Here is a 288,358-nt window from a genome sequence, read left to right as displayed (position 1 = left end):
TGTATATAGTATATATATATATATATATATATATATATATATGTGTAATGAGGTGGTGCGCTATATCTAGATAACTGTGCAAAAATTTGCAACCAATAAATATACACCTTCAAAAATCAAACAAAGAATATGGTGCAATGTGTACAATATACAATGTTGTATAAAGAAAAAAGTCCCAAGACACCAACGTGTCGATATTAGACAATCTTCAGTGATGTGATAAGTGACAGATGGTGTTGAAAACAAATGGTGACTTGAATTCCCTCCACCTGTTGGAATTCCTCCTTACCGGACGGAATAAAGTAAGTGCTCTCCTTAGCAAAATTAAACGATCCCAGTGCTCTATAAACAAACAATGGTGATCCCCACCGTGCGTTCACAATGGCCCGCTGGGCTTCTTACCAGATGGATAGAGATAACATGCGTTGTTATACTCCTCTCAAACGAGTGTGTCTCTATATCCAGTTGGTATTGACGGCCTCTGATGGATATGGATACCAGATACTACTACGCTGCTCTCAGGCGAATCAGACCTTGTATGCAGATGGCACTGACAGCCGCTTGTTCAAAGCGTTAGGAAAAATCGTTGCATTCCGGTATAACATGTAAAAAGAATACTGCTATAGTGCATTACCCTTATAGGTGTACTTTATTAAAATATATATTGCACTTACATGATATCAGAAAAAACTTCGCATTGGTATTGTGGAGCGATGAGGGATTCCTTTATAGCTTGGGTCCGGCTGCAGCCCAGGTCCCGAGCGACAGGAGGCGTGCCGTCACCACGTCGCTCGGGACCCGGGCTGCAGCCGGACCCAAGCTATAAAGGAATCCCTCATCGCTCCACAATACCAATGCGAAGTTTTTTCTGATATCATGTAAGTGCAATATATATTTTAATAAAGTACACCTATAAGGGTAATGCACTATAGCAGTATTCTTTTTACATGTTATACCGGAATGCAACGATTTTTCCTAACGCTTTGAACAAGCGGCTGTCAGTGCCATCTGCATACAAGGTCTGATTCGCCTGAGAGCAGCGTAGTAGTATCTGGTATCCATATCCATCAGAGGCCGTCAATACCAACTGGATATAGAGACACACTCGTTTGAGAGGAGTATAACAACGCATGTTATCTCTATCCATCTGGTAAGAAGCCCAGCGGGCCATTGTGAACGCACGGTGGGGATCACCATTGTTTGTTTATAGAGCACTGGGATCGTTTAATTTTGCTAAGGAGAGCACTTACTTTATTCCGTCCGGTAAGGAGGAATTCCAACAGGTGGAGGGAATTCAAGTCACCATTTGTTTTCAACACCATCTGTCACTTATCACATCACTGAAGATTGTCTAATATCGACACGTTGGTGTCTTGGGACTTTTTTCTTTATACAACATTGTATATTGTACACATTGCACCATATTCTTTGTTTGATTTTTGAAGGTGTATATTTATTGGTTGCAAATTTTTGCACAGTTATCTAGATATAGCGCACCACCTCATTACACATTTAATTACATTTTTTCTGGGAGCAGCATATCACTGATCAGCGCACTTTTCTTTCACACATATATATATATATATATACACACAGGATGTGGCCTCCTCTATAATGCACTATATATATATATATATATATATATATATACACATATGGCATCCTTTATACTGCACTAATATATCTATACACACACACAGGATATGCCATCCTCTCTCTCTCTATATATATATAGTGCAGCATAGAGGACGCCATATCATGTGTGTATATATTATATATATATATACACAGGATGTGGCCTCCTCTATAATGCACTATCCTGTGTGTATATATAAGCCATATCCTGTGTGTATATATTATATATATATATATATATATATATATATATATATATACAGGATGTGGCCTCCTCTATAATGCACTATATATATATATATATGTATATATATATATATATATATATATCTATAGTGCATTATAGAGGAGGCCACATCCTGTATATATATATAAAATATAATATATACACACACAGGATATGGCGTCCTCTATACTGCACTATATATATATATATATATATATATATATATATATATATATATATACACAACACAATGTGGCCTCCTCTACATATATATAGTGCAGTATAGAGACCACATCCTGTATATATGTTATATATATATATATATATATTTATATATATATATATATATATATATATATATATATATATATATATATATATATATATATATATAGTATGGTCTACTCTTTAAGTTCTAATGGTACCTGGGAGCCAGCCAGCTAATCTTCCGTCACTCACTGGAGAGAGTGCAGCATTCCCCATTCATCCTCCACCACAGGCAGCCTGCTGAGCCTGGAGCTAGGAGCCTGCTGATGACGAGGTTATGTGGGCGGAGCCCTGTGAGGAGGGGAGCCGCGGCCCGCCCATCGCACCTCCGATACACACAGTCACAGACAGTGACAGTCTGGACAGTGTGTAGCTCCGGGCGGGCGGCTTCCGGGATTAGAGCAGAGCAGAGCGGAGGGGGCGCCAGCCGCGGGGCCCGAGGGGCGCAGGCTGAACGGAGGACCGTGAGGAGCAGTAAGTCACTGCTTCTACACTACACTGCCAGTGTTTTTCCGCCCCCCACGGCCTGCGCCCCTGGCGGGCGCCGTTCTGGCCAGCCCCATGGTACGCCCCTGGGCCTGTGATAGACCTCACGTACCTCAACAGATCTGTCCGTCGAGAAAGATTCAAGATGGAGTCCCTGGTCACGATCCAGCATTCGGTTCTTCCAGGAGACTGGCTAGTATCGATAGACCTGAAGGATGCGTATTTTCATGTGCCTGTGGCAAGAGAATATCATCAGTTTTGTCCGATTCGCTATCGGTCATGCTCACATGCAGTTTACATGTCTCCCCTTCGGGCTTTCAACATCGCCTCGCACATTTTCCAAGACCTTATTGGCAGTTGTAGCTCTCATCAGGACCAGAGGTATCAGGTTGCACCATTATCTGGACCACCTCCTTCTTCTGTCCCAGGACAGGTCTCAGGTACTTGTACATCTGGAGCAGGTGATATCTACTCTCCGAGAGTTCGGGTGGATCTTGAATCTCGAGAAAAGCCATCTAGTGCCAACACAGTCGTTAGTGTTCCTAGGGGCATTGTTCAACACGGTGAAGTGCACCATCTCTCTGCCCGAAGAAAAAATCCCAGTGGTTCAACGCAGGGTGGCGTTCGCTCTAGCGGCCTCCCGTATCACTGCCCGCCAGTGTTTGAAGGTAGTGGGAACTCTTGTGGCTACATCGCCCATGGTGAAGTGGGCTCTGTGGAAGCTGAGACCCTTCCAGAGGGGTTTTCTCCAGCAATGGACTTCAGAGAACATGTCACAGGTTATTCACCTGACCCCATTCATGAAAGGGTGCCTTCCTTGGTGGTTACGCCGTGTAAATCTCACCAATTGCCACTCGTTTGCCCCAATCACTTGGATCACGATAACCTCCGATGCCAGCAGTACCGATTGGGGAGCCCACTGTCGCTCAGAAGGCAGGTGGAACTTTCCCGCTCAAGGAGTGGTGTCCAACATTCTAGAACTGCGAGCTGCCCTCAAAGCCCTTCAGGCTTTCCACCATCTGACTCGGGGAGATTCAGTGCTACTCAGGATGGACAACACCACAGCAGTGGCATACTTCAAGAGGCAGGGAGGAACTCGCAGCATGTCTCTCCTCCAGGAAACGGAACCGATCATGTCGTGGGCCCAGCAACATCTGGCCAATCTTTTGGCAGTCTTTGTTCCGGGAGTGTTGAATGTGGAAGCAGACTTTCTGTCCAGATACCAACTCGACAACAAGTGGTCCCTCCATAAGGAGGTGTTCGATTGGGTTCTGTCTCTGGGAATATCTCCAGAAGTGGATCTTTTTGCGAGTCCACGCAACAAGAATTTTCGGAAATACTATGCAAGGTTCAGGGGTCCTCGAACCTTCGGAGTGGATGCCCTCACGGACAGATGGAATTTCCAAACTGCTTATGCTTTTCCACCAGTGCCAATAGTTCTTCAGACTGAAGATGGAGAAGGTAGAAGTCATAGCAATAATTCCCTTCTGGCCCAACAGGCCCTGGTTTCCCCTGCTGTCCCTTCTCAGCTTCAGGGATCCAATCCCTCTACCTCTCAGACCGGACCTTCTGTCACAGGGTCCTACTATGCATCCATGCCCGGCACGTCTTCACCTCAAGGCTTGGTTCCTGAGAGGGGGAGGTTGGAAGCTCTCGGATGTCCAGAAGAGGTGATCCCTACTCTCATGAGTTCAAGAAGAGGGAGCACCAACAGGGTCTATGAGAGGATCTGGGCTAGGTTCATGAGTCATCAAGTCCAGGGATCTGGTCCAGTAGACACACCTACTATTCAGCAAGTCCTGAGTTTCTTGCAGTCTGGCCTGGATCTCTCCCTTTCGATCAGTTCTCTCCGGGTGCAGGTCTCTGCCATATCAGCCTTCACTGGAATTTCGTGGGCAAGACATCAACTGGTCCAACAGTTTTTCAAAGGCGCAGTCAGGCTCAGGCCTCAGAGAAAGCCGAGATTCCCAAAATGGGATCTCCCATTAGTCTTGGACTTTTTTTCTTCTGCGAATGTTGCTTCCATGTCAATTAAGGAGCTTACGCTGAAGACAGTATTTTTGGTAGCTATTACCTCTGCTAAAAGGGTCTCTGAAGTGCATAATCTAGGTTGCAAAGAGCCTTTTCTGACCATCTTTCAGGACAGAGTGGTCCTAATACCTATGCTAGGATCGAAACCTAAAGTGACCTCTGTTTTCCATGAAAATTCTGAGATAGTTCTTCCCACCTTCAGAACCGATGAGGGATCTCCAGTCCATCCACTAGATGTGGGCAACACTTTGAATCAATATTTGGAGTCTACATCCTCCTTCCGATAATCGGATTTTCTTTTTGTCCTCCTTCATGGGAAGAAAAGAGGAATGCGTGCCTCTTCTAGAGCAGTGGCTGTGTAGATTGTCCAGGCTATTCAGTGGGCGTATAGAGCAAAGGGCTTGGCTCCTCCGGAGACGGTTACGGCTCATTCTACCAGAAGCATTGCTACGTCTTGGGCAGTCTCTAAACACGTCGCTCCTGATGTGATCTGCAGGGCAGCCTCTTGGTCATCTATCAACACCTTTCTTTCCCATTATTGTGTTGAACCTGCCGCATTATCCTCTGTTAATTTTGGCATTCAAGTTCTGTCAGTTGACGGTGCTAATTAAAATTTTCTTTGTTCAGCATCTTAATTCCACCCGGGAGTGTATAGCGAGTTATTTCCCGAACGTATGCTGCCATGGAGTCTGTCAGGAAAACGGAAAATTGATATCAAATACTTACCGTAATTTTCCTTTCCTGATGGACTCCATGGCAGCAGGAGTCCCCTCCCAATTCCTGAGTAGGCTAGTTACAGAACACAGATGCTGAAAGGGAGCAAAGATTTATGGGAGTGGGGTCCTATGGGGTAGGAGAGGATGCGGGGCCTACCCGAACGTATGCTGCCATGGAGTCCATCAGGAAAGGAAAATTACGGTGAGTATTTGATATCAATTTTCCGTTTTCTGCTATATAACATTCCAAATACATTTTTTTTTTAATCTATTTTTTTCATCATTTTATGCCAATTTGTATTCTGCCACATATTTTTGGTAAACAAATTCCCAATAAGTGTATATTGATTGGTTTGCGCAAAAGTTATTGCGTCTACAAACTAGGGGAAAGATTTATGTCATTTTTATTTTTTATTTTTTTTACTAGTAATGGCAATCAGCAACTTTTAATGGGACTGCGACATTGCGGTGGACAGATCAGATACCTAACTGACATTTTTGACACTTTTGGGTGGACCAGTGACATTACTACAGTAATCAGTGCTAAAAATATGCAATGTTACTGTACTGACACTGGCAGGGAAGGGGCTAACACCATGGGGCAATCAAGGGGTAAATGTGTCCCTAGGGGGTGCTTTCTAACTGTGGGGGAAGGGCTTTCTGCATGAACACAAAGACCTGTGTTCTTAAATAAGAGGAACACAGGATCCCTGTGTTCATCACTGACAGAACAATGGCAGACAGCCTTTCTGTCTCCACGAGGAGGAATCGCGGTTGCCCAGCAGCAATCGCAGCTGCCGAACCCACTGATCGGCTTCCTCTGGGGCGAATGGGCGCGCGTGCACGCCCCTGCTGGCGGTCCCGCGAAGCAACATACAGTTACGTCTTTTCATGGGACAGAGCCGACTTGCCGCAGTAAAACTGCGGCGGGCAGTCTTTAAGTGGTTAAAGTGATATTAAAGGCAATTTGTTTTTTTGCTTTTAAATAGCAAACATGTTATACTTACCTGCTCTGTGCAATGGTTTTGCACAGAGCAGCACCAATCCTGCTCTCTTCCCAGGTCCCCCGTCGGCGATCCTGGTCCCTCCTCCCTGGCAAGTGCCCCCAATGCAAGCGGTTTGCTCTCGGGGCACTCGAGCAGCTACTCTGTGTGCCCATTCACACACAGAGCCGTGGCTTAGCACCTGCCCCTTCTCTGTCCTCATTGGTTCACTGGCTGTGATTGACAGCAGCAGGAGCCACAGCTAATGAGGAGGGAGAGTACCGGAGAGTCAAGGCTCTCTTGCACATCCCTGGATCTCGATGGGGCTCAGATAAGTATTTGGACGGCTGCTGCACATAGAATGCATGAAGGCAAAAAACCTTCTGGAGCCTTTAGAACCACTTTAAGTTCCCTAACAAAAATGCAAGACTACTAGAGGTTCCTCTGTTGTGCCAAAACAAAACAAATAAATAAAAAGGACCTAGTGGGGATGTAGGGGGATTCCTGTCATTTCTACCTGTCAATCCCATGCCTGCCTCTCTGTGTTGATCTTTCCACCCCATGACCCTCAGCTATGCCATTCCCTTCGATTCTCACTGGCTGCGGCACACCCTCTATCCCTAGTCCACTGCTCCTATGTCCTGCACATACTTACATGTACCTTTTCAGCTTTACATCACTAATGAATAGGCTTTGTTATTCCTGAAAGCCCTTGGAGCAAAGCAATTCTAAGATTTCTACATCAAATCAAAGGAACTGTCTTGGAACTGCACATACACCAGGCAAAGGGCAAAAGTATACTTTATGCCCCTGGAAATGTACATTTTGTCTGAACTATGCAAACACTGGGTGCAGGGCTAAAGTAGACTTTATGCAATTGTAAAGGGAACACAATAGTAGCATCTTAGTATGGCATCATAAGGTGTAATTTAGGTACTATTAAGCGTTACAAGACAAAATATCTGGTGCCAAAAGACTTAGATGTACAAGCCCCATTCCAAAAAAGTTGGGATACTGTACAAATTGTGAATAAAAACAGAATGAAATGATGTGGAAGTTTCAAATTTCAATATTTTATTCAGAATACAAAATAGATGACATATCAAATGTTTAAACTGAGAAAATGTATCATTTTAAGGGAAAAATAATGTGATTTTAAATTTCATAGCATTAACACATTTCAAAAAAGTTGGGACAAGGCCATGTTTACCACTGTGTGGCATCCCCTCTTCTTTTTATAACAGTCTGCAAACATCTGGGGACTGAGGAGACAAGTTGCTAAAGTTTAGGAATAGGAATGTTGTCCCATTCTTTCTAATACAGGCTTCTAGTTGCTTAACTGTCTTAGGTCTTCTTTGTCGCATCTTCCTCTTTATGATGCACCAAATGTTTTCTATGGGTGAAAGATCTGGACTGCAGACTGGCCATTTCAGTACCTGGATCCTTCTTCTACACAGCCATGATGTTGTAATTGATCCAGTATGTGGTCTGGCATTGTCATGTTGGAAAATGCAAGGTCTTCCCTGAAAGAGACAATGTCTGGATGGGAGCATATGTTGTTCTAGAACTTGGATATACCTTTCAGCATTGATGGTGCCTTTCCAGATGTGTAAGCTGCCCATGCCACACGCACTCATGCAACCCAATACCATCAGAAATGCAGGCTTCAGAACTGACCGTTGATAACAACTTGGGCTGTCCTTGTCCTCTTTAGTCCGGATGACATGGCGTCCCAGTTTTCCAAAAAGAACTTTAAATTTTGATTCGTCTGACCACAGAACAGTCTTCCACTTGGCCACAGACCATTTTAAATGAGCCTTCGCCCAGAGAAAATGCCTGCGCTACTGGATCATGTTTAGATATGGCTTATTTTTTGGCCTATAGAGTTTTAGCCAGCAACAGCGAATGGCAGGATGGATTGTGTTCACCGACAATGTTTTCTGGAAGTATTCCTGAGCCCATGTTGTGATTTCCATTACAGTAGCATTCCTGTATGTGATACAGTGCCGTCTAAGGGCCCGAAGATCACATGCATCCAGTATGGTTTTCCGGCCTTGACCCTTACGCACAGAGATTGTTCCAGATTCTCTGAATCTTTGGATGATATTATGCACTGTAGCTGATGGATAACTTCAAACTCTTTTCAGTTTTTCTCTGAGAAACTCCTTTCTGATATTGCTCCCCTATTTTTCGCCGCCGCATTGGGGGAATTGGTGATCCTCTGCCCATCTTGACTTCTGAGAGACACTGCCACTCTGAGAGGCTCTTTTTATACCCAATCATATTGCCAATTGACCTAATAAGTTGCAGATTGGTCCTCCGGCTGTTCCTTGTACATTTAACTTTTCCAGCATCTTATTGCTACCTGTCCCAACATTTTTGGAATGTGTAGCTCTCATGAAATCCAAAATGAGCCAATATTTGGCATTACATTTCAAAATGTCTCACTTTCCACGTTTGATAGGTTATCTATATTATATTGTGAATAAAATATAAGTTTATGAGATTTGTAAATTAGCCCATTCCTTTTTTACTCACAATTTGTACAGTGTCCCAACATTTTTAGAATTAGGTTGTAGAAGAAGCATGGAACATGTGGAAAATGATTCAGTAGATGTAGCATATCTGAAAGTGAAGCAACATTCTGTGCTTACATAAAGGCAATGGCATATCTGACCACAATATTAGAGATTCTACATGTGTTGATAACAGATCTTGGCGTGAAATTACCAACTCTGCAGGTGTGGAAGGGATAACAGAGCAGAACTTTGCATATATGGTAGATAACATGCTTGAACAAGGGGTTGCTACTTTTTCTACAGTTTTAGGTGTATATGAACATGTGATAGCCTAATTACATTGGCTACTTTCGGAATGTATCACCTTCTTATGTCTCCCTGTATCATTACCTATAGTTTCCTCTAAACCAGCCTTTCTCAACCAGGGTACCATCTCAGTTTGTCAGAGGTGCTACAGCAACCTAGTTAAGAAATTGCTCTGCACATTATTGTCGACTCACTCTGACAGTTCACAGCTCTGCAGGTTTAGTATACAGGGCTGAGTTCTAAACTGTCAGCAGAGTGAAAGTCGACAGGAATGTGCAGAGTCCTGAATGGTGGAGGCTTCTTCCTTGAATGCTGACTATATATAGAACTGTAGCAGTGGGACCCCGTGCTGCTGGGAAGATGAGTGGTTTACGCTTGATTCTTTGACAAACAGGCAGGCTAGTTATCCAGGCGTGGGCTGGCTTTATCATAGCCCAGAACTCAGAGCCACACCCAACAGGCAGGAGGTGTGTGCATGGGAGTCAGGAGAACTCCTATCCTCTCCAGGAGTAAGGGAGGCTGCATGCGGCAGCCAAAGCGTGCATGTCTGCAGGAGGCAGCAAGGAGCTGATCGTGAGTGAGCTATGAGAGAGCTTCACTCTAAGGAACTCTTTTAGGTCGGAGGAGCAGACCTAAGGCCTAGGCTTGAGTCCTGAAGCATTCGTGAAGCAAGAGAGTAAGCAAAACAAACCACCAAAGGAAAAAGACACCTACAAGGGCTACTGGTATCATAAATATATTTATTGGACATACAATTATAAAGAGCTGTAGGTAGAGATGGAAAATTCTACATGCATTTTTTCAAAAGACCCCCTGCCTACCTCTCCTTCCCCTACCTCCCCCATAGTGTCATTACCCCTGTGGATCAACCTCCCACCACCCCACTCTGATGTGTGCAGGTAGCTCCAACCCCCCCCCAAAAAAAAATCCCCAGCAACACCCCTAAAAACCACTGGGCGAACAACACACGTCCTCCCTACTGATGGTATAATGGTCTGAATTGTCTATATATTATGCAGCAATGTTAAGAAAGGTGTTGTAGAATATTAAACCAAGTGAAATAAAACCAAACACTAGCAGCGCTAAGGCAAACAGGGCCGTTGTATGAAACAATGTCCTAAAAGACTCATAGGATATATAGGTATGCAGTCCGTACAGTGATAAATCAGGCAAAATCCATCCACCACCCTGTTTGCCTTAGCGCTGCTAGTGTTTGGTTTTATTTCACTTGGTTTAATATTCTACAACACCTTTCTTAACATTTCTTTTTGTATAGCAGCTGCTTTGAGACTGTGCGTCTTCTTAATATATTTATCTTTGTTGCCATCTATTCATTATCAGATTACTGTGCGCGGGGTGAGTTATTTTATGAGAGTGGTTACTCTGGTCACACATATTTTGACTCTTTGGTTTGCATATCCTATCTTGTAACCCTGCTGCCATGGATGCAATATCCTTCCTGAAAGATAGGCAACTGGAAGTAGACTCTATTTTCTCGGAGGAATCTGATATTGATGTCTCGCACGATCTCACTTCAAATTTGAACATCTTGGGTTTCACCCTGGAGAAACAAGTGAGGACGTGGTGGGACATATGTACCTTCGAGAAATATATTAAAGAGAAAATTATCATGAGGAGCCTTAGGTGGGAAGTTACCCCCCAGGATGCTCTTGATGATGCTAGTTCCACCCAGGAGTGGTTGGATTTTTTAAATAATGCAGGCATCATGTTGCAGGAACTGATATTAAAGAGGAAAAAGTTGAAAATGAAAATTTTGGAAAAGAAAATAGCAGATTTAAAGAATATTTTAGATGAGGATAAGGACTCACCAATTGTTTTAAAATTCAATTCAGATATTAAGAAAAAATTACAAAAAATAGACAAAGATACCCATAAGAAAAAGGTTAAAAAATATTATAGAGATTTGGGAGATTTTAAAAGTAATTCAATTTATCTCTGGCAAAACCCAGGAGTTACCCCTAATCAGAGGGCACAGAATGAAACAATAGTAGCCGCCAATTATCCAAATAGTCAGTTGGCAACCCCTGGCCCTAGTACTCCTAGAGGCCAGTCCAGGCCGTTAGCTGGACAACTTGGGGCACGGGCTAAAACTGTGCAAAAGTCGGAGGTGGCTCCGCCTTATAGGGGTGACCAACAAAGTCAACATGCGGGGTATGGACATCAGTCTGTCCCCCGTTTTGACTCGCCATATAGGGTCCCGTTACATAACAGATATGAGGCTCTGAACCAATATGAGGACCCACAGCCCTCTATCCCGAATCCCGCTCGCCCTTTTCATTGGAGAGGAGGCAGAGGCAGGGGTGGGAGGAGGGGAGGCAGGCCATGGAGGGGGAGACCCCAGTGGTGGGGTCCACCTCAGCCGCAGGGGATGTACAGTCCCCAGTGGAGACAACAGCCAGGTCCCCAACAGGGCATGGGAGATCGAGCTTCAGGGGTTGCAGAGCCGGACGTAAAAAACAAAAAAAGAAGACGGGACGGAGATTAAATGGAATTTATAATCTTGCAGATGTATCCCTAACAGATAAAGAACTTAATATCCTGCATGCTGGTTTGAAATGCGCTAGACACCAACCTGTAAATAAATTTAACGTTTATATTGACCTTCACAAGTTTGTAAGGAAAATTAATTTGAAAAAATACTATTTGAACCCGGCTCGGACTTTGGGAGCTCCCAAAGCGGGTTTAACCAACTATACAGTGGGAGTAGATAGTGGGCTTAAGAATTGTTCACTTTTTAACCAACAACAATCGTCCAACCAGCTTATAGAAGTGTTTAAAAATCTTGTGATTAGGGATTTGAAGGAAATCCCAAATAAGAAATGTGTGAATCCAAGACATATCCAAGAAGGACTGGAAGCACTTAAAAAGAGAAAGGACGTAATTATAAGGCCCGCAGATAAGGGTGGAGGTGTGGTTCTTCTCAAAAAAGAGTATTACCACACCCAACTCTCTACTATGCTTGCGGACACTGAGACATATAAGATTTTAAGAACGGATCCCACTTTACAGTATAGACGGGAACTGGGTGCACTTGTGGAAAGGGGGTACGAAAATCGGATTCTATGTAAGAAGGAGAAACAATATCTGGTACCTAGTTATAGCAGAATTCCAATGATTTATACGTTACCTAAAGTCCATAAGGACATGGTCAACCCTCCGGCTAGACCAATAGTTAATGGTATTCAATCTGTAACGTCGAGGCTAGGAGAGTACCTAGACTTTTTCTTGCAAAAGAGTGTATTACAGCTGAGATCATATCTGAGGGACACTAAGGCCTTTTTGATCGCTTTAAGAGAGGTTGAGTTACCGAGCAATAGGGACATCTTTCTGGTTACAGCGGATGTCTCGTCTCTCTATACGATCATTCAACATGATAAAGCATTGCTCGCTTTCAATTAGGCCTTTAGTAAAAGGGACGATATCCCCGATATTCAAAAACGTTTTTTGAGAGATGCTCTTGATTTCTGTCTAGCGCATAATTATTTTTGGTTTGACAGCACGTTTTACCAGCAGCAGAGAGGTGTAGCTATGGGGGCGAAATTCGCTCCCAGCCTAGCTAACATATTTATGGGGGAATGGGAGGACCGGTCGATATTTGCAGCCCAACATGAAGAGTTGATTATGTATCGTCGATACATCGACGACCTATTCTTCGTTTGGGCAGGGACTGAGTCCTCTCTGGGGGAGTTCTGCGACAAACTGAATGTCAATACAAATAACATTAAGTTAGACTTCAGCTGGAGTCGCAAAAAGATTCATTACCTGGACGTGGAGATATCCCTTCTAGACGGTGGACTGAGGACTCAAGTGTACTTCAAGCCGACCGACCGGAACGGATATCTCCCCGTCCAGAGTGGACACCACCAACTATGGCTGTCTAATATCCCCAGGGGACAGTTTCTTCGTGTCAGAAGGAATTGCACCATGGAAGCGGATTTTTTCAAACAGTCCCAAATCCTAAAGGAGAGATTTATTGAAAAAGGGTATCAAGCTGCCAAATTGGATAAGACAATAACCGAAATAGGTTCCTTAACGCAGGAAGAGTGTCTGAGGGACTCGGTAAAAGAAAGGACACAGGAACATGAATGGAGCTTTATCACACAGTTCAGTGCACAGTATCGCGAAGTTGAACAGGTCTTTAAAAGACACTGGCCTGTACTGCACATGGACAAGCTCCTGTGTGGGGTGCTGCCAGATTCTCCAAACTTCATTTACAGAAGGGGACCAACATTTGGAGATCAGGTAATAAAAAAAGTATTAGACCCTCCAAAGAAACCAATTATGTTCTGGGACGAAAGAGTTGGTTTTTTCGCATGTAGGAGGTGTAAGACATGTAAACAGGTTAACACACACTTGAGGAACTTTGCCAGTTTTACATCTCCATCGAATGGCCAATCCTTCGAAATAAAAGACCTAATTACTTGCAACACCACTCATGTGGTGTATTGTTTGCAGTGTCCCTGTAATTTACTTTACATTGGGAGGACCAAACGGACAATAACCACGAGAGTGTCTGAACATATTACAAACATTCGCAATAGGTTTAAGGACCACAGTGTGTCACTCCATTTCCGAGATTTCCACAATAGGGATCCAACTCACCTCAAATTTTGGGGTATAGAGAAAGTGGAGCCGGTATGGAGGGGCTCGAATAGGGTTCGCGAGATATCGAAGTGTGAAACACACTGGATCTACTTGACGGATAGTTTGTACCCCAAAGGTCTAAACGTTGATCTGGATATTAACTGCTTTATTAGCAACTATTAATATTATGGATGAGGTTTTTATCCAGACTTCTTGGTGGCAGTATATTCACATATATGTAGAGTAACATTTATTTTGAGGTCATCCCTGTTCTCATATATATATTTGTAGAAAGATCAGGTGTTGGACCCTGCTATCTTCATCTCTCTCTTTCCTTTTTGTTCTTTTTTCTTGTATCTGATTTTAATATATTTTTAACATATTGGGTAATGTTTTATTTAATATTGATTTAAGATCGTTTTTACGGTTTCTCCAAGTTAGAGTATTTATATACATATATCCTTTCAGGATTTTAACATTTTTAGATATACATGTCTATGTATGTTTGCTGCTATTTATGTATCATTGGTGTAGATACACTATTAATGTACTTTATATATCAGACTGCATATGTGATGCTTGATGTTTTTTATTTTAGTTCAATCAGTGTTTTTTTATGAAATTGCAGATGTTAAGTGTAAGGCATTCAGTGAAAAATATGGATGCTTTGTATTATTAATACAGTTTCAAATTGCCCCATGTATATATGCTGGTCTATAGCGGTATAGGCTAGTGGGAGGGCTGATTGGGTTTGAGTAATACATCGGTCTACTAAGATCGTTTCCCCAGTCCGGAGCTTAGTGATAAGGGGTGTCTGCAGAGCCGGTGTTTACGGAGCCTGACGATGACGGACTTCCAGGGGTGTAACCGGATGTTGTCATCGGTCATCGGGTCTGAGGTTGACGGCGGATGTGCGTCATCATGTCCGGCCGGAAGTGCGCATCCGTGCATCGGAGCACTGATGCAAGATGTGCAGTAAAAGCTATGTACTTCCGGGTGACCCCTAAAACGGACGCTGCTGCGCATGCGCCGGCGTCATTAATAAAGGATTACGACCGCGCCGCGGTCGCTGAACATTTCACACAGGTCATCATCCGGGATTCCTATTGGGCTGCAGGAATTGTTTGGAATGGTTATCCAGTGTGCATATTTTGAGCTTTATGCCTTCACTCCATTGCCCTCTTGTAAGTAGCCATCTGGAGGGGAGAGGGGCTTGCATTGTGTGTGATTTTAAATAAAAGTTTTGCGGAATTACACTATTGTTGCCCCCACTTTGTTCAATTGCATGAATTTTGAACGGAGGAAAATTTGGAGGAAGGAGCAGCTAGGTACAGCCCAGCAGTGATCTATACACCCGTGGATTGGTGGATCTTATTGAAGGCTCTGTATTCACCGTTTTCTGGTGAGTGTTCCATTTAAGGGGGGGAGCACTGGAGTGTGGTTGAATCTTGGGAGAATAGACAAGACCCTTCACTCCCCTACCCTGGTGGATGGATTTTGCCTGATTTATCACTGTACGGACTGCATACCTATATATCCTATGAGTCTTTTAGGACATTGTTTCATACAACGGCCCTGTTTGCCTTAGCGCTGCTAGTGTTTGGTTTTATTTCACTTGGTTTAATATTCTACAACACCTTTCTTAACATTTCTTTTTGTATAGCAGCTGCTTTGAGACTGTGCGTCTTCTTAATATATTTATCTTTGTTGCCATCTATTCATTATCAGATTACTGTGCGCGGGGTGAGTTATTTTATGAGACTGGTTACTCTGGTCACATATATTTTGACTCTTTGGTTTGCATATTATGCAGCAATGGTTTAAATATTTGTATTTCTCTAGGGATGCTGGTCTATAAATGTCCTCCAATTTGATTTTTATAACACCTCCCTGGTGAATCTCTGTATCTATCTCAGAAAGTTGGTCTCCGAAAAGTGAAATCGACCTTGGTGTTAATAGTTGCAAATAATTATTGTTCAATGTGACGTGTATTCACACCGTGATCGTGATCTGTATGGTGAGCTAATGTGTGAGACTGGTGGGTGAACCCAGACTGATACACTCAGCTGTTTGAAATTCTATCAGTCATATGGAAGTCACACTAATTCTCCCAAATGGCTTTAGCACTGAGGATAACCACATCATTTGCACAAGATGTTTGGAGAATCTAAAAGAAAGGCCGATCTCTCAAAAGGCTCCTACTTCTGAGTCCAGGCTACCATGCAATTATGGCTCGATTTATGATATACATGGTAGCTAATTGACTTCTAATGGGAAGTGGTGCATGAAACATTTAAATTGGCCTTAGATCTTAACATGTATGTGTGCCTTTCAGATGGTCCCAGTGAAAGACCTATTGGGAGTCTGTGGGTGACTCTGGCGGTTCCCAAAATGTGTCCAGTAATGCAATTTTCAGGAGGGTATTTTCATTGCCATGGGTTGGCACATTGATTAAAACATGGTATTTTGGAGATACGGCTAGTCTTTCAAATACCTCCTACTCACACTCAATAGGTCCCGACTGCTATGCAATATAAGCTTGTGCCGAATTAGACACCTGGCAGCTGATTGACCTCTGATGGGGAGTGGTGCATGAGAGAGTTGAAGCGGCCATTTTAATCTCAACATGTATATGCCCTATGCTTCACGGTAAAGTGTGCAAAAACCTCAATTGGAAAACCCGTTAATGAAGTCCACAGGCAAAACAAGTTGGTAAGAAGAGCCCACTGTCTTTGAAATCTTCCAATCCTTGTTACAGTAAAAACAGTGCAATTCCCTTTGTTGAAAACTTCTATGTCCAGCCAACATTGGACAAAAACATGGGTAATCCCTGAATAATCCACCATGTATGTTAACTTTTGGCATAATTAAAGATACTGTTCATAAATCCACAGGTAAGAGTTATATTAACTGAATGAGATAATCTGAAAGTCTTAGTTCCGCTCACCAGTCCACACTGACCGCAGACGATCCTTGTTCTTTTTTGGATTTTGCTGGGACATTCCAATCTGGGGAATTTTCTTCTCAGCTGTGACCTGATTGTTAAACTGAAAATTGAGCTCTACAAGGATTCTCCGAGGCCAACTGCTTTCTTGTATTTGCATTACTTACCATTAATCCTTGATACTGAAGAGACCGCTGCATACATTAAATTACTGGCAATGCAGCCGACATAGCCGGTGTGGAGACAGATGGAAGACCATGAGGGAGGAGTGTGTGTACCACTCTTCCTATGCGTTTCATCCTCCCTGACAGTACTCACCGTCACTGGGAGTGAAAGACAGATACTTAATGGTTTGGATTGCTTCAAATGGGTTCTGTGTTTATAATTATGATGTGTATTGAACTTCAATGTCAGAGACATGCTCTCCCTATTGTTTGTGTATTGAGATGTGATGTGGATTGTGTTAAGCCTGTCTGTCCCATTGTTAAATGTTAATGAACTCACATATTGTTTCTGTCCAGATGGCTAGATAATTAGTTCAGGTTAATTATATTTCTGTATACAATTTCATCTGCATATGATAATGTAATCAGGCAACCCCTGACTTGTGTGTGGCAATCTGATCAGGAGAGGGAGGTCCATGCTGTAAATAAATTCTGTGTGACTGTTCAATAAAGAGAAGATTCCAGTACAAGCTAAGTTGTCGGCTAGCTTTGTATAGGGGCGGCCAAAAAATCTGATATCTATGTTCACGACTGGGAGAAGTATCTGGCGTAAGTCCACAAGTACAGTGTGGATTGCGGCTCCGGTACACCCCTTACTGGCTAGAGCTTCTCATGAGCATATGCGGAGAATGAGTATGGGGTTACTAATTTATACCAAATGTAGCCATTCAATGTCCCATCTCTTGGAATCCCAACTCTAAACGTTGACCTCTTTTATACAGTGCGGGCATTGTTCCAACCAATTGGCTATTTTATGTATTTATGGCATTTTACTGGAATGATTGTAAGGAAAGCTCATTGGTTAAGTCTAAGGTTACCATACTATTAAGATGAAAAATCCACCTGGATTCTTTTTAAAGTAATATTTTGTCCTTGTCCCCCCTCCTTTCAGATAATGTTAATTGGTAAATGGCTGCACATTTAATGCCCTGTCTTGAGGCATTATGATACTGCTAAAAATGCATAGCTAAGGGAGATTCCTCATCTTCCCCTGTAATGCTACTTAGATGCTCCCCTATTCTCCTCCTAAACTCTCTTTGAGTTTTCCTAATATATATCTTTTTGTATATTATCCAAGATGAGGAAGAACTCAAACGCTTTGATGATTACAACTTACAGCTAGTGAAACCCCAAAATTATGTATCTCAGAAAATTAGAATATTACATAAAAATATATATATATATATTTTTTAATTAGTCTTAATACAGAAATGTAAATACTGAAAAGTATGTCCATATACTGTATAGCAGTGTTTCTCAACTCCGGTCCTCAAGGCACACTAACAGGCCAGGTTTGCAAGAAAACTGAAATACATCACAGGTGATATAATTTGCTGTTCAATGATTGCAGTACTCTAGTCTGCATCTCCCCAAGGTAATACTTAAAATCTGGCCTGTTAGTGTGCCCTGAGGACCGGAGTTGAGAAACACTGCTGTATAGTATGCACTCAATACTTGGTTGGGGCTCCTTTTGCATGAATTACTGCATCAATGTGGCGTGGTATGGAGGTGATCAGGCTGTGGCACTGCTGAGGTGTTATGGTAACCCAGGATTCTCATCTGCAATGTTGGGTCTGGTGTGTCCATTCTTTCTCTTGACCATACCCCACAGATTCCCTATGGGGTTTAGGTCAAATGGCTCCCCAAATCATCACTGACTGTGGAAAATTTTGCATTTCATTTGGAAATCAAGGTCCCAGAGGCTGTAGGCAGAGTGGAAAGACACAGAATCCAAGTTGCATGAGATCCAGTGTGAAGTTTCCACAGTCAGTGATGATTTGGGGAGCCATGTCATCTGCTGGTGTCAGTCCACTGTGTTTTATCAAGTCCGAAGTCAGCGCAGCCCTCTACCCAGAAATTCTAGAGCACTTCATGCTGCTCTCTGCTGACCAGCTTTATGAAGATGCTGATTTCATATTCCAGAAGGACCTGGCACCTGTACACACTGCCAAAAGTGCCAATACCTGATTTAATGATCATGGTATCGCTGTGCTTGATTGGCCAGAAACTCCCCTGTCCTAAACCCCATAGAAAATACCTATTGTTTTGGAAAAATGTAAAAGATAGGGTTGCATAGAGTAAAAAGATACCAACCATGTTAGGTCTTAAAATTGCATGAGCCTGCGATATCATGGAAAAACTATGGTACCCAAAAATCTCTATAGTGAACACTTTAAAAGCCTTTACTGCCTGTCAATTTAGAGTTAACTGTGAGCTATGGTGCTATAATTGTTTCTCTCACTGCAAAGGTCGCTGCAGTGCCCCTTACCGTTGAATCAGCTAACCAAATAAAGATCATGCTCAGCTGCTGCTGTTACAGCTAGAGAATGACAGCTCTAAAACTAGAAGTGATTAAAGTGTTACTCTACCCAGGAGCCTGCATTCACTATATCTGGTCTCTCACAGTACACAGAACATGGAAATGCAATAATTTTAGTAAATATAAACTGCTACCGTAAATACCTTTTCTCATTAGCAGTCTTGTGACTTCTATCAGTGTCTGGTTAAAGCTTGTAGGAGTAGTCTTCATACTACAGTGGCTGTACTATTAGGATTCAGGACCCCTGGTCTTCTGTCTGGGCAGCGCTGATAGGCTCTGTGCTGATCACATGCACTCTCCCAGGAAAAATAAAAAACACTCTAGCAATACACACCAAACTGAGCATGTGCAGCCTGACTTCATTAACTCAGTCTTATCTGGACATGTTATGGGGACAATGCAAGAAGAGGCGGATCTGTGCATACAGGATCAAGCAGCCTTTTTACACCATACTGAGGATTAACCCCTTAGGTTCCACAGTGAGTATAACCAGCATGCTTTACTGCATATACAGACTGATTTTACTGTTGTGGGTTTAGGAACACTTTAAATCATTGTCGCTTCTGTCTGCATTCACTGTAGAGGAGATTGGGGAATGGATCCTGAAGTCCTCCGATGTGGTCCTGGACTCCCAGGAAGATTGGGAGAGCTCAGCAACCTTGGAAGGTGGGTGCTAGGGGGGCTACACTGTAAAAGTGGGCACACTTTTTCTTGCTTTTTTGGCACTGTTCCCCATTAAATTCTAGACCCAAAGGGATTTTTCACACTATCCCAGTCCCTTTGTTTACATTCACCACAAAGGGGACAGGCAGGGATGAGTCACTGTTTTTTTGGATGCAAGGATGCTCCCTAACAACCAGGAGCCCTTAGCTGGAAGTTGTCATATTAACCACTTTAGCCCCAGAGGATTTGGCTGCTCAATGACCTGGCCCTATTTTGCAAATCGGCACTGCGTGACTTTAATGGACAATTGCGATGCTGTACCCAAATGAAATTGACATCCTTTTTTCCCCACAAACAGAGCTTTCTTTTGGTTGTATTTGATCACCTGTGCGATTTTTATTTTTTGCGCTATAAACAAAAAAAGAGCGACAATTTTGAAAAAATTCACATTTTTTTATATGAACTTCTCAAAAAAATTAAAAAATCAAAATGTTTTAACATTTTAGGCCAATTTGTTTTCTGCTACATATTTTTGGTAAAAAAAAAATCGCAATAAGCGTATTTTGATTGGTTTGCGCAAAAGTTATTGCGTTTACTAACTATGGGAAAGATTTATGTCATTTTTATTGTTTTTTTTTTTTTTTAGTAATGGCGGTGATCTGCGTTATTTTTTTGCGGGACTCCGACATTGTGGCGGACATTTTGGACCCCTGACTGACATTTTTGGGGGTACCAGTAGAGTTGCCACCTCATCCCTTTAAAACAGAACACAAATTAATTACACAGGTTCTGAGGCTAATTTAATGCAGAGAAGGCTCCAAGTGAGTTTAATTAACACCTTAATCAGCCACAGAACCTGTGTAATTAATATGTGTTCTGTTTTAAAGGGATGAGGTGGCAACCCTAGGTACCAGTGACATTACTACAGTAATCAGTGCTATAAATATGCACTGTTACTGTAAAAATGACACTGGCAGGGAAGGGGCTAACTTTATTGGTGATCAAGGGGTTAAGTGTGTCCCTAGGGGTGTGATTCTTACTGTCAGGGGGCGTGGCTAGTGAAGTAACCACAGAGACATGCGATCCTATATAGCAGGATCGCATAGCTTCTGTGCTTACTTAAGGGAGAATGACAGATGGCTGTGTTTACATCAGCCGTCTGTCTTTCTCCCTCTCCTGCGGTAGATAGCGAGTGGCCAGTCACACGCGCTGGCTCCCCAGGGAACGAGTGGGGGTGGGAGCGCGCCACCGGTGGCGTGCGCTCGCCCCCTACAGTCTCGAGTGGGCGAGCGACGTAGGTCTATGTCGCTTTAGCTTTAAGCGGCAGAGTGCCGCAGTAAATCTACGTTAGGCAGGGCGGAAGTGGTTAAATAGCAGTACTAATACTGCCCCTAAATGTTTCAGTTCCCACTACAGCAGTATTTACCATTATGAGCAAATGTTCTTAGCCTATAATGTTAGGCTATTTTCTCTATTAGAAGAATGTACTTTAACTCTTATGGTTAAATGTTCTTAAAAAAAATATATTTACAAAAAAACAGGGAAGGGGAGAAAAAACTGAATCCTATGGGTGGAAATTTAGGCATTTTACTGAGAATTAGGTGTCTCCTAACATAAGAGCTTTACCTTCTAATGAAAACGTATAATCCATCCTAAAAAAAAAAAAGGCAGGTCTTCCTGTTGGCTTTTTGTTTGTTTTGAGAGGAGAGAATGGGGTCTTCCATTCTTTTGCTATCATCCACTCTGCGTAACCAAAGTGAGATCAATGGAGGTGTAGGGTCTTTCCATTACAAGAGTATGAAATGTTTAACTGCTTACAGAAGGTGGTGAAGACTAAATACAGTATCTTACATGGTTTGGTGGTGATAAAAGGGTGTTGCAGCCTGATCCCCCAATACGGTAAATTCAGTAAATTTCAGATATCTTTCTGACTTTCGTCCAGAAACTTTAGTTGTGAACAGGACCAATATATTTGTAGGATCTAACCTTTGTTTGTGTTACACCACCACACAGGGAATCTGGGTAGAATTTGCATAGGGCAGTTGGTATTCTGTACTATCTAGATCATGGGTGTCCAACCTTTTGGTTTCTCTGGGCCTCATTGAGTGTAGAGACATTTTCTCGGGCCACATATAAAATGTATACTAGTTAAGGTATATAAGTAATAAAATGCTGCCGCGCTCTTCCCGCGCCGCCTCGACTCCCCCCCCCCCCCTCCGCACTAATTTAACACAACTAGGAGATGATCAAATGAATTGGAATCAGTATACAGAGGTTTACTTCTTCTGAGAGATATTAAAGGAACAATCTAACCACTATGACCACTTCAGTGATTTGAAGTGGTAGTGGTGGTAGGAGTCAGAAACACTGCACATGCTGAGATATTTACAATTATGTGCAGGGGGCTAGTGGCACCCCTAGCACATGTGACTTAGGCAGCCAGAAAATGTCATGTCCTTATTCATACATGTATGAACAAGGACATGACATATTATGACAAAACACAACTACTTATTAAAAAACATATTGCAACAATTTACACACACTGATGTACATACCTTTTCTACTTATTTTGCAGACTGCTGGTAGGTACTGCTGGTGCGGGTACTGCTGGCGGGTAATGCTGGCGGTCAGTGGCGTAACGTGGGTTGTCAGCACCCGGGGAAAGGCAAGTAATTTGCGCCCCCTAACCCGTGGATTTTAGCACTCGAGTCTCTTCCACTAGATTAGTTAAAGAAACCCTTACCCCCTAAGCCCTATATGAATATATACACACACACTTTTATAAATAAATGTAAACAAACATTTAAGCGGTATTAAAACATTTTTAATTAAATAAACAATTATCAATGTATACCATAGATCCCATTTAGAGCAGGGTCCCCATAGATCCCCCTTTAGAGCAGGGTCCTCATAGATCCCCCTTTACAGCAGGGTCCCCAAAGATCCTACTTTAGAGCAGGGTCCCCTATAGATCCCCCTATAGAGCAGGCCAGGGTCCCCATAGATCCCCCTTTAGAGCAGGGTCCCCCATAGAACCTCCTTTAGAGAAGGGTCCCCATAGATCACCTTTTAGAGCAGGGTCCCCATATATCCCCCTTTAGAGAATGGTCTCCATATAATCTATGGGGACATTTCTCTAAAGTGGGGAATCTATGGGGACCCTGCTCTAAAGGGGGATCTATGGGGACCCTGGCCTGCTCTAAAGGGGATCTATGGGGACACTGGCCTCCTCTAAAGGGGATCTATGGGGATCCTGCTCTAAAGGGGGATCTATGGGGACCCTGGCCTGCTCTCTGGCCTCCTCTAAAGGAGATCTATGGGGATCCTGCTCTAAAGGGGGGATCTATGGCATAGATCCCCTTTAGAGCAGGGTCCCTATAGATCCCCCTTTAGAGCAGGCCAGGGCAGGTCCCCCATATAGATCCCCCCTTACAGCAGGCCAGGGTGAAGTTAGGTCACTCTGGGGTCCCCCATATAGATCTCCCCACTTACAGCAGGCCAGAGTGAGGTGAGGTCCGGACCCTGGCCTGCTGTAGGGGGGATCTATATGGGGGACCCCAGAGTGACCTAACTTCACCCTGGCCTGCTGTAAGGGGGGATCTATATGGGGGATCATGTCCCCCATATAGATCCCCCCTTACAGCAGGCCAGGGTGAGGTGAGGTCCCACCCCCCATTTAGATCTCCCCCCTTACAGCAGGCCAGGTTCCCCATAACATAGATCCCCTCTGAGGATCCTCTATGAGTTCCATCTAAATACACTCTTCTGTGCCTTTTATGTCCACCACATATAGTTGCATTACTATTCTTTTCAGTGTTCTTCTCACACTCAGTCAGTTTCAGTCAGTCACTACTACTAGCACAGGCACAGCCAGCCCAGTACTACTCCAGTCCAGTCCTGACAGTGACTCCTACCTTTTTTTTCACTTTCCCCGGACCCGATCACAGCAGGCTAGGTTTTCTCCTCCAGGTCCTCCTAGGTTTTCCTCCTGCAGCACCGTCTGACGTCGGCTCTCTCCTCTCACCTGCCGCCGCTGCCGGCTTCTTCTGCTGCTGCCTGGCCTGATGGTTCTCTCCTCTCCCGTCCCGCGCTCAGCACTGCGCTGGGCGGCCGCTGCACCTTAGTCCCTCCCCCCCCAGATAAGCCAGGCGTGCAGGGACTGTCTCTCCAAACCTCCCCCCTCCTCCTCCACAGTGGGTGACCCGGCGGCTCGGATTCGGGAGCCGAGCTGCGCACGACCAGTGAGAGTGAGTGAGCCAGCCTGGCCAGGGGCAGAGAGCTGCGAGTGCGAGCGGGCGGCGGCAGCCAGCCTAGGCTATGACAGAAAGAGTGTGAGTGACTGACAACTGAACTTCATGTGTGGAGCGGATGCGCCCCCCCCCAGATGTTGCGCCCAGTGCGGCCGCCCCCCCTGCACCCCCCACACTACGCCACTGCTGGCGGTTACTGCTGGTGGGTAATGCTGGTCATGTGGGTACTGCCGGAGGAAGCAGCGTCTGCAGTAGAGAGCAGAGCCGCTGCTTCCTGTATGGCTCCTGTCACAGGCAGAGTGCATTTCATATTACTCCGCCTGTGACAGAGCCGGAACTATACAGGAAGCAGCGGCTCTGTCATTGACTGCAGACATCCTAAGTCGCACGGCACTTACAGCCTAGTGCGTGCCCATCCAATGCAGCTTAAACAGTGCCCATCCAATGCAGCTTCACCAGTGCATGCCCATCCAATGCAACCTCACCAGCGCATGCCCATCCAATGCAGCTTGATCAGTGCCCATCCAATGCAGCCTCACCAGTGCATGCCAATCCAATGCAGCCTCACCAGTGCGTGCCCATCCAATGCGGTTGCAGCCTCTGCCTACAGTTGGTTGGAAGCCGCTGTGGCCTTGCCCCCGACTCGACTTCCTTCCTTCCCAGAAAAAAATAAAAATTGTCAAGGGGCAGTGGGTCGCATTGGCTACAGTTCCAGGCCGCAGGTTGGACATGCCTGATCTAAATAGTATCTTGAAACCTGCAGTCTGGTACATATGGAGAATTTCAGTGAGAAGTGGAAGATTATTTGGCTTTATTGTGGTGAGAATGTGGTTTATAACCCTTCCCATTGGGTGAATATTACAGTTTTGAATCACGTTGTGGGTGATAAATGAGAGAGCAGAGAAGCGCCAGAGGAAGTTAGAGAGGACCCTGTTTGCTGCATAGTATTATAAATTGGGTATAAATTTCAGGAAAGTCTTGGAGTTTGTAGGTAGAGGATATAGTGTCTCAATTGCATTGCTTTCCAGATGTCGAACTAGAAGGGGCCTGATGTAGCTGTTAGAGCGAAGAATAGGGATCATTATCTGACTATAATGAATTAAATAAATTTTGTTCTTCAGTAAGTGTCGGAAAAATTAATTTAAGCAGCCTATAGGGAACCCAGAGTTTCCAAGAATCAGGTAAAGTGGGAGTGGGCTGGGGGATTTTAGGAAGGCCTGAAAGCCATACCGGATGGAGGGGCTGATTTTTGGGTGCCTTTGCAAATGAGCTGGTATGTGGGGAGGGCACCAGGGAAGTTGATAAAAGGGGAAGTGCGAGAAGGCCTGTTCCAGCATGACCCCTTTTTTGTGTCTGTGTCAATCAATCAGTCTGACTAGGTGACTCGCAGTGTGGTATTTCAGAATGTCAGGCAGGGCCAGGCCCCCATAAGCTGTGGAAAGTGAGAGAAGGTGATTTTTATGAATAGGTTGTTTATGAGCTCATAAGAATTTAAAGAATGTAAATTTGACCGATTTGAAGTAAGAGGAGAGGATGTGAAAAGGTAGGGTTAAAAACAAGCACAGGAATTTCAGTAGTATGGTCATCTTGAGTATGTTACAGAGACTGAACTAGAATAACTAGTCTGGGTTTCATTTCTGAAGAAGGGATTGCATTTTTTTAAGGAGAGAAGGGAAATTTAGAGAAAAGGCATCATTCAGGTTGGCTAGAATCTGAGCCCTGAGATATCTGATTGCTGCGTTAAACCAGTGGAATTTAGAATTTGTTTAAGGTTGGTTATTTGTGATGGGAACGTTGTGACGCTCATTGCTTCTGACTTTTGGAAATTGTTTTTGAAGGATGTGAGTTCCCCATATGTTTCTCAATTCTTCTAAAAAATTAGGAAGAAGATGTTGTGGGTTTGTAATAAAAGATCATCCGTGTGCGCAGAAATCTTACATTGACTGTCGCCTACAGTACCTGTACATCTTTTTATGTTTGGTTATATCTCACCTTACCTAAGAAGGTTCTAGTGAGAGGATGAATAAAAGAGGAGAAAAAGAGCACCCTTGGCAGGTTTGATATGTAGTACAAAATGGGTTAGAGAAGATCCCATTCACTTTGACAGACGCAGCGGAAGAAGAATGGATGGCAAGGATACATTTTATTAAATTTATACCTAGGCCAATGTGTTTTAAAAATTTGGTCATGAATTGCTAGTTAACCCTACTGAATGCTTTCTTGACATCAGAGAATAAAAAGAGGAATGGGTTACAGTAATGAAAAGTATGTGAATAAAAATTTTCACCTTAATAACAGTGTTATTGGGCTTCTTGGGTTAGGAGAAATCCAACTTGGTCAAGGTCAGTTATGCCCACTACATGGGAATGAAATTAGTTGGCTAAGAAGGGAGATGGGCCAGTAACTGAGGAGTCTTTGTAATACTGTGATGTGGACTCTCAGAGAGCCCTAGGAGAATTGAGAGATATTGTTTATTGCAGGAGCAAACAGGGGAGAACAGCTTTATAACAGTGGGTGGTCAACCTTTCTGGGCTGAGGTATTTACCATATTTCATGAAGATCCTCTTCTGCAAGAGGAGTATCTAGGCTGGATTTTATAGTGTGGTCTTTTTTGGGTAGACTAGCTGAAGTAATATAGTCATCAATGTTGCCTATTTTAGGTGGAAAGGGGGGGGGGGTATTTTCAATGTCATTGCCCCATAGTGGTTAAGGAGTGATGGCTAATTAATTGCCAGTTGCCACAGTTGGTCAATCACCCTTCAAAATTAGCTTTTTAGATAATGCTGGACAATCATTTATCTACTTTGACAGTGGCTTTTACCAGTACCCCCAAAACGTATCGTTAGTTTATGGTGGGTAAAAAACACAAAAAGAAACTAACATTTTAAAGTGATATTAACCACCTCCTGCCCAGCCTATAACAGAATGAAAGAATTATCTTGACGGGTGTCATGTGATGTCCAGCAGGATAAGCCACTCGCACGTGTCCCCGAGGGCATGCAGCACGGCTATCGATAGTGCGATTTGTCACTTGTGTCACTCTGACACACCCCATCTCACATAGGCTCTTTACCATTTGATCAGCTGTGTCCAATCACAGCTGGTCACATAGTAAACCATAAAGTTCCGGTTATCAGGTCTTCCTCTATTCACGTTGACAAGGTGCAAGTTGAGGAGAGCCGATCAGCGGCTCCCCTGATGGGGGGGTGCAGACCCACAGGGATGCCTATCAGTGCCGCCTATCAGTGCTGCATATTAGTGCCTCATCATCAGTGCCCATCAGTGCTGCCTCATCAGTGCCCATCAAAGCCCGTCAGTGAAGGTGAAAACGTATTTATTTACAACATTTTCTAACAGAACGAAGAAAAACTTTTTTTTTTTTCTCAAAATGTTTAGCAAAAAATAAAAACCCCAGTGATGATCAAATACCCCTGAAAAAAAAGCTCTGTTGTTTGTGGGAAAAAAATTATAAAAGTTTAATTTGTGTACAGTGTTGCATGACTGTGCAATTGTCATTTAAAAATACAACAGCCTGAAAGCTCAAAATTGGCCTGGGCAGGAAGGGGGGTGAAAGTGCCCGATTTTTAAGTGATTAAAGGCTTATTTCTTTAAAAAAAAAAATTGTCATACCTGCTCCTATGTAGTTGCTTTTGCACAGAATAGCCTGGATCCTCATCTCCTTGGGTCCCCTGTCAGCGCTCCAGGTCCCTCCATCCTGCTGAGTGCCCCCAGCAAGCAGGGTGTTCATTCACACACATAGCCATGACTCAGCCTGCCCCCTCTCTTCACTGGCTCCCGCTGCTGCCTCAGCCAATGACGAGTGAGTGTCCCTGGAGAGCCAAGGCTGCTGTGCACATTGCTGGATCGCATAGGGGGTTAGGTGAGTATGGGGGGGGCTGCTCAAAAAAAACTGAAACCTTGCTTGGGCCTTTATTATCTACAAATATAAACTAAAGTAAAAATGTCTTATTTTATCATGTGATATCATGTGATTAAAAAAAAAACAAAAAAAACATCCATATGCAATCATGTGGAAGTCAGTATTTTATAAGGCGGGAACAAAAGTAGAATACTATTCCAAATAGAGAGGTTTATAAATGAGCAGACAGAGTACACTCACACTGTCTACCTTTTAATAAATCATGTACAACTCGTCCCTACCTAATTATAAAGGAAGTGTAATCAGCCGTGAATAGTCCCCTGGAAATAAACACCCAAAAGAGCACTTTAAGCAAAACTGCAGCCTAAAATAGATAACGTCTCAAATGGCTGAGCTCACAATATTCCCAATTAAACAGAAACACTGATAAAAAAAAAGAAGGGGCAAGCTCTTGGGTTGGGTTTGTGTTTGCAGTGGGAGGGATGGGGTAGGAAGCCTTTATGTGATGTATACAGCGATTGGTGGCTGACTTCACAAGCAGGCCCAAGTCGTGTGAGCAATGATACCACAGATGGACCACCTTGGAGCAACGCTGGTTGAGGTTGGAGAATCTTATACACCTAGCCCCCTTTGGTGCTATGAATACCATCAGAATGCCCTTCATCTTTATCTTGGGGAGTAGATGAGGAAGGAGTCTCAGAAGAGAAAAGGTATAGAACCAATTGTACTGTTCCCATGGAACAACTACTGCTTTCGCAAGTGGATCTTTGCTTTAAGAGCCAAACCTATGCACTTTGATGTTGAACCTGGTGGACCACATGTGGCATCCCTACCTGCAACAGAGTTCCTTCATGTGAAAAGATCATTCTTCTGAGTCTTGTTGGTGCCAGCTTAGGTAGTCTGCCCACTGATGGTTGATGTATGCCACTGCTGTGGCATCATCTGATCGAATCCAAATTGGATAGCGCTGCAGACGAGAGGGTCAGTATTGCAAGGACAATCAAACTGCTTGGAGCTCCAGTATAGTATATCAAGAGACAAGCTTTTCTTGGCGACTAGGTTACCTGCACTAATAGGGTGTCTAGAACTTCTCCCCAGCAATTCAGGCTGGCATGCATCATGGGTATTTTCCAAACAGAAGGATTTTCCTAACTCCAGGGTTGGATTCCTGAGCCACCAGCTCAAAGATAATCTGGTTTGAGGTTTTGGGCAGGTTGAGCTGTACATTAATTGTACTTTCTTGTCCCATACAGACAGAATGTTGACTTTTAGGGATCTAGAGTGGAGCTGAGCAAAAAAGACCCAAACAAGACTACCATTAGTCCCAGAACTCCCATACAATGTTCAAAAGCTGAACAGCTCCTGGACTGTAGAGTGAGAGTCTGGGAGTGGAGAGTTGGAGGCATTTCTGGTGGAAGAAAGACCCTGGTCTGAGCTGTGCCCAGAAGCAGACTCCAACTCCAACCAGTGAGCAAATTTATGTTCTGGATCCAAAGAAACCATTGTAATGTCTGAAAAGTCTGCAGCACATTGTCAGAATATTTGCCAACTATTACCTCAACTAGATATCATCTAGGTATCCCACAATGGGAATGTCCTAGGAGTGTAGTAAGGCTAGTTGGGGAGCTAATACTTTGAACCCTAAGGGTGCAGAAAACAGGTCAAGCAGAAAGGCTACAAACTGATAGTGGGTGTCCACAGTAAACTGAAGGTATCGTAGGTGCACCGGAACAATAGTGACATGCGAGTAACTTTAATGTTCACAAATGCTAGAAAGTCTCACTGAAAATCCATGCAAAATTTTCAGGATTGGAAAAAAACATTTAAGGCCCTTAGAGCCTGGCCAAATACTTTCTTTGGGTTTTGGAACAGTGAAAAAAGTGGCATAAAAACATTAAAACCTTTCTATGGCTAGAACAATGGCTCTTTCATCCTATTGATCTAAAAAAAAGTAGCATGACAGTCTTTTGACCTGTGAGGAGACAGATGCAGGTTGGCCAAGATGAAGAAGGACCTGAACACCACCTTTTTGTTACCCATGTATCCAAGGCTTGCTAACTAGGTACCTGAAGGGTAACAGATGTCCCATCACTTTGGAAAGTAAGAGGGGGGGGGGGTGCCCTTTCATGCTGAAGAGGACTTGTCTGCAGGATTGGAGGGTTTGGAAGCCCAAAGTTTTCATATGAATTGACCTAGGTCTACCTTTGGATTTGGAGGCCTGAGAAAAAAGAAAGGAAGTGGGAGGATTTCTCCCAATCTATGGACTAGGAGTTGTTTGCTTGGGTAAATGAGTACTCTTTCCCCATAAACATCACTAATAAAGTTATCTAAAGTAGACCCAAAGAGACTTTCTCTATTAAAGAGCATGCACAGCAAGAGTTTTGTATTGCTGTTCTCTAGACCAACATTTTGGCCAAAAAAAGTTATTTGCACATTGACAGACACAACCCACTAACTTGTCTGCAAAACAGTGCAATGCTACAGGCATCAACTGTAAACATTCTAAAACTAGATGGCCCATGATAGCAGCTGGCTCCTTAGACATATTTTTAGTCAAATCTGCTAATGTATCACAAATTAAAGGTTGCAAAGCAGGGCCTGCTAGGAAAAAAAGGTGAGGAAAAGGAAAAAAGAGGATTTGGAAAGGGCTTCCAAATGGAAACTTTAAGGGTTTTTCCACTTTTGCAATACATACCTTATATTTGTTACAGGTCTTAATTCACATAACAAAAAAATAAATAAAAAATAAAAAATGGCAGCTTACCAATCGAAGGGGCGTAGTTTGAGAGGGAGAGTTGTCCCCCCCCCCTCCATACCTCCTCCCTGACTCCACCTCATTACTCTCTACCCCATCTATACACCACCCTTCCTCTGATTTTATTTTCTTCCTCTCCTTACTCTTATCCCTCTCTAAGCTCCCCCTTATCCTTATCCTCAGATCACAAAAGGGCCTGGATACAGCTTAGGTGGAGAAATAACAAAATACAGGTTTTCAAATGCACTTTGTTAGAAGTCTACATATCATAAATCGATAGACGTATCCAACTGACCTTTGACTGTGACTTCTACATAGGTGTTCCTACAGAACTCGTCTTTGGGTGCTGTATTATGTACCCTGTACTTTGGTCAATTTACCCACTTGACTTTCGGAAGGTTTTTTTACCCTCATGACCAGGGCATTTTTTGTTATTCAGCACTGTGCTACTTTAACTGGCAATTGCTCAGTCTTGCAACACTTTTTAAATTTTTGGCCAATTTGTTTTCTGCTACCTATGTTTGGTAAAATAAAATCACAATAAGCATATTTTGATTGGTTTGCGCAAAAGTTATTGCGTTTACTAACTAAGGGAAAGATTGCCGTCATTTTTGGTGATTTTTTTTTTAACGAGTAATGGCGGCGATCTGCGTTTTTTTTTTTTGTGGGACTGCGACATTGCGGCGGACAGATCGGACCCTTGACTGACATTTTTGACACTTTTGGGGGTACCAGTGACATTTCTACAGTAATCAGTACTATAAATATGCACTGTTACTGTAAAAATGACACTGGCAGGGAAGGGGTTAATTTTATTGGAGAGGGAGGGGTTAATGTATGCCTGGTGCTTACTAACGTGAGTGGGGGGAGGTGACTGAGTGACACAGGGACAGATCGCATGTTCAGCTATGCTGAACCCTGCAATCTGTCACTGTTTGTCACTTAGGAGATCCGCCCGCTATGTTTACACAAGCGGGCGGATCTCCAAACTCGATTCCCCGACGATCGGGGAAGAGCGGCGGCGATCGCCGCCGCTCCTCCCCCGGCCCGACTCCCACTGTGACTGAAAACAGCGGGAGCGCCGCCTACAGGGGGAGGAGTCCAGCGACGTAGGTCTACGTCGCTGGACGGAATCGAGCCACTTTGCCGCAGTACAGTCCCAGTGACTGGTCGGCAAGTGGTTACATTTAGGGCAAAATGTAGTCTGCTACATTTATTTGGTAATACAATCTGTGAATTGAAGCACATACCATAGTGTGGGGTTTTCTCAAATTTGACCGCAAAAGTGGAAATATACTTTAACCACTTGCCGACCCCTCAATACAAAATGATGGTTATAGCATGGTCAGCCAGTTCTGGGAGGGCGTCATAGGATGTCTTCCCGTGATCGTGCCCACTGCTGCAGCTCAAGGGCAGTGCATTCTGTCCTTCAGACACAGCTGATCACAGATCAGGGTAAAGAGCCAATCACAGCGGCCCTTTGCCACGTGATCAGCTGAGTCCAATCACGATGTAAACACACTTGCCGGTTATCGGCATTCCTTTCCTCATGCTGTCAGAGTGAGGAGAGGAGAGAGCTGGTAACCAACTAGAGCGAAAGGCAACATCTGCACTGATAATCAAGGCACTGATCATCAGTAGTGCCTATTGGTGCCCATCAGTGCAGCCTCATCAGCGCACATCAGGAAAGGAGAAAAATTTCCTGTTTGCAAAATTTCTTAACAGAAATGAGGAAAAAAATTTTTTTTTTTTTTTTAATTCTTGGTCATTTTTTGTTTGTTAAGCAAAAAATAAAAACCCAGTGGTGATTAAATACCACCAAAAGAAAGCTATATCTATTTGTGTGAAAAAATTATAAAGGTTTCATATGGGTACAGCACTGAAAGCTGGCTTGGTCAGGAAGGGGGTAAAAGTGCCCAGTAGGCAAGTGGTTAAAGTCTAAGCCTTTAAAAGCTCAAGTTGTTTTCCTTTTTCCACAATTTTATATTGAAATTTTGAAGATAATGTCACACAAGTGAAAGAAGACCATATGAGTATTTCCATTAGGTTCAAAGTGCAATTAATACAAGCCATTGTTAACAACTTTTCCTTGCGTATATATGGTACCGGACTATGATCATCAGCCTTTCTCTAACATAAAGCAATTACATAATCTCTATAGTCAGGGAATACGTGTCCAAGTTATTTTTCCTAATAATTTCACTAAAATGGATGGTACTCTCATTCAATGAGAAGTGTTCCTTGGGCTGGCGGCTGCTGTCTTAGTCAAAATCTTCAGTCCTCTGCCCCTGGGGCTTCCCCTCAAGGGTAAATGTGCTTATAACCTCTAAGCCAGTAATTATAGCTGTAATGTTGTCTATAAAATCTAGCAAGGCTGAGAACTTATTCATGAATAAGGCTGGGAACGGGGTCACACATGATGCTCACAGGGGGGGCTCCAAAGGGTGTGTCTGATCTCAAATAGGGGACAATGGTCCAGGCATATGGTGATAGGTTCCCAAGGAAAGACACTTCAGGCCACCCCAGAACTGATAGTGGACCATGAACTGGAGAGGGCTGACATGGCATGACTACTCCTTTTGCACTAGGATCCAGCATTAGTAGAGCAGCTTGATTTAAAACCAGAGGAAAAGTTGGGTACTCACACACCAACTGCTGACAGCAAAAGAGGTTAAAGCATTTGTTACCCCAACACTTCAAATTCCTGATATGTGCCATCTGTACCATGTACTTGTAGGAGAAAGTGTCTGGTTCTTTTTTGTATTGCTCCCTTTGTGTAAAATCCCTGGTGTTCCTGCTAGTCCCCTTGCTTTTCTATTGAAAAATGACCACACGAAGCAGGAGAGCACAGCGTGGTCAGTTCTCTAGCTGTGCTGGGAACTCCGTGTACTCTCCTCCAATGATCAGACTTGTCCTGACACTGCATTGGCAAACTCAGTGTACTGCTGATTCTCCTCCCCCAGCTCTTATGCAGCTGAGAACAGAGGGAATGTAATCACTTATAAAAAAAGAGAAAAATAGCTATTCATAATAGCTTTTTTTTTTTTTTTTAATCTATACAAAAAATGTTGCCTTTCATTTCTTTTTTAACCTCTTGCCGACCGCCCACCGTAGTATTACTGTGGCAGGGTGGCTAGGCTGCACAAAATCACGTAGTACTACATGAGTTTGTGCACGAGGTGTCGGCGGCGTGCGCACGCTCCCGGTGTGATTAGACACAGTGGGAGGAGCAGCGGCGATTGCCCCTGCCCTCCCGCGATTGTTGGAGAAACCGAGAGAAGGCCCAACCGCTTATGTAAACAGCTAAGCTGAAACTGCAATCTCTCTGTGCCTGTCACAGAACCTCCCCCCCCCCCACCCACACAGTCAGTAATCACAGTTAGGCATACATTAACCCCTTTGATCACCACCAGTGTTAACCCCTTCCCTGCCAGTGTCATTTATACAGTAACAGTGCATATTATTTTGCACTGATTACTGTATTAATGTCACTGGTCTCCAAAAAGTGTCAAAAATGTTAGTTAGCGGCCCGATCTGTCCATCGCAATGTCGCAGTCCCACTAAAAATCACTGATCGCCGCCATTACTAATAAATACAAAAAAAACAAAAATTACAAAAATCAATACCGTAGTTTGTAAACGCTATAACATTTGCGCAAACCAATTAAAATATGTTTTTTGGGATTTTTCTTACCAAAAATATGTAGCAGAATACAAATTGGCCTAAACTGCTAAAAAAAATGAGATTTTTTACATTTTTTTAATTGGTAATATTTTATAGCAGAAAGTAAACAATATGGTGTTTTTTTTCAAAACTGTTGGTCTTTTTTTGTTTATACCGCAAAATCTAAAAACTGCACAGGTGATCAAATACCACCAAAAGAAAGCTCTATTTGTGGGAAAAAAAGGACATCAATTGTATGAGTACAGCATCGCACGACTGCAAAATTTGTCGTTAAAGTAATGCAGTGCCGAATTGCAAAAAAATGGCCTGGTCATTAAGGGGGTAAAACCTTCCAGAGCTGAAGTGGTTAAACTGAATGGGTTGTTTTACAAGGTGATCGTTTACAATCACTTTAAGGGATTTTGGAATAAATTAAGCACAAAACCTTTATTTTTGCAGGTTGCCCAAATGCAAGGACGCAATATTTAAGTATTATTTTTTTTATTATTATTATTTGTTTTTTATTATTATTTTTTTGTATTATTATTATTATTTAAAGGCTAGTCTAAATTTCAACAAACGTGGCTTATACAATCTCTCTGATTTGTTTCTGCTTTGCAAAGTAAACCATTTAGGAAGTAATTTCTTAATATGGTTGTCTCTTGTACATAAAATACAAGAGATCTGCATGTCTCTTTGGAAAATAAAGCCCCACATGACCCCCTTACTATCCTCATTAAACATGAGATGAAAGTTGCAGACTCTCCGGTTTGACTTACGACTCCTGAATGCTGTGGGGAAGAGAAAAATTACTGCGCTAACTAAATAAGTGGAAAAGCAGCTAGCACCAATCACTAGACAATAACAGTGACCAATGGTAAAACAAATAAACAGAAATGTGCAGCGCTGATGATGGTGAGTATGTATAAACAAATATTACAAAAGAGTCCAAACATAAAAAGTCCATCAAAAAATTCCAAGTGAATGGTTAATGATGAAATAAATCCAAAAAGAATAACATGATCTTAATGTGCAGCAAATCCCAACACCAGTGAAGATAAAGTGAATTGCGCTCACCAGATGGATGGGACCCAGATACCATATAGCATAAGGGTCAAACAGGCTAATGGAGATGTTTGAAGAATGTCCCAACTGGATTCACAGAAATCACTGGGTTCCATATAGATCAGCAACGGACATGGATACTCCAGAGCTCAACTCCAACACGGTTGTAGATAAAACCAAAAAAAAGGGGGGGGGGGGAAACATAGTGTTACATAGCAAAAAAGTTTTCATAAAATACTAGATAAAAAAAGTTAAAAAAGTTAAAAAAACATATAAAAACCACATGGAGTTAAAATATATCTAAAAACAAGGAGGAGGAAAGGTATTGTGTAAAACTAGGAAATAAATATATGAGTGTGCAAATCAAGCTGTGTTGATAAAAGCATTTATGTCCCACTCAATATTTATATGGAAAATAAGATTTTAAGGTATAGATCCAGTAAGTTTCTCTCCGGGAGACACCTCGAATTTTAGAACCACCCCTCCACGGAGATACATACTGGTCAATAACCTGAAAAAGGGTACCTGTGGGGTCTTTTTGGTGAAACAATAAATAATGTTTAGAAACATTATGTTTGTACTTGCCTGTAATGATATTTATAATATGCTCATTGACTCGTACATTAAAAAATCTAATGGTCCACCCCACATATTGTTTTTTACATGGGCAAGTCATTAGATAAACCACGTGTGTGGTAACGCATGTAGCAAAGAATTTTATTTGGTATAAGCTGTTAGTAACTGTGGATTGGAAAGATAAAAACTTCCTCCTTTTATCACAGTTATATTCACAAACCCTACATCTCCGACAAGGATAAAAACCAATAAGGTCTGCAAAGAATTTTTTTGGCTTAGTCGGTTCATCTGGTATATTAGGGGCCAGCTGCCCTCTCAATGCAGGGGCTCCCCTAAAAGTAACAGATGGCCGAACAGGCAGGACTGTATTCACAACAGGATCATTTTTGAGTATGTCCCAATGTTTTGAAAAGATCTTTTTGATCGATCCATGCTGTGTGGAGAATTCAGTAAAAAAAGACCATTTTACAAAATTGGACTGATCTTTTTTGTTTTTGGACCCAGATAATAATTGCATCCTATCAATCTGTGAAACCTCCATAACAGTAGATTCAAGAACATCCGGGTTGTAACCCTTAGTCAAGAATCTACCCTTCAATATTTGCGCTTGTTGGAGGAAATCCTGATCTTGGGTGCAATTCCTCCTAAGCCTAATAAATTGGCACTTAGGTATTCCACTCAGCCAAGACTTGTGGTGACAGCTGTCGGTTGGTAGATAAGAATTGCGGTCCGTGTCTTTAACCACCTCCCACCCGGGCCATTGTATATATACGGCCGGGTGGGAGTCTCATCCTTCTGATCGGACGTTCCGGAACGTCCTTCAGAAGGAGAGAGATCGCGCCACCACAGGCATGAGCAGCGGCGCGATCTCGATGTGCCTGTGTCCCTAGGACACAGAGCAACAAGACTCGGCAGGAGGGCCCTGTGATTGGCCCTCCTGATCACATGACAGCTGTGTCCAATCACGTAATGTCAATACAGCCATTGTAACGGCTTCGATCTCTTCTCCTCCTGACAGATCCTGTCAGTGAGGAGAAGAGGAGAGGATCGATTCTGCAGCCGGGGTGATCAGTGAGTATTTCTTATTACTCACTGATCACAGGGGGGGTCTGTGCTGGTAATCAGATGATTGATTACCAGTGCAGCCCTGGGGGGAGGGGGTGCCACTAGAGCCACCAGGGATGCCCACCCATGGCCACCAGGGATGGCAAACAGGGCTCAGAGAGCCTGCCAGTGGTGCCCCCCTATCAGTGCTGCCCACCAATGCCATCTATCAGTGCTGCCCACCAGTGCCCGTTATTGCCATCTATCAGTGCCGCCCACCAGTGCCCGTTATTGCCCACCAGTGCTGCCTATCAGTGCCCATCAGTGCCGCCTATCAATGCCCATCAGTGCCGCCGATCAGTGCTATCTATCAGTGCCACATATCAGTGCCCATCAGTGCTGCATATCAGTGCCACCCCATCAGTGCCACCCCATCAGTGTCTCCTCATTAGTGCCTGTCAGTGCGGCGTCATCAGTGCTCATCAGTGCAGGAAAAAACGTATCTATTTACAATATTTTATAACCTAAACAAAAAAACTTTTTTTTTTTTCAAACTTTTCGGTCTTTTTTTATTTGTGCACCAAAAAAGAAAAAACCTGGCGGTGATCAAATACCACCAAAAGAAAGCTCTATTTGTGGGGAAAAAATGACATAAATTTGGTTTAGGTACAGTGTTGCATGACCGTGCAATTGTCATTCAAAATGCAACAGCGCTAAAAGCTGAAAATTAATCTGGGAAGGAAGGGGGTTTAAGTGCCCAGTATTGAGGTGGTTAAAGAATGTACTGGTGACAAATTGATTGTCAACCAATGAAATATTTAAATCAAGAAAATGAATACTATTTGAGCTATACTCATATGATAACTGGATACCCCTCACATTACTATTTAGGAAGGCCATGAAGACCTCCAGAGATGGTAGGTCACCCTTCCATAGGAAGAGGATGTCGTCTATATAACGCATCCATAGCACTAGCTCGGGTGCGTTATAGGGATAGACGACATCCTCTTCCCATTTGGCCATAAAGAGGTTGGCCAAACTGGGGGCGAATTTTGCCCCCATGGCCACCCCTTTTTGTTGCAAATAAAACTGGTGGTTAAACCAGAAATAATTGCGTCCTGTACCGCCACTGATGGAGCAACCGGGCCAGGGGGGTTAAACAGAGATGGATTTGATAATCCTGAATGCTTAATAGACGAGATATATTCTCTAGAAGTGTCAGTTCTGGGATTCGAAAGAATATATCTTTGTACATTTATTTTTCGCACAAATTTGTGAATATCAATAAATGTATTAAATTTATTGATAGGTTTGGGTGGAGCTTATTTCAATCCTCTATCCAAGGTGAATAACTCATCAGAAGTAAGTTCCACCTTGCTGAGATTAAAAATGCCGAAACCAATTAAGTTTTTATTCTTTTTCCTTTGGATCCGCCACCCCCCTCTGGTGCCTCGCTTGACTCTGGACCCCTTTTGCCCTTGTTGTACTGCCAAGGAAAATCCCAATTTTGACTGGGTCCTGGGCGTGATTGATTATAATTAAAGGGTGAACTATTTTGGTGATCATATTCACCCTCATGGGGTCGGGGGTGGTCATCTCTCCGTGGTGGTTGTCTCAAAGGGGAAAACCTATTATGTGTGTTCACACTGTATTGATTAGAATGATGTGGAGGGGTATAAGTTTGGTGGTGGTAAGATCTATATGGAGGGGGAGAGAAATTTCTCTGGTGGTTATCACCATTATGCCAATATCCTCTGGGTGAACCCATTGGATGAGGGGGATACCAATTTCTCCTCCCAGAACCCCCCATATGAGGTGTATGTGGTTGGTTGTTGCCTCTTCCATTTTGAGGTTTACCCTTTTTATGGGGAGGACCTTTATTTTTTGGTTTCCCTTGTGTATTTGGTGGAAGAGAAACCTGAATAGAGGTAGCAGCAATGGTATTACCTCCATTTTCATTATTCTGGTCCATTTGGTTTTCACCATTGGTACCATTATTTAATAGGTTTTTTTGCCATTGAAAGACAGTCCGATTGCTATAATCAGACATGTCCCTGGCGTACTTTTTTTGTTCCCTTTCCTCCTTTTCTAAATACTTTTGTAGATTATCAGACAAGGTTTTATACTCAGCTGACGTATTAAAAGGGGATACCTTTTCTTTTAACTCTTTGATCTCTTTATCTAAAGAGATCAATTTAGTGCGTTTAATATCAACTAGATGTTGTATTGTGGGGAAACCTCCCATCTGAGACTCCTTGGAACCATTGATTTTGAAATGCAATGTTCCAAGAACGCAATGTCCCATTCAGAATGTAATTCTGAAACCATCAAGTTTTTTAGCCGTAAAAATATACCTCCAACTTCAGTGTCGGATTTGGTAGAAATAAATACCCCATCCGAAGATAGAGTTCTATTTGTTTTATATTCAAAAACATCCATTGCTGGTTGTTTCCGGGTAGAGAGCGATATAAAACAAGTGAATAACAGGTGAAATAACACCTAATGTATAGAAGCAGCGGTAAAATGAAGTCAAAAACTTAAAACAATAAATGTGGAAATTTTAGAAAAATTACTGAGCTAACTAAATAAGTGGAAAAGCAGCTAGCACCAATCACTAGACAATAACAGTGACCAATGGTAAAACAAATAAACAGAAATGTGCAGCGCTGATGATGGTGAGTATGTATAAAGAAATATTACATAAGAGTCCAAACATAAACGTGATCTTAATGTGCAGCAAATCCCAACACCAGTGAAGATAAAGTGAATTGCGCTCACCAGATGGATGGGACCCAGATGCCATATAGCATAAGGGTCAAACAGGCTAATGGAGATGTTTGAAGAATGTCCCAACTGGATTCACCGAAATCAATGGGTTCCATATAGGTCAGCAACGGACATGGATACTCCAGAGCTCAACTCCAACACGGTTGTAGATAAAACCAAAACTTTTACTTTTAACTTTTTTTATCTAGTATTTTATGAAAACTTTTTTGCTATGTAACATTGTATATTAATTTACATGTTGCATGGTTTTAATTGGTTATTTATTATACAAATGGTTTAATATATTTTTTAACTTATCATTATTAAATATTGAATCTATTTGATTTATTTTGTTCCCCTGAATTGAAAGTCACCTTATATTCTATTAGCGGTGTATTTTCCTGGTTTTTAATGTGACAGCATAACACTATGCGATCACCCGGTCTTAGATCGTTATTTCCTGTTTATCCCGGAAATCATTATAGAAATGCACCACGAAATAGAGTCCTGAACCGCAAGTTTGCCTCTGGGTACGTTCCAACAATCGTCACTCCCGCTGAGTCCCGGAAGTGACGTCACGCTATTGGCGGGCCATCACAGCGAGGCTTGGAATGCACGCCGGCGCCATTACACGCTTCCATGCGGTCCGGAAGGTTGATTTTCCCCAGGTGGAGCAAACTATCCAATATTCTATATATAGTAGGTATGTAAAGGCTGGCATTATCTTTTGAGAAAGGCATTTATGCTGAAACGCGTTAAGAGGACTACAGTCAGCCCTGCTATGTATACCTGACATGCATATCATTCATGGATGTTTGTAAGTGTATCGGCTTTATTTTAATAAAATTGAACCCGGCAGTATTACACTATGTTTGTCCCCCCTTTTTTTGGTTTTATCTACAACCGTGTTGGAGTTGAGCTCTGGAGTATCTATGTCCGTTGCTGACCTATGTGGAACCCATTGATTTTGGTGAATCCAGTTGGGACATTCTTCAAACATCTCCATTAGCCTGTTTGACCCTTATGCTATATGGTATCTGGGTCCCATCCATCTGGTGAGCGCAATTCACTTTATCTTCACTGGTGTTGGGATTTGCTGCACATTAAGATCACATTATTCTTTTTGGATTTATTTCATCATTAACCATTCACTTGGAATTTTTTGATGGACTTTTTATGTTTGGACTCTTATGTAATATTTCTTTATACATACTCACCATCATCAGCGCTGCACATTTCTGTTTATTTGTTTTACCATTGGTCACTGTTATTGTCTAGTGATTGGTGCTAGCTGCTTTTCCACTTATTTAGTTAGCTCAGTAATTTTTCAAAAATTTCCACATTTATTGTTTTAAGCTTTTGACTTCATTTTACTGCTGCTTCTATACATTAGGTGTTATTTCACCTGTTATTCACTTGTTTTATATCGCTCTCTACCCGGAAACAACCAGCAATGGATGTTTTTGAATATAGAGCAAATAGAACTCTATCTTCGGATGGGGTATTTATTTCTACCAAATCCGACACTGAAGTTGGAGGTATATTTTTATGGCTAAAAAACTTGATGGTTTCAGAATTACATTTTGAATGGGACATTGCGTTCTTGGAACATTGCATTTCAAAATCAATGGTTCCAAGGAGTCTCAGATAGGAGGTTTCCCCACAATCAGGTGATACTGCTATAGAAACCTGCTTTGATTATTTTAATGATGCAGGTTTAAAACTAATACAACATCTAGCCGATATTAAACGCACTAAATTGATCTCTTTAGATAAAGAGATCAAAGAGTTAAAAGATAAGGTATCCCCTTTTAATACGTCAGCTGAGTATAAAACCTTGTCTGATAATCTACAAAAGTATTTAGAAAAGGAGGAAAGGGAACAAAAAATCAAAAAAGTATGCCAGGGACATGTCTGATTATAGCAATCGGACTGTCTTTCAATGGCAAAAAAACCTATTAAATAATGGTACCAATGGTGAAAACCAAATGGACCAGAATAATGAAAATGGAGGTAATACCATTGCTGCTACCTCTATTCAGGTTTCTCTTCCACCAAATACACAAGGGAAACCAAAAAATAAAGGTCCTCCCCATAAAAAGGGTAAACTTCAAAATGGAAGAGGCAACAACCAACCACATACACCTCATATAGGGGGTTCTGGCAGGGGAAATTGGTATCCCCCTCATCCAATGGGTTCACCCAGAGGATATTGGCATAATGGTGATAACCACCAGAGAAATTTCTCTCCCCCTCCATATAGATCTTACCACCACCAAACTTATACCCCTCCACATCATTCTAATCAATACAGTGTGAACACACATAATAGGTTTTCCCCTTTGAGACAACCACCACGGAGAGATGACCACCCCCGACCCCATGAGGGCGAATATGATCACCAAAATAGTTCACCCTTTAATTATAATCAATCACACCCAGGACCCAGTCAAAATTGGGATTTTCCTCGGCAGTACAACAAGGGCAAAAGGGGTCAAGAGTCAAGCGAGGCACCAGAGGGGGGTGGCGGATCCAAAGGAAAAATAATAAAAACTTAATTGGTTTCGGCATTTTTAATCTCAGCAAGGTGGAACTTACTTCTGATGAGTTATTCACCTTGGATAGAGGATTGAAATAAGCTCCACCCAAACCTATCAATAAATTTAATACATTTATTGATATTCACAAATTTGTGCGAAAAATAAATGTACAAAGATATATTCTTTCGAATCCCAGAACTGACACTTCTCGAGAATATATCTCGTCTATTAAGCATTCAGGATTATCAAATCCATCTCTGTTTAACCCCCCTGGCCCGGTTGCTCCATCAGTGGCGGTATTTCGAGATTTGGTTTTCAAGGATTTGGCAAATCTACCTGTAAAAAAACCTTATACACAACCTCAGTTGAGAAAAGGTTTAAAATCTCTGTGTGAACAGAAAGAACTCATAATACGTTCTGCTGACAAGGGCGGCAGAATCGTTGTCCTTGATAAACAGGACTATTATGAAGAAATGAATAGGATCCTAAGTGATCAGGATACTTACATTAAAATACAAAACAATCCTACCTCTTCTTTTAAAGGTGAACTGGTAAAGTTGGTAGAAAAGGGTTACGTGAGGAATATTCTTAATAAAAAAGAAAAGTTATTTTTGGTTCCTACCGCCCCCCTTATCCCTATAATGTACTATTTGCCTAAAGTACACAAGAACCCAGTTCACCCACCTGGCCGTCCTATTTTTAGCGGCATCAACTCCATCACATCTAGGATTGGCAAATATATAGATTTTTATTTGCAGCCCTTAGTAAATCAAACTCCCTCTTACATTAAGGATACAGGGGACGTTATCAACATCCTTAGGAATACTAAGTTAGAGGGAGAGCATCTCCTGGTGACGGCAGATGTTGCCTCCCTCTATACCTGTATCTCACATGAATTGGGTTTTGAGGCGGTCGAGTATTATTTAAAAACAGATAATTCTATTTCCTCTCTTCATAGAGACTTCATCCTAGACCTGTTGATGTTCGCTACAGGACGCAATTATTTCTGGTTTAACCACCAGTTTTATTTGCAACAAAGAGGGGTGGCCATGGGGGCGAAATTCGCCCCCAGTTTGGCCAACCTCTTTATGGCCAAATGGGAAGAGGATGTCGTCTATCCCTATAATGCAGCCGAGCTAGTGCTATGGATGCGTTATATAGACGACATCCTCTTCCTATGGAAGGGTGACCTACCATCTCTGGAGGTCTTCATGGCCTTCCTAAATAGTAATGTGAGGGGTATCCAGTTATCATATGAGTATAGCTCAAATATTATTCATTTTCTTGATTTAAATATTTCATTGGTTGACAATCAATTTGTCACCAGTACATTCTTTAAAGACACGGACCGCAATTCTTATTTACCAACCGACGGCTGTCACCACAAGTCTTGGAATACCTAAGAGCCAATTTATTAGGCTTAGGAGGAATTGCACCCAAGATCAGGATTTCCTCCAACAAGCGCAAATATTGAAGGGTAGATTCTTGACTAAAGGTTACAACCCAGATGTTCTTGAATCTACTATTATGGAGGTTTCACAGATTGGTAGGATGCAATTATTATCTGGGTCCAAAAACGAAAAAAATTACAAAATTTTGTAAAATGGTCTTTTTTTACTGAATTCTCCACACAGCATGGATCGATCAAAAAGATCTTTTCAAAACATTGGGACATACTCAAAAATGATCCTGTTGTGAATACAGTCCTGCCTGTTCGGCCATCTGTTACTTTTAGGGGAGCCCCTGCATTGAGAGGGCAGCTGGCCCCTAATATACCAGATGAACCGACTAAGCCAAACAAAATTCTTTGCAGACCTTATTGGTTTTTATCTTTGTCGGAGATGTAGGGTTTGTGAATATAACTGTGATAAAAGGAGGAAGTTTTTATCTTTCCAATCCACAGTTACTAACAGCTTATACCAAATAAAATTCTTTGCTACATGCGTTACCACACACGTGGTTTATCTAATGACTTGCCCATGTAAAAAAAAATATGTGGGACGGACCATTAGATCTTTTAATGTACGAGTCAATGAGCATATTACAAATATCATTACAGGCAAGGACAAACATAATGTTTCTAAACATTATTTATTGTTTCACCAAAAAGACCCCACAGGTACCCTTTTTCAGGTTATTGACCAGTATGTATCTCCGTGGAGGGGTGGTTCTAAAATTCGAGGTGTCTCCCGGAGAGAAACTTAATGGATCTATACCTTAAAATCTTATTTTCCATATGGTTTAAATATTGAGTGGGACATAAATGCTTTTATCAACACAGCTTGATTTGCACACTCATATATTTATTTCCTAGTTTTACACAATACCTTTCCTCCTCCTTGTTTTTAGATATATTTTAACTCCATGTGGTTTTTATATGTTTTTTTTAACTTTTTTTATCTAGTATTTTATGAAAACTTTTTTGCTATGTAACATTGTATATGAATTTACATGTTGCATGGTTTTAATTGGTTATTTATTATACAAATGGTTTAATATATTTTTTAACTTATCATTATTAAATATTGAATCTATTTGATTTACTTTGTCCCCCTGAATTGAAAGTCACCTTATATTCTATTAGCGGTGTATTTTCCTGGTTTTTAATGTGACAGCATAACACTATGCGATCACTCGGTCTTAGATCGTTATTTCCTGTTTATCCCGGAAATCATTATAGAAATGCACCACGAAATAGAGTCCTGAACCGCAGGTTTGCCTCTGGGTGCGTTCCAACAATCGTCACTTCCGCTGAGTCCCGGAAGTGACGTCACGCTATTGACGGGCCATCACAGCGAGGCTTGGAACGCACGCCGGCGCCATTACACGCTTCCATGCGGTCCGGAAGGTTGATTTTCCCCAGGTGGAGAAAACTATCCAATATTCTATATATAGTAGGTATGTAAAGGCTGGCATTATCTTTTGAGAAAGGCATTTATGCTGAAACGCGTTAAGAGGACTACAGTCAGCCCTGCTATGTATACCTGACATGCATATCATTCATGGATGTTTGTAAGTGTATCGGCTTTATTTTAATAAAATTGAACCCGGCAGTATTACACTATGTTTGTCCCCCGCTTTTTTTGGTTTTATCTACAACCGTGTTGGAGTTAAGCTCTGGAGTATCCGTTGCTGACCTATATGGAACCCATTGATTTCGGTGAATCCAGTTGGGACATTCTTCAAACATCTCCATTAGCCTGTTTGACCCTTATGCTATATGGTATCTGGGTCCCATCAATCTGGTGAGCGCAATTCACTTTATCTTCACTGGTGTTGGGATTTGCTGCACATTAAGATCACGTTATTCTTTTTGGATTTATTTCATCATTAACCATTCACTTGGAATTTTTTGATGGACTTTTTATGTTTGGACTCTTATGTAATATTTGTTTATACATGCTCACCATCATCAGCGCTGCACATTTCTGTTTATATGTTTTTCCTGAATGCTGTGGCCTGCCCACTTCTAGGTGAGACTTCTTCAGATAAACATTTGATCAAAGGATTTATCCAATTCTTGTTGCAGATCAAGAAAAAGCTATGGGGGGGGGGGGGGGTCTAAGGATTAATGCTTTTAGTTGAAGTTGATGGACATGTTTTTTTTGTAACAACAGGTGCTTTAAGTTGCCAGGTTCTATCCTGATTGTTGCATTTGCATTTCTCAGTGCACCGTCGCAAGCCCTAGGTTAGAGGGGGTGCAACTCCGAACCCTATTCTCCCCATAACAGTAGGGTTTTTGGGGTGGCTGTAGTGGTGATCTCTGACCTGTAAGAGGAACGGTTTCTCAGCAGTAAATTTGATAAGATTTAAGGCCTGGTTCAACAGGCTTCTGAACTGCTTTTCTGCATCTAATGCAGGTCACCTGTACGTTCAATAAATTCTAAATGATCTCAGAAGCATTTCAAACAGATAAGGCACACTGTATTTGGCTCTTCAAGCCAGTCAACACATTCCCTTAATCTGGATACAAGTTTGTCATTAGAAAAGTCTATTGACTGGCAACGCTGACCTTCTGAAAATGCTGGTGGACTGGTTCCTGAGTCTCAGACACAGAGCATCAAATAGGCACAACTAGCATTTCATTAGCAGGCAAGCAATGATAGACCCCTGCTGAGGAAGTCGTGGTTTTGACGTAACGCGTACGGGGGAGGATTCTGCACAGGCTGAAGCACCCATATCGCTGTCCATGCCCGCACTGGCTGAGTGCCAGTTCATGTGAGTGTTTTGTTGTTTTATTTTACCCCAATAAACGAGTCATTTCAGAGAGCACTAGATCGCTGTTTTTATTTTATACATGTATCGTATCATGATGGTGGAGAGAGGAGTGTGAGGAGGTGACCACCCTATCCCCTTCACTGGCAACACTTTGGATCTAGCCATTTTTATCTTACCTGAAGCACCTTTATCCAGAGGGAGGACAGGAGGAAGCTACCTATCCATACCTATTGGCACCTGTGTGTGCAATAAGCGGGTTTGGCTCATTATAACTTGTGAGCCAAACCAGGAGGTGAGCGGCCAGCTTTACTATTTATGCACCAAGGTACTTTTAAGTTATTCAAGCACCAGCACTTGGTCTCTTGATACCAACACAGCATAGAAGATGTTATTCACTTTTATGGACTTTTGCACCTATTTCTATTTACACTAGTGTATGCATATGTGTGATCTATATTTATTTGCACGAGCATTAATTGTGCAATAGTCATTTATTACATAAATTGTTTTATGCACTGAAATAGTTCTTATCACCTGGATTATTGGATTATCACAATATTTAAGAGCACTTGCACCTTTATTGTTATAAATTTCTATATGTATTTATTTATTCACATATATATATGTTTTGTCATTTGACACATTTTGCGTTTATTTATTGTATTTATCCTTTGGCGCTACATTTTTTATATATTTTTGAAGCAATGGTAACCTCCATTTATCTCTCATGACTGGTTGTCTTTAAATTTTTACAAAACCCACAACAGTAAAAATCAGTCTGTATATGCAGTAAAGCATGCTTGTTATACTCCCTATGGAACCTAAGGGGTTAATCCTTAACATTGTGTAAAAAGGGAACTCGATCCTGTCTTCTCTCATCCTTCCCTTCTTCCACAGTCCCCAATCTATTTCCCAATAGTACCAAGCCTTAGGGGCACTCTGCACATGCTCAGTTTGGTGTGTATTTCTAGAGAGAGTTTTTTTTTTTTTTTCTTGGGAGGGTGCATGTGATCGGCACAGGGCCAATCAGCATTGTCCAGGGGGTCATGCAGCCTCACAGGACAGTCAAGAGAATGAAAATTCCTACAAGCTTTAACCAGACACTGATAGAAGCCACAAGACTGCTATATTCTGGTTAGCAGTGTATATTTACTAAAATTATTGCATTTCCATGTTCTGTGTACTGTGGGAGACCAGATATAATGAATGCAGGGTCCTGGGTATAGTAACACTTTAAGCACAGGGGCCCCCTTGAATGTACTGCGGCTTTAACGGAAGCACTAACAGCTAAGCTACAAACCAATGACAAAGATAACACACAAAAACATTTTCTCATTTATTTATTGAAAAACATTTTTTTTTCCAAATTCGAGCTTCACAAAAATCATTGCAAAAGGAAAACAAAAATTGGAACAAAGATTTTAGCACACAAGCAGTGTGTGAGAATTGTGATGCATTTTGAAAATAAAGTATAACGCAAAACAACGAAAAAAAAAAAACCTGTACAAACCAATCAATGAACAATCTCATTTTGCATTTTCCATTGGAGTTGATAAACAAATGCGTGACGTATGGCAAGTTGCTTTTAGTCTGTGCAAAAATGGCTCATTTAGTGCCGACACAAAACCTCCCATAGGTAAACAGATATATGTGGCATCCAGACAATAAATGGGCCAAGTTTAGCATTTGATAACCTGACATTTAGTTTGCTATGCACAGCTTTGAGGCTTTTTGACATGTCAGGTCCAAGGCACCTAACCCCTTTTTCAGCACAATAAATGGCCCTTTTATATCCTAGCTTCAGGCCAGTGCTCTACAGTTCCCTCTAGAGGCAGAAGATTGTGTACTACAAGCATTGCTGCTTATCTGTAAAGTATACAATGCACCTTACCTCTTGAGTTTAAAGTAAATGTATACTAACTAGTGGAAGACTTTATCACAGCAGTAAAGATTTTGTTTCATTTTGTCCCTGGAACAGATGAAAACCATTGAAATTACTAGTTTTCATTTTTGTCCCAGACACCATTGGTGTTCTTCATGACGTTTTAACTGCAATCCCTGTCAATTTATCTATAATTATGCTATCCACAGAGACCATTGAACAGTCTTCTAAAGTCTTCTCTTACTAATGGTGGTTTATTGTATAATTATTTGCTGGGAAAGTCACTTAACATCCAGCAAACCGTGTTTATAAAAAAAACAACTTAATTTATTAACTTATAATACAAAACAACTAATTAGAAGTGTTCTTATTTACCGGGAAACCGCTGCCTAGTTCTTCTATCTAATTAGATTTAGTGTTAACAAATCACCTCACTTATATCAAAGTCCCCCCTGTTTAGGGGTTTCTATATCATACACACTATACAACCTGCATTTCCTGTTTGTCCATAAGATGCCTTTTAAAAACAAAGGTTTGCCCTCAAACCTATGCTTATCCTCATGTTACATTTTGTCAGGAACATTTAGCAGCAAAAACGTTTGGAAGCTACCATTAAAAGAAAAATAATAAAGCTTTAAAATCCTTGGCTGCTTGGCCTTGAAGCAAACGCCTTTCATGGCAATGGACAACCCTGGAGAGTAGAGCAGAAGAGTATTGCTTGTAAAGGGTAAAAGATTTGGCAGTTACAATTAAAACCCATAAAAGCACCTGTTCAAACTGCACACAACATAAAAAGGATACGATTAAAAATGAAGCATCTCAACCCATGTAAGTAACCCTAGCAGTTTTTATAATCTGTGCTAGATGCATCCTATGAATAAAAAAAAAAAACAAGGGACTCTGGTTGCAAGCTCACTAGGCAAGGGTGACAATTTAAGAATGTATTAAATAACACAGGGCAATGATGAGATGCACAGTGCGCCTTTCGAATCGGATATTGGAGTCAGATCACTGGTAGGTAAACTCTTTTTGATGCCTTGTGCTACTCATTTTTTACACATTGCTCTATGCCTTAATAAATATTAAATGGTCAAAAAAAATGGGCCATAGTCTAAAATGCTTTAAAAAGAAAATGCTTCAGCCTGGCCAGCAGGAGAGAAAATCAGCTGATGTAAGAATGGAGAAAAGAGAAAAGACGGCCTCCTTACAAAAACCTAAAAATAACTATGTCGCAATAAAAATGACACGGTGCAAACAACACTATGGTCTTCCGCAAGAAAGAAGTAAACTAAATCCGTAGAAGAATGTCAGCAATGTGAATGCTCTTTTGTACTAGAAAGAACATTCATCAACAAGGTACAATGAATAATAATGAGGTGCATGGTACAGTAACTAAAATCAACCAAACAGACTGCAGCTTATTGGAATCAAATTAGTAAATGGTACACTTGCCTGTCAGAATAGCAAAGATGGAACCATTGCCGGCAAACTCCAGGCCTGTTATCTTTATCCATGCTTCACTACTGAACAAGTATGGAGGGGTAGGAGCTCTGACTTCATTGGCTGCATACTTGTTTCAATTGAACAAGGATAAAAAGCTGGGAGCTTGCAGCTTTAAAAATAAGTCCCATGCTCCTATTTATATAGACTGCCAAATTATTTATAGATACAGTTTACTGCATCATAGGTGGTCAAATGGGCAAGTCAGTGGGGACCTAAATTGCATTCAACTTTCAAGAAGTGTTTGTGCTGAAGATTGCTAAAATTACAGATTTAATAACAATGGTGTTACTTCAGTATAACTAAAGGTCCAGAAAATTGCAAGTCATACTGCAAATCTTTCCAAAAAGGACCCTAGGCCAGGAGTAATACCTTAAGCTGTCTATAAACTAATATTTCTCTTGTATAGCCAACAGGCTGAACAAGTAAAATCCATCAGCTCCTCTTATCCACCCTAAATGGATATAAAAATCTCCACTGCTGGCTATTTGTTTTCTGACAGCCGGCAGTTTTCCACCCAGCTCCTTCGATTTTCATATTGAAGGATGTCAAGTGGGAGGTGCCGACAAGATCACCCATGGTTTGAAGTTTGGATGGTTAAATTGGAAATCGTCTGAAATTCACTCAGTGTAAGGCCATCTTTAACGTGCACTTGTAACATGGTGCTACGGGCAAAGTAACACTGCAGCTGTAGGAAAATGACCCTCTAGTACCACATCAGACCTTTATTAGTGCTTTGCTAATCTACCACTACAGCTCCAGGCAGCTCTAATAACATTTTTAACTTTAGTATTTGTGAGCGGCTGAACACCCTCATGTGACAGTTGGGTCAGGCAACAAGCACTTTGTTGTGCAATGGAACTTCTAGATTTCTATAGCTGGGCTCTAGTGGAAAGCCCATTGCACTGGTAAGATACATCACTGTAGGGTACACTTGCAGCATAGCTTTGTGGCATCATGTTACAATTTGCAGCATTTATTTCCACATATTTAAAATCAGACCACATTAAATATTTTGAAAATTGGAATGCCTTTTCATTTTTGACAGAAAAATAGTAAAATAATCCTAGCCATGGAAGAATTTCTGGCAACCTCTGATTTATTCAATGAAACGGGGAAAAGAGCAGTAACTATGTGCAAGGTACATCTTCTAGACAGACCAGCTAAAGCAGGATTACCCAATGTATCATGACATTTTATAGTACAGCTACAAGGCTACTAAAACCTACAATCTGAAGAATAAAACAACTTTTTATACATACAAATGTGAAAATGTAGCCGTGTACCCTAGAATTTTCCAATCACATTGGCGTTACGCTAAGCTGAAGAAAGGTAACCAATTACCTCCTCTGAATGCTTTACACAGAATGGCTACAGGTGCCTGAGAAGGGACTCTAACAAGACCTGACTAACCCTTGTAATCTGGCATGCAGTGGGCCAAACAGAAGGCAGCTAGGATTTAGGGGTTACCAGTTAACAATCATAAACAAGCAAAAAAAATGCTATTGCAAAGAATACATTTAAAACTTGCACTCACTTGTGTAATTAAAAAAAAAAAAAAAAAAACTAAAAGGTGAAAGATCTTACATAGTTACATGGTTGGTAAGGTTGAAAAAAGTCCATCCATTTCAACCTATAGTGTCTGTGTCAACCTATCTGGTTGACTGACTTCTGGTTAGTTGCCATGGAATAATGTACAAAGAATATAATCGTTGATATTTGCACTGCCTTAGTGAATAAGGTGCTTTACATCCTCCAACCTATAACAAGAATTTGCCTTTTGGTTGGGTTTAGGTCAGGTTTGTCACTCATGTCTGGTTAATTATTTAGTAGGATGGTGCCTCAACACACTTACAGCGGACGGCAAACTGAGCGGACAATGTCCTTAGCCCTATAGGAAAATCTGGTTTTGGGCTTTACGAGAAGCCAGATCAAGCAACCAGCGATGACATTGCCTATATATCTCTTATCTAATGTAAGCTGAAAGAAAAGGTTTCTATAGAAAGTAGCCTCTCCATCAGTTCCTTCTAGAGGTAAATTGGTACTACTGTAAACCTTCATACATGTCATTCTTGCAAAGTGGGTAAATCTCACACATCTCAAAATCTTTTAAACCCAAACCAATAGGAGCTCAATTTAAACTTATTTAAATAAACAATACAAGCTGAAGGCTTAGCTACACTGGCAGTTATTTATTGCAAGAATATTGTCTCCGGAACCTGGTAAATTTTTTTTTTCTATGTGACCTTAAACGCTTGCAATGCAGAAACAACTATTGTGTTTATGGCCCCTGGGGGACCCATCTCTGACCTTGATTGAATAATCTTTGCCTAATCCTCTCATTTATGGAATCATCATTATTTATAATCTGCAAGACTTTCCTGCTCATAGGTATGCTGTGAGAGGCATTTCAAATATGGGAGAAGTTAAAGGCTATCTAAACCGAAGAACAAAAATGTAATATATTGCAGCTAACCAGTCTAGATGTGGAGGCTGCATTCATTTTCTATTTTTCAGTCTGAGAACATTTTTAGCAAGTACAGAAATATACCGGTTTACCTTGCCAGAAATGCTATTTCCTTGTCCTTCCTGTAGGCTAAACTGAAAGCACAATGGTATCTTCCTTCTGTACACTACTGTTCTCCCAACCGTCAATCTAAGGTGGAGGAAGAGGAAAGGACCTGTTTCACGACAACTGTGGCTAACTCCATAGATACTGTAGGGACATGAGTGTAGCCATCCAGGAACAGGAAGGATTTAAAATATTTAATACAGTTGTATAATTTTTTTAGCCCTACCAGTGTTTTTAAGCTCACAACCTTACAATGAGACAGAATCAGCAGCACACAATTGCTTGCACCATTAACAGACAACTCTTTCTTATACACTACTGTTCTAATGAGGATCACTACACCACTGTAAAAAGAACAAATAAACCAATCTCTCTTCATTCAGCTAAAATACAGCTGTGCTGTACAGTAAAGTAATAAGGCACTCTGGAAGGAAGGTTACTCATATGACTGATGTACCCTTGTAACTTATAAACTATTTAGCTTATATGAAGATGTTCAGAAACAAGTAGCTAAGCACTACTGATCTCCAACATCAAAACCTGGATATCCACAAAAAGCAACACTCTGACATGTATTACACATGCAACTGACACAAAAGCATTCCTGATTATTGATATTATAACAGTCTAGTCATACTTCATCATCATTTACAGCCAATCCACTAAGCACTCCCCCTCTCACCACAAATGACAGTCCTAAAACATATGATAGGCACAGAATTGTTCGATTTTACACGGACATTAGGCAACTGGATCAGGTTATTTGCCCACTTTGAAAGACCTGTGAAATACTGTGCTGTTTCTGGACAAAGAACAAAGTAAATTTCACATATTTTTCCATCTGGAAGGTATGTGTAGCTGTTCACTTCATTGTACCCAACTATACAGGCACTAAAAGAGATGATTAGGCCGGACACAAACAAACTGTTAACCATTCTTAGGACCATACCTATCCAACACAAAAGTTGGCCATAGATGGGTAAAACATCTAGCCATTAACCACAGCTGGTGAGATATGGGAATGGCCTTGAATGAGATCCATGACAATGTTCTCTTTAGATGATTTAAAGCACCTATTATTCTTTTTCAGCAAAGGCTTAGATACCCCAATTTGCACAAGAAATATGTAAACCAGTACAGTTCTGAGTTCTGGCTATCTCACCCGTCTGTGTGATACAGCTTGAACCTGACGATAGTTCCCTCAAACATTGTACTGTGGAAGGTGGGGTGAGGAGAGGGGTAGCAGGCTTATGTGGCACATACCCTAAATCTGGGTTTTTCATGAGGCTTGTATTGGATGTTAGGGGAGATGGGCAGTACTGTTGATGTATATATATAGGTACTTGGCTGCATATAGGGATTATTCATTTTATTTTTATTTTTTTTACTTGGGTACATCAGGCCATGAGCAGCTAACCCAAGTATTTCACCATAATCTGGGAGAGATCACAATAATAGTGTTTAGCAGACAAAGCCAAGTGCAATTCAATAACCATGTGTATGTCTACTATAACCGAAATGTATCCTCGGTATGTAATTTAAAAGAGTTAAACACCACCTTCATCCCTATGTGCATATGCCATTAGTTATATCCCCACTTCCTTGCAGATAAGACTGCAGGATCTTGAAAATTGACTAGGCAAAAACGATTGCCCCCTCCACTGTGTCTATATTAAACTTCAAGATGGAAGCTCTTCAAATGTACAATAAAAATGGCAAACTGCTTCTATTTTTAGTAGAAGTCTCCATTCCTAGACTGGGTGGGTGAATTAGGGAGGGGCTATGCTTAGTAAATATTGGAAATGTTTGGATGTTACCCATTAAATGTATAGTACTAGCTTTACATAATATAGTCAAAGATCAGCACCAGAAAAACTATCAACCATGTAAATTTAAACCTTCCAAATGACTTCATATGCATAGTTAAAAATTAGGATGGAGTGAACAGACACCTCAGCACAAGAACACTACCAGAAATGAAACACAAAAATGAGCACAGAGCCATTTGCTTGTAACATATAACCATTTGTATATACATACATTAAAATATAAAAAAGGTCGGTTTCCTACCTCATTAGTCTATTTATAATTGCACCTTCACACACCAGCAAGAAAGGAAGAAAACAATGTATTGCACTGTTAAGATGTACGGAGGGACAAAAAAAGTAATTTTCCCTTTTTATGGCTTTTCAAACTCTTTGGTAACATATTGCTATATACAGACACCAACAACAAAACCTATATAAGAAAAAACAAAAACACCTGATCCTATATCAACAACACCAACTTTACAGAGATTCTCCAGCTCTACCTTGGAGCAGCACAATTAACATCTAGTTATACACTGGTCACTTTTTACACACTCATTGTCTGGTTATTATGCACATATATACATCATAGACTAGTGTTCATCCTCTCCGGTCCTCAGACACCACTGACAGTGTATTATTTCCATATTTTCAGGTAGTAAAACTTTAAAAACGCAGACTAATTATTTTTTTCCTGTGATTAAGCAATGAAAATTGGAAAACATGCACTGAAAAGCTGTCCATAAATGGGCCATTTAGAGAACCTGGATTTCTCCATGAAGCCTGCAGCACAATCTAAAACAGACTTAGCCATTCACGAAAACAGCCAGATCTATCAGATTTGGGCTGTCTAAGTGGAAGCTAAACATAATATTAGGACCGAGCCATATACTTGTGCTGATATGGACATTGGAGCAATCACTTCTATCATCCCAGGGGGACCATATCTATCTAGAGTAAGTGGGAATCCATTTCCACTATGTTTATTGTTAGAGATAATGAAATATCATAATTTCTGTATGTTATGGGTTGGTGGTCCAGGGGGACCAGTTTGAACACATTGGACTACCATCACAAGCACTGTTCTACCACTAGAGCCATTAAATTACATTGTAAAATAACCAGGCTAGAATACAGTTTAAAGATGGTCATCCATGTGACAGTAGGGTCATTTGTTGAATAAAAGGTTATCCTTCTGACAGACCCTTCGTACAGTCAACATAAATACCCTCTATAGAGCATATTGTGCGAACAGGACATTAGTTTCAAGTGCTGAACTGATTTTTCCCATCACAAGACTGCACACACAGCTGGGAAGTGGCCAATAACTTTAGTCTCCAATACTGTCTATCTTTCCATCTCTAGTTTACTTGCACCACGATGCCTGGCACACATTCTTTACAACTGGTATATCGTATTTTATAGCTCTCCGATACTGAACGAAAATATCTCTGTTATTCTAACAACTACCGAGGCATAAAAATTTTACAAAACAAAAAAGGCTGCATAAAATCAACTGATCACTTGTAATACATAAAACGACAATAAACAAAGTATATTAAATGCCATTAAATGACAAACAAAGTTATTGGTAATGAATACTGTAGGGCTATGTTAGAGCCAACACTGCATTGCTTGTTTAGAAAAAGTGTCCACTTCCAACAGAAAGCCGTGTACGCTCTGCCATTTCTAACAAAGAAACTTTACAATCTATTATAAATTAGAGCGGCAACATTACAAAAAAAATTACAAAAAAACAAAATAATAAGAAATGCAAGCTCACAAAGAGTTCTGAATTCAGTGTTTGTTGCACTGAATATTGTAAGCATATTTAAATAGAGGAGATTGGAACAACCAGAGACTATTGGAAATCATTTAAAGCTGAACTCAATCAGCTAAATGAATTGCTGAAGTACATGTGAACTGTTTAGCCTTCAAATAATATGGTATTCTGTATAATGATCCAATATCCCGGCTAGACCACAGAGCAAGAACCTTGCTCTCCACTGCAGCAGAAGTGTGATCAACAACTTCAAAAGAGCCTTCAGGTTGCTTATTGGGCATCGAAGGAGAAGCAGCACACTAATCAGTTATCACTCTGCTCTATTCCTCCTATTGGTAAGTTCCCTGCCAGTACATGTGCACTACAGCAGAGACTTACTGGCTTCTAGTACAGACCCATCCCTCCCCCACTCTGAGATTTGCTGTACAGGGGATTACAGAAGGCTGATACCAAGATAATTCATATATTACATTAGTTGTATTTCAAAATAAATGTAACTTTTTTTTTTATTAGCACATTACTGCATTTGGTTGGTGTTTTATATCTGCCTTACATTTTGCTCAACAGCATCCACAAAAAGCATTGAGGTGATAATACAACACTATAATATAGTGTGCAGAAAAAGGAAGACTGTTGTAGCACTTGGGCTCTATAGTCACTAGGATATTTTATGAAATAAATCTGCATATGGTGTGCCTCTAAAAAATAAAAAAACATTAGTACTCAGTGGCGGAGATTTACTAAATCCGGTGCACATAGAATCTGGTACAGCTGTGCATAGAAGCTGATTGGTTACTATGCACAGCTGCACCAGATTCTGTGTGCACCTGTTTTAGTAAATCTCCTTTAATATGTACTTACAACAGGCCCAATCCTTACAATGGTTCCTCGCAGTACCCATTCTGTCTAAACATTTTTCTGTGGCGCATTCTGTACAATGTTCTCTGACATGGTTATACAAATTAATAATTGGTTGTTTAAAAAGGGTTGTACATAATGTCTCTGTTAATAAAGACAGCTTAATGCCCAGAGCCCTTTTTATGTATACACCACCTCTGTTTATAAGTACTAATGATAGCCAAATAAAATTGGGCAAATGCTTTAAGAATTTACACTCTGTATATTTGTACTTGGCAGGGTTCCACCCACCTAGCCACATTATTTACAAAGCTTTATGAGTGAATAAACTCCAAGTCCTGTCTGCCACTGTGGCAGATGGATTCGCAGTTCTTAATGGAACACAAGTGCAATTACCACCACACTTCAAGTCCACGGACACTTTCTCCAGCTCTTTTGAAAGTCCATACCTCAGTATAGATATAGAGTCTGCATGAGCCAGGCATTGCACCCGTGATCCATTGATCGTGGCTGCAATGTTTTGCAAAAAAATTTATAAATTCAATTTTTATTGCTGTAAATATACAGTATGTGCACTTAATATTTTTTTTAAAGGTAAACCTTGCCTTTAAGGGATGGATCTGGATACCAGCCACAGCACAACAACAATTACAGGCCTCTACTCATAAAAGAGGAGCATTATTGTATTTTGAGATCTATCGTGAACTAAACTTTAAGGGTACAAGTAGAGTCATGAACATAACTAATGCCATGTATTGCACAATACTAAATACAGGGAAACCATAACCCACAAATCCCATCCTCTTGTAAGATTAATACAAGTTACCATTCAGAGGCAAAACATTCATACAACTTGGGGAAAATTTGTAACATCTCCAAATATTCTACCTAGAGCATGCTACTAAAACAATGGAGCTGTTGCCCATTGTAACTGGTCAGGATTCTGACGTTTCTAGAAAAAGGATGAAGAGGCCGAGTAAAATCTGTCTGGTTGTCCTATTTTATTTCAATAAAAATAGGAAGAGGAAGACCTCATCTGCAATGCCCTTAATATTTATTTACACTACATTAGAAGTAAATAAATGCAGAAATAATGGAAGCCCTCTTAGTGACAAAGTATACAAAAAACTAATATAAAACCCAATAAAAATTCCAGGTCAGGAAGGAAGAAGCTAACAATTTAACTCATCTATAAATAAAATGTAAAGTTCTAAAATCAGAAGTTTTTTTTTTTTACCTTAATGCATTCTCTGCATTAAGGTAAAAAGCCTTCTGCATGTAGCTCCTCTCCCAGCCTTACCTGAGCCCCGATCTTGATTCAGAGGTCAGGCTCTCGCTTTCCTCATTGGCTCAGTCACAGCAGCAGAAGCCATTGGCTCATGCTAATGTCAATCACAGCCAGTAAGGAGGGAGTTAGGGTGGGGCCGAGCCACACTCTGTGTATCTTTTGGGGGGAAGGGGGGGGGGGAGCCAGAAGCGGCGGCGGCCGCGTTGTTTTTCAAAAAGTGGCAACTAGTATGGGGAACTTCTCCCCGTACTGCTGAAACAGAAGGAGGGAGGGGGGTCAGCAGGTGGCTGCAGCACTAGAAACACGTGGAATATGTTCCCAAAGGTGAACTTATCCTTTAAAAAAATACAAATTGAACCTTTAGAATCACTTTAAACATGTCGCTAAAATAGCTACCTGACTGCCAGTCCAATTACAAATCAGAACATTGTAACAAAGAATGTTTAAATCAGAACTGTAGCATATCTGTCAAATTAATTTTAGGTGAAGGAGGACTATGATATGTGTTGTGTACAGTCATGTCTATGGAAAGACCTCACTACTGCATCCAGCACCAAGATGTTACCAAGGTGGCCTCCTGCTCTTACTTGTTCACAGTGATATATCTGTGTTGGAGCATTAACTGCTGAAGTTACTGGAGTTTGGAGATTGCAGGCAAGGTAAGCAGTGAGGTTATGAGATTGACGGAGTAAAAATTCAATGGATGGTCCTCGTTGAGGCCAACGGATAACTAGAACCTAAAACAGCAGATACCCTAGTCATCTTCCAGTGAAAACTAAAGTAACGTATTTTGATGTACCCTTCACCCCCCACCTGGCTTCTGCTTAGTAAAATGAATTTGAAGATTAATCTAATCCATGATTTTACCCTACTTTTGTTATTTATTCGACCTTCTCCTGTATATAATTCTGCTCTCGTTACAAAGAAAAATCTTTACGAAGCCTGTAAAAGGTCCAGACTATACTTACAAAAAAAGTAAGTTGAAAGGAGCACCGCACAATAAAATCAGCAAGTAGTACTAAAGTCAGAAAACTCTACCAGAATCATCACCTACCTGCAGTACTCCAAAACCAATATACAGCCTTACATCTACACTGAGCTTGCCTAAAGCCATGTATGAAGCAGTTTGCATTAGGAAATTGTCCAAAACGGCTAATAAGCTCGACCAATGGTACTTTTTTTCACAACCAAGGGTCCAAGCACACCAGGCTTAATAGAAAACGCCAGTTCTTTTGGCAGGAAAAAAAAAATGCTAATATGCTAATATTTGAGAATTTTTGTACAAGCGTACAGCGTTTTTTTTTTTCGTCCAGAGAACTCCTATCAAAAACCCAATCCAGAAGGGTTTTTACTTTCTACCTCTAAACTCTAAGCTCAAAATATGCCTTTAATCGTCCTAATGTGCATGGACACATAGGATTAAATTGAGCTGCTTCTACAGACAAAAACGCAAGCAGCAATTTTTCAGCCAGTGTGCATGGACCCTAAAGATTCAAACTAGTCCTGTCAGCCTAAATATAAGAGGCGCCCATTGCGTCTGCCTATCTAATATTGAAGGGCCACTAAGCATAACAGGTTTCTTTACAAACCGGTTTAAATAGACTTCAATAACATTCACAGGGGAGTCTGGAGATAATTTAGCATAGGAGATATTGAACATCAAAGTTGCATTGTAGCCATCTTAGTGCCTCATTTTGTTCTTGTAACTAAGTAAGCACATGGGCAGTATTTCAAAGTTATATAAACCTTAAAGCCAAACTATACTCACCCCCCCCCCCCCCCCAGTGATGTGTCATCTGCATGCTCCTTTGCTGCTGCCGCCAACATCTTCACCCAGTCTTCTTCTGGGTTCGGGATATTTGGCAATCTTGATTGGTTTTGCTAGAAGGGACGCCATTTACCAAAATCAGACACTGAGCTGTGCACGCATAGTTCAGTGTGCCTTGTCAGGAAGATTATGAGCAGGCAGGTAAAAATCCTATATTGAAGAAGAGATATAGTATGTCTCTTCTGCAATAAAAAGCCTGCCTGCTTGTAACTTTTGGGTGGGGAGATAAGAGTACTACTTCTAATATTTCTGTCTTTCTCCATTGAGATACACAGGAGACCATTTATAAACAACAAGGTGACTTGGATTCAAAACTTCCCCGGATTTCAGTTTTGACTCTGCCTGCTGTTTTCCCTGGTTCTTACAAGTAAAAATGTATTCTAAGTTGTCAAAGTTTTAAAAACAGTAAAGTGCAAAAAAAAAACAAAAAAAAAGAGAAGAGAAAAAGGAGGTCGGATAATACCACCTCTATAAATAGTCGTAAAAATTGTAAAAGTCTGTTTCCCCAAAGTATAATGGTCTTTTGGTAAGTTTGGGGGTCCTTTAATAACAATGATTGTGTTGTCTCTACTGTGTGCAGGTAAAAAAAAAAAATGGAGGGCATTTAACTGATAGCCAAATCTAATGCTGGTCATATATGAACAGATCTTTCATCACGTACAACTAAATACCAGATACCACTAACACAATTAAAAACATAAAATAAATATTCCCCAATTTACCTACAATTACTATGCTTAGCTTTGTCAAACCATTCCAAGATGGATAATTTGTATTTGTCAATTTCCCGTATATTCCACAAAGCTAAGGAAATATAGGCCTACAGGATACACAACTGTAGTATACAAGCATGCATGTTCATGTGCCAATTGAAAACTTGGGACGTCAAAATACTGTTAGTCAGATCTGAGCACCACCTGATTCGTATGGTGACTCCAAATAATCTCTCCACTTGAAAAAAATATATATTATTTTCATATTAATTGTGCCCAGTTTTCAAAGTAATGCTATAATTTGTTGCATGACGTGTGAAAAATCTCTAATATGGCCAGCATTGATATTTAAGGTATTAATAGAAAATGCAAGTGTGACTTACAAGTAGCTAAAAAAGGTAAATGTTTCTTACATGGGTTTTTTTTTTTTTTAATTACCATGTGCCAAATGATCTAATGAACCCAGAGGTTGTTTTTAAGGCCGTCTGCTACGAACTATATAAAATAATATAATTAGTGAATTGTCCCACTGTGCCAAGATTTCTCCAAATGCAATTACTTCAGAGGCCAATTCTGAAATATTCAGATGCAGACATAAAACAAAGTACATTCTCATACTTTAAGAAGCCTGAATGCTCTAATATGTAACAAACCACTTTACAAAGCTTTCAGTTTCATTCTTCCTATGACCCCACAAGTATTAATCTCAGCATCTATTTCAATTCATCTGGATCTTTTTTGCCAAGGTCTCCATTTGGGGGAAAAACATATAAAATCGTATTGGTGACAAACATTAAGCACAAACATAAATTCAAAACAAAATATTAAATTTGCCTTTCAAAACGAAAAAAAAACAAAAAGAAAACCATTTTTGCATATCATTTTTTTTTAACGCCCTGTTCCCCAAACCTCCCCCAATCCATGCCCCCCCCCCCTCCCAAGAAAAAGACAAAAGAAAATCCAGCCCCACAGTCTTTAAAAAAATGTGAAAAATAAAATGGCGTCAGGCAGCAAAATTGCAACTTCCCCTTTACAGTCTCTCTTTCGCATACGTTCCGCCGGCTTATGTCCTGGTACTGCGATTTCCTTATACGGCACGCATTTAAATAAAAATAAAAAAAAATATTCTACGGTAAAAAAAATGACAAAAAAATCTTCTTATTAAAATAGAATTTGTTTTTTTACGTTTTCTTGGATTTTTTTCTCCTTTTTTAATCTTTTTTCATTTTTTTTTTTTCTGTTTTTCTTCCTTTAAGTCTCAGTTGAGATTTGAACGTCTGTTCTGGTTTCACGACATTTCTTGAGTTTTCTTTTTTCTAGCTGCTTTGGTTCCTTGGAAGTTTAAAGTTTATTGCAGTAAAAATGCTTCTTTGCAAAAGAAAGAAAGAAAAATATTTTTTTCTTCATTCATCCCCACCCCCAATGTGTGTGTGTTTTTTTTTTTTTTGTTTTTTTTATTTCTCTTCAGTTTTTCCCCATTTTTCAGTAAAGCCTCATGTTCAGCCCTGCAGCTCTCCATCTGGTCACTTCCTGTGCGGACTCATTCCCACATGTGAACCTGTCAAAGAAATTATACCTTTTCAGTATAAATTCAAGCATATAAGGTGCATGTGACTTTCAAAACCATAGCATGTGTGCAAATCAGAGAAAATAAGAAAGCTCCGGAGGTAACAATGTTACACTTCTTGTTCACATATGGACATAATTTTCCATGTCGAACACAAAAATACCTGCAGATTTAAATATCAGACCAAGCATGCACTATAGTGTTAACTGCCTGAAAGATACTTGTAGACGCGAGGCAAAAGCCTCCTGATCCAGCCAAAGGTGACCATCTCAAATCTGCAAAACTGGAATTCTTGACATTCAACAGTTCACAGAACGCTGCTTTTAAAACTTTTATTCAACTGCACATTGAGAGTTGGGGACACTGCTGTTCACCTGGTTTTATAGGCTCCAAAGTGATAAGAATACTACAAGGGGCAGATTAAAAAAAGAAAAAAGAAAAAGACAGTTGCTGCCCCAGAAACCCCTTACAACCATCTTCTAAGACGGGAGCTGCACCACCTTTCTTCGCAGCATACAGGGCCCCACAGCAGATTGCATGCAGCTGATCAGTGGAGGCCCAAGAGAGGGGGACCTACATGCTAAAGGCACTTTCTACCTTAAACTTTATGCAAAGAATTCTACTTCTATCTAAACAGCCTTGCTGCCCAGCCTGTAAAGCTATTTAACCACTTCAGCTCCCGAAGATTTACCCCTCCTTCATGACCAGGCCATTTTTATGTGATACAGCACTTCGTTACTTTAACTGCAATTGCGCAGTCATGCGACACTGTACACAAATACAATTTAGGTTCTTTTTCCCCCACACATAGAGCTTTCTTTTGGTGGTATTTGATGACCTCTGCGGTTTGTTCTATATGTATTCTGCTACACATTTTTGGTTAGAAAAAAAATCCCAATAAGTGTATATTGATTGGTTTACGCAATTTGATCACGTTTGCGTTTTTTTTTTTTGCACTATAGACAAGAAAAAAGAGAGACAGGCAATTTTGAAAAAAAAATAAAAAAAAACAATAATTTTTACTTTCTGCTATAAAACATCCAATAAAATAGGAAAATCAAAACTATGGAGGGGATTTTGAGGGCACCAATGAAAACTACTGATGTAAAAAGTTTATTATATAATAAGTTAAAAGTCAATGTATAGGTAAAAATGTATACAAAATACACGTACAGTGCCTTGAAAGAGTATTCTTACCCCTTGAAATTTCCCACATTTTGTCATGTTACAACCAAAAACGTAAATGTACACTACCGTTCAAAAGTGTGGGGTCACTTAGAAATGTTCTTATTTTTATTTAAAGAAAAGCACGTTTTTTTTTCTGTTTCAAGTATTTTATTAAATAATGCAAGTGAGTAACAGCGTTTGACATACAGAATAATGCAAGGGAATGTAAACAAAGCTCGGTAACAGAGCATGACCAATAACTGTAACTACAGCAAATCGTGAGGGTTAGTAGACAAGGGGTGGTAAATGGGTTGTCACGAGAGAGTAGTGATTGGCATTACCAACCCACCGGCACCCCATATAGGGATCACACTGTGCCTAGGTGGGGAGGCAAAACCAACCAATTGTTAAACTAAAAGGGAACAGTACCCAAGTCTACCGTATCGTGTGGGAAGAGGCAGGGGGATGAGAGGAACCTCACGGGTATCTACCAAACAGGGAAAACATAGGCTACAGTAAACCAGAATGAGGGAACAAGTCGAACGGGTAACCTGAAAACTGTAGTTAAAATGACAAGGTAGAACAAACTCAGACTTTGTAGGAGCTACAACATATGTATGCAGAAGGAAGGAAGCAGGGCGTGGGGGGGGGGGGGGGGGGACAGGGAGAAGGGGGTAACAAGAGGGGACAAGGATAAAAGGGGAAGGGGAAGAAAAAAGGATCGCCGGGGGGGGGGGCCAGTACATAAGGAGTGGGGGTTTTGGGTCCCCAGGTTTGGTTCAGGGCAGCAGTAGGGAGCTATCAAAATTGGGGGGAAGAAAATTGTCAACCCAAGGTTGGCAGATTCTATCATATTTCTCGACTGTATCCTCACGTTTTTTTTTCAATGAAGATAACGGTAAATAATCAGAAATACAGTCTAGACATTGTTAATGTGGTAAATGACTATTCTAGCTGGAAAAAGCTGATTTTTTATGGAATTTCTACATAGGTGTACAGAGGCCCATTTCCAGCAACCATCACTCCTGTGTTCTAATGGTACATTGTAACTTGTGGGAAGTGCTTCAGGAAGCGTGGGGTGAAATTTCTTCAGACTACTTTAACAAATTGACAGCTAGAATGCCAAAGGGCTGCAATTGCTGCAAATGGAGAATTCTTTGATGAAAGTAAAGTTTGAAGGACAAAATTATTATTTCAAATAAAAATAATTATTTCTAACCTCATTAATGTCTTGACTATATTTTCTATTCATTTTGCAACTCATTTGATGAATTAAAGTGTGAGTTTTCATGGAAAACATGAAACTGTCTGGGTGACCCCAAACTTTTGAACGGTAGTGTATTTTGTTGGAATTTTTGTAATAGACCAACACAAAGTATCAGATAATTGTGAAGTGGAAGAAAAACGATAAATCTCTTCAATATCTTTTGTGATAGATAAAGATTTTTGTCTGTGTTCTCTATATGGATCATGTACATGTATTTTGTTTTTTGCGTTTTTACCCATACATTGGCTTTCAACTTATATTATAATCGTTTGTATTTTATTACATCAGTAGCTTTCATTGGTGCTCGCCATAGTTTATTTTATTTTTATTAATTTCAGGTTCTTATATAGCGCTGTCAATTTACGCAGCACTTTACATATACATTGCACATTCACATCAGTCCATGCCCTCAAGGAGCTTACAATCTAAGGTCCTTTTGCGCAAACCAATCAATATACGCTTATTGGGAATTTTTTTTACCAAAAATATGTAGCAGAATAAATAAAGGCCTAAATTGATGAAGAACAAACCACAGAGGTGATCAAATACCACCAAAAGAAAACTATTTATGGGAAAAAAGGACATTTTTATGTTAAGGTAAACATTTTGTTTAGGTACAGCAATGCACGACTGCACAGTTGTCAGTTAAAGTAACGCAGTGCCGTATTGCAAACAATGGCCTGGTCATGAAGGGGGGTACACTTTTTGGAGCTGAAGTGGTTAAAAATTAGCAACCTTGTTCACTTACCAACACTTTCTTTCACTGGTACGAATAACCGGCGTGGTCTGTGGTGGGTTCCACGGCAACTTGTTGAGGCTGCCCGCTGCTCTCCTGAGCAAAACAAATAATTAGCAGGAATCTGTCAAATGTTACAACTTTTGTCATTGCTCAATACCCTGAGAGAAAACCACTTACATCCAAAAATTATAATGAAATCATCAAAAATGCATTTTACACTCACCAGACACTTTATTTGGTACACTTGCTCATGTGCTTTGTAACACAAATTGCTAATCAACCAATCACATGGGAGCAACTCAATGAATTTAGGCATCTAGAAGTTGTGAAGACGACGAGTATCAGAATGGGGTTGAAAGGGCATTTAAGTGACTTTGAACGTGGCATGGGTATTGGTGCCAGACGGGCTGGTCTGAGTACTTCAAAAACTGCTGATCTACTGGGATTTTCATGCACAACCATCTCTAGGGTTTACAGAGAATGGTCTGAAAAAGAGAAAATATCTAGTTGGTGGCAGTTAGGTGGATGAAAAAGCTTTGTTGATGTCTGAGGAGAATGGGCAGACTGGTTTGAGATGATAGAAAGCCAACAGTAACTCAAATTCCCACTTGTTACAACCAAGGTATGCAGTATTCTTTCTCTAAACGCACAACACATTAACCCTTGAAGTAGATGGGCTACAGCAGCAGAAGACCACACCGGGTGCCACACCTGTCAGCTCAGAACAGGAATTTGAGGCTACAACTCACACAGGCAAACCAAAATTGGACAATAGAAGATTGGAAAAACGTTGCCTGGTCTGATGAGTCTTGATTTCAGCTGCTCAGATGGTACGGTCAGAATTTGGCAATAGCATAAAAGCATGGATCCATTCTGCCTTGCATCAATGGTTCAGGCTGGTGGTGGTGGTGGTGTAATGGTGTGGGAGATATTTTCTTTATCGCACTTTGGGCCCCTTAGTACCAATTAAGTATTGTTTAAATGCCATGGCCTACCGGAGTATTGTTGCTGACCATGTCCATCCCTTTATGATTGCAGTGTACCCATCTTCTGATGGCTCCTTCCAGCAGGATAATGCACCATGTCACAAAGCTCAAATCCTCTCACCACTGGTTTCTTGAACATGACAATGAGGTCACTGTACTCCAATGGCCTCCACAGTCACCAGATCTCAATCCAAAAGAGCACCTTTGAGATGTGGTGGAATGAGAGATTCGCATCATGGATATGCAGCTGACAAATCTGCAGCAACTGCGTGATGCCATCATGTCACTATGGACCAAAATCTCTGAGGAACCTTTGCAACACCTTGTTGAATCTATGCCAGGAAGAATTGAGGCAGTTCTGAAGGCAAAATAAAGTCCAATCCGGTACTAGCAAGGTGTACCTAATAAAGTGGCTGGTGAGTGTATTTCTATGAATAATGGATATAATTAAAAATCTAGATCTTTTGAGCACTTTGAGCAGATCTGACCTGGGCTGGGGCCACAGGTAGGTTGATGTGCTAGCTAATTATAGTAGCAAATGAGAGAACAAGGCACGTATCAGGAGTGACATTCCGATATCCATGGAGAACATTTCACCAAATATGGGAATCCATCCTGCCAACTCTAAACAGCTCTTTACATGGCTAAACATAGAAATATATTTCATAACATGAAAATATGAACTGAAAACAAGTGCACAAATGAGCTGTAGAAACCAGGATAACAAAGGCCAACTGCACACTATTCTGTCTCAATTTTTGATGCCTCCCCCCTCTCCTCATTCCTTTACATTCATCCAGAAGAGTTTCTTACCTCTAGGGAGACAGTAGAAGGCACGGACGGGTACTGGGGGATGTAGGCCCCCTGCATAGCGGCTGCAGCTGGCATATACTAATGGAAAATAATACAAAAAAAAGCACAGGTTAAAGTCATTACAGTGCAGCTTAAGCTATTTAACCACTTCCTGCAAACCAACATAGCTGTACGCCAGCTTGAAGAAGTGGTTGTACCGGGATGATGCCTGCAGCTTCAGGCATCAACCCGGTACCATCTTTTAGAGCCGGCGGTTAGCTTTCTGATGATAACAACTGATGCAGCTCAGCAGCCGCTCGGCCGTGATCCCAAAGAGTGGGAGGGCACGTCCCCCTCCTCCCCCTGCCTTCCGCCACTCTGCCCGGGTCTCCCGTCCCACCGAGATCCACTGGCTGGAAAGAGTCCCGAACAAAATCGGATTCAGCTTCGAACGAGTCTCCGATCAAGTAACCTGGAAGCTTCCGGTTTACTTGGCTGCCAACGGCGCAGATTTAAAAAAAAAACTGACAGTATTCAAAAATGCAAATTTTGGCATTTTGAATACTTTGAAGTGCAGTGGAGGGGTTTGGGGTCTTTTAGATCCCCGATCCCTCCATAAAGAGTGCCTGTCACTGCCTATTACTTTTACAAGTAATAAAAGTGATCAGATTTATTATTATTTTTTTTTTTAAGGAACAGTGTTAAAAGAAAAATCAAATAAATAGGGAAAAAATAATAATATTTTAAAAGCGCCCCCGTCCCCGTGAACTTGTGCACCAAAGAAAACACATATGTAAATCATGCCTGCAAATGTAAACGGTGTTCAAATCACACATGTGAGGTATGGCCGCGATTGACAGAGCGAGAGCAATAATTCTAGCAAAATACCTCCTCTGTAACTCCGACCTGGTAACCGTTAAAAATCTCCATAGGCGACTCTTTAAAACATTTTTAAGTACCATAATATGTCGCCATTCCACGATTATGCGCAATTTTAAATTGTAACATGTTAGGTATCTATTTACTTGGCGTGACATCATCTTTCACAATATACGAAAAAAAAATTGGGATAAATTTACTGTTTAGTTTTTTTTTTTTTTATTTAGTGAAGTGCATTTTTTCCCCCAAAAATATTGCGCTTGAAAGACCGCTGCGCAAATACCGCATGACAAAAAATGTTAGTCTTTGCTAAAAAATATATATATAATGTTTGGTTTCTAAGTAATTTTCTAGCAAAAAATACAGATTTTAACTTGTAAACAACATGTGTCAGAAACAGGCTTGGTCCTTACATTTCTTCTCTTTTTTAAAAAAAAAAACCTAGCTAAAAGTAATCCTGTTGCCACTTGGTCACCTGTAAAATAAGCATTTACTGTATAGACTTCTAGTGGCTCGTGTATTTTCAAAAGCTGCTCCCCAGTATAAATATATAAAGGGGTCCATATAGTGAACTTATGCCTCGTTTCCACTGAGTGGTACGGTATGGTACGGTTCGGTAGGGTACACATTGCGTTTCCACTGCCAATAGTACCCTTTCATGATAGGCGTGGTGTAGCTGGTCACAGCAGGAAAGCTGTGATAGACGATTCTCTGTCAACCAATCAAAGTTCTGCAGAGTGGAGCTCCACCCAGTTGGTACGGGTCTAATGTGCTTGGTACCCCAACAAAAGGGTACCAAAAAGTGGTACGGTACGGTTCAGAATTAGGGTACCATTCAAAATGGAAACGGCATAAATAGCGTACCGTACCGAACCGAACCGTACCAGAAAGCGCCATTAGTGTAGTTATTCACTTTAAGGTCATTGCAGAGGACAAGGGGCACTGTTTATGTCTGGAGGAAAAGGGATTTAACCTCCACCTAAGGAAAGGCCTCTTCACAGTAAATGTAGAATAGACTCCCTCCAGAAAAAGGTCTGGCCAGCTCAGTAGATTTAAAAAAAAAAAGAGCTAATTGCATTCCTAAATGCACAAAATATAACTGGATATTTATAGGTATTACCACTAGAGATGGTTGATCAGGGAAAATCTGATTGCTTCCTGGAGGATCAGGAAGGGATTTATTTTTTTCCTGCTGAAGCAAATTTTTTCCTTCCTCTGGATCAACTGTATTCTATATTTTAGGGGATTCTATTTATTCTTTCTATTGGTTTCACTAAATGGATGTATCTTTTTCCACCTATGTAACACTTTGGGGTGCATAGAATACTTGCTCTGACCCCTGTGTTTCCTACCTCTGGCTCATATGCAGGGCCAAGGCCAAGGACAAGGAGTAGACGGGGGGATTTCTGCTAGTATGGATGATTGGGATGCAATTGTGGTAGGGGGGAAGTATTTGTGCTTCGAGGGGGGATTTTGTAGTGGGGGATTTTGTAGTGGGGGCAGAAGCTGTGTACTCGGAAGGATTTGTGCTAGGAAGGGTGGTTTTTTTTAAGGGGGGGGGGGTGGGGAGCAAAGGAGGGGGGATTTATCCTTAGGGGGTAAGCATGCAGATTAGTGATCAATTTTTTTTGGGGAGGGGGGATTTGTGAACACATAATGCGCTAACATCTTGGGAAGGCGCAGTTTACAGGTTCAGGTTCGTCCTGGGCTCTAGATGACCTTGTCCTGGTACTGCCAATAGGTAAGTGGTGTCATTAGGGTTGGTGTCACCTGGTGGGGGAAAATAAAAAAAAACAGGAGACAACCTATCCCTCATTCCCCCCACCCCCAATTGGGCGCTCTACAGTCTAGCCTGCCACAATGCCCTGCTACTTTCGGCCTCTGTAATTGATGTGGTCGGTGCCAGTGCGACGATCAGGGTGCTGTAACAGATGGGGGGTGACACCATCACACTTCCTACTTAATAGTGTCACCCCTCTAGCAGGTGTCACCTGCATGCGGTCCCCCCTGCCCCCGCACCCCCATAGCGACACAATGGTCATATGTCACTACAGGACACTAAAGCCAGAAGGAGAAAGTGCTATGGCTGGTGGGGGACGAGAGCAAGTATTCAAACCATCTGATGTTTGTATGCTTGCAGGGTTGCAGGGGCTGGAGTATATAGATGCCTCAATTTGGCCAAATAATTCAATTTTAGACTCATCTGACCATAAAACCTTTCCATGTGCCTCAGAATCTTCAAGGTGTGTTTAAGGTGGTCAGATGAGACAAAAATTGAAATATTTGGCCTCAACACCAAACGATATGTCTGGCGGAAATCCAATACAGCCTACCATCCAAATAACACCATTCCTACAGTAAAGCATGGAGGTATTAATATTCTGTTATGATGGTGGGGACTGGAGCACTTGTCAGGATAGAAGAAAAATACCATCAAATTCTTGTCTAGTCTTTTCTATACCCACTGTAAATGCTTCTTTTACAGATGACCTCCTGGCTAAAAGTTTATCAAAAAGTCTGAGTATGGCTGAAGACAACAGCACCACTTCCCTTAGTGAATTGAAAACAACATGCCATATGGGATGGGACTTTAGAGGTGCTGAAAACCCCCTTTTCAGAATGAAAGTGAATACATAATTAGAGGTCAAAAATATTTATTATAAAAATGGTAAAAAAAAGACATAAAGGACATACTAGGGATCTGGCCCCCTAAAAGCATAAGTAATTGTTCCTACAAATATTGATGAAACCATAATCAACACCCCTGAAAGTAGAGTTTCCTTCCCGCATGTAATATATATATCAAATAGTGATGAAGGACTAGATCCAAACTCAAAATAGGTTACAGCAGGGAATGACAACTGGAGGAGTTATCATTCCCTGTTGTAACCTATTTTAAATTTGGATTAAGTCCATCATCATATATGATATTACATGCGGGAAGGAAACTCTACTTTCAAGGGTGTTGGTTGTGTTTTCATCAAAATTTGTAGGGACAATTACTTATGCTTTTAGGGGCCAGACTCCTAGCGTGTCCTTTATGACTTTTTTACCATTTCTGTAATAAATATTTTTTTACCTTTAATTATGTATTAACTATCATTCTGAGAAGGGGGTTTTCAGCACCTCTAAAGTCTCATCTTGGCTAAAAGTTACGGAGGCTTCCACTAGCAGTAGATAACGGAATTTTTGTAAAATCTTACCTGTAAAATTCCTTTCTCTGAGTCCTCCGACAGTCGCCGCCCACTTCATATTCATCACCAATGGGGTTATGTCCTTTATTCCGTAGGAGTAGCTAGGCAATAGAATATGTTAGTACAAAGACTTTTAACATATCCCACCCCCAGGGGGTGGTCCCCTCAGTACATAACCCTCCACTTCCTGTATCCAACTCAGTTTCAGTGGAATAGCAGTAGAGAGTACATCAAAACCCCAAAAGAGGGGCGGGGGCGGCGACTGTCGGAGGACTCAGAGAAAGGAATTTTACAGGTAAGATTTTACAAAAATTCCGTTTTCTCTTACGTCCTCCGACAGTCGCCGCCCACTTCATATTCATCACCAATGGGGATGTCCCAAAGCAGTGTAAATATGAGGGGTGGGAAGAACTCAGCCGCGCCCAAGGCAACGCCGTCTCCCCATCAGAGAAAGGAACCTTACCAAAGGAAGGAAACCAGTTGGGCATAAGAACAAAACACTCGCTCAACAGGAGCAAGAAAACCCAGGGAAAAAAACAAAAATCCCAAAAAGCCAAAGAACCCGTAACAAGGGCTCTAGGAAACTGCCGCACTAAGAACCTTGCGGCCAAAGGAAGCATCAGCCGATGCCTGAACATCTACTCTGTAGAATATCGTGAAAGTGTGTACAGTCGACAAGTCGCCGCCTCACACACCTGGGCCACAGAGGCCCCATGACGACAGGCCCAAGACGTACTCAGAGATCTGGTAGAGCGCGCCTTCACAGGTACAGGGGGAACTTTCCCCCTCAAAGCATAGGCCTGATCAATGGTCCGTCAGAGCCATTTGGCGATTGTAGAATCCGACGCCGCCATGCCCTTCCGAGGACCTCCCGGAAGGACAAACAAGGCATCCGACTTGCGAGAAGACTCAGTCGATTTGAGATAGACTCTAATCGCCCGGACAACATCCAAGGAGTGAAGCAACACCTCCGTCGGAAGCTTCGGCTTCGCGCAAAGCGAAGGTTTGACAATGTCCACATTGAGATGAAAGTCCGAAACCCTTTTTGGAAGAAAAGAAGGGTTAGGTCGCAAGACCACCTTGTCCAAATGCACAACCAGACACGGAGACTTGCAGGACAAGGCTGCCAGCCCCGACACTCGACGAGTCGAGGTGATAGCCACCAAAAAGGCGACCTTCTTGGATAACAAAGACAGCGAGATCTCCCTGAACCTTTCAAAAGGAGCACGCTGCAATACTGATAGAACTAGATTCAAGTCCCAAGGGGGAAGAGGGTCCCTCCTAGGAGGGATCAGATGACGTACCCCCCGCACAAAAGTGCCAACCAAAGAATCAGATGCCACAGGCCGTTGAAAAAGAACGGCCAAAGCAGACACCTGACCCTTGATCGTGTCCAGCGCCAGACGCTGGTCAACCCCCGTCTGAAGGAAGGGCAACACCCTAGACACCGAATAAGTGTCAGGAGAGAAACCCCTGGATTCGCACCAGGCAAAATACGCCTTCCAAGTACGGTAATAAACCTTCCCCGAGGAAGACTTCCTCGCATTTATTAAGGTGTGAATGAACTCAGGGGAAAGACCCCTGTTCTTCAGGACCTCGGATTTAACAGCCAGGCCGTCAAGACCAGCGACTGTAAAGCAGGATGGAAGATCGGTCCTTGCGACAGAAGATCTTCTCGAAGAGGCAGACGCCACGGGGCGTCGATTGCCAGATATACGAGGTCTGCGTACCAGGACCGGCGAGGCCAGTCCGGTGCCACAAGAATCACCGTGGTCGGTTCCGCGAAGGAACCTGGACAGCAATAGAATCGGTGGAAACGCATACATCAGTTGGTGCTGATGCCACGGGGCAACCAACGCGTCCGACGCGTCTGCCCGAGGATCGCGCGTCCTTGCCATGAACCGTGGTACTTTGTTGTTCAGACGAGACGCGAACAGGTCTACCTCCGGAAGACCCCACCTCGCGCACAACACCTGGAAGACAGCCGGGTGAAGGGACCATTCCCCCTGGTCCAGGGTCTGGCGGCTCAGATAATCCGCCTGCCAAATTTTCTCCCCCGGAATGTGAACTGCCGATATTGCCGGGACATGCGTCTCGGCCCAAGACAGAATCGCGGCCACTTCTCGAGCCGCCCGGGCACTCCTGGTGCCCCCTTGGTGATTGATGTAAGCCACCGCCGTGGCATTGTCCGTCTGCACCCGAACCGGGTTCCAACGACGAAGACAGAGGAGTATCGCTCGCAGTTCCAGAACGTTGATCGGAAGGGAGGATTCCTCCGTCGACCAAACACCCTGGGCGGACAGAACGCCCAGAACACCACCCCAGCCCGACAGGCTGGCGTCCGTGGTGATCCCCGTCCACGAAAGGGGACGAAAAGACTTGCCCCCCGATACTGAGGGGGAATGAAGCCACCACAGAAGAGCCCTTCTGGTCTGAGAACTCAATGACATCTGGAGATCCAGAGACTGCGGACGCCCGTCCCACTTGGACAATATCTCCGCTTGGAGATCCCGTGTGTGAAACTGGGCGAAGGGAATCGCCTCGAAAGTCGAGACCATCAATCCCAGACACCGCATGCACGTCCGAACGGACGAAGATGGAACGTCCCTGAGGGACCTGACTGCCACCTGAAGAGCTGCGAGTTTTTCTTCCGGCAGGAAGACCTTCGCCTGGACAGAGTCCAGAACCATACCCGGGTAAGAAAACCGAACCGATGGGCACAATGTCGACTTTGGAAAATTGATCGTCCAACCAAACTCCTGCAGAGTCTGCAACGTGACGGACAGATCCTTCTCCAGACTCTGGCTGGTCGCAGACCGAACCAGAATATCGTCCAGATACCCCAGAACCGAAATGCCCTGGGCCCTCAACAAAGCCAGAACCGGTGCCAGCACTTTGGTGAACACCCTCGGAGCCGAGGCGAGACCAAAAGGCAACGCCACAAATTGGTAATGATCTTCCGCTATGGCGAATCGAAGGTACCTCTGGTGACCCTCGAAAATCGGGATGTGAAGATACGCATCCTTCAAGTCGATGGAAGCCATGAACTCCCCCGGAACCAGGGCAGCCACCACCGACCGCAGGGACTCCATGCGGAACTTGCGCACCCGCACAAAGCGGTTCAGCGCCTTCAAGTCCAGAATCGGACGCACCTAGCCCTCCTTCCTGGGCACGGTGAGCAGATTGGAATAGAACCCTCGAAATCTGTCCCGATGAGGCACCGGGACCACCACTCCCTGAGCCCTCAGGTCCTGCACCGCTAGATGCAGGTCCCGCAAACGCTCCGGGGATAAGAGAAGACTGGAGGGAAAAAATCTGCTCTCCGGCCGAGAGAGAAACTCGATCTAGTAGCCAGATCGAACGATTTCCTGTGAATTGGGTGAGGGCGCCCCTTCAGGCCGCACTGTTGTGGGCCGCAGAACCGGATTGGCCGGACTTTTGCTTACCTGCCCACGGCTTCTTGCGGGAGCCTTGACCCTTGGACGGCTTGCCCCAAAGTGTGACCGAAAGGCACGAAAGGACCCCTGAGGGGGCCGAAATAAGGCATTCTTTTTTCCCAGGAGCCGTCTCAGTCTTGTGGGATTGAGGTAAGAGCGTGCTCTTACCCCCCGTGACCCCTTTAATTAGGGCATCCAGGGATTCGCCAAAAAGGCGAGAACCATCAAAAGGCAGATTGGCCAAGGTCTTACGTGAAGATTGATCCACAGACCAACACTTCAACCAAACCAGGCGGCGAGATAACACCGCCACACTGTGTACACGTGCAGCCAACGGAACCATATCCAGGTCCGCATCACACCAATACATGACACCCTGGTGGATTTGATCCACCATATCCAAAGTCGCCTGGGGGGCAGAATCAGCCACCAGGACACGCCTAAGCACCTGCGTCCAGCTCGCGACCGCCTGGGCCGCCATAAGTGAAGCAAATAAAGCTTTCAACATAGAACCCATAATAGAATAGGTACGACGGGCAAGGGACTCCATCCTCTTGTCCGTGGCATCCCGGAACACCGGGGTGTCTTCAGCAGGAATCGCAGTGGACTTGTTCAAAACTGCTAACGCATGGTCCACCGGAGGTGGGACACACCAACGCCCAGCAGTAGCGGGCGTAAAAGGATAGTGCAGCTTAAACCTACTTGGTACAGCAAATGGTTTGCGTATATTACGCCATCGTTCTTTCACAGCGCGCTGAAAATCATCAGTGCATGGAAACATCTGCGATGATTTGCGCCTTTTCTGCGTCCCATAAGCCGCCAAGGCAGCTGGAGGACATGTTTTCTCCTCCAAACGCAGAGTTTGCTTGATAGAAGCAACCAATTCATTCATGAGTGCAAGCTCTTCAGACGAGCCAGGGGGAGAATTATCAACCCCCTCTACCTCAGCCTCCATTTCTGACCTTATAAGGTCCAGGGAGGAACGAGACCCCGATAAGGAGATCTCTGCCACAGCAGCCCCAGTACCATCACCCTCTGAAACAGAGGAAATTGAAAACTCTGGGCCTTTTAGAGGATTGAGCAACCACCAGCATTTGCACCTGAGTCGCAAGGCTAGCCACAATCGCAGCCAAATCCCCCCCCCCCGGGGGGGGGGGGGAAACCGCAGTCCCCTGGCTTCCCACTAAATTGGCAGGAAACTAGTATTCCTGAGAATCCATGCCCTTGTAGCAGCAAAAATAAAAGGGTGACTGCCCCTTTAAGAGAGCGCTGCGATCGTAGCCCACTCACACTAGGCATCCCACACAAGGGACCCCCACAGGGACAAGTATACCAAGGCAGGATACAGGGAATAAAAAGAAATGAACCTGGAGAGATCGGTGCTGCTGATGCTGCCTGCGGTGCTCCTGAAGGAAAGGAAATGCTGGCATACAGGGCGCTCTATGAAAGCCTATGGAGGCTACAAGAAAATGGCCGCCATGCATGTAAAACATGCGGCCGGAGCGATCGCAGCCAAAATGGCGCCGTTTGGCGCCGAAACCGCCGCTCCCACACCCCATGAGGGAGAAGTAAAACACACCATCTGCCCAAAAAAGGAACATGGTAAACCGCCGCAGCGGCGCTGTAATGTGCCCCAAGCATGAGAACTCAAGCCCCACAGCACACAGCCGTTCACACAGACAGAAAACTGACACAGAGTGCAGCCAGCCCCCCCTCCTGCAGCCCACAGCATGCAATGTGAGAGATAGGGAAAACGTAATAGTGTGAACACAGGGCAAGGTACACAGTCCCAGACTGACACCCCCCAGACAGACAGGTCCCCACATAAATGCACTTACCTCTTAAATGGCGTGGGGGACCCGCACAGGCGAACAAACCGCTGCACATGAGGCAGGGAGAGTCGCATCCAGGACGCATCAGAAGGTGGGTTGAGAAACCGCACAGCGTCCAGTGAGGTAGCCACCTCACCTAGCATCCCTGCACGGAACAGGGATGGGTCGTTCAGATAACTCAGGAGCGATACCTGACTGAACGCTCGATGGCGGGCTGAGAAGCCACTGACCCACAGCCTGCTACCAGGGGGGTCAGCCCGAGACGCAGCCCGCATGATCCTCTTCTTCCGAAGAACTAACTAACGCTGGTAAAATAACAGCTAACAAGAAAGAGAGAAAAAACTGAAATAAAATCCAAAGAAAGGAAAGAGAGCTGAGACAAGGTGCCCCAGCACAGAAACTTCCAGCTACTCCTGACAGCTAGACAAATGAAACTGAGTTGGATACAGGAAGTGGAGGGTTATGTACTGAGGGGACCACCCCCTGGGGGTGGGATATGTTAAAAGTCTTTGTACTAACATATTCTATTGCCTAGCTACTCCTACGGAATAAAGGACATAACCCCATTGGTGATGAATATGAAGTGGGCGGCGACTGTCGGAGGACGTAAGAGAAAACATGGTTTTTGAGCAGAGAGAAATGTACACACCTTAGTTTTGTTACATAGGCTATATAATTGGAGTACAAGTCTCAGTATCCTAAATCAAGTAAACCTTATTTATAACATCAAGAATAATTGACATACTTATTTAAATATATATATAAAAAAATCTTACCGCTCCCGTGCTCCCCAGTGACAGGTGTCCCAGCTGTTGAGTCAGAGGTCCCATCATGGAAGCAGGCTGAATGGAAATAGCATGGTCCATAGTGGGAGTGAGGACAGTTCCCTAACAAAGAGTGAATGTTCAAGAGGCCACAGTGCACACAACCACAATGTCACCTTCCAGCTATGCCACATGACAGTAAAGGGTCTAGATGAGTAAGTGTGTCTCAGTTGTGGTCCTCAATTAGGGCACATTTTACACAACAACAAAGATATGAGTAGTAACCCACAAGAATACCTGTGCATTGTCAAGCAACACTAAAGAATAAAACATATTATTCTAGGTATCCTTGACAAACACAATTGAGAGACCTTCATTTGAGAGACCTTCATTAATTTACTACTTTAGAGCACATATTTATGTTTTTTTTTACAGTTTTATATTAGGCTATAAATCTATATATATATATTTATTTTTTGCTCTGCTTTATTGCTGATGTTTCATTGGAATATCCATATATCTATGGAAAGGTAGGCATGCATCAGCATCCGTTATAAATTTGGTATCCTTGCTTATGGGAGATATCATCTACAACGGTTTTTCCACTTGTAAGTTAAACGAATTTCATTTTAACAATGTTCTCTGCCCCCACCTTGCCGGGTTTTGTTTTCCCGGACCAAAACCTTCAATGCAATGGCCACCATTTAAACAAAAGCAGAAGGGTGGTCTTGCTCTTTCAGACAAAGAAAGACCAGGTCACGGTAGAGATACAACGGTATTGTTAACAGGTAACTTTAGTTCCAGTTTAAATTGGAAAAACCTGTTAAAGTATCTGACCTAGCAAGCCTATAAAGATTTTTAGGGGCATAAAAGGAAGCTGGCACCAGTGGCAGAGCAGTGGGTGCAAAAGAAAGATCAGAACAGAAAAAATTGGACAGTCAAGAGGGAGTGTTAAATTTCTAAATGTGCAAATAACAAATACTCACTGCAGGCTGCATGAGGTAAGACTGATGATGCATCCAGGAGGGATTGTGAACCTACAAATGACCAAAGCATACAGATATATAACAAACATCACTTACAATGGAACAGAAACACATACAGCAATACATTAAAGCAACAAGCACAATAAATGAGCATATCGTGGGAACAAGTGGTAAGAGATCTGTCAATCCCTGTTCGTAACATATTCCCCTTCCAGATAGAAAAGAGAATGATTGAAGCCAGAAAATCTTTTCCAACACCACAAAGTGCTCATTACTACCTCAAAACTACATATATGGCAATGCTTAAACCAGTTATATCCCTTTTGTATGGACAGCATATAGACCTACAGTGCCTTGAAAAAGTATTCATACCCCTGGAAACTTCCCACGCTTTGTTATGTTACAACCAAGAAAGTAAATGTATTTTATCGGGATTTATTGTGATAGACCAACACAAAGTGGCACATAATTCTGAAGTGGAAAGAAAAAGATAAATGGTTTTTAAAATTTTTACAAATAAATATCTGAAAAGTGTGGCGTGCATTTGTATTCAGTCCCCCTTTACTCTGATACCCCTAACTGAAATCTAGTAGAACCAATTACCTTTAAAAGTCACCTAATTAGTAAATAGAGTCCACCTTTGTGTAGTTTAATCTCAGTATAAATACAGCTGCTGTGAAGCCCTTAGGTTTGTTAGAAAACCTTAGTGAACAAACAGCATCATGAAGGCCAAGGAACACACCAGACAGGTCAGGGATAAAGTTGTGGAGGAGTTTAAAGCAGGGTTAGGTTACAAAAAAAATATTCCAAGCTTTGAATATCTGACGGAGCACTGTTCAATCCATCATCCGACAATGGAAAGAGTATGGCACAACTGCAAACCTACCAAGACATGGCAATCCGCCTAAACTGACAGTCTGCGCAAGGAGAGCTTTAATCAGAGAAGCAGCCAAGAGGCCCATGGTAACTCTGGAGGAGCTGCAGAGATCTACAGCTCAGGTGGGAGAATCTGAAAACTATTAGTCGTGCACTCCACAAATCTGGCCTTTATGGAAGAGTGACCAGAAGAAAGTAATTGTTGAAAGAAAGCCATAAGAAGTCCTGTTTGTAGTTTGTGAGGAGCCATGTGTGGGACACAGCAAACATGTGGAAGAAGGTGCTCTGGTCAAATGAGACCAAAATTTAACTTTTTGGCCTAAAAGCAAAATGCATTGAGTGGCAGAAAATGAACACTGCACATGACCCTGAACACACCATCCCCACCGTGAAACATGGTGGTGGTGGCATCATGTTGTTTTCTTCAGCAAGGACAAGGAAGCTGGTCAGAGTTGATGGGAAGATGGATGGAGCCAAATACAGGGAAATCTTAAAAGAAAACCTGTTAAGAGTCTGCAAAAGACTTGAGACTGGGGCGGAGGTTCACCTTCCAGCAGGACAATGACCCTAAACATATAGCCAGAGTTACAATGGAATGGTTTAGATCAAAGCATATTCAGGTGTTAGAAAGGCCCAGTCAAAGTCCAGACCTAAATCCATTTGAGAATCTGTGGCAAGACTTGAAATTGCTATTCACAGGCGCTCTCCATCCACTCTGACAGAGCTTGAGCTATTTTGCAAAGAAGAATGGGCAAAAATGTAACTCCCTAGATGTGTAAAGTTGGTAGAGACATACCTAAAATGATTTGCAGCTTTAATTACAGCGAAAGGTGTTCTAAAAAGTGTTTTTGGCTATAACATGACAAAATGTGGAAAGTTTCAAAGGGTATGAATACTTTTTCAAGGCACTTTACCTCACTAGGCTATAAGGTGCTAAGCTCTCACTACTAAAAATAATGGTCATCATGGTAAATAGCAATGTTAAGCTGGGGGCTATTGGCATACATGGCTTAGTTTTTTTATGTTCAGCCACTGGGTGGATGTAGGAATCTTGCTGTGTTATTGTATTCTGACAGTGGGACTCCCCAAAATACACGGATCTTTATATCGACTTCTTATGAACAGGAACGGCCAAAGATAGGTCAAAATTTGGATGATCCCTGCTGAACCGGCCAAATATTGATCCATCTATGGCCAGCTTTACAGCTAAACAAATCGAGCTAAAAGTATGTCATGAAATTAAACATTCTGTCTCAACTGAAACTTCATTAAAAGTTCTAACAAAAGTAAGATTAGGATTAGTCTTACCTGATAAGAAGATACAGGTGATGGCAGGTATGGGGAGAGGGCTGCCTGAGCGATCACCCGGTTTGGGGCAATACTGTATGGGGTGGTATAAAACCTGAAAAATATCAAGTAGTTAAAACGTATGTTACACACAATACTTCTTGTCAATGGAAATTCTAAAATTCACACTTCAAACAAATCAAAATGCAGGGAATAAAATGGAAGTGCACACCGAAAGCCGCATCATTTCAAATGTGACAGGAAGGCTTCAGCAGGTGGAGCAGCACTTCATTGTTTGTTGGATCCCAAATGCAGGTTTAAACCCTTACATATACCCACTGAAGTGACTGGCCACAGGTGACAACAGGGATGAAGAAAATCTCTTACATAAGTTGTACCTGTTTATCTGCAGTCAACTCTCCTCTACAGCCCTTGAAAGTCCAGAAATGATACAGATTGTGTGAGCTTTCAGAGGCAGTGGAAGGGGAGCTGAAGTCACACTCTGCAGAGCTCATTGTGAGCTGATTGAGGGGGAAGGGACACACCACAGAGCTGCAGCTGTCAATTTACAGGCTGTGTGCTGGAGCTCCATCCCTCATCATCTTTTTAGCTCTTGGTGTTAGAAAAACTTGTCAGAAGTGACTCATGCAGACAGAAGAGGAACAAAGCAGCAGACACAGATGACACTAAAGCCCCGTACACACAGGCCAAATGCTGGCCAACATCGGGCATTAAAAAAAAAAAAAAAGCGGCCAACATTTGGCCTGTGTGTAAGGCACTCGTTCCGACAGAAGCCAGCCGATTGCCTGGCTTCTGTCGGACGAGCATGCTGGAAAACTAGCAGCCGACCAGCTTATGATCAGGGCTCTCAGCCAATGGCTAAGCGCGGATCGAAGTGTTCTCGCGCGGGGGGGGGGGGGGGGGGGCACAACATCTCAGTGGGGGAGGTCGCTGTACTTTGTATAATACAGTTAGTACAGTGGTTCCAACCAGAGCTGACATTTATTTTTCTTTCAACCTGGGTTAAACGTAAAAAAAAAAGGAATAGAGTATATCAGGCTTTAGTGCTCTAGATTGACACAAGTACACATTATAGAAGAAAATACTTTCACGTCTGAGGTTTACAACCACTTTAAACTGAAACAATGTCACAAACTGTGTACTGGATTTCATAATGTTGTAGGATTTACCTCTCTATTAACACGGAGTGAGGAGTATCATCTTACTGTTCTCTTTTGGGTTGTGTACTATTGTTCAGTTGGCTTCTCATTATTGATGTTTGTGAAGAAAAATCCCTATGGTTAACGTCATTGTATCTTTTTATTTTTTGTTCTCTCATATATGGAACTTCTCGGATACCTATTTAGTGTATATTACCCTTGGATCCTGCAGCTCGTTCTATATGGTACATATGACTTTACTCTGACCTTTGTAATGTTAATATGGATGTAATGTTGTGGATTCTTTTTTTTTCTCTGATGTACCATTACAAACTTTAATAAAGCACGATAAAACGTAAACTGAAACTGTGTGAAGATGGCTTTTATTACAATTTGCCCATTTCTAAACCACTCAATAAAACAAGACTAGAACTATAAGCTTATTCTCAAGAATCCTTCATACATTTTATTGTAGCAAGAATCCTTCATACACTTTATTGTAGTTTAATAATCAGTAATGTTTTGTTCTATACCCATCAAATGTCAGTATTTTGTGTCTCAGTGGTAGTAAAGGATAATAGCACTCGTAACTGTAATTTCAGTGTTGACTGGATTCAGTGTTGTAGCAAAGGGTAACAGAATGCAGTACCTGTACCCATAATCCATAACTCGTACTGACAGAAACATGTTGGCTTTCATTGTTGACCTCCTTTAAGTGAAGTCAAAATCTGTGAATTGCATACTTGTTCCAGGTCATTCATTCAGAAACTAAGGACGGCATTGGATCAGCATAACAGTCAACCAACTCGTTTTTTCAGAAGTAGAGCTAGGTCACCTATTGTATCCAATTCCTTTCAGCATAGGTTTCCTTTAAAGTAAATCTTTACTTTTACAGGGCCGACTAAAAGATTTATCTCCTCTTCCCCAGCAGCACATACACCCCCCCCCCTTTCCTTTTCTCCCTCGCTGCTTCGTTAAGGCGCCTGGAAGAACAAATTCCCAGCACTTCCAGGTATGGGTTAGAATAGAACTTGTTCCTTTTCTCCGATCTGCTAGCATGCATCGCCTTCTAATTGGCCATGTGAAGCCAAGGAAGGAGATCATAGCCCTGAAGGAGCTCCTAAAATCATTTTAGAGGTTACACAGGGCTAAGTGTACCTTTGCCCTCTATTAGAAAATAAACAGTTCACTTTAAATAAGACTCTATTAGGTTTATTGCTTTGGGGAACTTCATCTCTGCTAAGATGCTTGCATGGGAGCTGGAGGTTCAGTGTTTTGGATCACAACAATTGATTATGGAAGCTTTTCTGAAGATGTACTGGCATGGCATATTCTATGATCTAAGGATTTGAAATAGGGCGATTTAAAATCCACATATTGGTTCAACTAGATGAACTTGTTTCTTTTTTTAGCCAGACTAACTATGTAACTATGTTTTGTCATCTGGAGAGGAAACGCCTACATCCACAAAAAACAAAACTTCCCTTTAAGCGCCCATTCAGACTGGCGCGACACGACTTGCTGGGGCGACCTGTGAAGGGCGCGACTTGCAGGGACTTCATATAATTGAAGTCAATGCATGTCGCCCCAAAGTAGTACAGGACCATTTTTCTAAGTCGGAGCGACTTGTGTCGCTCCTATTAGAACGGGTCCTGTACTACTCAATGGCGAGCGACCGACCGCGACTTGTCAGGCGACCAAGTTGCCTGACAAGTCGCGCTAGTGTGAATGGACCCTAAGGGGTTCAGCTATCACAACAGAGAAAAAGCCCTAAGTGAATAAAAGGTCCATCTGACAACCACCTAGCTCAACATTCACCCCATATGCTTATCTGGTCATTTGGACACCTTAGGCCTTTGCCTTCAAATCAGAGGCCATCTAGCACCCTGTACTGGGCATGACTACAAGGAAATTACACAGAGCAAAAATAAACCAAAGGTTTGGATAGCTAAGTGCATCTAAGGGTAGGGAAGAAGGGTGATGGGTAAGGTTATGGTTTGGTACTGTGAATAATATCAGTGTGTTCCAATAGCTTAAATACTGATATTTAAGCTACTATGTGTACATGTAACATTTGATTGCAGGTCTCCTCAATGGAAGAGACCAGTGTGAATATAAATATTTTTAACAAAATGCTGTTTGAAAGCATCAATGCTATAATTAGGTATATGCAAAAGGCGGCAGCCATATTGCTCATTACATATGTATACCATGTTCCATGGTTGCGTGTCATGATTTCCTTCTTGGTTTCATCAAAAATAACTTTCAAGTACATTTGGGAAAAACAAGCACACATATATCATAACTTTCCTTAAAAGTAAAAAAAATATAAGACCTAGGGGACTATTTATACGACTTTTAAAACTTTTGCTTGTGTCCAGTTTCCTCAACCAGTTCTCACTCTATTTGTGCCATGGGTAAAACATGATGAATTCTTTTTGTAGTAGACATTGCCAGTTGACCTTCTGCCTATTTTTCACCAAAAAATAACTTCTAATATATCCCACCCTAAACAGGGCAACAGCTATTAGTTTCAGTAGCAGAAACATGGAAAAAAGATATTTTAATTTTAGCCCGTTTGTACATTTCTTCCCCAAATCTGCATTTTTATCACAAGATCCATTATCACCATTTTCTAGAAATTGTAGAAACTGAGGAAAATTGAGGCTATTATTGTGCCGATATCTGCATAAACTGCTCAACTTAAATATACTACATGTATATTTGTCATTACAAATAGCTGTTATAAGCAACACGACTAATATTTTCAGCTCTTTTACTATAATTAGGGCAAATAACAATGGCTGTAGCTTAGTGAATTAAGCCTATAGACTTTCTCATATAGAGCCGCCCAGTGCTTTCTGCAAAGGACTCCTTTTTCTTATTACGTAAGTAAACTACAAATCGGCAGATTGTTCATAGCAAGACATTTCCATAATACTCAACATGTACTAAAATATGAGGCTGAGGAAGAAGAGTGAAAACGCATCCCTGTAATCTTCCTGCCCATGTGAACATTGGTTATGTTGGGTGGCCTCCACCTCCGGGGTTATCAAGCGACGGTGTTCATCTAGTGACAGTGGCTTAATTCCAACACAAGCGTGCTATCATCCCCTTGCTGGTGGCCAAGGCAGAGATCCGAGTTTATACTCCATCACGCCCAACTTCCAGGCAACCCAGACTGCTATGCCTGGCACGTGTTATCTTAGCGAGTGTAATTTATTCATCTATTAAATACTATGGGGTTCTGGCTCTTGTCTTTCCTTTTGTTTTTCATGTACTGAAAAGAAGCAGCTCCTTTTATGAAAAAACTGGCAGACATAGCACACAAATTATTGGCAATACCAAAAAATCCAAGTCTTACCCATTCTGCAAAGCAGTTGTGGGATCATATGTCAGCGTCATTCCACCCTAAGAAACAAAGAACAACTGATATAATAGGAATACAAATAGAACATGTACAGTAAAACTGCAGAAAAAATAAATGTTAAAAGATGAAGAAAACGGAATGAGAGAATTTTGTATTGTATTACCGTCTCTCCCTCTCGTGGCCAGCCACGTCCATTTTGAATGTATTTCCCCTGGGTTTGTCTTTTTTTTTGTCCTCCATCCGCAAACTTACAAAGGAGGGGTTCTTGTGGTGCTGAAGAAAAAGGATTATGGTAAGATATTTATTTACCTACCCACAGCATTAGGATGCAGCTAATATAGATTATGCTTTCATATAGGACTGCTAATCTTGACACAAGTTATACAGCTCACCACTAAATAGAATAATATCCCTTAAACTCAGCACACACCTTATAATCGGATTGTACATTCTTCGCTGATTTACAATGATTGTACTGTCAGATTGTAATGTGTGTGATGAGCCTTAAGATTAGTAATAGTAAGTTCCTATGAGACAGTCAAGTGTGAAGTCTTTGTAAATATATAATAATCAGATAATAATCTTTTATTTTTTTTAATACTTTTACTTTTTTAAAAATGCATTTGAGTTTCCCGCATTTGGGGAAACTTAAGGGGTCAGCACAGCTAGAGTGCAATGGCTGAGCCTCGCCCTGGGAGAACCACCTTCGTGATCATGGTATCTCCCCTGCCAGGTAAGATAATAATCTTTTAACAGCAACTTGGTATATGCCAAAACTATGTTCATCTGCAATTATGCAAACTATTCCAAAGACGCCGATTTTGTAAATCTGCATTACGGACTACTATGCGGGTGCATTATCTGGTTACCATACCCTTATATCTGACAGGGGAAGATGGGCATTCTTACAAAACGAAAACAAATCTCTTCAACATTTCTGCCTTTCAAGGACAGGGTACAATTTTGCCGATTTAAAATGCAACTCCAGGCAAAACTTTTGTTTTTAGTGTTGGTTACATTAGAAAAGGGGTTAGACCTTCTACCGAGTTTCCACTGCTCTACACTCACTTGCCACTTCATTAAGTACGCCTTGCTAGTACTGGGTTGGACCCCCTTTTGCCTTCAGAACTGCCCTATTTCTTTGTGGCATAGATTCAACAAGGTGTTGGAAACATTCCTCTGAGATTTTGATCCATAATGACATAATAGCATCACGCAGTTGATGCAGATTTGTCGGCTGCACATCCATGATGCAAATCTCTCGTTCCACCACATTCCAAAGGTGCTCTATTGGATTGAGATCTGGTGACTGTGGAGGCCATTGGAGTACAGTGAACTCATTGTCATGTTCAAGAAACCAGTGATGAGATGATTTGAGCTTTGTGACATGGTGCATTATCCTGCTGGAAGGAGCCATCAGAAGATGGGTACACTGTAGTCATAAAGGGATGGACATGGTCAGCAACAATACTCAGGTAGGCCGTGGTATTTAAACAATGCTCAGTTGGTACCAAGTAGCTCAAAGTGTGCTCAAAGAAAATATCCCCCACACCACCACCAGCCTGAATCGTTGATACAAGGCAGAATGGATCCATGCTTTCATGTTTACGCCAAATTCTGACCCTATCATCTGAATGTCGCAGCTTAACTCAAGACTCATCAGGCAACGTTTTTCCAATCTTCTATTGTCCAATTTTGGTGAGCCTGTGCAAAATGTAGCCTTAGTTTCCTGTTCTTAGCTGACAGGCGTGGCACCAGGTGTGGTCTTCTGCTGCTGTAGCCCATTTTCTTCTAGGTTTTATGCGTTGGGCATTCAGAGATGGTATTCTGCATACCTGGTTTGTAACAAGTGGTTATCTGAGTTACTGTTGCCCTTCTATCATCTTGAACCAGACTGCCCATTCTCCTCTGACCTCAACAATACATTTTCGTCCACACAACTGCCACTCACTGGATATCTTCTCTTTTTATGACCATTCTCAGTAAACCCGAGAGTTGGTTATTATTATTATTATTATGTGTGCACATCCCAGTAGAACAGCAGTTTTGACATAGTCAGACCAGCCCATCTGGCACCAACAACCATGCCATGTTCAAAGTCACTTAAATCCCCTTTCTTCCCCATTCTGATGCTTGGTTTAAGCTTCAGTGGGTTGTCTTCACCACATCTAGATGCCTAAATGCATTACGTTGCTGCCATGTGATTGGCTGATTATCATTTTGTGTTACCAAGCAATTGAACAGGTGTACCTAATAAAGTGGCCGGTGAGTGTATGAGCCCATTGGGAAGATTCACCCCTCAATTTGCACTGGTGACCATTATCACCAGCTCAAATAGAGAGGAATGTAGGGGGAAAGTTTCCGCGCTTTTGGAGAAAATTAAATAAATAACTGACTGCAGCCTACCTCAAAAATATAGATAACTATATTTGGTAAATGTGAGGAAAGGGGAGGTAATATGGCGCTGTCAGGCTAATAAATAGGAAAAAATAAATAAATATGTCTTAAAGTGCACTGGTGATAGGTGAATAAGAACCAGAATATATAAAGCTTCATAAAGTGAATCCTTAAAGAGTGTAAATAAGTTTGAATAAATTGGTTATAAAATGTGTATCTATATAATGATAAATAAATAAAAAAAGTTTAAGATATAGGTGATACAAAATCAATGTGTAATCTTAAAAATATATATATAACTATATAAAAAATTTTTTAAAGTGATGTTGTAAAAATCTTCCACATATACTTAAAGTGCTAATTAATCAATCAGATATATATTGTGCTAATGGGCCAAACGGTAAATAACTTTGTATAAATCTGTGCACATAAAAAATCATAAATAGTGTCCAACAAATAAGATAGCATAAATAAATAAATAAATATAAAACGAATATATAGGAAAATTGTCCATATAAATAGCCAAATATAGCAAATATAATCGAGTCCCAAAAAAAGGGGTGATGAAGTAGGGATTTGACAGGATAAATGGATTACAGGACTTCCAGAATGATGGGGGTGCTCAATACAGGAATCAGTGCTCCCCTCCTATTATTCCCGCACTCACCAGATGGTGGTACCCCCACAGGGGTAATAAGCGTTTGGGGTGACTCTTGGAGGTCCCTCCGAAGGTTGGCTAGCAATCCACTCAAACCCGACTTCGTATCCTATTCCAGGGAAATTTGATGGAAAATCCCTCCTCTTAGAGTACTCCAAAAAGGTTTGAGAGATCCGGATGAGGAAAGAAAGAAGGGCTTGGTTGCAAAAACTTTATGGGTTGCTGGTTCAAACGAGCACCGCCTCTTCGGTTGAGAACCACCTTCACTCAGTTCACCAATCAGGGAATGCAGAGAATCTCTGTCCCTCCTTATCCTTCCTCATTCCTCATGTCTGCATCATGTCTAATGCAGACATGAGGAATGAGGAAGGATAAGGAGGGACAGAGATTCTCTGCATTCCCTGATTGGTGAACTGAGTGAAGGTGGTTCTCAACCGAAGAGGCGGTGCTCGTTTGAACCAGCAACCCATAAAGTTTTTGCAACCAAGCCCTTCTTTCTTTCCTCATCCGGATCTCTCAAACCTTTTTGGAGTACTCTAAGAGGAGGGATTTTCCATCAAATTTCCCTGGAATAGGATACGAAGTCGGGTTTGAGTGGATTGCTAGCCAACCTTCGGAGGGACCTCCAAGAGTCACCCCAAACGCTTATTACCCCTGTGGGGGTACCACCATCTGGTGAGTGCGGGAATAATAGGAGGGGAGCACTGATTCCTGTATTGAGCACCCCCATCATTCTGGAAGTCCTGTAATCCATTTATCCTGTCAAATCCCTACTTCATCACCCCTTTTTTTGGGACTCGATTATATTTGCTATATTTGGCTATTTATATGGACAATTTTCCTATATATTCGTTTTATATTTATTTATTTATTTATGCTATCTTATTTGTTGGACACTATTTATGATTTTTTATGTGCACAGATTTATACAAAGTTATTTACCGTTTGGCCCATTAGCACAATATATATCTGATTGATTAATTAGCACTTTAAGTATATGTGGAAGATTTTTACAACATCACTTTAAAAAATTTTTTATATAGTTATATATATATTTTTAAGATTACACATTGATTTTGTATCACCTATATCTTAAACTTTTTTTATTTATTTATCATTATATAGATACACATTTTATAACCAATTTATTCAAACTTATTTACACTCTTTAAGGATTCACTTTATGAAGCTTTATATATTCTGGTTCTTATTCACCTATCACCAGTGCACTTTAAGACATATTTATTTATTTTTTCCTATTTATTAGCCTGACAGCGCCATATTACCTCCCCTTTCCTCTCAAATAGAGAGGAAATACAACATTTTCCCAGAAGTAAGGGGAAATCTTCCAATGGGAACACAGGTTCAAGGGACAACTGCCAAATGTCACTCTGGAGACATTTTCCCAATGGCATACAGACAAAAAAAAAAGGTTTTTTTTTGACCCTTACCTACTCTATCCCCAAAAAAATAGAAAAAAAAAAAAAAAAAAGTTTAGGTTACACATAGATGTTAAAGCTGAACTCCAGGTATGACTCTTATTGCAAACCTATATTGGTCCAGCTTTGACCAAAGTAAGTATGCATATTACATATTATACAGAACATACCTGGAGTTCAGCTTTGAGTACCGCTAGCATATATTGTAACAACTATTGTGCAAACTATCATTCCTGCTCAAATTCTTCTGCTTTTTGGTTATACAGTAAACCCCCCGCTCCATCGCGGTTCAGTTTTTGCAGTCCCGGTATATTGCGTTTTTTTTTTGTAATGTTATTTTACTATATAAATCATTAAAAATGAAATATTTTTGTGTTTTCCATAGCTCTTGCTATGTCTCTCAGTATCTTTTATGTGTTTAAATGAGTTTCTAGTTTCTATTGTTTTAAAAGTGTGTTTAAAGACCTTAAAGTGCTTTTACACGTACAGTGACAGTAAAATAAACATGCCTACAATGCATTTTAATAGGGTTTTTCTATTTCGCGGATTTTCACTTTTCGCGGCTGGGTCCGGAACGTAACCCCCGCAATGGAGGGGGGTTTACTGTATACCAAAGTGTTGACTATGTTTTAGCTGTGAGTATAAATAGAATCTATAAATTAGAGCTGCTGAAATTGAACAGATGTTCTGCTTACCTGGGACACCAGGGGGCGTTTTCATGTATTTTCCATTGAAATGAGAAATCACAGCTTCACATTTCTCTGTAGATTCCATTCTGTTAAATAAGAAAGTATATTTTAATCCGCTTTTGTCCCTTTCACAGCTGAAAACTGCTTAGAATAATTCAGTGACAACATGGGTCACAACTCAAATATGACTATTTGTCTTGCTGTGTTTCCTTATGATTTTATTACAAGTACAGTTTACATATTTTCATCTAGTTACTTTCTGCAATGTCCTTCTCTCTCAACTGTTTTATCAAGGTGCTTTACATTTAATTGTACAATACATAGTGGATTGGCGCAAATAAAATAAAAAAAACACCATTTCTAGAATCTCTGATCTACTGTCTACTATAAGCCTTATGTTGGCCGTATTTTACCATTTTTTCGGGAGAGAAAAAAAAAAAAAAAAAAACATATGCGTATGTCAGGGCAAAAAGAAAAAAAGAAAAACATCCAGTATATCTCTGGAATACATGTAAATATCCCCTCCCAGTGCTTTATCGCTTTAAGAACTGAAAATATAACTGCTGATCTGCCAGAAATCCAGAATCCTCTTTACTTTCTGACCTAAAATCCCAACCAACTGCTTGCCAGGACTACAGAACTCCATCTACCCACCACCCCTCTTTCTCTTTATGTGCATACAATGATTTCCTTCCCAGCAAAACAATGCCTCTGCCTTGACACCTAGGAGACTGCCCCCAATCTCTTTGGAGATGTACTTCTGGGATGGGGGGTATGGGGGGTACTGTCCAGTGGAGCACCCTGAGAATAGGTAAGTATATGGATCTTCCTTCTACAGGGTAGTTTGAAGAGGTGTTAGAAGGAGGTTGGAAGCAGTTTTATGCTTCGTTCTTGCTTTGTATCCTACTTTAAACCCCCCCAAACACTATATACTGTTAGACCCTGTCGAATAAAATAGCGGCTGTTGGCTTTCATTTCTTTTGTCACACAATAATTGCACTACTGGTTATTAAATCTTTATATTCAGTATAAAAAGCTCAAATGAATTTTAGTGCACACAAACACAATATAATATCCCACTTTTTTTGTAAAATACAAACGATGAGCTTGCATTAAGTAAACAGATACCAAAAATGTCACGCCTCAAAATGTTGTCACATATTCAATTTCTGACCATGGAAGGGGAGTAGGGATGCACCGATCCAACTTTTTTGGATCCAATACCGATATCTGGCATTGTGAAATCGCCGATACCGATACCAGAACCGATCCGGAGCTACACACAAAGCAAGCCGCTGCAGTACAGAGCAAAGCCGCTGCTTCATGTGTAAGGCTCCTCCATTCACAGGCGGAGTGCATCTGATATCACTCCGCCTGTGAGCCGGACCTATACAGGAAGTAGCGGCTCCCATCCCATACTACTACTGCACCAAGTAAGGGATGGCTGAGCCGTTACTAAGCAAAAACCGGATCGGCCAGTGGATCGGTCAATGTTGCCGATCCCCCGATCCATCTAAAATGGCCATATCGGCGCCGATATCCGATCCGAATATCGGATCGGTGCATCCCTAAAGGGGAGTACGTGGCTTTGGTTTGTTCACATGTCGGCACTGCTGCTAACATAGGGTTATGTCAACAGCAGCACAGATATGAACCAGAAGTAAATTGTGTGCTGGCGGGTGCACCCTTACCATAATGTGCATGAATTATGGCACACACCTTCCCCAGCGCTGTCTGATGCAGGCTTTGTCCCCCACCATTTCTTCTGCTGCTAATTCGGGATTCCCAGGTATCCCCTTTGGCCATTAAGTAGCATCTGATGATGTAATTTCTATACATGCATCATAGAGTGTATACAGAGCATTAAAAAACTGTGAGAAGAAGCAGCTTTTGGCAGATGAGATTTTGCCAAAAATCCAATTTAGCAAGTTTAGCTCTGATTTCAGTGTCAGTAGAAACAGATTTCCAAGGCAATGACAATTAAATTCTGGAGCAATAACCAGTGCTAGACATAATAACAGTGAAGGTAAGGTAGGCTAAAAGAAGGCTAAAAACAATATATGCATGAAGAACAACTATTCATCTAAAAAGGAATCACATAAATTGAATGACAATGTCATGTACTCTAAAGAGGTGGAATGAAAAATGGAGGTAAAGATTCCTTATGCCATTACTGGAAGCCAAGGCTATCATCTCACAGTAATACATAAAGCTATGTGAAGGGCAGCATACAATTCCAAAGGTTGGAGTTAAGAACTATCTTAAACCCATAGGGCATTATTTAAGGACACGCAAAAATTGTGACATACAACAACCTATCATAGGAGCCAATAAAAACATGCCTAATTAATTACATAGTGCCAACATATTACGCAGCTTTTTTCCCAATGTCTCTAAAAAGGGTACCTACCACAATCCCACATACACTAGATCCAAATTGGGAGAAAGTCTAACTAATCTAAATCCAAAACAAATATATGAATATTTTGAAGCTTATAAGTTCTTAGATATAGTGCGGCTGTATTAGTTTTCCTTTTTCTGACTTTTTTCCTGTATTTTCACCTGGTAATAATGCAAAGAACATTTCTTGCTCCAGGGTGGCTCCCCTCAATCCTCCACTGTATCTATGGATGCATCCACCCAGGCTGGACTTCAAACATTTCTGCATTTGTTAACCTTCTTAACATGACAGACTAATGGAATTGGTAGTTTACAAAAGCAAAATGAATCTAAAGCAGTTACCGCATGTAAATGGTAAATGGTAAGGCGTGATATAGATTGATTTTTTTGTTCTTGGGTTTGGTTTAACCTATCAGTATGTTTTGGTTGATTGAAAGAAACCAGAGGTCCTGGAGAAACATATGTAAATGTGGGTTTCATGTTCTTTCTAAAGAACCGTGTTCTCTGAATTTACATGGGTTTCTCCAGGACCTCGGTTCTCTGAATTTACATGGGTTTCTCCAGGACCTCGGTTCTCTGAATTTACATGGCTTTCTCCAGGACCTCGGTTCTCTGAATTTACATGGCTTTCTCCAGGACCTCTGTTCTCTGAATTTACACGGGTTTCTCCAGGACCTCTGTTCTCTGAATTTACATGGGTTCAGAGAACAGAGGTCCTGGAGAAACCCGTGTAATATCAGAGAACAGAGGTCCTGGAGAAAGCCATGTAAATTCAGAGAACAGAGGTCCTGGAGAAACCCGTGTAATATCAGAGAACAGAGGTCCTGGAGAAAGCCATGTAAATTCAGAGAACAGAGGTCCTGGAGAAACCCGTGTAAATTCAGAGAACAGAGGTCCTGGAGAAAGCCATGTAAATTCAGAGAACAGAGGTCCTGGAGAAAGCCATGTAAATTCAGAGAACAGAGGTCCTGGAGAAAGCCATGTAAATTCAGAGAACAGAGGTCCTGGAGAAAGCCATGTAAATTCAGAGAACAGAGGTCCTGGAGAAAGCCATGTAAATTCAGAGAACAGAGGTCCTGGAGAAACCCATGTAAATTCAGAGAACAGAGGTCCTGGAGAAAGCCATGTAAATTCAGAGAACAGAGGTCCTGGAGAAAGCCATGTAAATTCAGAAAACAGAGGTCCTGGAGAAACCCATGTAAATGTGGGTTTCATGTTCTTTCTAAAGAACCATGTTCTCTGAATTTACATGGGTTTCTTCAGGACTTCTGTTCTCTGAATTTACATGGCTTTCCCCAGGACCTCGGTTCTCTGAATTTACATGGCTTTCTCCAGGACCTCGGTTCTCTGAATTTACATGGGTTTCTCCAGGACCTCGGTTCTCTGAATTTACATGGGTTTCTCCAGGACCTCTGTTCTCCGAATTTACATGCCTCTGAATGAAAGAAACCAGAGGTCCTGGAGAAACCCATGTAAATTCAGAGAACAGAGGTCCTGGAGAAAGCCATGTAAATTCAGAGAACATGGTTCTTTAGAAAGAACATGAACTTTATACTCCATGCAGACAGCACTTGTGGGTTTTAATCACACAATCCAGAGCCGCAAGCCAAACCTGCTGCTGGTGACTGGTTGCCCTGCCAAGTTTTTTCTCAAATCTTTGCCCTCTGTAAAGAGCTGATGAATAAGCCCCCCCAAAAAATTGGGTTTAGGGGGACACATCTGCACTACGTATTATTAGCATCACAGAAACAGTTTTACAATGTGAAAAACCTCAGAGGTTTCTAAGTTCATTAGTTATTCAATAACAACTTGCAATCTATTACTGATTAGCTGTTCTATTTCACTGTTGTGACATGCCATGGTCTCCTCTACTGCATACTCCTGTTTTTAACAAGATTGAAAGTTTCAATTCTAGATTTGCTCACAAATTCTGGCATTGTGGGTTTTGGATTCCACACAAATATGCTATCAATTTCTTTGCAACTGGAGGAAAGGGAATGACGTGATTTTAAGGCTTCTTCACTTAACTATACAGAACAGTTGAGAATTGGAAGATTTTTCTAAATCAAAAGTATTTGCCAACTCTTTAATTAGGTTATCTCAAGGCATGAAGAAAATCCATTGTCATAGTAGGCCTGATACTTTTAAAGTGTTAGTAAAGGCCTTTTACCTTAATGCATTAAAAAACTTCTGTGTGCAGCAGCCTCCCCCCCCCCTTAAAACTTAACTGAGCCCCCTCTTGATCCAGTGATGTCTACGAGAGCCTTGCCTTTCCGGGACTCTCACTTCTGATTGGCTTTTGACAGCAGCGGAAGACATTGGCTCCCGCTGCTGTCAATCACAGCCAGTGAGCAAATAAGGAGATGGGGGGGCGGGGTCAAGTGATGGCTCCATGCGTGAATGGGAACTGCAAGCTGCTTGCTGTGTGGGCACCCGGCAGCAGGGAGGAGCCAGGAGTTCCGGCGTAGGACCAGAGAAGAGGAAGATGCAGGCTGCTCTGTGTAAAACCATTGCACAGAGCAGGTAAATAGAACATGTTTGTTTGTTTTTAAAAAAAAAAAAAACAAAAAAAAAAAAACAATGCTTTAATATCACTTTAAGGCTATAAAATTACTCTCACCTTGCAAAACCAACACCTCGACTGGTCCCGCTAGCATCACGCAGGATACGAGTGGATATGACCTGTCCAAAAGGTTTCAGCAGTGACTCCAGCTCCTGCTCATCCATGCTGACCGGCAAGTTGGAGATGTACAGGTTGGTGGGGTCTTGTTCCTGTTGCTGTATATTCAACACAAGGCAGATCATGACAAAACACACATTTTAATATGTGACATTTGTAAGCAGTATGCCATAAAAATAAAAATAAATAAATAAAAGTGGCTGCTTTAGACAAGAAGTTGGACCCCAGCAGGGACTCAGGTCCAGCACTATATGAAAAACGATATGCTTACAGTATTACTCCTAATTTTATTTATTTATATATATATATATATATATATAGATATATATATAAATATATATACACACACACACAAGTCCTTCTCAAAAAATTAGCATATTGTGATAAAGTTCATTATTTTCTGTAATGTACTGATAAACATTAGACTTTCATATATTTTAGATTCATTACACACAACTGAAGTAGTGCAAGCCTTTTATTGTTTTAATATTGATGATTTTGGCATACAGCTCATGAAAACCCAAAATTCCTATCTCAAAAAATTAGCATATCATGAAAAGGTTCTCTAAACGAGCTATTAACCTAATCATCTGAATCAACTAATTAACTCTAAACACCTGCAAAAGATTCCTGAGGCTTTTAAAAAAACTCCCAGCCTGGTTCATTACTCAAAACCGCAATCATGGGTAAGACTGCCGACCTGACTGCTGTCCAGAAGGCCATCATTGACACCCTCAAGCAAGAGGGTAAAACACAGAAAGAAATTTCTGAAAGAATAGGCTGTTCGCAGAGTGCTGTATCAAGGCACCTCAGTGGGAAGTCTGTGGGAAGGAAAAAGTGTGGCAGAAAACGCTGCACAATGAGAAGAGGTGACCGGACCCTGAGGAAGATTGTGGAGAAGGACCGATTCCAGACCTTGGGGGACCTGCGGAAGCAGTGGACTGAGTCTGGAGTAGAAACATCTAGAGCCACCGTGTACAGGCGTGTGCAGGAAATTGGCTACAGGTGCTGCATTCCCCAGGTCAAGCCACTTTTGAACCAGAAACAGCGGCAGAAGCGCCTGAACTGGGCTACGGAGAAGCAGCACTGGACTGTTGCTCAGTGGTCCAAAGTACTTTTTTCGGATGAAAGCAAATTTTGCATGTCATTCGGAAATCAAGGTGCCAGAGTCTGGAGGAAGACTGGGGAGAGGGAAATGCCAAAATGCCTGAAGTCCAGTGTCAAGTACCCACGGTCTGGGGTGCCATGTCAGCTGCTGGTGTTGGTCCACTGTGTTTTATCAAGGGCAGGGTCAATGCAGCTAGCTATCAGGAGATTTTGGAGCACTTCATGCTTCCATCTGCTGAAAAGCTTTATGGAGATGAAGATTTCATTTTTCCGCACGACCTGGCACCTGCTCACAGTGCCAAAACCACTGGTAAATGGTTTACTGACCATGGTATTACTGTGCTCAATTGGCCTGCCAACTCTCCTGACCTGAACCCCATAGAGAATCTGTGGGATGTTGTGAAGAGAAAGTTGAGAGACGCAAGACCCAACACTCTGGATGAGCTCAAGGCCGCTATCGAAGCATCCTGGGCCTCCATAACACCTCAGCAGTGCCACAGGCTGATTGCCTCCATGCCACGCCGCATTGAAGCAGTCATTTCTGCAAAAGGATTCCCGACCAAGTATTGAGTGCATAACTGAACATAATTATTTGAAGGTTTACTTTTTTTTCATTAAAAACACTTTTCTTTTATTGGTCGGATGAAATATGCTAATTTTTTGAGATAGGAATTTTGGGTTTTCATGAGATGTATGCCAAAATCATCAATATTAAAACAATAAAAGGCTTGCACTACTTCAGTTGTGTGTAATGAATCTAAAATATATGAACGTCTAATGTTTATCAGTACATTACAGAAAATAATGAACTTTATCACAATATGCTAATTTTTTGAGAAGGACCTGTATATATATATATATATATATATATATATACACACTCATACACACACACTATATATATATATATATATATATATATATATACACACACATATACACATATACACACATATATATATATATATATATATATATATATATATATATATATATATATATATATACACATATACATACACACACATAAAATCTATAGATACATATTTTTTGCAATAAATGAAAAAACTCTTCATGAAACTCCGGTTATTAAATTAGGGGAAGCACTTGATTGCACTGCCAGTCTCCTTGGGAACAGTGCCCTCGAAAAGACTGTACATACTCGAGGTTATAAAAATACAGTGAAAACAATGCTGCTCTTTAATCATTAAATGCTGGCTTCCAGTTTTCACTGCACAAGACCTTATCTGTTTTACCATGTGTAGTTTGAATGGGTTTTTATATTCTGAATCTCAATTTTCAGAATAGAATGTAATGCAGAAAGTGGTATAAGTAGAGCTAGGCAGTTGGGAATTTTGTAAAAAACAAAAACATACTCACAAATAACATTTTAGCTTGTATATCATTTCCTATCCAAATCTGACAGCAGGGTATGTAATCCAGCTAGCAGTATAATATAATATTACTATTTAATTTTGCTTTATATATATATATATATATATATATATATATATATATATATATATATAGGCAAAGGGTTAAGAGGAAAGATGGTGGATACGGGAGGTACGAGGGTGGCTTGGGGGTTCGGGGTGGTAGGGTATGGACGACGGGACCTGTGGTGCAATATTTTTACTTGTATGTTCTTTATACAAATACATTTTCTGAAGAGGTAGCCATGTTGGTGTAGGTTGTGGGACCTTCTGGTGCTGAAACCAAAAATGCAGAATGCATTTGCCTCAAAACTGAAACTGAAAAAGTCAGTTTTATATATATATATATATATATATATATATATATATATATATCTATATATACAATTATATATTTGACTTTAATTAATATCATGAATTTAAATGAATATGAATTTATTGTTTAGTGCAAGAAACCCTAAAAAAAAAAACACTCGTCCGTTGTGGTGATAAAAATCCTGCTTGCTGCATTTTTGGTCAGTATAAAAACGCATCAAAAGCCTAACACAGGTGTGTTATTGATGTGTTTTTCTAAGTCACGTGACTTATGAAAAATAAACCATAAGCACAGTAAAATCATGGCAAAATTGCGGCAAAATTGTTTTCGGCACCTTTTTTGCTTATCGGGAAAATGCAGATAACACCATTTTCGACAGATATGTTTCGGACACTGACATTTCGATGCATCTCTATTTATTTAGCTTTTTTTTTTTTTAATAGACCAAGGGTAAGGAGGAAAGAAGACTAAATTATAACCTCTAGGATCAGTAAATGTCTTCTTCTTTTTTTTCAAAGTTATACGTATATTTCATTTTGATAACTGTTTTTTTTTCTGTGAAATAATGAAAAAAAGTTTGTCTTACATGATGGAGTTATTCCATTATTAGAGCCCTCAGTGGTAGTAGTGAAATGGTATGGCAGTGACCGTTATGACTGTTGGTACAATGTTCAGGTCTCAATGCCCTTAAGATACAGCACCATTATTTAACACTGATAAAAGCTAAAAAACGCGGTGTATGAAAATATTCGGCGTTTATCAACGTTTTTGAGCCATAAGCTTTTGTGGGAGTATAGTTTTACTTAAAAAAAAAAAAAAGCTAAAAAATGCTTCAGCTGAAAAAAATCTAAAAAACACTACTGCAAAAAAGCTGAAAAACACCTTCTACAGCTACAGCTTTCTACTGACGTTTTGATAACGTCCAATGTGCATGAGGCCTTAAAGAACACATTGTAAAAAGTTTAGAAATGTCATGCATAATGAGCCGGTGCTACAGGAATTAAAAAGTTTGAATAAATATAAATGTATTAGTCAATAGTCCATAAAGACCATTAGATCCATTTGTTCTTATATAATCATCACACTAGAGCACAGGTGTCAAACACAAGGCCCGCGGGCCGAATCCGGCCCACCAGGCCATTTCATGTGGCCCTCGCACCCAGGGTTTTTTTCAGCTGGAATGTGGTGGAGCTCCATTCCGCCATATCCGGCTCTTGCAGATCCCTGCCTACCCTGCATGCACTCACAGCAGGGCACAGCAGTGCAGAACAATGATCTCCCTTCAAGTGAGAGCCACCTACACTGCCAGGAGGTACTAGAGCCAGGCAGATGAGATGTAAGGAAGCTTTTTTGGGGGGGGGATGGGGGGCACTCTGTATTCTGTCCACCGCATACCTTTTAATCTCTGCACTCTGTACATAGCGCACCCATAAACCCTGTACTCTGTATGTCATACACTGCTCAACCCTGCAGTCTGTACATAGCGCACCCCTGAACTCTACAATCTGTATGTAGTGCACTCCTGAACTCTACACTCTACACTGCATACTTCTATGTAAGTAGATGCATAGTCTTACAGATACAACCGGCCCTTTGAGGACAACACTAATGCTGATGCAGCCCACAATGAAATAGATTTTGACACCCCTGCACTAGAGGAAGGTTATCCTGTATTTCCATTGCTGTCCTCCCAGGCTATGAACCCAAGTTGTGATCTGGGTTTTTCTTTGTATATAGACCTCTGATAAATACTTAGCAACATACCTTTGCCATTTGGGCTTGCACCCCACTGGCTTTCAGAGCAGATACTGCTTTTTGAGCAGCTCCAGGGCTATCAAAATCCACAAATCCATATCCTGCAGAGAAATTAAGAAAGTCAAATCATTAAAGCATACATTAACATATAAAAGTTTTTATATTTGAACTGTGAAAGATACATCCGATCTTGCAAAACAGATTTTCCTTTGTTATAAAGGGACAGACACAGAGGTCACATCAGTCACAGTAATAACTAGGCCTCTGCTCCGTAAGGGTGTGGTCACCTCTAATGGCCCTAACTATCTATGTGTAGCACCCTCCTAGGTAGGTGCTAGGAAAAGTATATATTGGCCCTGTCTGCTTATCAGGGGGGCTTGATCATTAAGTTAGCCTGTCATATGTTTCCAGGTGTGGTCTGTTGAGTCTGGGGAGTCTACCCACTGTATCCAATGAGGGTTCTTATTGGACAGTGGAGGAAACCTGGCCAATAGCGCACCAGGGCTTATAGCTGTCTCAGTGGGCGGAGCTTGCTGCAATGCACCCTGGGACTGAGTAAAAGCCTAAGGGGAGCATGTGACAGAGTGTCTTTGGTGGGAAGCAGAGTCCCAGGAGGAGGCTGACGGCTGTCTCTCCTCCTGTCAGAGCAAGCGAGGGTGACCTGGGCAGTCGGCCTAGAGGACCGGAGGCTGAGCTGGGCTACAGGAAGGATCCAGAGTGTTGCTGACCGAGTGGAGCTGCTGGGCAGAAGTTTCCTGGAAAAACAGTGTTGTGAGTACTCAAAACTGCCCAGGGGTCTGCCTGAGAGAGGGGGCAACTCCAGAAGGTCAAAGAGATCCGGGAGCCAGCTAGCCAGTAGTGATGGCTTAGAAAGTGGGTGCCAGTATCTAAGCCCTGAAGATTAGAGAGAGAAAGGGGGTGCCGGTGTGGGCCCTAAAGTGTACAGCAGTGCAGCAGTGTATTCAAGTGGCTACCTCAGCAGGAGTGCTTAGGGGAGCTAGAAGAGGACTCTTTTAGTCAGAAAGCAGTCCTCAGTTAATTCAGCGTTAACAGGCATCCGGCCAGCGTTAACCAGCATCAAGTCAGCGTTGATAGGCATTCAGCCAGCGTCAAGTCAGTGCCAAACAGCGATATTCAAGTGTCTCTGCCAAATGTGCCTAGTTTAGTTGCAGGAGTATCCCCACTCATCCCTTCTCCCATCCAAGTTACCAAATAAATACAAAAAACCCAAAGATACTGGACTGGTCATTATCTCAGTGCTCACACTTGGAGAACATGCTTAAATGTACTGTTGTTGCTAGCGGTAACCCAGGGGGACCCATATCTAGCAAAACGGCTGGAAATTGTGCTACATATGTTTAAAGTGTATGTAAACCCCAACAATAATCTTTCATTTTTTGCTCCTGTTTAGTCTGCTAAATATTCCATTGAAAGTTTTTTTTTTGCTGTGTAGCCAGGTGCTTGGCTAAAGCCGGCTATAGACGGTTTGAATCTCGGCCAGTTCAGCAGAGACCGCCCGAGATTCAAACCATGTATTAGCAGGCTGAATGTACCCAACTTGATTGATCACCTGGATTTTACACATGTGATTATTGCTAGCGGATGGTATAGCTGCTAGCAATAACCACTGTCTTCTCCCATATGGGAGAATACAATGGCTCAGCAGGAGGGATTCCCTTGTCAGCATTGTCTGTGTTGATGGGGGAAGCGAGTAAGTTTCTTTCTTGCAACCCGAAGAATGGAGAGTGAGAGAAGAGGGGAGGCATGTAGACAGAACTGACAATGTGCATTGAAATTCGGAACAAAAATAAACTGTGTAGTCATGTCAAGGAGGAAAGTAGGAGTGCACTATATTTCTGGTCATCTATATGTATTTTTTCTGCATTATGTTTAGGCCCCATTCACACCCGAGCGTTTATCAGCTTGTAAAATGCTCATCTCTGAAGACTCAAAACGCCCAACAAGCAAAATCCCATTCATTTCAATGACCCCCTTCACGCGTTTTGTCGCGAGCTTCTTTTTTGGCAGATTACAAGAGTTTTTTGTAAGATGTCAATGCTTTCCTCCAAACACCTGCAAAAAAACACCTGAAAAACGATACGCTCCGGTGTAAATGGAGCCTAAAAATTGACGTGCACCGAATAGAAATTTTGGTGCCAAAACCGAAAATGCAGGATGCACTTGGCCGAAAACCCAAACCGAAAATGACAGTTTTAAAAAAATGTATGCTTTTATATAGAATTGTGTTATGTTCAACTTTTGAATTAATATCATGAGTTTAAATTAATATGAATTTATTGTTGCCCATTATTGGCACCTTTAACTCAAGAAAAATGTATGTCTTTAAATTCTACGTATGTCTTCACTGGTCCATTGCGCATCCGTTGTGGTGTTAAAAATCCTGCTTGCTGCATTTTTGGTCAGTTATAAAAAAAAAAAAAAAAAAAAATATGCACCTCCCTGTTGAAATGCATTGAAAACGCAGCAAGAATGCATCAATAACGCATCGGTGTTACATTTTTGAGTCACATGACCTATGAAAAAAACACTATAAACATAGTAAAATTGCAATAAAGTCACTGCATTTTTGGTGCCATTATCGGCACCTTTAACTCTTATCGCCAAAATGCAATACACCGATATGTTTCGACCGCCGAAATTTAGGTGCATCTCTAGTTTAAAGGCATAAAATATTGAGAAAAATGCATGTGCAGCACAGTAGTTTAGTGCTTAGCACTTCTGCCTCACAACACTAGGGTCCTTGGTTTGAATACCATCCAGGACACTACGTGCAAGGAGTTTTCATGTTCTCCTTATGTTTGTGTGGGTTTCCTTTGGGCACTCTGAATTCTTTGTGAACGCCAAAGACATGCTGGTAGGTTAATTAGCACCTGTCTTAACTGACCCTAGTGTGCGCATGCATGTCAGATAGGGGCCTTAGACTGTAAGCTCCTTGGGGGCAGAAACGATTATGAATGTACTATATGCAAAGCATTGTCAGTGCCATATAAAAACTGTAGTAATAATAATGTATTGTAGAGAAGTATGAAATATGTATTTCATACTTTGCCTTGACATATGCCTTAATGCATGGTTCCGCATGAGTGGACAGGACCTAATCTCATCTCCCACTGCAGAGGCAAACAACAAATCTGCTGGTGTAGGGTGCAGTGAAGCTCATACATGTATCCTCTGGGCTTGGTCATTTAATCTGTTATGTCACATGATCAAGCATAGAGAAGAAAGAGAAGCATCAAAATGCGCTGCTGTGGAAGACGCACCTGCCACCCCTCTCCAATCAGCATGCTCTGCATTAAAAGGAGAATTATGGGCAAAGCTATTTTGGCTATATTCCTCCTGTAAGTCACAGGAGCACAATTTGTTCTACACTCCTGTTACATGTTTTCAGCTGACAGCAGGCTAAAGTCCGCTGTTGGCTGACGTCACACAGCCGTTCCAGGCTCTGAAAAGATCCCAAACATATGTTAGGGATCAACCCAGAAGCCTGGACCATCACCTGGCTCAGCCTCTCATCGATCTACTCAGAGCCTGAGCTGGCCCTTCCTGTCCCCTCCACAGAGCAGCGCTACAGTGAGCACTGGAGGGCCAGAACAGAGAGTCGATGACTGATAGTCCCCACTCTCTGCTCAGAACAGAGGGGGAGAACTGAACGATCAGTGGCATTTGATCGTTCAGTTTGCACAGATGCAGCATTGGATCGATTCTGCATCCATTTAGGCAAGTATAAATGTTATTTTTTTATTTTTTCCCTAAATGTCCATACCTCTCTTTGAAAAGTTTTTTTTATGTAGTGGGCAGCAAGGGGAAAGAACCAGCCGAAAAGCCAGCATCCCATAGTTTACACTCAGGCGCATATGTCTCTAGCTACATCGTTGTTTGTACAAGCTTATGATATATTCAGTGTCCAATGCAACATGCTGAAATTCAGCTCATTGCTATGGGGCTCTGTCTAACTGTCTGCAGTTGTTTAGATGTACAAGAACGTTTGCAATCCGTACGCCAGTGCCAAGAGCATGGATGTGCAAAGTGAAGCAATCTACAACCACATTCCACTTAACACAGTACATTGCCCTTCATGCTAGCTCTTTCCTCTTCGGTTAACAGAATTTTTGAGCCTATACCTGCTGTTTCTATATAGCAAAGCTTCATGTACATGGATGTAAAGCTCAAATAGAATGATGTTTAATCCATCCATCCATCCATCCATCCATCCACTTTGGGCAGTGCAGGAGAACCTCCTCTATGGGAAATGAAGATTGCCATGTACGCACAAAGTCCGCTCTAGGGAATCATTTTGTGAGCACTAACTGCACACAGCTGCTTTTCTGTTCCTGGCAAAAGGTAGTTCCAGTGCAGAAATAGGCTGTGTGTACTCTTATGTTTATTAGGGAGGTTAACCAGGCTCCACCATTGACAGACGAGAAAACCAAAAGAAAAAACTGAATGTCTATCCTGCATACCGGTTCCTGGTCAGTGACTCATCAAGTAGTGAAGCCAAGCTCATGCTAGTCCTGCACCTTTAAAATCAAGTCAGCAGCCTTATTTCTATTCTCACAGGTTCATTTGAACCCTTTTGTTTTTTTGCTTTCGAAGCGATCATACGATAATCTGATCGTTAGTACACAGTTTGAGAGCCGATCACGACAGTTCATGCATAATTTTCCGAAGAGACAAACTTTAACATTTTTCTCATATGATACCAGAAAGTACGATATTCATTTATACGGGACAGCATTCGCCAGGAAAAAATCGTAAAACCAAGACCACGCATGCTCCGAAACTACACAATACATTACAACACATTGCATCACTTCTGAAGTTGTATTCTGTTGTATGGGAACTTTCATAACTTAAATAACCTCATTTTCGTTACGAGACTAGCATCCAAAAAAAAAAAAAAACGGACAATCATTCGCCCAATATTCTCATTGTGTGTACAAGGCTTTATTACAGTAGAGCTACCAGAAAAGCAGAAATCTTGTATAGAATAAAAAATGTTTGTAAGAAACGAGTTTCCGGGACCATCCTCCCTTAAAATGGCATTCACATCCACTATTCTATTTAAGATAAATAGTTTTGACACTTATATTTCATAACTTATCCACATATTGATTGTCAAAAATTACATAGCCAAAGACATGGGCTTTTAATTAAAACTGAACTCTGGGCAAAACAAAGGATTGTATAGCACATGCTTAATCCTATCTAAAGGTATCCAGGAATTTAATGAAAGTGGAGCTCCATTCTGCCTCCGGGCAGGAATTTCCTGTTATTCCAGATACTCAAACTTTCTCTCCATGTCTAGAATGACTGGTCACCCAACTACCCCTGGTAGTCCTTTAATTGCAGTGATCAGGTAAGCACGTCAGTGCTGCCTGGACTGGGTGACGCTAGCATATGGATCTCCCAGTCTTCCCAAGCAGGCATGTATTCTTAATTCAACTTACCTTACAATTGTGACACCTGATACAACACCCACATCTACACTAAGCCACATCCAAAATCTGCCAACCTAATGCATGCAGAGGAGGGGATCAAAAGATTTATACACTTTTTTCTTAGCATTTTTAAGTTGTCAAAAAGATCCCACCAACAACTTAGTGTTTGCGGTTCCATTCGCTAGCCCCTGGTCACTACAAGACACAGTAGTGCAGCAGATGCTGGTGGACATAACCACAGTGTATACAGTGGCAGGGAACCAAGAATCTCACACTCCCAGAAGTGTGTCAGATGCAAAAGATATTTCAGCCACTGTAGTCTAAAACAAAGCAAAGATCAGCGGTAGGAGAGATACGTATAAAGGCCCTCGCTCAGCAGGGATCTGTCCACTATTCCACACTGAGCAGGCAGATGGCTGGTCTGTGTCTGCTCTGCTTATGCAGAGCAGACACAGACACAGTCCCCACTCTCCTCTATTGGCAGTTGGATGGAAAATGGATCATCTGTCCGTTTACACCCAACTGTTATCCAATCCACTAGATAGAAGTGGAGTGGATCTCCATCCATTTGTTTCAGCGGATCGGATTGGATATAGGTGGGTGTAAACTGACACAATTTTTTTTCTTAATTCTTTATTTAAACCAAACTTAAAGCAAAACTCCACCCAAAAGGGGAGTTCCGCTTTAATGACTTGTTCCCCTCACTTTTGAGGAGCGGGAGAAAATGGGTACCCAATTTTGACAGGTACACTGCGGTTCTCCCCCCTGAAGTCTTCTGGAACACTGACAGGACCCAGAAGACTGCATCCACCACTCACAATGCGCAGCAAGACTCGCACATGCGCAGTGGGCAACCGGCTGTGAAGCCCATAGTGAAGATGCCGGCACCGGGACCAAAAACAGTGGGTGACACTGACTAGGGTGAGGTCACTGCTAGATCCTGGGACAGGTGAGTGCCTTTTTTTGTTAAAGTCAGACTTTTATTTTTGCCACAGGTGACGGGAACTCCTCTTTAATGTGGTTAAGCAACCTACCCAACACAAATTTTCAGCTCATGTTATCTCATGTGTTTTCAGAAGTGACTCTGATAACAGATAAACGAAGCACCAGAGAGAAACAACATTTAGAGCTTTGGAGAGAGATAAGTAAACAGTACAGATGTGCTTAGCTCAAATTCCACAAATGGGGTTTACAACAACACGATGAGAATATCGAACAAATGATCGTCTTTTTTTTTTTTTTTTTTTTTTTTTTATTTGCATGCTAGTCTCATATCAAAAATGAAGAGGGTGCTAAAGTTACCAAAATTCTCGCACGACAGAATACAACTTTGGAAGTGATGCAATTATATTGTAATGTATTCTTTCATTTCCAAGCATGCGTGGTCTTGGTCTTCCGATTTTTTATGGGATGAAAACTGTACTGATTAAAACAAAAAACGTACGATTTGGTATCAAACGAGACAAATTTGCGTGTTTATGCCTTCAGATAATTCTGGATGAACGGTTATGATCAGCTTATCATACGATCGATTCGAAAGCTGTATTTTTCGTACAATTTTCTGATCATTCTTTACAGACAAGGAAGCTGCCATCTTAGCCTCTGTTTCATCTGCAGTTGCCATGGTACTGCACATGTGATCAGTTAGGACACCAGCAATTTGATGGCTTGACGGTTTGGTTCAGAGACAATTAAATCGGTGGGCTTAGTTCTGCTTTAAGGATTAATAACCATATACATACAGTTTACACCTGAAAATTTAACAGGTCTACAATCTGGGCATAAAGTATCCATAGTTGTTGAGCAATCCAACAGATCACTCCTATCAGATAAACATGTACACATAGTACTATAATCCCTAAGTGGGTTAGTAATACAAAAGGATGACCATTGACCTACATCCTAATTGTTCTTTTTTTTTTTCCTTAAGTAAGGGAGTAGTTTTGTGATGATAGGGGTAAATTGTCTTTTTAGTCCCCAAAACCATAAAGAAAATATGTAAAAAACCACCACAACCACTACCGATGTACAGTATATGCTTATTCTGGCTTTGTTGTAGCGTATTCATTGAATGCATTCTTAAACCAATCCTTCAAATGTCTGACCTGTTCACTAGAGTATCACATCTATTGCACTCGGCTCCTTACTACTCCTCTCACACTAGAAATTCTTGGAATGTGAGGAATCCTGCTGTTACATGTGCCTGCCCCATGACCTGATAACAACAGCCTTTCTTGGAATTACTGAGGCAAATCTCCAGATAACCTAACCTTTGCAGTGTGAATCCTCACATTGGCCATTCTGGACGTTAATTAACTCCTACGATCAGCCATTCCGTACCCAAGATCTAAAGTCTTTGAACAGCTTGAAGCTATATAGTTAAAGATGACATTTAATATAAATTTATAGACATGACACTAGAAAGTATCTAGGACACCCTTATGCTAGCCACCCGCAATGCATTTTTTTTTCCGTTTCTAATTTCAAGAAGTGTTCGTCAACTCTCAATCAAAAATAGTTTGCTAGTAATTTGAACAAATCACACACCACTCACTAACTTAAAAAGAAAAAAAAAAAAGAAAAGAAAGCAAAGCAAGGGAATGCCATCAATCAAGGCATCAATCGATCAATCAATCTATCCTATCTTATCCATGCATCCATCCATGTATCTCTATCTATATCTCTCTCTATCTATTTCGCTATCTCTCTCTATCATGAAAGCAGCCTTTCCTACTCAACTAATAAATGAAAAAGAAATGCTAATTGAACAATGAAATTGCTGCATGTATGCCAGCATTACTTACAGATTATCATGTACTGCAAAAAATTCAACTGGAGAAGACAACGGTAGAAGACCCATCTATCATGCTAAAACTGGCCATACATGACCCAAATTTAAGCTGATTATTGTTGATTTGGCCAAAATTCAAACAGTGGGTGGCCATGTCGGTACTACCTAATTAGTAAAAAAGGATTCAAAAATTGACTTAAGCCGGCCATAGGCAGTGCAAATCTCTGACCGAGAATCAAACCATGTATGGGCAGGCTGAATGTGCCCAAGTTGATCAACCGATCAACTTGGGTACAACCAGCCTGCCAGATTTTACATGTGATTATTGCTAGAGGCTGGTATAGCCGCTAGCAATAATCACTGTGTTCTCTGATCTGGGCCAGCTTCCCCCACTGAGAGAACACAATGGCTCCGGGGGAGGGATCAAGCTAATTTATTTCCTGCAACTCGTGATTGCAGGAATGAAATTTGTTCCGTCTATGGCCAGCCTTAGCTGGCTGGAAAATGATCAGGTGCTGCAGCTGCCTGAATACATCAGCGGGAGTGGACATTCCTCTATTCACGCTATTTAACATGGATATGGAAATTGACTGATTTTTGATACCTGCACATTTGTAGGTTACCAGCCATCAACCACAAATTCCCCAAGGTCAGGCCATTAACTGAAAAACTAGTGAGCCATAATCAAGGTGGTTTGATTATTGTACAGTTACTGACGAGCCACAAGTACCAAGACATAATATCCTGTAAGCAACTGACCGGTAAAACCCTAAGGCCCCTTTCACACAGGCGGACCGTTCACCTGTCAGTTTTTTTGGCGGATCTGAATGATCACCCCATGCATCTCTATGGGGCATCGGATGTCAGTCAACGGAGACATGTCCCCTGACATCCGATCCGTCAAATCTGGACGGATGGAAACCCTATTTTCCATCCGTCCAGTGGATCGAATGAGAACGGTCAAACGGTCCGTTCCCATCCGATTCCCCCATAGAGATGCATGGGGACCCCACAGCTGTGTCTTCGCACACAGCACAGAGACACAGATGTCATCCTCCTGCTCAGCGGGGGATCGGCGGATCGATCCCCCGCTAAGAAAAACGGAGTCCGTCTGATGGACTCCATGTGTGAAAGGGCCCTAAGGCCTCATAAACACTGCAGCTGTTAAACTCACGTTTTTGTGAGTTTAGCATTTCTTTTTAAACAGCCCTTAAACTCCCCTCTATGTTATCCTGTGTCCATGCACACATGGACGTTTTTAGAAGTTTATCAGCAGGGGAGTTTATGGGCGGTTGTCTGAACGCTCTAAAATCGAGTTCAAGAACAGTTCTTCCGACCACAAAAAATGCTGAACGCTAAAAATCTCTCAAACTTGCATAAACTCTAAGCAAGTTTAGCACTTCAGCATTTAACTATTTCACTGACCAGAAAAAAACCAAAGTTCTGGCCAATGAAATAAATAAACTTCCAAACCCTGATAAACTCTTTTGGAAAAAAATGCAGCTTAGGTGAGTTTATAACGCTGATTTTCTCCTGTCTGGGTAAACAACGTTTACAAGAAACCATTGTGAGGAAGAAGAAGGGGAGATTTGAAAAGAAGAAATGCATATAAATGTTATAATGAGGTGTAGATAAATGGTGAACAGTGGCAACCAGTTTTTAAGATTACTAGGGTTGTATGATTAGTTATTAGTTGTTTTGGGAGTTTTGAATAAGAGGTTCTCCTTGGGGGACTAATGGCACTTTTCTACTGCAAGTACCGGCTCGGCTCTACTCAGCCCTGCTTGGGCCGGTTTGCTTTTCCACTGCTGGTACCGCATGGTACGGTGTTGGAACGGTTCGGTACGGTACAGTTTGCTTTTCCACTAAAGTAGTACTAAAGTTAAGTGGGTGGGATTCTCTGACCAATCAGTGGCTAGTAGTGACTGCATGCAAAGGATTGTGGGATATGGTACCTCTTGGAACCACAATCGAGGTGGTACTGTTTTTGAGAGCTGTACCGTTTGGTTCCACGCAGTGGAAAAGCGGCGCCGTACCGTACTGAACCGTTACTACACCATACAATGCGGTACCAGCAGTGGAAAAGCGCCATAAGATGTATCCATGAAAATGTTAAGGATATACATACTGTGTATAAATGTTGTTAAATTTTGAAATCAAGAGCATTAAAAAAAAAAAAAAAAAGGAAAAGAAACCAGTGTGTATGAGGCCTTAACCATTGCTGTAAGTAATGTAAAAGTAACAGTAAAACTAGAAAAAAAAACAAGAAAAGATGAGGCCAAGGCACATACCTTTACACTTATTAGTTGTTTTATCCAATATGGCCTTTGTAGATACAATTTTTCCATATCTAGAAGAAAAAAAAATGAGCTGGGGTTAAAAACAATGAAACTGTGATAATCGACAATAAAAAAAACATAGCCTTTACAATCTTGTACACACAATGAGAATATCGCATGCATGTTCGTCCGTTTTTTTTTTTTGCATGCTAGTCTCATATCAAAAATGAAGAGGTTACTAATTTTACGAAAATTCTTGTATGACAGAATACAACTTCGGAAGTGGCGTAATGCATTGTAATGTAATCTTTTGTTCCTGAGCATGTGTGGTCTTGCTCTTCCGATTTGTTTCAGACGAATACTGTGCTGATGAAGCGAAAAATTGTATGATCTGGTATTGTACGAGAAAAATTTTCGGTAAATTTTGGATGATCTGTCGTGATCGGTTACTTTTTTCCAGAAACATATTTACCTAGCTGGATGCAGCATTGGTCCCCTGGCACCTCTAACATTGTCAGTGGCTCTCTGCTCTGCCCCCCCCCCCCCCCTGCGCTCACTGGAGTGCTAGGTTATGGAGAAGGGAAGGAGGGAAGGGGAGAGGGCATTGACAGGAACTCACCAGCGTCATTATGCTTATTACTAGTCCAATGAGCAGCCTAACACTCGGTTCACATTTATGCGATGCGGGAAGGCTGCGAATTCGCAGCCTGTTCCCGCATCGCACACGCACCCCCGGCAGTTCACACTGCCATATGCGATACGCTGGGGGTGTCAATGTAATCTTAACGACACCCCCAGTTTGATCGCATATCGCAGTGCGATCGTGCAGTTCGCACAGGAGCGGATCGCACAAGTGTGAACCGCTGTGCGATCCGATCCTGATGCGGCTGCAAAGCTGCAAAAATGCCTCCTGTGCGTGTTTGCTCCGGGTGCGATGCGAATTTAGCCATACAAACTGTATGGCTAAACTCGCACCGCACAGCTGATCGCATGTAATGTCGGAGCAGTGCGCTTCGACATTACATGCGAACCCGGCACTCGCACAAATGTGAACCGGGGCTGAAGGAATGGGGTTCACCCAAGAAGCTGCAGAACTTTCTGTATAGAGATGCACCCTCTGCTATATATGGTGGTGTAATTTACAAAAACTGATGAACAGACTTACAAACCTATTGGAAGATAAAACTGTTTACTTCCACATATAATTTTCTGGGATGGCTGCAAACTCTTTGGGAAGAAGATTGAAAATTTAGGGAGTTTCCCATACCACACAATCCAGCCTTTTTCCTTCTTCATCACAATGCCATTATACGGAAAACATAGAAGCACTCCCTTTTAATACATCTTGTGAATGCTGCAAGAATGTGCATTCCAGCCAATGCCATAGCTCAATGGTTTGTGAGAAAAAGGGCACAAAAGGGGCTTTCTGGCAGAAGTGGGTCTACTGGATGGTATTTACATTTACTACTGGATATATTGATGCACTGGCATCAACCTCTACCTGAACCTTATTTTTCAACCTCCAGAAACAATGCATCAGCCACTAAGGACTAGGCTTTAATCACACCTACCCATGTACCCCATCTCCCCCCCCCCCCTCATATGCTATCCCTCCCTTCCATGAAACTCTCCCCCAACTGTCCCCCTCCCTTCTTTTTATTTTCTTCCTATGCTTTCAACCTTGGTTTTAATCTTTACTGTATCCTGAATTTGGGATTATCCCTGTTGTCCTTAAAGAGGTAGTACAGGTTTTTATTCATAATTTCCTAGTATGCACTGCATACTAGTACATTATGACAGACTTGCCTACAGACAGAGCCCTCCAGTGATTGTTGTGCTGTCACGGCTCTGCCTGATTCCCAGCAGCTTCCATCTTCACCCGGTCTTCCTTCCTTCCGTGTTTCATATCTTCAGCTGCTTGACTGGCCAGGCAAAGGCGACATCACTCCCAGGCATCCGCACGGTCACACCACCACAGCACGCAGAGAGGGATGTAAATGTGGTCTGAGCTGTGCATGTGCAGCTCAGATCACAATATCCGCTGACAGGCAGGGGGGAAATTTATGATAGAAGAGACTTCTAGGGTCTCTTCTGTTATATATATATATATATATATATATATATATATATATATATATATATATATATATATATATAAAAAAAAACTCTGCCTGTCAGTGTTTTGTCCATTTACTGACCTTACTACCACTTTAAAGTGATTGTAGACCCTTCATTTTTTTTTTCAATAACAAACTTGTTATATTTACCTGCTCTGAGCAATGATTTTGCAGTGATCCTCCTGGCACCTGACCCCACCCCCCCCCCCCCCGCCAAGTGCTTACCAAAGCAAGGTGCTTGTTATAATGGGGGCACCTGTGCAGGCTCTCTCCTGAGCTGGCTGTGTGTGTGTCCACAGACACATAGTGCAGTTTGGCCCTGACCCCTCATTGGCTGTGAATAAAAAAAGTGGGAGCCAAAGGCACATCACTGGATTGAGCTCAGTCTCAGAAAGTATAATGGAGGGGGCAGGGGGAGCTGCATTTAGAAATACACACATATACACATACATATACAGTGGCAAGGTGGCTCTCCTGTGCTGCAACAACAAACAAACACAAGGGCGCACCGGCCTAGTGCATTATCATTTAGATGGTTTATTTAAAAAATAGGATTAAAAATACTCACAAACGAGTTCTTGTTAAAAGCATGTCACAAAAGGAACACAGTCCTCAGTAAAGGTATCCGAGGATGAGTAGTCCCTTAGATTCTTGAAGGCTAACGCGTTTCGAGGCCTAGCCTCTTCCTCAGAGCCTAAAATCGCATGTCCAGGCCCTTGCTTAAATACTAGACAATGATAGTTGTAACGAGACACAGATTGGGGCAAGGCCCTCCTCCTGGGGGTGTATACATGGGGTGCCCTCCCACAGCATCAGTGGGCAGTAGTAAAATCAAATACATTGTGGAGGGTGCCTCCCCCTAGGAATATTCAGGTCAGAGGGTACAACACAGTACAATGGAACCGTGTACTGATGTTTAGAGTGTTGGTACAACAACGTGTACCAACACTCTAAACATCATTAATTAAATAATTTAATTAAATCAACATAAGCAGCGGGGACCTGCTCACCCCCCAGGCCCTGGCGCAAAAGCTTAGCCCATTCAGTTATTGTCTGACACACCTTTGGAGTGTGAGGTCACTTATGCATAACAAAGGACATCAGCCACATCCTCCATTTTTAAAGTCTCACGCACTGCAGTGATAAGTGCGTCTACCAGATTTCCCGAGAGAAAAAAACAAAAAAGATGTAAGGAAGGAGAAAAAAAACGAATTGCTAGGACCAGAGATCCCAGCCAGGAGCCTAGGTCCTTACTCCTGATTAGACAGATTAAAACTGATTACCTAGAGCAGAGAGGGGGGGTTATATACCAAGTTGGGGACGACCCATGGGCGTAGCCAGGTGTTTTTTGTTCTGCCTAGTCCTACCCCTTGAGGAGGCAATATAACCCAGTAGTTATGATTTATGGAGCACTGTGTCAGTCGATGAACGAAACAGAAAATAAAAACTGCAGAGGTGATCAAATCCCACCAAAAGAAAGCTCTATTTGTGGGGAAAAAAAAGGACATTTCTTTGAGTACCTCATTGCACGACAGCACAATTGATAGTTAAAGTAACTCCGTGCAGTATCGCAAAAAATAACCTGGTCATGAAGGGGGGTAAATATTCCGGAGCTGAAGTGGTTAAACTAAATCTTTCCAGATATTTCTGAAACTGGCCCTATGCCTTCCTTAATTATATTAAGTCATAAATGTGGAGCAGGTATGTAGCCAGTGATGACAGAACTCCTGGTTTTTATTACTTGATCCAGGTAAGCGTCTCAGAAAGTAATGAAGATATCGGATTAGCATTACTATCAGGCAACTAGCATTTTCAGATACGGAGGTCATCATCAGCATCCTATACATGACTCCCATGCACAGTATAATATGGATTATCAGTGATATAATGTAAAACCATTTCTGTAGTGCACCATGTCAAGCATTTACTTCAAATCGTAGGTTCAGCATAAACGTTACCTTGGAAATTATTTCAAAATGTCGTTAGCTATGATATCACCCCACCAAATTTCGGCAGCAAACTCGCAGGGCCTTTCACTAAAATATTCATATTCAATGTACATGTTCCAAAAAATTATAAAATGTATGACTTCAGGGACTGAATGACAGTGCGTTAGCTTCGCAAGCTTCAACAACAAGTTTAGGCAGCAGACGACCCACTCATCGGCACACGCAGGGATACATCATGCTGCTAATTATTACTCAGTCTCCAAATGTACAGTATATGACATTAAGACAAATATATCCAAATGCTGGGGTTTGTATTTTCCTCTTTAAAGAAATGCAATGCACTAAGAGTGGGAGCTGCTTGGGAGGACATTTGGGATTACCCAATGCAACAATTGGTCTCTACCAGGGATTGAGTAATCCAATTTAAAATTCTCCATAGGATATATTTTACACCCAAAAACTGCACAGGATTTTCCCCTCGCACCCATTAAAATGTTGGCGTTGTCCAGTGCAGTGGTCCTCAACCCTGGCCTACAGGGCCCACTAACAGGCCAGATTTTAAGTATTACCTTGGGGAGATGCAGACTAGAGTACTGCAATCACTTAGCAGCAAATGATATCACCTGGGATGTATTTCAGTTATCTTGCAAATCTGGCCTGTTAGTGGGCCATGTAGGCCAGGGTTGAGGACCACTGGTCCAGTGGATCCAGCCACATTTATATATATTTTTTGAGAATGTCCAGTCATTAGGCCCTTTTGGGGAGATGTATTTGTTCCATCACAACTGTTTCGGTGCCCTTATCAATTGATACCTGTATACTAGGTCTTGTTAATTTGTTGCCCATGTCCAGAGCAATGAAAACTTTGTTGGGTCTGTTACTGTTCTACGCTTGTAAGGCTATTCTTCTTAAATTAAAATCCCCTCAGGCTCCTACATCTAATTTCTGAAAGTCCATAGCTAAAAGTGATTGTAAAGTCCCAGTTTTCTTTTTTATTAACCAGTTGCCGACCAGTCACGTTGACCGTACTGCGGCAAAGTGGTTCGTTATCGTCCAGTGACGTAGTACTACGTCGCTGGACTCCTCCCCCTGTAGGCGGCGCTCGCGCACCGCCGGAGGCGCGCTCCCGCTGTTTTCATTCACAGCGGGAGTCGGGCCAGTGGAGGAGGGGCGGCGATCGCCGCTGCTCTTCCCCGATCGTCGGGGAATCTAGTTTGGAGATCTGCCCGCTTGTGTAAACAGAGCGGGCGGATCTCCTAAGTGACAGGGAGTGACAGATTGCAGTGTTCAGCATAGCTGAACATGCGATCTGTCCCTGGCTCACACAGTCACCTCCCCCCACACACGTCAGTAAGCACCAGGCATACATTAACCCCTCCCTCTCCAATAAAATTAACCCCTTCCCTGCCAGTGTCATTTTTACAGTAACACAGTGCATATATATAGCACTGATTACTGCAGTAATGTCACTGGTAACCCCAAAAGTGTCAAAAACGTCAGTCAAGGGTCCGATCTGTCCGCCGCAATGTCGCAGAACCGCAAAAAAAAAAAAAACGCAGATCGCCGCCATTACTCGTTAAAAAAAAAAACACCAAAAATGACAGAAATCTTTCCCTTAGTTAGTAAACGCAATAACTTTTGCGCAAACCAATCAAAATACGCTTATTGTGATTTTTTTTTACCAAACATAGGTAGCAGAAAACAAATTGGCCAAAAATTTAAAAAAATTTTGATTTTTACATTTTTTGGGGGGGGGGGGGGGGGAATTTCATATAAAAAATTTTTTAAAAATATTGTTATCTTTTCAAAATAAACGCTCTTTTTTTTATAGCGCAAAAAGTAAAAATCGCACAGGTGATCAAATACCCCCAAAAGAAAGCTCTGTTTGTGGGAAAAAAAAGGACGTAAATTTCGTTTTGGTACGGTGTCGCACGACCGCGCAATTGTCAGTTAAATTCGCACAGCGCCGAATCGCAAAAAGTGGCCTGTACGTAAGACAGCAAAATCCTCCGGTGGTAAAGTGGTTAAATAGCAAACAGGTTATATTTACCTCCTCTTCTTAGATTCCTGGCTTGAGCTCCTGGCCACTCCCTCCTGTAGAGTGCTCCCACAGCAAGCAGCTTGCTATGGGTGCACCGGAGCCGAGCTGCAGCTCTGTGTATCCATTAAGACACGGAGCTGCCATTCGGCCCCACCCCCTCTCTGTCCTGATTGGCGTTTCACTGACAGCAGCGAGAGCAAATGGCACCGCTGCTGTGTCTCAACCAATCAAGAGAGAGAGCCCTGGACAGGTGAGGCAATCGTGGACATCGCTGGATAGAAAGGGGGCTCAGGTAAGTATTAGGGGGGCTGAGGGGGCTGCTGCACACAGAAGGTATTTATCCTAATGCATAGAATGCAAGAAAATAAAAAAATCTTCTGACTTTACAATGGTACCACTGAATAAATATACATAGGAGTCAAGAGGATGCCCTAATACATTTTCCAAGGTCTGGGAGGTTTGGGCTGAATCCAAGGAGACGATAGCTTCCGTCCCCATGTCCCCCTAGCACTTCTGGTAGCAATTTCCCTGGGAGTGGCTCATTTCAGAGCGCTGTAGGATCAATCCTCTTCATATGTTATTTATGGTGCCTTCAGTGGAGCAAATTTATTTGCCCTAGGGCATTGGTTGCCATACCAAGTCTGTTTTGTGAGAAGTTCTTTTGTTAGGTCATATTGTGTTTGTTTAAGCCTGGGTATGCCCAATAGGCTTTGTTTTGTATGAATATGCCTTTTGAAATCAAATAAAGAATTTACAAAAAAAAAAAAATGACTGGGAGCTGCCAACATTGCCCTCTTTCTGAAAACACTAGACTCCGGTCTATCTCTGCCTTTAGTCTTTCTCAGTCACTGACCTGGTATAAGCAGCCAGATCAAAAAAAGTCAGGACTAGTTGTTTAGGCTGGGTACACATTGTCTGGACAGTGTGTAAGGCAGTCCGTGCGACAGAAACCAATCTAACCGTCTTTTGTTGAAGGGACATGCTGGAAAACCAGCATCCAATCAGTCCCTCCTGAGACTACAATAGCACAGTGGGGGAGATCACCGCACCAACATTGCTTGTGTCGGTATGGATATTGGTCAGTTTTTTTTTAATTCACCCTGCTGGGCTTCAATTTGTATTCTTTATAAAGTGAAGCTTTACCGCAGTCACTAAGCTCTGGAGGAAAATGAGTGCAACTGCACTTGCAAAGTGCACAGTCTGTTTGCCTTCAGTAAAGCCGGCCATAGACTGTTCAAACCTCACCTGGTTTAGAAAGATCTAGCCAAGATTTGAACCATGTATGGGCTAGGGATGCACCGATCCGATATTCGATCGGATAGCGGCGCCGATATGGCCATTCTAGCTGGATCGGGGGATCGGTAACATTGACCGATCCACTGGCTGATCCGGTTTTTGCTTAGTAACGGCTCAGCCATCCCTTACTTGGTGTAGTAGTAGTATGGGATGGGAGCCGCTACTTCCTGTATAGTCCTGGCTCACAGGCGGAGTGATATCAGATGCACTCCGCCTGAGAATGGAGGAGCCGTACACATGAAGCAGCGGCTTTGCTCTGTACTGCAGCCGCTTGCTTTACGTGTAGCTCCGGATCGGTTCCGGTATCGGCGATTTCACAACACCAGATATCGGTATCGGGTCCAAAAAAGTCGGATCGGTGCATACCTACTATGGGCAGGCTGATTGTACCCAAGTTGATAAATTGGTCAACTTGGGTACAACCAGCCTGTCGGAATTTCATGTAATTGTTGCCAGTGGCTATAGCCGCTAGCAATACTCACTGTGTGTTCTCCAGGGGTGGCTACTTTGCCGGGAGAACAGAACAGCTCAACGGGAGGGATTCCTTCATTAACCCTGGCTGTGTTGATTGGAAATCGAGCAATTTGAAAATCGAATAATCTATAACCGGCTTTAATCTACACCACTATACAGAAAAACAGAAAATCATCAGTTTTTGCAAATCAAAAACTTTCACTTGGATATATTGCTGATTTTGCCTTCAGTGACGTATTAGGAGGCAACCCATGACAAATTTCAATTTTAGCAAGCTGTAATATTCAAGTTGCAGCAGATGATGGACTTGGATGAGTTAATTTGTTCAAAGATCAGGGATGGTGGTGAAGTGTGACTGCCAAGCCATCATTTAGGAGAAGGATCAGTGCCAAAATAAGAATGTTTTCTATCAGCCAACCATGACTTCTTATGTACCAAACAAACATCTCTGGTGTATACCCAATTTTGGTCAAGAAAAAGCTGGGGAAAAAAAACATCCTGTCCATCTTTACTAATGTCAGGTACTTTAGCGGTGATCGACTTCTACGGAATAAAAGCTGTAAATAAATCACAGTCATATCCATGCTCACATAATGGCGCTCTAGTGTGCACATCCTCTGGCTTTCAAAGCCTATGATTAACCTAATGTGAAGTCAGGAAGTGTTGGCTTGTATTTGCCTTTTCCTTCCTCTAGTAAGATAGTTACCCATACATCTAAGAATAACCCTCGCTGACAGTCCTGCTTCCCAGCCATCTCCCTCTTCCTATTCCTGCCTTCCCCACTCCCAACTGTCACTGATAACTTTTTTCTGTTCTCTCCAAGATTATTAACCCTTTCGGAATTACAAGATTCATGCCTGAGTGTAACTAAACTGCTTACATGGCTAGTCAACTTAACCAGTCCAGTTACGACAAGGGACAAAAGGAACCACATTACTAACAGTAAGCATTCACATACCATTGCTTCCCCATCACAAATTCCAGCTTGCTTCCCAAGGCCGTACTACACAGAAGCCATAAATTGAATATATTGCTCTGATGAAGGCAACAAACCTAAGCAGCTGTATGCAATCTGGTATATATGGCTTTACAGTATTAGACTGTATCTGGGCTATAATAAGGAGATCAAAGGACTGAGTTGGCAAGGCGGTATGTGTGTTCATGGATATGCCCACTATCCTGAATCGAGAAGCAAAATCTTGTTTTTTTGTCTTGTTTGGAAACCGATGGCCTACAAAAACCTTTATTTTTTGCAATTTAGGCAATGCTGCCCTACACAGCTTGAAAAGCTTACACTTTTACTCTCCCCCTTCTTACAACTCCCATCCCCCTGCCTCCTCCCTTCGATTTACTGACAGCAGACAGGAAATAACTGAGCTGAGTAGATTCGGTTACAAATGGAACGGGACAAGACATTATGCACCACTGGGTTCACTAACCTTCAATCCCACTCAACCAATTTTTTTGTCACATGCCTGTCTTTTAAAAGTTACAGAATTTAAATGATACAAGTTACATTTAAAGATAGTTTACACATAGGTTGCACAAAACAATAGCCGTACAACCCCTCCCCATTGCCAAGCTCTCTGGCAACAGCAATCCACTGCTGAAAAATCAATTCAAATAATGACTTTCTCATAGTTGCTAATTGCGTAGGGCTAAGAATGCCCCTTCCCATGTGACATTGCCAGACATGGCAATAGACAACTCAGACACTGGCACTGCATTATGGGCAGTGAGGGCAAGTGTCCAAGGGTGATCCATACTTCAGATGTTGTTCCTGTAGCTCCAGCATTGTATTGGGGTAACAGAAGAAAGCAGATACGGGCACCACATGATGTATGCTGTACAGCCATGGGTTAATTTGCCATCTGTGGGCAGAGTATAGGGTTAATCTAGCACAATAGCAAAATTAGCAGGGCCTAATTTGCTATTTGCCACCGCCGGGACAGTTTTGTGCTGCCTTCTAGAATTATTCATCTTTGGGGACACACAACTCAGGTGCATTCAAATGGATCTTTCAGTAAATGTTCAGGTCTGCATGAATCACTGTTGCATTTTGGCAATGTAATACACAACAGGAAACAGTAATGAATTTCCTCGGCGCAACGATGTTAAGGCTGGCCATACATGGGTCCAATTTTGAAAACATTTTCTTTAGAAAATCTTATCTAAGAATGTTCGTTTAAATTTCGCACCATTAGTGGGCCGCAGCCACGGCCGATTTTCGTGCGGTCATCGAATTTGAATGATCGGACATGTTGGATATTTTTTTGAAAAATGAACGATTTTCTAATCCATGATGGGAGAATCCTGCGAGAAATATAATCAAAAAAGGAACGCGCATAAGTGCAAAAAAAGAAATTTCCCGGAAAGTTAGATTCCCAGCCACTAAAATTCTTTTCTGTAGCAATATGAGGTGAAATTGATGGCTTGGTTGGTCGAATTTAGAAATCAATGGTGACACCATCGAATCACAAAAATGCACAAAATGTCACATTTTCTAAATAAAATTGTTTTTTGAAATTCGATCCATGTATGACCAGTCTAAATGAACCCTGAAAAATAATCCTCCCCACAAGTGGCTTTGCATCAGCAGAGATGTCATTTATTGTTGCCAGCCTAAGGCACACCTGTGCAATAATCATGCTGTCTAATCAGCGTCTTGATGTGACGCTGTGGATGTGAGGTGGATGGATTATCTCGGCAAAGGAGAAGTGCTCACTAACACAGATTTACACAGATTTGTGAACAATATTTGAGAGAAATAGGCCTTTTGTGTATATAGAAAAAGTCTTAGATCTGCGAGTTCAGCTCATGAAAAATGGGGGCAAAAACAAAAGTGTTGCGTTTATAATTTTGTTCAGTGTAGTTCATTGTAGTATCTAATACAAGAAATCAAAAAGTGCAATTTCTACTGATCAAAGACTCCTGTGGTGTACGTCCAAAATTGATGTGAAAAATGAATCGATCAATAAATCACCCAAGCACACCTCCACCAAAAGTAAAAATTGCCTCCTTACTAGAAACAGTGGATTCTAAGTTATAGGAGTCAAAAGCGCTGTGTGTAAATCCAAAATGGAAATCCAGTATTTATTTCCTCTCAAAGTGGTTGTGGTTGTAAAGGCAGAAGGTTTATTTTTTTTATCTTAATGCATTCTATGCATTAACCACTTTACCACCGGAGGATTTTGCTGTCTTACGTCTGGGCCACTTTTTGTGATTCGGCACTGTGCGACTTTAACTGACCAATGCGTGGTCATGCGACGCCGTACCCAAACGAAATTTACGTCCTTTTTTTTCCCACAAACAGAGCTTTCTTTTGGTGGTATTTGATCACCTGTGCAATTTTAACTTTTTGCACTATAAACAAAAAAAAGCGACAATTTTGAAAAAATATTTTTCACATTTTTTTATATGAAATTCCCCCCCAAAAAATGTAAAAATCAAAATTTTTTATCATTTTAGGCCAATTTGTTTTCTGCTACATATTTTTGGTAAAAAAAAAAATCACAATAAGCGTATTTTGATTGGTTTGCGCAAAAGTTATTGCGTTTACTAACTAAGGGAAAGATTTCTGTCGTTTTTGGTGGGTTTTTTTTAACGAGTAATGGCGGCGATCTGCGTTTTTTTTTTGCGGGACTGCGACATTGCGGCGGACAGATCGGACCCTTGACTGACATTTTTGACACTTTTGGGGTTACCAGTGACATTACTACAGTAATCAGTGCTATAAATATGCACTGTTACTGTAAAAATGACACTGGCAGGGAAGGGGTTAATTTTATTGGAGAGAGAGGGGTTAATGTATGCCTGGTGCTTACTGACGTGTGGGGGGAGGTGACTGAGTGACACAGGGACAGATCTCAGGTTCAGCTATGCTGAACCCTGCAATCTGACCCTGCCTGTGACTTTGGAGATCCGCCCGCTCTGTTTACACAAGCGGGAGGATCTCCAGACTCGATTCCCCGAGGATCGGGGAAGAGCAGCGGCGATCGCCGCTGCTCCTTCCCTGGCCCGACTCCCGCTGTGACTGAAAACCGTGGGAGCGAGCCTCCGGCGGCGCGCGCGCGCCACCGAGTAGGGGGAGTGTCTGCCGACGTAGGTCTACGTCGTCAGACCTACAAGAGCCACTTTGCCGCAGTAGAGCTCTAGTGAGCAGCGGCAAAGTGGTTAAGGTTTAAAAAAAAACTTCTGTGTGCAGCAGCCCCCCTAATACTTACCCAAGCCTGATCTTCCTCCAGCAATGTGCACGAGTGCCTCGGCTCTCCCTCCTGATTGGCTGAGACACAGCAGTGGAGCCATTGGCTTTCGCTGCTGACAATCAAAATCAGTTAACCAATTAGGAGAGAGAAGGGCAGGGCTGAATTAGGGCTCAGTGTCTGAATGGACACGCAGAGCTTGCAGCACAGCTCAGGTGCCCCTAAGATTTTGGTAGAGTCCTCGTCAAAACAGAAAAGTGGTGGATCTATAAATTAGGGGTACTATCACCTATGTGTTTAAATACAGAATTGAGCTGTCAGATATTCCTGCATGACGGATAATCCTAATCTCTTGACAACTATGAGTACAAATGATGAATCCATATATATATATATATATATATATATATATATATATATATATATATATATATATATATATAGTGACCTAATTGGAGGAACTTTCTGATTTTTTGAACGGATGATATTAAAGTGTCACGTGAGGTTAATTTGGTATCTTTAATCTGTCTCGTCCCCAGTTTGTGTTTATTAGCTATCCCGCTCCCCAATTCAGGTGGATCACTTAATGACTATTTGATACTCACTAGACTCCATCAATCACTTTTATTAGTGTATAAGTAATTGCTACTGTGAAACTGTGAATCATTTTTGAGGAAAGAGTTATGTCATTGGGGCTTCACCAATGGGAAACTGGTATTGTAATTCGCCAGATTTCAATTTATTTTGTGGACCTATATACAGAGGTTAAATAGTGGGATACACTGTCACCTTAAGGATCCAGACACATTATTGGTGGCATGTGTTTTATAGGTGGGAAGGGGTTACTTGCTTCACTGCATGTAGCACATAATCTTTTTTGATAATTTCATCATTTTTGATCACCCAATATGTATGATCAATTACCAGCAAGTCTGTGTTGCTGCTTATTAACTGCTTGGTTACCAGGGTATGTATCTTCATTCCTTGGTTTACGGATTTTCTGGACAACAGGTGCCCCCATAGCAAGCTGCTTGCTGTGGAGGCACTCAACAGGAGGGAGGAGCCAAGAGAGTCGGCGAGGGACCGGAGAAAAGGAGGATCTGGGCTGCTCTGTGCAAAACCACTGCACAGAGCAGGTAAGTATAACAAACTTGTTATATTTAAAGAAAAAAATGAGACCTTACAATCACTTTAAGTTGATAAAAGTGGTATCATAGCTTATATTAGCCACTTTAGCCCCAGCCGCCGCAGATGTACTGCGGCAGGCTGGCGCTCCCTAGGAGGAGCTAGAGAGAAATTGCGCGCCGCCGGAGGCGCGTTCCCGCCCCCGCTCGTCAGCGGGGAAGCTAGTGTGTGTGGCAGACGGTTCCGATGGCCGCCGGCCACTCGCAATCTCCCGCCATTGACAGAGAAGGATGGACGGCTGATGTAAACACAGCCGTCCGTACTTCTGCCTGAAGTTATCACAGCTGTTATGTGATCCTGCTATATAGGATTGCATGTCTCTGATGACTTCACAAGCCACGCCCCCCCACAGTTAGAATCACGCCCCTAGGGTCACATTTAACCCCTTGATCACCAGTACTGTTAACCCCTTCCCTGCCAGTGTCATTTTTACAGTAACAGTGCATATTTTTAGCACTGATTATTGTAGTAATGTCACTGGTCCCCCCAAAAGTGTCAAAAATGTCAGTTAGGGGGTCCGATCTGTCCGCCGCAATGTCGCAGTCCCGCATAAATTCGCAGACCGCCACCATTACTAGTAGTAAAAAAACACAACAATAAAAAATGACATAAATCTTTCCCGTAATTAGTAAACGCAATAACTTTTGCGCAAACCAATCAAAATACGCTTAATGCGATTTTTTCTACCAAAAATATGTAGCAGAAAACAAATTGGCGTAAAATGTTAAAAAATTTAGATTTTTACATTTTTTTGAGAATTTCATATAAAAGAAAGTGAAAAATATTGTGGTTTTTTTTTCAAAATTTTTGCTTTTTTTTGTTTTTTTTTGTTTATAGCGCAAAAAATAAAAAAATCGCACAGGTGATCAAATACCACCAAAAGAAAGCTCTATTTGTGGGGAAAAGAATAAGTAAATTTTGTTTGGGTACAGCGTCGCATGACCGCATTTGTCCGTTAAAGTCACGCAGTACCGAATCGCGAAATAGGGCCTGGTCATTGAGCAGCCAAATCCTCCGGTCTGAAAGTGGTTAAGGATAACTCCATCATAGCGTACATAGAAGATACATGTAAAATATCCATAGTGTAAAACTGTAGGACTTTAATAAAATAAAGCAATGCTAATAACTCACAATAGAGAATATAAAATCCAGAATACTAAATGTTACAGAATTTGCCTAGCCCTGAAACCAAAACGATGGATCTCTCACACACTGTGTTAATGCATTCCTGTATACAAGGCTGTATCCAGTATAAGGACACAACCAGAAAATAATTACATGTTGGGCATTATGGGATCTTTCTTTGTGATTGCAGAGTGAGAAGAAGGATTGCTGTCTGAGAGATGTGAGGATTGTTTGAACCTTGTGAGTTGTATAGTTTCCTGCATCAGCACACTTCTAGCTGAGAGCTGGCATCAAACACTTTCCCATCTGGCCTGTTTTCCCCCTACAAACAGCTTGCTTCATCCAAACAACATTCCCTCAGTCTGTGGGCGACATGTGCAGATCTCCTTGGGGCTCCGGGGATGTGCACTGCATTCCTTAGCTGGGGTGAAATGAGGTTACAAGGCAGAAGTCGACTCCCCCTCTGTCTCCTTCCCTCGGCTCCTCCCCTTCTTAATGCTCGGATTGTATCATTTTATATGTATAGCATACGTACACATGTGTATATACACACACTGACACTTTGTTTACTGCACTAACTCTACACCTCATTTTAAAAAATGCTTTCTAGAACATAGTCTGCGCTACTGCAAAATATCTTATATTCCATGTTGTATTTTATTATAGTGAGATCTATTCTCTGCGTGAAAGTATATGTATTGTTTCTGTTGTAAAGCACACCAGGGTGCTTTTTTATCATATTTTCTAGAAATAAGGGTTAATAATATTAAAAATTAGCACAATTGTGACAATTCCTCCCTTCTAGATTGTAAGCTCTAATGAGCAGGGCCCTCTGAATCCTCCTGTATTGAATTGTATTGTAAAACTGTATTGTCTTCCCCCACATTGTAAAGCGTTGCGCAAACTGTTGGCGCCATATAAATCCTGTATAATAATAATAATCTCCACGCTGTCAGAATACAATGACACATTGAAAGTGTGGATGGGGAAATTTGGTCAGTTTTTTTGTTCAACCTACAGGTTAAAAAAAAATAAAAAAAAAATGGACTTATATATATATATATCCAGCCTTGGTTTACATGTTTGCTAGCAAATTCTCAATTATTAAATTATTATTATTGGTAATAAAAAAAAGTGATGTTACACATCTAAAAAGGAAAAAAAAAAAAATCAAAAACCAGAATGCCATTTTAGGTTTACTCATATTATCACTTAAAGCACTAGTAAACACTGCTTGTACCTACAGGTAAGCTTATAATTAGGTATAGCTGTAGGTAAAAAATTTTTTTCTTTATTACAGGTTCTTATATATTCTCAATTTACACACACACATATATATATATATATATATATATATATATATATATATATATATATATATATATATATATATATATATATATATATATATATATATATTGTACAGTAACATCAGTCCCTGCCCTCAGGAGCTTACAATCTATGGTCCTTAACTCCTATTCATACATACACATACTAGGCCCAAATTAGGCAGGAGCCAATCAACCTATCAGCACGTCTTTGGAGTGTGGAAGGAAACCCACCCAGGCACATGGAGAACATGCAAACTCCAGTACACCGAATATCTCCTAAAATTTAAACATTTAGGAGATATTCACAATTTCTGCAGCCGGTAACGTCACAGGCAAATGCGCACTGAATGTGCCCTCAATCCGGAGCGCTGTGAGGCGGCCGTGGCTCCCGTGTGCATGCGCAGGAGTGATATAATCACAGCTTGGCCAATTTTAATGCCCGGGACCCACGAACCCAGAGGGAATACCAAGTGAGGAAGGCTTGCCAGTGGTGACAGGCAAGGCAGATAAGTCTGTCATAATGTGCTAGTATGCGACACATAAGGTGCTTTTCCACTGCATGGTACGGCTCGGTTTGGCTCTTTTCCACTGCATGGTACGGCTCGGTTTGGCTCTTTTCCACTGCATGGTACGGCTCGGTTTGGCTCTTTTCCACTGCATGGTACGGCTCGGTTTGGCTCTTTTCCACTACATGGTACGGCTCGGTTTGGCTCTTTTCCACTGCATGGTACGGCTCGGTTTGGCTCTTTTCCACTGCATGGTACGGCTCGGTTTGGCTCTTTTCCACTACATGGTACGGCTCGGTTTGGCTCTTTTCCACTGCATGGTACGGCTCGGTTTGGCTCTTTTCCACTCCATGGTACGGCTCGGTTTGGCTCTTTTCCACTGCATGGTACGGCTCGGTTTGGCTCTTTTCCACTGCATGGTACGGCTCGGTTTGGCTCTTTTCCACTCCATGGTACGGCTCGGTTTGGCTCTTTTCCACTGCATGGTACGGCTCGGTTTGGCTCTTTTCCACTGCATGGTACGGCTCGGTTTGGCTCTTTTCCACTACATGGTACGGCTCGGTTTGGCTCTTTTCCACTGCATGGTACGGCTCGGTTTGGCTCTTTTCCACTGCATGGTACGGCTCGGTTTGGCTCTTTTCCACTACATGGTACGGCTCGGTTTGGCTCTTTTCCACTGCATGGTACGGCTCGGTTTGGCTCTTTTCCACTCCATGGTACGGCTCGGTTTGGCTCTTTTCCACTGCATGGTACGGCTCGGTTTGGCTCTTTTCCACTGCATGGTACGGCTCGGTTTGGCTCTTTTCCACTCCATGGTACGGCTCGGTTTGGCTCTTTTCCACTGCATGGTAGCGCATGGTACGTGTGAGAACGGTTCGGTACGGTTTGGTACAGCGGCGCTTTTCCACTACATGGTATGGCACGGTACGGCTCGTTTAAACAGTATCACCTCGGTTGGGGTTCCAAGCGAGCCGTACCTATACCACATCCCACAATCCTTTGCATGCAGCCTTGATTGTTTGTCACTACTAGCCACTGATTGGTCAGAGAATCGTTGTAATCCCACCCACTTACTACTTTAGTGAAAAAGCAAACCGGGCCAAGTAGAGCCTATACAGTGCTGAAACGTGCTGACTGGTAGCACACAGTGGAAAAGCAAACTGAGCCTAGCTGGGCCAAGCAGTGCCAAGTGGAGCCGAGCCGGTACTTGCAGTGGAAAAGTGCCAATACTAGCACATTATGCCATTAACTTGCAGGAGAAACAGGTTTTTTTTTTTTTTTAAAGACTTTACAGCCGCTTTAACTTAAAATTCTCCTATAATGCTATCAAACTTGTTTCGTTTTGTTTTTTTGGCCAACAGACAATGTAGACATATTACATAATCCATAATCTTTTATATTACTGAAAAGGAAAATCATAATTTTCTTTTACAACCATAAGAAAAAAAAAATCATTGCTGACAGCAACAATAAAAAGGTTTTTTTCTTTTAAGTAAAGCAGACATCTCCGTTCAGTTTTTCTTCCTTTATTCTTTTTGGTTTAAACCTTTGCATACCTAATTTACCTGAATTCTGTCTTGCAATAGTCAATATTCAACAATTCATTTTCACCTTGCAAATCTGAAGGAAGGGCCTATTACAACTGTGTTCTCGAAGGCATGCATTTTATTTATTTATTTTTACTTCTATTTTTTACAATAGGTAAGCGCAAAGATAAAATGAGTTTGCTTTTTCTCCTCCCCCTCATATTTTCAGCTCATTATTATCCCAAGAATATTACATTCTTATTGTTGACTGACTCCCTACTGTTGCCCTAAACATCCACTGCTTTTTGGTCAAATAATACTTTGTAACATTACTCTTGAACTTTCCTCCTGCTAGTTTAATATCATGTCCAGTGGTTCTAAAGGTTCAAGTTTTTTTTTTTCTTTTTACATTTTTTTTTACCTTAATAAATTAAATGCTATGTGCCCCCCCCTTTATACTTACCCAAGCCCCAACTCGATCCAGTGATGTGCATGAGAGGAGAGGCTCTCCAGGGTCTCCCTGTCCCCAATGACTCACACAGCAGTGGGAACAGTGGCTCCTGCTACTGTCAATCACAGCCATTGAGTCAATGAGGAGAGAGATGGGGTGTGGCCAAGCCACACACTGTGTGTGAATGGACACACAGAGCGCAGCTTGGGAGCAAGCCTGCTCGATTGTCCCTATAGAAAGAGGTTTGCTATGGGGGCACTCGGCAGCGGGGAAGAGTCAGGACTGCCAGCGGGGACCAAAAATAAACAGGATCAGGGCTGCTCTGTGCAAAACCATTGCACAGAACAGGTAAGTGTAAAAGGTTTGTTATGTTTTAAGGCTTTCTTTTGGAGTCACTTTAAGCCTAATTAAGCATTACAGTATAATAAAGCTCACCTGTAAGGAACCCCCACTCACTAACGGTTCCATTCCCCGCTATCCTCTGCCACCCCCATTCCTCCATCAGAGCTAGGAGTCCTAATTCCATGTCAGATGGTGTCATACCTTCCTCCTTGCTGGGTGGCAGTGTTTGGGTCTAGTGACTGGCTTCTCCGGTCACATGCTCTCTCCATACCAAGAAGCACCAGGTACTTACAGAGGGCTTTGAAGGAGAATCACAGGGGTAGGAAAGCACAACAAAGATGAGTTTAAGCAGGTTGTTTTTCTAAAGGTGCTAAAGGCTGTTTATTAACTATAATAAGACTTGCCTGTTGATTACTCTACGTATCTCCTAAATGTGCACCGTTTAGGAAATATTTACTTGTGTAGCCGCCGGTGACATCACTGGCACATGCACTCTGAAGGAACGGCATGGGTATGAGTCCTGTGCCGTAAACAGTGACTCCCGCATGCATGCGTGAGAGTGACGTCATCGTGTCTCGGCCATTCAAAGAACCCGAGCCCCCGAACCCTGAAGGAAGACCGGTGAAGGTGGAAGCCCTGTCAGCGGTGACAGTGCGCCACTGGAGGGCTTCGTTTTTAGGTAAGTATCACATAATGTGTCAGTATGCGATGCATACTAGCACATTATGACATTGCTTTGCAGGAGAAAAGTTTTTTTTTCCCAAGTTTACTACCGTTTTAAAGGAAACCTCCCACTTTGTCCTACATGTGCACAGATGTTTAGAGGCCGCAACTGTTATTGAAATGGGGACCTTCCTGGCTGTCATGTTCATCTAATGGCTTCATCACTTTCTAATGCAGACATTCTAACCTCACAAGATTCTCTGTCAAGCCTTTATTGCCGCCTACATCCTTTCTGAAAGGATTCACTCCTCTATTTGCCCTGGCGACTATTGTCAAAAAAAAAAAAAAAAAGAGTGGGACATCCCAAATTTGTGACTTGTCACCAGAGCAGGAGGTAAAGGTAATTACCCAAAAAAGACAAATAAATATTCTGGTGTCAACTGTCTAAGGCTGGCCATACATGTTCAATTTTCCTTTAGATTTACCTTAAACTACAGTGTTTAGGGCAAGGGCCTGTATGAAGTTTGGGAAGGGAAAGCCGCTCAGGTGAGACTGAGTGAACCGGTGCTGATCAGATCCGTCATCCAGAAACAGTGCATGCAAAGAAGTTGGACCGCACTCGGATACATGAAATCAAAATTGGTTCTTTATTCCTCATCAAATCCATACAGACGGTGCCTTGAGAGACATGTCAGGTTGACGCGTTTCACGATATAGCTAATCGCTTACTCATAACCATACTGTTTAGTGCAAGGGCCAGCCTAATTGGATACAATTGAAAGTTGTTTAGGTTTGACCTCATATATGGTTTTTGGTAAATCTAAAGGAAAATTTTAAAACAGGGTTGAACATGTATGGCCAGCCTAAGATGGGAATTCCCCTAAGTTGGTGAGATTTCCTTTTATTTGCTGTTGGGTCTCTTAGGCTCCATTCACACTTGTACGACTCCAAAGTTGACCAGACTTTGGAGAGCAACATTGATGCAACTTTGGATAGGTGCAACTTGAATACGACTTTGGCTTTGACCAGTGATAACGGACAACTGTTGCACACAAGCTGCCTTGTATAACATTCAGGTACGACTTTCATGCAGCTTCTGAGGGTTAACATTGAAGTCTATGGCCCTCAAGTTGCATGAAAGTCAGACCAAAGTAGTGCATGAACTACCTTGAAGTTGCACATATATGAATGGCTATCATTGGAAAACATGGGGAACAACTTGTCATATACTTTTGATGTCCAAAGTTGCATGACAAGTTGGACAAGTGTGAATGGAGCCTAAAACAGGAAAAGAAGGAAAATCTCAGGACACAGTGAGGAATAATCTGATAGCAGTTTTAACCTTATCATGCTCTATCCAACACACACACACACACACAAAAAAACAAAACAAAAAAAACCTTAGGCTATGCATACGGTATATTTTAACCTTCTAGAACACATAGAATGTACACTGAGATGTACACATTAAAAGCTTGATAAAGTGTGTTATGAATGTAAAAACGTATGTTGTAAATGTGTATTACTGAATATAAATGTACAGTTATAGATAATTCCTTTATGCTCCACATGTATCTAGGTCTGCGAGTAATTAGAAGAGACAGCCAAAACCTAGGGCCATTCAGCCAACTTCCATACAGCGGATTTGTGTTCTTCAGCAAAGCAATCCAATCTAGAAGTCATATCTTACTCAACGATGGTAACCGCTGTAAGACTACTTTTGCCTAAAACAGAATACATCGGCCATCAATGCAGGTCAGATTTTTATTTATTTTTTTAGAGCTGCAATCTGGGATAAGCAAATATTGTGTCCTATGTAATCTTATTTGAATCTTGGTATTTCATCTAGATCTGTTCAGTAATCCAGTGTGAAACTTTGCCTCTGCGCAGGAGTTTCCTGTAATAAAGACTGGTTAATGCTGCTCTCCCTCCTTGTGCAGGGTGACGGGTCTTGTCTCCGCCCCTCCTATAGTTTTCTACAGTGGGCGGAGCCTCCCCTTCCACATCTCTGCACAGAGATCCTCTGTGGCCACTGAGCAATATATGCGAATGAAAGTTTTTGTGCCTGCCATAGATGGTTTTAAACTTGGCCAGTTCAGCAGGGACCGGCCGAGACTCGAACCGTGTATGGGCAGGCTGATTGTACCAAGCTGATCGATCAATCAAATTGGGTGCAACCAGCCTGGCGGATTTTAGGTGCTATTATCGCTAGCGGCTGCTTTAACCAATAGCAAGAATTGTGGTTTCTCCCTGAGGGGACAGCTTCCCCCGCCAGGAGGATACAAAGTTTCAGCAGAAGGGATTCCCCTGTCAGCACTGTCTATGTTGATGGGGGAATCATATGAATTACTTTCCTGCAACCCATGATTGCAGGAAAGAAATTTGCAATGTCTGTAGCCTACCTTAAGCTACATCAACGTCTATCCATTTCGCCAAGCAATTTTTCGAACACGAGAAAAGCTTTACTTCCTTTTGTGTATCATAGAACACTATTGAAACATTTAAGTAGACCCTGAAAAAGGATAAAATAGAAGGCGATAAGTTCTTGGAGCACAGAGGCTTCTACTTGATCTCCTGAGATAATAACAAAGCAGACTTTTCCCCCTGATGGACTAAAGAAAACGGACACTAGACAAAACAACTGACATCAGCAGATACTTGGATTACAATCAGGATTTCATTGTTTTCTTCCAGGGTATTGTATGTTTTGTTACAAGAGGGACTGTGCTCTGATCCTGGAAAGAGTAGCAAAGTGGATAAATATTCTACACTTCCACATTATCTCTGGAAAGTAAATGTAACCCTAATAAGTCCCATAAGTAGTTTATTTGTATTCTTGCTTGATCAAAGAAAAAAAAAAAATGACAAAAACATTAAAATACAATGAAAACAGACTCGGGAGTCAACAGGAGTCAGCAATGTTAACAGTCTTCCTGAAATAGATGGAGATTTATGGCCACAATTAGAGTGTAGGTCCACTTTAGAGAGTCTTGCCTAAACGTTAGTGATCGACCGATATTGTTGTTGATACCAATGCATATCGGTATCGGCCAATATGGTCCGATATTTTCGTATATATATAAAAAAACATTTTTCTTTGACAGGTACTCTTGTGGAGGGACCTGTCAAGACCCAACCCCCCCCCCCCCCTGCACTTAAGAGCATTCAAAACGCCAAGTTTGGCTGTTTTGAATGCTGTTTTTTTTAATCTGGCGCCAGTACCCAGAAGGGATGTCATGACATCCCTTCCGGGTTTTTACATGGAGACCTGATCAGAGCCTAATGCGGCTTTGATTGGGTCTTCAGCTGCCGTGCAGGCTGGTTGCCCGGGTCTCCCGGTGAGATGGGAGACCCGGGCAAGCCGCGGAAGGCGGCAGGGGGGGGGGGGGGTGACGTCCTGTACCGGAGTGATGCCTCTAGTTGCAGGCATCACTCCGGTACAGCACTTTCCCAAAATATCAGCAATATCGGTCACCTTGGTGGCCGATTCCGGTATATCTGGGAAAGTGCAGATCAGCCCTTGATATATCGGCTTTGCCTATAATCGGTCGATCCCTATTAAGCATAGCCATAAATATTAAGTTATAGTTGAATAGGTGAACCCAAGCCATTCGTCACACATTTTGGTAAGGGTTCCACAAAAATACGCATTTGTATCACCCGGATGTGCATGTTTATGCACCGATGTAGACTAGAAGATCAATGACTTACCAGAGTGCTTATCAGTGCCCTTGCAGTTCATTGAGAGCTACAAGCTGTCTGCCACAATGGAAAAGAGTACTTGTAGTTCATTCATTCACAGAAATCTGTGAATAAATGGTGCTGCCATGCGGGGCCTGCCCATTGTCGGGGGGATAAAATTGGCAGTATGGGGGGGGAGGTTGCCTAACATGTTGCATGTTACATCTTAAATAAAGGTTTAACATGTTCAGAAAGATGAAGTTAGCCTTTAAAGTTAAAGTTAATGTAACGCCAAAAATGTTTTAGGTTTGGATAGGGCACAGAATAAATCAAAACTCCTGTCAAGTTTTTAAGGTTGACAGGGTCCCTGCTGGGAAGATTCACTGTCTCTATTTGTCCTGCTGATCATTGTCACCTAGACAGAAAGTAATGGGAAATGACAATTTTTTTTTCAGAACAAGGAGGCAAGGAAAATCTTCCAATGGGAACAGTAGTTTTAGTGCCAAATTTCTAAGATGGGAAAACCTCTTGCTTTGAAGAGCTTTCCTCTTACTTCCTGCTAACATCCCTGGTACAGGAAGTGAAAAAAATCCTTCCCAACACAGAACACAAAAAATAAACAGGCATAGCTTTTATTCCTCCCTTACTCTATCCAAAACTGGGGGGGGAAACTGCTATACATAAAGTACTAAAAAGTAATAATTTCAGGTTTATGAGTACCTTAAAAGAGTTGTAAAGGCAGAAGATTTTTTTTTATCTTAATCCATTTTATGCTTTAAGATTAAAAGCCTTCTGTGTGTAGCAGCCTCCCTAGCATCCCTTAATACTTCTCCAAAATAAATTTGCGATGTATAGCACCTTGCTCTTGCGCTCAGAACCAGAGCCCCCTGACCACTCCTTCCACAGAACTTGCACTTGGCACCCCAAATGGGTAAGGCCTGGCTGCCCTACAAGTCCTGGATAGTCTGAAGGTACTGCAAACAAAAAGACAAAAAGAGGGTGCACCAGCCTAGCGCATTATCCTCAATAAAGGCTTTATTAGTAGAAAGTAAAAAGTGACTACTCACAAACAATGGTAAAAACCAGCATATCAAATCCAAACATCAGGAGCAGTCTATGTCAATGTCCACTGTCCTTGACGAATGACGGCTGACGCGTTTCGGGGTTTCGCTTCTTCCTCAGAGCCCTCTTCCTCTGAGGAAGAGGCGAAGCCTCGAAACGTGTCAGCCGTCATTTGTCAAGGACAATTGACATTGACATAGACTGCTCTTGAGGTTTGGATTTGATATGCTGGTTTTTACCATTGTGAGTCGTCACTTTTTACTTTCTACTAATAAAGCCTCTATTGAGGATAATGCACTAGGCCGGTGCACCCTCTTTTAGTCTTTTTGTTTGCAGTACCCTCTAAAACTTACCTGAGCCCCCTCTCTATCCAGTGATGTCCATGAGTCCCTCGGCTGTCCAGGACTCTCCCTCCTGATTGGCGGAGACACAGCAGTGGCGCCATTGGTTCCCACTGCTGTCAATCAAAGTCAGTTAGCCAACAAGGAGAGAGAAGGGTCAGGCCAAATGACAGCTCAGTGTCTGAATGGATACACGGATCTACAGCTCGGGTCGGGTGCCCCATAACAAGCTGCTTGCTGTGGGGGCACTCAACAGGAGGCAGTGACCAGGAGCACCGAAGAGGGACCCGAGTAGAGGAAGGTTTGGGCTGCTCTGTGCAAAACCAACTGCACAGAGGAGGTAAGTATAACATGTTTGGGATTTAACAAACAAAAAACATGAGACTTTACAATAACATTTAACCCTTCCCGTCGGCTCCCACCACCTTCTAGGAGAATCTTTGCACATGGATGCTGTCTAGCCAATCTTATGGCTCCCTAATCATTGCTATTTGACCAGAACTGGTCATTGACAACAATTGACAATGGTTGTGCTGCCACATATATGCACACAGCCGGCAGAAAGGAGTTATTATTGATAATGGCCAAAATAATTTTCTACATTATCTGATGTTTTCAGAATACTACATTTCCTTTAAAAAAGGTTATCTTTAAAATCCTCAATTTCTATTAATGCAGCATAGCTGCCTTCCACTAATATATTACAACATATTCTCTAAAAAAAAACATATAAAAGTTTTTTTTATCACCATATTTTTGAAAAACGAGCATACTTGCTAATTTGTTGCAAACAAAACCTGCAAAAAAAAATCTGTCCAGCCAGTAGCCAAATAACTAACCAAACCCACCACTAACTGCTTGTTGCTCAGTGCAATCAGACCATATACAAAGGCAGTCAGGGCTAGACCCGAAGGAAGAGGCAGTTCTGCCAACTGAAGCCACAATGTGTATGCATACCCATTCTTTGCCAAGCTTTGAGGGGCAAGAATATTATACACAACTACCACTAGCAATTGCTCTACCATTCTGTAGCCCTTGTTTTGGGTACTGTTTTATAGTAACAGGGCTGAGGATAGCTACATTGCCTTAGGAGCTTACAGCAGCCCAAACAATAGGTCAGGTTGGGTCTATACACAAGACCTTGATGTGTCTGTGTGTATTTAAAGTCCTACTGAATTTTCACTTTTCAATCCCTTTTTAGCCATGTATTTTTTTAAGAGGTTTTTTTAAGGTCACAAGATTGCGCTTATTTTTATGACTATGACCCAGAGTCAGCTGAAAGTGGGCCATTGCCTGCTATGAGCCACCGTCACAGAGCCACTCCAAGCTCTGGAAGGATCCTGACCATGTTGTCACGACCCACCCAGGTGCCTGATTGACAGCTGGCTTTGGCTCTCAGCGTATGACTGAAAGCTGAAGCCAGCTGCACAACTCACCCCAGCCCGGTGCTCCAGTAAGAAGGCAGAGAGGAGAACAGTGCCTCTCTGCTCTGAGCAGAATAAGAGATCAGCGGTCGTGCAAGTGCTCAGCTCTCTGACTTAGAGCCAACGTGGGACAACTGCAGCATTGAGGGGAGTATAAATGTTTACTTCTATATCTCAACCTTCTTCTATAATAAATCACACTTGTTGCAGGGCAAACCCATTTAAAGGGTTACTAAACCTGGGAGCCTGCATTCACTATATCTGGTCTTCCACAGTACACAGAACATGGAAATGCAAGTATTTTAGTAAATATAAACTGCTAAATACCTTTTCTCATCAGCAGTATATAGCAGTCTTATGGCTTCTATCAGTGGCTAGTTAAAGCTTGTAGAAGGCGTTTTCATTCTCTTTCTTATGAGGCTGAATGATCCCTGACCCCCTGTCAGGACAGTGCTGATTGGCCCTGTGCTGATCACATGCAACGCCCCCCCCCCAAGAAAAAAAAAAACTGTAAAGTTAGCCCAATTTTTTTGTATAATGTAAAAGATGATGTTACGCCGAAAATCGTGATCTTTATTCTAAGAAAAAAAAATTCTGATTCTCATTTTATCCAGAATCGTTCAGCTCTAAAACAATGTCTGATTATAGATCTACCTCTAACTTCAATTGGGCTTTAGGCTTCTCATTTTTAAGCACAATAGCCATCAAAGGATTACCTGTATGTATTAAATAGCCCTGGAGCAGTACTGAAGCTGACAATGGTGTACTTAGAAAGTCACTAGTGTTCACAGGAGCGTAATATAGAGAAAAAAGGTCTTTTTAACCTACTAGAACAGGGATCCTCAAACTACGGCCCTCCAGCTGTTGCGGAACTACACATCCCATGAGGCATTGTAAAACTTTTACATTCATAGACATGACTAGGCATGATGGGAATTGTAGTTCTTGAACAACTGGAGAGCCATAGTTTGAAGACCCCTGTACCAGAATTTCATCTAAGAATGACCATTCAAGGGCTATAACTAAAAATACTTCAACAGCATCCCATTTTGAATACATTTCAACAAAATACTGAGTTTTTTTTCTATAGTCAAGTCTACAAGCAGTATAGAAGCATTGTACTGAAACCGTGCATTACTAGCAGCCTAAAAACCGAAAATACGGACAAGGTTTGTAAAAAGTTGGTTTCTGATAAGCAGCGTGACAAAAAAATAAACAATGACCAAGTACCAGGGATTTTTTTTGGTTAAATATTTTATCTGTCTAGCAAAAAAAATAAGAATGCTTCTTACGGCTGACAGAGTTTCACCAGGTCTTGGTCCGTAGTGCTGGGAGGAAGACCTCTGATGTACAGATTGGTTTTGCTGAGCTGTTCTCCACCTCCGCCACCTCCTCCTTCTCCACCACCACTGCTGTTACTGGGGCTGGGAGGAGCCATGTGCTGTGCTGAGGAAACATAGGTCTGCTGGAAGACAAGCAAACGGTAAGAAATTAGTTTATTAATACCCAAACATCATTAAAATTTGCATATGTTAAATAATGCAGAATGCTCTGCATTTTTCATGAAAACTATAGTAAACCTACTCCAATGGGGTCCATGACACAAAAATAACAAAAAAAATAAATAAATAAATAAAATTGTCCAAAATGTCTTGGTATGCAGATGTTTTAAGGGTTACCTTCACTGGAACTAAGGGGCCAAGCCCAACCCCTGAAAATCAACCCCACACCATAATCCCCCCTCCACCAAATGATTTGGAGCAGCGCACAAAGGAGGGTCCATAAAGACACGGATGAGCGAGTTAGGGATGGAGGAACTTGACTGTCCTCCACAGAGTCCTGATCTCAACCAGATGGAATACCTTTGGGATGAATTAGAGTGCAGACTGCAAGCCAGGCCTTCTTGTCCAATATCAGTGCTTGACCTCACAAATGTGCTTCTGGAAGAATGGTCAAACATTCCCATAGACACACTCCTAAACCTTGTGGACAGCCTTCCCAGAAGAGTTGAAGCTTTTATAGCTGCAAAGGGTGGGCCAACTCAATATTGAACCCTACAGACTAAGTTCACATGCATGCAGAGTTGTATAAAGTACTCGAAACCCATACTTGAGTAAAAGTACAAGTGCTCGATCAAAAAGTGACTTGAGTAGAAGTACTAAAGTATTCAACATTTTTTGTACTTAAGTATTGCAAGTAGTTTTTTTAAAAATTTTGCTACTCAAGTACTGAAAGTAAAAGTACCAGTAGTTTTGAAAAAAAAATTGCTACTCAAGTACTGAAAGTAAAAGTACAAGTACTGTGTTATGTAGTTATTAAAGAAAGAAGTCAAAAAAGTTTGAACATCATATTGTTTTTTATTATTTCAAATGCAGCTTTTATTTATACATACAGTAGCATTTATTTTCATATACGCTGATTTACACATGACATTATACACATTTTTTTGAACTTCATGAAACCTGCCATCTACTGTTCTGGCAGTGGTAATTTTTATAATAGTAACGAGTAACTATGCAGCACAAAAAAATAATATCAGAGTAGAAGTATTGAAATCATCGAAAAAATGTAGTGAAGTAAAAGTAGAAGTAGGAGAAAAAAATTCTACTCCAGGAAAGTACAGATACCGCCTTTCGGTACTTAAGTACAGTAGTGAAGTAGTTCTACTTAGTTACTATACATCTCTGTGTGCATGTAATGGCAGGCGTCCCAATACTTTTGTTAATATAGTAAGAGTGTGTGTGTGTGTGTGTGTGTGTGTGTGTGTGTGTGTGTGTGTGTGTGTGTGTGTGTGTGTGTGTGTGTGTGTGTGTGTGTGTGTGTGTGTACACACACGCTAAATATAACTTTTTTTATTGTTATTCATTTTTCCCCACCCCATTCAACATCCGGTTTCTTAAACTATGTATCCAGTCTTTTATACTATCTCCTCTTTGGTGCATGCCATTTTCAAAGCACAATGAATTTTGGAATGTGGATGAGGCACTGAAATGGCTTTTGAGGAATCCGAACACTACTTGTCTGTTCTTGGGGTCCTCTGCTGCATGCTTTCAAATAATAAATGCGGCTTCCTGTTCCACCCCCCCATTTTAAATTATTTAAAAGTGCAAATAAATAGAGGACAGCTGGAAGTGACTTTTTGAGTCGCATAAATAGTAAATACCTATTGGAAAACTACATACATATAGGACTTTGTCTCCGTACTGTACACTGCCATAAATAAAATAATAAAGAATAATAAAATAAAATAATAAAAGATATTGTTCCACTGGGTTGTCGGAAAGTCTGATGAGAGGATTTTGGTCGGTACTCACAGCAAGGCTGGCCCCGATTCCCAGACCAGCCCTGCTCTATAATGTGCTTTAATCAGCGTCACATTGATCATTTGCTGTCAATCACATTTAGGGGTTCCCAGCACAGTTTAAAATGTATACTATTCTGTACAAAAAGCCATATCTAAAGTGGATTTGTTTTTTCACAGGTATGTACAGAATATAGCTCTGTCAATATACGCAGCGCTTTACATATGTTGGACATTACATGACGGTCGTGTGCTGGTGCATTTGTGTATGCTATCAGACGTCAGAGTAGTTTTATCTTGGGGTCCTCAGTAACTTTGGGCATTCTTATAGATATATTGTCTAGTGGATGGTGGCAATTGCAAACCTTCCTTTCCGTTAGTTTTGTCTAGGTTCCCTTCTGGTACGCTTCTGATAGTGATCCTCACTTTATGATCTTAGCCTTTGCTGATTTCTGCACAAAATACAAAAATCAGAAGGTCTACCTCAAAATACTTGTATGCCCTAAGCACCTTTTCAGGAGGACGCCAGCAATGGCAAACTACAACTCCCATGCAAGTTCTGATTTTGTTTTTTAATGCTTACACCAATAAGATTTGAATTATATCCATCTTTTGCACTTTACACTATCACATTAAAAATAAAACTTAAAACAGGGTGGATAACAAATCAATGATTTGCACACAAAAAAAATAATAATCAGATTTTTTTTTTTTATTTAATTTAAATCAGATTTTTTTGATTTGTATCAAATTTATTTTAATAAAATGCTTTTGGAGTAAAAATCTATCTAAAGATAGTTTTCTATTTAAAATTCATTAATATTTTAGTTTATTCAGCATGAAATGGAGCTTAGTTATGTAGCATGAGGCTGTATATTCTGCAATATTTACATTTTTTGGTAAACTCATTCAATGAATCCAAGCTCTGCAAGCTAAGATAACATGCACTGCATTGATGCATTCACACAATTTCACAGTAACCATGAGATGAAACAAAGTTCAGGAATATTCCTTTATCCCATTGTTTTGCAAATCTATGTACACTACAAATTGTATGATTGAATCAGTTCTGATATCACTGATTCTCAGATATTCTGATTTTACTAACCTGACAGCTTATTATTCTAAATATGAAACCTTCATTTTGTTTGTAAATATTAAAGATTCTAACTAACAGTTGCTCTTTAAATGTAGGATTTCAATCGAGTTGATTTAAATCAAGCCTTTTCACTAGTGATTTAAATCAAACTTGAATGAAATCAAATCCACCCTGACTTAACCGGTTGCCGACCGCCGCACGACTATATACTGCGGCGGTCAGCCCCGGCCAGGCAGAGTGACGTATGGATACATCACTCGCCTGTCACTGACTTGGGAGCCAACTGCGGGCACGCGCGCGCCCGCCGCGGCTCGTTCACTGACAAGTCAGTGCGTGTGACCGGCGCACCCGATGTCCGCCGGTCACACTACGTTCGCTCCGGTGAAGGGAGAAAGGCGGAGCAGCTTATGTAAACAAGCCGCCTGTCATTCTCCCTGGTGTAAAAATGGAGATCAGACGGTTCTACTATGTAGGACCGTTGATCTTTGTTTTTACAATAGCAATGTCCCTATACAGTTAGAATCACGCCCCTAGGACACACTTAACCCCTCCCTGTCCAATACAGTTAACCCCTTCCCTGCCAGTGTCATTTTTGCAGTAACAGTGCATATGTATAGCACTGATTACTGCAGTAATGTCACTGGTAACCCCAAAAGTGTCAAAAATGTCAGTCAAGGGTCCGATCTGTCCGCCGCAATGTCGCAGTACCGAAAAAAAAATCGCAGATCGCCGCCATTACGCGTTAAAAAAAAAACACCAAAAATGACAAAAATCTTTCCCTTTGTTAGTAAACGCGATAACTTTTGCGCAAACCAATCAAAATACGCTTTTTGCGATTTTTTTTACCAAACATATGTAGCATAAAACAAATTGGCTGAAAATGTTAAAAAATTTTGATTTTTACATTTTTTTTGGGGGGAATTTCATATAAAAAAATGTGAAAAATATTGTTATTTTTGCAAAATTGACGCTCTTTTTTTGTTTATAGCGCATGATCAAAAAATCGCACAGGTGATCAAATACCACCAAAAGAAAGCTCTGTTTGTGGGGAAAAAAAGGACGTCAAATTCGTTTAGGTACAGCGTCGCATGACCGCGCAATTGTCCGTTAAAATCACGCAGTAAAAAATTAACAAAAAACCCCCTGGTCTTTTAGCAGCCAAATCCTCCGGGGCTTAAGTGGTTAAAAGGCTTTGAACCTGTGAGTTAGACCACTGATTGTGAACCACTGTGTTAGCCTGGGTTCACACTGGGGCAACTTGTCAGGCGACTTAGCCGTCTGACAAGTCCCGCTCCATTCAGTGCAATGGAACCGTTCTAATAGGAGCAACTCAAGTTGTTCCAACTTAGAAAAAAAGGTTCCTGCACTACTTTGGGGGCGACTTGCATTGACTTCTATTAGAGAAGTCGTTTGAAAGCCCTGCTGAAGTCGTGCTGCACGGGCAGCTTCAGAATCAGGAGACTTTGAAGTCGCCCCCAGTGTGAACGCAGACTTACTGTACATTCCGTATGTGCACATTACAGATACTAAGCAAATGCTTTTGCAACTAGAGTATAGGCTACTTTTACAGAAAATTAGGGAACATCAACAGTGATGTCATGTCCTCATAAAATGTGATAACCCCCGGCTTGTAAAAATGGTGCAATAAGGTCATATAAGGACTACCCTGTGGGAAGGAAGAAACTAAGGGTGAGCAAATGCTAAACGTGGCATGAACCATAAGATATCTACTTACTTCGCCTCTTCAACATTAAATGAAAGGTGTCGCTTATTCTCATTGTGCACACATTTAGAGTTTTAGCGTTTACCTTACAGATGAACTATATTTAGTGCAAATAATGATCTCAATCCTTCCACAGTTACCACACCCTACTAAAGCAGCAAATATACATTTATACTCACCTTGCATCATCCTATTTAAATCTTACAAAGAGTATCTTACAAAAGTGATTACACCCCTCAAATTTTTGTAAATATTTTATTATATCTTTTCATGTGACAACACTGAGGAAATGACACTTTGCTACAATGTAAAGTAGTGAGTGTACAACTTGTATAAGTGTCCATTCCCATTGATCCGACTTGTCAGGCGACTTGTCAGCCTGACAAGTCGCGGTCCTCATGCTCCCACTGTGTAGTACAGGAGCCGTTCTAATAGGAGTGACACAAGTCGCTCCAACTTAGAAAAAGGGTCCTGTAATACTTCGCAGCCATTAATGTCTAAACCGCTGGCAACAAAAGTGAGTACACCCCTAAGTGAAAATGTCCAAATTGGACCCAATTAGCCATTTTCCCTCCCAGTTAGTGTTACAAGGTCTCAGGTGTGAATGGGGAGCAGGTGTGTTACATTTGGTGTTATCGCTCTCACTCTCTCATACTGCTCACTGGAAGTTCAACATGGCACCTCATGGCAAAGATCTGAGGATCTGAAAAAAAGAAACGTTGCTCTACATAAAGATGGCCTAGGCTATAAGAAGATTGCCAAGACCCTGAAACTGAGCTGCAGCACGGTGGCCAAGACCATACAGCAGTTTAACAGTAAAAAGTTGTAAAAATTTGTTTGAAATTTTTTAATTTCAAAGCCTTTATTTGATTTTCTAATCATTAGTCGGGTCAAATCGACATTCATTTTCCAATGCAGCAACAAGAAAATTGGATGGAGCAAGATTAAAAACTTTTCTCTAATTAACAAATTTCTAACAGTGGATGTGATTTTTGTTTTGGTACTTTCGGACGACATTCGTCAAGCTGTTGGATTACTGAGAATTTCCATACAAAATGTTCTTTAGACAATAAATTAATGTAGTCAGCTTTAGGCCATTGCTAAAAGCAACCAGTTGTTTGAAGGATTACACTGACTAACATGCAGTGAAGAAATGGCAGTTAAAATCTCAGTTTTGTTATTATAGGCACAAAATAAGCTTTTAAAATGGAGGTCAACTTAAAAAAAAAAAAAAAAAAAGTAAAAACTGTTGAGTAGTAGGGTATTTATGACAGAAGAGACCCATCGGTCATCTATTATAAAACTCTTCTTCCTACAACTCTTCTCCCTCCCTGTCAGCGGTAACATACAGTGAGATGCGCATGCGTAGCTCAGCGTACATTTATGGCACCGCCCTGCCATGATGATATGACTCCCGTGTGTGAACAGAGAGCCCAGAAAGGAGACAGAGACAAGATGGAAGTGCTCCTGACCAGCAGGAACACTGATGGCACGTCACTGGAGAGCATCGTTTGACATGTAAGTCTGCCATAATGTCGGCGGTGCATACAGGCATTAATATAGAATAAACCTCCTGTATTTAAAAAAAAAAAAAAATAGGAAGAGTTTACTTTAAATATAGGCATGTCTTAAAAATGCCAAAGACATATTTTTGAAATCTGTGTAGCAAGGTAAAAAAAAAAAAAAAAAAAAAAAAATCATAGAAGAAAAAAAATAAGGAACATATACAAAAGGAAGTATTCATTTAATTTGGATGACATTGTTGGGCAACTTTTCCAAATCATTCATTTCTCCTTTTTACATGCTCCGGAACTTGCAAGACCACTAATCCCAAACCACCTAGGCTTTTTGTGCCTCTACCGCAAAAGAATTTAAAATATAGACCATATTTAAAAAAGGATCATAATGTTTGATGAGAAGTTTTTTAACGTTAACCACCAAAATAAAATGTAGCCTCGATCGTTTAAAAATGATTACCTGCTGCTAGGTTCATTGCCAAATTTCGGAATGGAGAAGATAAGCTCCACTTAGTTACACGGGACTGGTTTTTTTTCTACAGCAGAATCAAGGGATTGTTAGATGATGGAGCTATGTCCGTAAATTGTATGCCCAAAGGGGCTGGAGAAAAGAAAACTGCTCACAGTAGCCAGATTCCTTGTTTACAGATAAACCCCAGGCAGATATAAAGAGACACCATTTAATTCAGTTACAGATTCTTAAAAAGTGAAAGAGATCTTTAAATGTTTTTATATACAGCTAGCACAGTCACTTAAAGTGGAGTTCCACCCTAAAATTATACTTACCTCCATCTTCTTGCTCCGGGTCACCTGAAAACAAATGGATAATCACATTTTTTTTTTTTTTTTTACTTACCTTGTTTAGAAGAAAATATACTAACCTTACTTCCTCTTCCTCCCCTCGGTGGCCACGGCGTTTCGTCCCTTCCTGGCTTGCAATGATTCCTGGGAGCTGAACGTCATCGCTCCCAGGAATTAATGCGCCTGCACCGGCCCCGGCGTCAGTTCCGGTGCAGGCGCCGTCATACCTTGCTAAACAGCTTCTGGGCATGCCCAGATTCTGTGCAGGGATGACACTGCGGCACCGGAAGTGACGGCGGGGCCGGTGCAGTGCATCGTGGGACCGAAGAAGACAGAAGAGGACACAGAAGAGGATCGCGCTGGCTTCAAGCTGCCCACACCTGAGATGGCAGCGCTGGACAATACATTTTCAAGGTAAGTATTTCTTCTAAAAGGTAAGTGCAACTCAGGACAGATCAGAGGCTAGCCATTGTGGAATGTACTAGCCCTGACTGTCCCAGGGGTATTTTTATTAAAAATGTATTCCCAGGGTGGAACTCCGCTTTAAATGCCTCTTGTACCCTCTGTAATTCTGCACAGCGGCACCCAGACTGGGACAGGGAGGCAGCCTCTACTGCAGGGGTCTCAAACTCAAATTACCCGAGGGCCACTGGACAAGATTTCATATCCATCCCATGGGGGTCGCATGCAAACTTTCAAACTTCAAAAACAACATTAAACTACACTGAGCAAAATTATAAACCCAACACTTGTTTTTGTCCCCATTTTCATGAGCTGAACTCAAAGATCTATGACTTTTTCTATGTACACAAAAGGCCTATTTCTCTCAAATATTGTTCACAAATCTGTCTAAATCTGTGTTATGGCTGGAATACACGATAAGAAATTCGGCCGAAAATTTTCGTTCAGCGAACGATATTCTACTCGTTAATGCCCAGCCAGCAATGACCAATATTGATATTGTGAACGAAAAATACAGTTGTCTCGTTTGTGAATCAACGATTCTATATATTTGTGTTAAGGTCGTTCATTTGAAATCTGTAGAATATCATCACGCATGACCAGAAATAGTTTTGATTGGTCTGTAACGGGTTTTTTTTTTATCGTTAATGTTGGCAACGTTTTCGACCGACGAACACTGTTTCGATGGTCGGCGGACAACGGTGGGGCGATATTCGGCCCGTGTATGTTGGCAACGTTTTCGACCAACGAACACTTTTTCATAAGTCGGTGGTCGAATGATCGGGTGATATTCTAATCGTGTATTCCGGCCATTAGTGATCACTTTTCCTTTACCGAGATAATTCATCCACCTCAGGTGTGGCATATCAAGATGCTGATTAGACAGCATGATTATTCCACAGGTGTGCCTTAGGCTGGCCACAATAAAAGGTCACTCCAAAATGTGCAATTTTACTGTAATGGGGAGGGGGGGTTAGGGCGAAAACCAGTCAGTATCTGGTGTGAACACCATTTGCCTCATGCAGAGCAACAAATCCCCTTCGAGAGTTGATCAGGCTGTTGATTGTGGCCTATGGAATGTTGATCCACTCCTCTTCAATGGCCATGCGAAGTTGCTGGATATTGGCAGGATCTGGAGCACGCTGTCATATACACCGATACAGAGCATCCCAAACATGCTCAATGGGTGACATGTCCCGTGACTATGCTGGCCACGCAAGAACTGGGAAGTTTGCAACAAGGGCCGTGCATTATCATGCTGCAACATGAGCTGATAGTCGTGGATGAATGGCACAACGATGGGCCTCAGGATCTCAAAATTCAAAATGACATCAATAAAATGCACCTGTGTTCGTTGTCTATAACATATGTCTGCCCTTACCATAAACCGACAGCCACTATGGGCCACTCTGACCACAATGTTGACATCAGCAAACCGCTCACCCACACGATGCCATACAAACTGTCTGCCACCTGCCCTGTACAGTGAAAACCGGGATATAGCCATGAAGAGAATGTGAGCATTTGCCCAATCAAGTCGGTTACGACGACGAACTGCAGTCAGGTCGAGAACGCGATGAGGACGACGACCATGTAGGTGAGCTTCCCTGAGACGGTTTCTGACAGTTTGTGCAGAAATTCTTTGTTTATGCAAACCGATTGTTGCAGCAGCTGTCCGGGTGGCTGGTCTCAAACGATCTTGGAGGTGAAGATGCTGGATGTAGAGGTCCTGGGCTGGTGTGGTTACATGTGGTCTGCGGTTGTGAGGCCGGTTGGATGTACTGCCAAATTCTCTGAAACACCTTTGGAGACGACTTATGGTAGAGAAATTAACATTCAATTCACGGGCAACAGCTCTGGTGGACATTCCTGCAGTCAGCATGCCAATTGCACACTCCCTCAAAACTTGAGACATCTGTGGCATTAAGCTGTGTAATAAAACTGCACATTTTATGTGCCTTTTATTGTGGCCATCCTAAGGCCCACCTGTGCAATAATCATGCTGTCTAATCAGCATCTTGATATGCCACACCTGTGAGGTGGATGGATTATCTCAGCAAAGTAGAAGTGCTCACTAACACAGATTTAGCCAGATTTGGGAACAATATTTGAGAGAAATAGGCCTTTTGTGTACATAGAAAAAGTCTTCGATCTTTGAGATCTGAGTGGGTAAGGCCTAAAACCTCTGTCATGTTTTCCCTGTGGTCTGTGTCACCATAGGGGAGAATACTCTTACTTCCTGCTTTGTCAGGGGGGACTTCCATCCTACATTCCATATCGGACAGCTGTGACTGGGACAGGTAATTACGCTCACCTCCATTTCTAATGACACTTAGACTACTGGAAATTCCTTTTCAGGTCTTTTCTGATAACAAATGTAGTTGGAGCCAGAAGTGGAGGGAAATGTTCCTAACAGGGACAAAGGTAGCTAACACCTGACAGAGTTTCTTTCGCTTCCTTACTCACAAAATACGGCCGGAGTTTTAAACTAGGACTTTTTCAAGCAATTATTATTCTCCCTCTCCCACATAAACAAGCTGACCAGAAAGTGCCCACCACCCTCCTGCTCAATAGGCATAACATTTTGCACTCCCCAAGTGTAAGTGCTTTTTAGTGCCACAATTTTTTTAGAAATATCCAGATTTTGCATACACAGGTGGCAATCATGGAATGTCTGTAGGTAGCTTAAGAACCGGTTCACACTGAGGCGATCCGACTTCGGGGGGCGAGCTGTGAAGTCGCATGCACCGCGACATCGGCGCGACTTGCAGGGACTTCACATAATGGAAGTCTATGCAAGTCGCTCCCAGGTCGCCCCAAAGTAGTACAGGACCCTTTTTCTAAGCCGGAGCGACTTGTGTCGCTCCTATTAGAACGGGTCCTGTACTACTCAATGGACCACGACCTACCGCGACTTGTCAGGCTGACAAGTCGCCAGACAAGTCGCGCTAGTCTGAATGGGCTCTAAAGTGTTAGTAAACCCAGGACCCTGCATTCACTATATCTGGTCTTCCACAATACACCGAACATAGAAATGCAATTTTTTTTTGGAGTAAATATATAAACTGCTAAATACCTTTTCTCATCAGCAGTTAAGGCAGTCTTGGGACTTCTATCCGTGTCTGGTTAATTATAAGCCTATAAGAGGAATTTTCATTCTACTCCAACTCATATCAGGATGCAGGACCCCTCACCATCTGTCTGGACAGTGCTGATTGGCCCTGTGCTAATCACATGCACCCTCCCAAGAAGAAAATAAAATGGTCTAGCAATACACACCAAACTGAGCATGTGCAGAGTGATTCCAAAAACTGTGTCTTATCAGGAGATGGTTTTGGGACAGTGGAAGAAGGGAAGGATCAGAGAAGATAGGATCAAACAGCCTTTTTACACAATGTACAGGATTAACTCCTTAGGTTCCACTGTGAGTATAACAAGCATGCTTTACTGCACATACAGACTTACTTTAGTGTTGTGGGTTTAGGAACACTTTAATTCAATAAAACATTGCATGAAGCAAAGAACGGTAACCACAAAGAACCGTATTCACAACCACCAATATGCTCCTATAAGGCTACATTTGCATGGGCGGCCAGCGCCAGCACAGATGACAGCAGTAGGAGTCTGATGATTTCTGCAGCGGTTGCCACCACCCTGCTTAAAGTGCATCCAGCAATGATCACCGCAGGTAATTGCTGGTTGGGTGGACAACCACAGATAGGTTCAGCCGCTAGCCTGTCATTGAAGTGTACAGAGCTCAGCAGCCGCAGCTAGCTGCTCACATTTGCACCGGCGCTAGTCACCCGTATGAATGTAGCCTTAGTCTGGCTTCAGTAGTGCTTGTCATGGGTTACTGCACTTTGCTTCTTGCATGGTTTATTGAATAATCTGATTTAAAATATTATATTCCTCAATTTAGGGCTCATTCACACCAAATGGGTTGGGCTGTGCTGGGCAGTTCGCCCAACGTAGTTCCAATGCATAAATAAGGCAATTTGACTTGAGTCCCACAACTTCAGTTTACACCACTTTGCCAAATATCTAACGTATCACAATGAGCTGCAGTGCATAGCAATCAATTAAATTTAACTTGGGGGGTAAAGAGCTCAATGGGATGGATTTACTTAAGGCGTAACTCCTTTTGTTGAGAAAAAAACACCCCCCCAGGTAATTTATGTACATTGCAGGGATTTTAACAAACTTTGTTGCAGGTTCCTACCTTTGTTATTCTGAAGAAATCATTGTTTGTTCCTCTGTGCTGAGTGGGTCAAATGGGAGTGATTTTATAAATATCTGTCAGCTGTGGCAGCTGCAGGGCTCTAATGAGGAAAGCTGCTGGGCCTGCATCCCTTTAGTCCTGGTTCATACTGGGGCAACTTAGCCGACTGACAAGTCCCGCTCCAGTCAGTGCAATGAAACTGTTCAAAATTGGAGCAACTCAAGTCGCTCCGACTTAGAAAAAGGTTCCTGCACTACTTTGGGGGCGACTTGCATTGACTTCTATAAAAGAAGTCGTTTGCAAGCCACGCTGAGGTCGCGCTGCACGGGGCAGCTTCAGAGTCGGGCAATTTTGAAGCCGCCCCAGTGTGAACCGAGCCGTAGACGTGTTCCTATTGGGAGTATCTCACCAAAAATGACATTTTCATTGCAGGGGATGCCAGAAATCTAAATTGTATCTTAGGCAGACTTCTGGGAAAATTGATGAGCCAATCACACACGCAGGAAATGATGTTTCTGGGGTGTGGTCAGTATACATTCTGTGTACAGAACAGCTTCAGGCGGCCATATTGCATTGCAATTTCATAAAATTACAACAGCTGCAGATTGAAAAGGAAAGGTCATTTTTAATAATATTCAATCACAATATGATTTGTGTCGCAATTGTATTCGCTATATTGTTCTTTCTTTATTTGCTATTTTTTTCCCCCATTAGTGGGGTTATCCTTCAAGTGAAAAATCTGGTGCAGCTCTGCATAGAAACCAATCAGCTTCCAGGTTTTTCTTTGTCAAAGCTTAATTGAACAAGCTGAAGTTAGAAGCTGATTGGCTACCATGTACAGCTGCACCAGATTTTTGCACTCATCAGTTTTAGTAAATCAACCCCAATGTGTCCTTACAACATAGGACTGCTCCCTTCATAGTGCACAGAAGACGCTGCTGGTGTGAACAAGTTCTTATTTATTTCCACTTCTGATTCAAACAAAAGGACAGAAATTGAATAGTCTGTGCGCCATTTCTCATCTACGCACCTAGAGAAGAGCATTCAGTTCCTAACAGGGTACTAAACGAGTGAAATGTACTCTCCACATTTTGTATGGCTAAAGATGTTCACGTTTCCTCCCACTATCCAAAAATACCCTAACCCAAGACTGTTTATGTTTGTGTGCCAGTAGTAAGCTCCACTTACAGAGAAACAAGGATGTGTATATAAAATGCTCTGTGCCATCAGACATAATGTCCTGGAGCGTCACAAACAAAAATGACAAAAAACAGGGGCATCCAGAAATTTACTAAAGTGCAAGAAGGCACGATAAGCACTTTAATGGAAGCTGCATTTTCCGCAAAGGCAGAAAAATAAGAAATAGGATTATTTTCAATTTAAAAGCACTATTAATGCCATTTAAATGAAAATACCATCAGTTGCTACTTAAAAAAAAAAAAAAAAAAAAAAACCTTCAATTGCAATCTGCAGCTGCTATGTATCGTTTTCTAAAAATGTCCCAAATTACAAATATCCCTTACTTGAAATATGGCAAACGGGGGGTGTCCTGTACTCTGTAGGATGAAATCCTCAAAGTAATCTTTTGTCCGATTTCTGTGATTGGCTCACTGCTTTTCCCGTGAAATGGAAGTCAGATTAGAGACATCCCCTGCAGCAATGACTACAGGGATACAAATAAAGCTTCCCATCTTTATAACAACACTTGTCAAATAGTAAGAGGGGGGTATTTGGTAAAAACTCTATACTAGAAAGTATGGGGGTACCATTGTCCTGACAATAGCAAATTACAGGGAGGCTGGAGACAATGCCCCCATAAAAATGATCCAATGGACTATCTCGGTAAACTAGGATTACACATTGCAGTTAAAACATAAATTTTTTATATAATACAGAGTATATATATATATATATATATATATATATATATATATATATATATATATATATATATATATATATATATATAAAAAAAGTATCCAAATGCAATGTTTAAAAAGACAGTGGTCTCATACTGGGACCAAGTATTGTATAACAAATGTGAACATGTTACACTGGTGCTTGGTACCCTTGATGATTGAGAATAGAGGGTGAAGGTAATCCACAGTGTGCAGTAAATTCTCTACATGTTTCGTGGATACCTCCACTTCATCAGGAGGAATACTATTAAATAATAACTGTAATAGAAACAAACATACTACTACTACTACTTTTTTGTGCAACAACAAGCCTGAGATAAGTGGATCCTGTCCTGTTAAACCGCTGTATGGTCTTGGCCACCATGCTGCAGCTCAGTTTCAGGGTCCTCGCTATCTTCTTATAACCTAGGCCCATCTTTATGTAGAGCAACAATTCTTTTTTTTTTTTTTAGATCTTCAGACAGTTCTTTGCCATGAGGTGCCATGTTGAACTTCCAGTGACCAGTATGAGAGAAGTGAGAGCGATAACACCAAATTTAACACACCTTCTCCCCATTCACACCTGAGACCTTGTAACACTAACGAGTCACATGAAATCGGGGAGGGAAAATGGCTAATTGGGCCCAATTTGGGAATTGTCACTTAGGGGTGTACTCTCTTTTGCTGCCAGCGGTTTAAACATTAATGGCTGTGTGTTGAGTTATTTTGAGGGGGCAGCAAATTTACACTGTTATACAAGCTGTACACTCACTACTTTACATTGTAGCAAAGTGTCATTTCTTCAATGTTGTCACATGAAAAAATTTAATAAAATAGTTACAAAAATGTGAGGCGTGTACGCGTATATATATATATATACACATACACACACACACACACCTTTATAATGTTATAGCATATTATATTCCTTAAAAATTCCATATAGATTTGTGTACCATATACTCCCTTTAAAGAAAGCACTCCTGGGTATGTGTACATTTACTATCCCATGTTCTAGACTTCTAAAATATACACATAGCTTCTGGCACTTCCAATTTGTAGCTTACCAATTGGTTATATATTAATGGAGTGCTTATGGGTTAAGCTTTAGCTTCCCCTGTACTGTAGAGTAGGGATCATTATCAAGAAAAGTGAATGAGCACTGATATTAGATAGACAGGCATATTGTAATATGGTTTACTGACCCATAGCGTTTTGTCGATGCGGTGAAAGGTTTTTTTTCCAAGGTGTTCCTAATTGAATGGGGAATGAACTGGACGTGCACGGAAAAATACAATAGTGTGAACAGGGAGTAGAGCTCAGCAGTATGAGCACTGCAAATTTCAATAGCAAGAAAATAGACTCCCTTATGTGCTATGTATAGTTGCTAACCGACATCAACAGCTACATTATTACTTGGAAATAAGACGACAAAACCAGGTATTTACTAAATGACCTGTGAAAACAGTATGTTGTTATTTGACTTCTAAATCCAAACTTGAAGTCAGATTTCATTGTCGAGAACTGCAAAGATCAGCTGTTTTTTTAACTGCAGTAGAAATGTCCCTTTTGTACACCAAGGGCAAAGCTAAAGCAACAGATATACTAGAGCACAGACAAAATACATGATCACATGGAAACAGGGATAGGAATATATACACAATATAGAAAATGCCCCCAAACCAAAGTGCTTGACAACAACTGAATTTACTAACCATTCTGTGTTTAAAGCGGTAGTATACTCCGCTATATGACTTTTACCTACAGGTAAGCCTATAATAAGGCTTACCTGTAGGTGCAATAATATCTCCTAAACCGGCATGCAACCGCTGACGTTTGCGGCGCATGCGCTCTGAAGGTCCAGCGCACCTTCAGAGCTCCTTGCCGGATCTTGCCGGAAAGTGAAACTCCCGCGCGCAAATTTTTCCTACTTAAGTAACCTTTTCATTTTCAATATGTAGACAAGCTGCATGAAAAAAAAAAAGACGAATATCCGTCCAATAATCTCATTGTGTGCACTAGACCTATAGGCACATTTAGATACTTGTCTGAACCCACCTAAATTAGCCTGGGTTAAGGAGGAATGCCTCGGCCACAGATGATTGGCCCAGTACAGGTTACACACTCAGGTTGGTTTGAAATTGGATCCAAGCATTCCTGAGCTCCTCCTTACTGATAATCCTTTAAGTCAGCTTAGCAAGGGCTCTTTCACACGGTGCTGCTCAGCGAGGATCGATCCGCCGATCCCCGCTGAGCCGGCGGATGACAGCTCCGTCTCCGCTTGCAGTGCGGAGAGGGGGGTGTCACAGCTCCCAATGCTCTCTATGGGGGTTCGGATGAGAGCGGACCGCCTGTCCGCTCTCATCTGATGCGATCCGATTCCCTGGACGGATGAAAAAATAGGGTTTCCATCCGTCCGGATTTCACGGACAGGATCGGATACGGATGGCAGCGGGTGTCAGCGGAGGTGTCTCCGCTGACATCCGCTGCCCCATAGAGCTGCATGGAGGATCCGATCAGATCCACCTAAAAAAACTGACAGGCGGATCTGATCGGATCGCCCATGTGAAAGAGCCCTAAGGGGTCAGTGAGGTAAGGCAAGTCAGTTACTGGCACGGCAATTTTGTAAACAAGGAATACATAAAAACATCTAAAACACCCTTAACTGTCCCTAAGTTATTACTTAGGGTCCTTTCACACGGGCGGTCCGTATGTCCAATTTTCATCCCATTTTATTGCGGATGAAAAACAGACATAATGCATGTCAATAGGATTGCGGATGTCAGCGGATGACCATCCGCTGACATCCGATTTGCGTCCTTTCTGATCAGTTCAGTTTTTTTAGTTTTAGGAAGACAACCCTATTTTTCTTCCGTTTAAAAAAAACAGAACGGACGCAAAAACGGATGTCAGCGGTGTCATCTGCAATCCCATTGACATGCATTATCTCAGTTTATCATCCGCAAACGGACCCTTACACTAAAACAATCCTCAGTGTTTAACAAGTCCTTAACTCTTCACCTCTTCTCCCAACACGTCACCTTTAGCCTATCCCTTTACACTGAAAACTACATACACACTGGCTAAAATAGGTTGGTTCACCAGGAACTGGCGACTTTTGGTCCGCGGGCTCAGCTATCTGTCTGGCAGAAGCCAACCAGCTTCTGTCAAACGGTTCATGCTGGAAAACAAGCATCAGACCATTGGCTCCTAGCATGTTCTGCAGGTGGGGCATTATCCCTGTCTGAGCACAATTGCCCAGCAAGGGAGATCGCTGCACTGACATCCATTGTATTAGTACAGCGATCTGCCAGTTTTTTTTCTTTCAGCCCACTGAGTTGAACAAAAAAAACTTCTTGTAGGAGTCCCACATAACCCGCAAACATTATCTCCAGGCCTTAGGTCCACCTTTGATTCAAACCCACCACCACTAATTAATCAGGATATTTAGAAAAAAAATCGTAATCTGAATTCTCCTTTTAGCCTCCAATCACACTTGTGCAATTTGTCATGCAACATTGGACAGCAAAGTCGCATGACAAGTTGTTTCACATGGTTTCCAATAATACCCATTGATATATATGCAACCTAAAGCTGCAGCAACTTCAAATGTAGTTCATGCACTACTTTGGTCCAACTTTCATGCAACTTGAGGGCAATAGACTTCAATTTACATGAAAGTCATACCTGAATGCTATACATTGCAGCAGTTGTGCAACATTTATTATTATTATTATTATTATTATTATTATTATTATACAGGATTTATATAGCACCAACAGTTTGTGCAGCGCTTTACAATGTGAGGGAAGGCAATACAGTTACAATACAATTCAAAACAGGAGGAACTAGATCCATTATCATTGGTCAAAGTCAAAGTTGTATCCAAGTTGCAACCATCCAAAGTTGCATCAAAATTGCTTTAAAGTTGATTTCAAAGTTGGCGCAATTTTAGAGTCGTAAAAGTGTAAATAGAGCCCTACTTAAAGTGACTGGAACATCTTTTTTTTTTAAAATAACAAACATGTTATACTCACCTTTGCACAGAGTGGCCCGGATCCTCCTCTTCTCGGGTTCCTCTTCAGTGCTCCTGGCTCCTCCCTCCTGTTCAGTTCCCCCACAGTAAGCAGCTTGCTATGGGGGCACCCGAGCTGAGTCGCAGCTCCCTGTGTCCATTCAGAAATGGAGCCACGACGCAGCCCCTCCCCCTCTCTCCTGATTGGCTGACTGACTTTGATTAACAACAATTGGAGCCAATCGTGCCAAGCTGTTGTCTCAGCCAATGAAGAGTGGAGTTTCGGGCAGCTGAGAATCTCCTGAAACATCGCTGGATAAAGATGGGCTCAGGTAAGAATTAGGAGGGCTTCTGCACACAGAAGGTTTTTTTTTTAATCTTAATGCGTAGAATGCAATAAGATAAATAAAATAAAAAACTCCTGCCTCTACAATCCCTTTAACTAAACCAGTAAGTACACGACACAGCCGGAAGAAGTGATCAGCAGGGTTCCCTACATTGGTCAGTGGTAGGCACTTCCCCAGGACTACATATCCCAAGAGCCCTTTCCCTACACACAGTGTGTGAATAAGCTCTTGGGGAGTCAAGGTGGCAGCATTGCTTTGCAGGCAAAGAAAGCATTTCATGCCTTCGCTGTGACAGCACCAGTGGATGCAAAAGGGTTAACATTTAGAAAAGAAAGAGCAGGAACTATGCAGGGAAATTAGGCAGTGCTGAGAATGTAAACAAGGAGGGGTTGGAGGATGATGAGGGGGAAAGGTGGTTTCTACATTCCAGCAGAGAAGAACTCAGGCAGTGCTGACAACGCTGTTTGTGGTTTCAGCGCATCAGAACCAGAGTTGTCAGCCTACAACAGGAAGTTACAAACCCATTGGATTTCTTTAGAAGAATCATCATCATCATCATCATCATCATCATCATCATCATCATCATCAGGTATTGTTCTGTACTTACAGAACAAAATTGAAATGGATAATTCATGATGAAATGCATATATTAGAGACCTATACTGATTTTTTTATTTTATTTTGTCCAGACACTTTAACTTAGTTTAATAGTCAGAAAGCCAGTAATAAAAATGGTAACTTCAGCATAGAAATTCCATAACAATTCCCATTTTCTGTGCAATTATAAGCCCAATTGTTTCTCGCTCTCTAACACTCTGGCAGTAAGTCATCAACTCTCTAAATTAAATAGATAAGGTGAGCTATGCAGCCAAGTTTGACTCCAAGAATCTGGATCTCCTGCCAAATCCTAATCCGTCATAAATTACCCGCCATCTTCACGTTTCTCAATGACACAATACTTATGGCGGGAAGATTATACCAACGTGAAGTGCGGTTATTAACCCTGTAGCTGGGGAGTACACTGCAACTGGAACTGTAGGAGAATTCTTCATGGATCCCTCCCTTATATAGAGGTGCTCTCATGTATACAGTATACTTAAATATGGAACTTCAAACTAAATTGTTTTTTAATCACTTCTTTTTCACCACAAGACATAAAAAAAAAAAAAAAAAAGAATTAGCACACCCTCACAGTGATATTTGTGCAGAATGCTATGGTTCCTTTCACACGGCTTTCCGCCAGGCAGACTCCATTTTGCTCAGCGGGGGATCGATCCGCCGATCCCCTCTGAGCAGGCGGATGACAAATCCGTCTCTACTTACATTGTAGAGACAGACCTGTCAGATCCCCGCTCTCCTCTATGGGATATCGAATGAAAACGGACCGCCTGTCCGTTTTCATCCGATCCGATCCTTCAGGTAGATGGAAAATAGGGTTTCCATCTGTCTGGATTTCATGGACCAGATCGGATAGCAGCGGGTGTCAGTGGAGATGTCACCGCCGACATCCGCCGCTCCATAGGGGTGCATGGAGCATCCGATCCCGTCCGCCTGAAAAACTGACAGACAGACCGTATCGGAAAGCCCGTATGAATGGGGCCTAACATATTTCTGTTACAACATGGTGAGAAGTGCTCATCTTTGCCCAGATCCTAGCCCAATTACTGCAAGAGATGACTGGGCTGATCACACAACTTTAATGGTTGGCGTCTGTATGGCCATCCCCCAATTAAAGCGGTAGTATCCCACTTTTTTACACTTTTACCTACAGGTAAGCCTATAATAAGGCTTACCTGCAGGTACAATTAATATCTCCTAAACCGTGCCGTACCTATTTCCAGTGCATGCAGCCGCTCACGCGAGCGGCGCATGTGCTCTGAAGGTCCGGGGGGGCCTTCAGTTTTGCTTGCCGGAAAATCACTCCCGTGCGCATGCGCGGGAGTGACGTCATCGCGGCTCCGGCCAATCACCGGAGCCGCCGAACCCGGAAGAGACGGCGAGGGATCATGGCAGCGCCCGCAGCAATGTCCGGGGGTCCATGTAGGGGCTTCGTTCTAAGGTAAGTAATACATAATGAGCTAGTATGCGATGCATACTAGCTCATTATGCCTTTGTCTTGCAGGTTTTTTTTTTTGTGTTCGCGATTTTGGGTTTACAACCGCTTTAAAAAAAAAAAAGATTTGACAACTGTACACAACAATTCATTTTTTTCATGTGCAATTTGCAACAAATTGGCAAATATAGAGCAAACTAATTTCCCAAAAGGATAGAAAGTCATTCTCAGCAGGGGACTGGTAATGAAAGAGGTTATCAATGGGAATGATCCCGAATAATAGAGGTGTTGTATGGAAAAAAATTTACATCACGTGTGTATGGGGTAGTTGAGATTTTTGCAATCATGTTTATATCATTACATTTTCATTGTATTTGATGAAGCTTCCTAATCTGCGACCTGCGTTTTTTTTTTTTTTTTTAATCAGCCCTTGAACTCCCCTCTATGTTATTCTATGTGTCCATACACACGTTTTTAGCAGTTTATCAGCAGGGGAGTTTATGGGCTGTTTTCCGAACGCCCTAAAATCGCATTCAAGAGCAGTTCTTCTGATCACAAAAAATGCTGAAAAACGCGCATAAACTCTAGGCACGTTTAGCAGTTTTTATTTATTTCAAAGGCCAGAATAAATTAAAATTCTCCAAGCTCTGTTAAATTCTTTTGAAAAAACATAGCTTAGGTGAGTTTCTAACGCTGATTTTCTCCTGCCAGGATAAACAGCGTATACCAGAAACCAGTGTGCATGACGCCACACTGTTAAATTTGTGCATATGGAAGAGATTTTTAAGCGTTAAGCTGGCCATAGACTGTTGGAATATCGGCCAGTTCAGCAGGGACCAGCCGAGATTCGAATCATGTATGAGTGCTGATTGTACCGAAATTGATCAATCCATCAACTTGGAAACAACCAGCCTGTCGGATTTTTCACGCGATTATTTCGAGTGGCTATAGCCTCTAGCAATAATCACTGTGGGGTTGATTTACTAAAGGCAAATCCACTGTGCACCACAACTGCACTTGAAAGTGTAGTCCCTGTAGATCTGAGGGGAAGAGCTGAAATGAGGGAAGCTCTGTTGATTTCTATCATCCAATCATGTGCAAGCAAAAATGCTTTTTTATTTTCCTTGTATGTCCCCCTCAGATCTACAGCGACTACACTTCCAAGCACACTTGCAGTGCACAGTGGACTTTCCTTTAGTAAGTAAACCCCTGTGTGTTCTCCTGACTTAGAGGAGTTGTGTTCTCCACCGGGAGAACACAATGGCTCCACAGAGGAATTCCTTCATGTTAATGGGAAAATAAAGTGATTTTCTTTCCTGCAACCCGAAAATTGCACCACCTATGGCTGGCTTTACACTATCTAACATGAAGGCTATGATAAGAGAATATAGGCCTAAAACCAGGATTTTTCTGTGTATTGTATATTTCTTCATTAAGAGATTCTGTTACATTATTATTATTATTATACCGGATTTATATAGCGCTGACAGTTTGCGCAGTGCTTTACAATATGAGGGAAGACAATACAGTTTGAATACAATTCAATACAGGAGGATTTAGTTTACCCAATCATTTTAGGCCCCGTTCACACTGGGGCGATCCGACTTCCCCAGGCGACCTCCGAGGTCGCGGTGCGAGCAGCGCGCCACGACCTCGGAGCGGCCGGCACGGACTTCATAACATTGAAGTCTATGACGGTCGCTCCGGGTCGCCCCAAAGAAGCTCTGGACCCTTTTTCTAAGTCGGAGCGACTTGTGTCGCTCCTATAAGAACGGGTCCGCAGCTTCCCTATGGAAGCCTCACAGGTCGCCCCAGTGTGAACGGGGACTAAAGGTGACATCCTCAATAAGCCTCACTTTCTTTCTCAAATATTTTTAAAGTGATAGCAATCGATCACCTTGTAAAAAAGCCCATTCAGTTTAAAACTGAAACAAAAGGCAAAACATGTGTACAGAGATATATTATATATATATATATATATATATATATATATAAAAACACACAACATTATAAATACCTTTTTGTTCCCTTTTGAAAAGTGATCACATTCCCTCTGTTCCCAGCTGCATAGGAGCTGGAGGAGGAGAAGCAACAAAATACTGAGCTTCCCAATGAATGGCTGTACAGGAGGGGGCATGTCAGGACAAGTCTGATCGTTGGAGGAAAACAGACCAAGTTCCCAGAACAGCAAGAGAACTGACCACAGTGTGTTCTCCTGCTTAGTGTGGTCAGTTAATAGGAAAGCAGAGGGACTAGCAGGAACGCCAGGGATTTCACATAAAGGAAGCAATACAAAGAGAACAGGAGACTTTCTCATACAAGTACATGGTACAGCAGCCACAGATCAGGAATATGAGATGCTGGGGTAACAAACACTTTACCTTCTCTGAGCTCCCCTGCCAACTAAGGCTGTGTCAGCACTACCACAATATATCTAGGGCTTCCAGGTGGAGGGAAGGCTGAAACCTCATTCCACAATCCTTTGCTTGGAATTAAGAGTCATTCACCAGGCCAAAGCCTTGAGAACTTGACATGAACCTTGTGTAAGCTCTGACACAGCTCTGACTCAGAACTCAGAGCTCCCACCTCTACAATAATTTTTTTTTTTTTTTTTTTTTTTTAGGGGGGTCCATTTTTTGTGTTCACACAGCTCTATTGTGTAATTGACATTGGGTCCCAGTTTCTGGACCGAAATGTACATGGACTAAGGAATATATTTCCTCTTCCCTACACAATGCCCGCCTGCATGTTTACCCATCACACCCCCTGCCCATCCCTCCAGTAATTGGAAGTGGCACCCATCTTCTGTAACACAGAGTACACAGATGAGAAACCTTCTTTGCCCACTGAGGAATGTGAAGGGAGGCTGTGTGATCTCCCAACCGCCAATTTAAAAAAAAAGGGGAGGTACACAGCTATTTTCTTTTTTTTTTTAAAAAGTCAATCCGATGGAAGTGAAATAAATACTATCTGCCATGTAGAGCTGCAGGATTAATCATTTTAAAAACATTGCGATCTTGAGTCAACCCCCCTCACGATCTTAATCCAGCATTTCCACAATTCATACAGTGCAGAGCTTTTCTCTGCTCACTCACAGCTGTCAAAATAAAAAAAAAGCCTCCAGCAAATGTTTATCAACATTGCTCGGTGCTGACAGATAACTATAAACAATGTATCATTTGACAAACAATGTATCATTTGGTTCTTTTAGATCAAAGTGATGAACTTTGGTCTGTAAATGGAGGTCAGTTGAACCACTAAAATTAAAGAGGAAGTAAAGCTTCCTCTGTAACTTGTACCTATAGGTAAGCCTATGATAAGTCTTACCTATAGGTACTGTAAATATCTCCTAAACATGCACCGTTTAGGAGATATTTACTTTGCATGCAGCCAGTGACATCACTAGCGCATGCGCTCTGAAGGAACCGCCGCCCGTGCCGTTCCTTCAGAGCCCTGTGCTATGAATGGTGGCTCCCACACGCATGCGCAGGAGAGACCTAATTGCGGCTCCGGCCAATCAGATAGCCAGAGGATTGCGAACTCGGAAGGAAGACCAGGTATAGATGGACGCCATGTGAGAGGACGGCGCTGTGGGGGGCTTCGTTTTAGGGTAAGGATTTCATAATGAGCTACTATGCGATGCATAGTAGCTCATTATGTCTTTGTCTTTCAGGATTTTATTTTTTTTTCCATTTTTTTTTTTTTTTGGGGAGGGGGGGGGGGGGTTTAGACTAAGCCTTTTTCTGATGCTTGCAGCGAAGTTAAAATCAGTATTTTTTGCTAGAAAATTACTTAGAACCCCCAAACCTATATATATAAAAATGTATTATTATTTTTTTTAGAGGCCACAGAGAATAAAATGGCGGACGTTGCAATATTTTCTGTCACACTGTATTTGCACAGCGTTCTTTCAAATGCAATTTTTTGGGAAAAAATACTTTAATGAATTAAAAAAAAATAAATAAACAGTGAAATCAGCCCAATTTTTTTGTATAATGTGAAAGATGAGGTTACGGCGGGAATCGTGAGAGGATTATAATCTTCATTCTAAGCAAAAAAATTGTGATTCTTATTTTATCCAGAATCGTGCAGCTCTACTGCCATGTTACTATTGGCTTTAAAAGTACAAATACTTTAAGCTCCAAACCTTCCTGTCTCCAAATATGAAACCAAGACAAAGCCAATGTTAATCTTGCCATTCTATGTAGCAAATTGTGCAATAGCTTTGTCAAGGGCTGACATTTAACATGCTGACTAATACAGGGAAGTGGCAGGTATGTGTTCAGGTGTGTTCAAGATTTGCCATTCAAGATTAGGACTAAAAATCTTCTTGTTCATTGTTCTACAACTAAATGTCATGCTTATTTATTACGGCAGCACAAACAGCAACGATGGCGTGAAATGTGCAACCAATCAGATTTGCTTTCTATAGTGCAATCAAAGCAATAACGTATCTCCCTAGTGATGCGATTTGGCAGTTTAAAATTGCATGATAAGTCACACCCTATTTGTGCAGATGGAACCGTTCTATATAGTGGGACTCTTGTCACTGTCTCTCTGCAGGCCTGAAAACCGAAAGCTGAGCCATCAGCAGTGTTTGATTTCTCAGTTCTCGGTCATAAGAGGCCAGGGGACAGATGCAGCTGGGATGAGTGCTGCAACCATCTAGGTAAGTATGATGGTTTGTTTTTTTTATAATCCCATACTTTTTAAACACCATACCTAAACTGAATGGAAGACTTTATTTATTGGCATTTTTTGCTTATACCGCTTGTGAAAGATATATGGCAATCTTAAGGGTTTCTTAAATTAGACTGTTTTTATTTTTATTATCATCCTATTCCTCTGCTCACTGAAGACCAAGAACTAAGCGATCAGCAGTCTTCGGTAATTCAGTTCTCGGTGCGGGACAGATGCAGCATCGAAATGATGCTGCAGCCATCTAGGTGAATATGTATTTTTTTTTTTTGTAAACTCGCACCTCTGTTTTAGCAAATCAGGCTATTATTTGAGCAAAAAAGTGGTTATTTCTAAGCAGAATAAACTGCCGTCCTCTAGCCATCCTGGCAACCCATGTTAAATGTTGTCCAAGTTCATTCAGAAGTATATAAAAAAATTATTTAAAAGAACGTAGAACCACTTTGGAAAGATCAACACCAATAGAAGACACCGCTGCAACCCTAAAAACCCAATCCAGCGAGGTAGATCTTCACATCAGTGTCCCGCTCATAGCCTCTGCATGCCTCACCAATACCATGTGCAAAAGAGCCGACAACTCGGTGTAGTGCAATAAAACAAGCTTTATTGTACATCAAGCAGTACGAGGGGGATAAAAATCCAGCACAGAAATGTTAACGTGTTTCAGCCCCTACAGGCCTTACTCACAACATTATGAGTAAGGCCAATAGGGGCAGAGACTCGTCGGCTTTTCTGTACTGGATTTTTATTCCCCCTGTACCGCTTGATCTATAATAAAGCTTGTTTTATTACACCACATCAATGTAATGGCTCTTTTGATCATAGATCCACTTTGACTTTGCTTTTGTTGTAATTTCCCTTCTCCACATTTTTCTAAAACCGTTTACAAGTTATAGCTGAATTGTGCTGTCGAAATCGTTTTTTTCCAGTATAGACATTAATTATTTTAACCAATTGCAACACTTTTATATTACAATATTACAACTGGGCAAAAGTTTGCCAAAAATGCCAGCACTTCAAAATTGGGAAAAAAGGCCGTTGGCTACCTTGAAAATTTTTAGTTACAATTCTACTTGATGACCCCAATTTAATGACCATAGAGAACTCAGTCAGTGCCAAATATCCAATGAGGAGATGGTATCTGAAGGTCATTTAAGGGAAAAACTCCAGTGTTTGGTATAATGTAAATAATATAATGGCTACAGTATATAAGCCATTGCATAATCTCGTGTTGTAAAATTTGCCACTCCATTCAATCCACAGCTAGCTGGGATTATCAAAAATGGGCAAATAACTCAAATGTTGCTTGCTTGCAGTCCTGTGGTTCTCTGATAACTTGCGTTCAAAATGTAGTTTCCTGCTCATATGATTGGCTAACAGCTTTCTCCAACTGGGATGGGACTGATCAGGTTTTAACAGCAGTACGACCCGCTCACTTCCTTCCATTTAAGAAATTTTTTTGGAGGATGCGTCTGTTTCTACAGAGCAGAACTGGGTAAGAATCTGCAATGAAATCCTTCAAAATGTATAGTCCCATGAAGATCACTTTCTTTCCCAGAGATGTGGAACATCCCTTTAATTTACAGAGACAAAATACTGCATATACAGCCTCCTTATCTGCACGAGTAGCCTACAAAAATATAGAACATATTTTCTGTAAAAAAGAAAAAAAAGAAGAAGAAGGTTATTGGTCACAAAGATGGAGATTCCACTGCCTGAAGAGTCGCATACTATTTCCAGGACAGGAAATACTCTGAGTAAACCGACAGTCTCGGAACTTGCATGCAGCTTGCTTCCAGCAGACTAATATTCACATTAAAGTGGTTGAAAATCCTCACTTATACCCAGTGAAGTGACTGGTCTCATATGATCTATAGTGAGGAAAATAATTATTTGATCCTCTGAAGATTTTGTAAGTTTGCCCACTTACAAAGAAATGACAGGTCTATAATTGTTTTCATAGATGTATTTTAAATGATAGAGACAGAATATCAACCAAAAATCCAGAAAAAAATACGATACAAATATTATAAATGCAGTTGCAGTTTAGTGAGTAAAATAAGTATTTGATCCCCATGCAAAACATGGCTTAGTACTTGGTGGAAAAACCCTTGTTGGCAAGTACAGAGGTAAGACGTTTCTTGTAGTTTGGTACCAGGTTTGCACACATCTCAGGGGGGATTTTGGTCCTCTCTTCTGTACAGATCTTCTCTAAATCCTTACATTTTGTTGGCTGTCGCTTGGTAACTCAAATTTTATCTCCCTCCATAAATTTTCTATAGCATTAAAGGTTTGGAGACTGGATAGGCCACTACATGATCATAATGTGCTTCTTCTTAAAATACTCCTTTTAGGGATGCACCGACCCGACTTTTTTGGTCCCGATCCAGATCTTTTGCTTTGTGAAATCGCCGATCCCAATCCGGAAGTACTGTTTTGTGAGCTTATAAAAAAATAATACTTCCGGATCGGTATCGGGATCGGCAGATACCTAGGAAATGTCCACATCACACAGCCAGTGATGTGGATGCCGAAAGAAAGACAACTCCCCCTATAAACAGAAGAAGAATGCCTGCAACTGTAGAATTAGATGAGTAAAAGCTTTTTTTTCTCCTATTGAAGTGATTGAGGGAGGGTCAGAAGCCTGGAGAGTAGCGACGCCCCGGATCGGCCCGTGGGTCTGCTAAATTTTACCGATCCCCGATCCAGCTATTCTGCCAGTATCAGGGCCGATATCCGATCCGAATATCGGATCGGTGCATCCCTAACTCCTTTGTTGCCTTGGCAGTAGGTTTTGGGTCTTTGTCATGCTGAAGGACCCATCCATGACCCATGTTCAGTGTTCTGTCTGAGGGAAGAAGGTTAAGACAATGAAGCCGGGGGAAGCCGCTAAGGTGTGTGTTCCAAAACCCGGTGCAGGTCAGATCCGTCATCCGAGAGTAGAAGAAATCCAAGTTCGAGACCGGGTATTATGATGGAATCAAAAGTATCTTTATTCCTCATAAATAAAGAAGACAGACAGTGTACAAACAGACGTGTCGGGTTGACGCGTTTCACGACGCTGTAGGTCGCTTACTCATAACCACATGAGGGAAGAAGGTTCTCATCTAAGATTCTACAATACATGGCCAGTATGTTGGCCCCTCAATGCAGCAAAGTCAGCCCATACCTTTAGCAGAGAAACAGCTCCAAAGCATAATGTTTCCACCTCCGTGCTCGACTGTCGGGATGGTGTTCTTAGGGCATTTTTCTTCCTCCAAACATGGCCAGTCGAGTTAATACCAAAGAGCTCAATTTTGATCTCATCTGACCGCAGCACTTTCTCCCAAACCTTCTCTTTATCATTTAGATGTTCATTGGCAAACTCCAGACGGGCCTGTACATGTGCCTTCTTGAAGAGGGGGACCTTGCGGGCGCTGCAGGATTTAAATCCATAGCAGCGTATTGTGTTACCAATGGTTTATTAGTGACTGTGGTCCCAACTGCCTTGAGATCATTCACAAGTTCCTCTTGTGTACTTCTGGGCTGATCCCTCACTTTTCTCATCATCATCCTTACTCCATAAGGTGAATTTTTGCCTGGAGCTCCAGACCGAGGACGATTGATGGTTATTTTTGGATTTCTTCCATTTGGAATACTCATTCCAATAGTTGTCTCCTTCTCACCAAGCTTCTTGCTGATGGTCTTTTATACACATAAGGAGTGGTCTTTAGGAGTTGTCTTTTAGGAGGACTAATCTGTGTAGCACATGAGCACATACTGTAGCCAGTCTGTGGGAGCTGGAATTATTGTTGGCTGGTAGGGGATCAAATACTTATTTTACTCACTACACTGCAACTCCATTTTATACCATTTGCATCATGTGTTTTTTCTGGATTTTTGGTTGATATTCTGTCTCTATCATTTAAAATACACCAATGATAAAAAACATATAGACCCTTTATTTTCTTAAGTGGTCAAACTTACAAAATATACAGGGAATCCAAAAAAAATGTTTCCACTGTACGGAAATTAAACAAATCCTCCTACATAAGTTGTACCTGCTTATTGGCAGTCTTCAAAAACATTTTGGTGCTTTTCCACTGCATGGAACCGAACGGTTCGGCTCGCTTTTGTGCTTTTCCACTGCATGGTACCGCATGGTACGGTGTAGGAACGGTTCGGTACGCTACGGCGGCGCTTTTCCACTACATGGAACCGAACGTTACGTTCCAAGAGGGCCGTACCGGTACCATATCCCACAATCCTTTGCATGCAGCCTTGACTGTTTGTCACTACTTGCCACTGATTGGTCAGAGAATCGTTGTTATACCACCCACTTACTTTAGTACTACTTTAGTGGAAAAGCAAACCGTACCAAACCGTACCGAACTGTTCCAACACCGTACCATGCAGTGGAAAACCAAGCAGGGCCAAGTGGAGCCGAGCCGGTACTTGCAGTGGAAAAGTGCCAAAATATTACACAATCTCTCAGCAGCAGAAAAATGGTTAGAGGGGAGGGAGCTCTACCACACAGCTTTTGATTGACAGCTTCACCTCGTTCCTGTGAGCTGTGTGTGGGAGGGGTGTCCCTTCCCGCCAATCAGTTCTCCTCATTGATCTCTGCAGAGAGTAACTTCAGCTTTCCTCCCCCTTTTTGTTTCTAACAGCCCAGACAAGCTTTGTAAATCCTTGACACTGAATGGATGCAAAGAGAAGACTGCAGATAAACAGGTACAAACTTATGTATGTAGATGATTTGCTACATTTCTGTGTATCACCTAAGGCCAGTCACTTCCCTGGATAGGAGTAAGGCCCCTTTCACACAATTGGACTGATCAGGTCCGCCTGTGTCTTTTTTTATTTAGGCGGACCTGATCGGGCCACCTATTCTACTCTATGGGGAGGCAGATGTCAAGGGACATGTGTCCGCTGACATCCGCCTGCCATCCGATCCGACAAGATCAGCTGAAAACAGACGTTTGCCATCCGCCCGGCGCATCGGATTAAAACGGACAGCCTGTCCGTTTTAATCCGATCTCCCCATAAAGGAGAGCGGGACTCCGAGATCCATCTCTGCACAGTGAGTAGAGACAGACCTGCCATCCCCCTGCTCAGCGGGGATCAATGGAGCGATCCCTCCTTAGCAAACTGAGTCAGTGAAAACAGATCGGCCTGTGTAAAAGGGTTTACAACCACTTTATGTTTTATCTCTTATTTCCTCTGAATCAGAGACTCAGGATCTGCAATAATTTTTTTTTTTTTTAGATTTATTACAGGTAATTATATAGCACTCTGCATGTGCAAATCTAAGGGGGTGTGTAATGGTTGAGGAACACTATAGCACATAAGAATAATAGGGAACTGCTATAGTGATTTGTTTTGTACACAGCGCAACTGTGTTGCAATGCAATATCCTCTTGGAATTAATTTGTGCTGGCATTCTCAGAACTCACATGATTTCCTGCACACAGCCTCTATAAAGGCCTGCACAAGAAGTTCAGCGTGACAACACTCCCAGTAAGCCAATATGAACATGTCATATCACTGGTAGCTGGAGAAACAAATCCAAGCCCCGCTTACGTATCATGTAAGTAATGCCTGGGGAGAAGATATTTGGGGTTCAGTTTGGTATCGTAAGGTGGCTTTGGCAATTTCTCTTACATTCACCAGTGTGTGCCATCAACAGCCATTCCCCAAACCAGGACAGCTCAATTCCTAACCAATAAAAAAGGAGATAATCCTGGGGTCATCCACCCGCAGAAGAGGGGGTCCCTCTAATCTACATGCAGTAGGGAGAGTCTATTTCTTTCCGTTGGCCATACGCTAGTAGATTTTGGAATGAATGTTTGTACAAAAGTTCTCAGTACATGCAATAATTTGACGAATGTCATTTGAAAGTGCCCTAAAAATTTTGTTTGCTTTCAACCCCTTGCGGACTGCCCCACATATATTTACTGCGGGGCAGGGGCTCCTGTGTGCAGAATCACATACAGGTACGTCATTCTGCTCGTCTAGGGCGCGCATGCGCACGGACGGCGACCCGCTACCGCTGTGATTGAACACAACAGAAACCAATCAGTGGGTCCGGTGGACCCACCAATCGTTTCAGAGAGAGGCAGAACGGCAGTTTGCCTAGGTCAACAAGGCAGATCTCTGTCCTGTCAGTAGGGAAGATAGAGATGCTGTGGTTCTGTTACGCAGGAACATGGATCTCTGTCTTCCCACAGTTCAAGCACCCCCAGACAGTTAGCAAGCACTCCCTAGGAACACATTTAACCCTTTGATCTCCCCTGATGTTAACTCCTTACCTGCCAGTGTCATTAGTACAGTGACAGTGCATATTTTTTAGCACTGATCACTGTATTGGTGTCATTGGTCCCCATTGGTGCCATTTGTCCCCTGCAATGTCGCAGTCCCGCTATAAGTCACTGATTGCCGTTATTACTAGTAAAAAATAAATATGAATTCCATACAAATATCCCATAGTAAAAGTACGTAGACGTTATAACTTTTGCGCAAACCAATATATGCTTATTGGGATCTTTTTTACCAAAAACATGTAGAAGAATACATATTGGCCTAAATTGATGAAGAAATTAGATTTTTATTCCTTTTTTTTTTTTAATGGATGTGTTTTATAGCAGAAAGTAAAATTTATTGTTTTTTTTTTTTTTTTCAAAATTGTTGGTCTTTTTTTTTTTTCACCAAAAGAAAGCGCTATTTGTGGTAAAAAATGGACATCCATTTTATTTGGGAAGTGTCGCACGACCGCACAATTGTCAGTTAAATTAACGCAGTGCCATCTTGCAAAAAATTGCCTAGTCATTAAGGGGAATAAACCTTCCTAGAGCTGAAGTGGTTAAAGTGGAAGTAAACCCTCCTATAGTTTTCAGCCAAGGAAGCGGCCATCTTGGCCTCTGTTTCTACATCCGCCATGGTGCTGCACACGTGATCAGTTATGACACCAGCTATTGGATGATTTAACAGTTTGGTTGAGAGCACAGCCAATGTGACTTCCTGGCACGCCCCAGAAAGGTAACTGTTTTGTGAAACTGTTAAATCTATGGGTTTATTTCCGCTTTAACAACCAATTTTGAAACAAATGGAAATGAAAACCACATTCACTGTTAAATAGTTTGAATAAAATTTTCCATCCTGCTGCTTCAAGCTTTCTTGCAGTTGAAAACAAGTTCCGATTTTACCCCAAAAACCATTGGAAAAATCGAACAAACAAAAATTCTGAAGGCCTATGGCCTGCTTTAAAGCCAGCCATGGATGGTTTGAATCTGCCGAACCAGCCGAGATTCGATCCGGAAGAACACAATGACTCCGGTGGGAGGGATTACCCCATCAACATTGACTGTGCTAATGGGGGAATCAAGCAGTTGCAGGAGAGAAAAATCGCATCACGGCCAGCCTTAGACTACGTTAGAATGGATACAGAAGATGGACAGAAAAAGGAGACCCCCAAGATGTGTAAAGCCAGCATCATCTAACAAGTGAAGTGTACTGGGCTTACCACTTCAGGCTCATGTTGACGGGCGTGCTATTCAAATGCAAATGCCCGTGTTTGAATGGCAAATGCAGCGTTTGACAAGAAAAGCCTGTGTTTGACCTGCTTTGCCTGCAGTTCAAACGCACCTCAATAGGACATGCTGCGTCCAAAAGGACTGCCAAATGTACTGCTAGAATAAAGTCAATGGGGTTTTTGCCGACGTGTGTTCCAAAGGCATTTCAAAAGCAGGAATACAACTGTTGCCATGGCCCCTTAAAGTGTATGCCAGGGCAGAAAAAAATAAAAATAAAATTATATATAATATATATATATATATACACATACACACACGCACACACACACACACACTGTATATACACACAGCTTTTACCCATCATGAGATGTTTCTTGTGTGACACCTTGATAATGAGACACCTTTTTATAGGCCATCAGCTGAGACTGAACCAGCTGATATTAATTTGCACTGACAAGGGGCAGGATTGCTTTCTAATTACTGATAAGATTTCAGCTGATGTCTTGGCTTTCCATGCCTTTTTGCACCTCCCGTTTTTCATGTGTTCAATACTTTTTCCCTGTGTCATTCCATTTTACTACACATAACTTAATTTCTGAACCTATTTGTTTTGGTTTCTTTGTAAGTATGGATTGCAAGGAATGTTGCCGACATGTGGTGAACATTTCATGTCAATAGCATCTTTAGAAATCTATTTACCTAGAACAATACTGATATGTTCAATACTTTTTTTAGCCACTGTACACACACACCGTACACACAGTATATTCAGAATCTCCAAGACATGCACATTTCACCATATCCATCCCTTTAAAGAGCGTTCAAATTTAAAACGGAAACAAACCATCTAGTCTTAGCTAGCGCTGTTGTGGGCTGGCAACATACAGCTTATTTCTGACATTGTGGTGTCAGCCCTGCCTAGTTGTCTTTTATTAAACTACTCAAACCCTCCCACTAAATTTACATGTAATATAAAATGGTATAGGAGCTGGATACAGTAAAAAAAAAAAAAACAATAATTTGTGAGTAGTTTTGTTCAGCCAACCAGACCCACCCTATAAAAGAAAAAAAAAAAAAAAGGATTACATACCTGCCCAATAGGTGGCCAACTCCAATCATTGCTCTGTAGAACAACTGCCAGCACTGCTGCGATCCTACACTTCCAGATGTATTGCATAGCATGTCCCCCAGCTGTGTGCACTGATTGCACACACTGACCCTAGGTAATACTAGAACATGTGAGGAACTAAAGCACATGACGGGGGCACACTATCCAATACACTCTGAAAGTGTTCTATAAGAGCAGTGCCAGTAGCTGTGCTGTAAAGTGAACACTGGAGTTGTAACCTACTGGAAAGGTAAGTATTCCTCTTCTCTAAGGGGGAGGCTCTGACGTAACTTTAACATTGTTAACGAAAGGGTCACTTTTTTATTTCACCATCATATTTTCATTTTATGCTTAGAGAAACAAAAGCCAAATACAATCAGTTCAGCTTACAAGCGTAAGGCGTAAGCAATGACAAAACTCTATTCTAAGTATCCTACGGGCTAACTTAAAAAAAAAAAAAAAAATCTATCCGAGTGTGGTCAGGTTAAAGTGAAACTAAACCACAAAACAAGAAAACAAAAAAATCTTCTCCCTACAAGTGAAGAGCATAATGTTCTAGTATGCCTCACCTACTAGCACATTATGAAAGACTTACCTGAAAATGAAGCCCTCCGGCAGCACACTGTGACCACTGACAAGGCTTCCATCCTCACCAAGTCTTCCTTCTGGGTTTGCGGACTTGGTTAAGCCATTATGACGTCACTCCGCACATTCGCACGGGGTAAACAGCCGCGGCACAGCTCTCTCAATGGATGGCATGCTGTCCATTGGGAGCACAGTGCGCATGCGTCAGTGACCTAAACGGCGCTGCTAAAGTAAATATCTCCTAAATTGTGCACATTTAGGAGAGATGTACTGTAACCTACAGGTAAGCCTTATGTAAAGGGCCGTACACACTTGACGAAAATCGGACGAAATATCCTCCGATTTTTCTCTGTCTTCTCAGCGTTCATTACCGTTTTTAGTCGACAGTGCATAAAATGTTCACGAAATTTCTCGTCAGATTTTTCTTTTTTTGGCACATTTGTTCCTAGACTTCAGGGTTGTCAGCAACTTCAGATCAGGCGTGGTCTTCCGTATCAGATTTTTCACGGATGTACTGCATACACATTAAACGAAAATCGGTCGCCTGGGGCACACGAAAAAAATTTTGGTGTTTGTCCCTGGTTTTTTTCATTGAAAATGTCGGCATCAGCTGCTGAAAGTTGTGTACACACTAGGCAAAAATCGGACGATTTCACATCGGGCGGGAATTTTCGGCAGATTTTCTACTAGTGTGTACCCCACTTAAGGCTTGCCTGTAGGTATAAATCAACAAAGGGCCTTTACTACTTTAATCTATATGTCATAAGTCTGGGAAACGATTTTGGCATTACCCCTGTGCCGTTATGTGTATTCCCTATTGTTGTGTGTGGTAGGGCCCTTTCACATTGATGTGTTTTTGCTGTGCTTTTACCCTGATAAAATCACAAGAAAAAGGCAAAAACATTTTTTAGAAGTCCCGCATGCCGTATCTTAGGTGCCATGTTTAAAAAGCACACCTGAAATAATAGAAAACGCATCAAAAATGCGCCACATTTGAATTTTTTGTGCTCTTTTTGGAGTCACATGTCCTTGTTCGGCAGGTGCATGCTGGGAGTCAGGCAACCAGAAAACCAAAAACAAGTAAAAAAAAGATTTTGCGTTTTTACTGCATTTTTTTTGAAGCAGCGTGAGAGGGCACGTAAAGTTGTAAAATCTTTAATAAACCCAACAATGAAAATAAAGTATGTAAGATTTTTTCTAATCCTGGTTTTACATGTACACGCTCTGTTTTGGAATGTTGGTTCGATTTTGGAATTAATACATTCATTTATGAATACTCACAACATTTTTTAGCAGTAAACACCGATTATACAACCGTACCACAGCGCAAAAGGGATCTGCTCATACATAACATATCACTAGCAAAACAAATTTATTTTTTTGAATATTTATAAAGGACCAAAAACTCGCACTGTACTAAAATTTAAATTGTAGATCTATTTTCCCTACAAAATGCTAAATTTGTGTATTATAAAAAAAACATACATTTGAGGAACATACACAAACAATTTGAAAAAAGACAACGCTGCTGTTTACGTTTCAGAAAGGTCTCCTAACACCTTAAAAACAGCGAAATGCAATAACTTTTTTTTTTTTTACAAATTCTAGGAAGACCGCAGCGTGCGCCATCGTCTTTGACAAGCCATTCAGGGAAAACTGAACTAGAATAAATAAATGGTGCTTCCCTTTAGTACAATCAGTGTCTGGAATAGCAGAGCCCAGGCTGCTCCATTTACAAAGTGAAAAAATTCGACTTCACCTTTGGAAGGTTCAGTGACGCTGGATATTGAAGGTATTGAGAGAAGGCGTGCAAGGGAAAGCAACACCTGATTGGCTAGTTTTGGAACCATTCTATTCCAGGACTACTACATTGTTGTCTGTAGAGGTTTCAATCCCAAAGTCTCGCTCGCCTTTCCGGATTTCTCCTTTCTCCATAGAAGCGTGCGCATACCAATCACCCCCGGTCTCTAAAAGACGACATTAACCACTTGCTGCCTGGAGCAATTTTTTAATTTTTCACACACGTTACAATCAGCATTTTTTTGCTATGAAAATTTCCTAGAAACTGCAAACATTATATATTTTCTGAAAGCAGAGACCCTGGATAATAAAATTATGGCTGTTGGAATTTTTGATCAGACAATATTTGTGCAGCTGTTTGTATTAAATGCAAATTTTCAGGGGAAAATACACTAAAAGGAATTTTTGTACACACAAAACACAATATAAGGCTTCATGTACACTAGCAGCTCCCAAACTTGAGTTTAAAAGCTTTTGGGTCCTTTCACACGAATGATCCGATCAGATACGCCTGTCAGTTTTTTAGGCAGATCTGATCGGATCCTCCATGCATCCCTATGGGGCAGCGGATGTCAGCAGTGACAAGTCCGCTGACACCCGCTGCTATCCGCATCTGATCCTGTCCGTGAAATCCGGACGGATAGAAACCCTATTTTCCATCCATCCAGGGGATCGGATGAGAGCGGACAGGCGGTCCGCTCTCATCCGATTCCCCATAGAGAGCAGCGGAGCTCTGACACCTCCCTCTCCGCACACAGAGCGGAGACGGAGCTGTCACCTGCCTGGAGTCTGCCGATGGAGCGGACCGTGTGAAAGAAGCCTTTGGCGTTTTTTTTTTGCCAAAGCTCCTAAACGCAACTCCATAAAAGCCTATGGGGTTGATTTACTAAAACTGGAGAGTGCAAAATCTGGTGCAGCTGTGTATGGTAGCCAATCAGCTTCTAACTTCAGATTGTTCAATTACGCTTTGGCAATAAAACCTGGAAGCTGATTGGTTTCTATCCACAGCTGCACCAGATTTTGCACTCTACAGTTTTAGTAAATCAATCTCAATGTGTCAATTTACATAAGCTTTTAGCAGAGATTAAGAGCTTCTGCGGTTAGGGGAGCTTCAACCTCCCTCAATCTCCCTCTCTTGAACGTGGAAGAATGGCGTTTAGGATAGTAACGTTTGGACCGTCGGCCACAGAAAAATGCAAACTGCGGCAATTGCGCTTTCCCGCAGCAAATTCAGGCAGTTTGTACATTAGGTACACATACTTCCCCTTTAAGACAAGGGTGGGAGGAGCTGAACATATATTCGTGAATAAGAGATATTTATGAATAAAAAAAAAAAAAAAGAAGCTTAGACGCATTTAATTGATGAGATTCATTATGATTTATATTGGAGATATATTTAGATGTAGTTTGGAGTAACTCTTTAAAGCGGAGTTCTAGGCACGAAAACGTTTTTTCACTAAACATACCCCCGGGACAGTCAGGGCTAGTACATTCCACAATGGCTAGCCTCTGATCTGTCCCGGTTCGCACTTACCTGCAAGAAGAAATACTTACTTATAAAATTTCTTCTCCAGCGTTGCCATCTCTGTTGTGGGCAGCTGAAGCCGGCGCGATCCTCTTCTGCGTACTCTTCCGCGTCTTCTTCTCCCAGAATGCGCCTGCACCGGCCCTTCTCGTCACTTCCGGTGCGGCGCCGCATTCCTCCACAACTTCTGGGCATGCCCAGAAGCTGTTTAGCAGGGAATGCGGCGTCACCCCGGAAGTGACGAGCGGGGCCGGTGCCGTCGCATTGATTCCTGGGATCGATGACGTTCAGCTCCCAGGAATCATCGCAAGACAGGAAGTGACGGCGGAGCCGCGGCACAGAGGGAGGAAGTGCAGAATAGGTGAGTATTTTCTATCTACAATTAAAGGTGAGTAAAAAAAAAAAAAAAAAATATATACCTAACTATCCAATTCCTTTTCAGGTGAAGAAGATCCAGCGGATGGGCACAAAATCGATTAGGTCGATTTTGTGCCCGGAACTCCGCTTTAATAAGCGCAAACATTTCCCCTTTATATGATAACAGGATGTGGGGGATCTATATTGGTGCAATAAGAAATATATGGTTCATGTTGCAAGACATTTATAGGACAGACCATTCTTATGTGATTAGCACGCTTGAATTAGTATCTTTTTACAGTTTTATTTTAACTGTATTACGTGTGATGTTGGTTGCCGGGTGGATTCCAACTATAAAGATGGGGAGATGGCATCACACGTCCTTCTGCTTCAGGAGGACGTTAAAAATGACGAAATGTGTAAGGCGGGGCTAGGACGCTAACGTCAGCGCACAGGGGCTTGAGCATACTCGTGGCTTGTAACTGACAGTCGGAGACGATCGCAATACAAACAAACGTATATACCGTATTGTCGGGACAGACATTTGAAATGTGAGCAGATTATATGTTTTTTAAATAAAGCCTGTTTTAAACATTAACATACTATGGAAGCCTTCCTACCTCTGTTTCAATTTCATGTATGGCCGTGACCTGTATGAGAGTTTTTTTGAAAGGGAAGTTATTGGAAGCCAGAATATTGAAGACTTAACCCCTAGTAAACTACTTTAAAAGTGCAGCAGCTGGTTTATAATCTGACCAGCCAATGATTTTGGTGAGTCATTTTAGTGTGGATAGTGGAGGATCACATCGGGTATCACTATTTAGTGATTCAAATACACTTTCAGAAGATTACTTTTACACTGGATTTGCTGGGAGACTTTTCTTTAGCACACCATGGACCTTTTTGTATGGACTAATATATTGCACTTTGCACTTTTTTTTCAGCAATAGCACTGGGCTTTACGTTTTTTTTTTTTTTGCACATTGACATAATTATTGCACTAGATGTGTTTATAGCATTTGCGCTTTATGTTTTTTGCACTTAAGAGTTGTGACAATTATTGTCTTGCGATGTTTGAATTTGTTTACAGAAGTGTCACTTTGGATTGCTATATGTACATCCTGAAAGTATTCACAACGCTTCACTTTTCCCACTGTTAGATTACAGCCTTATTCCAAAATGGATTAAATTCATTATTTTCCTCAAAATTCTACAAACAATATCCCATAATGACAACATGAAAGAAGTTTGTTTGAAATCTTTGCAAATTTATTAAAAATAAAAAAGGAAACAAACCACATGTACATAAGTATTCACAGCCTTTGTTCAATACTTTGTTGAAGCCCCTTTTGCACCAATTACAGCCTCAAGTCTTGTATGATTCTACAAGCTTGGCACACCTATTTTAAGAAGTTTCTCCCAGTCTTCTTTGCAGGACCTCTCAATCTTCATCAGGTTGGATGGGGAGCATTGGTGCACAGCCATTTGCAGATATCTCCAGAGATGTTCAATCGGGGTCAAGTCTGGGCCACTCAAGGAAAGTCACAGAGTTGTCCTGTAGCCCCTCCTTTGTTATCTTGGCTGTGTACTTAGGGTCATTGTTCTGTTTGAAGATGAGCCTTCTCCCCAGTCTGAGGTCCAGAGCGCTCTGGAGCAGGTTTTCATTGAGGATGTCTGTACATTGCTGCAATCACATTTCCCTTGATCCTGACTAGTCTCCCAGTTCGTACCACTGAAAAACATCCCCACAGCATGATACTGCCATCACCATGCTTCACTGTAGGGATGGCATTGGCCAGGTGATGAGCGGTGCCTGGTTTCCTCCAGACATGTCGCTTGCCATTCAGGTAAAATAGTTCACTCTTGTTCCTTCAGACCAGAGAATTTGTTTCTCATGGTCGGAGAGTCCTTCAGGTTTCTTTTGGCAAACTCCACGCGGGCTGTCATGTGCCTTTCTACTGAGAAGTGGCTTCTGTCTGGCCACTCTACCATACAGGTTTGATGGTGGAGTGCTGCAGAGATGGTTGTTCTTCTGGAAGCCTCTCCACTCTCCACAGAGAAGTGCTGGAGCTCTGTCAGAATGACCACCAGGTTCTGGTCATCTTCCTGACTAAGGCCCTTCTCCCCCGATCGCTCGGTTTTGCCGGGCGGCCCACTCTAGGAACAGTCCCACTGGTTCCAAATGTCTTCCATTTATGGATGATGGAGGTCACTGTCCTCGTTGAGACCTTCAATACTGCAATACATTTTCTGTACCCTTCCCCAGATCTGTGCCTTGCAAAAATTCTGTCTCAGAGGTGTACACAGACAATTCCTTGGACTTCATGGCTTGGTTTGTGCTCTGACATGCACAGTTAACTGTGGGACCTTAGATAAACAGGTGTGTGCCTTTACAAATCATGTCCAATCATTTGAATTTACCACAGGTTGACTCCAATCAAGTTGTAGAAACATCTCAAGGATGATCAGTGGAAACACGATGCATTTGAGCTCAATGTTGAGTGTCATGGCAAAGGCTGTGAATACTTATTATGTACATGGGATTTTTTTATTTTTAGTAAATTTACAAAGATTTTAAACAAACTTCTTTCTCATTCTCATTATGGGGTATTGTTTTTAGAATTTTGAGGAAAATAATGAATTGAATCCATTTTGCAATAAGGCTGTAACATAACAAAATGTGGAAAAAGTAAAGAGCTGAGAATACTTTCCGGATGTACTGTAGGTTATGCACTTTATAAGATAAAGAAAAAGATAAAGAAAATGCTGCTAATCAAGCACAGATTGGGCCAGGAAACTATGACCCTTTACACTACAGTAAAAGTGACTGGGTGGCTGTAGAGTCGCCCACATCACTTGGTTATGAGAAAAAAAAAAATGGTATTAAAGAGGAAGTAAACCCTCCTCTGCAAGTTGTACCTATAGGTAAGCCTATGATAAGGCTTACCTATAGGTACTGTAAATATCTCCTAAACATGTACCGTTTAGGAGATATTTACCTTACATGCAGCCAGTGACATCACTGGCGCATGCGCTCTGAAGGAACGGCCGCTGGTGCCGTTCCTTTAGAGCCCCGTGCCGAGACCGTCGGCTCCCGCGTGCGTGCGCGGGAGTGACGTCACTGCGGCTCCGGCCAATCAGACGGCCGGATGCCGCGATCCTGGAAGACGGGCGACTGAACATGTCGCCCGTAATAGAGGTAAGCCGACAGCACAGCGGGGGCTCGTTCTAAGGTAAGTATATAGGTTTCTCTTTCAGGCTGAAAAAAATAAAATAAAAAATTTGGGTTTACAACCTCTTTAAGTTAATGGCTGCAGCTTTGAGCTTGTCATAACCACTTGCTGATAGAGTGTTGTTGTACGCTCCGTAGGTAGCAAGCTTTTAATGAACAAAACTAAGGTTGCAATATACTGATTCCACTGGGGCAGTGGCTAACAACTGGTAAATCCCTTGCTGGTAAATAATTGTATCCACATCTGACAACTTAGCTTTGTTTCTATATTCTGAAAATATCTATCTATCTTTCTCAACAGCAAAAGGTCCTTGCACATAGTACTGATGTATTAAGGCCGAATCTTCCTGGTTGAAGGTTACTGCGTAAAAAGCATGAGTATGGCCTGTATAGTGCGCACAATACACCCATATAGACATGTAAATGTCTGACGTTAACTGTGGGCAGATGATGCTAACTGGAACAGGAGACAGGGGGATTCTCAAAGATGGAGCTGACTTCAGAAACCAGGGACCTTTAGTGCAAAATCTACTTTAGTCTCGGTTCACACATATGCGATGCGGAAACCAGCGTGATTCCTGTGCGGCTTCCCGCATCGCATCCAACTCGCAGGCAGTTCACACTGCTCTCTGTGAAGCGCTGCAGTGTCAATAGAAAGTTAATGACACCCTTAAATTGGTTCGCAGAATGCAGTGCCACCTGTGGAATTGGATTGCATGGGTGTTCCAGTGTAGACCAAAAAAAAAAAAAAGAGCCCTGGGCCTGCACCATTTTGGTGCAAATGCGATTTAAGCCATACAAACTGTATGGCTGAATTTGCATCACACAGACATTGCATGTGATCTGCACAGCAATGCAGTGCGAATCACATGCGATCTCTGGCATCACATGTGTGACCCCCCCCCCCCGCACACCAAACATTGAAAGGCTACATTCACAATCGAGATTTGGGCTGGTGCAAATTGTAGTGGCAGTTCCTCCTGTGGCTCTTAGTGGGTAGGTTCACTATAACAAGATATATATAATATAAACATAAACATTTTAAACATTGTCACTATAACAAGAGTTCACCAGCAGCTGCAGCTCTCTACATAGCCAGCGATTACCTGTGGTGATCACCACTGGGCGCACTTTGTCTGCATCCAGCAGTAATCACAGCAGGTAATCATTGGCTGTGTAGAGAGCCACGAATAGGTGCAGATGCTGGTGACCTGTCTTTATGGTGAATGGGTCCGGTGGTCGCACCTACCCGCTGAAAGCTGCAGGAGGAACTGCTCATCCGCCATCTTTAGTGTATTTTATGTGCGACCCAAAACCATTCCTCTTTTTCCAATGTGGCCGAGGAAGGTCAAAAGCTTGGACACCCCTAGTCTAGGACATGTATAATTTGGTTGGTCTAGAACATTTATTTAAAACAAAATGGTAAAAAACATTTCTTCTGAATGTCCAATTGTCTAGTCAGAGCAGCAGTTTGATATCAGACAAATCCTAAAACCACTATATCTTGAATGTAGAAAAAATGGCTGGACAAAGGAAGAAGGTGCTTGGCCTTGAGTCCACCAGGAATATCTAGGGTCATTTATCATTCATCAGTTAAATTGCCTTTAAATAGCCTAGAAATAATACATGAAGCAAGAACTGCTAATTGTCACCAACTGCTTACTAGGCCGCGCTTGGTTGTAGGTAAAAGGCCAACAATTTGTAACAAAGCAATTCATGTAGCTCAGCACAAGTATATAGGACTTGATTCAATAAGGCATTTAGGACACATTTCTGGAGATATGGATGAATTCAGAATCCTGGCGCTAAATTCATGTAAAGCCTGCAACATTTTCACAGTTAGTACAGATCCATGCGACAAATTCCAATACTTATTCATGACCCGTTTACTGTATGGCACTATTTCCGGGCCGGATTTACAAAGAAACACCACCACATTGGTGGAAAGGAAACTGGAGGTAGAGAAGTCCTCTTATTTTGTAGTAAATTGTTGTTAATTGTTTTGAAAGTGTAATTAGACTCGATTCACACTAGCGCGACTTGTCAGGCGACTTGTCAGCCTGACAAGTCGCGCTCCCTCGCGGTCCATTGACCGCTACAGAACCCGTTCTAATAGGAGCGACACAAGTCGCTCCGACTTAGAAAAAGGGTCCTGTACTACTTCGGGGCGACCTGGAGGCGACTTGCATAGACTTCCATTATGTGAAGTCCCTGCAAGTCGCTCCGAAGTCGTCGTGCACGGGACTTACAAGTCGCCTCCCGAAGTTGTGCAGAGTCGTGTCGCCCCAGTGTGAACCGACTCTTATTGTGTCGCATGTTTGAGACATTTCTGCAACAAAATTTGTCTTTGCCTGCTCCCACTGGTGCAGTGCACATATGCGTCCACATGGCAGATGGGCCTTACATTTCCCATATACCTATACACTATATTTTCAAAAGTTTATGAGTCGTCTGCCTTTACAGGCACATGGACTTTAATGGCATCCCAGTCTTAGTCTGTAGGGTTCAATATTGAGTTGGCCCACCTTTTGCCAGCTTCAACTCTTCTGGGAAGGCTGTCCACAAGTTTTAGGAGTGTGTCTATGGGAATGTTCGACCATTCTTCCATGAGCACATTTGTGAGGTCAGGCACAGATGTAGATGAGAAGGCCTGGCAGTCTCTGCTCTAATTCATCCCAAAGGTGTTCTATTGGGTTGAGGTCAGGACTCTGGGCAGGCCAGTCAGGTTCTTCCACCCCAAACTCGCTCATCCGTGTCTTTATGGACCTTGCTGTGTGCACTGGTGCACAGTCATGTTGGAACGGGAAGGGGCCATCCCCAAACTGTTCCCACAAAGTTGGGAGCATGGAATTGTCCAAAATGTCTTGGTATGCTGAGGCTTTAAGAGTCCCCTTCACTGAAATGAAGGCTGGGTTCACAGTATTTGCAGAGCGGCTCGCAGCAGGGGTCCGGTGCATCCCTGTACACTGTTTCAGAGGCGCATCAGGTCTGAATTTTTGCCTAAATTCGGGCCTTAAATTGAGCCAAATACGTACAGGATCCTTCTGCAGTGCGCTCGGCGGCCGCCATGGAGATCAGCTCCATTGAGAGCCGGTCACACTCTCCTGTCATACAAACTGGATGCTGGGAAACCCACATCCAACTTGCACCCAGCCTAAGGGGCCAAGCCCAATCCCTGAAAAAACAGTCCCACACCATGATCCACCAAACTATTTGGACCAGTGCACAAAGTACGTAATTTTCTTTCAATCAACCCCTTGGTTAAATTAAAGAAAACTGATAAACATCAGTCTGCTGTAAATTCCGCCATTTGTCCCCACAGCGCTGCAGCTATGCAAAGAATCAAGCAAATGTCAGGTTTAGATCGTCAGGGGGGGTGAATCGAGATCGCGATTTTCATACGATTAATCGTGCAGCTCTATGAGGCAGACTTTTAAAGAGTATCCTAGAGGAGCCCAGAAACATGTATAGTACCCCTATGATCCAGCCTGCAGTGATCAGAGCCCAGAAACATGTATAGTACCCCCATGATCCAGCCAGCAGTGATCAGAGCCCAGAAACATGTATAGTACCCCATGATCCAGCCAGCAGTGATCAGAGCCCAGAAACATGTATAGTACCCCATGATCCAGCCAGCAGTGATCAGAGCCCAGAAACATGTATAGTACCCCATGATCCAGCCAGCAGTGATCAGAGCCCAGAAACATGTATAGTACCCCATGATCCAGCCAGCAGTGATCAGAGCCCAGAAACATGTATAGTACCCCATGATCCAGCCTGCAGTGATCAGAGCCCAGAAACATGTATAGTACCCCATGATCCAGCCAGCAGTGATCAGAGCCCAGAAACATGTATAGTATCCCCATGATCCAGCCTGCAGTGATCAGAGCCCAGAAACATGTATAGTACCCCCATGATCCAGCCAGCAGTGATCAGAGCCCAGAAACATGTATAGTACCCCATGATCCAGCCAGCAGTGATCAGAGCCCAGAAACATGTATAGTACCCCATGATCCAGCCAGCAGTGATCAGAGCCCAGAAACATGTATAGTACCCCCATGATCCAGCCAGCAGTGATCAGAGCCCAGAAACATGTATAGTACCCCCATGATCCAGCCAGCAGTGATCAGAGCCCAGAAACATGTATAGTACCCCCATGATCCATCCAGCAGTGATCAGAGCCCAGAAACATGTATAGTACTCCCATGATCCATCCAGCAGTGATCAGAGCCCAGAAACATGTATAGTACCCCCATGATCCAGCCAGCAGTGATCAGAGCCCAGAAACAATTCTACTTGCTCCTGAGGTTAAAAGTGTTACTAAACCCAGGAGACTGCACTCACTATATCTGCTCTCCCACAGTACACAGAACATGGAAATGCAATTTTTTTTAGTAAATATAAAACTGCTAAATACATTTTCTCATCAGCATTATATAGCAGTCTTGTGATTTCCATCAGTGTCTGCCTAAAGCTTGTAGGAAGGTTTTCCATTCTACTCTGACTGTCCAATGAGGTTGCAGGACCCCTGATTCATTGTCTGGACAGTGCTGATTGGCCCTGTGTTGATCCCATGTACCCTCCCAAGAAATAAAAAAACTTGTTAGCAATACATACCAAACTGAGCATATGCAGCTTGTCCCCAAGGCTACCAGTAGACGGATTGGGGACTATGGAAGAAGGGGAGGATCAGAGAAGACAGGATCAAACAGCCTTTTTACACAATGCAGAGGATTAACCCCTTAGGTTTCACAGTGAGTATAACAAGCATGCTTTACTGCATATACAGACTGATTTTACTGTTGTGGGTTTAGTAACACTTTAATTCATTGCATTCTAGAATTGCTATAAATAAGATAATAAATATATCAAATATTGCACAGCTTGTTCAAATGTACAGCTATTACCTGCAGTTGATCGTTGAAAGCATTTTGTTGGCAGTGAGAAGGCCTTTCTTTACTCTCAAAATGCTAACCAACTCTGCAGCATGTACGGGCATTGCACACAGTAGCAGTGTGGTTGTGGCATGGCCCCATTCACTTGAATAGGTCGCGTTTTGAGGTAGCACTGCCCACTGAATGCGACATGCAGTTTCATTTTTGCTATGGCCCTACCATGTGTTCAGCTCTAAATAGATTTATTTCTGTGTTTAGATGGGCAATCAGGGGCGGTAAAACTGCAGCTCAACCGCCTGCTTTTACCGCCACCCTGGGCACCCAGGTGAATGAGCCCTTATGAGGATAACACCTGTCTGTGCGTATCTATGTCTTGTATACAGCAGGTATATGGGGTTACTATTAATCTAAAACATACTCAATACAGTACTGCCTCATAATATGAAATAGCTGTCTGAGTGTTACTAAACCCACAACAGTAAAATCAGTCTGTATATGCAGTAAAGCATGCTTGTTATACTCACTGTGGAGTGTAAGGGGTTAAATCATTGTATAAAAAGGCTGTTTGATCCTGTCTTCTATGATTCTTCCCTTCTTTCACTGTCCTTAATCCATCTCCTGATAAGACAGAGCCTTTGGAGCCACTCTGCACGTGCTCAACTTGGTGTGTATTATTTTTTGGGAGGGTGAATGTGATCTGCACAGGGCCAATCAGCACTGTCCAGACAGAGGGTCGGGAGTCCTGCCTCATAGAACAGTCAGAGTAGAATGAAAACTCCTCCTCAAACAACTTTAACAAGACACTGATAGAAGTCACAAGACTGCTATATACTGCTGATAAGAAAAGGTATTTATCAGTTTATATTTACTAAAATAATTGCATTTCCATGTTCTGTGTACTGTGAGAGACCAGATATAGTGAATGCAGATTCCGGGGTTTGGTAACACTGTAATCCCAACAATGAGGTGATAAGAAAAAGAAGAAGGTTACCCTTCCTGAACCCTGTAACACTCAGCACAAAAAGCTGACCTTGTTCTAGTCAATTACTCATCAGATACAAGATGACATAGATAGATAAAGCCGTGCTCCCAGGACTACCCAGCAAAGGCAGCCATCACCTTGGCATAGGACTGCCCCACTTCTGCTTTGATCATCTCCTAAATTCTCAACACATTGCAGTCACAATGGCAGACTGGAGAGCTGGCACACACCCAGCATAAATACACGATGCTAAAACAGCAAATATTTACTAAGGCAATGGAATCGCATCACACAAGGAAAACTTATAAAACATTACAGGAAGTTCCACTAACGCTGGATTAGAAAAGGGCCAAGTGCCTCCCCCCCTCCCCCTTCCCATGCAAAAATCATTAAAAAGGGTTTTTTTTTTTTTTTTTGTTTAAAGTATATCTTGGGAAGCAATACTTCCAATCATCTGTAATGGTTCTTACTCTGGTATATTGGATTAATTGTACAGAAAATTGGCTCAAGCAAAGCATGCATAGGACTCTTATGCCCTTAGTGCTCGCTCGCATGTGCGGCTGAATGGGGGGGGGGCAGTAAAACTAATCGTACATGGCTGTACACATGCCGGGGTCACAACACTGTGCTTTGTGGCCTTGGTAAAACAAACACTTTGGGGGGGCGATGCGACTAATGCAGTTCTATGGGGCTGCCCATGCATATATGTGAACATGATTCATAGGAAAATCATGTTAAATGGACTGTAGTGCATTTCTGAAAAATGCATAGGTGTGAACCTAGCCTTAGAGGGTGGCTATGTTCATTATACGGGGTCCCACTGTATGTAGGACTTGCTCGTTCCCGAGTTGGACTATGGGATTTGTAATGTGCGGAGCCTAGCCTTAGAGGGTGGCTACGTTCATTCTACGGCAGGCATGTATTACTTATATACCTTAACTATAGTATATATTTTATATGCGGCACGAGAACATTTCTCTACACTCAATGTGGCCCAGAGAAGCCAAAAGGTTGGACACCCATGTTCTACGGGGTCCAACTGTATGTAGGAATTGGTCATTCCTGAGTTGGACTGTGGGATTTGTAATGTGCGGAGCCTAGCCTTAGAGGGTGGCTACGTTCATTCTCCGAGGTCCCACTGTATGTAGGAATTGCTCGTTCCCGAGTTGGACTATGGGATTTGTAATGTGTGGAGCCTAGCCTTAGAGGGTGGCTACGTTCATTCTCCGAGGTCCCACTGTATGTAGGAATTGGTCATTCCCGAGTCGGACTATGGGATTTGTAATGTGCGGAGCCTAGCCTTAGAGGGTGGCTACGTTCATTCTACGGGGTCCCATTGTATGTAGGACTTGCTTGTTCCCGAGTTGGACTATGGGATTTGTAATGTGCGGAGCCTAGCCTTAGAGGGTGGCTACGTTCATTCTACGGGGTCCCACTGTATGTAGGACTTGCCTGTTCCAGAGCTGGACTATGGGATTTGTAATGTGCGGAGCCTAGCCTTAGAGGGTGGCTACGTTCATTCTACGGGGTCCCACTATATGTAGGACTTGCCTGTTCCAGAGCTGGACTACGGGATTTGTAATGTGCGGAGCCTAGCCTTAGAGGGTGGCTACGTTCATTCTACGGGGTCCCACTGTATGTAGGACTTGCCTGTTCCAGATGGGGACTATGGGATTTGTAATGTGCGGAGCCTAGCCTTAGAGGGTGGCTACGTTCATTCTACGGGGTCCCACTGTATGTAGGACTTGCCTGTTCCAGAGCTGGACTATGGGATTTGTAATGTGCGGAGCCTAGCCTTAGAGGGTGGCTACGTTCATTCTACGGGGTCCCACTGTATGTAGGACTTGCCTGTTCCAGAGTTGGACTATGGGATTTGTAATGTGCGGAGCCTAGCCTTAGAGGGTGGCTACGTTCATTCTACGGGGTCCCACTGTATGTAGGACTTGCCTGTTCCAGAGCTGGACTACGGGATTTGTAATGTGCGGAGCCTAGCCTTAGAGGGTGGCTACGTTCATTCTACGGGGTCCCACTGTATGTAGGAATTGGTCATTCCTGAATTGGACTATGGGATTTGTAATGTGCGGAGCTTAGCCTTAGAGGGTGGCTACGTTCATTCTCCGGGGTCCCACTGTATGTAGGACTTGCTCGTTCCCGAGTTGGACTATGGGATTTGTAATTTGCGGAGCCTAGCCTTAGAGGGTGGCTACGTTCATTCTCCGAGGTCCCACTGTATGTAGGAATTGCTCGTTCTCGAGTTGGACTATGGGATTTGTAATGTGCGGAGCCTTGTCTTAGAAGGTGGCTACGTTCATTCTCCGAGGTCCCACTGTATGTAGGAATTGGTCATTCCCGAGTCGGACTATGGGATTTGTAATGTGCGGAGCCTAGTCTTAGAAGGTGGCTACGTTCATTCTCCGAGGTCCCACTGTATGTAGGAATTGGTCATTCCCGAGTTGGACTATGGGATTTGTAACGTGCGGAGCTTAGCCTTAGAGGGTGGCTACGTTCATTCTACAGGGTCCCATTGTACGTAGGACTTGCTCGTTCCCGAGTTGGACTATGGGATTTGTAATGTGCGGAACCTAGCCTTAGAGGGTGGCTACGTTCATTCTCTGAGGTCCCACTGTATGTAGGAATTGGTCGTTCCCGAGTCGGACTATGGGATTCGTAATGTGCGGAGAGCAGTGCACATGGCTGTAACTATCATTCCAAAATAACTAAAGTATGGGGAAAAAGGAGACATTCGGGAACTAATAGAGGACGTTAAAAGAAGGAAGAAAAACACATTTCAATAAAAATAGAATACAGGGTCATTAAGCAATGGATGCACATGGAATATTTAAAAAAAAAAAAAATAAGGATATTGTTTAGGGTCCATTTAAGGAAGGTAGACTACAATTATGTGTGTGCTGTGATCTCGTAACTGTAATGATGGTAAAATACATGCCGGTCATTGAGAAGGTAAACCAACTTCCTAGGTATTGATTAGTGAGAAATCTTAATGACTGAGGACATTTGGTGTAGCGGTAGGTGAGCCAGCACGGTCAGGCCAGAGCAAGCTCTAGATTGTGTTTGGAGATCTATGTGAATGGTGGATGGAGATCTACCTGGAGATCTGCTGGCACATATATACATGTATGGACTTAACATCTATAACGGTTCTATGCAGAACTTGTCACTTCCAACAGGCTCTGGTGGCTACGTTTGGTGATCAGTTGTGTATTTTCATTCCTGTGTATGAGGGGCCCACCAAAACTGAAGCACCCCTCGAAGTCTAAACCTAGCCAGACACTAGTAGATTTTTTTTCAAACGTTTTTATTTTAAAGAACATTTGTTGGATATTGTAATCATTAGTGGTATCAAATGAATAATAGTTTTCGACTGCAGTGACAAGAAAATTTGTAGGAGGATGGAAATTTTTTTACTCAAGCGAATTTCGAAGAGTGTTTGTGGCTTTCATTTAGGAAAAGAAAGAAGTTTTGGTAAACTTTGAATGACGTTCACCTAGTCATTGATTGTAAAGGTTTATTCAAAAATCTACTAGTGTATGGCCAGCCTAAATGGGTCCTTCCAATCATACTAGACCGATGTCCATTCACTCTTGAGTAGGGATGGGCTCAGGAAATTTCGGATTGTACTCCCAACCCACCTGAGCAATCCCGCCAGCAGGCCATCACTGTACACCACCAATCATAGGCAGTGAGGCATTTCCCGACCCGCAGCTGTACATACACACGCTGCCTATGATTGGTGGTGTGCAGTTACGGCTTCCTGGTGGGATTGCTCAGGTGGGTTGGGACTAGGATCCGAACATGCCTGAGCCCATCCCTACTCCTGAGTGTTTTGTAATGAATTTCTGGACGCGTGACACCCCACAACATGAAGGATCCTATTCTAATAAACAGTGTCGGGTCACATGTCAGCGTTGTGCCACTTGTCACATTAAGGGTTACAGGAGATTTTTGGTTTTGGGCCAGTTTAGGCTTTAATGTGAGCACATAAAAGCAGGCATTGTATCACGTTTTTCACGTTTTTGTGCCTAACAACTGGTCTGGCAGGTACAAGGATGCTGATGAAATATGATGTCACGGATGATACAGCTTTCCATTGGCCAAAACAAAAACACATGCAATACACTTCAAAAGGTGTGAATGGGGTCCAAGCAATATGGGACGATCAGAGGAGCTCAGAAACATGTATAGTACCCCCATGATATATCACCGAACAATGATCAGAGATACCCAGAACATGTACAGTACCCCCATGATCCATTCAGCAGCGAGTAATCAGAGGAGCCCCGGAACATGCATGGCACCCCTATGACCCCTTAGCAATTAAAGGATCCCGGAAACATGTATAGTACCGCCATGGCTCATCAGCAATAAGAGGAGCCTGGGAACATGTACTGTACCGCCATGACCGAACAGCGATCAGAGGAGCCTGGGAATATGTACAGTATCCCCATCAGTGATCAGAGGAGCCCAGAAAGATGTATAGTACCAACATGACTTTTAGCGATCAGAGGAGCCCAGAAACATATCAAACCTCCATGACTCATCAGCGATCAGAGGAGCCCAGAAAAATATATAGTACCCCCGTGACTCATCAGCGATCAGAGGACCCCAGGAACATGTATACCATGACCCATCAGCGATCAGAGAAACCTGGTAAGATGTACAGTACCTCCATGATACATCATCCAGCAGTGATCAGAGGTACCCAGAACATGTACTGTACCCCATGATCCATCAGCAATCAGAGGAGCCCGGGAACATGTACAGTACCCCCATGATCCGGCATTGAGCAGAGGAGCTTGAGAAGATGTATAGTACCCCCATGACCCATCAGCTATTAGAGGAGCCCGGGAACATGTATAGTACCCAAATTATACATCATCCAGCAGTGATCAGAGGTACCCAGAACATGTACTGTACCCCATGATCCATCAGCAATCAGAGGAGCCCGGGAACATGTACAGTACCCCCATGATCCAGCATTGAGCAGAGGAGCTTGAGAAGATGTATAGTACCCCTATGTCATAGTGTTATGATGAGCCCAGGAACATGCATGGCATCCCCCATGATCCATCATCCATTAGTGATCAGAGTGGCCCAGGAACATATAGATCACCGCCATTATTCATCCATCAGTGAGTGATCAGAGGAGCTCAGGAACATGCATGGAATCCCCCATGATCCATTAGAGGAGCCCAAGAACATATACAGTACCCCTATGATCCATCCATCCATCAGGGAGTGATCTGAGGAGCCCAGAAACATATACAGAACCCCAATGACTCATCAGCGATCAGAGAAACCTAGGAAGATGTACAGTACCCCTGTGATACATCATCCAGCAGTGTTTAGAGGTACCCAGAACATGCACAGTACCCCCATTACCCATTAGCGATCAGAGGAGCCCAGGAACATGCATGAATCACCCATGATCCATTAGAGGAGCCCAAGAACATATACAGTACCCCATGATCGATCCATCCATCCATCAGTGAGTGATCAGATGAGCCCAGGAACATGCATGTCATCCCCCATGATCCATTATTGATCAGAGGAGCCCAGGAACAATTAGATCACCCCCATGATCCATCATCTATTAGTGATCAGATGATCCCAGGAACATATAGATCACCCCCATGATCCATCATCTATTAGTGATCAGATGATCCCAGGAACATATAGATCACCCCCATGATCCCTCATCTATTAGTGATCAGAGGAGCCAGGAACATATAGATCACTCCCTTATCCATCATCTATTAGTGATCAGATGATCCCAGGAACATATAGATCACCCCCATGATCGATCATCTATTAGTGATCAGAGGAGCCCAGGAACATATAGATCACCCCCATGATCGATCATCTATTAGTGATCAGAGGAGCCCAGGAACATATAGATCACCCCCATGATCCATCATCTATTAGTGATCAGATGATCCCAGGAACATGCATGGCACCCCCTATGATCCAGCAGGGCTCAGGCCATGAAGAGGCCACCCCCCTGGCAGTGTCCGGCAGTGCCCGGGTCCCCTCTCCCAGTACACACCGCGTGTTATCATGACAAAGGAGGCCAGCACCTACCAGCTTCCCGGTGGGTATCCTGAGGGGCACACTGGAGAAGATCATGGTGTCTCGTAGTACAGGGTCAGCCCGGGGCTGTCGCCTCTATTGGCTCCACTGGAAAGGCAGGAATACAATGTTCCTGGAACTTTCATTAACAAAAAAGACAAGGGCGGGTCTCTCGGCGCCGAGCCCCGCCCACCCCTGGCGGGCTGTCCCACAAGCGGGTGATGGCTGAGGACGGGGGCCTGGCCACGCCTGTTGCAGCGATGCCGCGGTGTGCTCGGGGTCAGGGCGCCGGGGAGATCCCCGATGGGGCAGTGTATGGTGTGGTAGGGCAGGGGGAGGGGATGAGCAGTGGAGGTGATTAGTCTCCCCTGTCTCGTCTTCTTCTCCCCCCTTTGTCGCTCCCTCCACATGGGTTTGTCCTGTGCTGGGGGGAGGCGCATTGTTCAGTGCGGGGATTCCTGGCATACTTGAGGATTTAATCAGCAGATGAAGAGCTGAGCCAGAGACACTGAGTTCCCTGTCCTCCCTCCTCCTCCCCTCAGTACATTCCCATCTCCCTCACATCACTGGGAAGGGAAGGTAGTACACACAGCACAACAAAGGCAGGCAGGAGATATAAACACACATCCCTGCAATACTACATTGTAGGGGCCCACACTGCTCTCACTCCTTTGTTGGGCCCACCAGCAGCTCCCATACCATGTGCTTCTAATAGGAAACATATGGGGTGACGGAATGTGGCCTCTACTAAAAAAAATGAGCTTTGTTTTCTTTTCTACCTCCTTAAAGAGGAACCTCAGTCACCTTTGGCCCCACCCACGCTCTGGCGTCACCATCTTTGTTAGTCCCTGCAGCACATCTGTTCCTGTACAGACATGCCAACATGTGGGACTCCCGCTCTGCCTGTGAAGATGGGACCCAAAACCCCGCAGAACAATTGCGCATGGGGGGGCATTATTAACTACTTAAGGCCTGGAAGGTTTACTCCCTTCATGACCAGGCCCTTTTTTGCGATACGGCACTTCGTTACTTTAACTGACAATTGCGCAGTCGTGCAACGCTGTACCCAAATAAAACTCATAATTTTTCCCCCACAAATAGAGCTTTCTTTAGGTGGTATTTGGTCACCTTTGCGTTTTTTTCTTTTTTGCGCTATAAACAAAAAAAGCGACAATTTTGAAAAAAAATATATTTTTTTCTTTCTGCGTTTTTTTATTTCAGCAATCAGAGGAGCCCGGGAACATTTACAGTAGCCCCATGAATCATCAGCGATCCGAGGAGTCCGGGAACATGTACAGAACCACCATGATCCATCATCGAGCAGAGGAGCTCAGGAAGATGTATAGTACCCCCATGACCCATCATTGAGCAGAGGAGCTCAGGAAGATGTTTAGTACCCCCATGACCCATCAGCAATCAGAGGAGTCCAAGAACATGTACAGTACCCCCATAAATCATCAGCAATCAGAGGAGCCCGGGAACCTGTACAGAACCCCCATAAATCATCAGCGATCAGAGGAGCCCGGGAACCTGTACAGAACCCCCATAAATCATCAGCGATCAGAGGAGCCCGGGAACCTGAACAGAATCCCCATAAATCATCAGCGATCAGAGGAGCCCGGGAACCTGTACAGAACCCCCATAAATCATCAGCGATCAGAGGAGCCCGGGAACCTGTACAGAACCCCCATAAATCATCAGCGATCAGAGGAGCCCGGGAACCTCTACAGAACCCCCATGACTCATCATTGAGCAGAGGAGCTCTGGAAGATGTATAGTACCCCCATGACCCATCAGCAATCAGAGGAGTCCAAGAACATGTACAGTACCTCCATAAATCATCAGCGATCAGAGGAGTCCGGGGACATGTACAGAACCCCCATGACCCATCATCGAGCAGAGGAGCTCGGGAAGATGTATAGTACCCCCATGACCCATCAGCAATCAGAGGAGTCCAAGAACATGTACAGTACCCCCATAAATCATCAGCGATCAGAGGAGCCCGGGAACATGTACAGAACCCCCATGATCCATCATCGAGCAGAGGAGCTCGGGAAGATGTATAGTACACCCATGACCCATCAGCAATCAGAGGAGCCTGGGAACATGTACAGTACCCCCATGATACATCATCCAGCAGTGATCAGAGGTACCCAGAACATGTACTGTACCCCATGACCCATCAGTGATCAGATGAGCCCAGGAACATATACAGTACCCCCATGATTGATCCATCATCGAACTGAGGAGCTCAGGAAGATGTACAGTACCCCCATGACCCATCAGCAATCAGAGGAGCCCGGGAACATGTACAGTATCCCCATGATACATCATCAAACAGAGGAGCTTGGGAACATGTACAGTACCCCCATGAACTGTCAGCGATCAGAGGAGCTTGGGAACATGTACAGTACCCCTATGATCCATCAGCAGTGATCAGAGGTACCCAGAACATATACTGTACCTCCATGACCCATCAGTGATCAGAGGAGCCCAGGAACATGTACAGTACCCCCATGATCCATCATCCAGCAGTGATCAGAGGTACCTAGAACATGTACTGTATCTCCATGACTCATCAGGAATCAGAGAAGCCCAGGAACATGTACAGTACCCCGATTATCCATCATCGAGCAGAGGAGCTCGGGAAGATGTATAGTACCTCCATGACCCATCAGTGATCAGATGAGCCCTGGAACATGTACAGTACCCCCATGATCCATCATCGAGCAGAGGAGCTCGGGAAGATGTACAGTACCCCCATGATCCATCATCGAGCAGAGGAGCTCGGGAAGATGTACAGTACCCCCATGAGGTCATGACCCATCATCGAGCAGAGGAGCTCGGGAAGATGTATAGTACCCCCATGACCCATCATTGAGCAGAGGAGCTCGGGAAGATGTATAGTACCCCCATGATCCATCATCAAGCAGAGGAGCTCTGGAAGATGTATAGTACCCCCATGACCCATCTTTGATCAGATGAGCCCTGGAACATGTACAGTACCCCCATTATCCATCATCAAACACTCCTGCCGAGTGCCACCATAGCTTGCTATAAGGGCTCCCGAGTCACTGCTCTGTGTGTCCATTCAGAGCGTGGTTCGGCCCCGCCCCCACTCTCTCCTCATTGGCTCACTAGCTGTGATTGACAGTAGCAGGAGCCAGTGGCTCCCACTGTTGTCTCAGCCAATGAGGAGGAAGAGACCTTAGAGAGCGGTTGCTCTTGTGCAGATCGCTGGATCGAGATGGGGCTCAGGTATTAGAGGGGCTACTGCACACAGAATGCTTTTTCAACCACTGAAGAAAAAAAAAGAAAAAAAAAATATATATATAGAGAGAGAGAGATGTACTATATAAGAGGGAGGGGGATAAGACAGGGGAAAATACATTTAATTCAACACCCCAGCCACACCGTTCATGACCTTGGAATCATGCACCTTCACTTGAAGTAGCGCTATTTCAAAGTAGCATTTCAGTGCACCTTCAGGGACGACTTGGAAGACATCTGTGAGACTTCATGTACAGATGTCTATGCAAGTTGCATCTGAACTTGCTAAAAGCAGTGCAGGAACTACTTTCAAAATTGGTGCGACTCCAACGGAATCGGATTTGCATTGATTTGACTGCTTCCAATATAGTTTGACTTGTCATGCAATTTGAAACAGTCAAATCGCATGACAAGTCACACCAGAAAAATACCTTTACTCCAGCACTGTGCTGTCACAGAGCTCCCTACCAGCTGATGACATTTTTTGCCAGGCGGCTTCCGGGTACCGATCTACAGCCATTTTAATTGGCTTGGAAGAGGTGACATCACTCCTGCACATACACAGGTGCTCAGTCATCTCAGCATTGCCGAAAATGTGCACTGAGCATGTGCAGCTCAGTGTACAGGGATTAGAAACTTTAATATAGAATTGACAGTGGGGTTGATTTACTAAAACTGGAGAGTGAAAAATCTGATGCAGCTTTGCAAGGCAACCAATCAGCTTCTAACTTCAGCTTGTTAAATTAAGCTTTCACAAAAAAAGCCTGGAAGCGGATTGGTTTCTATGCAGAGCAGCACCAGATTTTGCACTCTCCAGTTTTAGTAAATCAACCCCATTCTGTCTCTTCTGCATTAAAAATCCTGTTTGTTCCCCATTTTTATTTTTTGTTTACTGAAAGTTCCACTTTTGGGTGAAGGTCCGTTTTAATGCCCCCTCCAGTGGGCTTTAGCCCCTTTCTGCCCAGCCCCAGTGTCCCTTTAAATGGGACTTTCCACCAAGGGGTCGGAACAGACTTCCCGATCACGAGATTATCACATGATTGAGAAGTCATACAAATGGTCACTGTGCCGGGAGTGGGTCACATCACAGAGCCGTGCACGGACGAATACGTGTAGAGCTTGGATGTTAAAATGCCAAGGAGGCCACACAGCTTCTCAAACATGGCCACTGTCATTGGCTGTTACAGATGTCACGTGATCAGCAGCCTGTCCTGTTGGCTCACCATCAGAAGCCTTGACCAAAAGTTATGTTCTATGGCTGGCTTTAGGGTGACACCATTCTGGATGGAGGAGACACACTGGGACAGCAGCATTGTCAGTCTAAGGGGAGGGTAGTGTAATGGCACTTTTCCACTGCAAGTACCGGCTCGGCTCTACTCGGCCCTGCTTGGCCCGGTTTGCTTTTCCACTGCTGGTACCACATGGTACGGTGTTGGAACGGTTCGGTATAGTACGGTATGGTTTGCTTTTCCACTAAAGTAGTACTAAAGTTAAGTGGGTGGGATAAAAATGGGGTGGGTGGTATTCTCTGACCAATCAGTGGCTAGTAGTGACTGCATGCAAAGGATTGTGGGATATTGTACCGGGTATGGTACCTCTTGGAACCACAATCGAGGTGGTACTGTTTTTGAGAGCCGTACCGTTCGGTTCCTTGCAGTGGAAAAGCGCCGCCGTACCGAACCGTTCCTACACCATACCATGCGGTACCAGCAGTGGAAAAGCACAAAAGCGAGCCGAACCGTTCGGTTCCATGCAGTGGAAAAGCGCCATTAGATGCACTAGCAGATTTAGATGAATAACTTAGTTCTTAACTCCAGCTACCACTTTTTAAACAGTTAAAGATTTTTGATTTTCCTTTTGGGACAAAGGATTTATCTGACTGAATAAAAGCCGACCATTGTAAGCACTCCTGTCAGTGTTAAATAGTTTATCACAACACTATTGCAGCCACTACACCTAATAAATGGTAAGTTGCAATACAATACATTTTTGCTTTTGAGTTCCATACCACTTGAAGTTTGTAAACTTACTTTAAGATCCCCACATATATACTCAGGGCTGGCCCAAGACATTGTGCTGCCTGGGTCCAAGAATGAAATGCTGCCTCCCCCCACCCCCAAAAAAAATCCCACCCACCAAAAGGCCCCCACATCCATTATTTTATATAAATATACAATTTTGAAATAATTATATATATACTGTTATCTTCTTCCATAAGTCAGCACCAAACTGGTCCACCCAACACCCACTGTCTCTCCTCAGTCCTCCTGTCACTCCCGTGCCTGTCTAAACCACCATCCCCTAGAGGATCCAGTCTGCCCTGTGTGAGATGGAGTGCGCTGATGTCTGACGTCATTGCGCACACCACAATCACGTGAGGGATGTTCCCCAGAGAAGACGCCCCACCCCCTCATAATTATCAGTTTGCACTACGGGCGGCAATATGAGATAGGGAAATGCCACCCATAACCTGCCGCAAACTGATGACACACAAAACTGCTGGAAAGAAAATCTTGGGAGTCAGTTTGCTGCCCCTCTCCAAGTGCTGCCTGGGTCCAGTGTACCCAGTGGGACCCATGGTAGGGCTGGCCCTGTATATACTTTACTGAGTTCTGTGACATGTATTTACCATAGCCTGCGAGTAGGCACTGCTGTGTCACACATTTCACAGAGCCTGCCTTCTGAAATAGAGGTGATGAGAGGAGGAGTATCAGGAGGCGCAGTCAGTACAGGAATCAATACTTGCAGGCAGCAAGGAACCATGGCATAAGAAGTTCTTAGAAATTGTAAAAAGGGAAGATACAAATCATACAGCTGCAAATCATTCCTCTTTCCAGGACATTGTGGGAAGAGATGGCAAACAGACAGCTCTTCTGTTTTTTTACATGCATAGCGCTCATTTACATTGGAGCAATTTGTCATGTGATTTGACAGGTCGAATCGCATGACAAGTCGCAGCAGACATCTGTGCATGAAGCCGCACAGATGTCTTTCAAGTCCCACCTGAAGTTGCAGTGAAAAGCGGCTTTGAAAACATGCGATTTCAGATGAAGTTGTGCAATTTCAAAGCCGCGTTCACTGTGAAGGAGGGCTAACACTGCCCCGGAGGATGATAGTTCTGCAAATAAATGCATATTGAAATATTGTAAAACTGTGAAAACATTCTAGTTACTTTCATTCACAGAATACCCTCCCTCTGGTGAAATGTTACAATTTATTTTCATTTCTGAGCTCAGTGTAGAACATTTTTACATTGATACATTGTATACTTTTAACTTACTGGCCAGTGCAGAGATCTCTTCATTGCTTTTTTGTACTTTGGCTGCCTACTGCCAGGTGATAAATTACCAATGTGTATGTTCTTTAGAGTCGGTTCACACTGGGGCGACACGACTCTGTACTACTTCGGGGGCGACTTGTGCATTCCCATGCACCACGACTTCGGAGCGACTTGCATGGACTTCACATAATGGAAGTCTATGCAAGTCGCTCCGAGGTCGCCCGAAGTAGTACAGGACCCTTTTTCTAGGTCAGAGCGACTTGTGTCGCTCCTATTAGAACGGGTCCTGTAGCAGTCAATGGACCGGCGAGGGAGCGCGACTTGTCAGGCTCACAAGTCGCCTGACAAGTCGCGCTAGTGTGGACCGGCTCTTAGTGAATTGACTTTAATGATTTATCTAAAAAAAAAAAATTCCGGTACCTCACATCTCTTAATATCTCATGCAATATTTCTGAAGTTATGCGACCTTTATATCCCACGCAGAATCCTTTAGTGAATTGACCCCTATATCTACTAGCATCAAAAAACTGAGCTTCCTGTAGAGCAGCCTTTGTCAATTTTTCTTACCAGAGGAACCCTTTAAATCATTTTTAGGTCTAGGGCAGGAGTGTCCAAACTTTCTAAACAAAGGGCCAGTTTACTGTCCTCCAGTCTTTAGGGGGGCAGGACTGTGATCGTTGGGAGTAGAAATTGGCTTGGAGTCAGTGGGAGTAAACAATACAACTTTGGTATTAGTGAGAGGAATAGTGCCCCATCATTGGTGTCAGTGGGAGAAATAATGTCCCATCATTGGTGTCAGTGGGAGAAATAATGTCCCATCATTGATGTCAGTGGGAGAAATACTGCCCCATCCTTAGTGTCAGTTTGAGAAATAGTGCCCCATCATTGGTGTCAGTGGGAGAAATAATGTCCCATCATCGGTGTCAGTGGGAGAAATAATGTCCCATTATTGGTGTCAGTGGGAGAAATAGTGCCCCATCGTTAGTGTCAGTTTGAGGAATAGTGCCCCATCGTTGGCGTCAATGGGAGAAATAGTGCCCCATTGTTGATTCCAGTAGCAGGGATATTGCCTCATTGTTGGTGTCAGTGGGAGGAATAGTGTCTTGTATCAGTGGAAGGAATAGTGCTCCAAGGGCCAGATAAAGGCAAACAAAGGGCCGCAGTTTGGAGACCCCTGGTTGTGGGAACCCCTGCTAAAAACATTTTTTTTTGGGATCAGTAGAATAAATGCACCTAATATTGGTGGATAGTGGTCAGAATTAACCCATTTACAGAATTCCACCCTTACTGACCGAGAGCATTGGTCTCTATATCTATGGGTGCATTTAGACTTATTGCTGTCAAGAGGAAAAGTTGAATGGCCAAGTGGGGTTTGGTTGTCAACACTGTATCCCAAGATATCACTGGGAACAGGGAGCTTGCTGAGGGCATAAACTAGCACACAACTACTATACATATCTCATGCTTATGTTGTGACCTGAAAAAAAGAGACTGGTGGCTAGATGGAGTGCAAGATTTTTTTATTTTATTTTTTATTAACCCCATGGGCCTGAGTTTCTCCAGGGAGGGTATTCAAGGTTTTAGGAGAGCGGTTTTCTAGTGTAGGGAATGAAATAATGTGCTCCTCAAAACATACAGGGCTGACTTTGACCTAAACACAGATGTGCCATGTGATTAAACTGTGCTAATACAGGAACCTATATGACAATATGTAGGGAACACACTGGCACCATGTGGGTAACACACTAGCTAATGTGACAGTATATGGACAATGCATTGGTAGGTATGAGGGAAGATAGCCAATAAAGGAGGATATCACTCTGGCAGCCATAACATAGTCTGGGCAAACTGTCATCCCTGACAATGTACAGTATGGGCAACTAACAAGGAATCCTAAAAATAGGCAGAAAACGGGCAATCTTGATAATGCAAATGGGAAATTGTGACATGATATACAAGCAACAAACGATCAATTGTTTCAATTTTCACAATAAAACTCAGAGTCAATACCTGGAACCCAGTCTACCACCTAGCACCCCCTCCCTTATCTTTACTCCAGGGTGCATGCAGTTATCCCCTTCTATCTCTGACCACATACATCCTGTGTGTGGCCATAGAGAAGTACTTGAGGAGAAGAAAGTTTATGCCTCCTCCTTGGTTTCTCCTTCTTCAGCCAATGTGTGCCTGAAATAGTGACAGATTACTGCTCTAGTCAGCCAATCAGTGGCAAATTCCAATGTTCTGGTAATTTTATTAATTAGCTGCTCTCTCCAGGTAAGTTCCCAGGTATGGGGTTAAAACCTCATGGGTAGATTTCCCATTACTTCCAGTTTCAGGAGGGGAATACAGGGATGAAAACCATAGAGAGATTTTCAATCCTACTACATTTCATTACAGATGTGTTTTATTGTTGTCTCAATGGATGAGACCTGTCTGCGGGAATAACTACACCGACTTTAATTGTGGCCAGGAGCATAGTCACTTGCTTTGGCTTAGGGCAGGGGTGTCAAACTTAACTTCATCGAGGGCTGCACCAGCATTATGATTGCCCTCAAAGGGCCGGTTGCATCTGTAATATTGGAAGTCCAGAGTATCCCAACCCCCTTACATCAGATGTCAAGAGTCTCTCCCCCTGCCTCCCTTACATCAAAGGGCACCCCTTACCTTGTGCTGCTGCTAGAAAGAGGCTGGGGCCAGGGCTAGGAAGCAGAAAGTGAAGGGTCTGGAGAAGGCCCAAAGGAGGGCTGGAGCTCTACTGCAGCTCTAGGAGAGTTGTGAGGGCCACATGAAATGGTCTGGAGGGCCAGATTCGGCCCGCGGGCCTTGTGTTTGACACATGTGGCTTAGGGCCTGCACTGGTAAGTGGCTGGTTGGGGAATTTCCAATGCTTTCTACTAAAGTTGGAATACCTGCCCCCTGGTAGTGCAACAGAATCCCCAGTACATAGGTTCTTTAAAGGGAAGGTCAAGTTCTGTTGATGAAAACTATGTCCCTATAAAAAAATCTATAAACTATATTAATTGCAAGGAATTTTCAAAACTAACTGCAGATCCCTGCTGTTTGTGTTCTTAAAATATTAATTCAGATAGGCTGTTCCAGAGGACTTGTAGATGATTGCTGAAGGTCCAGCCTTTAGCATAATTACAAAATAAGTTCCATTCTTATAATGGAAAATGTTGTGGACCCTGGCCTCCATATACCGTAGGTATGCTTGCCTTACAAAGGATAAAACTTTCAGTATAGGTAATCAAAGGAGATTGTTGGAGATGCCATATTCAATGCAAAAGGCAACCCATACAGATATCGTGGAGAGGCAGTTAACCAATTATAGGAGCAAAGGCATAAGAATTGCAGGAAACCTTGTCGGAATTTGACGGAATAAACTGAATAATCTTACAATGGTTACGAAAATGAAATGTTGCAGTTAAAGATTGAAATTGAAAGTTTTTTTTTTATATATTAAATTACAGAATGGCTTCTCCAAAAATATATATACGTTCTGTAATTGTTTTTTTAACAAAACCACACATTCTTTTAATTAGGTTTACCATATTCGTGTTGCATGGCAATTGTTGCTTTCTGCACAGACTAGCGTAAAAATGGTCGAAGCCTATGCCGCACCGCCAACCCCCCTCACAGCTCATATGGCTGGATTGAGTGTGAAATAGGCAATTTAGGACCCTTTCACACAGGCTGTCCGATCAGGTCTATTTTTTAGGCTGACCTAATCAGACCCTTCAGTGGAGCGGCGGATGTCAGCGGTGACTTGTTCGCTGACATCCGCTGCTATCCGATCCAATCCTGTCTGCAAAAAACAGACAGATGATGGTCTTATTTTCCATCCTTCTGGCAGATTGGCTCGGATAAGATCGGATGAAAAAAGGACAGGCGGTCTGTTTTCACCTGAGACTGGAGGAGAGACTGGAGACAGGCCTGTCATCTGCCTGCTCAGCAAGGATCAGCGGAGCAATCAGATTAAGTTCCATGGAGGGGCCCAAGAGATAGGGCCCTAAGACTGCACAGCAAGTACTGGTTCTCAGCATACTGAAAATAGAGCCAGGTGCTTGGGAGGATGTCATTTCTGTGGAGTTACATCATCTGTGGCTGTCCAGTGGCCAAAGAGAAGCACGGCGGGATCTGAAAGGAGCAGTAAGGGAGACGGTGGAGGACAGAGTGGCGATGTGAGCCCTGAGGCCGGGGGTCAGATCTCCACTCTGTCCTCCACCATCTTCCTTACTGCTTCATCACTAGAAGTGAAACTAGCGAAAAATGTGACTCGAAGCCAGTGTTAATTTTGGCAGCAAATTTCGATTTCGTTTTAGTCATAGTCTTTTGTCTAAAATGCCATTTTAGTTTTAGTCGTATTTTAGTCTTTTGACTGAAATGCGATTTTAGTCGTATTTTAGTCATCTGAATTGTTTTAGTTTTAGTCATATTTTAGTCAACTAAAATCTCTAGTACATTTTAGTCGAATAAAATCTCATACATTTTAGTCAACTACAAATCAAATAGGTTTAGGTTAATTGTAATGCATTATTTAAACATTTCTCTAGCATTTCCAAACGAATTGTATACTGCTGGAGTAAAAATCGAATAATATGTTATTATAATGTTTGAACATGCACTACAGACACAGATTTACGGTCCATTCACGCTACCGCTACTTGTCAGGCGACTTGTCAGCCTGACAAGTCGCAGTCCGTCGCGGTCCATGCACTGCTACAGGACCTGTTCTAATAGGAGCGACACAAGTTGCTCTGACTTAGAAAAAGGGTCCTGTACTACTTCGGGGCGACCTCGAAGCGACTTGCATTGACTTCAATTATGTGAAGTCTGTGCAAGTCGCGCCGAAGTCGCGGTGCACGGGACTTCACAGGTCGCCCCCGAAGTCGTGCAGGAGTCGTGCCGCTTCAGTGTGAATGCGGTCTTAGCCATTGTGATATATAACATCTTTATAAATAGAACCAGGTTTCATAAACAAACAGAAATATTGCTTTTTGACAAACCGAAGTGCAACTTTAAAATACGAAAAAACTGTAAACTCCATTGGCTGTAATGTCATTGCACATATTACCTGAATATATCACCAACATTAAAGAGGTTGTAAATACAAATTTTTTTTTTTTTTTTCAACCTGAAAGAGAAACCCACAATGAGCTAGTATGCATCGCATACTAGCTCATTATGAAATACTTACCGTGCCGCCCGCTTACCTCTATGATGGGCGACATGTTCAGTCGCCCGTCTTCCGGGGTCGCGGCATCCGGCCATCTGATTGGCCGGAGCCGCGATGACGTCACTCCCGCGCACGCACGCGGGAGCCGGCGGTCATGGCACGGGGCTCTGAAGGAACGGCATCAGCGGCCGTTCCTTCAGAGCGCATGCGCCAGTGACGTCACTGGCTGCATGTAAGGTAAATATCTCTTAAACGGTGCATGTTTAGGAGATATTTACAGTACCTATAGGTAAGACTTATCATAGGCTTACCTATAGGAACAACTTGCAGAGGAGGGTTTACTTCCTGTTTAAATATTTTTTAAACTGCGGCCCCTTTCAAACCTGAGGGTTTGTAGCTCGAAGCTCGAAAATGCTGAATATCTGTAATCCATTGTATTACAATGTGTTCAAATAGGAGTGCTCAGACGCCTGTAGCTCTAATCCTGAAGCTCCAAGTTTACATTAGCTACATTTAAGGCAGATTTGGGCATTTTTGGCCATAGACTTCAATTAAAATGCCTGAAAATACTAGAATTGAAAGCACATTTCTGTGTTTTTTTTTTTTTTCCAGGCGTATGTAAGGCATTTTTGATCTGCCAAGGACTGGTCTCCACCCTCTAATGCTTTCCATTGGTTAAAACAAAAACTACCAATGCTTGAATATACATATAAAAGTTAGAAATGTGTTTCTAAAATGCTTATATACTTACACAAATACATTCAAATAAAAACTCCTGAAAATTGCTCTGCTCAGGTATGAATGCAGCCTAAAGAAACTCCCTAAACTCTCATTCTGAAAAAATTCAGGTTGCCTGACTGCCATGCTTAACCAGTGATATCAGTGCATTCTAAGGCAGACCACAGATCATGTGATCTTTCTTTCCTGCAACCATGGGTTGCAGGAAAGAAAATCGTAGATTTCCCCATTAACACAGTCAATGTTGATAGGGATAATCTCTCCCGTGGAGCTATGGTGTTCAACTTAGGTACAACCAGCATGTCGGATTTTTAGCATGCAATCATTGCCAGCCGCTAGAACCGCTATCAATAATCACTGTGTTCTGGCAGTTACAGGGAACCCCCCCTCCACCCTCGTGGCTTTAACCGCCTTAGCGGTAAACCCGAGCGTGACTCGGGGTAGGAATTTTCTGCTATTAGCGGTATCCCCGAGTCACGCTCGGGGTGAATGGGCAGAGCTATGCAGACAGCGCAGCGGAGTGTCTTACCTTATCCTGGCGATCCAGCGATGAGCTCTCATTGCTGTGACCGCCAGCGAGATCTCCGCCGCTCGTCTGTCGGTAGGAGGACTTCCTAGTTCCGTTCCCTGCAGCAGCAATGCTGCATGGGAGCGGAACTAGGGAGGGAAATTAAAAAAAAAAAAAACGTTGCACAAAACACATAACACATTTTATATTATATATATGCATATATATATATATGCATATATATATATATATATATATACATATATATATATATATATATATATATATATATATATGCAAATATATATATATATATATATATATATATATATATATATATATGTATATATATATATATATATATATATATATATATATATATATATATGTATATATATATATATATATATATATACCTATATACACACACACATATATATAAAATTATATTATTGATTTGATTATAATTCATGCGTTTTATATATATATATATATATATATATATATATATACACACACACATATATATATATATACACACATATATATATAATATATAGCGCATGAATTATAATCTAATCAATAATATAATTTTATTATATATATTATATATTAAATAATAAAATAATATTATTGATTCGATTATAATTCACTTGTTTGTGTTTCAAATTTATCACATCTGGGATGTCTACTAGAGACTTGTTTTGGTCAGGTTTAAGTCAGTAATTACTAAGAATTGTAGGCCTATAATACATAACGCCAAATTTCCATGAAAAGAATTGTACCGCTTTTGGAACAGAATTCCTGACAGAATCATACCGCCAGGGAGGTTAATATCACTCTAAAAATCCATTGGTTATACCCATGTCGATCGATGGATTGACTTGGGAACAGTCAGCCTGCCCATAGATGGATCGAATCTTTGGTCGGCTTTAGTCACTAACCCAGGGAAAGTATGCAGTTCAGGATTGCTTATTCAGAGTTAGCTTTGAAAGCATTGAACCCAGAGACAGCCAGGCATCTTGCATTTGGCAGCATCTATATTTCTCTCAGTAGAGGTTTATTTTATCTGTTTAGGGTACATATCAGTATAACTGGCACACTAATGTGTATGTATGATACATTGTATATTGCAATGTGCAGCATTGTAAGTGCATATGTACGTATTTATTTCAGGTCAACAAATATGGCCCCACATTCATCATATAAAACCTGGGTGGTGTTTCTGCTCCTAGTATGTATGGTTCAGTGGCTTTGATAAATGACTACAAAGCACTCGTTTATCAATGCTAAAACTGCATATACAAGTACATGTGTAATTTTTGTTTTGTGTAGCTAGGTCTATGCACTTTTCATTTAATAGGGATATATGACTAATAAGTAAACTGTCCATCTGTGCACACAGATTCATAAAATTCTCATTTTTTGATTGGATTGCCCTGACGTGTAGGTGACCTTTGCGGCACAACAGCAGTTTATATGTATGAGACAGCTGAAGATCTATGTTAATTATATATTGCATTCACATCTTCCAGCTGAACTATTGGCACGAGTTCTCCACTACTATCCCGCAGAATGTCATCACTCTGTATAAATGCCTATCAAGGTGCCCAGGCTTCCCTAACTGCCTGCATTTCATCATCATGCTCCCCACTATGCTAGAAGTAAATGTGTATATTGAACACAGAAACATAAAGAAGTGATGAAAGAAAAAGACCAAAGGGGGCAAATGAATATGCCCCTTCCATTGTATTTTTGTGCTGTTTCTACATTTTCTTCTGAGTATAAACCTAAGCAACACTTTAAAAGCATTTACAACATATAATTTTGAGCTAACAATAAATAATTTCCATAGAATATTACTGTTTCTTCAATGTGCACAGTGTTATCGAATGTGTGGTGCACTTGTTTTAGCACGCACGTTGCACACGATGTGTGTTTGCATTCATATGTGCAGGGAGGGGGTTTATAATTTTATTTTTAAAGCTGAACTCTATTTTTTTTTATTAATTTTACTTAATTGCTATCACAAGGGCTAAGCCTCTTATGTGATAGCATAGTGCAGGTACCTTGCATTCTTTAATGAGGAATCGGATATCAGGGGTCTATTAGACCCCTAGTGTCACCACTGCACTATTGAAGCTGATCAAAGACTGTGTTCGATTAGCTTCTTCTTTGGCCAAATTAACCAATTTTTTACAGCTCTGAACCCAGAAGTGCTCTGAGCTGAGCTCTTCTGGTTCATACTACCCAGGGGAGAGCAGCAAATGGATGTTCGCTGATCTCGCACTCCACTCCATTTGCCAGGAATGTCCTGGGTACCCAGGAAGGACCTCCATGGGTTAGCTGTCAAAAAAATTTCTACAAGAAGGTTGGCAGCCGGGATTAAAAACTAACTGCAAGGAATTGCAGCAGAAAATTGTGAACCCCTACATCTAAGGTGATTGAGTGGCCCCCTACGATTAAGGGGTGGAAAAACCCCACAGCTGAGCTGCATTTTTACTACCCCTCTACCACTCCCCTTGTTGCTGCTGAGACAGAAGTCAGGGGTGTACACATGCTGTGACCTTGTGGTGTGCTTTGTGGCAGGAATTATACCCCCCTGTTGCACTCGGCCTGCAGTACCGCCTGCTGAGCACAACCCATTTAAAGCGGAATTCCACCCAAAAATGGGATATATACTATAGAAATATACTCCCACTTCCGCTTGGGTGGCCTAGGCGACTTGAGCAGAAGCTCTCCTCTCCCCCTCCCTCCCTGTGATCTTCTGGGATATGTCAGAGGTCCCAGAAGATTGCCCGCCCACTCAGGATGCGCCATGACTTGCTCATGCGCAGTGCGCACACGGCTGTGAATCTGCAAGCTGTCACAAAATGCATGTGGTTGCAGCGTGGTTGTCTGGTAACTAGGTGATCAGTGGTGAGGAGGTGATACAGTGTCTCCTCAATGCCTGTCTAGTGCTATCTGGTGCGTGATCCACATTTGGAACGCGGTTCAGACAGCAACACATGTCTAAATGAGGCCAAGTGGTTGTTTAACCCATTGATTTAAATGTTTCCCAGTTACTAGTGCGCAATGCTAATACTAATATGTTAGCTCTCAACCTAACTGTCAAGCCATCAAATAACTGGTGTAAGCTAATCACATGTGTAGAAACATGGCAACTGCGGATCAGAAGCTAGTTTCCTTTGCTGTAAATAACAGGAGGGTTTAGTTCCGCTTCACCATCTTAAATATTTTTTATCATGTTTAAGGAACCTGTAGACATATATTGATATTATATATACAGTATGCTTTCCTATAAATTAGGGGTATAGACCAGAGTAACCAGATCTCCACTACAGCCCAGGACACTCATGAAAAATGCTTCCAGCTGGGGTGCATTGACTTTACTACACCTTGTCAGTGTCTAATTTCATAATGGTTTCCTGTACCAGGGTAGGTGACCTCTGCTGAGGATAGGTGGTGTATTTCTGCTGATTGATTACGGTAGGAAGCACCATGCTAAAAGATTCCAGTTAACACACAGTACATAAATTACTGATTAAATTGCAATCTGGTAAAGTTTTTTTTAAATATGTTTCAATTTCCAACTACTGCTGTTACATAGTTAATTATGTTGCTTAGCTGTTCTAGTTGCTCAGTAATGTAAAAGCTACATGGTCCCTACTGGCTACAGTTATGGGGTGTATTTCACATTCTCTTGTAATATTTCAGAGCATCAATGTAGATAGTGTAGTGAATTCATTCTAAGCCCCGGTTCACATTTGTGCGATCACAGAGATCACATGTAATTCGGAGCGCACTGCTCCTAAATTACATGCGATCTCACGTGTGGTGCAAGTTTCAGCCATACAGTTTGTATGGCTGAATTCGCACCACATCCACACTTAACACGCACATGACCCTTTTTTTTATCCACAGCAGAATCGGATCGCATAGTGGTTCACACTAATGCGATCCGATTCTGTGCGAACTTGCAGATCGCACTGTAATCGCAACTGGCGGTGTCATTAACTTTTAATTGACACCCCCTGCGTATCGCATATGGCAGTCTGCTAGGGGTGCGGATGCGATGCGGGATCACGCTGCATATTCGCAGCGTTCCCGCATCGCAGAAATGTGAACCGGGACTAAATCCTATCTTTGGTTAAAGCTTTTTTTTTTAAGTTTTGTTACTTTTTTGTCCCCATTGGGGAGACTTCCTCCCTCTCCCTCTCCTATTATAGGGGGGCACTGGGACAAATACAAAAACTAGGAACAAACCCTTTTTTTTTAAGTAGGGAACCAATGACAGGTTTTTATTGCTGTATCCCTGTAGGAGGAATGCCTCCCCGTTTCTTGTTCTTATGACAGATGTCACTGCCACCGGAAGTGAGTAGATATCTCCCCAACAGGGATACAGAAATAAAAACATTAAAGCAGAATTCCAGGAAAAACAAAAATCCTCCTTTTCAGTGGGTCTGCCTCCACACTGCAAGGTGTAAACGCTTGGTTGAAGTTAAGAAACACTCTTGCTTACCCAATTCTCTGTTTCTGCAAGCTCCCTCCATGCTGCTAAACTGACACATGTGACCTCTTCTCTCCTATGTTCCAGGGATCACATCGCTCCTGACATCATCAAGTACAGTGCAAGGCCCATAGCCCTGGATTGGATTTGAGAACACTGAGTCTGGGTTTCTTTCCCCTCAGTTCCAGGTCTTGCTGACTTTGCTGGGGCACCAGGAGCCATTGGCTCACAGTGCTCTCAATTAAAGCCAGTGATGAGGAAGTGGGGGTGGGGCCGAAACCTGCTGTCTGCGTCAATTGAAATGACTTCCCATGGGGGCACTGGACAGAGGGGAGGGGCCAAGAGTGCCGGCGGGCGACCCAAAAAGTAGAGGTTCACGGCCGCTCTGTGCAATTCCCTTGAACAGAGCAGGTAAGTGTAGTGTTTTTTTAAGATTTACCTTTACAATAACTTTTTTCAGGTGTTCCCAATGAAGTCTATGGGGGCCAGTATGCCTCCAGTCTGGTGCTTCAGTCTGGAGCTTCAAGCAGAAAAGGTGTGAACCAGACCTTTCTGTTTTCCTCCAGAGATAGCTTTTAAAGAGGGTCTAAATTTGTCTTACTCTATCCAAAACTAAACAAAAATGTGCACATATGGGTTTCTGGAACAAGTTGAGTTGGGCTTTCATACATACATTACATGTATGAATACATTACATACCACACACATCATACAATGTTATTGTAAAATGTATTTAGCTGTACTAACAAGTACCTAATGCAAAGGTCTGTCTGACTGTTTACAAATTGATTGGATAGTTTAGGTAGGTTCTAATATTACATAGATTTGGTAAATGCGGATCATATGGTAAAATTGTAACGTGTATGGTGAACCTAGCATTCACTAGTCCCTTTATTTCTAATTTCACCAGTTTTCAGTACATTACAAGCCACATGTAGCTAAAGCTAACTGTAGATGGGGAAGGGGGTCAAATTGGTGACTACATGATGTTACCCTCATGACATGCATGGGAGAGCTTAAACTGATTGTAAAGTCTCTTTTTTTTTTTCATATAAAAAACAAAAAAACAAAAAACAAACCTGTTATACTTACCTGCTCTGTTGCAGTGGATTTTCAAAGAGCAGCCTGGATCCTCCTCTTCTTGGGTCCCTCTTCTGTGATCCTGGCCCCTCCCTTTCGATGAGTGCCCTCACAGCAAGCAACTTGCTATGGGGGCACCAAGCCAAATCACAGCTCCCTGTGTCCATTTAGACACAGAGCCCCGACCCGGCCCTATCCCCTTTCTCCCGTTTGATTAGCTGACTTTGATTGACAGCAGCGGTAGCCAATGGCTCCACTGCTGTGTCTCAGCCAGGAGGGAGACTCTCCGATGGTTGAGACACTCATGGACATCGCTGGATAGAGAGGGACCTCAGGTAAGTGTTAGGTGGGCTGAGGGGGGCTGCTGCATACAGAAGGCTTTTTATCTTAACCACTTAAGCCCCGGAGGATTTGGCTGCTCAAAGACCAGGGGGTATTTTGCGATTCGGCACTGCGTGACTTTAACGGACAACTGCGACATTGCGGCGGACAGATCGGACCCTTGACTGACATTTTTGACACTTTTGGGGGTACCAGTGACATTACTACAGTAATCAGTGCTATACATATGCACTGTTACTTTAAAAATGACACTGGCAGGGAAGGGGTTAACTTTATTGGAGCTGCAGGGGTTAAATGTGTCCCTAGGGGCGTTCTTCTAACTGTAAAGGGGTGTGGCTTTCCATGTAACCACAGAGACATACGATCCTACATAGCAGGATCGTATAGTCTCTGCAGTTACACCAGGGAGGATGACAGGCGGCTTTGTTTACATCAGCCGTCTGCCTTTCTACCTCTGCAGCGGACGATCGCGAGTGACCGGCGGACATCGGGTCCGCCGGTCACACGAGCGAGGATGTGCAGGAACGAGCGGGGGCGGGAGCGCGCCACCGGCGGCGCACGCTCGCCCGCTATTGGCTCGCGGGCGAGTGACGTATATATACGTCACTTTGCCCAGGAGGGGCTGACTGCCGCAGTAAATGTATTTGTGGCGGTCGGCAAGTGGTTAATGCTGAGAATGCATTAAGATTAAAAAAACCTTCTGACTTTACAACCCCTTTCATTTTCTTTTCTTACCAAAATGATTCGTTGAAATATTTTTTAGCATTCTAAAAGCTCCTCGTGACTGCTCCCGCACGCACAGTCTATAGCTGTCTGTCTCCTACACTGCTTATTTATTGCAAACACTTGACTTTTTTTAGATCAGAGCTTAATTATAAGTGGTGAAGCCATAGCAAAATCATTATATGGCCTCTGTCTCTCCGGTTTTCAAGGTAGTACTTTTCTTTTCAATAACTAAAGATGGCCAAACAAGGCCCAATAGTTAGAAGCAATGGATATTATTCAAACATGCTTTTCTGCTGTCAAACAACTATCAGTCTGGCCATCAGAAACTGTCACCTGTACCACTTTTACTATCATCCAGGAAGATATTATTGACAGGTTCCAAAGTCGCTGTTGTCATTATATGTGACACCCCTCTGCCTATGGCTATGTTGACACAGTCATGTCCATAGTAATAGGATAATCTTTGTGTATATATGATCTAAATGAAGAGGTTTAATCTATTATTGTCCACTTAGACATACAGCCAGACAGTAGATCAATTGCACAAAATGTAGCTGATTCTGATATGTAGGAACAATGTATCCAAGCCCCAAGCATGATTTTTTGGTGCAGTGTTTTCTTCAGCTGCAAAATTGTAGTAAAAGAGAGTTGGCTTAGCTACAAGGCATAGTTCCAATTCAAAAATAACTTCCAGCCGCTGAGTTGGTGCATATAAGTCAATCACATACTAGTCTCTGAGGACTGCAGAGCATTGTGTACTGAGTTGTAACATGTTTGTTGCATTTAGATATAAATATTTTTTTAATTTGAACTTAAAAGGAAAAAGGGGCAATAACGGATGATCAGTGCGAACGCTAACAAATAGAAAAGGAAGATTTCATGGCAGAGTAGGACAAATCTGAAAATGAAGGATCATTTCTTCAAAGCAGGGACTGTCCCTTGATGCCAGAAACATTTGGCAACCATATGCATGAAATATGATAAAATTGGCACCACACCAACTGTGCCAAGATAACAAAATCAACTGGAACTGAATGTGCAACTGCCCCTTCAAAGTGATATAATCACCTCCACGACAAAATACTCATAAAAAAGGTATGGCGCTACTTGTATACAACAATGAAAGTAAAACACTCCACAAATAACATTAATGTGAATAAAGGAATAAAGTCCTTCAAGGTTTTGCCAACCCCTGTGTTTCAAAAGGAGAAATGTGCCTTAATGGTTTCACTCAAATGTGCTTCACCAAAGTGAGGGCAAAAAATTACACTCACCAACCCCAGAAGACCATAAAGGCCTCACTAACTTTTCATGTAGATCTAAAGATATCTCCTCTCATCACTATCCCAAGATTAATGGACTAGTGGATGCTGCATATGCCATAGATCCCACCGGATGTGTCCATCAATGTTGGACCCCCATCACTTCCGGCCAGTGGAACGCATGTCTGCTCAACTGAGCAGCGGTTTACCATTCAGAAAGGCTGTCTGTGTTGGTGCTTACCTTAAAAGCACCTATAAATGTAAGTGCAAGACCTAGCGTGGTTTTTAATACATTAAATTACTACACTATATTACTCTATATTCTGCATCTTTTTGGGAATATATTTATTGTTCATGGAGTGATACTACTTCCTGGGGATCTTTGGCATATGCAGCATCCACTAGTCCATGAATCTCAGTATAGGGATAAGGGGAGATATCTTTGAAATCTACATGTAAAGCGAGTGAGGCCTTTATGGTCTTCTAAGGTTGGTTAGTGTGAATTTTTGCCCTCACTTTGGTGAAGCACATTTGAGTGAAACCCTTAACCGGTTGCCGACCGCCGCAAGTACATATACTGCGGCGGTCAGCCCCGGCCAGGCAAAGTGACGTATGGGTAGGTCACTAGCCTGTCACTTGCTTGTGAGCCAATAGCGGGCTAGCGCGCGGGTCCGCGGAGCCGCGCGCCCGCCCCGGCTCGTTCCCGGGGAAGTCCATGCGTGTGACCGGCAGACCTGATGTCCGCCGGTCACTCGCGATCGTCCGCCGTAAAGGGAGAAAGGCAGGCGGCTAATGTAAACAAGCCGCCTGTCATTCTCCCCTGTGTAGGAATAGTGATCATACGGTTCTACTATGTAGGACCGTTGATCACTGTTCCTACACCAGTAGCCATGTCCAATCACAGTTAGAAGCACGCCCCTAGGGACACACTTAGCCCCTCCTTCCCCAATAAAGTTAACCCCTTCCCTGCCAGTGTCATTTTGCAGTAACAGTGCATATATATAGCACTGATTACTGTAGTAATGTCACTGGTAACCCCAAAAGTGTCAAAAATGTCAGTCAAGGGTCCAATCTCTCCGCCGCAATGTCGCAGTACCGCAAAAAAATCGCAGATCGCCGCCATTACGCGTTAAAAAAAACACCAAAAATGACAGAAATCTTTACCTTAGTTAGTAAACGCAATAACTTTTGCGCAAACCAATCAAAATACGCTTTTTGCAATTTGTTTTTACCAAACATATGTAGCATAAAACAAATTGGCCTAAAATGTTAAAAAATTTAGATTTTTACTTTTTTTGGGGGGGGAATTTCATATAAAAAAATTTGAAAAATATTGTTATTTTTGCAAAATGGACGCTCTTTTTTTGTTTATAACGCAAAAAGTAAAAATCGCATAGGTGATCAAATACCACCAAAAGAAAGCTCTGTTTGTGGGAAAAAAAGGACGTCAAATTAGTTTAGGTACAGCGTCGCACGACCGCGCAATTGTCAGTTAAAATCACGCAGTGACGAATCGCAAAATAGCCCCTGGTCAGGAAGGGGGTAAAATCTTCTGGGGCTTAAGTGGTTAAGGCACATTTCTCCTTTTGAAGCACGGTGATTGGCAAAACCTTGAAGGACTTTATTCACATTCATGTTATTTGTGGACTATTTCACTTTCATTGTTGTATACAAGTATTTGGCAACCATTACTGATAAGGGAAGATGTCATGGGCCACTGGTTCAGCAATTGTCTAATAAAAAATGGTTCAATAAAATAAATGCTTATATTTACAAATGTGACCAAGAGGGTAGGTGTTGCCGTTAGCCTAGTGTCAGAAAACATTTCATACATATGGGTATTATCTTTAGCCCTATGCCATGAACGTGATGGTCTTATACTATGTGCTTCTGGGACCTGTAAGAGCTATATGGTCTGCTATGGGTATAGTTTTACCCTTGGGCTGGATTACTAAGAAAATCAGGTACATTCTGTATACCTTGAATTCTGCTAACTACGTTCTTTGGGGTTAATTTTAGATTAGCATCTGCTAGTCAGTAATGCACTCATGGAATACATGGGAGGGGTGAGGAATGAGGAAATGTAGCAGCTCACACTAATCAATAGCTATTAGTAGATAGGAAACACAGAGGCAGAAAGAGAGAGGAGACCCCGGAGTGTGAAAAGAGGTCAATCCTGTGGGAGTTATGAGGAAATGTGTATAAGGGCCACAGATGATGCTAGCCAAGCTTCCAGCAGCCTGAATAGAGTGTGCTAATAACAAGCTTATTATAGACAGAACAGCAGGAATACGCGAAATGCATGTTTTATATGATGAAATAAGCCTTTCTTAACCATTTTTAACATAAAAGGACCCTTAAAATACCTTTCTGGTCTCAAAGGAACCCTGTTAAATAATTATTATATCTCTACCTCATGGTACATTACTGTGAACAGTGGTTGTAGAAATAAGAATAAAAAAAATATTAAATTTGACACCAAGACCTGCTAATGAAATTAAACAAATAATAAAAATAATGGCAAGAAAAGGAAAACGAACTTTAGAAATTGCAGTGTATCCTCCCATTGGGGGGTCAATTAATGCCTACTTAGATTGATGGTTAGTGTAGTGCCCCCTTTTATTGGTGGTCTGTGTGGAAGAGCCCCCTATAAAAGGGCCCCATTACTCTGCTGTTCAGCAGGAAGAAGGCTCCTTATATTGGTGGTTAAAGAGAAGATTGCCCTTACAGTAATAGTCATGGTCTGTGAGAAGACTGCCTCCCTTACAGATAGCTAAAAAAAAAAAAAATTATTGGTCTCACTTGTTAATTTTGGCGATTTTCCACTGCATGCAACCGAACGGTTCGGCTTGCTTTTGTGCTTTTCCACCGCATGGTACGGTGTTGGAACGGTTCGGTACGGTACGGCGGCGCTTTTCCACTACATGGAACCGAACAGTACGGCTCGCTTAAACAGTGCCACCTCGGTTGTGGTTCCAAGAGGGCCGTACTGGTACCATATCCCACAATCCTTTGCATGCAGCCTTGACTGTTTGTCACTAATAGCCACTGATTGGTCAGGGAATCGTTGTTATCCCACCCACTTACTATTAGTGGAAAAACAAACCGCACCGAACCGTTCCAACACCGTACCATGCGGTACCATGCAGCGGAAAACCAAAACCGAGCCAAGCAGGGCCAAGCAGGGCCGAGTGGAGCCGAGCCGGTACTTGCAGTGGAAAAGTGCCATTACTGGTCTCAGTCGAGACAGATATTGCTCATTGTATAAGTAACCCCTAGAAATCTCTAGAGCAGGCATCCTCAAACTTCGGCCCTCCAGCTGTTGTGGAACTACACATCCCATGAGGCATTGTAAAACTCTGACATTCACAGACATGACTAGGCATGATGGGAATTGTAGTTCCTGAACAACTGGAGGGCCAAAAGTTTGAAGACCCCTGCTCTAGAGGAACCCTGGTTGAGAAAGGCTTGGTTAGATAGACCTCAATTTTGGCTCATGTAGGCAGATGCGCTTCTGTCTAATCTGAGGCTGTAAGATTTATTTTTTCAAGTATGGCCATGAGTCCAATGAAAATGAGTAAAGCTGGCCATAGATGGATAGAATTTTGAACAAAGATTCTTAGGAAAAGTCTTAGAAAACTTTGTGCGAAAATTCTCAGAACATATGAATGTTGTTGAAAGACTTAATTTGCTTTTAACATTTTGACTTTTGAATGAATGAACTTTTACTGAAAAAAATCACATGCAGTGTTATGCCTCGTGCACACTCATCGATTATTGTCCGGGAATTTTCGGCCAGCGTCCGATTGGACGATTTTTGGCTTGTTAGTATGATGCTTTCGACAACCGACTCCGACTTTTCGAACGAATAAAATCTGGTGTGCATGCTATAAAATTTTTGTTGGCCATCAACACAACGGCCGATTTTCCGTCAGTCAGTACAGATTTCGGCAGACAAAAAATCTGATGAGCAAGACTGGGCATGCTCAGAGAAGAAAAAACACACGGAAAGTAAAGCAGTACATGACATCACTTCTGAAGTAGATTTTTGTTGGCCGAGAAAATTCGTGTGCAGTCTAGAGCACATTTCAACCAACACAACAACACTCTGGACAAAAGTCAGACGATCGGTCGGCCGATAATCATTGCGTGTGTACGAGGCTTTAGAAATACGTTTGTTTGATAAACATTTTCCATCTTGCTCCTTCGAATATTCTCATCACTGCGGTCTAAAGCAAACGTCAATTTGAACCACTAATGATTCATAAAAGGAACAAACTTTCTTAGAACATTGTTCTCTAAAGAGTTTCTATTCAAAATTATACCCATCTATGGCCAGCTTAAGAGATCATAAGGGAGGAATGAGTGGCACTGCCTTGAAAAGAACTCTGGGTGTGTCTAGGCAAAATCTTAGCGCATGAAAGCCTTAAGTATGTGATAAGTATGTGATAAACAAATGTAGAGTGCTGGTACACCAAATTGTTTTCTTATCAAAATTCCTGTATGTGTCTATAGTGTATAAATCAATAAATACAAGTGTTCAAATTGCAAGTGATCAATATACAATAATTACATAAATCTAAATAAAAACATACTGTAATATAAAGTGCTCTGTGTGCAAAAATGTGAAAAAAGTACAAGACGCATACAATAAACCGAAAATCCATATAAAGTGACTAGTGCAAAAAGTTGGTGCAAATATAAGCTATGGTAATAAAGCAGTGGACAATTGTAGATCCATAATGTGTTGATCTACAAGTCAATACAATAATTCATAAGAACCATAAAAAGTGACTAAGTGCAGAAACCAGTAAACTGCAATCTCTGGTGATCAACCGTGCAGGTGGGTTCAATCGTGCTCTCCCTCTCTCTAAGATCCGCACTCACCAGAATATGGAACCCCTGCAGGGGTCACAGGCATCGATCAAAAAGCAGTATATTCTTTCACCTCTATGTACCAAGTCATTATGGGGCAGAAGATAGGAACCTCTCACAGGGGTCACAGACACCACCTACTGAACGATCTCATAATATGTTCGATCCCAGGGAATTTCATCACAGGTTTGAAGGGATATAAAGAGGCATCTAATAGCGTGAATCCGTACAACTTGTCTATTCAAAAGCAGTTAAAATGGTACTTGCAAACAAATGGATTGAAATTGCTGGTGTAACAAGTAATCCGCTACGAGCGCTTCTTCCTAAGCACGATGCGTTCAGCAGAAATTTTCCAAACTTGTCCTTCGTGTTTTTGGCTAAAACGTAACAACCGATTACTGATTTATGCCCATTAACTGTCCGAAAAACTAATGAACTGTTCAAATGACAGACTTTTAAATGATTTTTCATCTAGTGTATGGGCATCGTTACTTCAGCTTGGTCAATTAAGCTTTGACAATAAAACCTGGAAGCTGATTGGTTTCAGGTTTTTGGCATAGGTGCACCTGATTTTGCACTCTCCGGTTTTAGTAGATAGACCCCTATGATTTCTTACAAACTGTATGCAGCATATACAGTTGTAAGAAGAGTAGAGGAATGGTTGCACTTCCCATAGGATGCAATCAGAATTTATTAATAAAGTAAAAAGCATATACATGGGCAGGGAGGAGGTACACAGATCAGGATTTAACTTCACTTAAAGCGGAATTGAAGACATTTTTCCAACTTGTGAGCAGACAGGCTATTCATTACAGAAGACACATACAATGGCTCTTCTGCTCTAGGTGGCTCGAGTGGAAGTTCTCCTCTCCCCCTCCCTCCCAGCAGTCTTCTGGTACATGTCACAGGTCCCAGAAAATTGCCCGACCATTCAGGACTGTAGCACGACTCGCGCATGGGCAGTGCGCACCCGGATGTGAGGCCGCAAGCTGCCACAGCCGGGTGCCCACCCTAGTGATGCCTGGGGAGAGGAGAGGGAGAGAACGGAGGGTCCGGGTGGCCGCATTGCTGGATCATGGGACAGTTGAGTGAGTGCGTGTTTATTAAAAGTACGCAGCTAAACTTTTTGTAGCTGCTGACTTTTAACAAACACCAAAACGAGTGGAACTCTTTAGGAAGAAAGCAAAAACCGTTCTACTGTGCCGATTGCTGTCTTGCTATGTATAAAATCAGTCCCAAGGTTGCAAGGGCTAAGCAGTTTGGGTATTGAAAAACCATTGCAGTCAGAGGGATTTCCAGGCCAGGCCTGTGTCTTGCAAAAATGTCAAGAAGTTCCGAACACCAGTAGCCTGCAATTACAGACCAGGCCAGGGTTTCTCAACTAGGGTTCCTCCTGAGGTTCCTAGGGGTTCCTTGAGCAATAGGCAATTTCTGCCTCTCAGATAAGTTTCCAATGACACCTTTGTTCCATTTAGCTATCTGTAAGAGGGTAATTCTTCCCAATGATGACAAGAGCAAGGAGCGTTCTTCCCACTGACTGTCACACTAATGTGTCATGAGTTGTAGATTTTTCATTTTTTAGCAAGGGTTCCCCGAGACCAGAAATTTATTTCAAGGGTTCCTCTGTGTTGAAAAGGTTGAGAAAGGCTGCCCTAGGCAAAAGAGTACAATAGGCATAAGGTGGAAGGGGTTCTTTTGTCGGAAATGGCAAATCCTCCAATCTCATTAATCTAGTATGAGGAGTATGCTCTCATACAATGCATAGTTCACTCCTCCTGTCATGAAGGAAGTTGTCAGAGAATGCCATAGAGAGCAGACAGTTTCTGTTTCCCTGATACAGCTCTGCAATGCAGCTTTAATTAAGCTTGAACACACAGAGGGATTTCAGGCAAGGCTTTGGGAGTGGCAGTACAAGAAGAACCTTTCTCTACTCCTCTGAACCACTTCCTGCCTTGTCCCTGTCGCCAGAGGTGTCTGCCACCAGCACTGGCGACAGCATCGTCTGACACTCAGGCCTCAGTGTACTGGCAGTGCCAGCAGCAGAGCGAGCAGAACAGCTGAGGTTGTGACAGACAAGTAGAGGGCAGGCCCAGACCTCTGTATATGGGAACTAAGTTGTGTCTGCGTCAAACACAATGCTTCTCTATTTCTGAAATATACGCATTAAAAGAACACATTCTTTTACTCTATTGCTGCTTTTTAGAAGCAATATTCATGATAAACAGGCAAAGGGGTAGCATACAATTGCTTGTTTTAAGCTGAAAAAATATAGCCTACCTCTTTTAAATTTTAATATGATAACCTTGGTAAAAAATAAAAAATAAAAGTAACATTATAGAAGCATTCACCCACATTTCTTCTAATGGAAAGCAGCATATTAGCTTTAAATAATATAATAGTGTTGCGCAAATAATAATCTGTGAAAATATGTATTGAGAATAAAATAAAATATTAAATATATAAAATGGAAAAAGGTGTATATAAATATCAACCAACAAGTAAAAAATGATGTGTAAAAATATATGACAATATAGCATTAATGAAATTCAGTGCTAGAAGACAAAAAAGTGCAAAGTGCAAAGCTTAATAAATATTGCTACAAGTCCCAGTGATTAAAATATATATCAATCCATGCAATTTGTAAGTGCAAAATAAAATGATGATGAATTATCCAAAAAGTCTTTAGTGATGATCAGTGCAAAGTAGTAAAAAAATCTTCTATAGGTGCTCAAGCCACCTGGATGTGCCTGGTGTTTCCCAAGCAGAGTGAGTGACCAAAGTGTCACAGATCAATCTTATCCGTGCACCCCCTTGTGAGTGGGTGCTCACCTTAAAACTGATTCAGTTAGGCTCAAATGCAGGGGTCTTATGGATGACACTTCCGGGTGGTTCCATCCCAGTATCACAGATCAAGTCAGCAAATCTCAACCCAACAGCCAACGTACCATGTGAATAAAGAAGCTTACAATAGTGCTTATACCTTTAAAACCTTTAATTCATATAAAAACATAAGGTAATGCACTCACGTGTAATGGTGCATCCATGCACCTTTAGGCCGCCATACAAGATAAAGTTTGACAACCACAAGAATACCATGGTGGTGTAGTGGGAGACGCCGCAGCTGTGTACTTCCTTCTGTGTAGAATCAGCCTGACAGTCTCGCCAGTACCTCGGCCAAGCGCTCCGTCCGTCCTTGCCCCTCCCCTACGCACACGTGTCTTCATCAGGGGGATTGTCATGCGACACCGATCTGACTTGTCATGCGATATGACAGGTTGCACCCTACTGTCAGCAATGGAACTGTTCAAAACGGTGCAGTGCGACTTTGCAGTGCCGTACCGATTTGAAAAAGTAGTTCCTGCACTACTTTTGGTGATTTCAGGTGCGACTTGCATAGACATCTGTGCATGATGTGCACAACACCACCCCCAGCTACATAACAGCTAGGGATCGACCGATTATCGGCAAAGTCGATATATCGAGGGCCGATATGCACTTTCCCCGATATATCGGAATCGCCCACCAAAGTGACCGATATTGCCGATATTTCAGGAAATCGCTTGCAACTAGAGGCATCACCCCGGTACCGGCATCCATAGCCGACGGTCGGCTGTCTTGTAATGACAACTGATGCGGCTGAGAAGCTGCTCGGCTGTCATTACAAGGAGCGGGAGGGGACGCCCCGCCGCCTTCCGCGGCTCCCCAGGTCTCCCGTCCCACCAGGAGACTCGGGCAACCAGCCTGCACAGCCGCCGAAGACACGATCAAAGCCGCATTCAGCTCTGATCGGGTCTCCATGTAAAAACCCGGAAGTGAAGTCATGACATCACTTCCGGGTACTCGGCGCCAGATTAAAAAAAATTACAGCATTCAAAACAGCCAAACTTGACGTTTTTAATGATTTTAAGTGCAGAGGAGGGGTTTGGGTTCTGTTAGACACCCAGATCCCTCCACAAGAGTACCTGTCAAGTGGTAAAAAAAAAAAATTAAAATGTACGAAAATATCTGCCGATACCTATATGCAATGGCCAAAATATCGGTATCGGTATTGGTCGATCACTAATCACAACCTAATCTGCCGATATCATCGAAAACGTCCTTTCTGTTCCTCCCAGGAGCTCCTGCTCTCTAGCTCCCTAGTAACCTCCTCCCACACTCGCCTCCAGGACTTTTCCAGAGCCCCTCCCACCCTTCGGAACTCCCTGCCCCAGTATGTCCGGTCAGCTCCTACCTTGTCTGCCTTTAGGCGATCCTTGAAAACACACTTATTCAGGGAAGCCTACCCCCACCTCCACCTACGATTTGTACTTGAGTCCAAGCCATCAGATCATCCCCCGCAGCCACTACCTTTTGTACCACCTCCCCCTCCCTTTAGATTGTAAGCTCCATGAGCAGGGCCCACCTATTCCTTTTGTATTGAACTGTATTGTAAATTGTGCTGTCCCCCTTTTTATTGTAAAGTGCTGCGTAAACTGTTGGCGCTCTATAAATCCTGTATAATAATGATAATGATGTCACCCAGATGTCAGCCAAGCCGCAACTGACATGCGACTTTGAAATTGTGTAGGATGATATTCATTGTAATGAATAGGGTTATGCTTGTTGGGCATATTGAGACTTCAGAGATGAGCTTTTTTACAAACTGAAAAATGCTCAGGTGTGAACAGGGCCTTATGGGGCAAACCTTTATTTTCAATTCAGATATAAACAACTGCACACACAAACCCACCATACCATGGCTGATTTTCTTTTTGCAGTACACAGCTATTAAAAACTTAACTGGTCTAGCTCCTCTCTACACTGTTTACAGGAAATCCACACCGTTTGGTAGACCAAGTAGCGATAGCTACCCTGATATTAATTTCAAGCGAACTGTGATAGGAAGCCATAAGGCTGTAAGCTTAAAGTCTTTGTTCACACTAGCCCACGTTGCAAAACGCAACATTTTACCATGTGGGCAACTGTAAGTGTGAATTCTGGCAGGGGGCATACTGTTTTTTACTTTTGTTTTTTAAACTTTATTTAAATTGTCACACAGTGACACTCCATGTATGTCTCCACACAGTAACGGGGAGACATGCAGTGTCGTTCAGACATGCTGCATTTTTCTACACTGCACAACACCGCACATTACATCAGTGTTATGGGAAACATAGAAAACAACTGTGTTCTATGTGCCCTAGTGTTTACCTGCATTTATCATGTGTGGAAAACCCCTAATAGCGAGAATGAATAACCCCTAATGGCAAGAAAAGCATCTGTCTTCCACAAAGCAGATCATCAAGGCATCATCTTTGCACTTTAACATGGGTACCACATGTACCTTGTAATGAATAAATTGTATTTATACAAGTGGCTTAATATCTGTGCAATTAGAATTTTTTCTAATAAGTTGGATAACCAGCAACTCCTGATGTCAAAGATGCATAGGTGTGTGCAATCACACACAGAGGTGTACCCTAATCACCCCGTGCGGCGCAGATTCTCCTTATTGATATTTCACCCCCCCAAGGGGGTTCCTAAAAAATTGTAAAAAATAATTAATAAATAAATAAAATATATATAAAAAAACTATTAACACTGTCCACTGTGCTACTGACACCAACCTCTGCTCTTCTTACAAGTCTACTGCTCTACTGACACCAACCTCTGCCCTACTGACAAGTCTACTGCTCTACTGACACCAACCTCTGCCCTACTGACAAGTCTACTGCTCTACTGACACCAACCTCTGCCATACTGACAAGTCTACTGCTCTACTGACACCAACCTCTGCCCTACTGACAAGTCTACTGCTCTACTGACACCATCCACTGCCCTACTGACAAGTCTACTGCTCTACTGACACCATCCACTGTCCTACTGACAAGTCTACTGCTCTACTGACACCATCCACTGCCCTACTGACAAGTCTACTGCTCTACTGACACCAACCTCTGCCCTACTGACAAGTCTACTGCTCTACTGACACCAACCTCTGCCCTACTGACAAGTCTACTGCTCTACTGACACCAACCTCTGCCCTACTGACAAGTCTACTGCTCTACTGACACCAACCTCTGCCCTACTGACAAGTCTACTGCTCTACTGACACCACCCTCTGCCCTACTGACAAGTCTACTGCTCTACTGACACCATCCACTGCCCTACTGACAAGTCTACTGCTCTACTGTCACCAACCTCTGCCCTACTGACAAGTCTACTGCTCTACTGACACCAACCTCTGCCCTACTGACAAGTCTACTGCTCTACTGACACCAACCTCTGCAATACTGACAAGTCTACTGCTCTACTGACACCAACCTCTGCCCTACTGACAAGTCTACTGCTCTACTGACACCATCCACTGCCCTACTGACAAGTCTACTGCTCTACTGACACCATCCACTGTCCTACTGACAAGTCTACTGCTCTACTGACACCATCCACTGCCCTACTGACAATTCTACTGCTCTACTGACACCAACCTCTGCCCTACTGACAAGTCTACTGCTCTACTGACACCAACCTCTGCCCTACTGACAAGTCTACTGCTCTACTGACACCAACCTCTGCCCTACTGACAAGTCTACTGCTCTACTGACACCAACCTCTGCCCTACTGACAAGTCTACTGCTCTACTGACACCATCCACTGCCCTACTGACAAGTCTACTGCTCTACTGTCACCAACCTCTGCCCTACTGACAAGTCAACTGCACTACTGACACCAACCTCTGCCCTACTGACAAGTCTACTGCTCTACTGTCACCAACCTCTGCCATACTGACAAGTCTACTGCTCTACTGTCACAAACCTCTGCCCTACTGACAAGTCTACTGCTCTACTGACGCAATCCACTGCCCTACTGACAAGTCTACTGCTCTACTGTCACCAACCTCTGCCCTACTGACAAGTCTACTTTTCTACTGACACCAACCTCTGCCCTACTGACAAGTCTACTGCTCTACTGACACCAACCTCTGCCCTACTGACAAGTCTACTGCTCTACTGACACCAACCTCTGCCCTACTGACAAGTCTACTGCTCTATTGACACCAACCTCTGCCCTACTGACAAGTCTACTGCTCTACTGACACCAATCTCTGCCCTACTGACAAGTCTACTGCTCTACTGACACCAACCTCTGCCCTACTGACAAGTCTACTGCTCTACTGACACCAACCTCTGCCCTACTGGCAAGTCTACTGCTCTTCTGACACCAACCTCTGCCCTACTGACAAGTCTACTGTTCTACTGACACCAACCTCTGTTATTGTCTTATAAGTACCAAGTCCTCAATAGAAGGTTTCATTCACATGACCATAAAAAGGAAGACATAAATATTCATGAATGCCAGATGCAGGTATTAGGAAGTATTTACTGATCATTACGCAGCAACTTTTGTGCTAGAAAAAACATTCATAATAAGACTGGCTTCAAATATGCATGGGGCAAACATAAATCTATACTCAGACAAAAAGCCCCCGTTCACATAGGGGCGACGCTACTTCGCACCGCGACCTCCGAGGGCGCGGTGCGAGCAGCGCGCCGCTACCTCGGAGCGGCCGCCACGGACTTTATAACATTGAAGTCTATGGCGGTCGCCTCCGGGTCGCCCCAAAGAAGCTCCAGAACCCTTTTTCTAGGTCGGAGCGACTTGTGTCGCTCTTATTAGAACGGGTCCGCAGCTTCCCTATGGGAGGCGACCTGCGGCGACCTGTGAGGCGACCAGGTCGCCTCACAGGTCGCCCTAGTGTGAACCGGCAAAAGGTAACGAAAAAAACCCCCCACAAAAAAACAAAGCAAAAAAATAAATAAAAAACATGTATTAAAACAAAAAAAAACAAAAAACAAAACAGGCAGACTCGATGGACTGCTCAGTCTCTAAGGCTCCTTTCACACCTGAGCGTATTGTTTTTAGGTATTTTTGGGCAGTTTTCAGGCTTTTTTTAGGGCATTTTTTAGGCTTTTTTTCAGGCATTTTTTGCAAGTGTTTGGAGGCAGATATTGCTATCTAACAAAAATGCTTGTAATCTGCCAAAAAAAAAAGCTCATATACTTTTTGGGGCTTCGGCATTTTGCTTTAGGCGACAAAACGCTCATATGTGAACAGGGGCTATTGAAATGAATGGGGTTTTTCTTGTTGGGGGTTTTGAGACTTCAGAGATGAGCGTTTTATGACCTGAAAAATGCTCAGGTGTGAACAGGGCCTTAGATCAGAAAAATGTGAATGTGGTCTAAGGCCCTGGGCTGTAAGACCCTATTCACACTTGAGAGTGAGCATAGCCAGGGGACTTAGTGTTACTAAACCCAGGACCCTGCATTCACTATATCTGGTCTGCTACAGTACACAGAACATAGAAATGCAATTATTTTAGTTAATATAAGCAGTTAAATACCTTTTCTCATCAGCAGCATATAGCAGTCTTGTGACTTCTATCAGTTTCTGGCCTAGCACTGGTTAAAGTTCGTAGGAGGGGTTTTCATTCTCCCCTGACTGTCCTATGAGGCTGCAGGACCCCTGACTCTATCTGAACAGTGCTGATTGACCCTGTGCCAATCACATGCACCCACCCAAGAAAAAAAAAAACTCTCTAGTAATACACACCAAACTGAGCATGTGCAGAGTTCCCCTAAGGCTCTGTACTATCAGGAGATGGATTGGGGACTGTGCAAGAAGGGGGGGGGGATCAAAAAATATGGGATCAAACAGCCTTTTTTACACAATGCACAGGTTTAATTCCTTAGGTTCCACAGTGAGTGGAGTTTCCACATGCTTTACTGCATATACAGACTGATTTTATTGTTGTGGGTTTAGTAATATTTTAAAGGCTTTTTTTGTGCATTTGTATGTGTGCCTTGCAGTACAGGAGCAGAATCATATGTTTTTGGCCCCATAGACTGGGACCCCGAAAAACATGCATAAACATATGTTTTTTTTTTTCCCAGGTCATTCCTAATAAAGTCTATGGAGTGATTTTTGCCCCAAAAAAGCTCATGCACTTTTCCAAGCTTCAGATAACAGTGGGCACAATGCTCAGGTGTGAATAGGCCCATTGAGAATAATGGCATTTTCCATCTTGGGAATTGTGCAACAAAAGACTCAGGTATGAATGAGGGCTTAATAGTCAAATTTTGAGTTCACATTTGTGAGTTAGTAGATATGTATTAGAAGCAATGACCCACTTGACATACATTTCAGGAATATACTGTACGGATACACTAACATATATTACCAAATTTCTTAAAGTGACTCTTAAAATGAAACTAAAGTCAGGGATCATCACTTAAGCTGGATACACACTATACAACTTTCGTTGTCAGATTTCCTTTAGATTTAAGCCCCGTACACACGTAGCGATTGTCGGCCGAACGATCGGCCGTCTTTTGTCCGGTGCTGTCCTGTCAGCTGAAAAGTGCTAAACACTGCACACTAATTTTGTTGGCCAACAACAGCCGACTGCAGAAGTGATGTCATGTGATGGTTAACTTTCCGTGTGTTTTTTATTCTCTAAGCATGCCCAGTCTTGCTCATCTGCTGTTTGAGGAACAATCGGCCATTCTGGTGTTGGCCAACAAAAATTTTAAAGCCTGCACACCAGATTTTGTTCGGCCGAAAAGTCGCAGTCGGTTGTCGGAAGCATCATACTAACAAGCCGACAATCGGCCGATCGGACGTTGGCCGAATATTTACGACCGACAATCGGTGCGTGTGTACGGGGCTTTACCTTCAACTATGTAGTGCAAGGACCTGCCTGATTGCATACAAATTGGAAGTGTTTAGATTTGACCTCATATTATATGGTTTTGGTAAATCTAAAGGAAAAAATCTAAAGACAATTGTATAGTGTATGGCCCATTACTCTCCAACAGTCCAAAACTGCTAAGGTCCCTCACCAGTGTCAGCATCTACCCCCCAGGTGCTGGTCTTCAGCCATCTTTTTTGGATGACAACACTCCTGTCATGTGGCCCTGTGCCGGAAATGTAAATGGAGCTGCTCCCTGTACATTTTGCAGAGGGCTGTGAACAGGTAGGTAAGTGTATTTTATTGCAGAAGAGACATTGCATGTCCCTTCTTCAATAAAGAACCTGCCGGTTTTCAGCCTTTAGTTCCGCTATAAGCAAAAAACAGGCAAGTAAGGATAAGTGCTAGAAAAAATAATCCATATACTCCATGACCTTCATTTTGAAGGCTGCACAATCCCTGGAGTGATACTTATGAAAGCAATTCATACTAATGTTCTATAATCTGGCAGTTTAAACAAGAGGTCATTACAGACTACACATTGGAAGTGGTGGGTCTCATGGTGGTAAGTGATCTTGATAGAACATGAGATCAAACCATGTATCTAGTCTCAGGAGATCAGGCTGCTGCCTTGTTAATCCACAAAGGCCTGTGTTAAAAGTGACCTAGAAGTGATGAGCACAGATGTGTTAATCTGGAAACAGAGTTTGAGGGCTTTCTGCAGATCTGTAGTATTGTATTTTTATTTTGTTTTCTATTCATCATATTGTTTTACCCTTGCAGAAAGAGCTGGCCAACTGAAGACTTAACAACTGGGGTTGATTTACTAAAACTGGAGCGTGCAAAATCTGGTGCAGCTCTGCATAGAAACCAATCAACTTCCAGGTTTTATTTGTCAAAGCTTAATTGAACAAGCTGAAGTTAGAAGCTGATTGGCTACCAGGTAGAGCCACACCAGATTTTGCACCAGTTTAAGGCCCCTTTCACACAGGCTTTCCGATCTGGTCCGCCTGTCAGTTTTTCAGGCGGACCTATGGAGCAGCGGATGTCAGCAGTGACATGTCCGCTGACACCTGCTGCTATCCGATCTGATCCTGCCTGTAAAATCCGGATGGATTGAAACCCTATTTTCCATCCGTCTGGAGGATCGGATTGGATCGGATAAGATCAGATGAAAAAGGACAGGCGGACCGTTATCATCCAATCTTCTATAGACGAGAGTGGGGCTCTGACAGCTCTGTCACACACAGACAGAGCAGAGCTGTCATCCGCCTGCTTAGCGGGGATCGGCGGATCGATCCCTGCTGAGCAAAACGGAGTCTGTCGGGCGCGCTGCCCATGTGAAAGGGGTCTTAGTAAATCTCCCCCCACAGTCCTGAGTCCTGTTGATTGGAAACTGTGCCATTTATACAGAGTATGCTACGTGATTTCTAATGGGCAAACTTCCATTGTTGGCTTTGAAAGCTCATATGCCAACTCTGGAGGTTGTTGCAGTGGTATGGAGTAAGCAGTTGTTTCTAGAATAAGATCTTACTGGCAGAATACTGGCTTATTTAATAAAGCAGTATAAATAGCAGCAAACCAGAAAACATCCATTGATTAAATGAACAGGGGTGTTGAGACTACGGCTGTTTTCGATCTGTCTTTTATTTTGGCAACTACCTAAGGCCCCTTTCACACTTATGCCTTGCAATTTTACAGCGATTTTGAAAGCAATGGCAAGGCTATATGCCTCAAAACGCATTAAAATCGTGGCAAAGTAGTGCAGGAACTACTTTGAAGTCAGTGCGACTTCAAAACGCACTGATATGAAAGGGGCTCATTGAAAATAATGGAAAACGACTTGCATTGCGATTTTGCGGTCCAAAATCGCGGGACAAGTCGCACTAGTGTGAATTGGGCCTAAATGAACAAAAAGAAAAACATCTCTTAAATTGGAACTAAACCCATCAATTTACCAGTTTCAAAAAATAGTGCTGGGAATGATAACTGTCACATTGGTTGCGCTCTCAACCAAACTGTCAGGTCATCAAATGTCTGGTGTCATAACTGATCACATGTGCAGTACCATGTAGTTGCATTTTAAACAGAAGCTAAAATGGCAGCTTCCTTGGCTAAAAAGGATAGGAGGGTTTATAACATATTCACTGCTACAGGGCGCCAGCTCTGTGCAAGATCAAGTATATACACATGATCTTGCACTTCCAGATATCGGGCGTGAAAGTGCGCTACCAGCGGCTTGCTCACGCTGTGATTCTACACAGTAGGAGCTGATCAGTGGGTCCAGTGGACCCAATGTCCGCTGGCACCCGCTGATCATTCTGTACACAGGCAGAACCATGAATTTCCTATGTAAACAAGGCAGATTGCCGTTCTGTCAATACAGAATGCATGAATCCTGTGTTTTTGTAAAGCAGGAACGCCGATCCATGCCTTCCACTAGTAAAAGCACCTCTCCCACTGCACTGAAACACCAGCTAGGCACACAGCTAACCCTTTGATTGCCGCTGATGTTAACCTCTTTTCAGCCAGTGTCATAAGTACAGTGGCAGTGCATATTTTTAGCACTGATCACTGTGCTAATAAAGCATCAAAAGTGTCAGTTAGGTGTCTGATTTGTCCACCGCAAAATTTAATTCCCGCTAAAAGTCGCTAATTGCTGCCACTACGAAAAAAAAAAAAATTACATAAACATATCCCATAGTGTGTAGATGCAATAACCTTTGCTCAAACCAATCAATATAAACTTATTGGTTAGTTAGGTGTCTGATTTGTCCGGCGCAAAATTTAATTCCCGCTATAAGTTGCTAATTGCTGCCAATACGAAAAAAATAAATAAAAAATTACATAAATATATTCCATAGTGTGTAGATGCGATAAACTTTGTGCAAACCAATCAATATACACTTATTGGTGTTTTTTTTAATCAAAAATATGTAGCAGAATACATATTGGCCTAAATTGTTGAAGAAATTTGATTTCTTACATTTTTTTATTGGATGTGTTTTAAAACAAAAGTAAAAAATATATATTTTTTTTTTCAAAATTGTCGGTCGTCTTTTGTTTATAACGCAAAAAATGAAAAAACGCAAAGTTGATCAAATACCACCAAAAGAAAGTTCTATTTGTGGGAAAAATGGACATCAATTTTATTTGGGTCCAGTGTCACATGACCGCACAATTGCCAGTTAAAGTAACGGAGTGTCGTATAGCAAAAAATGGCCTGGTCAGGAAGAGGGGTAAATCTTCCGGAGGTGAAGTGGTTAACTACTATAACAGCAGTAAAGAGAAATCTGACTGGTTGCTGTTGATTACTGATCTCTCTATGTCCTTACTACTGCATTGTTATACTGTAGTGAATACAGCTATCAACATTCAAAGACGGAAAAGAGCAATTCGATTAAAATGCCGTCATTTTACAATAAATTATTAAAAAGCATGAAATAAAAGCCAAATCTCATTTAAACGAATGCATATCTAAAGTTCACCATGCATAGAATACACAGTATTCACTCATCATATAAAGCACCAACAAACAGACTCACCTAATGTACCATACCTAAATGTAAAGAACCATTCCAGAGGAAGACAAACATGAGCAGTCTGGTCTTGTTCTCCCGTATGCTCAGTCTATATGCTTTTAATGAGTTTTGTTATATGGGAGGCAACTAATGACTTGATACAGATTTACGCTGAACGGTAGGCAAATGCCTACATCAGCAATGTTCAGTGGGAACCATAAAACTGTCTCAAGGGTAACTGTGAATTTTATGATCCCTTTAAATTTAAAAATGTGTTTTTACTAAACACTTGTTTATCCACATTAAGAATAGCATAGAAAGGTGAAGGTGTGATATTATAGCATGGTCAAAGGAGCATTCATGTTTAATGTGCCCCATCCAGAGACATGGCAGCCATCAGAAATTTTGGGGCCCCTTACACAGTTTTAGGCCTGTGCCCCCCCCCGGCCTAACCACTAACATTCCCTAGAGCCCGCTTACCATGTCGTCATCCTCCTCCAGTCCCATGTCCTCCTCCTCCTCCAGTCCCATGTCCTCCTCCAGTCCCATGTCTTCCTCCTCCTCCTGCAGTCCCATCTCCTCCATCCCAGGCAAATAAAGGTGAACGGCTCTAGTAAATGCCACCCCTCCTGTCCAGGCGTGAACAGCTGGAGAACAGGGGAGGGTGGGGCCTACAGCTGTGTGTGAGGGCTACTGAGGGGCAGGACCCCCCACATAGTGCCAGTCTGCCAGGGTACAGCAGGGCTTACAATTGAATGGTATTGCGAGGACAGGTGGCAACCCTACCCTGTTTGGGGCCCCTCGGGATGCCCAGGCCCCCTACATGTGTATGGGCTGTACCCCCCTGATGGCGGCCCTGTTCAGAGGTAATGCTAATACTGTAGTATTCCAAATTAATGACATCCCCCATATGGGGGAACTGACAGCCACCCTCCATAACACCATAGCTCCCAACTGTCCCTGATTTCGAGGGACTGTCTCTGATTTGGAACAAAGACCTTCTGTTCCTCTTTCCTCCTCATTTGTCCCTCATTTTGGTCTGATCTTTATAGTTGTATATAAAATGCACTTTTTATCTTTTAAAAAGTGTATCCCGGGTACTAAACCTTTCATCCAATTTCTAAATTGCTGCATTTGTTCCAAAAGCCAAAATAAAGAAAAAAGTAGTGGTTAAAAAAGCACTTGTTGGTTTAACTAATCATTTCTTTTGTTTAATTCTCCCTTAAGGGGGCATGGCAGGGGGTGTGTCCTAAGCCTTCATACTTTTGCTAGTAGGTGTCCCTCATTCCTATCTCAAAAAGTTGGGTGGTATGTAACACCAAGGAAAATGTAGAGAAAAATGGAGACCTTGAAGGTACTACCCTGGCACCAACCACTACTGTATCTTTAAGAAAAGAGGGGAGAAGCGGCTAAGGCTGTGTCACTCCAACAATCCTGCAGCCATCCTCTGGGGAGTGTCCTCCATTCACATAAAGCCGTCTGCAGCTCGATCACTGGTGGTGGGAGGAAAGGAAGCCGGCTGCCTCCCACATCAATCAGCGGTGAGCTGTCTGATGTCTCCGGTCTGCGGCTACGTTGTGCGGGTGGTGGCTGGAGACACTCTCATTACCAGGGATGGTAGGATCTGTCAGCTGGGTACGGCATGCACGACGCGTTTCTGAGCATGCGCGGGGTCATCTACACCCTGCGCGCTCTTTCCTCAGGTGCACCGGAGACATCAGACCGCTCACCGCTGATTGATGTGGGAGGCAGCCGGCTTCCTTTCCTCCCACCAACAGTGATCGAGCTGCAGATGGCTTTATGTGAATGGAGGACACCCCCCAGAGGATGGCTGCAGGATTGTTGGAGTGACACAGCCTCATTATCTTTTACGTCTAGTGAGTTGTAACTAACTTTGCCTTGTGATCAATAAAAACTGTCTGCACTTAGAGCGCTTCTCCCCTCTTTTCTTTTTGTCTATACAGATTCTCCTCTTCATCTGTGGAAGAGCTGCTCAGTGCTTATGGACATTTCCTTTCAGGATTATTCACCTGCTCATGGTACTATTTTGAGCCTATATTGAATTGTACTACATTTATTTTTATTTTTATCATTTGCCAATTTTGTTTTTTTTTTCCCCCTCTTTCCCCCCCCCCCTTTTTTTAGTTGTTTTTTGGATTTACCATTTATACCCCATATGCTGGAGGTCTTTTAGCGCTCTGGTATTACTATTGTTGTTACTACTGTATCTTTAGGTGATGTATCATGCTCAGATTGATGTGGCTTTGTAACCTTTCAACCACATCTGTAACTATAAATCTATATGTTCCCTCAAGCCTAGTACACATGGGCCGAATGTCGGTCGGCTTCTGACCGAAAAAAGTCTGCTGATCTGCTCCCGATCAGCGCTCTCAGCAGGGGGGGCATCCCTCTTTTAGAACAGCAGGGGAAATCGCTGTACTAACAGATAGTTAGTAGTTAGTACAGCGGATTCGACCTGAGCTGTCAGTTTTTTCCATTCAGTCCGCTGGGATGAACAGAAAAAAACTAGTAGTGTGTACGAAGCTTTAGAGAAGCACCGCCAGGATGTTACTTTTCCCCCATCCACCTACCCTTTACGCCCCTCCTGACAGCATTTGATAGACAGCAGCAGTAGCCAATGGCTCCTGCTTCTGTCTCTGAACCTGTGAGAGGGGAGAGAGCACACCAGCTCTGCTGCAGAAAGGCACAGCGCTGAATCAATCCAGGACTCAGCTATTTAGGAGCTGTTGGGGGGGGGGGAGGGAGGGAGGAAAGGACAACTAGTGGGAGTTTTTTTTTTAACCTTAATGCAGGTAAATGCATTAGGGTAAAAAACCTTGTGGCTTTAGAATCACTTCAAGTCTTAAGGTTAGTGGAATGATATTCTGTTACTTGAGAGCAGGGCCTTTTTTCAGCTGGAACTTGGTGGAACTCAGTTCCACCACCTTTGACTCAGGCCCTCTGCTCCCTGCTCATCACTATCACTTGTAAACACAGGGTCGTGGTTGAGTTCCTGCACCTTTTTTCTGAGAAAAAAAGCCCTGCTTGAAAGTCTCTTGGTTGGGTGCCCTGATGAACTTGTGTCATGTTCCCTTTCTGATATGTCCCACAGGCTGCTCTCCTGGTTTGGACTACAAAGACCTTCCCCTCGCCCAGTTGTGTATTTAGGTTTTGTGCTGCCCTAGGCCGTTCACCCCCTAATTTAACTATGACCCTCCCCTTCCTGTCCAAATCACACCCCTTCCTGTTTCAGACCCGCCTCTTCCTATTTAGGCTCCACCTTTTCCTCTTAGAGCTTTGCCTCTTGCTCTCTGTACAATAAAAGTGGGTACAAAGTGCCTACTTGTATATTTTGTTGTTTTGTATGGGTACGTTGGTTCACGGGAGCGCTCCTGGGGGCAGCAGGGATGCCAATCCACGGGGCAGCGGGAGGCAGACACGGGAGCAGACTCAGATGGGACTCAGAGGATGGATCAGGGTTTTTTTTTTTCATGCAGAGGGGCGGCTTTTTTGACGCCCCCCCGCAAAGTGCTGCCCTAGGCCTGGGCCTTGTCGGCCTAGGCCAAAATACAGCAGTGCCCTCGCCTTATGTCCATTACAAAAAGTGGAGTTTCTAAATGCATTAGGGTAAAAAACGTTCTTGCTTTGGAATCACTTCAAGTCTTAAGGATATTCTGTTACTTGAGAGTCTCTTGGTTGGGTGCCCTAATGAGCTTGCGTCATGTTCCCTTTCTGACACGTCCCCCAGGCTGCTCTCCTGGTTTGGACTACAAAGACCTCCCCCTCGCCTCATCTCCAGTACAAAAAGTGGAGTTTGTTTTGTAGTTAAAAAAAAAAACTGGTAAAGCTTATAACTGTTTTGGAGATTTCGGTTCAACACACAGAAAGCTACAAGGAGTCATGGTTTCTGCAGAGAATGTATTTAGCTTAAAAAAAAAAAAGAAAAACGAATGCAGCTGCCACAACTAAGGATTTGTAAGCTGAAAATGTGACTTTTTTCTTTCTTGGGTTTAGACATAAATTAAATAAAGGTCATATTGGTTGCTGTTTTTGCTACTCCACTGTTTTTATAGTGGTGAAGAAAATGAAGAATGACGTTGTAGTGAGGAAAGTCACAGTAAAGGCAAATGGTAAGGGCATGTTTGCTGGCATTGTCTCTCATCATATGACAACCACAAGGATGCCTGCGTGCCTTTCAGTGAGCATATTTCAGCTTCCGTAAGTGTACTTGTATTCAATTTTAAAATCATTGGAGCCCTATTCTATTAATAACTTGGCCTGATAACCGGATTGCTCAGTAGATTTCTCTTATGTACAATAAGTTGTAAGTTCTTCGTAAAGCACATCTGTAAGCTGCACCATCTGGTTGGAACACGCAGAATGTTGTATAAAAGGCTTTTTGTGTCATTTTGGAGGCAAGTTGCATCAAACGTGCAAAGGCACAACTAAACAGTTCACAACATGCCACATATGTGTGTAGATTGTCACAAACTGTGCCAACATTTGTAGTCTTGTAGCCTTTATATCACAAATACACTTTTCTTTGCTTTTAGGTTAGAAAATAATAAATAAAGTGCTATTTTTCTTAGTTCCTTAGTTTACAATTAAAAATGACCAGATTTATGTTTTTATTACCTACACAAAAAGTATGATCTAGCATGATTTCACTGTACTATCACTGTATCCAGACTATGCCTTTGCAGTAAAACAAGGAGCAAAGAACCGCTGCAAAAATGAATTTCCCATATCAACCAGTTAGGCCCCTTTCACACTTATGCAACCTAAAAGTCGCACAATTTTACAGCGATTTTGTTGCCTCGATTTTACCGCAATTTTGACTGGACTTAAAGCAATACCAATGTTTTGGACCTCAAAAAAGCATTAAATCGTCCCAAAGTAGTGCAGGGACTACTTTGAAGTCTTTGCGACATGAAGTCATACAGATATGAATGGCACTCATTGGAAATCATGGAGTACGACTTGTCATGCGACTTTGCAGTCCCAAATAGCAGGACAAGTCGCACAAGTGTGAAAGGGTCCTTAGAGTCCATCTTGTACTGTCTGACTTTGATAAAGTGTTTTGTGGGTGGTTCATACAGGTTACTGCATTTTGCATTTATGCAGTCTCTACTGAACGAGCCTGTATATCATATGTGAAGACATATTTAATATTCAATGTCACTTGCATCATGTGTACACATTACCTTTCAATTATTTTCTTGGGAGGTTCTATTTCCCATATTAAAAAGCTGTTTGCCACACCTAATGACCTAGCAACAGACATGGTTTTCAAAAGGCCAATTCCCAATACTCACCTCCCCAATAGCCAATGACTCGTACCTCCCTTTTGGTCCAGTGCTGCCTCCTCTGTCAGCATAGCATTAGATCAGCTTAGCATTTGATACTTCCGGGAGTGTCAGATGCCTATGTACCCCACTGTGCACTGGTACCATCCCCCGACACTTATGCCACTATACCAAGTTCTGTCAAAGTGTCAAATGTTGAAGAGAATGGCAAAGGCTGCAGTGCTGGGATGGAGAGGAGGTAGTAGTCCCTGAAGGCTGCTTTCAAGTTTATTTAGGAATCATCATGGGTCAGAATCGATTTTTGGAACCAAGATGCTGGCCCAAAGGTGAGACAATCATGTAAATCCTAGTTTCTGTTCTGCAGCCTTTATGTTCTCACTATTTGTATATAGCACATCTTACAAAGCTCATTCTCTGCGGCTTCTTCTTTGATCAACCACTAACAAAATTCATCATGCTTAAACAGCTCTGTGCCTCTGCTGCTTCCCACACTGTTGTCTGCTAGGGTAATAATCCATGACACCCTCACACAGGGAGGAGAGGAGTGAGACTGAGAAATAGTTTTTCTTCTGGCTGCAAAGAGTGATAACATTATTCTACCTGTATGGTCCTCCAAGCCAAGCTACATTATTCTACCTGTATGGTCCTCCAAGCCAAGCTACATTATTCTACCTGTATGGTCCTCCAAGCCAGGCTACATTATTCTACCTGTATTGTCCTCCAAGCCAGGCTACATTATTCTACCTGTATGGTCCTCCAAGCCAGGCTACATTATTCTACCTGTATTGTCCTCCAAGCCAGGCTACATTATTCTACCTGTATGGTCCTCCAAGCCAAGCTACATTATTCTACCTGTATGGTCCTCCAAGCCAGGCTACATTATTCTACCTGTATTGTCCTCCAAGCCAGGCTACATTATTCTACCTGTATGGTCCTCCAAGCCAAGCTACATTATTCTACCTGTATTGTCCTCCAAGCCAGGCTACATTATTCTACCTGTATTGTCCTCCAAGCCAGGCTACATTATTCTACCTGTATGGTCCTCCAAGCCAAGCTACATTATTCTACCTGTATTGTCCTCCAAGCCAGGCTACATTATTCTACCTGTATGGTCCTCCAAGCCAGGCTACATTATTCTACCTGTATTGTCCTCCAAGCCAGGCTACATTATTCTACCTGTATGGTCCTCCAAGCCAGGCTACATTATTCTACCTGTATGGTCCTCCAAGCCAGCAGGGCCGGTGCTTCCACTAGGCAAACTAGGCAGCCGCCTAGGGCGTATTGCCACCTAGGGGCACAGCCAGGAGTCGGCACTCTCTCTCCATCATGAATTCTCCATTATGAATGATTATTGTGAGCTGAGGCGAGGGGCGGAGGTGGGGAGAAGGGACAGCGGAAGATGCCAAGTGTCTTGGACAGTGGTGGAACTACAAGGCCCTGGCTTTCCACCACTGTTGGAGGGGCCCCAAAAGGCAAGAAGGGAGCCCCCCAGAGTGCTGCCTGCATGATGATCCTCTATAGGTGGAGCTGAGTGGCCTTAACCCCGGGCAGGAAGTGACTCTCTGCACTGAGCTGGAGGGCAGCCGTTTATTTCCCTGGGTCAGTATTAAGCAGGGAGCGGAGGAGAGCTGAACCTGAGCCAGAGCTTGGCACTGGAGGGCTGAACCTTTACTGGGGCAGAAGCGACGAGGCACCAGAATGGTCTGAGGAGGTTGGTGATGAAGGATGTGCAGAGCTCTCTGACTGCTGCTTTTCCCTCCACGAGGAGCCACCGCGTTTAACAGGGGTTCGAGGTCACCAGGTGTGCAATGAGGAATTGGGGTCCCTGGGTGTACCATGGGGGATTGGGGTCCCCAGGTGTGACACGGAGGAACATCAGGGTCCCCAGGTGTGACACGGAGGAACATCAGGGTCCCCAAATGTGACATGGAAAAACATCAGGATCTGACATAGAGGTACATCGGGGTCAGTGGGTATGACAGCATGACATGGAGTAATATTGGGGTCCCAGGGTGTGACATGGAAAAACATCAAAGTCCCTGGGTGTGACATGGAGGGACATTAGGGTCCCCGGGTGTGAAATGGAGGAATATGGGGGTCACTGGGTATGACAGCATGAAATGGAGGAACCATCAGATCAAGGTCACATAGAGGAGTTTTTAACCCCTTTCCTTTTTTTGGTGGGGAGGGGGGGCGCAAGAAGCTGGTCTTGCCTAGGGCATAAAATAGTCTAGCACCGGCCCTGCAAGCCAGGCTACATTATTCTACCCAGTGCTGTATCTTGGCCTAGGCCAACAAGGCCCAGGCCTAGGGCAGCACTTTGCAGGGGGGCAGCAAAAAAGCTTATGGGGCTGCACTGATATGCTGCCCTGATGGGCACTGATATGTTGCACTGATGGGCACTAATAGACTGCACTGATGGCCACTGATGAGGCAGGACTGATAAGCTGCACTGATAGGGCTGCACTGATAAGGCAGCACTGATAGGCTGCACTAATGGGCACTGAGAGGCTGCACTGGTGGCCACTGATGGGGCTGTACTGATGGCCACTGATGAGGCCTCACTGATATGCTGCACTGAAGAGGCTGCACTGATGGGCAGTAATGAGGCTACACTGATCAGCACTGATGGGCACTGATGAAGCTGAACTTATGGGAACTGATGAGGCTGCACTGATGGGCACTGATAGACTGTGGTTGTGGTCTGTGGTTTACAGATGACAGGACGGGTCATAAACAGGAAAAGGTTGTGGCCTTTACAGGAAGGGGTGGGTCATATTTAAATTAGGGGTGCCCAAGTTTAGTCAGGCCTAGGGCAGCACAAAACCTAAATACACCACTGATTCTACCTGTATTGTCCTCCAAGCCAGGCTACATTATTCTACCTGTATTGTCCTCCAAGCCAGGCTACATTATTCTACCTGTATTGTCCTCCAAGCCAGGCTACATTATTCTACCTGTATGGTCCTCCAAGCCAGGCTACATTATTCTACCTGTATGGTCCTCCAGGCCAGGCTACATTATTCTACCTGTATTGTCCTCCAAGCCAGGCTACATTATTCTACCTGTATGGTCCTCCAAGCCAGGCTACATTATTCTACCTGTATGGTCCTCCAAGCCAGGCTACATTATTCTACCTGTATTGTCCTCCAAGCCAGGCTACATTATTCTACCTGTATTGTCCTCCAAGCCAGGCTACATTATTCTACCTGTATTGTCCTCCAAGCCAGGCTACATTATTCTACCTGTATTGTCCTCCAGGCTTGGAGCTGAAGGCCTGCTTTTTAAGTATAAGGCCTCATGCACACAGGACGCTTTTACAGCTGCTTTTAGGAGCGTCAGACGTTTTTTTTTTGCAGCTTAAAAACGCCCCTCCGTGTTATTTTATGGCCTCATGCACACACAGACATTTTGGAGCTGTAAGTGGCATAGGCGTTTTTAAGCTGCAAGAAGAACCCACGGCCTGCGCGTTCTGAGGACCGGCGTTACAGCTGTAAAAACGTCTGCCGCTGCTAAAGGCTGCTTAATGTTGCTTGCCGTGGAGTTCCCCCTCAAGATCCTCAGAGCGCAAATCGCAGCACAAGTCGGATCATCTGGATCCGACTTGGATGCGACTTCCATTCAAATCAATGGGCTTAAAGCCGTATCAAAGACCCTCATAGGCAGCCATAGATTTTGAATAGAGGTAGAAAAATGCTGCTAAAAGCTAACGCGGCTAAATGTGCATTAATGGCAATGGAAAAAGCTACTAAAAGTGCGTTTTTACAGCTTCTTTTTCCTGGCGTTGGTAGTGGCTCTGCATCTCGTTTTTTCTAACGCCCTGTGTGCATGAGGCCTAAAACATATTATTTACTTTAAATTATACTATTTCTGATTATTGTGACATGTCAAGGAATTCTGATTGAAGAGTTTGAAAGCTGGAGATAGGTCTTAATTATTATCATATTATTAACAGTAAAAATAATTATAATGGTTAATATTAATGGAGTAATGGCTTAGCAATTAGCATTCTGGGGTTGTGGTTTCTGTTTGCCTTAGGTATCCTGCCTGTGTTAAGTTTATATGTTAATTGGCTTCTGAGCAGATTGGCATTAGAATATCTATTAGGGCCTATTTAGCCAGTGCAAACAACAGCAATGATTTAGAATGTAGTTACCCATATCAATACAATTTCCTTATCTGACCTGACCCTGACGACAGTAAATCTGATTACTATTAGTAATTATATTTTGCACATCATCATTGGTCTTTATTGAATAAAGCAGCTAGAGTGTGCTTATATAGCTGAGATACAGTAAAAGGGGCAAATGGGTTAATTTATTAAAGGCAAATAGGCTGTTCACTTTGCAAGGGAGTTTTCCCCTAATTTAGTGAATGTGGTGAAAATTCACTTTGCGACGAATACCCAATCATGCAAGAAAAAAAACAGTATTATTGGATAGTGGAAGTCAGCAGAGCTCACCTTATTCAGTAAGGGTAAATTCTCTTGCTACGTGAAAAGCCTATTTGCCTTTAGTAAATAAACCCCAATGATTGAGCTGTTCCTGGGAAAAACCCTATGTGTGTGGTTCTAAATACTACATGTAATGCTATTAATAGTTGTAAGAAGACGTTTGTAAACCCACAGCAGTTTTTTGCATTTATGGCTCATAGGAATATAATGAGATCTTCATTTACATCATCTGTGAATCTATTTTTGCTTAAGGGGATCTATTTTTGCTGGGGGGGGGGACTATTGTTGCTAGTGGGGGATCTATTGTTACTGGGAGAAAAGTACTGCTGAAAGGGATCTACTGTTGAGGGAAGGGTCTACTGTTGCTGGCTGCTGCAGGGTCTATTAATGCTGGCTGTTAGGAGTCTATTGTAGCTGGCTACAGGGGATCTCTTTTACCTCCTTTCTTGTTATCATTAATAAATTACATAAAAAATTACTTAGCATCACAAAATGATACTTGGTTGGTTCTGTATTCTGCAAAAGGGGCACTACTGGGAGGTGGGGGGGGGGGGGGGGGGTTGGGGAGTTGAACCAAGGAACAGTGCTCAGAGGTGGGTGGGGGGCAGAGACAAGAAATTTTTAAAATTGGGAGAGTTCTTGCACTTACTGTCTGAGAATAAAAGCCCAATATGTACCCATCCATTGGATTTCCTCCTGCCAATTTGCCGCATGCCCCACTCTCAATATTTTTTATTTAACCACTTTTGGCCTGGAAGATTTTCCCCCTTAATGACCAGGCCATTGTTTGCGATTTGGCACTATGTTGCTTTAACCTCCCTGGCGGTATGATTCTTTTGGATTTTAGGTGCTGAAAGCGGTACCATTATTTTGCATGTAACTCTTGTGAATGAGCAGCCCAAACCAACTGTATACATTTATTATATATATATATATATATATATATATATATACGTATACATATATTATATATATGTATACATATTATATATATATATATATATATATACGTATATCTATATATATATATATACGTGTGTGTATATATATATATATATATATATAATTAATGTATACAGTTGGTTTGGGCTGCTCATTCACAAGAATTACGTATATATATATATATATATATATATATACATATATATATATATGTATGTATGTATATATATATATATATATATATATATACAGTGGGTACGGAAAGTATTCAGACCCCTTAAATTTTTCACTCTTTGTTATATTGCAGCCATTTGCTAAAATCATTTAAGTTCATTCTTCTTCCTCATGAATGTACACATAGCACCCCATACTGACAGAAAAACACAGAATTGTTGACATTGTTGCAGATTTATTAAAAAAGAAAAACTGAAATATCACATGGTCCTAAGTATTCAGACCCTTTGCTGTGACACTCATATATTTAACTCAGGTGCTTTCCATTTCTTCTGATCATCCTTGAGATGGTTCTACACCTTCATTTGAGTCCAGCTGTGTTTGATTATACTGATTGGACTTGATTAGGAAAGCCACACACCTGTCTATATAAGACCTTCCAGATCACAATGCATGTCAGAGCAAATGAGAATCATGAGGTCAAAGGAACTGCCTGAAGAGCTCAGAGACAGAATTGTGGCAAGGCACAGATCTGGCCAAGGTTACAAAAAGATTTCTGCTGCACTTAAGGCTCCTAAGAGCACAGTGGCCTCCATAATCCTCAAATGGAAGACGTTTGGGATGACCAGAAACCTTCCTAGAGCTGGCCGTCCGGCCAAACTGAGCTATCGGGGGAGAAGAGCCTTGGTGAGAGAGGTAAAGAAGAACCCAAAGATCACTGTGGCTGAGCTCCAGAGATGCAGTCAGGAGATGGGAGAAAGTTGTAGAAAGTCAACCATCACTGCAGCCCTCCACCAGTCGGGGCTTTATGGCAGAGTGGTCCGACGGAAGCCTCTCCTCAGTGTAAGACACATGAAAGCCCGCATAGAGTTTGCTAAAAAACACCTGAAGGACTCCAAGATGGTGAGAAATAAGATTCTCTGGTCTGATGAGACCAAAATAGAACTTTTTGGCCTTAATTCTAAGCGGTATGTGTGGAGAAAACCAGGCACTGCTCATCACCTGTCCAATACAGTCCCAACAGTGAAGCATGGTGGTGGCAGCATCATGCTGTGGGGGTGTTTTTCAGCTGCAGGGACAGGACGACTGGTTGCAATCAAGGGAAAGATGAATGCGGCCAAGTACAGGGATATCCTGGACTAAAACCTTCTCCAGAGTGCTCTGGACCTCAAGGTTCCCCCAGGGCCGAAGGTTTACCTTCCAACAAGACAATGACCCTAAGCACACAGCTAAAATAACGAAGGAGTGGCTTCACAACAACTCCGTGACTGTTCTTGAACGGCCCAGCCAGAGCCCTGACTTAAACCCAATTGAGCATTCTCTGGAGAGACCTAAAAATGGCTGTCCACCAACGTTTACCATCCAACCTGACAGAACTGAAGAGGATCTGCAAGGAGGAATGGCAGAGGATCCCCAAATCCAGGTGTGAAAAACTTGTTGCATCTTTCCCAAAAAGACTCCTGGCTGTATTAGATCAAAAGGGGGCTTCTACTAAATACTGAGCAAAGGGTCTGAATACTTAGGACCATGTGATATTTCAGTTTCTTTTTTAATAAATCTGCAACAATGTCAACAATTCTGTGTTTTTCTGTCAGTATGGGGTGCTATGTGTACATTCATGAGGAAGAAGAATGAACTTAAATGATTTTAGCAAATGGCTTCAATATAACAAAGAGTGAGAAATTTAAATTTAAGGGGGTCTGAATACTTTCCGTACCCACTGTATATATATATATATATATATACATACATCAAAAGTACAGTAAAACTGCAGGAAAGGGTACTGGGGGGCAAACTAATATGATTTTTTTTATTTTGAATAGTATCAGTGTGTTTGGTGTGTTTTTGCATTTGAATTTAGCCACGCTCGGGAATACCGCTAAGAAGGTTAACTGTCAATTGCGCAGTCGTGCGACGCTGTACCCAAATAAAATTGACGTCCTTTTTTTCCCACAAATAGAGCTTTCTTTTGGTGGTATTTGATCGCCTGTGCAATTTAAATTTTTTGCGCTATAAACAAAATATAAAAAAAAAAACAATATTTTAACTTTCTGCTACATAACATTCCCAATACAAAAAATGTAAAAATCAAATCTTTTCATCATTTCAGGCCAATTTGTATACTGCTCTATATTTTTGGTAAAAAAAATCCCAATAAGCGTATTTTGATTGGTTTGCGCAAAAGTTATGATGTCTACAAACTAGGGCAAAGATTTAGGTCATTTTTATTTATTTATTCATTTTTTACTTGTAATGGCGGCGATCAGCCATTTTCAGCGGGACTGCGACATTGCGGCAGACAGATTGAACACCTAACTGACATTTTTTACACTTTTGGGGGGACCAGAGACATAACTACAGTAATCAGTGCTAAAAATATGCACTGTTACTGTACTAATGACACTGATAGGGAAGGGGTTAACACCATAGGCGATCAAAGGGTTAAATGTATGCCCAGGGGGTGTTTTCTAACTGTGGGGGGGATGGGTTTATGGAATCAACACAGGGACCTGTGTTCCTAAATAGGAAGAACACAGGAGCCCTGTGTTGATTGCTGACAGAACAACTGTCTGCTGTGTTTACAATGGCAGACCGCCGTTCTCTCTCCACGGGGAGGAATCATGGGTGCCTGGCGGCAATCAGGGCTGCCGGAGACACACATCAGCTTCTCCAATGGCGAATGGGCGTGCGCGCTCCCCACGATCGGCCCGCAAAGCCACATACGGGTACGGTGTTTCGCAAGAACCTGCAGAGGCTGGTCAGCAAGTGGTTAATATTATGACTTAAACATATGGGCAGATTTTAGCATCATTTATGCAAAAAAATTATAACATTTGTAAAGGTTCACAAATGTTTTCTAGCAGCTGCAAACAGGGAAATTGAATACACCATTCCTTATTAGGCTTCATGTACACGGGATGTTTGAAAACCTCTCCTGAAAGCTGGAACTTGACAGTTAGTAACCGACGGTAAAAAACGTCAGTTTTGCCGTGTTTACATGCCGCGTTTATGCATGTTTGCATTTAGAAGCGTTTTTACATTGGAAAATGGTCAGAAATGTATCCCCATTGAAAACACCTATAAACTAAATGCTTATAAACGCGTTTTACTGCGTTTGCACGCTGTTAAAAGCATTTGTCGTTTCAAATGCCAATAAACTTCTGTCTGAATGCATTTTTTTGCTTTAAAAAAAAATGCCACTAAGCTCAACTGCCTCAAAATGACTATAAACGACCCTGTGTACATGGACAGATAAGATAACAGAGAGGAGGGTTCAGGGGCTGCTGAAAAAAGCGACGTTTAAAACGTCCGCTGTGTCGCGTTTGCATGCCGCGTTTAGCAGCATTTAGCGGGTGTTTGCGCTCAGATCCGTTTTTAGAGGTCAAAAGATCCCTTTTAAACAGTAAAAACGCAAGCGCTAAACATCGTGTTTGCATGCCGCGTTTAGCGGGCGTTTGCGCTCAGATCCGTTTTTAGAGGTCAAAAGATCCCTTTTAAACAGTAAAAACGCAAGCGCTAAACGTCACGTTTGCATGCCGCGTTTGCGCTCAGATCCGTTTTTAGAGGTCAAAAGATCCCTTTTAAACAGTAAAAACACAAGCGTTAAACGTCACGTTTGCATGCCGCGTTTGCGCTCAGATCCGTTTTTAGAGGTCAAAAGATCCCTTTTAAACAGTAAAAATGCAAGCAATAAACGCGGTAACCGCGTTTGGCATTTGAAACGCTGGTAAACACACGTTCTGAACATCCTGAACGCAAATAATTGCTTTCCAAAAAACGACACTGAACTCAACCGCCTCTAAATGACTGTAAAGGACTCAGTGTACATGGACAGATAAGATAACAGAGGAGGGTTCAGGGGCTTCTGGAAAAAACGCCCAACTGCTCCTAAACATCCATTTATCAGCAGCAGTGTACATGAGGCCTAAATGTAATTATTTTTGGGAGATTTGTTGGTAATCATTTCTGATAATCTGAAGACTTTTATTTAGTGCCGATTTTTCCTGTTGATGAAAAGAGTTTGTAGGAAATATAATTTATCTCAGCAGATCATGCATGTATTTTTTTGGGATTTATATCACAACAAAAAAAAAAAAACTAGCTATAAATGCCATTAGCTGTACTTTTCTGTATGTTGCTCTGGCTATCTGTTGTCACTGCTGGGTTTAGCATATGAGATGGGGTTTCCCAGTAATCTGTAGAATGACATCTCTGTGTCCCTGCCAGCCCCACCTAATCTAACACAAAACACAAGTTAATGACTAGTTGTCTCTCTCTCTGTACTGTGACATTAAACTGACATTTATCCTAAATTCAGACTTTTTTTTGTGAGCCAGGAGCATTATTCTTTGCCTTTAGTGTTACCGCCACAGACGCATTTCTTTCTATTGCTCACACAGCAATTGTATCGTGTTAAAATGTCAGGCTTATTACAAAGCCATGTGTCATATGCTAAGAGTCATTCAGCTCACCAGTAACCCATAGCAACCTTCTAGAATATAGCTTTCACTGGTCTGTTCTAGTAGAATCAAGTCTGTTTGGTAACGGTCATTCTCCATATTGACCTTTGCTCAGCCTTATTAAAGCATTTCTTACCCCCATTTCACCTTCCTGATGTGTGACTACTGTGCCCTGTTCTCTTTGTATTGCATCCTTTGTGTGAAATCCCTGATGTTCCTGCTAGTCCCTCTGCTTTCCTAACTGACCACACTAAGCAGGAGAACACAGCGTGGCCAGTTCTCTAGCTATGCTGGGAACTCAGCCTGCTCTCCTCCAATGATCGGACTTGTCCTAACACGCCTCCCCTGTACAGCCTTTCGCTGTGAAGCTTAGTGTACTGTTGTTTCTCCTCCCTCAGCTCCAGAGGGAATGTGATCACTTATAAAGAAAGCGGGGGAAAAGGTATTTATAATATTTTTTTATATCCACACACAAATGTTTTGCCTTTTTATTTATATTTTAAAGTGGCCCCTTTTGCAGGTATAGCTAAGTAAAATATTAAAAATAAGTGCCTATACTATCATAATCCAGTAATACACTGTCTCACCCTTCTCTGCACATGCTCAGTTGCTCTCAATTTTTAGACACTAGTCAATTTATAGAGGCCGATCTGCTGACAACCTTAAAGCAGAATTAAAAGAGACCTTTTTTCTTTTTCCCATTCATACTTACCTAGGTGCGATGCTGCATCTGTCCCCCTGTGCCTCTGCACTGAGAACCGAGCGATCGAACACCACTGACATCTGTGACGTCAGCAGAGAGCAGACTTCAACCCACTCTTTGCTGAAAACGGGTCATAGGAGTGTAGAGCGAACTGCACTCCTGTGATCCATAGGAGATGTACAGCCTAATGAGCTTCGGCTGTACATCTCCTTTAAAGCGGAGTTCCAGCCATTTACTCACCTGTCCAACGGTCCAGCGATGCGGCCGCCGGAAGCCTCGATCCTCTCCCTCGGCGCCGGCATCACTGCTGTGGGCACCCGGCTGTTACAGTTTGCGGCTTCACAGCCGGGTACCCACTGCGCATGCGCGAGTCGCGCTGCGCGCCGTGATTGGCCGGCAATCTTCTGGGACCTCTGACGTGTCCCAGAAGATTGCAGGGAGGGAGGGGGAGAGGAGAACTTCCGCTCAGGGCGCCGCGGCGCTCCGAGCGGAAGTGGGAGCGGGTACCTGTCAAAACTAGGTACCCGCTCCCCCCCCCAAAAAATGACATGCCAAATGTGGCATGTCGGGGGGTCAGGACTCCCTAAAGCGGAAGTTCCACTTTTGGGTGGAACTCCGCTTTAAGCTGCTTCTGTTTTATCTGCAGCTGCCATGGTGCCGCACATGTGATCAGTTATGACACCAGCGATTTGATGGTTTGACAGTTTGATTGAGGACACAGGCAAATCTGACAGTTAGCAATCCCAGCATTCCAGGAATGTATCTGTTTTCTGAAATCATTAAATCAACGGGTTTAGTTCCACTTTATGATTTACTGCTGTTCAGGGGCTCTGGGCTTTAGCAAAATGGTGGCCTTAAAGCGGAGTGCCACCCAAAAGTGGAACTTCCGCTTTAGGTGGTCCTAACCCCCTGACATGCCACATTTGGCATGTCATTTTTTTGGGGGGGGAGCGGGTACCTAGTTTTGACAGGTACCCGCTCCTACTTCCGCTCGGAGCGCCGCGGCGCCCTGAGCGGAAGTTCTCCTCTCCCCCTCCCTCCCTGCAATCTTCTGGGACATGTCAAAGGTCCCAGAAGATTGCCGGCCAATCACAGCGCGTAGCACAACTCGCGCATGCGCAGTGCGTACCCGGCTGTGAACCCGCAAACTGTCACAGCCGGGTGCCCACAGCAGTGATGCCGGCGCCGAGGGAGAGGATTGAGGCTTCGGGCGGCCGCATCGCTGGACCGTTGGATAGGTGAGTGAAATGGCTGGAACTCCGCTTTAAGCAAGAAGAACCTAGAGCAATGCTGGAGGCAAACACACACTAATTTTGGTAGCATAAATATTAACGTGGAATGTATGTTCCTTGCTATAGAACATTATTTTTTATCAAGTTGTTATGGGTAAAAATTCACTTTAAAGAGAATAGCTTGTTTTACAAGGTGATCGTTTACAATACCTTCAACTATGCACCATGATTTAAAGAAGTATTACCACAACATAAAAAAATTGTTGAATCCTCCAGGGAGCCAAGTGCATATAGCACTTGATCCTGTTCTGATCTATGGCTCAGTTTTGCAACAAAAGCACCTTTCTTTTCTGTTGGTGCTGGCTGTAAGCTCCCCCTCCCCAAGGGTGAAGCCCAATTTATGGGCGTTCCTATGGGAAATTTACTGAACAGCACTGTAGTCACCGTCTCCATACTGCTTCTCACGAAAAAGCTTTCTGCACAGTGTTCCAGCTTGTCAAATCCACAAACTGTAACCTCACCTACATGCTCAGTTGTCTGGACACTTCTGGGCTCCTTTGTCTCTCCCCCTGTGCATCCCACTTTGTAACTCACCCAAGACTTCTTCTTAAGCTGACAACGCAGCATGCTGCCCTTTAGTTTATGTATGATATGTGTCACGCTCACTGATAGCTCCAGTTCTTCTACCAGCATTGTACTAGGGGCTTCCTGTTGTCTGCAAGTGCCTGGAAAAAGGACCAATGGATTCCTAGCAACAAGTGTGTGTGCAGCAAATAAACACTTCCTCGGAGCACAGATCTAATGTACTTAGTTCCCAGTATCAGTTTATCAGGCCACAGTCAGAGCAGACTATAATTACTAACAGTCAGCAGATCACACAACCTCGCCTGCACCGATTATGTCATAATAGTTTTATACAACTTCATCCTCTTCCTCATCAGTTGCCTGGAAACGCCCCAGGTGCTTGCAGGCAACTGAGGAGAATTTTATGCAAATTGTGTCAGTAGGCGCAGCCTATGTTTACTAGCTGCCAGCCTTGCCAACACTGACTGATGTCACTCTGACCCCTTCCCCCTGCTGTGCTTAGCGACAATTCTCATTCCCAGAGTAGCGTCCTGTCAATCAACCCTCATTAAATATTAGCCTCCTTGTGAGCAGCGTGGTTGGACAGCGAAGGAGGAGGGGGGACATGCTGTCAACCATGCTAACTCAGACACTACATCACAGATCAGAATGGGACCAAGTCCCTGGGCAAATTCAACTAGAATTTAAAAAATATGGTGATACTCCTTCTTTGAAAGCTAAGTTCACCTTTTCCACAAAAAGTCTGTGCAATCTACAAGGGGCCCCAGTAGGTGTTAAAAACAAAAAACAGTGTAGCTGTGTAAAATGTTTATTCATTTTAGTGTCATACCCATAGGTCATTTGGGCCCCCTGGAGTCCTGTTTGTATTTGGGCCCCCTGGAGTCCTGTTTGCATTTGGGCCCCTTGGAGTCCTGTTTGCATTTGGGCCCCCTGGAGTCCTGATTGCTAACTCATAGCTAGCAATCCCCCACATCAGGCCCAAATGGCCTATAGGTATGACAAAAAATAAATAAACAAATATTTTGCAAAGTTACACAGTTTTTTTTTCCCATAAAGATTTTATTGAGAAAAAAGATAGGCATACATAGAAACTTTAAATAGTGACATTGAACAAGATATGCGTCAAAACGCCTGAGGGTAGTGCAGTTTATCACACAAACATGGAGTAACAATTGTCAAAAGGGAGCAACAATAATATAATTGAGGTAAAACAATAGTCTTATACCTAAAGTGTAAAGTGAACTGGAAGTAGGAAATAAGTCTGGTCCCATAATAGGTGGGGTATCAGTGAAGTAAACTTCAATGAAGTATCGACTGGGGGATGCGGGGAGATGAAGCGGGGGGAAGATATGATGAGAGGGGGGGAGGGGGATTGGAGGGGGAGAGGGGGTGGGGAATCAGCATTGCGAGGTAACAATAAAAACGTGGGATCTTCGATGTAGATTGCTGGGAAACTCCCTTAGCTGCCCTTGTGTAGGGAGGGAGAACCCTATCTGTAAAGGGTTTGTGAGATCCCATAGCTCAGGATAGGAAGGAGGGTGTGGATGGGTGGGTGCAAGTGCCAGGCTTTTAATCTTGATGAGGGGGGTCTGTATCTAAAAGGTCAGCGTATTTTCGTTCTTGCACAGTTTTTTTTTAATACCTACTGGGGCCGCTTGTTGGCATTGACTATTTTCTAGAAAAGGTGAACTTGGCCTTTAAGCTACAGATTATATTCCAAGACAGAGGCTTCTCAGCAGAACCAGATTTACTGTACAGTCTTTTTCTTTATTATTGCCTTAACTATATTAACATGATGAAATATTTCCAACCCTGTTACTCTAGGTCAGTGATGGGGAACCTTGGCACCCCAGATATTTTGTAACTACATTTCCCATGATGCTCATGCACTCTGCAGTGTAGTTGAGCATCATGGGAAATGTAGCTCCAACACATCTGGAGTGTCACTGCCAAGGTTCACCATCACTGCTTTAGGACATTGTGTTTCTAAGCATTTGATAGAAACCCTGTTATCAGACTATTAATCATAACAGCAATCTTACAATAAGATTATATGTACATTTAATATATTTTATGTATGTTGTGTACCTGTAAATGCCTCCCTTGTGTAGAGGGAAGACCTCTCCAAAGGAAAATCCCCTCTTCTAAAGGTGGCACCAGAACAGGTGTCCTCGTTGATAGATATCTCTACCACTCCTATTCTGGTGATAACATGTAAAATGTGGGGATTCCCATCACTTTCTGTCCCAATTATGGTTACCATTTTTAAGGCCGGGTTCACACATTTGTGGCCTTGGGTTCGTGCTTGGGGTCTGTTCACCGGTTCAGGTGCGATTCAGGTCCAAATTTTTCCCTGAATTCGTACCTGAACCGGACCCAAACACACCCAGGACCCTTTTTGCAATCTGCTCCGCCTCAAACCTGTGTGAACCTTCTCCATTGAGAGCCGGTCACACTCACCTGTCATGTGAATTGGATGCGGGGAAAGCCCTATAGAGTAAACTGATGGTAATAAGAAACTGACATAGTTCCTAACCCCTTCCTATTCTACACAAAAAAAAAAAAAAATCATTAACTAGAAATCTACCATTATTACCATGCCTTAGAGCGGTCATAGAAGAAATATTGCCTGGCTGTTATGCTGACTCTTTGAGTCACTGACCTTGCAGCACCTGTAAAACCACATGTTCTTATCTGCATTGTTGTTCCTGTTCTGTAACTCAAAATATTGAGGCATGAGGATAAGCATTACGGAGGTTAAAGTGGAACTAAACTGTATCTGAGCACCACAAACCAAAAGCACTATTTAATTTATTTTTATTATTCAAAGCATTAAACTCAAACTCACCCATCCATCCATGTCTCTATGCTTTGTTTTTGCTGGGAAATCACTTTGAAAAACACCCCTAGCATTTTTGGCCATGTTGAGTAAGAGTAGATGATCATGTAGCATTTACTTCCTGGAATCCATCTGCCCTTAGCTCAGGCACGCAGGCAGGAGGGTGTGCTTAACTGAGAAAACCCCTCCTGAAGACACCTGGGATGTAAGACATCATTTGCCTAGGCATGGAAACTAGGACGTAACCAAAGAAATGTTAAAAAAAAAAGAATGAAATATACTTTTCTATGTACTTAATATGGCTAGCAGTGTAAGGATTCAAAATAGTCAATGTTGATTGAGAGAGTAAATGGCAGCCTCCATTTGACTCTTGTGAGTGGTTAATAACCATATAGTCATATAGCCATGGCTGATTGCAGTAGCCAGAGTAATAAGAAAAAAATTACAGTTATAGCAAAACTGAACAGTCATTGATGCATTACTTCTATTCGTGTTGTTTCAGTAACAAATCTAATTTTTTCCGGCTTCCAAGCTAATTACATTGCTGTTTCCAGTTCCGAGAATGTCATTTTGGTAACTTCTACATCCCCAGGCAACAAGTAAAATCAATGCTATTCAGGAAACGCGACAACTACAAAAGTCGCCTGCATTTACCCTTATGTTCAACTATCTCTAAAGTCCATGGGAAACTGTAGGGATTTAGGGATTTAACTGTTCACGATAAAAAGAAATGAGGGGAACTCAGCAGATGCAGTATATAATGTGAATGCAGTGAATGGGGTAGCTGTTATGAATGCTGTACAGGACCCCAGGGATGGGTCCTGGAGGGAAGGTATGTTTCCCGGTTATTTGGGTTGGGGTCCTTTTAGGGCAATAATAGACATTACCCATGCATGGTGTTGGTTTCCATGGTAGGCCAGTTGGAGAGGAGAGGACAGATTGGCAGTTCTCCTAGGATTGGTCCTTATTTGAGACCCAGAAATCAGAGACTTGGAGAGACTTTGGATAGGAAAGAGTATCCAAATCCTGATTATAGGGACTTTGATCCTGACAGGGTCAACTTGCCTGCAAGGGAAGCATGAAAAGGAGCACTAAGGCCTTAGCACCTTTCTGTAAAATGGAGTGGAGTGGTTCACAGCTGTGAGAAAGTGTAGGCTATCTGGGGACTGAGACACCAATTGCTGGCACTTATGTAGCCTTAAGTAGGGTGCACGCTATAAAAAAATCGGGTGAACGATCGTCCGAATTTCCTCTTTGTTTCACAACAAATCGGAACCGATGAACGAAAATTAGTATGAAAGTTCTCGTTCTTTTGTTGTTGTTTATTGTTTCTGATCATGCGCAGTCTTTTTTTTTTCAGATTTTTCTTGTACAAAAATCGTACGCAAATGGTACACAGTAAACGAAAATCTTTTTTTCCAAAAATGTTGGAGTTTGTCCCTTCGAGAAGTTTCGTACGAAAATTCAGAATCGGCTGTGGAAAGTTCTGTACACACTATATGAAAATCATACAAAAATTCTTTGGACGAAAATGTTCGCCCGATTTTCTTATAGTGTGTACTAGCCTTTAATGGCACCCTGAAGCAGACAGGAATCCTAAACCCTGGTGTTGTTTTAATGCATCAGGATTGTGGACTTCATTTTGGACAAACAAAGCTTTTTTTAAAAAAAAAAAAAAGCTCTCGTTGTTACAACACTTTATGAAATGATTTAAATAAAATACACGCAAAATGAAGGTCGTATAGTGGGAGTTATTATTTTCCAGCACACAAACAATTTCCTCTTCCATTACAAGGATACTTCCACCTGCCACTTGTTTGTCTACTATACTAAAAAAGTCTCCATCCATGAATTTATAAGCTGCACAGCAAAGTTTGCATAAGCATAAAGATTTTCATATTTGACGTATGTTAAATGTATTGTATTAAGTTCATTCAACTTACCTTAAAGAGAACCTGTCGCCAGACTACTTTTTCATAAACAATCTTTTTATGTACATTTAATGTATTTTATGAACGTTATCATCTTGTAAAAACCTTTTTTGTATAAAGGTTCAAAAGACCTTACACTGCTGCTGGGCTCCACCATCTTAGATGTGAAGTCAGCAGTCCATGCAGAGTTGCATAGTTACATAGTAGGTGAGGTTGAATAAAGACAATAGTCCATCCAGTTCAACCTGTGTAGGTGTGTGTGGCTGTAATCATCTCACATAGCGCTTAATGTCCTGATCCTTGAGATGTAAGTCTAAGAGTCTTTTGAAAGCCACCATACTACCCGCAGAAACCACCTCTTGTGGTAGAGAATTCCACAATCTTGTAGCCCTAACAGTAAAGAACCCCCCACGTTGCCTGAGGTTAAAACGCTTCTCCTCTAATCGCATTGTATGCCCTCTTGTCCTCATGCAATCCCTTTTGTTTGGAATTCCTTTTGAAAAATAGCCGTGCACATCCCGGTATGTAAGTGAGCCTTAGTTCTTCTGTCTCTAGAGGTTCGTATATCTGTATATCTGCAGTGTAAGACCTCAGCCTCGGACTGCTAGAGACACAGTGCAGAGCAAGGCTTGTAACTAGTCAGTAATGGGGAGAGTCAGCTGCAGGGAAACCAAAGACAATACTTTTGACTAGTCCTTTGTCCTCTGCTTGCCTTTTTTGGGCACAGCTTCCAGAGTTCAGTTCCTCTTTAAACAGTCTGCCTTAAAGTGGTTCTAAAGGCAGAAGGTTTTTTTTATTTATTTTAATACATTTTATGCATTAAGATAAAAAAAGTTCAGCAGCAGCCCCCCTCTGCCCCCATAATACTTTCCTTTGCCCCATCTTGATCCAGCAATGTTGCAAGAGAGACTCAACTGTCCGGGACTCTCCCTCTTGATTGGCTGAGGCACAGCAGTGGGCATCATTGGCTCACGCTGCTGTCAATCAAAGTAGGTGAGCCAATGAGGAGAGAGAGGGGCGGGGCCAAGCTACAGCTCCGTGTCTGAATAGATAAACAGAGCAGTGGCTCAGCTTGGGTGCCCCCCATAGCAGGTTGCTTGCTGTGGGGCACTCGGCAGAAGGGAGGAGTCAGGAGCGTGGGCAAGGGACCCTAAAAGACTTTGTGCAAAACCACTGCGCAGAGCAGGTAAGTATATCATGTTTGTTATTTTTAAAGAAAAAAACAAAAAAATGTAGTATCATTTTAAGATGACAGTGTTCATCTGAAGGCAGAAGGCTTTCATTTTTGCCTGTGGAGCCTCCAGGCTGCATGTGATCACCATGTCAGAACTGACATATTGATCACATAATTGGGAGCCACAATTTTGGTTCCTGATCATTAGGCCATTGACAGATGGGATTGAGAGCTAGCAGTTACGCAAAGTAGACATAAAAAACATAAGCCACTTTTCTACTGTCTCTAGAATCTTTCATTTTAAATTGGGTCCTGAACTGAATTAGAGGAAAGGGAGAGGTGTTATCTATTTAAATATGCTCTCATTGGATCTAGATCTAGGGTGCACAATCTGTGTGCTCCCCCAGGTTGTCAAGCTTGAGACCACAAGTTGATTAGCACAACGACAATATACATTATAAAAAAATGCAAGGTACAAAAATGCTCCTCTGGATGATGCGTTTCAGCCACTGAGGTCTTTTTAAAATCCCATAAAATCCCATGTGCTGTTGAACTTGAGTTTCAAAGGCCAGTCCAGTCTTATTCATTCAACACATCTTAGACTCAGAAAAGAAAGCTTTAATCTTATTGGTTGCTACAGGCAACCCAAACACTTCCCTTTTTTCCACGTTTTAAAAAACTTGCTTCGTTGTGCTATAAAATACCCCTTATTTATGGGATTAAATTCCTATGACCAATTTATGACTTACATATCAGTGTTATCAACACTAGCACCTGTATTAACCATAAGTAAACACTATTATCTGACAATTGACTACAATATGATTACGTAAAAGTGAAAGGGAGCTTCAGTAGATTTTATATTTGAAAATTTAAACGGGGATCTACAACACATGAAAAATGAATTAGTGGCAGGGAACTAGAGTAAACAACATGTGGTTTAAAGCACAAGAGAGAGGAGGTTGGTTATGGTACAAAATCACATTGTTAAAAGGTATACCATAACTTAATGTAGTATAATTTATTTTCAAAAACTATTTTCTTATTGATTTTAAATATTTTAATAACAAACTAATCACAACTATTAAACAGTAATAATGTTTTATGAATGATCGTAATACTCCTTTATTCATGTTGACTAAGCCTATTTCACCCTCAAAGATTTAACTTTTCCTATAAATCTAGGCATTTTTGGATTACCCAAAAGATAGATAAAACATGGACTATTTGCATATGTAGGGCAAAGCAACAGGTACACCTTAAGGCCACTCATAGTTAGCCTGGTTGAAAAAAGACACAAGTCCATCTAGCTAAACCAATAAAAGGGGGAAAAAATACTTACATTCCTATATACACAATCCTATACCCATAGTTGATCCAGAGGAAAGCAAAAAAACCCCAGCAAAGCATGATCCAATTTGCTCCAGAGGGGGAAAAATTTCCTTCCTGAACTCCCAAGAGGCAGATATTTAATGGATCAACTTTACCTATAAATGTTAGTTTTCAGTCATAGTATGTACATTTAGGAAATAATCCACGCCCTTTTTAAAGCAATCTATTGAGTTGGTCAGAACTAGCTCTTGAGGGAGTCTATTCCACATTTTCACAACTCTTACTCTGAAGAAACCATTCCGTATTTGGAGATTAATACTCTTTTCCTCCAGATGTAGAGTGCCCCCTTGTTCTCTTTGATGACCTTAAGGTGAATAACTGAACACCAAGTTCACTATATGGACCCCTTATATATTTATACATGTTGATAATATCCCCCCTTAATCTCCTCTTCTTAAGAAAGAATAAATTCAGTTCCTTTAATCTTTCCTCATAGCTGAGCTCCTCCATGCCTCTTAACAGTTTGGTTGCCCTTCTCTGCACTTTCTCCAGTTCCCTGATATCCTTTTTGTGAACTGGTGCCCAAAACTGAACAGCACATTTGAGATGAGGTCTTACTAATGGTTTGTGCAGGGGAGAAATAATATCTTTCCCTCTGAAGTTCATGCCTCTCTTAATACAAGAAAGGACTTTGGAAACCTCAACTTGGCATTGCATGCTGATATTAAGCTTATGATCTACCAGAAGAACCAGATCGTTCTCCACTATTGATTCCTCCAGTTGTATTCCCCCTAGTATGTATGATGCATGCATATTCTTAGCCCCCAAGTGCATAACTTTACATTTATCAACATTAAACCTCATCTGCTACATAGTTGCCCAATTAAACAGCTCATTAAGTTTGGCTTGTAAATTGGAGACATCCTGTAAGGACGTTATTCCTCTGCATAGCTTGGTGTCATCTGCAAAGACTGAAATTGTACTTTTAATCCCAGACCCTATATCATTTATAAATATATTAAAAAGTAAGGGTCCCAACACTGAACCTTGGGGTATACTACTGATAACCTTGGACCATTCAGAATAAGAATCAATAACCACTACTCTCTCAATTTGGTCTTTCATCCAGTTTTCTATCCATTTACAAACTGATTTTTCCAAGCCTTTAGTCTTTACCTTACACATTAGCCGTGTGTGGGGAACTGTGTCAAACAGTTTTGCAAAATCCAAATTTAGCACATCCACAGCCACCCCTCTGTCCAAGGTTTTACTTACCTCCTCATAAAAAGAAATCAGATTTGTCTGACAACTTCTGTCTTGTTGCTTAAAATATTTTTTTACAGCAAAAACTCATCTATGTGGTCTTTTATTAAACTCTCCAGTATCTTCCCAGCTATAGAAGTTAAACTTACAGGTCTATAGTTACTTGGTAAAGACTTTGATTACTTTTTAAATATAGGCACCACATTGGCCTTACGCCAATCCAGTGGTACTATTCCAGTCATTAACGAGTTCCTCAAATTAGAAACAATGGCTTTGAAATGACAGAGCTTCTTTTAGGATCCGTGGGTGGATGTCATCTGGTCCAGGCGCTTTATCCACCTTTATTCTGTTTAAATATTTCTGGACCATATCACTTTTGAGCCGTTGTGGATCATTTGGGGCTGTGTCAATACCAATTACCATTATGACACAAGCTCCCTCATTCTCCTTTGTATATACAGAGCTGAAGAAAATATTTAATACATTTGCCTTCTCTTTGTCCCCAGTCACCCACTCCTGATTATTTTGTAAAGGACCTACATGCTCAGACCTGACATTTCTACTATTAATATATTTGAAGAATTTTTGGGGGTTTGTCCTACTATCTTTTGCAATCTGTTGTTCGTTTTGAACGTGTGTGGCCTTGTTTTCCTTTTTACATATTCTTTGTAACATTCAAACTGTTCATACTTACCTTTTGCTCAAAGACCCCTCTGTTCAGCCACCAGGAATAAAGAGACTGGCATAGTCATTCTGGGTATGGAGAGCATATAACTTACTCCCCTAATCCTTTTATCTCAGAACTCAACTCTCAATCAACATTACCTATTTTTATTCCTTATGCTGCTATCATTAGTAAATACAGTAGATAGGGAAGTGTAGTATATTTTCTTGTTTTAACCTTTATTTTTCCATTTCTTCAGTTGCTTTCTGGTTTCTGGCAAGGGCCAAAATGATGCCACACATCCCAGGGGTCTTCATGAGCATTTCTTTCATCTGCAGGAGAGGAGGAGGGGCTTTCTCAGCTAAGCATGCCCTCCTGCTTGCATGCCTGTGCTAAAGGCAGAAGGAATCCAGGAAGTAAATGCTCCATGATTTATCTGCCCTTACCGAAGGTGTCTGTGGGGGTGTTTTCAAAGTGATTTCTCAAATAAACAAAAGCATACAGACAATAGATGTGTGGGTTTGCTTTCAATATTTAAAATGGATGAAGGAGTTTGTTTCAGTTTGTAGCATTCAGATACAGTTTAGTTGCACTTTAAGACAACACTGGGTGCTAAAGCAACTATTTGCCAAGCAAGAGTGGCATTGGGTGGGGACATAAAAGAGTCCCTAGCCCCATGTAAACTTTGACAACTGCAAATTGGAACTCTCATAGAGTTCCTTATCTTCACTCTTGAAGGCTAATGGAGCAGAGGGTAACAACGCAAAGGTAGGTAAATGCAGATGGGGGTTGTTAGGTACATAAAAATGAAAAGGTAACGTTCATGGTGAAATTAAGAGAAACAGGATAATGCTAGCCATACATTAGACGAAAAAACATTCAAACTCATTTTCAAAAAGCAAACACTCGGCTGTGAGAGCAAACGATCGTGCCATCATGTAATGACTGATAAATTGCTGAATGGACATGAATGAATCCGTTTTTGTTTTTTGTTCGTTTATTCACATTTACCTAGTGCAAGCAATTTGGAAGAGAAAAACATCAACCTTTCAATCTATCGTTCGTTTGGTAGATAATTTACAAACTTGTCCCCTTGTATTTTTGGCTCATAAATGTCACAACATTACCGATTTGTGCCCATTAACTGGCCGAAAAAAGAACGAACTGTCCAAATGGCTGAATTTCGGCTGATTTTTCATATAGTGTAAGGCCAGTATTAGGGCTGAACTTTTGGGGAAAAAGATGGTTTCACCCTATTTATTATCCCCTAGGCAAAATGAGCAGTTATCCTTGCAATGGCAAGGGTAATTCCTTTTTTTTTTTCACTGGAGTTTAGCTTTAAGTGTTTGGCCAAGATAGGTTTAAAGCAGAACTTTACCCATAACAACGTGATAAAAAATAATGTTCTTTAGCAAAGAACATACATTCCACATTAATAATGCTACCAACGTTGGTGAGTGCTGTAAATTGCCTCCAACATAGCTCCTGATTCTTCTTTCTGGAGGCTGCCATTTTGCTAAAGCCCAAAGCCCCTGAACAGCAGTAAATCAGAAAGCCGAAAGAAATCCATCGATTTAACGGTTTCAAAAACAGTTACATTCCTGGAATGCCGGGATTGCTAACTGTCACATTTTCTTGTTTCCTCAACCAAACTGTCAAACCTTTAAATGGCTCGTGTCATAACTGATCACATGTGCAGAACCCACCATGGCAGTTGCAGATCAAACAGAAGCAGCTTCCTTGGCTGTAATGGATAGGAGGATTTAATTCAGCTTTAAGGATGTCAGCAGATTGGCCTCTACAAATTCAGCAGTGCCTAAAAATACCCTTAAAATGGAGAACATTTGAGCATGTGCAGAGCAGGGTGAGACAGTGCATTGCTGGATTTTAAACAGTATAGGCACTTATTTTTAATGTTTTACATAGCTATACCTGCAAAAAGGGTCAGCCATGAAGGTATCTAGTGATCTAGCCACTTTAAGTGTCAGGTTAAATGTGAAGAGTTAATTTTAAAGGTATCTTAGGGGATATGTTTAAGTGTCGAGGGAGGGGGGGGTTAAGTGTTAATGGATCATTTTTTGTGTTGGAGAGCAGGTCAGCGCAGGGTTAATTTCTAGGGTCCGGTGAATGTATAAGGCTGGGTTCACACTAGTGCGAATTGGATATGGGTTTCTCCGCATCCAATTCACATGACAGGAGAGTGTGCCCGGCTCTCAATGGAGCCGGTTCACACATTTCCTGGGCGGCCGCAGAGCAGATTGCACAGGGGTCCTTAGCATCTTTGGCTTAGTTTCAGGTCCAAATTCAGGCACAAATTCGGGCCTGATTCGTCCCTGAAATGGAATCCGAATGAAGTGTGAACCCAGCCTTAGGATAGGGTACATGTACAGGACATGATTTCATGTGTTTTTATTTACATTTGATTGCATCCCCAAAAGCCTTAACCAAAGAAAAACATTGTCACCATGCACTACCTTTGTAAACGACTCTATGATTGTAAGGTAAATGGGAATACAAGGCTGGAAATATTGTATTGCGACAAACTGTTCATTTGCAACATTTTATATTACAGGTATATGTATATATACTTTATATATTAGGTATATGCAGAAGCTTGGGTTTTAGGGTGATGTCATTTATTGGCTAAGTGCAAGTTTTCGAGGCATGCTTGCCTCTTCTTCAGGCCATAAAAATTGGCATGTTGGCAGAATTTAGGGAACATATGTGTAATGTAATGTACGTCAACCTGATGCATCAAGTTGATAACATCTGCATCTCTTTGTTGTTACGTATTAAATGCATGTTTCTTGCTGCCAGTTCATATTATTGTGGAAAAGGGCAGAGAGCCATGAAAGCTGCAATCTATTTAGTTGGCCAATAAATGGTTTTGCCCTAAAACCCAAACTTCTACTTTTGTCGATGGCTAACACAACTGACACTAAGGGGGGGGGGGGGGGATTTACTAAAACTGGAGAGTGAAAAATCTGGTGCAGCTCTGCATGGTAACCAATCAGCTTCCAGGTTTTATTGCCAAAGCTTAACGAGGTTGTAAACCCTCTCTTAGAACTTGTACCTATAGGTAAGCCTTTACTAAGTCTTACCTATAGGTAATAATAAATATCTCCTAAACTTGCACCGTTTAGGAGATATTTACGTTTAATGCAGCCGATGACATCATCGGCGCTTGCGCTCTGAAGGAACGGTCACCTATGCCATTCCTTCAGAGCCCTGTGCCGTGAACGGCGGGTCCCGCGCGCATGCGTGGGACTGATGTAATCGCGCCTCTGGCCAGTCAGATGAGCGGAGGACGTGAACCAGAAAGCAGGATGGCCGAACATGTCCGCGGTCCTGTTGCTGAGCGGGCGGCACTGCGGGGGCTTCATTCTAAGGTAAGCATTTCATAATGAGCTAGTATGCGATGCATACTTGCTCATTATGCCTTTGTCTTACAGGATTCTTTTTTTTTTTCATTTTTTTGGGGAGGGTTTACTTCCTCTTTAATTGAACAAGCTAAAGTTAGAAACTGATTGGCTACTGCACCAGATTTTTCCTTCTCCAGTTTTAGTAAATCAACCCCTAACACTCTGCTGATGTCATATTGGTTAAATTGAACTGACCTATCCATGACAACAGTCCTGTGTCTTATCGCCCATTAGACTATTTATATGAATTATGTGAGGCCGCTTTATTTGTCTTTTCCCTACATCCTTCCTGCTGCACTGTTTGTTTAGATACAGCGTTTGTGTACCACTAGTTACTATGCTGTTAGCATTGTGTTGTGTTATCATTGAGTGTGTCTAAATACATATCTTTTTTTTTTTTTTCCTTTCTTCTTTTTTATTGGACATTTTATTTTAATCTTTCCTGTTTATTCTTCGCCGGTTGCTTATTTGATAGGTGAATTTGCTTTAGTTTGGCTGTCTTGTGTGTTGAGTGCTGTCTCCATTGCTTAGTGTAGGCTTTCCCTGTCTGCTTGGCTCTGGGTGCGCCTCTCTCTCTCTCTTTCTCTGTGAATGCCCTTCCTCTGTGCCTCTCTCAATGTTACTTCCAAATCACACAGACACAGCTCACATACCACAAACTGCACAATCCACGCTGCACTTTTTACCAAGGATTACCATCCTAATAGCCGGTAATACAATACTCGTATTTTTTTTTTGCCTTTTTAAAACCACAGCTAAACGACAAATAATAAAAACAATAGTGACCACTTCCTGATCAGCTTAACACAAATATGCACAACCTTAGATCCACCGTACACAAACTCCCAGGCACCCACTGTCAAAGGTGTATGACCCTAAGGCCCCCCCCCCCTCCTCCTCCATTCCCCCTTCACAAGGGTAAATTGATTTTCAGACAAATCATTTGTGAACCGCCAGTAGGGGTTAATACAGGCCTTTTACTGGGAGTGTGAGTGTGGAGGTGGCAAGGTGGCACAAGTCATGTATGGTAAGCTGGGTTACCTTCTTATGGCTCCTGGTGTAGCTGAAAGAGGCGATCCCTGCCCTTGGAGGGACAGACAGCAGCATTTTTCCTTTAAGGTACAGGGAGATGGGACACAGGAGACTGGCAGATCCGTCCAGCCCTCTGACGTCACACAACCTATAGTACAGGCCTGCAGGGTCCTAGTGCCCTTCTGCGGGAGGGAGGGAGGGGGAGGGTGCTCTGAGTTTAACCTCTTCTATGCCAAGGATGTTTGGAACTTTATAGTTCAAGTAAAGCTGAACAAACTATGAAAATATGTTTTTCCCCCAAAAGATCACATTTTTTACTTGCAAACTGAATGACACATTTACACAATCTAAGGACATTTAGAGACGCAGAGTCCGATTTAAAACCGATCCTAAACAAGTCTTATAAGTATATATATATTTTTTAAGGTAACTGAGTTTGAACTCAAAAGAGTAGAATATACAGTATATATATATATATATATATATATATATATATATATATATATATATATATATATATATATATATATATATATATGTATTTAGTATTTAGTATATGTCTCTAAATTAGACATTTAGGGACGCAGAGTCCAATTTAAAACTGGTCCTAATCAAGTCTTATAAGTGAAGATAAATGATGACCAAAATGTAAATGATCTAATAATTATTATTAACTAAAAATATTGTTTAAAGGATCATAAAAAACTGGGTTGCTTTTTTTTTTTTTTCTTGGTGTAAAATATATATATATTTTCTAAGGTTGTAACTTAATTTGTAACTGAGTTTGAACTCAAAAGAGCAGAATAAACAGTATATATATATGTATTTAGTATTTAGTATATGTCTCTAAATTGGACATTTAGAGACGCAGAGTCCAATTTAAAACTGGTCCTAAACAAGTCTTATAAGTGAAGATGAATGATGACCAAAATGTAAATGATTTAATAATTATTAATAACTAAAAATATTGTTTAAAGGATCATAAAAAACTGGGTTACTTTTTTTTTTTCTTGGTGTAAAATATATATATATTTTTTTAAGGTTGTAACTTAATTTGTAACTGAGTTTGAACTCAAAACAGTAGAATATACAGTATATATATGTATTTAGTAGTTAGTATATGTCTCTAAATTAGACATTTAGAGACGCAGAGTCCAATTTAAAACTGGTCCTAAACAAGTCTTAAGTGAAGATGAATGATGACCAAAATGTAAATGATCTAATAATTATTAATAACTAAAAATATTGTTGATCATAAAAAACTTTTTCTCTTGGTGTAAAATATATTTATATTTTTTTAAGGTTGTAACTTAATTTGTAACTGAGTTTGAACTCAAAAGAGTAGAATACAGGCGGTCCCCGGGTTACAAACATCCGACTTACATACGACTCCTACATACAAACAGAGAGAGACAACAGGAAGTGAGGAGAAATCTCCCCCTAGGAAAGGAAATTCACTCCTGTAAGAGTTATCATGGGAAAAAGGTGTCTCCACTGAAGCTTTATCAATAATCCTTGTTTCCACAACATCCCAAACTTTTCAAAATTCAGTTGTCAAAGCGACAGAAAGGGAGGTGAAATTTTCTGAACAGGGGTACAGACAGCAAAACAAATGGTACAGGGGTGTTACCCTTCCCTATGTTTTGGCTGGAGCTACACTTAAAAAAGTACCATTTTCCGACTTACAAAAAATTCAACTTTAGAACAAACCTATATCTTGTTTGTAAACCGGGGACCACCTGTATACAGTATATACATATTTTTACTTTTTTTAACAATTTTCTTTTAAGGAAAATAATATTGGACGAGTATTTTGTTACTGTTAAATGCAGGCAAAACTGGCATGGCTGTACTATTTATTTTCTGATGATATAGGTATTTACTGTGCATATGACATCTTCAACACTGAAAAACAATAAACTAAGAAAGAACTTGCCCAGAGTGACCAATCAAATTTCCTTAATTTCCCAGAGAATATGATATGAAACTTTATCGGTCCCTATAGACTTGCTCTTTATGTTTGAAGTTTATGTTTATATATATATTACTTTTCGCTTGCATGTGTCCTTTTCCCGAAGTGACATATTTACAAGTGTTCTAACATATGAAACAAAGTTTACAAGTGTTGTGTAAAATGTATTTAAAGTTTGTTGAGAAAATGGATGGAGACTGATTTATGGAAAAACATTTAGGCTAAATTCACATTTAGGCGTTTTGGGGCGTTTTTGGGGCGTTTTTCTGCTCTAGGATCAGCTCAAAAAACGCCCAACAAGACAAATCCTATTCATTTCAATGTCCCCTGTTCACATCTGAGCATTTTGACGTTTTAAGCAAAACGCCCAACGCTCAAAAAAGTACATGAGCTTCTTTTTGGGCAGATTACAGGCGTTTTTATTTTTTTTCCATTGGTCACTTGTCAACCTAAAAACGCCTGCACAAAAACGCCTGTAAAACACCTGAAAATACGCCCATAAAAACGCCTGAAAAAACGCCTGTAAATACCAACGCCAAGATGTGAACGTAGCTTTAAAGTATTTTGGAAATTTTAATTTTTGATTTGAATATTTGTAAAACACTCACTGGAATATTGTGGTAGCCCACTGATTTCTCCTTTACTGTTTTCTTTAATATAAAAAAATAAAAGACTGGAACAAGCAAATATTAATGCTATTAATTTTATTATTAATCTAATAACACAAAATCCTGTTTATATTGTTTTAAAGATCAGATGTCTTGTATTTTGCTATTAAATGTCTTTGACAAATGTATGGCAGTTCAGTTTGCAAGACTTTAAGGTTCCTATGTTGCTAAGAGTGTTTACAGTCAGAATGAAGAAGCTATGGAGGGTATTTACTAAAACTGCATCACACAGAATCTAGTGCAGCTGTGCAAAGTAACCAATTACCTTCTAACTTTAGCTTGTTCAATGAATCTTTCACAATAAAACCTAGGAGCTGATTGGCTACTCTGCACAGCTGTACCAGATTATGTGTGCACCAGTTTTAGTAAATCTCCCCCTATGTGTATTTGGTTACTGTGCAATTGCTTAAGGTATAGTTTCACCCTTGCAGTCAGATTTAAGAACTTCCAATATATGTCAGTTATGTGTTCCCATTCATATAGCATATCTAAAAAAAAATAGAAAAAAAAATATATATATTTTTTTACTTATATATATATATATATATATATTTATATTTATGTTATTTATTTTTTTCTATTTTTTTTAGATATGCTATATGAATGGGAACACATAACTAACATATACCTTAAGCAATTGCACAGTGACCAAATACATATATATATATATATATATATATATATATATATATATATATATATATATATATATATATATATATATATATATATATATATATATATATATATATATATATATATATATACATATATATATACTGTATATATATATATATATATATATATATATATACTGTATATAAAGTATATATTTCCGAACTTTCTAGTTGTTTCTTCGGAGCAGGTATATTAGTAGTAAACTTTAAGCAGTTTCTATTGCTTAGAATAGATAGCAATATGAAAATAAGGGGAAACATTTGAGGTTTTTTTTTGGTTCATTAACTTACGATATACCACCCAAGCTTTAAAATCTTTAACCCTTTGTGAGAATAGACAGTCCTGCACATCCAGTGTACAGCTAATGGTGGAAATCTGCCAGCACAGTACAGACTGGACTAATTATGGCAAAGACTTCCCAGCTCCCTCCTTAACATTCCATAGAAGGGGAGAACTAAATGAGATTTTTCAACATGTCAACAGGTAAACGGCAATTTTTAAAAATGTAATTATAGCATGTGAATGTAACAAACATAAAGTAGGTGTTATGTCACTCTGGCTGCAAAACTGGAAATAAACTTTAGGTTAACATTTAGCAACAGTTTACGTCTGGAGACCTGATTTACAAAAAGCTATTGATACGACACAACGAGACCAGAGACAGAAAACAAAAATGGCGAAAGGTCTGAAGGATTAAACATATCAATTCAGAAACCTAATATGTACAGTCCGGAGGTAAGAAGGGAAGGAAGACATATGATTGAAACCTTTAAATACATCAAGAGGGTGAATAATGTATAGGAGGGCAATATTTGCAATATGATTCAAGATCATTAACACGGGAAAATGGCCTCAAACTAGAATGAGGAAAGTTCACAATTAATCTTAGAAAACGTGTTGTACCAAAAGAGTAGTTGATGCATGGAATAGACTTCCAGCAGAGGTGGTCTCAGTCAACAGTAAGTGAATTCAAACAGGCTTGGGACAAGTGTTAGGCCGCAGGCCTATATTTGTGGGAGGAGCTAGCGTGCCTTTAAGACGCTGCTCCTCCCTTCCCCGCCTGCCGCGTCACACGCTGTCACCCCGGACAGCCGAACTTCCGGTTGGGCAGCAGCCGCCGCTGCCCCCGCCATCTCCGCTGACACGGCCGACACAGCCATCTCCGCTGACACGGCCGACACCGCCATCTCCGCTGACACGGCCGACACCGCCATCTCCGCTGTCACGGCCGGCTCCGCCATCTCCGCTGACGGCCGACACCGCCACTCCGCTGACGCCCCTGCCACCACCGCGGTTTCCTCCCGGCCTGCCTGCAGCTTGCTTCCAGCCTCATGCACCGTCATCTTCCGCTCGGGCGGCCCGTCCATCCGTCCGGCCGCCGGGCGGCAGGTACTGCTGGGGGGGGGGGGGGATGTTACTGGGGGGGTCCTGCGGGGGCTTGATTCTGCCTTGCCTGCTCCAGGCCACGGCTACACTTCTTCATACGAGGGTCTCTGGGGGGGTCTTGTTTTCTGCCTTGCCTGCACCAGGCCACGGCCCTGCTTCTTTCTACTCTTTCTACTCTTTCTGTCCGTACCACTGTACTAGCTGTGTACTTCTGCTGTTATTTTCTATTTGCTACTTTGGGTTCTGTTGCCCTGCCTATGGCACTGCCTTGTTACCATGGTACTGCCGCTCTAATACTATCGTGACTAGGGGTACTGCTACTACTGATACTCGTGCTTTGGGTTGATACTCTTATACTATTGTTACTATAGGCACGGCTACCTGTATACTGTTGCTACCAGGGGTACTGCTACTCTGCTATACTATTTGCCTTGGGCATTGCTACTCTAACACTATTGTCAACACGGGTATTGTTACTCTATTGGTACTAGGCATACTACTCCGTAATACTATTTCCATGGGTACTGCTGCTATGTATTGTCACACTACTGTTACTGCTGTTATCTTTTGGTCTACTGCTATTCGTGCCACTTCACTCCCATGTCGTGTTCTACTGTTTCAGCTACACGGCTATACTGTTAAATACCACAACTACTGCGTGCCGATACACTGCTATGCCGGTACTGTGTGCACCATGACGGTATATACTGCCACATTTTCTATTTCCACCGCACGCGCTACTGCTTACACCTACAGAGGCGCTGCCAATATCATTCCTTCATGCACCATTGCTTACGTGCCGTCATGCATGTCACTACCATGGACGCTACCATACGGCCACACTATATCACCATTGATACTATTCCCACCACATGACTACTATACACTATTGTTTCACTACCTACGCTGTTACCACCGCCGTGCTACGGTTACACTGCTACACTACTTGACTTCCTATACGCATGTGGTGCCGCTGTTATACTACTACACTACGTACGCTACTTCCGTGTGTAGCACTACTACTTCGTTATGTTGCACTACCCTTTCATCAAGCCTCCGTATAGGGTGAGAGAACTGGCTATTTAGGGCTAGGCGCTGGCCTTAGTCTCCCTGGTAGCTGGTCCCGCGAGGCCAACACCCCAATCTCAACACGGAGATTTTTTCGCCCTCGGGCCAAATCATAGTTAGTGCCTCGCATCCACCCATCTCTTGGGGTCATAGTCAGGGCCTCACCTGTCACGGCCACACGTTAATCTTTTACCAGTCACCGAGAGGCCAACCCCCCGCCACCACGCTAGTGGCTCGTGCCCCACGCCCAAATCATAGATAGAGCCTCTCATCTGCCGCTCGGCAACTAGCAGGGCCTCACCTGTCACGGGGTAGTCAGCTTTCGCCTCGGCACTAGTTAGCCAGCCAGTTCTGTTTTAGCTCAACGGTGTTTGTTTAACCAATTTTTTCTTGTGTGTTATTTTCTCTTTTCAGCATGTCTCAAGCAGTCATCGTAGGCGAAGGGTCATCCCCTCCAGGCACACCCGCTAGGCCTACCACCCCTGTGAGAACTGGTACCCCCAGGGAATTCCGAGAACCTTCCACGCCAGGCCCCTTGTAAGACCCTGGTCCATCCCCAGGACTTCGTCTGTTTTTAGCCATACGGGCCCCCCTTTTCAGCTACGGCAAGGAGGCTGTATCCTGTGTACAGCTCTCAGCACATCCTGGGGTTCCTGGACTGGGTACCAGCTCTCGGGGGGGGGCTCGGACGGACATTAAAGGACGCTAGACTCCATCTTCTGATCACTACAATCAACAGTGTCAGACTGTCCAAACTGGAAACGCTGACCATCCCACATGGTCCCACTTCCCTCTAAGCCGTTGCAGGCTCTCACTCCTAACAACTGATGGAGTAGGCCCCCAGCCTCGCCTTTCTTCCCTTCTGCTTCCCCAATCTTTTCCCCGGCACATTGTCCCCCCAGCACTCCGCTAGGACATTTTTGAGGGGTGGACGTGTACCTGGTTTCCTTACTATCTGCCTCCCTAGTTGATGTAGGAAACTGGGTGTACAGTTACGGTGATTCGGCCATCATGATGAAGGCCGGAGACATACCAGATTTTGTTCTAGCCTTCGGCATCCAAAGGGACATTGCGTGCTCCGTGCGTTGCAATGCCGGAAGGTATTAGGTTTAACTTCTCGTGGTGGTTGACTTAGGCGGCAGTACGGGGGTTTTCTTGTCCTTCGACTTCCACAATCTGTGTCAGCAAGCAGTGGCAGCTTGGCCCAGTTTTACGTCCGTTCTCACTGGAGCCTCTTGGGCTCAGAACTATTTTTCAGGCATTTTTTCGCAGGCTTAGGCAGTCTGCTCCTCCACCTCTCCTACTGCCGACCTGTGCCCCTCGGAGGCTGATCCCTCCTTTCCTGGTTCCTCTGGGGGAGCTAGCAAACCCGATCTACGTAGCCTAAGGGACAGGCTTGGTCGTCCCGTCATTTGTTTGGCTCAGTTGTGCTTTAACCCTTATGGAGGTGCCTGTAATTTTAGTGCCTGCAGTCTGCTGCACATCTGTTCCATATGCCTTGGGCCCATGCCAAATCCATGGGCCTGCTATGCCGCCAAACTCTATTGGGGTAGCCACCAGCGCATATTCCAATTAACATCTTGTCATTATCTGTCTGCTCTTCGTTCGTCCACTAACCCGAGCCTGTATTTACCCTCATTCTATCTACCTATTCTCTCCTTACCGTTTCACCCTGGTCATGCCATCCAAGCCAACTTAAAGGCAGGTAGGGCCGCATGGCTCAGTTAGTCCGTCACCCCTACGCCTTGAATTGCTACCCATTCGTCCTTCCTTGTTCATGGTGTCAAGGGCAGTAGTATGTTCCTTCCTGTTAGTCTCACGTTTGGGGCCTTGAGTAGCCTGGGAAGTTTCGACACTTGCTGAGACTCCCTGCTGGTTCCTCCTCTTTCTCTAGATGCCCCACGATGTTTCATCACGTGGATGATTTCCTGTTGGTCGCACATAGCGACTGCAACCCTGTCAATCCCTTGGCACTGTAGCACCGTCACTACCTTAGGCGTCCCCCTGTCACTAGACAAGACTACTGTACCCACCACTAGACTAGTCCTCTTAGGCGTCACACTCGTTCCACGCCACACAGTCTAGTCTCCCCGTGGTCAAACTCGGGCGTTTCGCTAGGAAGTAGTTTAGTTCCTACTAGTTGGAACTTATTCGTAAGGATCTTCATTCTGGTTGGTTCCTTGAATTCTGCAACGCGCATTATTCCCCTAGGTAGATCATTTATTTCTAGGCTGTTGGGCTTATCAACGGGCCTTCCAGATGAACCTTGGACGCTCAGATTCCCTGGCTAGGGTAGTCCTGGCTATGTGATTGGTATTCCTGGTACACCAGCATGGGGTCTCCATGTTCATCCCACCGGGATCCGCCCGATCCTCCACATTTGGCGAACCCTCTACGTCTGGACGGACGCAGCCGCCGTTACCGGGTTGGCAGCACTCATTAACTCTTCTTTAGGTGTTTGTTGGCCGGTTAGGTCTCTTGACTTATCCGCCTCTCGTGAGACTTCGGCCTTATTAGGGTTTTACCTGATAGTAACGCCGGCTTTCGCATGGGGCAATCCTGGACAGGTTGGCTGTGAAGTATTAGTATCAACTAGGCAGCCGAGACGAGATCAAGTAGGGCCGTTCATCTTCTTTGATCATCATGAGGCTGGTTCGCTGGCTGACCTGGGAGGCAGCCACCGGTCAGTTCTTCCTCTTTGGCGATATTCTCAAGTTCCCCAAGTTCGTCAAGTTGTTCCTGGGCTAGCCCGGTTTTTGGCTCACGGTGACAATTGTCCCGGGTGGCCGTATCTGCGGACACCAGGAGGACTCACGCCAGAGCCTTGACCATCTTCCTAGGTTCTCATTTGAACTTGTCTTACACGGTCGTTCAGTTCACCATGGTCGCATTCGCTGTTTTTGCCACCTTTTAGCTCAGACTTCTCTATAACACGGGCAAACTTTACTTCGTCTAGCGTACAATCCACGATTTGTCATCTGCTCCAAGCCTTTCTCCTTTCCTCAGGGTTGCCCAGTGAAGAAGGTATTGTAGGTTTGGTAGGGAGAGCATCACGAGACATCAAGCGCTGCCCTTAGATGGGAATACCGGACCTTCTGGCGTACTGGACACGTCACCATTCGAACCTCGTACTTCCTAGTCATCAACTTCCATTTATTAGTCCATGGGCTCTTGGTCCCGGGATTTCACCTTTGCAACCCGGTCGGCTAGGCAATCGTGCCTCCTCGAGAGGTTAGGTAGGTAGAGGACCGCTGTCCTTTCACTCCGACGTTCAAAGGCCGGGCAGACATACCATCCGTTGGCATCCCCGTCTACCCGACCGAGGTTAACTGGTGCCTAATTGGAATCCTGAAATCTTCCAGCTCGGGACTCTCCCGGCCGCTCTCCGCTATTCTCCCTGACAGGTAGTCCCCTAACCACTACTTAATTTATGTTTTACATACGCTCGTTGTGCATTGAATTAGGCTGGGACCCCTCTTCGCATTCCGGACATTCATTCAGAACAGGGGCGGCTTCAGCTGCTTCTAGTGCCAATACGCCAGGGCACATAATTATAACCAGGGCGATGGGAATCAGCTATTTTCCACGCATACACCCCTCACCCGGGGATAGAGGTAAGGTTAGCCTTCAAGAATCTTGTATCGTGAGTTGTGTCAAGTATTAGTGTGTTTACCGCTTACTTTTTGCCCTCTTTTATTTACAGGCCTACCCCCTACGTCGGTTCCGGCACACCACACCGACTTATCCATACCTGCAGGTTCTAATCATCATTAATTAGCCGACCACAAGTGTTAGGCCGCAGGCCTATATTTGTGGGAGGAGCTAGCGTGCCTTTAAGACGCTGCTCCTCCCCTCCCCGCCTGCCGCGTCACACGCTGTCACCCCACCCACCTTCACCCTTTTTTAATACTCTATCCCTCGGGTGGGCCCTCTTTTATTTACAGGCCTACCCCCTACGTCGGTTCCGGCACACCACACCGACTTATCCATACCTGCAGGTTCTAATCATCATTAATTAGCCGACCACAAACATAGATCTACTGTATACTCAGACAAAAAGATTAAATAAATAAATAAAAGTTAAAAGAAATGGGGCAGACTTGATGGGCTATTTGGTCTTTTTTCTGCCATCACTCTTCTATGTTTCTAGCAGAATATATAGGCAGAAAGTAATCTGATTCATCTAATTGAGAAGTATTTTTTTTTGCATGTTTGTGTTTATATTGCTGAACATTTAAAGTTGATTTAACTTTTGCAGTCAACACACACAGTAAGGCCTCTTTCACACGGGCGCTCCGTATGTCCGTATATCACCCCATCCGTTTGTGGGTGATATACGGACATAATGTAAGTCAATGGGATTGCGGATGTCAGCGGATGACCATCTGCTGACATCCGATTTGCGTCCTTTCAGTTCTGTTCCGTTTTTTGGAACGGAACAGAACCCTAAAAAAAACACATCCACAATCCACAATCCCATAGACATACATTACGAGTGTCATCCGTGTAGACATACACAAGTGTCATCCGTGTCCGTAAAAAAAAAAAAATGCCGGAGCGGATCGCAATACGGTCCGCTCCGTGTGAAAGGGGCCTTACAGTTATTTCACAGTGTAAAGCATTTCAATTTACATAAACTCTGTTTTTTGCCTTTTTTATAAATTCAACAGGAAGACAAAAAGTCTGTTTTAAAAGCGTTAAATAACCTGAAAAGATGCTTCAGCAAGTACAAAGATTTTGTTTTGTATTATTAGTGAACGTTACCGTCTCACATTTAATGCAGCATTATCTTTATTTCTTTTTTAGCTAGTTGCCTTATTATATGATTTTATCCTCATATTTTTAATCATTCTCATTGGTACTAATCCAGAGCATGTTTCCCATGGCAGAAACCTTGATAGATAACTTAGATCTAAGTTCTATATACATATAATTTTGTCCGTGTGCTTTTATGATAGGAAGTTTATTTTAAGCTGGTATTTTTCCGAAAATCTTCGTACAGGGGTTTGTGCAGCTAGTGTTCAAAACATGGAAATGATTGAGCACATAAGCAACTACATGCACAGCTGAGAGACTTGAACACTGTAAAATCTACTGTACTGTGGGGCTGATTTATGAATGCTAAAAGGAAGACTAGGGTCTTGTCCTAGTTTTGTTTCATACGTTAAAAATGATAACTCTTCTTTTATTTTTATTATTTCATTCTCCAGGCACCCTCAGATAGTATAATCTGGTTCTTGTTACTCAGAAGTGCTCTTTCCAAAATCTAATTTTTTTTAGTTTACGCTGTTCACATAGGCCTGGAGCTTTTGGCCCAATTATTTTTCAAGAACATAAACTTTTTCATAATGAAATATACTATAATATTACATCATACGTGAAAAATATCTTATGCTACTTCCAAATCTTTTGTTCATATACTTCCAAATCTAGCTGAAATATTTTTTCCAAATGTTTTCATTTTTTTTTTAGGTTCTATTTTTTCCTTTGTTTTATTAAATACATTTACCTATTTGAAAGTGTGCTGAATCAGTGATTATGCTGGGGCACTGCCAAAACACACACACACATATAGTATATGTATGTATATATATATATATATATATATATATATATATATATATATATATATATATATATATATATATGCACTGCTCAAAAAAAAAATGAAAGGAACACTTTGAAAACACATCAGATCTCAATGGGGAAAACTATCATGCTGGATATCTATACTGATATGGACTGGGTAATGTGTTAGGAAGGAAAGTATGCCACATCGTTTGATGGAAATAAAAATGATCAACCTACAGAGGGCTGAATTCAAAGACACCCCGAAAATCAAAGTGAAAAAATGATGCAGAAGGTTAGTCCATTTTGCTGAAATGTCATTGCAGCAACTCAAAATGGTAGTTTGTATGGCCCCCACATGCTTGTATGCATGCCTGACAATGTGGGGGTATGCTCCTAATGAGGCAACGGATGGTATCCTGGGGTATTTCTTACCAGATCTGGACCAGGGCATCACTGAGCTCTTGAACAGACTAAAGGGCAACCTGGCAGCGTTGGATGGACCGAAACATAATGTCCCAGAGGTGTTCTATTGGATTTAGGTCAGGTGAGCGTGGGGGCCATTCAATGGTATCAATTCTTTTATCTTCCAGGAACTGGCTGCATATTCTCACCACATGAGGCCAGGCATTATCGTTCACCAGGAGGAACCCAGGACCCACTGTACCAGCGTAGGGTCTGACAGCAGGTGCAAGGGTTTAATCTCGATACCTAATGGCAATCAGGGTGCCATTGTCTAACCTGTATAGATCTGTGTGTACCTCCATGGATATGCCTCCCCAGACCATCACTGACCCACCACTAAACTGGTCTTGCTGAACGATGTTCCAGGCAGGATAACATTCTCCACAGCTTCTCCAGACCCTTTCACGTCTGTCACATGTGCACAGGGTGAATCTGCTCCCATCTGTGAAAAGCACAGGGCACCAGAGGTGGACCTGCCAGTTCTGGTGTTCAATTACAAACGCCAATTAAGCTCCACAGTGCTGGGCAGTGAGCACAGGGCCCACAAGAGGACATTTGGCCCTCAGGCCACCCTAATGAAGTCTGTTTCTGATTGTTTGATCAGAGACATTCACACCATTGGCCTGCTGGAGGAGGTCATTTTGTAAGGCTCTGGCAGTTCTCATCCTGTTCCTGCTTGCACAAAGGAGCAGATACTGCTGATGAGTTAAAAACCTTCAACCTTTAACTTCCTATCTCCTGGAATCCCCTCCATGCTCTTGAGACTGTGATGGGAGACACAGCAAAGCTTCTGGCATTGGCACGTATTGATGTGCCATCTTGGAGGAGTTGGACTGCCTGTGTGCAACCTCTATAGCAGGCATGTCCAAAGTCCGGCCCGCGGGCCAAATGCGGCCCCCGGGCTGCTTTAATACGGCCCCACGGGTAATTTGGAAAAATACATTGGCATCATTCATGACTTTTTTTGCTGCCATCATTAATCATCATCGGTTTATATAGCGCTTATATGTGGTTAACCCTTGTGTGACTGATTAGGGAGCATGCATGCTCCGGATTTAGATGAATACATTGTAAAATCTCAGTTAACGTCAGTTGGTCTAAATCAGTTATCAATATATTTGAACACAACATGTATACTCGGTGTTATGTTCCTGTTCATATTTTTTTTAACTTAAAAGTTGACAGACAACCTTTATTACCAATAATATGTAATGTACTTTACAATGTTCCTGACATATATTTCAGCTTCCTGGATTTTTTTTTCATCTGGCCTTCAGATATGAAAGGCAGAGCGATTTAACATCCGTTTAGATTTGTCATCCATGTGATGAAAGGAAAAGTATGCCGTTTGCAATAAACTTTGCATATAATAGTTGGTTTGTATTTAATTTGAATGGTCCAAAGAATGTGAGATAAAATGGTCGGCTCTCACTCATGTTCACTTCATCAAATCTGGCCCTCTTTGAAAAAAGTTTGGACACCCCTGCTCTATAGAGTTCAGATATCGTCTCATGGTACCAGTAGTGACACTGACCCTAGCCAAATGCAATGCTAGTGAAAAATAGTCAGAAAAGATGAGTAGGGAAATAAAATGTCAGTGGCCCCACCTGTAAAACCATTCCTGTTTTGGAGGTCGTCTCATTGCTGCCCATCTAGTGCATCTACACCAAAGAAGCTTATACTGATGAACAACTCCCTCTGTTACTTAACTGAGCAGATCAATATCCCAGGAGTTTACTTGACTTAATTTTTTTGAGCAGTGTATACATTTTTTTTTCTTTTTTTACTACAAATTTTTATTTAGTATGAGATGACATGTTTACAGTGGCTAAAGAAAGTCAAACAGTGGCATGATAATGAAGATAAACCTCTCAGTCAAATAATATAAAACATATCAGTGACTACATAACTGATTAGGTTGCCATTAAATGATGTTAATACTAATATGTCAATGTTAATACTATATTCGCACCTAATTTCAGCACATGCTAAAAATACTTGTATGTAAAATTAAAAAAAAAAGTTGAATAATATCTTCTACTGAGATGAGTTTGTCATAGAGAATGTAGATTGTAAACTGTTATATGGCTTATGTTTAGATCAATAACATACGGCTCACATTTGGACCAATGATATGATTGAGCACCGTTTTTGCTGTAAGTTTGAGCAACATGAGGCACAACACTTAAAAAGCAATTGTAGAATGTAGGTGCTTGCAAATCCAACCTAGTTACCGTGAACTTCTTTTCACAGAGGGAACATGTTCCTCCAATGATTACAATATAAAGAATTTAGGTGGCAGCTGTACTATAAGCACATTGGCTAGACATATATGGTAGATGTAGGTATCCTTTGACACCTTTACTCCATGGTAAATGCACTTGTTTTTCCCACTTACAGTATAAGTAAGAGTACTAATCTTTACCATTTCTAGCATTTAGTCAATTAATGTGAACATAATAAACCTGGAAAACATTTAAAGTATATGTAAAACCAGAAATTAAAAATCAAAGCTGGTAAGGTTTACCTCCATTAAACATGACAATACTTTAGTTTTTTAGCATTGCATTGTCTCTAGTGGTCCTGCCATTAAGAGCTGGCAAATGCATTTCTTCCACTATGATGCACACTCACAATCTGATGTACTGTGTGCCTGTTTTTGCACATAGTTGAGTCTCTTAGCCTTGTTTACACAGAAGAGGTACAGGTTTTTGGCCACAATTCTCCCATGAAGACAACTTTTGGCCAGACTTCTCTATACAGTAGATGGGTGTACCTGGGTCCCACTGGTTTTTGCCTTCTCTGGGCTGATGGCACTGCTGAACATCCTTTGATGTTGCAGGGAAGTAAGCATGATGTGTCTTCTGCCTTAAGTTTCCTTGGCCTACCACTGCATCTAAAGTCCTCAACGTTGACCAATCAATGGTGCCCTGATTTTAACATCATCGAGTCATTCTGGGATTACATGAAGAGACAGAGGGTGTCAGGGACGTAGCCGGCGTTTAGCAGTCAGTAATCGGCGCGGGCGGCTGCGCATGCGCGGGAGCGAGCCGGTGCGGGCACGCCTGCATGCCGGCACGGAGCGTGTGCGTCATAACGTACAGCACGCCAGCCCGGCCCCTATATAAGATCCACTCCCGGCTCCATCCGACGCTGTATTATTGTCAGCTCCTGCACCTGTATCCTGTGAAAAGTATCTTGTTACCCGTTGTGACCCGGCTTACCTTTGGACCTGTCTGATCCCTCTCCTGTGTTGACCTCGGCTTGCCTGACTACCCTTTCTCCCGCTGCCTCTCTGCTGGATCTCCTGTGTACCAATGGACTGGCTCTTGTTTATCCCTCCTGTTACTGCTAAATCCCGGCTTGCTTGACCAGCTGCTTGCATCATATCTGGACTGACTACCCGTGCATGATCCCCGGCTTAGCCCTTACTTTTGCACCTGCATTGCTGGATACCACCGGAGTTCCTGGAAGCTGTCCTGGGTGCCTACCTGACTCACTCACCTGTACTCCACAAGCATCCAGTGCTCCTTGGGACACATCACCTCCTGTACCACTTCCAGGGGTGATCCGCACCGAGCTGCAAGGGAAGCCCTCTCAGCACTTCGGCCTCATCCAAGGTATCTGACAGAGGGATTTGAGGCAGCCTACATCCTCATAAAATCTATGGTTAGTTCTCCAAGATGTTTGGAACAACCTGCCTGCCAAATTCCTTAGTAAACTGTGTGAACAAGCACTGTGTGTACCTAGAAGAATTGATGCTGGTTTGAAGCCAAAGAGTAGTCACTAGTCACAATTGATTTGATTTAGATTTTTTTTCTGTTCACTTACTTTGCATTTTGTAAATTGATAAAAAAAAAACAATTAAAATATACATTTTTGAAAACATTCTTAATTTACAGCATTTCTTCATGCCTGCCTAAAACGTTTGCACAATATTGTATATATTGTATACATTAGGCTCCTTTCACACGGCCGCTCCGTGTGAAAGCTCCGCTGCGGGACTTTTTTTTTTTTTTTTCCACGGAGCGGATGACATTTCTGTCATCTTCTCCGTGTGCCCGCATATCATCCCATCCGTTTGCGGATGATATGTGGACATAATGTAAGTATATGGCATTGCGGATGTCAGCGGATGACACCGCTGACATCCGATTTTCCTTCCTTTCCGTTTTTTACACGGAAGGAAAAATGGGGTTCTGTTCCGTTCGTAAAAACGGAACAGAACTGAAAGGAGGAAAATCGGGTGTCAGCGGATGGTATTCCGCTGACACCCGCAGTGCCATTCAATTACATTATGTCCGCAAATCATCCGCAAACGGATTGGATGATTTGCGGACACACGGAGCGGCCGTGTGAAAGGAGCCTTACAGTGACTCCTTGCTGTAACACATTTTTTGTTTTTCATAGAGAGTTTAAATATGCTTTTTTTTTTGTTTTGTTTTTTTTTTAATAAAGTTTATCTATTAGAAATAGTTTTTCCTTTGGTACAAAGGTCGATAAGTACATTAATAAAGCCATAACACAAAAAGAAAACAATAATCATGAAAGTCTAGGAGCTGTACACGTTTAAGAGATCTAAAGACATGTACAGTGAAATCAACTTGAGACATTAGCACAAACATCTGTGAACAAGATATCATGTGAAGTGTGAGTAAATTGCCAGTGGATCTTCCTTGTAGCAGTAATTATACTTTTAATAAGCACATTGGAATTTACAGTAGGTACACTATTTAAAAATAACAGCAGGATTCAGTGCTAGATGGGTTTTCAAAAGCAATTCTGGCATATAAAGCACCCTTGACTTATGTTTACGTATTTGACTAATCTTTAGAGAGAAAGCAATTTTGGATGTTTGGCTCCCCTTCCACTTTTGGAAAGCATGATTTTTACTTATTTCATCTAAAAACAATAGAATACTCATTTTATTCCCTGTGCCATCATCATAGGGGCTACAACACTCTTATTACTGCCTGTAGGGGGGGGGGGGGGGAATGAAAAAAACTGCACTGCATTACTTCCATTGGTCTTCTACCCACGTGATGTAAACCATGTTACGTGGTCAATCACGGTTCCTGGAGTTGAAATAGACATAGCAAGTGCTGCCTGGTATTTGGGAAGATGGTGCTTAAGATGTCAACGCTTAGAACCCTCTCCTCTCCCTGTGTGGCAACACAGAGCCCAAGAGGAACAACACAGCAGTGATTTCACTTTAATGGATCAGAAAGATACTGTATATGTACAGGTACACTGTCTGAGTGTGCAATGTGTACTGATTAAAGTAAAGTTTGGTGTGATGTGTGCATGGAGCTCCAGTCTACAAATATTCTAACATAGCCATTCTGGCAAGTGCCAAAACGACGTATTTGCTAGTCTAGGCCAGGGTGTAAAATCTTTACTATTAATATTAACAAACCAGGTAACTTTCAGGTCTGTGAACTTGAATGCTGAAGTATAAAAGAAAAGTGTCCTTCTTTGGAATAAACTTATTTTAACTCAACTTTGTTAAAATAGAAACTTTTCAAGCAAATAAATCTGTTGCATGGAATAGAGAACATTACAATGAAAAACATATTTGCATTGCATTTTGGATGTCATTATAATATATGTGCATTTTTACTTCGTTTTAAATTTTGTTTTCTGCTGCTGGTAAAATGACAAGTATTTTATTGAACATGCTCTAGGGTTGCCACCTCATCCCTTTAAACCAGGACACATATTAATAACACAGGTTCTGAGACTGATGTAATGCACATAAGGCACTAAGTGAGTTGAATTACCCCCTAATCAGCCTCAGAACCTGTGTAATTAATGTGTGTCCTGGTTTAAAGGGATGAGGTGGTAACCCTAGCTCCTGCAAAACAACCCATGGCATTAATAATCATCCTAAGGTGGTATATGGGCTTACATTTCCAATAACAACAGCTCATTTAAAATGTAAGCCAAAACACTTGGATTTAGGAACAAATAATTTAACTCCTGTCCAGTCAACTGACCATTTAACATTGGCATCCACTCAGTGGTGTATTTAGGTTTGGTGCTGCCCTAGGCCTGAATAGACTTGTGCAGCCCCTAATTTAAATATGACCCACCTCTTCCTGTAAAGGCCACATCCCTTCCTGTTTATGACCCGCCCTGACATCTGTAAACCACAGACCACAACCAGCCTATCAGTGCCCATCAGTCCAGCCTCATCAGTTCCCATAAGTTCAGACTTATCAGTGCAGCATATCAGTGCAGCCTCATCAGTGGCCACAAATGCAGCCTGATCAGTGGCCACCAGTGCAGCCTATCAGTGCATCATATCAATGCATCTTATCAGTGCCCATCAGTGCAGCCTCATCAGTGGCCATCAGTGAAGCCTATTAGCGCCCATCAGTACTGGCAGGTAGCAATGTGATCGCTTTATGGGGGTGCCAGACTGATTTGCCCCCATAGGATTGACACTATACTAAAAGTGTAGCACAAGCCAGTGGGGACCCTTTTCGTGCGAGAGCCAGGAGGAGGCTGTTTTTTTCCATGTGGGGTGCAGCTTTTTTGCTGCCCCCCTGCAAAGTGCTGCCCTAGGCCTGGGCCTTGTTGGCCTAGGCCAAGATACAGCACTGCATCCACTATTCAGTGCCCTAATTTGTGCAGGCACCCCAGTCAGCCAGTCTTTAAACTTACATATCCAGATTCAGAACAGGTATGAGCTCAGGCACATTTGGATCCTAGTTCAAACCCACCTGAGCGATCCCACCAGGAAGCTGTCACCGTACTATGAATAATAAATGCTGTGGCATTCCCTGCTCCGCAGCTCCAAGTATACAAGGATTGTATATAGGTGCAGCTGCGGAGTGGGGAATTTGCTCAGGCCTCCTATTATTGGCCCAGTACAGTGACAGAATCCTGGTGGGATTGCTCAGGTAGGTTTTGACAACGATACAAACACACCTGAGCGCATGTCCAATTCAGAATTAGAGTCAGAAGTCAGTCATGAAGAAAAAATGGAAGGTTATCCTGATGCTACAGTTAAAAAGACCATTCAATTTTATGTGCATCTATATATTTTATAAATATTATTTACCTGTAAAAGATTCACTTGTGTAGACATCCAAAAGCCCAGAGACTGCTGGCAGCCACCATCTTGGAAGTGATGTCAGCATCCGCAGCAGAGTTACTGAAGTAACCTTATATAGCAGGCATCACTAAAAGACAGACTGTGGTCTGGACCCGGACCAAAAAAAAGTCCTGTCCGGACCGCTACGGCCACGCCATTTAGCTGCCTGTGTGTCCTCTGTTCCTCCTGCTGCTGTCTTCTTCACAGCAGGGCAGAGAGCAGGAGGTGCAATCTGTCTGCTTGGAGAGTGGTAGCTGCTCCACTTTTCAAGTTAACAAGCGGTTGGTTTGTAGCTACAATGTGGGGCAGTCCTAGCAACCAATCACCCACCTTTTACCAAGTAACACCTCCTGCTCTCTGCTAAGAAAGGTAGGACAGGAAAGGGAAGGAGAGGGATGAGCATACTGATGTAAAGAAAGGGGAGCTTTGCTGTTAGGGCAGGCTGCCTTATGCAAAGAATAGACTACTATGTAAAGGGGGGCACTGAGATGCGAGCCTTGTCCACATCCATCCATGGCATGTAGCGTATCACTGCTACCTCATAATGGTATGGGGTCTCAAAGTGCAGCTAGCGCAGGCTCCATGCGTGCACTTGACTTCCTTTAACTCTTCTGTACTTGTTTACAAGCTAAGGACCTCTGTGGCTTAAGTCTGCTCCCATTGCTATGAGAGATGGACCACTCACAGAGGAAGTGATGACAACAACTCCCTCATGCAGGAGGCTAGCTCACCTGCCCCAGGCACACACTTCATGGCAGGCTGCTTGGTGTATCTCTGTTTATTCTAGATAACCACTTGTATTTGCACACTATATCAACTTTAGCACTGATGTCTTCATACCCCAAAGTATCTCAGTGACCCACACTGTAGAAAGGTGCTGGTTATTTGCACGGGAACAAGGTTTTAGAGACATTTCAGAATCCAAGAACATGATTTCTCCTACATCTCTAATCCTAACTCAGCATACCTGTAAAAAGGTAGAATCCAGGAACGATCATGGGATCCAAAAGTGGTATTTTCCAGTTTTGGTTTCCTCGGGGATGAACCCAAGGTCCTGATGACCTTTTACGTTGTGGCAGTAGCAAACAACATTATTTCACTCCTCCCAGTTCTCTGCTCTTCTCCCTCACGGGGGTCTCCTATTGACTCTGGGCCTCTGTGCTCAAAGGCTTTCTTTTTTAATACAGGACCAGTGGGTCAGACCCAAAGATAACCCCCCCCCCCCCAAAACCAAAGAACCTGGAAGGCACTAACCTTTACCCTCCTGTTCCAGGGCAGCACCAAACTGGCATAATTTCAACCCGCTTACAGGGGGAAGTGATATAAAAGGGGTGATGCTATATAAAGGGGGGCTGTGATGTGAAGATCGGGGAATATGATGCTAAGAGGGGGGACTGCAATATTTAGATGAAGGACTGTGATACAAAGGGGTAAAACTGTGATATAAAGATGGGGGACTGTGCTGATAAGATGGGGGACTATGATGCATTAAGGGGGGGGGCTGCAATGTAAAGACTAGGCCTGTGATGTAAAGATGGGGGACTGTGATGTAAAGGTGGGGAACTGTAAAGCAAAGGGGGGCACTGCATTGTAAAGGGGGTTATGTTGTAAAAGATTGCGCTGTGATGTAAATGAGGGAACCGTGATGTAAAAGATTACACTGTGATGTAACTATTGGGCTGTGATCAATGTTCCCTCTAATTTTTTACTGTGCTGAGCAAATAAAAAAACGTCAATGCAGAGTGACCAGCGTGTCCCCAATCAATGCAGAGTGCCCACGGCATTGCCTCCAATCAATGCAGAGTGCCACAGCATTGCCCCCAATCAATGCAGAGTGTCACAGCATTGCCCCCAATCAATGCAGAGTGCCCACAGCATTGCCCCCAATCAATGCAGAGTGTCACAGCATTGGCCCCAATCAATGCAGAGTCCCCACAGCATTGCCCCCAATCAATGCAGAGTGCCCACAGCATTGCCCCTAATCAATGCAGAGTGCCACAGCATTGCCCCCCCCAATCAATGCAGAGTGCCACAGCATTGCCCCCAATCAATGCAGAGTGCCACAGCATTGCCCCCAATCAATGCAGAGTGCCACAGCATTGCCCCCAATCAATGTAGTGATGCCAGCGTGCCCCCTTTCAATGTAGAGATGCCAGCGTGCCACCTTTCAATGTAGAGATGCCAGCGTGCCACCTTTCAATGTAGAGATGCCAGTGTGCCACCTTTCAATGTAGAGATGCCAGCGTGCCACCTTTCAATGCAGAGATGCCAGCGTTCCCCACACGAGACCGGTGCACTTACCTGACGGCAGCTTCTCTTCAGTCCCCGCGTCTCCTCGAGTCCTCAGTCCTCCCGCCTCCTCCTCGGCCAATGGCATGGGTTTTGCCTTTCGGCCAATCAGGAAGCGGGAGGACCCGCTCCCTGATTGGCCAGGAGGAGGATCCGTGTGACAATAGCAAATTTTCATTCGCTATTGTCACACAATACGTCTGCGGCTGCGCGGTCTGAAACTGTGCTTGCGCGGGACTGTCAATTAGACTGCGTGTCCGCGCATGCGCGCATCCTAAAGGGAACATTGACTGTGATGTAACTAGGGGGACTGTGATTCAAAGGAGGACTGAGTAAGATCATAAACATGAGAAGCAAACCTCTACTAAAAGAAAACTTTGCTGACTGGACCTCCATGAATTTCAAATCAATACCCCTGTTCTATAATACCCCTTCATAACTCCCTTGGCATCTATATGAAATGTTATGTACGGAGGTACCATAGTGGTGGAGAAGCTGGGTCAGCACAGAAAGGAATTAGACAACCCCAGAAGAGGAGAGGGCTATGACATAGAAGGAGGAGGAACTGTGGCCAGGGAATTTACTTTTCTTGGAGTCATCAAATTTTCTTGCAAGCTCAAAGGTACAATGCAAGTGAATACAACATAATTTATGGAAAGAGAAAACACTGCTAGCGAGCATATCAAATACTGAAAACCTGTGTTTTTTACTACACTTAAGTTGATGACAGGGTCTCTTTAGCAGAACAACGTTTCCCTGTTTATCTTTCTCCCTTTCTATGTGTAGGCTTCCAAAAAGTGCTGAGCAGTGGCTGGAGTACATGAAAAGCAATTTGGTCCTACTTTGTAGCCCAGTGTCGCTCTTGTGTAAAATCTGGTCTTCATACAAAATTGTTAGGCATCAATGATATTTTGAAGGGAAGCTTCTTCAGATGCTGTGAAAATAATTTACTTTAGGTTTACAGGCGTTATATAATGAAGAAAAATGGACAATACAATAAGGCACTGTGCTTTATTTAAAGTGGTTGTAAACCCACTTTGTTGACATTTAATTATAGGTAAGCCTATATTAAGGCTTACCTATAGGTGCTATAAATATCTCCTAAACTTGCACCATTTAGGAGATATTTACAGTGCATGCAGCCGATGACATAATCGGCGCATGCGCTCTGAAGGAACGGCCACCCGCGCCGTTCCTTCAGAGCCCAGTGCCGTGAACGGCGGCTCCCGCATGCATGCGCGGGAGTGATGTAATCCCGCCTCCGACTAATCAGATGGCCGAATGACGCGATCCAGGAAGCAGGACGGCCAAACATGTCGGCACTGCGGGTGCTTCGTTTTTAGGTAAGTACTTCATAATGAGTTAGTATACGATGCATACTAACTTATTATGCCTTTGTCTTTACAGGTTTTTTTTTCACATTTGTTTCAGCGGGTTTACTTCCTCTTTAAAGGTTAAAGTAGAACTATCTTTGGATAGAGTAAGGGAGGGTTATAACCCATGTTTGTTTTTTGCCATTTTGTGTTACATTGGGGAGATTTACTTTCATTTCCTGTCCTATAGCCAAAACAAGAAATGAGACATAATCCCTATAAGTTAAGGGAATCTCCTGGGCCCCCCAGGTCACCAGAACTAGTGTCCCCATTGGAAAATTTCCCCTCTGTTACGTTTCTGGGGACAAATCAAAAAATCCGGGGGTTGGTACGCATGGTAGCGTACTTCCTTGTTCTGGGAACGCAGTAACGAGTCCCGCCCGCTCCGTAGTATATAAATATAGTGTCTGTGCCGCTAAGCCACACCCCCTGACAACATCAACGTGTGACGAAACGCGTAGGAGGAGCTTGCGGCACGTCACGCCACGGTTAGAAACCAACCTGCATGCTACTGAATGGGACTTATTAAGATTTGCCCTGTATCTTTTGGCGAAATGTAAGTAGCCATTTGTCATTTTATAACTTAAATAAACTTGTGTGACTATATTGCACCCTGAGAAGTGTTTTGTTCTCCACATATCCTGATGACCTGTGAGAGGGGAGCCAGATAGATCGATAAGTGGGAAGCTGAGAGGTCTCTCCTTGACATCCATAACATTTTGATTTCTGCTGTCTATGATCCCTGTGATAAGCATCATAGACCTCTGGTACGAGGCTAATCAACTCCTTATGGTGGCGGCTTTTCTTCACACCGTTTCCAGTATAAAGGAGATATATGGTTTTCATCTGGGAATTGAGCACCATCTCTGTGGAGTTCCTTCTTCTGGAATGATTACATTCACCTTGTTTTGATATGATGTGGACTTATTAGCTACTTTAGAAAGACATTAGCGCTACACTATTATTTTTAAAGTACAACTATCTTTGGATAGAGTAAGGGAGGGTTATAACCCATGTTTGTTTTTTGCCATTTTGTGTTACATTGGGGAGATTTACTTTAATTTCCTGTCCCATAGCCAAAACAAGAAATGAGACATAATCCCTACAAGTTAAGGGAATCTCCTGGGCCCCCCAGGTCACCAGAACTAGTGTCCCCATTGGAAAGTTTCCCCTCGTTACGTTTCTGGGAACAAATCAAAATTTGGGATTTTCTTTTACTTTCAAATATAATGGTAAACAGGACAAATATAAGGGGTAAATCTAACTAAAGGGGGGCACAGGCAGCACTAAAAGCCTAATGATTGTTCTTATCCATCTCCACTATGATAAAACTAAAAAAAAAGGGTTTGCCTTTAGCTGTACTTAAAATTCGCTTAGTTTTTTTTTCTAAAGTGCAGTTTTTCTGTGTATTAATATACCGTTAATGTACTTTTGTTGCAGAAAATGCTGTCCCTATGTTCTAGAGCAGGCATCACCACAGCCTCTGCTTTCTTCTATAGAAAACTCCTCCATGTCTTCCTGCTATCTGCTCTGCAGGACTCAAGAGCCCTTAGTAGAGTAGAGCCCAGTTTTGTGTCTTGAGCTGAACTGGGTTCTAGTGTGGGGGTGTTCAGTCTGCTATGTATCTTTTAAAAGTTGTCTGCCCCTCCTGCAGCATATAAATCAGATTGAAATCTAAATGTTTTACTGCAGACTTGAACATTTTGGAGTAAAGAAGATGACAAGTTGTGCAAAAAGACTTTCCCCTTCTTCTCACTGAGTTTGAGGCTCATTAGACCTTTTTATCGTGACCCCCATCTTTAACTACCCACTAATAGGATCTTAAAGCGGTTGTAAACCACGGCTGGTTAGAAAGAAAAAAAACACCTGTAAGGCAATTGCATAATGTGCTGGTATGCATCGCATACTAGCACATTGTAAAATACTTACCTTAGAACTAAGCCCTCCAGCGGCTGAGAGGGTTGACATCTTCCCCCAGTCTTTCTTCTGAATTCGCATCCTCCGGCTGTGTGATTGGCTGGAGCCGCGATGATGTCACTTCCGCGTATGCATGCGGGAGCCCTTGGTTCAAGTACAAAGCTTTAAAGTTTCGGCAAGGTATGCTAGACCGTCAGAGCACATGCGCCTGTGATGTCACTGGCTGCATGCTGGGTGAATATCTCCTAAACGGTGCATGTTTAGGAGATAATAATTTTACCTACAGGTAAGGCTTATTATAGGCTTACCTGTAGAAAAAAAAATCACAAAGCGGGCATTACTACCACTTTAAAATCACAGGGTTCCAAAAGGCTAATGTCCACTTTATATTTGTACATGATATACACTAAGCTGGGTAAAACCCCAATTACCATCAAGACTAAATGGCTAACCCTAAGGCCAGCTATGTTCACAGAGAAATAGGATGATATATGCACCTCACATATGTTAGTCTCATCTGTAGGCAAAAATAAATGGATGCAATTAACCTAACTTTATACGTTGTACCCAACCTCAGGCAGATTTCATGCATCCTATGTGGGAGTGTCCACTGATCTGTGATTTCTGAAAGCAGGTAGTCACTGTGCATGCTACTCTGGTATAACTCCAACTCTTCTGCAGCCTCTTTCAACCAGGGTGCCTTGAGGTTTCTTCAGGGGTGCCTTGGCCTAAAAGTTGACCAACAAGGTATACAAGCCAGCGTGTGGATGAAGGCTGCCTTTTAGGTACACTAAGCCACAGGTTTTCATTTGTGCACCATTACATCCTTCTGGCTTCCGGGGTCCTAATAACTATTGGCGTCATCATTTGAGAAGGAGGATGTCAGTTGCCTGCGCAGCATTCTTGTTTGGCCCTCCCCTGCCCCTCTTCATCAGAGTTGGGGTCTCATTAGCTGAGTGATGGAGAAAAATGGAGGGAAAAGAGAAACATTTGAATATTCAGGGCCTCTGATAGGGGGGGGACCACCAGTTCTCCTGTAGGGGGCCCTGGCACACAGGGGGGCCCCAACAGCAAGGGCAATCGGTGCGGTCAGGCAGAGGAGCAATTACAGAATGAAGCCCTGTGCGGCTCTCTGCAGCAGCTGAGAGCCAGTTTCTCCCCCCTCCTACCAGCTTTTAGCTGCTGCAGGAAGAGACACAGACTCAAGGCATCATTCCTGTAATTGCTTCTCCGACAACGATTCCCCTCCCTGTTCTGTCTGCTTCTGACCCCCCTCCCCCTTCCAGTGTGTGCCCCTTTCACTGTGATGCCCCCCCCCCCCCCTGGCCACAGCGCTGCAGGCTTCCCTATCCTGTAGAAAAATTACAAATTGTAAAAAAAAATATTAATAATAAAATTTTGTATGAATCATTTTAAAAAACCAAAATTGTAAAAAAAATGTAGCATTTTTAAAAAAATATAATTTTTTTATAAAAAAAAATGTAAAAAACAGTTAAAAATGGCTTATTTACACGGGTTCTCTGTTATGTTTGTGCCTGCTAATAATGATTTTAGTGTATTTTAAGTGAAAATGTTGTCCTGATATAAATCGGGGGGCCCAGCCAGGTGGGCTGTACGGGGCCCCATGATTTCTAACAGCAGTGTACCAGTTTGCAAAAGTGTATTTGCTTTGGAAGAATAAATCACCTATAACATTGGGTGTCCTACTTGGACATGTGGATGTTGTTGCATTATGTAAAACTATTAGAATCGTTTTTACATTTTAAAGTGGGGTGCCTGGAGACTGTCCATAATTTTTAAAGGGTGCCTGGAGACTGTCCATCATTTTTAAAGGGTGCCTGGAGACTGTCCATCATTTTTAAAGGGTGCCTGGAGACTGTCCATACTTTTTAAAGGGTGCCTGGAGACTGTCCATCATTTTTAAAGGGTGCCCGGAGACTGTCCATAATTTTTAAATGGTGCCTGGAGACTGTCCATAATTTTTAAAGGGTGCCTGGACACTGTCCATACTTTTTAAAGGGTGCCTTGACTGAAAAAAAGCTTGAGAAACACTGCTCTATGGTACACATGAAGTTTGTTTGCTTGTTTGGCATGCCAAATGAAGATTGTTGGCCACATTGCACTAGAGTATTTCTGAAAGAAACGCTGTTTATGGCTCAGAAAGCCATGCCAATAAATGAATGAACTCATCCTCTCCTACCGTAACTCAGTGGAAATCATTAATCAGATTATCCCATTAAAAAGTTATGTATGGGAGGAGAAGATGTCCTCAAATTCCATAAGGATTTCTATCTATGGTGTAACTCTACTCTTACTCTAGACTCAGAATAACTTAGCCTGGTCCACACTAATAAGCCAGTGTATTGTTTACTTTTTTCAATATGTCATATAATACATTTATGTAATAAGGACTCATAAGAGACTTTTTAAATTTTTTTTTTTTTATTATTATTTTGCATATCTATATTGGGATTGCAATTGTTTTATACTCATGTACTGTACATACGTACAATGGGTATAGAAAATAATCACCCCCCTTTAAAATAATCACATTTTGTTGCTTTGCAGCCTGAAATGAAGACAGACACAGTTTTTGATTTATCCAGCTGTATTTACTAGTGCAATGTATAACATCCAAGTGAAATATAACTCTAAAATGTCAGAAAAAAAAAATTAAAAACATAATCACTGAGTTGGAAAAAGGATCACTCCCTTGTGTCAGTATTTTGTTGAACCACCTTTTGCTTTAATTACAGCCTTTAGTCTGTTGGGATATGTTTCTACTAACTTTAT

The 288,358-nt window shown here is 42.4% G+C and overlaps 1 protein-coding gene across 3 annotated transcripts; it reads right to left on the bottom strand.

Moving 5' to 3' along the window:
* Positions 1-61,696: 61,696 nt before the first annotated feature.
* Positions 61,697-261,215, bottom strand: RBMS2 (RNA binding motif single stranded interacting protein 2). 3 transcript variants are annotated; one of them, XM_082245172.1, is made up of 14 exons: positions 261,092-261,215; positions 137,633-137,805; positions 110,637-110,695; positions 100,105-100,196; positions 95,425-95,582; positions 90,411-90,490; positions 85,385-85,494; positions 85,216-85,262; positions 80,713-80,806; positions 78,529-78,579; positions 77,555-77,665; positions 67,458-67,535; positions 65,668-65,779; positions 61,697-62,476 (listed from the first exon to the last, which is right to left on the bottom strand). In XM_082245172.1, the coding sequence occupies exons 1-14, from the start codon at positions 261,155-261,157 to the stop codon at positions 62,442-62,444; spliced, it is 1,266 nt and encodes a 421-aa protein (XP_082101298.1). In that variant the 5' UTR covers positions 261,158-261,215; the 3' UTR covers positions 61,697-62,441. The 3 variants fall into 3 exon arrangements, with proteins under 3 accessions (XP_082101298.1, XP_082101297.1, XP_082101299.1); XM_082245171.1 differs by having other exon boundaries at positions 65,668-65,751; XM_082245173.1 differs by lacking the exon at positions 261,092-261,215 and adding an exon at positions 190,568-190,741 and having other exon boundaries at positions 65,668-65,751.
* Between the last annotated feature and the right edge of the window lie 27,143 nt (positions 261,216-288,358).

This window comes from Pelophylax lessonae, assembly GCF_965119305.1.
Source record: "Pelophylax lessonae genome assembly, chromosome: 2".
Classification (NCBI taxonomy): Eukaryota; Metazoa; Chordata; class Amphibia; order Anura; family Ranidae; genus Pelophylax; species Pelophylax lessonae.
Note: the sequence above shows the minus strand (reverse complement) of the source record. Positions and strands in the feature narration are given on the sequence as shown.

Coding starts and splice junctions, on each gene's coding strand:
- RBMS2 (XM_082245172.1), bottom strand. CDS start 261,157: ATGCTGCTGTCTGTCCCTCCAAGGGCAGGGATCGCCTCTTTCAGCTAC. Junction 100,197..110,636: donor AACAACTAATAAGTGTAAAG/GTATGTGCCTTG, acceptor ATTTCTCTGCAG/GATATGGATTTGTGGATTTT. Junction 78,580..80,712: donor CACCTGTATCTTCTTATCAG/GTAAGACTAATC, acceptor GGTCATTTGTAG/GTTCACAATCCCTCCTGGAT.